This window comes from Perca fluviatilis, chromosome 11 (assembly GCF_010015445.1).
Source record: "Perca fluviatilis chromosome 11, GENO_Pfluv_1.0, whole genome shotgun sequence".
Classification (NCBI taxonomy): Eukaryota; Metazoa; Chordata; class Actinopteri; order Perciformes; family Percidae; genus Perca; species Perca fluviatilis.
Genome location: NC_053122.1, coordinates 13,567,787 through 13,856,144, shown reverse-complemented (window position 1 = coordinate 13,856,144; position 288,358 = coordinate 13,567,787). Strand labels below are relative to the sequence as shown.

At 40.1% G+C, this 288,358-nt stretch overlaps 12 protein-coding genes and 1 long non-coding RNA gene across 26 annotated transcripts; 7 read left to right on the top strand and 6 right to left on the bottom strand.

Moving 5' to 3' along the window:
* Positions 1-15,199: 15,199 nt before the first annotated feature.
* On the bottom strand, positions 15,200-112,870 carry LOC120567951. Its single transcript, XR_005640643.1, has 3 exons — positions 112,594-112,870; positions 15,829-15,956; positions 15,200-15,348 (listed from the first exon to the last, which is right to left on the bottom strand). It is a non-coding gene; the product is annotated as an uncharacterized LOC120567951 (long non-coding RNA).
* Positions 33,381-81,163, top strand: LOC120567950 (pinopsin-like). Of its 2 annotated transcripts, none has more exons than XM_039815060.1 (4): positions 33,381-33,995; positions 41,217-41,440; positions 66,410-66,643; positions 79,761-81,163. In XM_039815060.1, exons 1-4 carry the CDS (start codon positions 33,623-33,625, stop codon positions 80,043-80,045), a joined length of 1,116 nt encoding a protein of 371 aa, XP_039670994.1. In that variant the 5' UTR covers positions 33,381-33,622; the 3' UTR covers positions 80,046-81,163. The 2 variants fall into 2 exon arrangements, with proteins under 2 accessions (XP_039670994.1, XP_039670993.1); XM_039815059.1 differs by having other exon boundaries at positions 41,217-41,545.
* A 42,391-nt stretch (positions 112,871-155,261) lies between the features above and the next one.
* Positions 155,262-167,724, bottom strand: LOC120567849 (WW domain-containing adapter protein with coiled-coil-like). Its single transcript, XM_039814930.1, has 13 exons — positions 167,399-167,724; positions 166,933-166,966; positions 166,193-166,382; positions 165,496-165,587; positions 163,084-163,199; positions 162,784-162,881; positions 162,300-162,578; positions 160,654-160,770; positions 158,955-159,103; positions 158,669-158,760; positions 157,871-158,054; positions 156,686-156,813; positions 155,262-156,591 (listed from the first exon to the last, which is right to left on the bottom strand). Exons 1-13 carry the CDS (start codon positions 167,437-167,439, stop codon positions 156,522-156,524), a joined length of 1,590 nt encoding a protein of 529 aa, XP_039670864.1. The 5' UTR covers positions 167,440-167,724; the 3' UTR covers positions 155,262-156,521.
* A 612-nt stretch (positions 167,725-168,336) lies between these two features.
* Positions 168,337-194,607, top strand: LOC120567848 (MAGUK p55 subfamily member 7-like). 6 transcript variants are annotated; one of them, XM_039814925.1, is made up of 20 exons: positions 168,340-168,441; positions 169,256-169,309; positions 170,038-170,072; positions 170,692-170,810; positions 171,941-172,018; positions 173,479-173,559; positions 176,212-176,346; positions 178,645-178,726; positions 178,881-178,966; positions 179,879-179,953; positions 181,525-181,721; positions 181,844-181,902; positions 182,103-182,114; positions 182,583-182,627; positions 187,047-187,220; positions 189,015-189,095; positions 189,197-189,290; positions 189,428-189,536; positions 190,977-191,120; positions 192,125-194,607. In XM_039814925.1, exons 3-20 carry the CDS (start codon positions 170,048-170,050, stop codon positions 192,353-192,355), a joined length of 1,827 nt encoding a protein of 608 aa, XP_039670859.1. In that variant the 5' UTR covers positions 168,340-168,441; positions 169,256-169,309; positions 170,038-170,047; the 3' UTR covers positions 192,356-194,607. The 6 variants fall into 6 exon arrangements, with proteins under 6 accessions (XP_039670862.1, XP_039670859.1, XP_039670860.1 ...); XM_039814926.1 differs by having other exon boundaries at positions 168,345-168,445; XM_039814924.1 differs by lacking the exon at positions 168,340-168,441 and adding an exon at positions 168,620-168,732.
* Positions 194,608-196,687: 2,080 nt separating this feature from the next.
* On the top strand, positions 196,688-204,877 carry LOC120567847 (homeobox protein Mohawk-like). The gene is made up of 6 exons (XM_039814923.1): positions 196,688-197,112; positions 197,409-197,568; positions 197,705-197,858; positions 198,054-198,392; positions 203,889-203,922; positions 204,220-204,877. Exons 1-6 carry the CDS (start codon positions 196,922-196,924, stop codon positions 204,557-204,559), a joined length of 1,218 nt encoding a protein of 405 aa, XP_039670857.1. The 5' UTR covers positions 196,688-196,921; the 3' UTR covers positions 204,560-204,877.
* A 1,471-nt stretch (positions 204,878-206,348) lies between these two features.
* On the bottom strand, positions 206,349-210,916 carry LOC120567846 (ras-related protein Rab-18-B-like). The gene is made up of 7 exons (XM_039814921.1): positions 210,715-210,916; positions 210,257-210,312; positions 210,066-210,127; positions 209,210-209,282; positions 208,823-208,941; positions 208,606-208,672; positions 206,349-207,899 (listed from the first exon to the last, which is right to left on the bottom strand). Exons 1-7 carry the CDS (start codon positions 210,780-210,782, stop codon positions 207,727-207,729), a joined length of 618 nt encoding a protein of 205 aa, XP_039670855.1. The 5' UTR covers positions 210,783-210,916; the 3' UTR covers positions 206,349-207,726.
* Positions 210,917-210,950: 34 nt separating this feature from the next.
* On the top strand, positions 210,951-212,785 carry LOC120567845 (patched domain-containing protein 3). Its single transcript, XM_039814920.1, has 2 exons — positions 210,951-211,033; positions 211,627-212,785. The coding sequence occupies exon 2, from the start codon at positions 211,838-211,840 to the stop codon at positions 212,765-212,767; it is 930 nt and encodes a 309-aa protein (XP_039670854.1). The 5' UTR covers positions 210,951-211,033; positions 211,627-211,837; the 3' UTR covers positions 212,768-212,785.
* On the top strand, positions 211,603-215,623 carry LOC120567843 (patched domain-containing protein 3-like). 2 transcript variants are annotated; one of them, XM_039814918.1, is made up of 4 exons: positions 211,603-211,696; positions 212,826-212,947; positions 213,027-213,172; positions 213,629-215,623. In XM_039814918.1, exons 2-4 carry the CDS (start codon positions 212,844-212,846, stop codon positions 215,146-215,148), a joined length of 1,770 nt encoding a protein of 589 aa, XP_039670852.1. In that variant the 5' UTR covers positions 211,603-211,696; positions 212,826-212,843; the 3' UTR covers positions 215,149-215,623. The 2 variants fall into 2 exon arrangements, with proteins under 2 accessions (XP_039670852.1, XP_039670853.1); XM_039814919.1 differs by lacking the exon at positions 211,603-211,696 and having other exon boundaries at positions 212,713-212,947.
* A 357-nt stretch (positions 215,624-215,980) lies between these two features.
* Positions 215,981-225,887, bottom strand: yme1l1b (YME1-like 1b). 2 transcript variants are annotated; one of them, XM_039815758.1, is made up of 18 exons: positions 225,701-225,887; positions 224,951-225,082; positions 224,598-224,775; positions 224,153-224,242; positions 223,722-223,831; positions 222,212-222,362; positions 222,028-222,111; positions 221,211-221,384; positions 220,881-221,033; positions 220,574-220,706; positions 220,189-220,251; positions 219,869-219,981; positions 219,015-219,170; positions 218,713-218,864; positions 218,436-218,562; positions 218,231-218,304; positions 218,009-218,095; positions 215,981-217,876 (listed from the first exon to the last, which is right to left on the bottom strand). In XM_039815758.1, the coding sequence occupies exons 1-18, from the start codon at positions 225,731-225,733 to the stop codon at positions 217,733-217,735; spliced, it is 2,154 nt and encodes a 717-aa protein (XP_039671692.1). In that variant the 5' UTR covers positions 225,734-225,887; the 3' UTR covers positions 215,981-217,732. The 2 variants fall into 2 exon arrangements, with proteins under 2 accessions (XP_039671692.1, XP_039671693.1); XM_039815759.1 differs by having other exon boundaries at positions 221,211-221,363.
* Positions 225,888-226,220: 333 nt separating this feature from the next.
* Positions 226,221-235,585, bottom strand: LOC120568344 (acyl-CoA-binding domain-containing protein 5A-like). Of its 2 annotated transcripts, XM_039815760.1 has the most exons (14): positions 235,451-235,585; positions 235,074-235,195; positions 234,652-234,775; positions 234,108-234,180; positions 233,105-233,255; positions 232,871-232,909; positions 232,296-232,520; positions 230,666-230,878; positions 230,283-230,377; positions 227,873-228,059; positions 227,482-227,690; positions 227,323-227,373; positions 227,123-227,238; positions 226,221-227,015 (listed from the first exon to the last, which is right to left on the bottom strand). In XM_039815760.1, exons 2-14 carry the CDS (start codon positions 235,153-235,155, stop codon positions 227,003-227,005), a joined length of 1,578 nt encoding a protein of 525 aa, XP_039671694.1. In that variant the 5' UTR covers positions 235,156-235,195; positions 235,451-235,585; the 3' UTR covers positions 226,221-227,002. The 2 variants fall into 2 exon arrangements, with proteins under 2 accessions (XP_039671694.1, XP_039671696.1); XM_039815762.1 differs by lacking the exons at positions 232,296-232,520; positions 232,871-232,909.
* Positions 235,586-236,446: 861 nt separating this feature from the next.
* Positions 236,447-260,967, top strand: LOC120568814 (abl interactor 1-like). Of its 5 annotated transcripts, none has more exons than XM_039816527.1 (11): positions 236,447-236,700; positions 243,847-244,014; positions 249,401-249,577; positions 252,292-252,306; positions 253,141-253,244; positions 253,450-253,590; positions 254,305-254,405; positions 254,930-255,145; positions 256,863-256,952; positions 260,493-260,678; positions 260,788-260,967. In XM_039816527.1, exons 1-11 carry the CDS (start codon positions 236,584-236,586, stop codon positions 260,961-260,963), a joined length of 1,491 nt encoding a protein of 496 aa, XP_039672461.1. In that variant the 5' UTR covers positions 236,447-236,583; the 3' UTR covers positions 260,964-260,967. The 5 variants fall into 5 exon arrangements, with proteins under 5 accessions (XP_039672461.1, XP_039672463.1, XP_039672465.1 ...); XM_039816530.1 differs by lacking the exon at positions 236,447-236,700 and adding an exon at positions 244,501-244,637 and having other exon boundaries at positions 243,892-244,014; XM_039816529.1 differs by lacking the exon at positions 256,863-256,952.
* Positions 260,968-263,775: 2,808 nt separating this feature from the next.
* On the bottom strand, positions 263,776-277,913 carry LOC120568315 (amyloid beta A4 precursor protein-binding family B member 1-interacting protein-like). The gene is made up of 13 exons (XM_039815733.1): positions 277,854-277,913; positions 274,350-274,409; positions 271,209-271,296; positions 270,248-270,465; positions 270,086-270,157; positions 269,837-269,996; positions 269,600-269,721; positions 269,431-269,505; positions 268,512-268,655; positions 266,780-266,890; positions 265,184-265,282; positions 264,927-265,011; positions 263,776-264,135 (listed from the first exon to the last, which is right to left on the bottom strand). Exons 2-13 carry the CDS (start codon positions 274,407-274,409, stop codon positions 263,996-263,998), a joined length of 1,374 nt encoding a protein of 457 aa, XP_039671667.1. The 5' UTR covers positions 277,854-277,913; the 3' UTR covers positions 263,776-263,995.
* A 2,657-nt stretch (positions 277,914-280,570) lies between these two features.
* On the top strand, positions 280,571-286,796 carry si:ch211-252f13.5. The gene is made up of 6 exons (XM_039815730.1): positions 280,571-281,449; positions 281,595-281,800; positions 282,187-282,357; positions 282,815-282,967; positions 283,948-284,014; positions 284,191-286,796. Exons 1-6 carry the CDS (start codon positions 280,786-280,788, stop codon positions 285,768-285,770), a joined length of 2,841 nt encoding a protein of 946 aa, XP_039671664.1. The 5' UTR covers positions 280,571-280,785; the 3' UTR covers positions 285,771-286,796.
* Positions 286,797-288,358: the final 1,562 nt, after the last annotated feature.

Here is a 288,358-nt window from a genome sequence, read left to right as displayed (position 1 = left end):
AGCTACTGTAGCTAAATCTGCCCTGACATTATTGTAACTAAAGGGAGCAGGGCTTAGACCATAGACATACTGTATGTGTCTATGGCTTAGATAGTCAGTCCCATAATAATTCCAAATCCAACGAGCAGGATTTGAGTATGTAGCGTTTTCACACTGAATATACTTAGTTTTCTCACTTTTCCAAAGATGTCAGTATGCACACTAAATGCCGCAGATTTTTGAATGGCATGTTGCTGGGCACTTATGTTCCCCATGCTTCACAAAGAAAATAGAGAAGCTACTAGCAGCTGGGAAAAAATTTAATTGATGGTGAGACATCTCCAGGACCATCTCAGAAGACAATAAATTAAGTATTAAATCTTTAACAAAAATGTAGTTGTTTTTTAAAGCAAAGTATATTATTTTCTCGTAAACAAACTTATAAAAAGGGCGCTTAACTATGAAGATTAGTATATATACTATACTATGTAGTATTAGTAGTGTAAAAATAGGACACATCTACAATGTGCAGTTCCCAGCATTCTCATGGTCACATTATGTTCATGTTAAAATTAAGCGGGGGACTAAATCAGTTGGTCCCCGTGGAGGAAGCTATCAGCACGAACATACATCTAAAGTACATTATCTCACTTCCCATCCCCTTCAGCACACATGCATCATGTAGCCTATCAAATCCCCTCGTGACTACCTGCAACTGCCCCTTTAACTGAAATATTGGATTTTTCTCGTATTGCTGGTATTGCTGGGAGGTGATCAGTATCAGTGGCAATCAAAATACTGTAGATCAATGGTCAGAAACATTGGTCCATCTCCTGTTGTAAATGTCTTGTAGGCTGGGGAGTGCACCCTCTGTGGAACGTTAGGCCAAATCATTACCATGATTTACTGGCTTATGTTGCCTAGTGAAGGCATCCTGATAGTCGGATGCTTATTATTCATCAGAATTCTTCAAAGATCCGTATTCACACTCAAATTAAATTATTAATTTTGTTCTAGGCGCCTAATATGTAAATGTTTTCCAATGTGGCTATGTGTCAGACAAAAAGCAGCACCTCTCTGCCCTCCTGCTGTATCTCTGCAAAACAAGAGGCTTGAGAGATCAGATTGTCATGTACTGTTGCACTGATGCAAGTGACTTTAGACTGTAGTGAGAAAGAATGACAGCTGGACAGAGGCCCCAATACCATTTCCAGGTCCATCTGTTCACCTCTAACCTCTGCCTAGAGGTAGATAGCTGAGATGGACGCCACGATGGCGGGATAAACACGTTGTTCATAACCATGTTAGGAGGAGGTTATTTAAAATATGTAACCGGATTACTGTACGTAAGGGAAAATAACAGTAGAAAGTCACCATGTGCTTTGAGATGGTTGTGAATGTCTTCTGTATGCATCTCACGGTACCGTGTGTTCAATAAAGCTGCCTTAATCTGAGAGATCCGAGTCTGTTATCTGTGAGCGAAGCCTCAACACTACAACCCTATTTTCATTATACATTGTTGAAAAATTTGCCTTAATTCCAACAAAGGTCAATCCATTGTTTAATACTGACCGTAGCTTCTTTTTTGTAACAAATGACAAGAATACGTTACATAAATACCTCTTCATAGAAAGATTTAAATAAAAAACACAAAAACAGTGTTGTGCAAGTGAAACTTTTTGCTGCCTCTCACAAATGCACATGGTACCAATTCGATGACAAGTTAACACATACACAGACTTTACACCCACAACCACACATAGCCTGGCTCCGCCCTCCTACGTACTTCCGCTCAATTTTCATTTTCCTTCAGTACTATGTCTGGGTTTGTGGTATAGTCTTGAGTTTTCTCCGGCCAAATCTTTGGTGGTCCAATCAGCGAACAGAGAGAGTGGCTGAGAACGATGACGTTGAGGCCGTGCGCTAGAGTAGTAGTGTAATGGCAGCGGAGCCATTCGGTCCGTTGTGGCAACGCTGCCGAATATCCAGAAGTTAAAACCTGAGCAAGAACAATCTTTGCTGAGTTATGGTGGTGGCCATGATGTTGTGGCCCTCCTCCCCATGGGGTTAGGGAAAAGTTTGATTTTCCAGCTCGCTCCATTCGTGGCGAAGGAGTGGCTAAGGCTAACGCTAGTGTTGCTAAGCTGACGTCACGACCAAACGTTAGCGATTGGTTATGGCAGATCCAGAGTGGCTCTGGGCAGATCCAATAGTTTTAAACTTCAACAGAGTAACCACCTTCAAGGAAGTTAACACTTGTCAATGGAGAGTGGCCAGACTCCCTGTACAAATGAAATGTACGAGAGTCTGGTAAGACCAGGCTAACACACACATACTGTAGATACCAAAATAGCTAAGTTGCTAACACAGTATAACACCACCATTGTGCTGTGCAAACAAGATACCTCACTCACACATCACTTTTTTCCAACCTGAACTGAGTCTATAAGACATAGTTGCCACCATCCATATATCAAATGGTTTATTTTAGGTATCAAATTAGAAATGGTTAAAATTCTTCAACGTAGCAATTGGTCAAGTGGATTAGTTTATTGTGAGCATTACATAGCCAAAAACTGTAATACAAATTGTAGGGAAAGAAAGTTCTAAAGACAACTGCAGTGATTGGTTAATCTGGCAAGCAATATTCCACTCTCTACACAATATTTTTGTGAAAAAAGTGGGCATTTAACTAAAGCTCTCACATAGCCTATGTTGCAAGGAATATTTGAATTTGTGCGAATTCTTGCAATTACAAGGTAACAAATCTTTGGAGAGACTAAATAATACTGTAATATTTGTGAATGTAATGAATGTGTATACTTCTAATCAAGACAAGTCACAAAGTGAAGCTGCAACATTCAATCAAGACACATCAATATTATTTTTTTTGTGTTTTTTCAATAACAATTTAATGAAGAACACATGAAAAAAAGAAATTCTAAAGGATGGCAAGTGAGCTCTGTTTTCAGATAAATAAATATTGGCTGATCCTCCAAGGAAGAGAGAACTGCACATTTGTAAGTCTGATACCTTTTCATTTTACATGTATGAATCAATCAAATTTATGAATCATCAGCATATTAATTTGCTTAACAGTATTTCCCAGAGGCAGTCTCACTGTCTGTCTCTGCCTTATTCACACACAGTCACACACACACATTCGTGCACTTGAAAAATTCAACTTATATTGCCATTAAGAAGTGACTGTAGCAGCTTTTAATTTCCATGAAAATGTGCGGAAAAAGTGTTGAGAAGACAGCTGCCATCCTCTCATTCAAAACATCAGCAAGTGTGCATAATAAGTGTGTTTTCTCGCTGAATGTATCCATCACCCAACCTCTAGAATATGTCACCTCTTCACACATAATGATGCCACTGTAAATCTGGAGGAATGTCAAGTATTCATATTTCAGCAATCTATGTTTTTACAAGGTATACTATCTCTATTCAGCCTCCCAAACATCTCAAAGCATTTTTGTCTCCCCTTTCTCAGAAGACTATATAGGTGGAAAATGTGATTATCCCTCCTGCTTTCCTTCTCCCTGTTTTCCCCCACATTTTCTATCAACATTCCCTTCCCTCACCCATTGAGTTGAGGTGTTCGTCATTACAAATGTTTTTTTCTTGATTAATGGCGCATTTAATTGGAGCAAAATGACCTTGCCTGCATGGACAGGCTTTGTTGTTTTTGCATAAATCACAATGAGAAATGTTCCTGAAAAGAACGAGGGAATTATCTCATAATTGATGTTTGTGCACAGATACCTATGGAAAAAAAGCTAAAACATAAAAATAAAGCTTTTTTTCCTTCTTTTCTAAGACGTTTATAAACAAATGTTTACTCAAAATTGGAGTTAATGGTGTGCAAAGTGGTCCCAAAGCTTTTAAGCATGCAAGCCTAATTACTGTGCAAATACTTGATTGACATAAGGGGGAAAAAAATCCCTGTGGTTTTCTTTCCAACCATGCAGTAGTCTCCCTTTGTCAGACCATCCACACGCTGCATAGCGGAGAAGGGTCTGGCTAGTCCACATAGCATTTCGGGATGGGAGAAAAACGTGCTCTGGTTTATTGGCATTTCTTTTATTTATTGGTCAAACTCAGATTGGACAGATAGTCTAGCTAGCTGTCTCAATTTACTATGCAGAGATCTGAGGAGCAGTCAATCATAGTCCTTATAAATCCACCGGAGTTTAAAATTCCAATAAAAAGAAAACGGAAGGAAATTGACATCGGCAAAAAAAACATGCAATCCCAAAAGTGGAACGTCAAGGATATAGACTAACCATGCAGTAGATGCCATTATCTGACCTTATGTATTAGAACAATTATGCCACATTTTCATGAAATACCTGGAGTGTTGTTTGTATCAAATCACACCCTATTCTTCTTCCTTTTTTCCTGTATTAAAAGGTGTGCCCCATGGTTTTGATGATTTCTAAATAATATTTGTGATAATTTAATAAAATGCAGTGTGCCATTTTCATGCCAATGATACGCTTATATATTGCTCATCCCAATCAGTAGTACAAACCTTTTAATTATTGCAGTCTACCTTTGATGTTGTTCAGTCCTGTTTAACTCAATTTAAGCTTTTGTTAAAAGTGGAGAAAATACAAAGTCATGCATTTTTCAGAACAAGATAAATTGAAATTGAGAGTCTCAATTTATAAGTATTTAGGTATTATTATTGATACAGAACTTGACATTCAAATTACACACTGAAAATCTTGTTCCCTAGCTGGAGTTGAAAATAAGTTTCTTCTTTAGGAATAAACCATGTTTCTCCTTCCAGGGAATGAAACAACTGATATTGGCAACCTTTTTACCTTTACTGGATTACAGTGATCTGCTCTTTATGAATGCACCTGCCCTGTTGGACTCAGTATACCACTGTGCTTTGGGTTTTATTACTGGCTGTGTCTACACCACAGTACTCTGTACACTACTGCTGAGCTGCTATCAATATGAGCCCAGAAGTTCCCATTGATTAACTTTTACATATAAATCTCTCCTCGGCTGGTTCTTTCTTACCTGTGTACATACATGTGTAGAAATCAAAACCAATCTGGCCTGCATTCTTCCAATGTTCAATAGAATCTGGAAAATAGTACTCCCGGTTAATTGCTTTTAAATGCATCACTCTCTTTATTTTGGGTAGTTTTGCAAAAATCCTACCAGGTTAGGAACAGATTAACGTATTAACGACTTTCCCAGTTGTAATTTTGACTTGGAAATTGTCCCAATTTACAAGCCGGAATCTCATTAATCTCAGTAATAATAATAATAATTATAACTGAGATGTGAGATGAAAGTGGAATGGATGGAAGTCCCTGACAGTCTTATCATTGCAAAATAACACATGCAAAGTATTCAGACAAAAAGAGCCAGCCTTTTAACACTGTAAATCTACTCTATACATCTCAACACTTGCTGCTTAGTGTGTCTCAGGTTAGACCAAACATGCACTGCATTTGTATTTGCATTGTGTACATGTGTGTGGTCATCTCTGTGTGTAGGCGGTAATGGTGGAAAGGTAATCCATAAAGTCTATCTCATTCCAGGTGACACTTTTTTCATCCCTTTTTTTTTCACCCTTCCTCCTCATCTTCTTTTCTGTCTGTGATTACTGGTGAAATGGCCTTTTGCCGCAATCATATCTAAGAGTACAATATTGCCCAGTGGACCATACATTCACTCCAAGCACATGGAGGAACAGAGTGAAATAAGGCTTGAATCATGTTTCCAGTCTAGTATATACAGTATAAGTCCTTATACAGTAGATCTATCAACTCTGGACTCACACCCACACACCCACACTGAGATATGCTGTACAGCCTGTGTGCTAGATACTTCGGTAACACTTTACTTGACAGTACCGACATAACCACGACATGAAACTGTCAGAACTATGACATGACACGGTCATGAATGTGTCATAAACCTTATAAACAAGTCATAAACGTTTATGACTTCTGTCATTAAGTATCATTCGGTTTTTGTCATGACAAGTTGACATTGTTTGGCTTGTCTTGATTATGACAACTTGACATTAATCAAAGTGATATTACCAGAAGTTGTCTTGGTCATGACAACTTGACATTAAATTTGTCTTGATTATGACACTGTGACATTAATCAAAGTGTCATTACCAGAAGTTGTCTTGGTCATGACAAGTTGACATTAAATTAGTTTGGGATGCCTTTGTAATGACAACTTGACATTAACCAGGATGACATTACCAGAGGATGTCTTTGTCATGACAACTTGACATAAACAGAAATTCACCTCTTTTTGTATTCATGACATTTTGACCTAATGATTATTATAATTAGATGTGCAAGATTAGAGACCAATTCTAGCACTTTTTCAGATAGATGTCTGACAGGAAATTTCACAAAACTGGGTGTCATGACACTGTTATGACAGTGTAACTAATAAATATTTTGACCTCAAGTAGTGGTACCAATTGTATTAGTCACTAAGATATCATTGATAGGACTTGCTGTCATGAAAACATTATGACAGTGTAACTAATACATATTTTGACCTCAAGTAAAGTGGTACCAATTTTTATTTGTCATTAAGATATCATAGATAAGACTTGCTGTCATGACAACATTATGACAGTGTAACTAATAAATATTTACTAACACTTTACTTGAGGTCAAAGAATTTATTCCTTTACACTGTCATATTGTGGTAATGACAGCAAGTCTTATCCATGATATCTTAATGACAAATAAAATTTTTACCACTTTACTTGAGATCAAAGAATGTTTTTGTTACACTGTCAGAATGTTGTCATGACAGCAAGTCTTATCCATGATATCTTAATGACAAATACAATTGGTACCACTTTACTTGAGATCAAAATATTTATTAGTTACACTGTCATAATGTTGTCATGACAGCAAGTCTTATCCATGATATCTTAATGACAAATACAATTGGTACCACTTTACTTGAGGTCAAAATATGTATTAGTTACACTGTCAAAACATCTATCTGAAAAAGTGCTAGAATTGGTCTCTAATCTTGCACATCTAATTATAATAATCATTAGGTCAACATGTCCTGAATACAAAAAGAGGTGAATTTCTGTTTATGTCAAGTTGTAATGACAAAGACATCCTCTGGTAATGTCATCCTGGTTAATGTCAAGTTGTCATTACAAAGACATCCCAAACTAATTTAATGTCAAGTTGTCATGACCAAGACAACTTCTGGTAATATCACTTTGATTAATGTCAAGTTGTCATAATCAAGACAAGCCAAACAATGTCAACTTGTCATGACAAAAACCGAATGACACTAAATGACAGAAGTCATAAACGTTTATGACTTGTTTATAAGATTTATGACACATTCATGACAGTGTCATGTCATAGTTATGACAGTGTCATGTCATGGTTATGTCGGTACTTTCAAGTAAAGTGTTACCGATACTTCTTTCACATAAAAGCATTGGCCACACTTTTCAGCCAGACACAAATCTAATAAAGTATATTTTGAATCACTTTTGAAAAAGTTATTATTTGGCAGCCCATTGAAAGATGATGTCAAATAGACGACAGGAAAATAAAGTGCTATTACCCTTTCTGGTTTTCCTGTTCAGCATCATCGATCAGGTGTCCGCACATCTTTGAGAGAAGATCTTTGAAGTCCCATCTCTCGGTTAATTACGCTATTCATCCTGTCCGCCAATTTCACACCTTTTTCCTCCCTGCTTTCCTTTTGTCCTGTCTGCATAGCTTCGCCATTAGCAAAGTAATTTTAGGTTCCACTTTGACAAGTATGCTAAAAACAAGTCACGGCTAATGTTAGCTGACCAGATGAATGACTGTTGAAGAATGCAACACATACACACACCACCCCATCCTAACCAAAGCCCAATCAATGATGGTGATGCAAACAGGAATAGGTTATTGATTTCCAAAACCAAACATAGCTAGAAGAAGGGGAAGATGAAGGGGAAGATAAGGAGGATCTATAAAGTGTGAATAAGGGTTAATAGATTACACCTCATCTCTTTGCCCTTTTGGCCAACAAGTTGGTATATGCGTTTTAATATTAGGCATGACGATAGATGGTTTTTAACAACCTTTCTACCATCCTTATTCTCTTTTGTCACCAAGCCGCATAAAAAAATCTTAACATCCTGTGAAACCATTATGTGAAAACAGCTACTCCCACAGTGCAACACCCCCTTCTTCCTCTCATTTTCTTTCTCTGTCACTCCCACATCGCTTCTCTCCAGGTGAATTTCCATGATATGTTCAAAGAGAAGGAGTTTGATGAATGGCCACATGCTTCTTTAATGAACTAGGGAATTGCCTACACCACCTACATTGTCCCCATTATATTCAGAACAGAGCAATTAGCTGACATGTCTGGCCTTATCCTCTCTGTGGGAGTACAGCTGGAGTGTCCTCTTACTGCTTGAGAAAAAGAGGAACAGACGCATTTGTCTGAGTCGCCTGGCTTTATCATTTGTAACCATTTGTACTATTATATCCAAGCTATTTGTGAATGAGAGTCACATTAACTGATAAAAAAAGCTGTTGACATGATTCACTTATATATGACTGCAGAGCTGTAACTGATGCTGATGTTGCAAAACCTCTCCCACTCACGTATACCATTTAAAAATCACACCACAGAAAAACCCATCCCTTTAAAAGACAGTGATTTATTTTGGAGAAAAACAAGCGGATTGCAATGTGAACTACTTCATTACTTAGTAAAATGGTAAAAAGGAACTGGTCAACTACCGGTTGATAATAAGAATTCATGTTATGGACTACCACATAATATCATAATGTAAGTCAAGCTATAAGCTTATTAACAGACAAAGTTGAACTACTCTCAAGTTTAGCTGTGGCTTGCTAATTAAATGTGCCCCCTTCAAAGGGTCAAAAGATAAATCTGAGCGGTTGTGAGATGATTAATGGGAGCGGAAAGAAGAATAAACCAAATTCTGTACTTTTAGATTTTCTCTAAGGTTGGGTATCGTTTGGGTTTTTATACTGGTGCTAAATCGATACTTTTAAAAACGGTGCCGGTGCCTAAACGGTGCCTGAACCGAAATATATATATATTTATAATGTATATAATATAAAATATAAAAAAGGAGCACAAATTGACAGTTGGCGACATTAAAGAACGGCTTGTTTATTGCTAAGGCCATATGGTCAAAATTAAAGGGGTGATAGAATGCAAAACCGATTGTACCCTGTCATAGTTGAATAACGACAGTTCGGTGGGTAAATAGGACATACATAGAAGCTCAAAATCCCATTGACACCCCTTTACTATGAAAATCTCATATTTTGAAACTGCCGCTGAAAACGGGCGAATCCCAACAAAGCTGGAAGTTGACGTCAACCTCCCAAAAACCGGAACCTTTGTCACAGCCATGGGTGTATTAAGAGAACGGTCACGCCCCAACATTTACAACTGACCTGAGATCAGGTAGTTTTCTGAATCTAGCTAGGTCATGCAGATCTCTGTTATTCCATTACAAAATTCACTTCTGAAACTTTTTTTCGAGTGAAATCAACCATATAAAGCTCAAATATGGGCCGCTTTTACGAAAATGGATGGCTAATTGCAAATTTTCTCCGACTGTGTGTCGGAGTTTAGTGCCGGTGTTGGTGCTGCCTGGGTTGCTACATCGCCGCCCTGACCGCAGTGTCAGCGAGCTTGTTACGCCCGCAATCTTTTACCGCAGCCCGCAGGTTCCAGTAAATCTTATAATGGGTATGTGTGTTGAGTTATTTAAAACAAAAAATCGGGGAAATAAAGCCTCTTGTCCGCGAGTCTCATTGATAGAGGCGCGGTGAGATGAAGTCCATCAATGAGAGCTAGCTAGCCTCCTTCTAACTCTGAGTTAGGTGTTAGCTAAGCTTTGTAAGACCTTGAGGAACCTGTAATATTCATGCCGTGACGAAATTCAAACTGTAAATATACTTTAGTTATGCGAAAGTGAGCAAGCTGCGATATTTCCCCATTGTAATGAATGGGACATATAGCAAGCAGCTCACCCTACAAAGACGCGCCTTGCGTTCCCATAAAAATGCCGTAAAATCAAAACACACAACGGTTAGCTTTATAAGACATTGGGGAATGATGTTGTATAAGTGGCGTGACGAAATTCAAACTGTAAATATAATTTAGTTATGGCAAAAGTTTAGCTAGCTAGCTGCGGTATTTCCCCATTGTAATGAATGGGACATATAGCAAGAAGCTGCTTTCCTACAAAGACGCCGCGTTCATAGAAATGCCCTAAAATCAAATCGGACAACGGTTAGCTTTATAATACATTGGGGAATGATGTTATATAAGTGGCGTGACGAAATTCAAACTCTAAATATAATTTAGTTATGACGAAGGTTAGCAAGCTAGCTGCGGTATTTCCCCATTGTAATGAATGGGACATATAGCAAGCAGCTGCTCGTCCTACAAAGACGCCTTTGCTTCATAAAATGCGCCTAAAATCAAATCGGACACAACGGTTAGCTTTATAAGACATTGGGGAATGATGTTGTATAAGTGGCGGGACCGAAATTCAAACTGTAAATATAATTTAGTTATGGCAAAAGTGTAGCTAGCTAGCGCGCGTATTTCCCCATTGTAATGAATGGGACATATAGCAAGCAGCTGCTTTCCTACACAAAGACGCCTCGCGTTCATAAAAAATGCCTTAAAATCAAATCGACACAAACGGTTAGCTTTATAATACATTGGGGAATGATGTTATATAAGTGGCGTGGCGAAATTCAAACCGTAAAATATATTAGTTATGCGGCAGCTGGGCGTGAGCCCGTAGTGCAGTATCCACAAAGGGTGACTTTGCGCTGGGTATGGAGCCCAGCGGGGTGCCGCTTTCCGTCGAACTGTGTGGAGCTCCTAAAGTCCGACACGTCTTACCAAATTTGCACTTAGCCATCAATTTTTGTAAAACGGCCCATATTTCAGCTTTATATAGTTGATTTCTCGCTTAAAAAAGTCTCAGAAGTGAATTTGGTAATGAAACATTGCAGTGTCTGGAATATGAGATTCTGTCGCCTTCTCTAATGTATGTGTATTGGGAATTCGCTCAACCCAATCGGCGCTCTCTAATGTCTGCGTATGGCAAGTCGCTCAACCAATCAGCGCGCAGCTCATCTAAATATTCATGACCATACCATATTTGGAAGAAAAGCTCTTGTTACAAATAGGGCCAAAACACATGGATGCATAAGGGCCAGTAAAATATCAACCAGGCCATTTTCAGCCCAACCAATGTTACATACCCCATTAGGAGACCATAAGGAACAGTGTATAATCATTCTATCACCCCTTTAAATGATTGATTAATAATGTAATAACAATAACTTATAACAATGACTTATTTCACTAGTAAAGTTGCTGGTAAATGACAAAAACAAGCACCAGATGGGAAAAGGGTATTTTACAATAACTTAAAATGCACCACAAGGCTGGCGAATTTCAAATGAACTGTGTGGTTTTTCCAACAACGGCAGCTGCAGTCAGATTGTTACGTCCCGGTGTTGGCATCTTCTATAGGGAAATACAGTCACACTTTACACCGCTTAACGTAAGCTACTAGCTAACGGTAACGTAGCGTCCCGTGCAGCGATGCTTCTGAAAAAAATTGGCACCGCGTTTCGGTACCCAACCCTAATTTTCTCTAATCTTTGTTTCTTTTTGTGAAATATTGGATAATTTGACCTCTTTGGGCCTCCAACAGTTATTTAAATGAAACCATGTGAGAAGCTTAGAGGGGAAATGTCTCTTTAGTGCAGCTGATAACAACTTATAGACATCTAAAACATGACAAGGAGTCCCAACTAGACACTGCATTTTAGTAAGGGGCCACAAGCTAAATGGTTGGAAATCACCGGTTTAATTTTTAACAACATATAGTTTCATCTGAAAAGTAACCAACCACAGCTGTCAAAAACATGTATTAGAATAAAAAGTACAATATCTCTAAGTAGCATAAAATGGAACTACTCAAGGAAAGTACAAATACCTCAAAAAATATACTCCGTTACTTCCCACCACTGATCACTGAGTGACCAAGCATAAAAAAGACTGTTGGACGACACAAAGAAAGTAAAATAGGAATCGACGCAGGTTTAGCTCACAGTGGAAACTCTGCTTTGACAACATTACCATTCTTCCGAAATGGACACACCAGTATGACTACCCCATTTGCACCTATGCTGAAACATGTCCCCTAGACCACAATCCCTTTTTGTGCCCAGTAATAGGATCCTGCCATACCATACTTGCTTCTTTTTGCAAAGCATTCATTTTCATTGGAGTAAAATTTATGTAAGCTAAATCCCCAAAAAAAACCATTCTCTCTGTGTTTCCACAAACAATATGATTAGTCTTCATTAGTCTTCCCAAAATCCCCCCCCAAAAAACTATACCATATGATAAATTACCAAAGAAGAGATTAGCTGTCATCTTAGATTTTATACCCTCCCATGATGCCTAGTTTTTTTTCGGTTGCCTTCCATTCCTTGACTCACCATGGCCATAGTCCCCAGCCCTTACGATGTCTGAGTGTAATTGTAACATAATTTGGTAATTTCTGTACTCGCCTGTCAATGAAAATGCCATCAAGTGTAATATTTTCAGGGAGGCTGCAACAGTGGTAATGTCAAAAGATTTTACAGAAAGAAGATACAGATCTGCAAGAAGAGAGAATAGAGGTGGCCCACTTAGACCCAAACTAATTTCAAAATGATGGATGTCATTCAGTAAGGCACACAGTGTCCAGGTAGGCTGCCCACAGGATGTGTGAGGGACTGACGCAATCTCCTGTCAGCTGCTGCAGGCTGCACAAATATCACTAAATGTAATGTCTTCTATGAAAGTACATTCAAAGTTCTGTATTGTATAGGTATTGGTGATATATCACATGGCATAATTTGGGATTAAAAGTTGTAAAACTACAAAACTGTGACCCAGGTGTCAGCAACTGCTCATTGTTTTTCTCAGTTGACGTCTCTTCAGCATGTGAATGCACCTCATAAGCACTTTTCAAATCAGTCCATGTGTTTGATGAAGCTTAGCATAAAGACTGGAAACAGGGAATTAAAAAATATGCCTCCCAAAACCCATAAAGCTAAGTAATTACATGTATTTCATTTGTTTAATTATCATGATAAATGTGTGAGCATTTGAGAAGCTAATGACGTCTAGTGGTCAGAAATTGCCTAATGCAGTTTGAGGCAATGTAACATCTTAAGACATGTACATACTATGGAAGACGGGTAGGTTCAGGTAGGAATGACTGAAGTGCTTTGAATATAAGGTAGTGTTCATGTTACTCCCATGTTTATTCTGCCCCTCTGCCTCTGCTGCAAGCACACCACATCACTGTAATGCCCCGCTAACCTCTGGCCTATGGCCCTCTCAACCTTTTCCTTTCTAATCCAGATTCCACACAGTCTTCCACTTCATTACAGATGCTGAACATGGTCCCACCTGGCTGACATAAACACACAATTGCTCTGGAACACACACACACACACACACACACACACACACACACACACACACACACACACACACACACACACACACACACACACACACACACACACACACACACACACACACACACACACACACACACACACACGTAAAGATGCATGCCATGCCACTAAATAAAACCTGACAAAGATATTGGAGTCAACCATAACCTCTCTCCATAGTTGCTGTGCATTAATCAGCTGTTGGCAAACTGATATAAAGTAACTTAATTTGAATATTTTAGAGCTACTTCAAGCACCAGTAGTGGAGTTAAAAGAAGCAGGGAAGAGCTGTCCAAAGTAATTGTTGTGTTTCCGCAGCATTTGAGGGAGGCGTTGGAGAGTCTTTTCTTTTTTTTATTGCAGCCAGGAACTATATTTTTCTCACCTAGAGTCAGGTCCCTTTTTTATGTAACAGACTTCAATCTCATCAGTAATCAGGACTCCTGATGTGAACAAGGTAGTCACTATGGCAACCTCCAAGACCTGCAAAGGTGCTCAATGTAATGGTCTCATATTTGGTAATCCAAAATGTGTTTCAAACTGACAGATCCTTGAGGAGTATCAACCTTTGTCACACCCTGCAGACATACACCAAGTTTAGCACAGCGAGATTGGGGAGTGATCACTGCTCCCACAAAACATGCATTACATACAGTGCCCGATGGCAGTCGTTATGTTTAATCCACTGTATGTCTGGGACAGGCACAAGCCGCTGTCTGACCTTTCTCATGTTAGGTAGCTCAGAGAACAAAGGAAATATACTAATGACATTAGATGAATGAATCCAAACCCAGCAATCCACCTGATATGCAGACACATCACTTATGCAAGAAGATAATCATTGATTTATGCATTTTATAATGACAAATTCTGAGTTTGAAGCAGTTTCCTCTCATGAAATGTTATGCAGCATTGATAAGTTGCAGATGGCCACTAGTGCATAAATATGAGATTAGTTTGGCAATAGGTACTGTACAGTGACATCATAAACATTAGAAGCAGTTTAGGTTCCACTGATATTAAGGATAGTAATAGTATTAATAGTAATTGTGACCTCTTTCATAGCTTGTGTGTGTGACAGATACATCTGCAAGTATGCAACTTTTTTGACAGGGAAAGTGCATATTAATGAACATTGCTGTACAGTACCAGAATTAGCGAGGAGTATTATTTATAATGGGCATTTCAATGGGCTGTGTGCAAAAAAAGAGTCATGTTTACTGTACATCCCTAAAGACAATAAACAATATTACCCTTGATCTGACTTTGCACTGAGCAAGAAGAACCCCCAAAAGCAACTGCAATTACTATTTATGTATCACCCCGACGTAAATCAACAACATCACAACACATTCGCTTAACAACCACCACAAGAAAATAAGCTCAGCCACTACAACAACAATAACAACAATTTAAATCACAATTATTAACAATGCAACTACTACACATAGCTATAGGCAGATAGCAGCAGCACAAGAGCAGATTCTAGCCTTCAGCAAACAGGATGAAATGGCCTACTGTACAAGCACATCTGCAGGACAACAATTCAACAGTGAGCAGTGTTGGCAGCCTCATAGCTTGCTGACTAAACAGAGCCACAACATCATATAAACGTTAATAGCACAAGCAGCTTTTTCTTACCTTGCTGAAGGGAAGTAGTGCACCGAGGAGTATCACCGGGGAATAAATCCTTGAGTTGACCCTGAGCCCCCTCCCAGGGTCACACCCAACTGGAGCAGCGACGAGAAACCAAGGAACTAGGATTTTCCTCCATAAAGCAGTAGTTTATAGGTAAGCAGTGCAGAACCTGGCATGGTAAAGTGAGCAGAAGATTGAAGGTTAAAATTAATTTTCAAACTGTACTGCCCAGAAAATGTTCCAGTGGTTGACTGGAAGGTGGGAAATCATCCAACACATTTATTGTATGCTTTGGAAAATGGTCCGCATTAATGTAGAATATATGCAATCTGTAGTTAATTAGCTAAAACGTGCAAAATAGCAAATATGGTGCTTTTCAGTACAATTGTATTCATTTCTATAGCCATCGTTATCGACATCCATTGTTTGTGTATGATTGTGATTCATCCAACATTTTCAACTGAACTACAATGTTTTAGAATTACACCAAAATGGCACATGTGGTAGTTTCCGCAGCATGATGATTTGTTTGATTCTAAGTGCTTTTAAGGGCAGATCTGACAGCTTAACAATTCTTTCCATCTTCTGAATGAGCACAATATTTACACAGTCAATGTGAAAAAGGCCCCGCAGTTACACAGCTCCTCACCTCTCCACCTGTCTCCTCCCATCAGTCATCAGAGCTGTCAGCGCCACATTCACACACATGAACGAGAGGTCCGTTCTGTCACCTCTCCGTCCATCTCTCCATCTGCCATCTCTTAATCAAATAGGAACCTGTGGGGGCGTAATGAGGACATAAGTCTTTTTCTAAACGCGGCACCCGGGTTGACAGTGGAGGTCGCTTTTGCCTTCAATCAAAGCGCAAGGTACATGCTCACATGTGAATGCACACTTTCACCACCACCAGCCTCCCTCCAGAGAAGCTTCCATTTATGCAATATGCATAAATACGCAAACACAAATTTAACTTGTCATGCTTCTGTGTCATCTGTCCTGGCACAGCTGATTGGGCAAGTTAAAGCTATAGTGCGTAGTTTCTGCCGCCCCCATGAGTAATTCTAAGTAATGACAACCACACTGTCGGCGCATCCACATGATACAAGTCTTGGTTCTACTTATTTATATATCTTAATAAAATAAGAAATAGCACAGTTGGAGCTTTCCACTCTTCTGCCCAACAACCATCAGATAATCTGATAGAGAAACTAAGAGGTCCCAGTGGGAAATTTGTCAAGGCTTCCTCTTATTCATTCAGTTCAAGTATATCCAAAAACATTGTGGTCCTGTATATTGTGGTGTGATGGAGTAGTCACACAGGCAATTTTCAACCACGTTTGAATACATTTGTTTAATATAACCCCACATGCAGGCACTATATATGTTGAGCATGTGACAGTGCTTAAATTAACAAAGAGGAATAGCTGAAGAAACCCTTTAGACCAATCATATCAACACTTCTGATGACCCACAATTCCTGCTTGGCTGACTGAAGCCCCTAATTAATTCACTGGGATGATGTCTAACTCCATCAGGGGTTGTGTTTGAACCACCTGTCTGTTATTCTTCCCCCTATCCCTATTTCTCCTTGTGTCCCTGAGGATGTGATTACATTAGAAGTGTCTGCGGTCCCAGTGGGAAATCACTCATGTTGCAGCTGGTATGTCTATAGGAACTGATTTGGCCCAGGACTCACTGGCTGCTAAATTACTGCGCAGAGCTGACCGGGTCATATGGAAAAGACGAGATGAAAAAGGAGGAAGAAAGGGAGATAGATGAGAAGCGAGAGCAAAGGGAGAAGGAACATGAAGCTGATGTGTTGAAAGAGGTGTACGGTCAGGAGGGAGGGAGGACTAGAGGAGTGTGGAAATGGAAAAGCAAAAGGAGATGGTAGACGAGAGGGAAGAAAGAGGGTGAAAAAACCTGCGCAAGAGTGAAATAGTAAATAGGTGTGGAGCCATGGATGGGGAAAGAAGAAGCATGAAGAATATAAAAGGAAAAAGAGAAGAGGGAAATGAGATGATAAATGAAAGAAGAAAAAAATGATAGAAAGCTCTCAGAACCTGCACACCAATATCATAATGTTGTAGAGCAATTCATTAAAACTTTTGTTTTAAATGACACCTGTCAAGCCTTCTGTTCATGGCACATATGCAGTTTACAATGATAACAGGGGCAGATTAACCTTTAAAATACTGAGTAACTTTGGAAACTAGGTAGATAAAACCAAACTTCACGTTACAAAGGAAAAGGCTTTCAAGATAAACTGAATGAATTTTCCTTGAAAATCTCATGATACCGTTATATCGCAGTCACAGTATTGTAAATCGCAATATGACTTTTTCTCCAAATTGTGCAGCCCTGGAATGTATGACTATTTTGGTCATGGGTTATATACATTTTCTGTAATAAAACATTTAAAAGCAAAAATCCTATTAGATGGGGGACCCTGGGAATAAATCTTATCGGGGGGTCCGTAGTCTAATTTGTGTTAGTTTAGAGGTCCTTGACATGAAAAAGTTGGGAACTGGTCTAAGACGAGTGGAAATGGAAAAGACGAGCTGATGATAATTGAGTGTTGTCCTTCGGGTCACAGGGACCCGTTCAGTTTATTTGACGTTTTGTATTGGCCTGGCGTTGTGCTTCGGGTCCCCGGTGACCACTCGCCTCATCTCTTCCTCCGGGGTCTCTCGGCAGTTGACATGACATGAAATAGGCCCCGGGGACCCCGAAGCACAACGCCAGGCTAACATAAAATGTAAATGAACTAAACAAGTCCCTGTGACACGAAGGACAATATAAGGGTTAACCTACTAATTTATTCTGCTCTTATAACACTGCAATGTATTTATTGTCCTGCTTATGCACCACCTGTCTATACTTTGTATATCGCATTGCACTTTTCTGCTTTTTTTTTTGCACTTCTGGTTGGACGCAGAGTGAAGCTGTCTTTGTACACTGCACAATGACAATAAAGTTGAATCTAATCTAAAAGACACTAACTGTGGCATCCTGGTTCCACTCTGGCTGTTGACCTTTGTTACTTCTCACCCTTCTGTCTTCCCATGTTTCTGGTTACTCTACTTTTAATTTAGAAGGCAAAAAGTTAGAAAATTAAATAGCTGTTCTCAAAGCAGCAACAAAGTCATTCTCGTGGTATCAAAACCTGAGGGAAAAAAAACTAATGAATCCTTCCAAATGATTGCAACACCGCACAGTGGCACTCAATGCACTTTAGTTTATTACAAAGGTCCTTTGACAGACTTCGTTTCTGTCCTTTAACAACAAAGCTGTGCATACCACTCTGTTATTTTATATCACTATTAATCTTAGCACCCAGTTGGATTCACACCTCCCCCAACAAATCACTTAATTCCTTCCCTGTCAAATAACAGAGCAGCACTCTGTAATTTCACACTCCCCAATAACTCATGTTTATTAAATGGCAAAACACCTCCCTCAGGGAAAATGATAAATAATTGGATCAGATTGATGCATCACAGATTTGTGCTTCCTAAGCTTGTCGCTTTGATGACTTCTGTTGATCTGTGATGTTTGCAGGCACAAACTGAGAGAGCCATCATTGCGCATTTCTTTTATCACTTGCTTGGCTTTTCATATTGCCAGTGGCAAAGAGTAATGACGGTCAAATGAAAAGATGACGCTTCAGGAGGGACATCGCTCCCGTGAGGGTGTAACTGAAACGTGCTCCTGCATGCCGGAAGGCTCACTTGCAAACACACACTCGCACACAAGCACACATCCCTAATGAGCTGTGCAAGATTTACATCGATTCACTGGTTATAATGTAATAGCAGCATTTCATTTAAATGGGAAGTATGATTGTATCATGCAATTGTGGTGTGTGTAGTGTTGACTTAGCACAGACATGCAGGCCCCCTTGCTGCCAGGTTGTTGATGGAGACAAAAAGCACATCCTGTGATAATATTACTCAAGTTTGAACTAGGCTGTATCAGCTACCTGTTAATTCTAAATCTGACCGGAAAACGACGATTTCATATTGCAGCCTGTGTTAGGCTTTAACAAACATACGTTAAAGCCCGTTCTCTCTCCTCCTGCTTTCTAAGTGAATTACTTTCTCTGAACATTTTCCGCTACTCAAGGTACAAAGCCACCAGGGAGCAACCAGAATCAAAAGGCCTCTTGTTCTCGAGAGATAAAAGCAAAAGCCAAAGCAGTATTATTGCACAGCACTTAGTAAGATGATAAATCACCTCTAATATCTTTATTTTAGATCCCTGCTGTAATTAGTGAGCAAACTCTGCTATATTGTGAAAAAGTGAAGCGTTATGTTTGTCACATCTGTCTGCTTTTCATTTAACCATCTTCCCATCTAGTTTGCTAGTTTTTCCTGATTTGTTATTCTTTTTTTGGGCGGGGGACTATTTTCAAGTTGTAAAGCATTTTCCATATTTAAAAAATGCCAGATAAGAGAAATATTTGTCCATTTGTATTATTTGTCCACTGTCATCTATTACACACACACACACACACACACACACACACACACACACACACACACACACACACACACACACACACACACACACACACACACACACACACACACACACACACACACACACACACACACACACACACACACACACACACACACACACACACACACCCCCTTAGGATTCCCCTATGCATGGTTTGAAACACATTCAAGATTACTGATTGTCCTAGTATGGATTTTATTATTATTATTTAATCTGCTATAGAGGAGGAAAAAAGCAATTAGCCCACATGAAAAATTGAAGGGAGGGTCCCCGGTTCCAGTCCTCATTCAGACCGAGTACAGAGTGTCAACTGGTAGCTGGAGAGGTGCCAATTTACCTCCTGGGCACTGCTGAGCTGCCCTTGAGCAACTCACCAAACCCCCAACTGCTCGGGGTGCCTGTCCATCGACAGCCCCCTCTCTCTGACATCTCTCCATTTAATGCATGTGTATATGTGTATAGCTCCACTTGTGTATTTCAGGGCTGTGTGTGTAATGTGTATAATAACCGAGTGAAAGAAAAAAACATGAACAGAAACTCTCACTTCATATAATTATTATATTTATACAATAATTAAGTAATCCTTAATGAATTAGGATAAATCAGATGGACTGATGAAAACAGATGTAATAAATCAAGTTCTTCCATAATTGGTCGGCTGTGAACAGGAGGTAGGGTGATTTGGAAACACATATCCAGCCTTTTCAGATTGGATCACGGTGTTACAGACAGGACATCACTATAATGTGTCCGGTGGTCATCATAGTAATGTCTCACAAGTCAATTCCGCAATTCACATGCCAACCCTTTCTTCAACAGCTAACACTCACCAGCAACAAAGCATTTAAGATCATCTTTTGGGCCTTTATTTTTATTGGACAGCTTAAGACATGAAAGGAGAGAGAGAGAGAGAGAGAGAGAGAGAGAGAGAGAGAGAGAGATAGAGGGGAGTGGCAAAGGGGCCACAGGTCTGAATCAAACCCATGGCCGCTGTGTCGAGGAGTAAACCTCTATATATGGGCGCGCGCTCTACCAACCGAGCTACTCAGGAACCTGGCAACGAAACATTTAAAAGGCAACATTTGCACTTACCACCTTGTCTGTAATATCTTCAGCACTGGAGCTGAAAGCATCGGAGCAGCCAACAGAAACCCATTCTTCTTTATTTCTGTTATGGTTAGTTTTGTTTGTTTTAGGTCACTTTGAAACATAACCTGGTTTGTACAAGTCTGACGATCCAAATCATCAACTTCAACCCCAAAAGCATTTATGGATTTAGGTACCCTACAGTAATTTAGCATATAGCTTTATCCCATAATTGTCAAAGCTGCAGTGGACGCTGTTCAGAAAAAGTTAAATTGTCTCGGTTTAATATAAGGTAAGGTACAGTACTGACAAACTGATTAAGAAATAGGTCGCTACAGATCATATTTTTGCTTTTAAGAAGCTTCCTGACATAAAATTAAAGTAGTATGCTTATTTTCAGGTGCATACTTGTATTTTGGGTTTCTACTAGAATATGTTTACATGCTTAATTATTCAAAAACCACTTCATTTAAATCACAGTGTCTGTGTGAATATACCTGTATTCACTGAAACGCTCTGTCTTAGCGATTGTCTCTTTAAGCCCCCCTCCCGAAAAAGCTCAGTCTGCTCCGATTGGTCAGCGTCTCTGGGTCTATGGCATCTGCGCTCTTCATAGCATGACGGTAAACACCTGGCTCTCAGCTTATCTAACAGCTGATTGGTTCAGAATCGACTCAACGTGATTTACGTTTTATATAAACTTTTTATAGTTTTTGAAGGCTTATTCTGTACAGAACACGTTATGTGGCTGATCGTTACGTTTAGAAGTCAGAGAGACTAAATCTGTTCAGATTACAGATCATCTAGTCTGTTTATTAACATCAGCAACAGATCGCATGTAGAGCATTTTGACAGCTACTCTGTTTTTAAAAACAATTGGAGACTGTGTACAAGCTGATATATGGGGCTGATAACATTTTATTAAATCGAAATTGGACCTAACAGGACGTAAGGGTTTCTGTGACTTCCTGTTTAGGCTAAAGGCTGCTGGAAACTGTCCGACTTTACGCAGCTTTTTCTCACCGCCCCCGGTTTCTGGCGCATGCTCTTGTCCACTTTACAGGCGAGGCACAGTTCATCTCGAACGAGGCTAGTGACTGTAACAACACTGTAGCTGCACTTTCTACGTATATATTATATACTGTAGCTATAGTTGTGACATCACAACCGTACAGTAGTCCAGTTGGCTCGTTTAAAGGCACAGTTTCTGAATACAGGCTCTGTGCATTTCTCTGTGGATTGAGTGTTTTGATATTTATATAGCACCACAACCTGCTTTATGATAAAAAAAGATATGGAAATCTCACTTCTTACAATATGAGATCTTTAAAGGGTTACAACTACAGTAAATTGCCAGAAATGCCATGTCACATCTTAATGAACTACAGAATATCAGAAACTTTGGCTCAACTATCAGCAGGTTAAAATTATAGTATGATAAGGGAACAGCGTGTTCCTCACTTCTTTTTTTACCTGTAGTGTTCAGTAGGAGCTGTGTATTGGCAAGAATCTAGCGATACGATACATATCACGATAAATGGGTCACGTTTCAATATATTATATATTTCGAGGCGATGTATTGGGATTTTTTTAAAGTATAATTTTAGAAAAACAGACATGATGTGCATAAAAGTCAAAGAAGTTTACTTTAGGTAAACAATTCAGTACACAGAAAATCAAACTGCCAGTTTGGGATTGTGGTTCACAGGTTCTTAGTGAGCTAATTGTTTATATGCTAAAGTAGGCCAAACTTCAGCCATAGCTACATTGTTAGCTTCTAGCAAAAAGTCAGGCACTGCTAGGCACTGTTAGGCAAGGACACTAGTGGTGCGTCTCAGCATAGCCATCTAGTGGCAGGGGGTTTAAACACAACATAAACGTGAACCACTGTCTTACATGAATATTTTTGCACGTAAAAAAATAAAAATAAAACACGATATTGCGTTTTGGAAAATCAATATAGTATTGCTAAATAAAATATTGCGATACTCAAGTGTATTGATTTTTTCTTAACACCCCTAGTGTTCAGTGGTGCAATATAAAAACATGTTTTTCCTATACAATACATAATACACAATTAAGTGCTCTTCATGTTATGGGATAATTTTGAGGAGATTCATTATTTCTACATCCAGTATACTATAGATGCATAGATGTATCTACTATGGTTTGGCAGAGTTTATATGAAAACTGTCAGAACTAAATATAAAGTGCTGTCATAAAAAGGTGGTGAAGACGTCTACATGTCTTTTATACGTCTGACTAGTAGTTACACAGACAAAGAACGGTTCGCTTTTGACATGGTGCCACATCGTAGCTCTTAAAAACACAAAAAAAAATTTCATGTAGCATGAAAAGAAGTTATCCTACAATTACCAACCAAAGAGCCACTTCCCAGTGCTTTTAGCACCAGGTCTCTCTCAGACTGCAAAGCCTTTTGTTCATTTAGTTGTTGCTGACATGTAAGGGGATCCACAAAGATGTATATATAAACCCTTCATAAGGGTGAGCTCTAAAAAGGTTTTAATGACAGAAAACAAAATGTGCTGTCTCCTGTGGTAAAAGGTGAGGAGACTATAATTAAGACACCTAAAAGCACAGATTTTTGGAAACCCAACTTTTTCATTTGCACCACTAAACTTGCTCCAGTTGATGAAAAGCATGTGTGATGTTTAAAAACTCAGAACCTACTATAACTTAATGCATGAGAGTGGACTGAATATCCTAGTAATTTGTAGTAGTTTGGAATAATAATACTACTTTATTTTCTTTCCCAAAAGCATGTGTTTAAAGACATTAGAACTTCAATTGGACTTGGGTTATAATTTTAAGGAAATCAAATGTTTTTTCACTGGCATAGTCCAAACAGTGACCAAGGTTGATGACCCTGTGATACCGCCAACCATGACATGATACAGCAACGACAAATATAGTAAGAGTGATCATTTGCAAAACAATGCCTCCAGATCCCCTTTAATGTTTCTGTTATCTAAGCACTTTGACTTTTTTTGTTTGATGAGAGGCAAACACAAAAGACCAATCAATAGGGTGTCATTTCTAGGGTTGGGTACCGAAATTGGCACCGGTTCCGACGTAAACGGTAGTAACAAAACCGAATAAGAAAGAAAATTTTGGTTCCTCATTTCGGTGCCTGACTTTTTTTTTCCCAGAAGCATCGCTGCACGGGACGCTACGTTACCATTAGCTAGTAGCTGGATTAAACAGAATGGTTAAAATGCTGACAGTTTACGTTAAGCGGTGTAAAGTTTGACTGTATTTCATTTGACTGTATTTCCCTGTAGAGGATTCCAAAACTAGGACGTAACTGCAGCTGCCGTTGTCGGAAAAACCACACAGACAGTTCACTTGAAATTCGCCAGCCTTGTGGTGCATTTTAAGTTATTGTAAAATACCCTTTTCCCATCTGGTGCTTGTTTTTGTCGTTTACCAGCAATTTACTGGTGAAATAAGTCATTGTTATAAGTTATTGTTATTACATTATTAATTAATCATTTAATTTTGACCATATGGCCTTAGCAATAAACAAGCCGTTCTTTAATGTCGACAACTGTCGTTTTGTGCTCCTTTTTTATATTTTATATTATTTCGGTTCAGGCACCAGCACAGTTTTAAAAGTATCGATTTAGCACCGGCATTGGAAAAAAGCCAAACGATACCCAACCCTAGTGATTTCACAATGGTCACACCAACACCTTTATCCAGGTGCTAGGTAATGCTCTTCATGGCTAAGTAATGCTCTTTATGGCCCTTCATCAGTATACCTATAATGTTCTGGCTGATTAACCTGCCAGGTCTGTTCATAGATTGAATTACTGGTGTAGATATATCCAAAGTCACACTGGCCCATCTCCCTTGTGTTTGTGTCCTTGCATTTGTAGAAATAACAATCAAAGGGGCTTCTTTTATATACTGAGGAGGTAAAGCCTTTGATATTCATCTGTCCCTGAGTTCCAAGTTTCATTAAGGATAAAGAGGTCTACATACTGCACTCCCTGATCCTTCAGTCAAACTTATTTAACATTAAAAAGACCTCGTAATTTTTCAAAAAGAAATTGCCTACAGTACGGTTTGTTTTGCCAAAAGCCCTTTTCCCTCGGCCTCGGTCTTGAATCCACTGGACTGGTATTGTAATAATGCCTGCCATCGCTGTAGCAACTGCTAATGTTGCAACTCAGAAACCTATCTTGTCTAAATGTGATAAAATATCTTTTAAATGGTTGGGAAATTAAATGAAGCCTATTATTGTAATGGTTAATGCCCCTGCACTTTGTTACATTGACAGAGGTGAGCAGAATGGCTCAGTGCTCACCTCACAACAATGTGATTATGAATATAAATGTGAATGTGCCTGTACACCCTCCAGGTTTTTCCTTTACTAGTAATTAGCAAGTATAGAAAATGATTCATTGATTACTTAAAGAGGAACTTATGGAGACATATTGTATAATGCTTATTTTCAGGTAACACCACCACTTACACGTACTACTAAGTATTTGTTTAGTTTAGTTTTCATTCCCAAAGCCCACTTTTCAGCAATGAAGATCTTGATCCTGAATTAAAATGCTTGCTTTGTATGATATAAATATACAGTATATAACATGTTTTTTTTAGAAATAAAAAATTCCAATCTCTTCCACAACTTACACGCTTCTGCTAACACGTCAGTCTGAATTAACAGAAACACTTCACATTGGGGGGGAAAGACATTTCCCAAATGTCCGTTTGTGCAGCTGGACCTGGTCATACAAAGGGTGACACCATTCCTCCCAAACTCTGCTGGTTGTCCAAATGATACATTAAAGATGCAGTAGGTAAGTCTTATAAAACTAACTTTCTGTCATATTTGCTGAAACTGACCCTATGTTCCAGTAGAACTACATGAATTATGTAAAAAAAAAAATAAAATCCAGCTCCTCTGGCACCACCTACAGCCTGTAGGGCGATTGGCAAAATTCCACCGCTCCCGGTTGATTTTCTCCAATCAGGGCCACAGGGGGGGGGTCTATCTGCCTGTCAATCACTGCTCATGCACGCATACAAGAGCGTTCTCCCCTTCCCCCTCCCTGCGCACGAGCTGCAGAAAGGTTTCCCTAAACTCGGGTGAATATTGGAGAGGCTTTTCAGAGGCGGCGTGAGCTCCGGGATTTTAAAGATCTGAAGAACGATGCAGATGTAGCCACATTTCTTCTCGACAGGTAACATAAATACCATGAATGATTTATCTTTCACTTGGTTATTAGTAGTCAAAAGTCCACAAAGCTATTTTGCTGAAGATAATAGTAACGTTTGCACAGTGGTCGGTCTGATATGATGCTGAAATGGCTAACGCTAGCCTGCTAGTTAGCATCGTTTTACGGTTGGTGAGTAAACATTGTGTTAGTGTTTAGTTATTGAAAATGTTGTCTGACATGCCGGCCGGCAGTTCTGTCAAACTCCCTTGTGTGGGAGGGGCTTAGGAGACGGTTTGGGCTGCAGCAGAAAGGGGGGAGGGACTGTGAAGTTGTCGATGTTCACATTTGTTGGCAAAGTTCTGGATCTTCACAATCTTACCTACAGTAGCTTTAATCACACAGCAAATCAAATCAAATCACTCAGTTGTTAAGTCTCAGTGACGATCCGCTGTGCATCACCAACAGACCAGTAAAAATGTTAGATTATGTTAGATATTAGATTTATTAAAAGATCAGACAATATTAAAATGGTTTATTTTTTTGAGAGTAGAGCTATTTCCACAAAATGTATCCATTTGCAATAAATTGTCGATTATTTAATAATTGAGGGCAGGAAGAGTTGGTCATCAAACCGGTTGTCAACTTATCTAACAATTAGACAACTACTTGCTCTATCAATAAACACACCAAGGTATTTATAGCGGAGATAATCGGATCCATTTCCCCACTGATCTCCATGTGTGATGGGGCCACTGCTGTTTTCACTCTGACTGCTGCAGTTAATTGACTGTCACCCTTTAAGATCCATTATGATGAGAAAAATCTAAAAGCCATCCGGCTAATTTAATCAAGACAAGTCAGTCTCATGTTATCTGGGCAAATTAATAAAAGGGGTGGGGACAGAAGTGCAACATAATTGCAGTTGCCTGCCCTATGATGATTTTCTCTCAGGATTCCCTGTTATTGAAACACAGACATAAAACAAGCAGTTGTAGCAGTCCAACTATGTTTAATGTAACCTCCGCAAAAGAGGAGGCCAAAAAAGAAATTGACACAGGAGCAAAACTGTAATATATAAGGTACACTCTACCTCCCTTAGTGCACATTAGCAAATTTTTTTGTACAAATAATACCAGCTTTTCACAGCGAGTGTTGATACTGTATATATTTTAAGATGTTTTCAGCCAGAGTGTACAGAGTCCGTGTCTCATGTTTTAGCCAAATAACAGTTGTCCTATTTTTGTCTGAATATCAGGCTGCCGGCTGCCCCTCAGGGGTTTACCCCTGTGGCATGTGTGACCATAGCTGGACACTCTTCATTCCAGGGAGCGAGATACACAACGGCATAAGGAAAGGGTCGACATTCTGTTTAACTTCTATTTTCTACCTACAGTATATATGTCACATGCTCCCTTATGGATCTCCTAGCTCTCTGTGGAGCGGTTAGACTAACCCTGTTGAAAAATCTATGAATCTACGAAGAAATCCAATAAAGTGGAAGTGTATATATGCTGTACTGTATGTCCTTGTCTTCTTTAACTGATAGTCTTGAGCCATGTGAGGTTGTAATGAATGAGATGGCTTTAGTTGCCATTGATTTGAACACATCAATGTAGATGTAGAGATGCAGAGATGCAAACAGTAAAGACACACAGTTTGCTTGTACACAAACTATTTGTGTTCATCTTTAAAGCTGCACTAACTCATATTTTTATAATAACAATGGCTCTCATAATTTTGTGTAACATTAAAGGGGTCACAGTAACACAATCAGAGAATTGACCTGCAATTCAGCTCAGCTCAAGGAAGAGTTGTAATGTGTTACAGCTCATTGCTTTGATTTTACGGCTCGCTACTTTACTGTTGTGGATTACTGTGCTCTCAAAGTGTTATTTTTGGTGGCAGCAGGCAGCTATTTTCAGTGGAAAAGCTCTAATAAACCTACTGTACATTATAGAAAACTGACAAAGTCGGCAACTTGTGGGTGAACATACACAAAGAATCAGATGTTTCTCTCAGGAGTTTGTGAAGACCGAAAACAGAGGTAAAAAGAGAGTGAATATTGGACTTGCATTTACCGTATCAGGTGGTCAAAAACACACCATGTGTACAGTAAATATATTTATAATCGAAATGGGTAAAAAACTAAAGAATTGGAACTCAAGGTCCACAAATTAACATTTTGTGGAGTTTTCAAATGCATCTCACAGTCTTCCTTAGCGGACCATTGACACATTCTTCTTCATTGTCACAGTTAAATGTTTTAAACCTGAAGTTGGGGACAGACGTGCAGGGACATGCACTTGATTTGACACCTGTCAGTCTGCCACATGATGATGTGTGGCATCATGAATTTCCTCTCAACAGCCTCTCACAATGTATTCTCAGACAGCTTTTCCTGGCCACCCCTCTCCACGCCTCATCTAAGATATAGGCCTATTCTCCCCTCCTGTAACATGTTATGACAGGCTGTGTGCGGAGCATTTAAAGCATTGGCTCGAGTGACACTCGTGTCCAGATAAACTAGGGGGCTGTGGCGGACCTGCATATTAGACCTGTGGACAATAAATCTATATGATGCATGGCACCGTACCTCATCTCCTAAAAGCCACGGGCGTATTAAGTTGCAGAGCAAGAGTGGCCACTCTTCCAAGGTCAATGTGAGAGGGGAGGGCAACGGTAATGGAGGAGGGGCGGGGGGAGGAAGGGGAGTGAGAGGGCCAGAGTGGAGGAGAGGGAGAAAGGTAGAACAAACCCCCTCGTGTTGTTGACCCTTCGCTCCTCTCGCTACATCCGCTCTCTCCGCTACTCCTTTTTTTTTTCTCTCCATGACTCTGAGATGTCATCATGTTTTCTATCTGACAATATGGCAGTGGTTGGAGCACTTGCATACAAAGATCTACTGTATATTTACTCTCTCCTTGTGGATTATTTGAATGCACCTTGAATGTGATACCTGGTGACACTTCAACCTTGAGTTGTGCACCCTTTGGGCCAGCATAATGACGACAGAAACAAAGCATCAAGGCCTCCATAATCTGTCTGCGAAGCAGGATAAACAAATCAAATGAACTGATTCCAGGCCTGATACTGAAACAGTGGCAGTCTGGAAGAGGAAATACAACAATTTAATGAACTACACAAAGATACGAAACCAAATTGAAATTGGCAGCAGTTGTATAATGTTTGCAACTTGCAGCTTTGCTTCAGACTTACCATCCTCACTCTATTCATCCTCACTTAGAATGTTATATGGGATTAACTATACTTTACCCTCGTTATCCACATGTACTGTGCACTACAGCATAGACATTCAGCTGTTCTGGCCCAAGTTCATGTAGTTGTCGCATGCTGACTTTTATGACTAACATCTCAGCAGCATGTTGCTGATGTATAATCTTAAATCTGTTGATGCTACTGTATGCATCTTTAGTAGATCCGTATACTGTCTCTGGATTATATTTACCTAGGAGTTAGATGGGGATTCAATATATTCACTTCTGTGTTGAGCCTCCTTAGGGATAAATTCTTTCAAAATACAGTAGAATAACAACTTTTGGTCCTTTGCATGACGCTGGTATCCTGACAACTATACATGACACAGATGTAGATTGCACTTTTAAAAACAGAGTTTACTAAGTGCTTTGACAGACAAAGCAATCGGTGAGGCAAGGCTGTTGGAGCAACAGGATAACTAGTGATATTCCCAACAGAGAAACAATTAGCTAGCTAATGTTCATTCACAGCCCATTTCCAAAGGGGCGTCACCAACGGATGCCGCTCAAATGCCTCTGGGCGCAATTGGATAGTCCTTCAACCAATCAGACCAACAATCCGGGTGACGTAGCAGCGACAGCGGCATCACCGGGTTGCTTTGCTTCGGTGGCCGTTATGTTGAATGTAAACAAAAAGCTGCTTGCCGTTGCAGTGCTATTGTCATTGTGTAAAACCCGCCTCAACGGTTGTGATTGGTGCCTCGATTTGGAAAAATTGGAAATGGGCTTGAAGGGGGTCAGTGTAACGCTTATCAGTTCAATTTTCTAAGCACAAACGGACATTTGGGAAAACAGAAAAATGGGTTAAAATATCCAATTTTTCATTTTTTTCCACCTTGACAAATTAAAATATTTGATCTTTGACCTGTTAATTAAATTTTCTGTTTTTTATTCAGAGGATCGAGGAAATGATTTTGGGTGGGAGCATAGCTAGGCGGAACGAGGGAGAGAATACCATTGCAGTATTGAATAATTGGAGCCCAGATGCAATTTTGTAATTTTCTAAATTTCTGATCCTCTGAATAAAAACGGAAAATTGGAAAAACAGGTTAAAGATCCAATTTTTTAATTTGTCAAGGCGCAAAAAAAATGAAAAATTGGATATCGGAACCCATTTTTCTGTTTTTCCAAATGTCCGTTTGGGCTTAGAAAATTGAACTGATAAGCGTTACACTGACCGAAGGGGCTCTTGGCCAGACTGACTTGCAGAGCAAATCTCAAATTTGCCAGAAGTTCGTCAGGGTTTTCCCAGGCTAACAATTAGCTGCATTGCCCATGGTCTTTTGAGAGGCTTAATGAAATGTAATTGGAGCCTGGATCTGCAGCTGTTTTCTAACTTAAAAGGAGCAGCATCTAGCTGTAAAGTTGCAGACTGCAACTAACCGCTCACCCCTCCCTTTCTAAATGTGTAATAGAACCCACGGTGGCTTTCAGTTAAAGTAAAAACCTGAAAGGCCCTCTCTAGAGCCAGTTTTTGGTCTGTCGTTCTGGGCTATTATAGAAACATAGAGGTGCAACATGGCGGGTTCCGTAGAATAGGACCCACTTCTTATGTTACGTAGATATGAATGGCTCATTTTTAATTAAGACAACAATTCTTGTTGTAATCACCTGAAAACAAAGTGTACAGAGAAACAAAGTTTCAGGTGATTACACTAATGAAAACAGATATGAATATTATATACCATCTGCCAAATAGATCCCCCTAAAACCTACACACAACTCGTTTAAATTTAGGTTTGAAAGTTGATCTGTAATTGCAGATTAGGCTGCGGAAAAAGCACTGGAGAATACATAATGACAATAAACGCAGAAACATAATGCACTTTAATTAAAGAAATTGCAAACTTTAGCAAATGTAAGTTGGTAAGATGGGACCTCTCTGTGGGCACATGGAGACAGGACAGCTCTGGAGAAAAAAAAAAAAAACTTTTCACTGGTGGTTATTAAGAAATGTAACAATCGTTCCATCTCAGATTCAGAGATAAGACAGAATAATACCATAACATGATAACAACGGTCCATAACAAATCAAATACATGGGATGGTAACCATAAAACAGCCTTTTGTCTGATTTACATGTAACATAGGTCCTCTGTGTTGCCCTCCTAACCACATTTGTACTATCTTTTCCTGAACATCTCCCCAGAGTCAGCCACCGAGTTGACCTAGAAATCCAACTAAATACCAACTGCCCAGTCCCACTGAGATGATTAGATGGGGGTGGTATTCACAATATAACCCAAGTGTCTTAATTCAGCCCAATTACAGGTAGGACTGTATATGGGGAAGATGTCAGAATAAATGTCACCGTTCAGTTTTCACGGGTAATTACCCTGCTTCACTGTGGCAAGGGGGCTATTTGGTGGGAAGGGATTAGAACAGATCATGAAGCAGAAGAATAAGTCTCCCATCTGATTCCGTAACTTTCCAGGGGGCACATTTTTACCCAGCCATGTGTAATTAACAACACTGCTCTAACACCAAATGCCAGCACTTGACCACGAATAATTGCATTTAATGACCAACTAATTGCTGACATTTTGAACCTGTGCTTGACTTTTTCAGTGGATCATATTGTTGTTGTCTGTGCTGTATTGTACAAGTATGGCAGCAGCAGAAATATGCACAGAAAGCATCCAAAAGAGACTTGAATTTCTGTTTTACCTGCTGCCAGACACAAACTGTTTTCTTAGGGAGTAATTAGAGCACTTTTGCATCTGCTAACTGCTACTTTAAAAACTTAACAAGATATACTTTTTTTTAAACTTTCCCCAATTAAGATTTGGACATGCTGTCCTTTCTCCACCAAAATAAAAATGCTTCTACATTTTGCAGCACTTTATCTGTCACTCATGGTAGACGATGAGGTTAGTTTAGCACTGCAGTGGACCAGACAGTTGGTCCAGATTATGTTAGTTTGACTGTGAAGGGAGAAAAGATTTAGTAACTGCAAACAAGGATTGTTGCTTCTATTAGCCAGTGCTCGAATATAAGGAGACCATAATAGTAGATGCCTGACACTCATGTTTTAGCATTCCGCTGCTCCTCATTATTCCAGTCTGAATCTGTCAAACCCGGAGTATATGCTTTAAGTGCTGGCAGATGGAAAAAATTATGATTCCATTTCACAGATAGAGTCAACCAAAGCAGAAAAGAAAAAAAGTTATTGGACAGCAGAAAATATGCCTGAATTGATTTCCTCTGTGGAGAAAAAACAGCTTACATGTGAAATATCCCAACCTCTGGATATGTATGACAGCCCAGAGTCATGCTGAGTTTACTTCTGCTTTACCAAGTATTACACAATTCTCCTAAGTGACCTCATCACTATCTTCTGGTCTAAAACAACACCAAATGGAGTCGCCTCCTTTGACACAGGAGTGACTGTGTGTGTGTGGCTAAATCTAAATGAGTCAGCACCTTATTTGCGCCAAATAATGAACAATAGATTTGATTTTAAAATAAACTTAAGACAAGTGTGGAGGCTATAAATTAAAAATATCTTGATTTCTTGTTTGACCTGTGAGTCACCTAGTGCATTTTATTAATTAGACTTACTTATTTGTATAGTTAAATTATGCTGAGCTCATATTTTAATGCTACATTTATGACCTGAATCAAAGAAGTTAACTGATCACATCTTTGTACTCTTCAATTAAATTATTGATTGCAAAACTGCAATTTAAAATGCAGACAAACTAGAATAAACAGTTGATCAGTGGAGCAGCCACTGCTCCTGATCGGCTCTTAGTTCGGCACCACGGACAGCGCCGCGCATCAATACGTGCTCAGGGGACGTTTAAGCAGCACCAGGAGAGAAAGAACAGCTCCTGAATCTTTAAGGTGGACTTTCTCTGAATCGAGCTCTGAGCGGGATGACTTGAGCGCAGCGCCGTCTTTGAGCCACATGATAATCGTCTGATTGGTCTGCCGCTAGATATCCATGCTGCCCTCTTGTCCACTGAGCCACCAGCGTGCTCCGCCCCTGCCCTCTACCCAGATGTCAGCTGCTGGAGTGCGGCCAACAGTGATTTAAATACGGACAGAGAAGGAAGCTGTCTGTGTGAGAGACAGGAGCGTCTCAGGGAAGAGTGAAGTGGGCCACACTTTTTTTTTTTTATTTTCGAACACCCCCCTTCCCCTGAAGTGTTGCTATCCCCAACAAAAACACTTTTTATTGTCCAACATTTCTGTTTGGCTCTACTTTTTCCACTTGGCATTTCTTACAGCAACAAGTGTTGCTGGCTACCAGCGACAGCTTATCCGTTTTTCCAAACAGAAAAAAAAAAAAAATAAAATGCCAACGACATATTAGCTGCCTTTCAGTGCACAGTGTGTGCCACAGCCGTGACACCGGGCTGCGATGATCGTGTCCAACGTGAGCCTGAGCGGCTGCGCAGGGGTCAACAGCGCTCTGTGTGCCGCAGCCGGGGAAGGGCACTTCGGGGGAGGCTCACACCGGACCACCCTCACACCGACAGGAAACCTGATCGTGGCTGTGTGCCTGGGCTTCATCGGCACTTTCGGATTTATGAACAACCTGTTAGTGCTGGTGCTCTACTGCCGCTACAAGATGCTGCGGTCGCCCATCAACCTGCTCCTGATTAACATTGCCATCAGCGACCTGCTGGTGTGCGTACTGGGGACTCCGTTCAGCTTCGCCGCCAGCATGCAGGGAAGGTGGCTCATAGGAGAGGGCGGCTGCGTATGGTACGGCTTCGCCAACTCCCTCTTTGGTGAGTAGAAATGCGGAATCTAAGAGGCGATGTTTATTTGGACGTTTTGATTTTGTGTTTCTGTTACATCTGTGGACTACTGTATTTATGGTTTTATTTCAGATGTTGTTAGTGATGGCGCGCTTGGATCCTTTGCAGAGCACTGCGGTTGTTAGTAGGATGTTTAGCTTAATTTCTGGGGTCGCAATTAAGGATTTAGAAAAAAATTATATTAAAAGTTATATGCCTATCACGCCCTTTGTGAAGTGCACGCTGCGTCTTATGGTGATAAACTTTCAGAAGAGCCTGAACATCGGCGTAGCCCAAATTAATTGAAGAATGAGAAAACAAACCATTATTCGGCCAAATTGATTAGGTTTGTATGCTTCCGCATTCTTAAACAACGGACATTTTAGGTGGGGCCATGTTCTGTCCTAACAGAAATTGTTAAGGTCTTGGTAAAGATGCGGATTGTTTTATCTGCTGTTTGCGAAAAAACGTAATTCACCACTACACGTAGGAGCGATGTTGCGGATCATAGCCTACTTAGATAGGATGCACATCCACTATCGCGGTCCCGGATGATGCCTGCACATGTGCAGATTTTGTGTCCAGGTGATGAGCTGTAATAAGTCTTGTGTGGCTCTTCATGGTGCGGTAGTGTTCATTATCTCCGGCTGGGCCTGCATGGCAGACTGTTGAATCACTTCCAGCCACTTCCTAAGCTGCACGTGCATTTTCCTAAGATAGCTGGAGGTATTCGGGAAGCATACGGTGTGCTTAGCGCTCCCTTCACAGACGCCAAGTAATTTGTTCAAATGTCATTAGGAACTCTGTCACACAGGACTGTCAGTGGGTGATTTGGCTGCTGCACGTACTGTATATGAAGCAATGTGCTATGGCAGCTAAATGCTTGTTACCATACAGCTGAGTGTCTGCAGCGGAGGTTCATTTAGCTGCCCGTGCAGGTCTGTGGTGGGCTGTGGGGACACGGTCTTATAGCCCATGAGCAGGCTATGGCAGATGCATCAGCATTTGTTGCAGAATAAAATCACCCAGGGGAAATCTTTAATGAGAAAAGAGGACTCTGGTACTTTGCTCAGGAGTGTTGATTTCGATGCAAATGGGGCACAATGAAGCAACTGAGAACAAGGGACTCACTCTCTCACCTGGAACTGGGCCAGGCTGGGATGCTGAGGGGGGAAAAAAAGCTTTAATTTTTGGAGGGACAGGGGTGCTATGTTAAAGTTGCAAATATGAAGTTCTGTATTAAAGGAACATAGATAGAATAATATAATTTCCCCTGAGCACCCTATCCATCAACGCTTCAAATTGAGTAATTTGGATGAAATTAGTTTGATGCAAAATTCAAGAGAAAACTAATTTGCAAATAGAATTTTAAACAATAAGGCTCTTCTATCCTCAGGAGTTATTGGCCTGATTGAAAGTTCAAGGCTTTCTTGTTGTGGTCCCACTAACTGCTTTAAAAGCTTTTCAAGGCATCCAAAACAACCTTTGAGACCTGAGGCCTGTACTACGAAGCAGGATTTGGCGTTAATGAGTTAACTTCAGGTTCAACCCAGGGTTTTCTGTACCACGACGGTGGATTAGTTATTACCGGCTTCAATCGCCGTGGTTTATGCTGAACACCTAACCTGGTCGGGAGCAGGTTAAATTGGAGATTAGAGATCAACTGGTCGGGAGCAGGTTAAATTGGAGATTAGAGATCAACTGGTGTAAAAGCACCACCTACTGACCAATCAATACTCGACTGATAACGGCGTCACCATTCTTTAGAAGATCAGGCAGAGCTCGGTGCGCGGAGAGGGAGAGGGAGAGAGAGGTGCGCTCATAAAAGTTAAAACATTTAGAGACCGACAACCCCGTTAACATTCACTGATGGGTATCTTTATGAAAGATTTCGATTTTTAAGTGGAGGGTATTACATATAGGCTATTTGTCGGCTTCTTCAGACGTGTGTTGCCAATACGCACATCGGTTAGAATTAGGTTTTGATATTTTTTTATTTTCTCTCACAATCGCTTACCACTGCTGGGGTTGCAACTGAAATAAAAAGCTAAAGCAATGACAGTTCATGGAAAGCAAAAGTGTAGGCTAATTATGGTCAGATCTTGTGCCTGACTGATGGGGAAGTGACCAGTGTAGTCTAATGTAGGCTATTATAGTGGGTGTACTGTAGCCTACTGTATATTGGCCAGAATCTGCCTTTGGGGCCTCCCCCAAAGGCAGATTCTGGCACAGGGGGGCATATCTGCCATAGTGTCCTCCCCCAGGGAAGTTTTAAGCATCAACGACTTCATTTCCTGCATTCCGATACACTTTAATGCACCAATTTACGGTAAAAATACCTTTATTCAGCCTATAGATGTTAAGAAAAAAGCACGGATGACAATTCAAAATTTATCAAAAATATAATGGAAAGTATGTTGTTACGTGTCATTGATCATTTTTAAGTGGGTATATATAAATCCTGGAGCTTACTATCACGTAGACTACACCACTGGAAGTGATATTGATAGGATAAGCGTTGTGATTTACGTAAAACAGCGTCTGCTTTTTTGCCACTTTGTGTCCATTTGTGGTTGTTTCACATCTCTTTGTTGTCATTTCGTGTCTCTTTGTGGCAGTTTTGTGTTCCTTTCCTGGCTTTTCTTACATGGTCACCCCATTGCTTTCCTTGATCTACAGTACTGCTATAATTTTCACCCAGTTTGTTCAACTTGATTAAATGGAATTTTCCTTTGCTTAAGGGCCTCTTGAATCTGTCAAACTTTTAAATTGAAAACAGAGCGCCACTTCCTCTGGGATAAGTTAGCAAATTTCAAAACAGGATTACTTCATTTCAGTCATGTCGCACAGAATAAAGTGAGCCCCAGACGTTTCTCAGTATCTAAAATGTACTTTGATTTTATCTGCTGTCTCGCTAACCCGAGTGCTATGTTGAGATTAAGCAGCATCTAAAGATGTGTAACACTGTCATCCACAAGGAGCCAATTTATTAAAATCTGTCTGACAGGACTTCGGTTTCTACAAGCTAAAACAGAGCAGGGAGAGAGAGAGAGAGAGAGAGGACTCAAAGACATCATTAAAACCTCCATTGGTTATGGATGAGTAATTCCTCAATGGGCTCATAAAAAAAAAAAACAGAGTGAAAGAAGTGAAATTGATTGTTTAAATTAAAAATCCTGCTTGTTGCCTTGACAAAGTGACTGTGTCTGTCTTCAACAAATCTCTAAAAAGCCTTTCTGAATGATCGATGTTCCTTCAAATTAGAGGGCATCACTGTCAATGACAAAAGACATTGTTACCCTGGTGTTGGGACCTTGTATTGCTGCTCCCTTGTGACATTGATTTCTACTTTATGCTGCTTTTCTCCTGCTTTTAGCCTATAAAGTGTTAAGATTTTTGAATAACTGAACAATAGAAGATGCATTACTTTGACGTCATGCCAAGAGCACAAACTGAAGACAATTTGTGAAGATGTGCGTGTCTCACACCCTGTACTTTTCACTTTGCAATCAGCCTGCTGGCATCCATTTAGCCACTTCACCTATTCCTCCTTGCATTTTCCTCTCTCTCTCTCTCTCTCTCTCTCACTGAACCTCTATTGTCTTCCATTATACTCTGGAGCAACAGGAGAGGATCTTTATTCTTTATTTGTCACCAGGTCTGCGTGTTCCTGCATAAAGTTGTCTGCCTCCTCCTGCCTCAAGTGGACTCTGCACACATTCACTGGATTAACCTTGTACCGCTGGGCCCACTCACTGCATACTGAAGTTAGATTTCACATATGAACCAGCACAGATGCGGGCATTGAAATGGATGACCATGTACTTTAAAAGGGGAGAGGAAGTGCATGTGCATCACGCAGGCAACACCTGGCCTGAGTGATGTTAATTTGTTGCAACGGTAAGAAGAAGTCTCAGCGGGGAGAAAGAAAGCAGAACAAAGCCGCTCCACCATAAAGGTCAGAGTGAGAGAGCCAGCTAATGAGCCTGTGTAATTAATAGTATATTAAAGCTGAGAACCTTATAGATGGGTGTCTGGTTTGAGTCGGACATGTACACGCAGAGAGTGACTTGCCAAAGCACTCATCCTTAACGTAATCCAGACATTTGCAATCTCTCTTTTTACTCGTTAGTGCTGTTCCAGTAGTTCTGGTAGTTGATAAAACGCCTGTGATGACTGAGGGAAAAGACACTGGGATTTTTAGAGCAAACAGCTTTATTTGAGCCTGTGTTTTTGATTCAAACTGTCTGTCCCTGGATATATCAGACAAGTGATACTGAACCAGATGCTTTCTAAAAGACAAATAAAACAGAAACAGTGCGGGGACATCACAGAGACGGCAGAACAAAGAAGTTCCTTTTTTATTTCAGACATTATCAGATCATAAGAGGTTTCATTTTAAATATTAGATTCAGCTGCTGCTTTGATCCTGACGGAGGACGAGAAGATGGGTTGTACGGGTGTCTTTCACTATGACGTTACATTGCCTTGAGTAAAGATTTTCTTGTCACCCATACTGTGTCATGAGAGAAAGAGCTGTTCTCATCAGGACATGTGATGGGAGCAGCTGATATAATCAAATTTTCATATCAACATGATAAATCATAATCAACTACAACACGTTTGTAGAGCTTCAGGGTTTGAAGGTTGCTGTCTGTTGATGCAGCAACATGATCATTGCCAGAATAAAATATTGATGCCTTGGGTATGTGTCATGGAGAGCTGCTAATCAGCTGCAGTTTTGAGAAATAGTGATTGGATTTGGCTCCATTTATACTAGATGTTATCAGTCTTCTTAAAGATGTGCTACACCACAAGCTCCCGGACTGGATGTTAGACTATGTTAGAGGTGTCCTATTAGATATTTGAAATATACCTCCCAGCCAATCAGAAAATAGTTTTCTGTCTGCTTCTTTACTGCCTGCTCCAAAACAGACTGGAGAAAAGGCTGCTTCTCTCAGGTTGTGGTTCAAGGTAACATGTTGCTATTGCACTATATACTATTGATGACACCTGGCTGTAAACTCTATCACAAAGATTTTAGCTTGAGATCAGCCAACTCACCTGTTTAAAAAAAACGTTCTCCTACGGTTTCATTTGAAAGTTAACAGAGTGCAGACGGAGAATACCAGAGGATACATGACAGGCCGGATGAGATAGGATAGCAATGAACAGGATAGAAAGCGTCTTTTTGTCAAAATATGTTTGGGATTGGTTGCTATGAGTCAGTCAGTCGAGATCAAACAGAAACACAAGTGGGTTGTTGTAAAACTGTGTTGACTTTGTAATATTGCAGTCACAGAGCTAAAAGCCCGGAGTTAAGCAGTCTGAGCAAGAAAAACAACATAAGCGCAAAACCTGGGGGGAGGGGGGGGGCGACAAGCATAACACGCTGTGCCAAAGAGACTCTGCAGTCAGGGGTTCAATGTATTTTCATACAGAAAGACACAAACATTTTGCAGAACCATCATATTTAATCCCAGAGCTCAATTTGTTCCCATCTTGTTTTCTTACTCATTCCCTCTATTCATTCATCGTGCTAAGTCGTCATAGCGTGGACCGCCTATTTAAAAGGAACATCCAGTTCAGCTTTGCTGCCTTGCCGCTGATAATCAATGGGCATGAAGGATGGCCTTGTGGATAACAATGGCTTCATAAAAAAAGAAAAAGGCAGAAGGGTCAGCATGAACACTAAGCTCCAGGCTCCTGTGTCTCTGAAATACTGAGAAAGAAAGGAACGGGGATGGAGGGAGGGGGGGTAGAGAGAGAGAAAGCGAGAGAGCTTTTAAAAAAACCTTCCGTTTCACCGCATTGCTTCTGTCAAGCAGAGACAATACAGGTAGACACTACAGGTAGTGCTGCTGTTTATGATTTACAGCACTGTGTATCTGCAGCATGTCAACCGAAATATTTGACGATTCCACAACCACGTTTGCTATGGTCAATGGTCAATTTTAAAAAAAGTTGTATACACACAATGACAATGTTTAAAAAAAAAAAAATCAAAACCCATTCTCTCTTTAAAGCTTTAAACCATAAAGCTACTTTCAGCTGCACTTTGGATTTCAGAAAGAGCTTTATATCACAGTTACTGTGCATGTTTTTCCTCACCACAGTAGATAAACAGGTCTGTCTCTATTTGATGGCCCCATTAAACGTGAAGTTTAAAAAAAAAAAAAGTAACCCCTGAACATGCTTTCTACAGTGTTACCTCTGTATATGTGTTAGGGCTTTGACTCCGAACTTCGTTATTCGAATATCATTCGAATATTTAACAAAATAATGATATTCGAACGAATATTAGGCAGCCCTTAATATTCAAACCTGTTATGGGTATTATTTTTTGTAAATGTGTTTGCTTGTAAACGTTTCCAATTCAGATTCTGAGGCTTTTTCACGCATTTCAAAATGTAACTAGAGGTCGCGGCGACGCACGTCTCTCGGCCGTGGCTCGGTAGCGGTGCATTCCTCCCTAATTCTCAAAGAAGGCTGGCTGGCCCAGGGCCAGGCCAGCTCAGCGGCGTCTTTCTCCCGTTGCGTGCTGCTGTCTCTCCTACCTACACAGGCCCTGCACCCTGTCCCTTCTCCCCTTTCTACCTGCCTGCTCAGTGCTGCTGCACATGAGGAGAGAGCACAGAGGAGAGGGAGGGGCTGCTCCTCTGCTCCTCAGTCACAGAACAGAAGAGAGAGGAGACTGTTTTGGGGCCACAGGAGAGAAATACCTTTCATGCTCGCTGGACAATACTGGCGACTTCTTTTTTATTTTTTTATTTTTTTTTTTACAGAAAGTCACTGTCTTTTCAACAGAAAGTTGCCAGATTTGTCGCTAGTCGCTTTTGTGAAAAAAAGTCACTTAAGGGGGTCTGAAAAGTCGCTAAGTTGGCAACACTGCCCACACACACACGCCGGCTCGACGCACACACCAGCACACAACTATAAACATCAGACCACTTACGTAGGCTACGGTGAAAGCTCCGAACTTCCTGTCAAAAGCATACGTCAAAAGCATACCGTTTGTTTAATCCAGGGTCTGACTTTTCATTTTTTTTTTTTTTTACTTAAGTTTGATACCAATATAGGTCTTACTGAAGGCATTTAATGGTCAAACTATTATTATTAATAAATATTTGAATATTAATATTAATAAACAAACAAAGTTCGAATATGATTTTTGGGCAAAAGTCAAAGCCTTATTATGTGTCTACCCTGCAGGCATCGTCTCCCTGATCTCCCTGGCTGTCCTCTCCTATGAGCGCTACAGCACCATGGTGGCGCCCACTGAGGCGGACTCCTCCAACTACCGTAAGATCTCCCTGGGCATCACCCTGTCCTGGGTCTACTCCCTCATCTGGACCATGCCGCCACTTTTTGGCTGGAGCCACTATGGTCCCGAGGGTCCTGGGACCACCTGCTCGGTCAACTGGACGGCCAAGACGGTGAACAACATATCTTACATCATCTGCCTGTTTGTCTTCTGCCTCATTGTGCCGTTTCTGGTGATCGTGTTTTGCTATGGGAAGCTGCTGTGCGCCATCAGACAGGTGAGGCAATATGGGGAGGGGCAAGGCTTCCACTTAACCTGCAATAGGTGCTCCTTTAAGACTGGCTGCCGTGTTAAAGGTCAAACGTGATGGGAATTTCAACACTAAAACCATATATTCCACATCCCATTAACCCAGTTACTTAAGGAGACAAAATGATAAGTACGTACTAGTAACGGATCACATGAAAGTGTTCCTGACAACGGAAGTTAGAACAATAAAAACAAATATATATTCCCATAATGTCCTTTACAGCCTCAATACAGATAGTGCCCCTTACTGCCAGAAACTGCCAAAAACTAAGCAGATTTTAAACAAATGCTAAATAAATGGCTGAATTTATATAACGTTTTTATCCAAAGTGCTTTATAATTTGCCTCTGAATCACCTAATCAAACCCACCCACAGTGACACAATACAGTTTATGTGGCGTTATCGTTAATGGTAATGACAACATCTTAAATGTCTTAATACTAGTGGTTTAATGAGGTTAAAATGTGACACGTTGCAATTTTAAATTTGACAAACTGGTACACTTTTACCCACAGAGATTCTTTACCCAGCTCTACATTTCCCCCTCAGTCATATAGGCATTATGGCATCTTTCAGCTCATTGTTTTGGTTTTACATCCAGCAACTGTATAGGTTTATTTACTCACTCTTACTGCTCCCAATGAACTTATTACGAGCATCAGCAGGAACCGCTTTTAGTGGAAAAGCCCTAAAAACCTCTGAATTCTACCTGTAAAGCACCACACCACAGAGAGACAAAGTAAGCAATCAGCTGGTGAACACAGTGGAGCATTTAGCAGCTGAAGGGCCAGATATTTCCCTCAGGAGTTGGAAGAGACCAAAACAGAGCTAAAAAGAGAGCTAGAGACGTAACCCAAATGAATGCTAATGTTAACATAAGCTCTGTGTCTGCTGGAATTGTAAAGCAACTGTTAGCTAACTGCTTTTCCATATCAGCTAACAAAGTTGCAATAAGTCAGTGTTGTGTTTACAGCCTGTTTCTGCTGACCCAAAAACAGTTACTTGAGGTTTAACAACTTCCATTACCCCAAAAAGTTTTCTAACATAGTGGGACTGTCAATTTAGAGCACTGGGAGTTTTCCCAGTGCACATCTCAACTTAAGAACAAAAGCCAGAACAGTGGAAATAAAATGTAATTCTATTAAAGCCTCTAGATGCTGGATACGGCAGTAAATTAAATAACCAAACTAAATCCAAGTTAAAAACAATATTGACTCCTGCAATCTAAATGTCACAAGAGACAGTGTTCTTGTCTTTATTAGGACAGGTGTTTCAGACTCCTACCATACACAACGTGTTTATTAAATCCAAGCACATCTTAACAGAAACATTAAGTTCAAATAAGAAAAACAGACGTAACAGTTGTGTGCAAGTGTGCATCATGATGATTACTATGTAATACAATTGAATTGATTATTGAATTCCTCAGCTTTTACTGAAATAAATCTGCTGTCATGTCAATGAATTACAGCTCACAGATTAATTTGCAGAGCTGATTATATGCACGCCAACACTCTTTTGTTGTTGAGTAACTAAATCTAAAAACATACAGTGCTTTGCTCACTCTGTTATCCCGCTGAGCTGACATTTTTCAGTTCAAACTACTTTTCTCCCAAAGCTGTGAACTAGTGAATTAAAACCTGCAGCTGCATTTCAAACGGCTGTTTTATAGCAAAGCTAATTGCGGTTATGAATCATAACCTGTGATTTCATCGCACTAAAATGACTAAAATCAGTGCTGTCACACACTATTTGGTTCACACATTTATCTAAATCTATTGATGTATTAAATACACTGATTCAGAATGAGTTATGCCAGGGCCCATATTTATCAAGTGATATTAGGGTTATATCGATATTTCTCTATTATTCTGCATCAATTGTTTTCACTTTGTTCTTTTTCTTTTGTCCCCTCTCACACTGTATCTATTTGCTGTGTTTCCTCAACACACATTGCTCTTTGTATAGATTAAGAAAGAGGCAAAGGAAAGTAATTGCATTTAGTTCTCTCTCTTTTTCAGCCCTTACCTTGCTCTCTTTCTCTTCCTTCCGAACTCTCTCTTTTACATCTATTATATGTTGGCTTCAGCTTCATTGCCCCCTTTTCCTGTCCCTTCTTTGTGCAGGATTAAATTTATCTTTGCTCGTTTGGCTTGCTGTGCTGTTCGGGGTTGTTAATAATGTGCTGCTCAATGAAGCAGGGTCACATGTGGGAAGACTGAATCAAGTCTGGGTTTGGTCCAAGTTGATGTAAATTCGCTATTCAACCAACCATCAGATGTGAGGGAAGACACAGAGGGGGCTAGGACGTCTAGTTTAGTAGGATGTGGTTCACTACATATATGAAGGAAATGATTGGCCTACGTATATCACTTCACTTTAGTTTAATGCTTTACCTTGACATAATGTGAAAATGTGCTCCTTGCTCTGTTAAACTATGCATCATCCTCCCCAATGAAATGCTTGCTGGTGGGTTTTTAGTAAAATAAAATGGACAGAGACAGGAAAAGTGACAACAGACACAGACAGAAATGCAGGCAAAGCTCATCCCTGCTTGCTTGCACATGCTTTTCAATCAGTCATCTCTTTTTTTTTTCCTGTGATGGGAAACTGAAGTCTTTGTCAGTGCAGAAGACAGGAGCTGCGTAAAAGAGAGGAGTTAGTCCTTTCACAGGCACTTCAATCAGGGAACATCTTAAAACAGATGCATGCTTTAGAGCTATGCTTTGGGTTATTGTTTTTGCCTTTGGCCTTGTGTATAGGAGCAAATGAACCCTGTGCCATGTTGTCAATGTCTACACAATGCTGCCAAGTTAATGTGACTTTGAATGATGAGAAAAATACTGACTCCATTACGGTAATGCATTTACTTACATGAGTGTATAATGCTATTTGCTTCACATATACGTAAAATGTGTCTGAGTTCATTAAAGTCAGTCTGTACAGATATGCAACATGCCATTATGTAATTTACAACTATTGTACTGATAACTTTCACTGCACTATTGTCAGCAGGCGATCTCACGATACAGTAAAATCTGCTGATGAATTAAATTGGAATCAACAAATGCATCCATTTTACCACATCTAAAGCTTCATTCAACAAATGACACATACAATATCAAGATTTAAGTTGAATACATTAGTACGATCAATGTAAAACAACTGATGTAACTATAAATTGTTCATCTTTTAGGAGATTTCTATGGAAACTGAATTAGGCCCGATTTGCAAATGTGTCTCCCCCCCTTTTTTTACTTTACTTCACATGTTGTTTTGTGCACACAAAATAATGAAAATGTAGGCATGAACCAATCCATCCAAAACAAGTAAATCAATTACAGCACACTCACATGCTGTGTGTGCACACCATCTATTGCTCTGAATGTAGCAGACTGTGGCTTCATTGCTCTTGAAGGCACTCCTAGGCACCTTCACATACTGTCTTACTCTAATGACCTCAGTAAACTTGTTTACTGATGCAAGTCACTCACAGACTTAGAAGCAAGATTAAACCAACACTTTTTTTCCAAAACTGTTACTGAAGGTGTGAAATCACGTTAAAAAAATAAAATTACAATGAGAACATGTGGGCATTAAAAAATGTAAGGTTCTGGTTCTATTGATTTCATGAATGCATATTTCATTGTTTTTTTTGTTTTATTGGCACTTGCACCGCAACATGCAAATGCAGCAAGAAATCTGGACTGACTGACTAACAGTGACTGATGGGATGGCATTTTCATCGCTAACAAGTACAAACACAATCCAGAATTGCTACATGTTATCTGGTTAATGAACAATGAATTCATTAAACAAGCAGTTATCTCTGATTGCCAGGTCAGGATATGTAAAATTGGGAAAACCTTGAATGCTTTCAACCAGTACTCTGTGCTCAGTTCATTTGTTTCACAAAAGCAGTTTACAAAAATACCAAAACTGGTACCAAAATACCAAAACTGTGTTTCAACTGCCTTGTGGTAATGACCAGGTTGGGATTAGGGGGACTACATTACAAGTCTTTCTCCTTTTAAAAGGTCCAATATAATTTTTTTATTCTACAGCAGGTCAAGGTGCTATATAAATACTGTGTAGTATCAAAACACAAAGCCGTATTCAGAAACTGGCGCTTAAAACGAAACTTGCTTAAAAAGGTCCAATGTGTAGGAATTTCTCCTTTCTCTTGCTCTTTTCAATATCCTTTTTCTTTTTCTGGGCGAAGAAGAATCCTGTTCCTAAAATTTTGATTTTGAATACGTGTGGTCCTCCATGTTTCCTTCTTCAAACTTGCCGGAAAGCTACGATACCCATTAGCAGCATTAGCAGCACCTGTGAGTTTATCATGTGACAGCGAAAACGCGAAAGGCGGAGCAGTATGTCCTGTATGTCCCTTACCGGCTAACGTATTTCAAGATGGCACATGAATATGGAGCGTCTACCCCAGTTCATGCAAATGCAAATGTAAAATATCAAGTACATTTACATGCCAAGATTTAGTCATAGCGCCCCTACTGGCAACAGGAAGTCAGCCTCATGTGATAAACATCCTATTAACATGGAATTTACATTGCGTGGTCTACACTTGATATAGAGCAACATAATGCATGTTTAGTGTGTGTTGTCTAACGCCACACAGGAGGAGAAACATTCAGTTCCTAAAGCTGTTGCAGGAAAGTGGCTGCATGTGTTGATGCATTTCAGCAGGGATCATACATGTCTCCACCAAAGTGTAAAGACACGTCTCCACATGCATTATTACTACTACTCATTCCTCAAGGACTTACTGAATGGTGTGCGTACATCTGTCCATCTCTTCATATTGCTTGATTGAGAGGTAAGTACACCATAATGGGCATAGGAGGGTTTAAGTGTGGATTTAGAGAAGACTATTTAGGTGCAACATCACCATTTAAGTGACAAAAACTGATCAGGTCTGAGCTGGTCACTGTTATGTTGTTACAAATGCAGTGCAAAAACATTATAAGATGATGGGTTTTTCACCACAAAGGTACTTTTACATAATTTGGTGTCTCACTTGATATTTCAGATTAAATAAAAGACATAATCATCAAATTAGATTATATTTATTTGGTTAACTACTAATTTGTTTTTTTGCCAGAGGACAGAAGGCACAACCAAGTGGTTGAAGTGATGCCCTTTGGCTCTGATAAACTGAGTTGGGTTGAATCATCAGAGCCATTAAATTTCCTGATCCAAAGACCATCTGTCCAAAATATTTCCTTCAGTTAGCCTTAGCAACAAACATGTCAAAGTAATAGTAGAAAAAGCAGCATCTTGTGGATTACTGCTTCGAAAGAGTGACACTTGAAATAATTTGCATTATTTAAAAACAAGAAAAAAAATATGACAAAATATGCACATGAACACATACACACACATTTAAGGAGTCTTTGGTTAGATCACCAATGGCTTCCCGCCTTGTCCCAACATCTTTACCCTTGGTCTGAATTCATTATGTGACTCATATGACCCTGTGGATATCAAGCGACACTCAAGTGCTACACTATTTCTCCAACATGCTGTAGGCTATGTGGCACAGCGGCAGAGCTGGAGAGAGGGAGAGAGATGAAGATATCAAGAGGAAGTGAAGGAGACAGAGAGATGAAAGGAAGAAAAGGAGGGGAGGAAGGAGAGAACGACAGACTGTGACTGCTGGCGTCCACATTTTGTGCTGGCCCACATCAAATGCACTGACCTTGCACTGGTTATTGGGGCCCCTTATGTTCCTCCCCTCTAGTGATGGTACAACTCAACTTGCTTTTTTTGGTTTTCCATTAGCATAAGCTGTGCAAAGTACTTGGTACTTTTTAAACCTGTTCTCACTCCCAACTCGTAAAATACTGACACTTGGTCAGTGGCTCTCAGCGTCGGATACCGACGCAAAAATCACCCTTTAGTTTCTGTATGGAACGCACACCGGGCATAGCAGCAGCTTATGACATTATTATTACTATTATTACTATGACATAGTAATAAGCGTCTAATCCGCTTAAGGAGGTTGGTTAGGGTGGATTAGTCAAACAACACAAGACTTTCACCCAGGAGACCAGGGTTTGTGTCCCATTCTTGTGCCGCATGTCAATTAAACGTACATCCTGACCCAGGGCGTCAAAAAGTGATGCCAAGAGTCTCGACCAAGTGAGTCTAAATACCCACAATTTTTAAGACTACCATCAATAGCATCCACAATTTTTTGTAAACTAGATTTTAGTTCCTCTGTTTGGTTGCTGATGAAAGGATTCAGCAAGTGTCGCGTTAAAGATGATGTCACAGCATTTTCCCGCTGCATCGCTATGGTGATAAGCTGAGAATCCCACTTACACTGAGGGGATACTACCCGCAGTGGAAAACAAAAAGAGAAAAGTTCTGGTATTAAAGACAGTGAGTCTCTGCCTTAACAGTTCTGTTCCCATAGCAAATTAAAATGATGACCCATGAAACACATGAATATGAAACTTAAGCTTGATAGCTTAATCAAATGTATTTGTGACATTAATACTGGTGGTTACAATCAAAATAAATGAATTAAATAATACACTAAAGTGAAAATGTAAATGTAGCACTCTGGAATCTTTGGTCCTGCGCCAAGACGTTTGAATAGAACATCATTGGTTATTTCAATGACAACTTGTAAAACAACGTAGCTAATATTGAAGAAATGTAACAAAGTATTATTTATATATATATACACATATATATATATACACATATATATATATACACATATATATACATACATATATATATACACATACATATATATATATATATATATACACATATATATACATACATATATATATACACATACATATATATATATACATACATACATACATACATACATACATATATATATATATACATACATACATACATATACATAAAAAAATATATATATATATATATATATATATATATATATACATATATATATATACATATATATATATATATAAATAATAACATAATATAATACATATAACACAATATATATATATATATATATATATATATATATATATATATATATATATATATATATATATATATATATATATAAATATATAATATATACACACACAATATATACACACACATATATTTAGCAGCCCATATGGATTTTTTTTTTTTTTTTTTTTCCCAAAGAAGCGGTCTCCTCTCTTCGCGTCTCTAAGGTAACTGTAATGGGAAAATTACATTCAAGCCTAATTCCTTATATTTTTATGTTTAATTCGTACTTTACTTCTCTCACAAATGCTGAAAGAGTTGATCTCATTTCCCACATGCAGATTTTGATTCTAACTGCTGAGACGTCCAGTCTGGAACATAATGTGAGCACTGTTTGTCTGAACAGATAGGGGCTACAAGGTCACCCTAAAACTATCGTACAGGGAGGAGGAGGCGAAATGGCTCCGAGATGTCTCTTGTGTTTTTTCTGATTGTCTTCATGTGTATCAGATTGCCTGTAAGAATTGTAGCGTCATAATATTCCAAGTGCGTGTGTGCTCTGAAGATGCATAAAAGCCTGGTATTCTGTTCACTCATTTGAGAAACTGACTCCACACTGGGCTGCGGCCTTTTGTGAAATCCTGTTGCTCCTATATTTGCAAATATATCTTTTTTAATAAAATACAAAAACTCAACTTGGTTTTAGTCTCAGTCTGTCTTATTTGTTTCAATTTACTAAACTCTGAAATTTCCCCCCCTGCTGCAAAGGAAACTTCCACTACATAACCTCTCTCGCCGCAGCATGTGGCAAATGTGATCGATTTTGTGACGAGACCGAATACTACAGCACTGCCGTAGGCAAGTGCGGTTAAGACCGTAAACAAAGAGAGTAGGGCTAACGTTAGGCTAAGGCTAACTCCTTATCGGCTCTCACTTTGCAGCATTTTCCTCGCCAATGTACGGTCTTTAGCAAACAAAATGGATGATCCTCGGCTGCAGATCCCCACTCGTAAATGTATTATGGACTGCAACATCATGATTTTCACGGAAACATGGCAACAACAGCGCTGTGCAACAGCATCTGCTAATGATGAGTGTGACGCTACAAAAGCAACCCTCTCCCTCTTACACACATTAGCCAACTCTGGCAGACTCGCTCTCTCCTCCTTTTCCACAAATTAAAAAAATAAAAAAAGTCATAAAAGTTGCAGGTCGCACAAGTGCGAGTAGTTTTAAAAATGACTCTCACGGTCTCAAAAAATGGTCACAAACCGACCCTGCCCCTTAAGAACATGACTGATGAATTTATGCGTCGACAAATTTTTATAATCGTCGTCGATAATGTTGACTAATCGTTGCAGCCCTAATTCTGATTATCCATATCAGTGACTTACTATTCTAAATACACACACACACACGACACAGATGACACTTCAGGAGGGACATCGCTCCTGTGAGGGTGTACCTGAAACGTGCTCCTGTATGCCAGGAGGCTCACTTGCAAACACACACACTTGCACAAAAGCACACATCCCTAATGAGAAATTGAGAGCTGTGCAAGATTTACATTGATTAACTGGTTCCATAATAGCAGCATTTCATTTAAATGGAAAGTATGATTGTATCACGCAATTGTGGTGTGTGTAGTGTTGACTTAGCACAGACATGCAGGCCCCCTTACTGCCAGGTTGTGATGGAGACAAAAAGCACATCCTGTGATAATATTACTCAAGTTTGAACTAGGCTGTATTAGCTACCTGTTAATTCTAAATCTGACCGGAAAACGACAATTTCATATTGCAGCCTCTGATAGGATTTAATAAAAATGTATTGAAGCCAGTTCTCTCTCCTCCTGCTTTCTAAGTGAATTACTTTCTCTGAACATTTTCCGCTACTCAACAAGGTACAAAGCCACCATGGAGCAACCAGAATCAAAAGGCCTCTTGTTCTCGAGAGATAAAAGCAAAAGCCAAAGCAGTATTATTGCACAGCACTTAGTAAGATGATAAATCACCTCTAATATCTTTATTTTAGATCCCTGCTGTAATTAGTGAGAAAACTCCGCTATATTGTGAAAAAGTGAAGCGTTATGTTTGTCACATCTGTCTGCTTTTCATTTAACCATCTAGTTTGCTAGTTTTTCAGTTTTCATATTTAAAAAATGCCAGATAAGAGAAATATTTGTCCATTTGTATCATTTGTCCACTGTCATCTATTCTCCACACTCCACCCCTCCACCCCCGCCCCCTAGACTGCTTCAGTCCCAGCTTTCTCATTTTCCTTTTCACCATTTTCAAAGCTGTCTTTCTCTCAATCTCTTTCTCCATCTCTGAATCATCTGCCCTCTTTGCATATTCTTTCCCTTTCAGTGTGCCATCATTATCCATCTCTTTCACCTTGGTTGCCATTAGCGCATCCATTCCTTCTCCACCCCTCATCACCTCTCCAGAAAGCAAACCAAATTGTGACATTTTTGTATAATAATAAGAAAGATGTTGACACCTGAAAGCAATTTCAGATGTGGGTGTGTTTATTTGTGATTTAGAAGAAACCACTTTTTAACAAGACTAAGGGCCTAATTTACTAACACTAGCGCAGTTTGCGCTGCGTCTGTTTATGCAAGTTCGGTAATAGCGCACGCTATGCTTCCACATTTTGCGTAGTATTTATCAACCCTGACACCCATCAGGCAATCAGCGTCTTTCTCCGCCCACTAGACCGTAAATTGCGCTGTAGCAAAGCGGTACTTGTGCTATGATATGGCTGAGTGCAGACTGCGATATTCCCACTGCTGATGCTATGACTGTTTGAAATGATCCTGATGCCAATATTTGTAATGTAGCGATGAGTTTAACAACTGCTGGAATAGGATGTGAACGCTGAGTGGGAGATTCAATTTTATCTTTGATTTCTTCCAGTAACTCTAATATTGCATGGCTGCTTGATCTGTAACGCTAAATGATGTTGTGTTCACTGACAAAGTGTGATTCTTGTATTAAAAATATTTTCAGCCTCGCCTATGTCTTCGTCTTGCTCAAATTACTGTTGCGATTTCACCAGCGGCATAAAGGTCTACGAGGAAACTCGATTGCGGCTGGTTTAGACCTGCTTTTAAGAGGCGCCCAGAATACAGAATAGGCCGCTCTTACTGACAGTCTTTGTAAATACCACGGAATATATAATTAGGTGCACTTTGCGCTTATCCTCCCACCTTTTGGGTGGAACTCCCCCCCCCCCCCACCCTCCCAAAACGCATATTGAAAGCGCAACTTGTCTCTTCTCGCTCATGTGGCAGACAATCTGCGATTTTACCCAAGTGCGCCCCGTTTGTAAATAGCCCGCATCGGTTACGTCCGTCTTTGCGACCAATTAGCGCCTGGAAACAGGTGCAAACGGCTTGATAAATCTAGCCCAAAGAGTCTACAGCAGTGCTCGCAGCTCTGTGAGGCTGTACTTAGGCACAGCTGCACTTTGAGCTAAATGCTAATTGTAGCATGCTAAGGCTTGCTAATTAGCACTAAACACAAAGTACAGCTAGTAGCTGATGGGAATATTATTTTCCAGGTATTGAGTCATAAACCAAAGTATTGGACAAATTTACATTTTCAACTGATGATGGCACTAGACGAAAGTCTGATGTTAATTGACGTTCAGTTTCACAGTAGCCCTCGCACCGATCAAAGTGTCAGTTATAGTGTCCTCAGAGACAATAGCGGCTCCAGCGTCAGACCTTTACCAGTACACGGTTACTCCAGCTCTTACACAGAGATCATACAGGCAACTCCAACCAAATCCCAAAGCCACCGGAGTCAGTTGTTATCTTAAGAAGCCCAGGAAACCTGTAGCAAGCCCCCTGACCATTTTAACCATTAATCAGGTCCAGCCTGGAACCAAGCTCAAAAATTATGTCATTAACTTGTGGTTTTCTAACACTATGTTACATTTAAATCTTAGTCAAGTACGTGTCCAGCACATGAATAATTAATAGTAAACGTAGGAAAGAGTTTTATCTAATTACACATCATGTTTGCTCTGTATTTACTCAGACAAACCACAAATAACAAAATGTGCAAAAGTGTGTTGCACTTGAGTAATTTACACTAAAAGCATGCACAGCCTTTTTGTGAGCGAGCATTTCAAAGCGTGGATAGGATATGAAACTCCTGAGTAGCAAGACCCCTTTTAAAGCCGGCAGGAGGATGTATCATTACATACATACATACCTGAGATGTGCTCATTTGATGCCAGCCCTAGAACCATTTATTTTACTTCACTTATTAAGACTGATTAGAATAGATTTGAGAGAGCTAATATTTCTTGTGGCTGGCAGAATAATAAGCTAGACAGTGAAATGAAGGGTTATTTGAGGTGGTTATATTAAAGAGTAGAAGTAATATACCATTAACTTTCTTTATCTCCAGTCTAATGTGAATGTCCCTCATTGACCTTCTACTGAAACAGTAGAAACATTATCAATCGTAGTGGTAATATTTGAGAATACTGCATTATGAAACTGTTGCCGAGGTTTAAAAAGGTTTTGTAAAATTCAACATGGTTTTCACCCGCATTTTATATTGACCGTACAAGACAAATGTAAGGCATAGTTTTAGATACATTAACATACAAAAGCTTTCCCGTTTGTATTATTGACCCAGTCACTCAAACCACATCTACCACATGGGCAAAACATTAAATAATAATAATAAGTAAGGCTATGTAGGTTTGGGGTAGTGAATGGGCCTGGGTTTGTGCCCAGTCAAAGACTGTTTTTACCATGACCACAATCCTACTTACAGTCTCCCTAACACCCATACCATTGTTGTCATGTGCAAATATTTCAGGAGGAAAGAATTTGGAAAAATGTTCCCAGAGTTTTCAGAGGAATTCAATTTGTCAACATTCTTGTTTAGTGACAGGGAAGGGATTTACCGGTTGTGTTGGCAAATTGCATTTGAAAGGACCTTTGAGATGGGACAGCCTTGCCGAACCCATTAAAATTGATCCAATCATGACGTGTGGACTTGGGAATTGGGACACAGCTTAAAAGCTGTCTTAATATAGTTGTGCCCAAAAATGAAGTGATGTGATTTGATTTAATCAAAACATGATATGTCATTTACTTGTGTAGCTCTCAAGCCGAGCCAATGGCTCTGTTGGTCTTTCTGAAAACGCACCTGAAGTGTTGGGTCTCCTTAAGAAGCCGTCTCTGACTAAACCTGGATGGTACAGACACTAGCGTGCAGAGCACATTTAGATTTAATTTGGCCGACTAAAGGAATTAATTCAATATAGGTTATAAAACCCTGAGGCAATGGTTTTCATCTGACAAAACTAATAGTTGCCAATAAATAGCTTAAAATAAGAAGCCTCTATTTTTTGTGTGTGTGAAAAAAGTACTGTATGTATGCTAGCCATTGTTTCTCTCTTTGCTCATATCCTGGGCTCTTCGCCCGTCCTGACCCAGTAAGCAATGGCCTAATTGGGCATTTTAATGTGTCAGTCTCTCATCTGACACTGCCAGCCTCTGCAGTCGTCTGTCTGTAGGATGCAACAGTATTTCACTGTTGGCTGAGACACATACATTCACAATGATTCATCCAGCAAAGCGGTGATAAACAGTGATGCGCTCCTTAAAATGATAGCAGTCATTCTTTACTATATGGACACAGGTTTATTGAGGATGGCTGCTCGCTGTTATGACAGTGTGTGCTTGCACCGGCTCTGCCCCGTCTGTGTTTCTCCTAAGGATAATCTAACACACCTCTTGAGGATTCTGTATTGGAAATGGGGCAGCAGCCACAGATATATTATCACTTTGAGTGGGTTCCTCCTGACCTATTTACATGTGTGCACTTGTAACCCAGGCCTCCCTAATACACGCTGTATGCTTATGGAAAAGTAGATTTCTGCTAAAGATTCCCAACAAATTATATTTCTTTTTAAATCAAAAGGTTTGTAATTTGAAGCTCTGTAATTTGCCCTCTGCTTTCGTAGTTTCCTGTAACCAAATGGTCTTCCTCTGCGCGACATTCTAGTCCTCTATTTGTAACATTTCTATTTCTCATAAAAGGTTATCATTGGATTTCTGTCCATCTTTTCTTTTTCATCAAACTGTATGTATTGTTTAAGGAACCAGCATGTAATCTGTAAGCAATCAATCAGTTACCTTTTCTGCAGTTCCACGTACCGCAGTGAACTATTGAGAAGGATTTTTCAAACAAACTGCTTGTAGTGTTCTCAGTTCAATTAGGAGCTTTGTGAATACGTCTTAAGAGGAAATTCAGTAACTCTTCGTCATTCAGGAGGACTCTTAGTGTAAGACAATATACTGTGTAAATACGGCCCCCTGTTGTGATTATCACCCTAACAGCACATCTATAACTAATTCAACTTTAAAAAGATTGTCCACATTTTTATTTATTTTTTCATTCTTTACAGGTTGTATCTCATTATTGATGATAACCAAGTGGTACAGGAGCAGGGGTTGGCATATTACAATATGGAATAAATGGAACCCGTAAGGTCATGTTTGCACTAGAGAGGGCGTTAAATTAAAATACACCACTGAAACATTGAAAATTTTTTGTTAACCTAAGCCGGAGAAAATATAAATCTTCACATTTGTAGCATTGCATCATGGCTAATTGCTTTTTTTCGTCCTCTATAGCAGATTAATAAATAAGCCATACTGGGACAATCAATAATCTTGAATGTGTTTCAAACCATACATAGGGGAATCCTAAGCGCACGCACACACACACACACACACACACACACACACACACACACACACACACACACACACACACACACACACACACACACACACACACACACACACACACACACACACACACACACACACACACACACACACACACACACACAGGTGTTTTAGGCAGATCCAGGACACCGCTAAGTGATGAGCCTTACTCTGCATCTATGTGTGTATGCGCTTGAATATGCACAGGTGAGAAAGTAACATTATACAACATTTGGTACATGAATGTCTGTAAGAGTTACACTGTACAGAAAGCATTTTGTAAAATGTCTTATATACTGTAATGTCTTAAAATGATTATGTCATCAGGGTCTAACAAAAGACGCTGCCGAGTTGCATTATGGGAACTGTAGGTGTCCAGTGTGTTCTTTTCTATTCCGTCTCTTGTGAGCTCCCCAAAGTAATGATATTGCCAAGCTAAATCCCTAAAATGTCCCTTATGTCCTGCTGTGTTTTATAACCACACTTAAAGAATATATTTAGCATATTCCAGTAAAATCCTAATAGTACAAGTGTCCTCCTGCCATTTCAGTTTTGCTGTCATTGCACTGAAAACACTTAATTGGGTGCCAAGGGGCATGCACATGGAACATGGTACTGGACTCCTTGGAAGCTCACTGAGGTCGTTAAGTATCCTCTGTTTGCTAGCTGCTGCAAAACTTCTGTCTTGTGTGTCTTTGGAAGTTTGGGTGTGAATATAGATGAAACACATGATGAAGAGACGCCTCTGCACTGTCAAAAAAAGCCTGAAGTTCACAGACAGCCTACATTTATCCCTCACTGAAGCCAGTTTTCTCATTTCACACCACTGTTGTATAACAAATGGCAACATTCAAGATGCATATGGAGGCTCGGTGCAATTTACGGCACTAGCTGTTTAAGAATTTCTGTAGTTTATTCAATTTACCGGTGAAGCTCCGAGTTGAGCGAGTATGTCCATTAACCAATTGCATGATTTTAAATCTGTCTTTGTGTCAGTTTATATGTCTGTGTCAGTCCACTTGTGACAGTGAGTTTGATTGAGCCAAACTTAAACCCATCAAATGAGCATTTGAATTGGAATTTAACACTCACTCTTTCAAAACATAAAAGCCTTCAAGGGCTCAATTTAGTTCAGTGTAGTGACGTTTTGCCCAAAGATTTCCACATATAAATTAAATTTACATTCTGCTTGGGTTAGTTTCTTTAATTTAGAGATTCATACTGAATATTTTAGAATCAGGATGCGAGGCTTTCTTGATGTCAAATATGTCACTTGTGTTAGCCGAAAGCAGGCATGTGTTAGGGCTGCGATGAACTGATCTTCAACACCTTGCTCACAGCCAGCAAATATAATCCATTTGTTCTTTGTATTTGGTGAACTCTATAAAGACTTCTGACATCAGATGAGAAAATTGGTCTCCCGATTACCCACCACCCCTCAATCTCGAGTCCCTTTAGAACTCCAGAGGCAGGATCTTCAGACATAACCAAAAGCAATCTCACTGAGAAAAAAAGTCCTTTAGGTCTACAGTTCAACGAGTCAATTCCATTTTTGCCTCCACAGTGCTCCCCTCTCCCGTAGGTTGAGTGTTGTTATTCCAAAGGAAAATGAATGTCCTGGCACATCTCAGCGTACCCAAACACACAAGAACCCGCACCAACCTTGCATTTACTACATCTGCTCCTGAATTCCCCCCCAGCAGCCCGACAGAGCCTCACCCTGAATTGTATTTCCAATTCCCTCCTTTACAAGTTGTTTGTCTGTAGAAAGTAGCTGGTGATGCTTATTCCCCAGCGCTCGACACATTTACTTGACTCTCCCTCATCCAATTAAAGTTACAATCATGTTCCTTTTCTGCGCAAGCTTGCAGACACCTTGATGTGGTGGAGGGGTGGGGGGGAGAGATTGAGCAGGTGGAGGGAACGAGCATGGAGATATTAAAAGGTTGGGGGGGCAGTGAGTATTTGTAAAGAGACTCAGCAGAGCTTTGAGGATTCTTGCTGAGAGAGGCCCTTTGATGGGGGACAGGCAGGCATAGTGTTTGGCAGGCCACAGGAGGCTGGTGGAATCTAGGACTAATGCGGCAGACACAAATCCTGTGATCAATCATGTTGAGTGGCCAACAACTGCGCTGGCAGAACAACCGGGCCGACTCAGGAGCTGGAAAGCTGAGGCAAAACAAGCCAGTCGAAAGTGCAGCGCCTACTGTATTTCTTTTCCCTTCTGGGCGGTGTGTGTGTGTGTGTGTGTGTGTGTGTGTGTGTGTGTGTGTGTACACACACTGACTAGTTGTCACCAGGTGTGTTTTTAAATGTAAAAATCATGTGTTTGAATTGGCTGATGTTTGTGTTTTTATATCTCGGTGTCCATTTTTAATATAAAAAGGTTCTTGAGACTATATTGCATGCAGAGTAGATGTATACATCCGATTATATTTCTGTACCAGTCTGTGTGTGTGTCTGCGTGCTTGTGTGCAAGCCCCAAAGCACCGTCAGTATGGAGTTTTGTACAGCTGATTGGCCCCCCTCAACCACTTCAAAAGTAACTTCAGAGATCGGTCACTTATACAATCGCTGACATGTTTTGATGTGACTTTTAGCATTAGTTTAACATTTGGTCTCGGTGACTGCACTTTTCCCCCCTTCTGACAGAGCGGGTGGGGTGGGGGTGGAGGGGGGTTGTGACGGAAGGGTGAAAAGTGGGGATGTAGCTTTCTGAGGCGATCATGTTCTGGTGCCAGGATCCGACTTCGCTTTGATATCGTGGTGCAGTTTCAGCTGTCACAGCCCTGCCGACGGCAGAAAGATCATACAGAGGAATCTTCCTAACGAACACCAACAAGGTTTTACTTTTTAAACTTGTGAATATTCTGCAATTACGGCGATGCCTGAAACAAAATGAGCCACTTTTACTACATTTACAATCCCTGTATTGTGGAGCCCTGGCTTTCAGTCAGAAGCCAGAAGTTGGGGGTGTTTGGATAGTGACATATGATATGCTCATGTTTATTGAATGATCAGATGAAGAAACCGTTAGGAGGAATCAGCTTTTATGAGGGTGAGTAGCCAAAACTCATGAGCCGTGGCATAAGTTCAGAAGTTTCTTCCTCATTAAATAACCTTTAAAGGGGATTTGCCCGCAATCTTCTATTTAGTTCCTCTCTAACCCTAACCCTCTTCATAACTTTAGTCACGTTCAACAGTCACAAGATAAGTTTTTGGCTCTCAGCTTTTCAAAGTTAGATGCAGCTGAGTTACAGACTTCGAAATGGGAAATGTGAAAGATAGGAGATACAAAGTCAGAATTTACTTTAAGTGCACTCAGAAAGCTGCTTCTAATCTTTCTTTCCTGGTTGAGGTGGTGTAGTGTTGCAAAGCTGTTCCAGCTCACCTCTCCCAGGAGTTTCACGAGTGTTGACGGTGCAGTCTCGCAAAAATATACTAATTGCTTCGAATGGTTTACCTTGGGTCTCCAAGTCTCTAGGTGCGCTTAAAGAAGACAGAGGAGGTTATTTGTTCAGCTTGCTTAGCCGAGTGCACTTACATGACACCCTCATCTTTTAATGTTCTGTGTGCATGTTTGTCAAACTAGCAAGGCAAACATGGCTGCAGCTGCCAAACATTTCTTTCCAGCGAGGCGAGTGTTGGCCAAGCTGGAAGGCTCACTTGCGTGATCACAGGAGTCTCCATCAACAGATCTCAGTAATAAATCCACCTGCATGCAGCTCTACATGCCTCCATTTCTCCGCCTTTGGGATTTTCAATCTCCCACCTTTCCTCTCTTTTCTCTCTGCTGCACTATTCCCTCCCGTACGTTTTCACCTCCCAAACAACCTCTCTTAATTATATCTCAGTATTTCCACTCCCCCTCAATCTTCCTCTGGCTGTTCGCCGCCACCACCAATCTGACTGTCTAATAGCCAGTGTCTGATGCTGCTGAGGACAGGCAGCAGCTGGGGAAGGAGTTACTGACTGCCTCCAACGTCTCACGGCTGAGGTGATTTTCGGCAGCCGCCCACTACATCCCTGTAATCCAGTTAGCCGGCCTGGGGGGGGTGGGGGACGCGGGAGTTGGTAGCATCTGCTGTGATGGTAGTGTAATTTTGGGTCGCCGGCAGTCATTATGAACACCTTTTTTTCCTGTTATCTGCATGTAACTCACTGGTTTAGAAGCGCTTTTGTGTTGAATGCTATCATTTTATTGCTTCAAACTTTTTTTTTTAGCATACAATTATAGATAGCGGTGAATAAAAAGAAAGAAAAGACAGTTGGAGCCAGGAAATATGTTGATGAAGTGAGAGAGACAGAGAAGTTTTGACATATGGACTTGAGTAAATAAAACAAAAAAAACTGAAGCTGTGTCAGCTTCAGCTCAGGAAATTAAAAACACATTTAAATTTAAGATACATGTGTGCCATTCAGAGACTGCTGAATTAAGCAAGAACAATAGTTTCATTTCTGGCTGGCAATCAAAGCATTTAATTTCTCCTTTTCAACTTTAGCCAGTGTGTAGTTCAATATAGTAGTAGTTACAGAATATGCCTAATAAGGGGGTTGAAGTATTCTCCTTGAAAACTAACAATACTAAAAAAATGATAGGATGGATGTTAGGACTCTGTGGCATGTTTCCCCCTTCAATAGACTTTTCTATCACCACTGACAAGGCTAGAACAACTCCTGCCAGAAGCCTGCAGGGGCCCTGACCTGATTCTAGACAAGGAACTGTCATACAAAGCCCACAATGCAGCCACAACCACTCGCCCCAAAAAATCCATCAAATCTGAGCTTTCCTCACCCAGGCCTCTGCTCAGCTCTTTGCTCAAACTTTAATCATCCTCCGCCTTGACCACTGCAGCACCAACTGCAGTCAGACTGCTGAAATATTCTTTTAAACTGAATCAATCATTCCCCCAATTCTAGCATGTCCTTCAACTATTCCCTCCTTGAACAAGGCTAATAATAATAATGAAGCTGCATCCTGAAGCAGATACGGGGATATGTCCCTACCACTTTTCTGATTACCTAAAATTGTCTACTACTTTGATAATAATTGCATATGCTCCTCCAGTTTCTTTGACTTGTAAAAAGTTTGGAATGGAGTCTGCAGCATGGCGTCTTTCTTCTGACTGTGTCGCTGCATGTGCTTACCACTGAGAAGCTTGGGGAAGCATCTGTGAGCTGCACTTTATCAGAGGTGGTAAAATTAACATTTGCATGTACAACAAGCCACACAATGGTGACATTTATGCCTGATCAGAAGTGTTTCGGTTGTCCACGTCTGATGAAGAGCAGCGCACAGCCGCTTAAACTTTGCCTTAAACGGTGTTCTGTCAGTCAGAGGGGGGTCTGAGGGGGACACTACCATATCAGCAAAGCTATAATGAGATCACAGCAGACTATAGGGAAGGTAGATCATTTGTTGAAATATTGTGACTTTATTCTCATTTAATTGCGACTTTATTTACAAAAAATGTTCTCGAAATATAACAAACTTTATTCTCCAAGTCTCAGAGAACACAGATATTTGGGATATGTTTTGAATGTGCAGAGAGTTTTAAACATCGGTGCTATAAACTAAAATTGATTTATGTATCATAAAAATGAACACATGCACTTTTAAAAAAGGTTACTTCCCCAAAAGAAAGACAAGAAAACTAAATCATGCCTACATGTGTGTAGACTCAGAATAACAATAGATGAAAAATGTTATTCTACAGGAGAATATACATTTGAAAACAATACAGGATGCCTGAGAGCCTTACTGAATTATATTTTTATATTTAGAATTGTCACCTGCCACCTGAATTTTGTGTTTTTCTTTACATAAATGACATCCACCATAAAGTGATGCTTCAAAATCACCTGAATGTAGAAAAATATTTGTTTGACGCTCAAAATTCGACATGAACAGCTAATTGCCTATGGTTGCGTCCTTGTAAAAAGGGTACTGTCAAATTTCTCAGTTTACCCGTCTCGCTCGCTTCACAAACCATTATTCATCCTCTTACAAGTGACATGCTGTGATTAGAATAGATGGCTTTGCTCACAGACAAGACATTTCTACAGTAGATGACAGTGTGACAGCACATAACCCCAGAGTGACTGTCTTCTCCCACAGACCCAACATGACAGACACATACTGAAAGCAGTTTCTTAATGTCAACTTTAGTGTCATCTGGAAGAGAAAAAAAGTCTATAGCAGTAAACATTCTCATTCAAGCGTTTAAGCAGAACCCAAAACACACTTTCACTGTTGTACACATCTTTGTGTAGTCCAAACGTACTACTGTTTCATGATAAAAACATTGTCCCAGAACAGCCATAATGCATCAGAAATAATCCCACGATAATAGGCCTGATTTTAGAGTAGTAGTTCTTTATCGGCTATTACTACGCAGGATTTTCCCCGCCAATGTACGGTCTTTAGCAAACAAAATGGATGATCGTTGACTGCGGCTCACCACTCGTAAATGTATTATGGACTGCAACATCATGATTTTCCCGGAAAACATGGTAACAACAGCACTGTGCAACAGCACGTGCGAACGATGAGTGCAACGCCACGAAAGTGATACACACAAGTGTAGATCACAGCGTTATGCAGTCACGGACCTTCCCACTCTCACACACATTGGCCAACTATGGCAGACTTGCTCTCTCCTCCTTTTTCAACATGAAAACAACATTTTTAAAAATCATTAAATTTGCAGGTCTCACATGCACGAGTAGTTGTAAAAATATGTGTACTAGCTCAACATTTTTTGTCGCAGTCTGAAGCTGACTGCCTGTCTTTGCATACTACCGGCCCCACCAAAAAAATGTTGTGCCCATTTATGACTGTATACTCAAGGATCTCTTGTGGTTGCGGAGATTCACATTTTTTTAACATATGTTATTGACTGCTCTCTTTTATACCATAAAAGACTGCTGACTTCTTACTCAACTTAACCAGCCGCAAATGATCAACTGCTTCAGTAGCTAAAGGCATTTCTGGCAAATTCATTTTAACATGCAGCACACTGGCCAGATGATCTGTCTGAATAAGTGACAGCCCACCTGGGACTCCAAATGAGATAATGCTCCTTCTGTGAGATAATGCTCCTTCTGTCGTCACAGATGAAAATTAGCCATCAGATATTTACTTAAGTTAATTAAGTGCTGTGAAGATATTCTCTCCTGACAAACATTTCCCGTCAAACTGTTTTTGACAAACTCTTTTACACTTGTCTATCCACACTCTGAGCATCAGTGCCGCATTTGACTACTGCCCATGATTTACAAATCTATTTCAAACTGTCAAGATGCAGAGCTAAACAGTAAAGGGGCTGCTACTCTCAGTTCACCGCCTGCTTACTGCATCATGTTTTCCATCATTAAAAAACATATTTTGATGCTCATTACCAAGCTTGTAATCTCATCATTTTGACAAAAGGCTGCAACAGATATGTGCCATCACATAGACACGACACAAATATTAATTTTGGCTTTGGGGAGTGCTGTTTAGCATTTGAAACGGTTTCTGCGCTTACTCTCCATTTCCTCAACTTGTCTGTGATCTCTGCCACTTCATTTATTTAATCAGAGCCAAGATTTAAGCTGTTAGCCACCTATTCTCCAGTGCTGACAAAGTGAGAAAGTCTGCAGGGTGGGAACAGAGCCAAACCGGAAGTAACATTGAAACTTTTCTATGCCAAAATGATTGGTGACTTCTTCAGTTAAACAACTAACGACTTAACATTAGAAGGCAGTAAAAAGACAATAATGTGTGTAAGCATACCCTATTTATCAGGGCTACATACAGATGGCACTGAGCTGTCACTCAGCTCTTGGCAGGATATGTAGCAGTTTATGGACATATTGGCTGTTGTTGAATTCTAAAGTTATTTTTGTATTTGGTTTGTTTGGAGTTTACACAGGATTCTTTCAAGCAAACCTGCCAAAATCTAATTATTTCCTCAGGAGCTTGTTTATTGGACTTTTTGTCCTGCCAAGTTAGAGATTTGATGGCAGACAGAGTCAAAACAATTTACCAAAAAGTCCCACTGGTGTCAGTGTGATGGACTTATCTCCTGTCTTTGCCGTAATTCACTACTCACTAACCCCCTCCCCCAATCAGCATTTCTCCAATCAGAGTTTAGCAACAACTAGGCACAGCAGTTCTTTAAAGCTTTAGTTTATTCATAATGTTTGAGCTTTGTGCATGGGCGTAAGAGAGATAACTTTAATAAACCGTTTCTTTCCAAATCCAAAAACACAAGAGCAAAAGTTCAAGGAACAGATTAAACAGTCCATTTGTTGGCTCGAACACAAGATGCAAATGTAAGCCTGTCTAGCTAACTAGCCTACTACTCACAGTGGTAATGCTAATGAAGTTTTATTTCCAGGGCCAAAGAGCATTTTGCAACCCACCTTTGAATCTAAATAAAACTTTCCTCTTATTTGTGAAATAAGCATGTGACCCGTTTCAACTCCACCACTCAAAGAATCGGAATCGAGAATCGTTAAGAACCGGAATCGAAAGGAAGAATCTGAATTGGAATCCGAATCGTTAAAATCTAAATGATGCCCAACCTTAACGTTTAGTGGCTCTGTCCTGCTCTTTCTTGGTTTGGTCCTCATCCTAAATGCCTTTTCTCCTGTAACATTAAAGTGAAACATATTTGAAAATACAAATAACTAGAGATACTGACACCAGCCACAACGGCAAATAGGGTCAGGGGCGTAAAGTGGGGGGACCAATGGATCCTACCCTACTTCCTTCTCCCCCTACTTCCGGCTCCCTTGCTCGGACCACACCCATTTTCATTACATTACATGTCATTTAGCTGACGCTGTTGTCCAAAGCGACTTAAAATTAAGTGCGTTCAACCTTGAAGGTGCAAACTCCAGACAACAAGTAGTAAGTGCAAGTACATTAGCTTTAAAATAGGTAATGCTAGTAAGAGCCATATGAAAGTGCAGCATCAAGAAATATGTAATTTTTTTTTTCCTCATCCCTTCTTTATCCGAGGTGTAGTCGGAAGATGTGTTTTTAGCCTTCAGCGGAAGATGCACAGGTTTTCAGTCATCCTGATGTCAATAGGGAGCTCATTCCACCATTTGGGAGCCAGACCCGCAAACAGTCGGGATTTCGACTTTGTTCTAGCCTTTAGTTCTCCCTCGCTGTGAGGGGGCAGCAAGCAGGTTGGCTGATGCAGAGCAGAGTGGGCGGGTTGGAGTGTAGGTTTGACCATGTCTTCGATGTATGCTGGGCCTGATCCGTTCGTGGCCCTGTACGCAAGTACTAGTGTCTTGAAGCGGATGCGGGCAGAAACTGGTAACCAGTGAAGGGAGATGAGGAGCGGTGTAGTGTGAGAGAACTTGGGGAGGTTGAAGACAAGTCGAGCTGCGTTCTGAATGAGCTGCAGGGGCCAGATGGCACATGCAGGCAGGCCAATCAGCAAGGAGTTGCAGTAGTCTAGATTTTCGAACTTGGCTTCATTTTGATCTCAACTACACACTTTAAAGTTTCTTCACTGTATCTTGCATAGTTGCTACACTATCACATTGACAAAATCTGGTCACAGACAGACATTTAAACACCTGGCAAAGACCGACAGACAGACACTTCAGCCAGCTAAATTGATGTTTGTTGGCTACCTCGGTCTGAAATCAAGGACCCATTGTTTAAAAAATATATATATAAAATGACAGCTTGCCTGACAGAAACACAACTAAACACTTCAAAATTTGAAATGGTCTAAAAAATAAAATGGTCTAACCATGTTTTCTATGAATGAACCATAGACCGTATAAAACATGTATGAACAACCCAAATTCCCAGAGTTGTGGAAGCCTTCTGGGGTTAAAAGAGCTAAAGTCAGGTCTAGTCTGTCAATCACTGGCATAGCTCAATCAGCCACAATGGAAAGGCAATCATTTGCTCTATGTTATATTGTGGCAGTAATGCAAAGCCTCTGCATGTCCAATTAAAACTGAGTGCTCTATTAACATGTATATTCATGCAAATGCCACAGAGTGAGTGGCAGCACAGGAGCCTACAGGAATGCATGAGTTTACAGCATGGTGTGCATAATGTGAACAATGCAGAAAAAAAGAGCACTTAGAGGAAACGCACTGTATCATATCGTATTTCCAATTTAGCACAATGACGCAAGTGCTAAAATGGAAATATCTACATGTAGAGAAGACTTGAACAAATATAGGCGTTTCATTGATAGGTTAGCAGAGAGAGAGAGAGCGAGATCACTGGACCCTTAGAATTTTATGTTCCGTTTAAGTCATGTTATTTTTCTGCTTGAGTGATTTACTTGTATGTGTGCCACTATGTGCACTAGAATATCTAACACCATGACTTCACCTCCCTTAAAAAAAGAAGAAAACTTGCCACAGCAGGAGCCTCTTTTGAAAGTGGCTCTCTGTCGGTGTGTGTCTCCATGGCTATGAAGTTGAGGGACAGCCGCCGACATGTGGCCATCAGGCAGAGATGCACATGGAGAGACTGCTCAAGTTTGTGGAGGATGAAGATGTTTTTCAGTTTGTCCATGTGTAGGTCACTGGATATAAGAATAGTATCAATCTACACATCTAAGTTTGCACAAGGATGCTAATAAGTGTCTTTTTTACAAATGTCCATCTTTTGCTTTAACTTGTTGATTATGATCTTATTACAGATGTGGATGGCAGAAATTACCAAAATAAAACCCAAGTTGTACAGTAATACATTTTTTGCACCACTTCATATTTATGTTTGAGATTTCCAGGAAAAATCACATACTTTTTTTATTTATTTATATATATATATATATATATATATATATATATATATGAGCAGCCTCCTCTCTGGTTTCCTGCTCTCTTTGCCCCTCTATAGAGCTTTTAATCTCCCACTTCAACTTGTCTGACCTGCACTCTATTCTGTCACTCCTGCATTTTATTTCCTATCCTCCTCTTCCAACTTCTCTCTCCCACAGGGGAAATTTGGATGCCTCGTAGCAGCAAAAGTCAAACCCCCATATATCTGAGCACATTGTGTCAATGCTAGCTAACTGTCCTAGTAATAATCCTCTTCTCGCTCTTTCCCTCGCTGTCTCCAGGTGCGCGGGATCAATGCATCGTTGAGCAGGAAACGTGAGCAGCGCGTGTTATTCATGGTGGCAGTCATGGTGATCTTCTACCTATTGTGCTGGCTGCCGTACGGCATCATGGCCCTGATGGCCACCTTTGGGTCGCCGGGCCTGGTCACACCCGTGGCAAGCATCATCCCCTCACTCCTGGCCAAGACGAGCACGGTCATCAACCCAGTCATCTATGTCTTCATGAATAAACAGGTGAGAGAGAGAGAGACTTTTTTTAAATGGTGTGTGTGTGTGTGTGTGTGTGTGTGTGTGTGTGTGTGTGTGTGTGTGTGTGTGTGTGTGTGTGTGTGTGTGTGTGTGTGTGTGTGGAGGGGGATGCGGTGGCTGAGGTTAGTGCCTTTATCTTTCGCTGTCACAAAGCAGCAGGCAAAGATCATCTTGCCTACTGAGTAGGGTTGGATACCGTTCACTTTTATTCCTGATACCTGTACTGATAACACAAATTTGGTTCCGATACCCAACTGTACCTTTTTTCGGTACTCTGCCTCTGCAATAAAAAACAAGTAATTGCAAACCTATTTATCACATTTACTTAGACCATCATATTTATTTAGAAGATTTTACACACCACACAAAATAAAAAACGCCTCCCTCTCTCCTCCCAAACCTGTCCCTACAACCTATCAAATGAAATAATTATTAATTTCTTACACTGCACTGAAACTTGTATTCTTGTATTTGTATCTTACTATATTTTAGCCTGTTTTTTATTTTTATCTCTTTTGAATTGCTTAAAGTTGCCTTGCCTTACAATCTCCAGCCTGTCAGTCAAAAGGGATATGCAAAAGAGCTGTTCACTAAGCACAGGTAAACATGACTGTACAAAGCTTACATCAGAGCCATTCAACTACACTTTTGAGGGGGACACATTTTAAAAAGGCTAATACTGAGTGAGGAAAAAGAATAAAAAATGCAGACATCACCGGCATGGTCCGATGACGTCATATACGTGCATATTAAGTAGCCATAAGGTTAACTGCTTCGGGGGGGGGGAGGGGCTCATAGACCGTATATAAGAATGGACCAACAGATTCTGTTGTTTGGACGGAGACCAGTGAAGGCTATTAGAAGCACTTTTCCGGTGATCTCTTGCTTTACTGCACAGCCTCCAACTGAGAGAGACAACGTAAATGTGACGTGATCAACCTGTCTGAAAGTTGTAAGTCTTCTGGTAGCTGTGCCAAGAGAAATCTCAATCATTCCCAATCTTGCAGAGATGGAGAGCGTAGGTATATGTAAGGAGATAACATGGACACAGGCTAATTATTGCTAACTAAAATGATAGTTAACATCAGTAATTAATCCTAAACGGCTCATGTAAGTCGAAACTGCCTGCAAGCTTCTCCTGTACTATACAGTAATTCCTTTACTATGTGACACAATCGTTAGCCTATTTTTACAAAAACGTCTGCTACGGAGACATAACGTGAGGTACAAGGTAATGGAGTCTTTTATACATTGTTGTGTTTCTTTAAAAATAAACAATGGACAAATAGAGTCTTTAAACGCTTCAGATGTAAAGTTATTCGCTGTCAAGTGACGTCAAAATTAATGCTAGTCAGTGGAATGCTAACAGGAGGTGATCGCTTTGTAGCATCAAAATGGCGCCATAGGAGGTTCGAGTTCTGAAGCGAAGCTTACCCCCTTGGAGGGGCTGGTTTGTCTCCGTCAGCCCGCTGTGCGCTAGTAATAATCATCCGTGCGGAAACACAGTGAGCCGTACAACGTTAGTGAAATTGATTAAACGAGGATTCGAGGCAAAGAATTTTGTAGTGGTTCCAACTAGCCTACTGCTCCGAATTGGAACAAAAGTGACAAAATAACGGCAACATGTTCCTGTTTACATGTTTTGATTTGTAGAGTCACAGCGTGTACAAAAAACAACGTAACGTGAGACACAGCCATCTTCTATCCGTAAACAAACTATATTCTCAGACAGGCTTGCTGCGAGCATATCACTCCGCCCAAGTACTATATTCTTCCGCCTGAGAATATAGTTCCCGGTTTGTTTACGGTTAGAAGATGGCTGTGTCTCATGTTACGTTGTTTTTTGTACATGCTGTGACTCTACAAATCACAACATGGATATAGGAACATTATTTTGTCACTTATTCGGAGCAGTAGGATTACTGGAACCATTCACCTGCCTGTTCTGTTATGGGCTGATGCCGCTGGAGACGTCAGACAGCTTTACAGCACGCACGGAGATGAGAAGGGTATGTATCGACTTGTCTTACTCTGGGGGTTACGGTGAATAAGCTAAATTCCCAATAAGTCGGCGTGTTCCTTTAAGTAAAAGTACTAATACCACACTGTAATAAATACTCTGTTACAAGTAAAAGTCCTGCATTAAAAATGTTACTTAAGTAAAAGTATAGTATCATCAGAAATATGAACTTAAAGTATTAAAAGTACTCAATGCAGAAAATTCTCCCATTTTAGAAACTGGAAACAATCAAAACTATAAGCACAGCACAACTATAAAGCAGTTATAATGTTGGGTAGTGTAATTTATAATAAAACATCATATTTTATAAACTTATGTGTGTTTTGTGTGCAAAAATCTTAAATGTGTAAAGTAACTAAAGCTGTCAGATGAATGTAGTGGAGTAAAAAGTACAATATTTCTCTCTGAAACGTAGCGGAGTAGAAATAGAAAGTGCCATGAAAAGAAAAGACTTTCAGTACCTCAAATTTGTACTTAAGTACAGTACTTGAGTAAATGTACTCAGTTACAGTCCACCACTGGTTTTCATGGTGGTTTGATTAACCTTGGCCAAGTCCACTTTAGACAATATGATGAATCACTTAGGGAGGTATTAACTTTAACTGGGAGATCCTATTTTGAGCTTGTTGTTGTAAGTGGATTGGGACTATAATTTTATATGGGACTTTATATTTATATAATTTATATTTTGTCTGGTTTCTATAGGCAAATTATTTATTTAATTATGTGATGTTGGGGTTTTATTTTTTTTAATTTTTGTATTAAATTGGAATTTAATTTTAGTTGTTGTAAACAAGACAAGAATGTAATGTGATTTTATCTAGTGCACATGTATTTGCTCATCTTAGGATGCCTATCATTGTTTTTATGGGGGGCCTATTGTAACAACTGCCCAGGGATTGCAGATGAAAACCAGCCCTTTGGCATATTTACAGAAATGGTTAATGGACAAATTAAGTAAGATCAATAAATAGATTATAAAACACTAACCACTAAAACCAGTAAGAGCAACCAAACACCATTGAAAAGATCAGCTTTTGTATTGATTAAACAAATGATATACTGTGTTAATGAGCTTTAGAGATGCATGTAGGCAGATTTTGTTACCTTCGAACAGAGCCAGGCTAGCAGTTTATCCTTTTGTGTTATGCTAAGATGCCGCAGCCTAATATTTAATAGATATCCAACTAACACGATCTAATCGAATTATCTGCCAGAAAGAGAATACCTATATATTTCACTGTAGAGGACTTTCTACCTATATAGAGTATAGTTGTGAGAACTTTTCACATTACAACCGTACTTAAGTCCTGACGGCTCTTTAAACACACGGTTTTGGAATACCAGCTGTGTGCATTTCTCTCTGGGTTGACCGTTTTTATACTTTCACAGTTTTTACATAGCACATAGACCTGCTTTATAATAGAAAATTACATGGACATCTAACTTTTTACAATATGAGACCTTTACCTTTGTGGACACAAATGCCTGAAAGTTCAATAGAGCAGTAGAAGAAATGCTGCAAACACATGACTGTACATCTGTCACAAACTTTTTGGGCCATCAGCTTCTAAACAACAACTATAGACAGCACTGTCCCCACTCGTGTGTTTTTGGCTGGAGAGCTAGAGAGACAGGAGACAGAATGAAAGCCAAAAGGCAGTCAGGGTTGGGAAGTGAACTCCAACATCAGACGTGTTTCATCAGTCATTCGTCGTGTTGTGCCACTAGTGGCCAAAATGTGGAGAACCACATCTGATTAATCAAGATGTACATAAATACTAAATTATGAATTGAGGTTTGGGGGACACAAAGCCTTTGTATGCAAATAGTCACAGCAGCCCTTTAATGTCACATTTAATGTGCAATGCTGGCTTGTTTGTGTTATTTAATTTAATCCACATAGTGATGGAAACAAGCATGTTTTTGTTGAATCATTCAATCAGAGACTTTTTATTTAGCAATTTCATTTTCGGCAAAGACAGACCTTGGAGTCTAGAACATTAGTTGACATTGGATCCGAGATTCTCTTCCCTGAATTGGATTAGGGTATTTCTAACAAAGGTCTTCGGTGAATCCAAATCAGATTTAATGAGACACCTTGCCTAACCAGTAGTACAAATTCAGTTGTGACGCAACAGGATATGCTCAGAGGTCAGGTATTGTTAACAGGATAAATCCAGTTACTTTTAACTAGGCATTCATTACTTGGAGTTATTTATCATTATAATTAGTTGTGTTTGAACATAGTAGCTACAGTTACTGCAAGAGCAGCTACAACAATTGAGTCCTGAAAGGAATTCAAACATTATTTCGAAACACATTTGTTAATAACCTAATGTATTAATTATCACAACATTTTATTCTTAAATCGCTCATTTAATAACTTAGTAAAATTGTTAACCAAGGCTGAATTACGAACTGGTCAAATTGGGCAACTGCCCCAGGGCCCTAGACCTTTACTCGACATGGGTGTTGAAATCAATCTAAAAGGGACACCAGTTGAGAAAACATTTCCGTTACATAAAATTACTTGTTTTTCCTGCGAAATTATGGATACTTTTACCTCTCTTGGCCTCTAAAAACCATTAAAATAAAACAGTCTATTGAGGGGAAAGAACTCACTCTTTGATTTAATTGTTGTCAATGTAAGTCTGAACTGAGGCTTTCGCAGAACACTTTACTTAAAAAAAAAAAAAGATGGGGGAGCCACTTTTCTAATTTTAAGGCCCCATTTTGTAGGAGGGCCTTCATTATTTCAGTTTTTGCCGTACTTAACATAGACTGTACTGTATATAAAGATAGACAGCTTGACAGCTCCCCAAAAGTAAAGCCAAAACATCTTGATCGCCCCCTGGAGGTTGGCAGAAGTATAAAATTACAAGATGGCAGCGCCGGTGTCCGGAAAATGTATTTGGCTTCACTTTTGTACAGTGGGAGGAAGTGGAGACGTGTCGTCCATCTTTATATACAGTCTATGTTGCGTACATGGTGCATATTCCTAAAACAATGTCAAAATACCACGACCAAATAATTATTTACTAACTCTTACATAATGCAGGGAGGGAAGAAATGGAGAGACCTCCAGCTCATTTTTGCTTGGGGGCCCCCTTGCGGTTTAATCTGCTCTTCTTTTGTTTACACACTTCCTCATTAACTTGCTGCCTTTGTGTTGTATTCAGGTTTGCTTTAGTATTATTAAAGCATGCGTTAGTCATTGTGACATTGATATCCACAAATATTTATGAATATTAAGCCAAACAAATTCACCACAGCAATTATTTCTATGATGACTTGCCACCCTCAGTGACTATACATGTTTTCTGCCTTGTGTTTATACAGCCACTTTCCCTGGTGTATGATAACAGCAGCTGTAAAAATGTCCATAGACAGAACTTATAATTCCTACAGGGAAGTTGACAATTTCCCCTGTCGACGGACTGTATTTACAGAACATATGACATGAACGCAGCATCAGCATACTTTAAGCAGTCGACACAACTTGTCAGCTCCCTTATGCTGCAACATTTTAAGCAATGGCTAATCAGAAATTGGATTAAGAGTTTGATTGCTGGAGAATGTCCTGGCTCTCTGGGTGTGTTTTAAAGAGCAGCACTACGCTACAGTGAATAACTGAAATTTCAACATGACATCATGACCTCGCATAAACATACACGCCACTTTCCTAAAGCCAAGTGGCGTGTTATCTGTATGCATTTTCAGCTATGTCTATGTCTACGCTGTATACAGCAGACGGCAGTCTGCAACGTCACAGCGTAAACATACACGGCACTTTCTAAAGCCACATGGCGTATTATCGCGAGGCTACGGTTGGGTTTAGGAAACGTCACACGTGGGTTGAGTTTAGGAAAAGAACAACCGGTTGGGATTAGGAAAAAAAGAACGGGGTTGGGTTTAGGAAAAGAAGAACAACCATGGAAAAGAAACCGCACATGCGGTACATGATAACGTTACACACGGGTCACGATCCCCGCTCTCCTGGATGAAAGTCCTGTGTTTTACCCATCCTCCACCCCAACCAACCTCTCTACGTGGATTTTTGGCCTTTCATACTCGCTACGGCGTCAATACACACGCAATCGCAAGGTAATGTAAGTCAATGGAGGCCAAACGCCTTTGATAAAACACGCCAAAAAGCGATAACACGCCAATAATGAAATTGAAATTAGAGTTTAACTATTTGTGTCCCTTTGAATGGACTTACTCAACTTATAAAAGAGTACATAAGCTAATGATTGCATTCACTCACATTTACAAGTTGTTGTTGTTGTGTGTAGCTTGTGTATTACATTTTTCGGCTGGCACTCAACTTGTAAGTGTAACCTCTCAGTAAAGGAGACCAAAGTTGTTAATGAGACGTGAACAACTTCAGACCTCTAAAATGATTAATAACACTAGGTAATTGCAGGTGACTTTTGCCCTTGGTTGACAGATATTACTTTTACAGAGGGAACGCCAATACCTATTGCTTCAATTTAGGATTTATATTTTGGTTGTACAATGATCTGAAACTTAACTCCTCAAACTTTGTACTTTATGCTTATCAAGGTCCTCTAGTTAAACTTGTTGTACAAAACAATACATTTACACTTAAGATGCTTTGTTCCTTTCTGAAACACAGTTCATCATGGTGCGTAAAAAGAACAGCAGATAACCAGAGAATTGTCATCCTCTCCCACTGGGGCAGACAGATAAAGCTTTTCTCCTCAATGTAATCTTTATCATCTCATTCTGTTATTTTAAGTGAAGCACAAAATGCTGTGTAAGGTTTTAGAAAATATTCTCTTCAGACTCAGTCAGAAGGATTCCATGTACTATACAGAGAATTATATACAGTACTGTATATTGTTCAGTAAATCTTGTCACATTTAAGCTATTGAAGTGTTATGCTTTGCTATAAAGTTCAAACTTTCCTCAGAGTTACAGTCAAGAATTATTTGTTTGTGAAGTTGGAAATCAACACAAAACTTCACCCTGTTCTAGATGTTGCTCCATCATTATGCTCCTGTATTTCCAGTCTCACACTTCCTTCCTACTCGATCCCCCGCTGACTGACCTTACAGGGACATTTTAGCCCACGTCCGTGACCTTATGACAGCGTGAGAGAGCGAAAGCAGGAGAAAGGGACACCGAATGTCCTGTATGTCATTTTCAGTCTTCAATTCCTCCCAGCCCGTTACTATGGAAACTGTGAGTTGAGGCGAGTTGAAGACTAAAAATGCTGTACAGATACAAGTAGCAGCTGCTGTGTGTTTGTCCCATCAACAATGAACAGCCCTCACAGCCAAAGAGGCCTGATGTGGATGTCAGGGACCTGCACCAAGAAACCTAGGAATTATTGGTAAGTTAACACTGAATCATCTTTTTATCTCATGTGAATAAATGGTTCTCTATGTGGTTTATACAGTATGTCCGCTGAGAGTAGGCGACAGCTTTGCTGCCAAAACTGTTGCAAGAGTGAAAACGTAAGCACATTAAAAAATAATGTAAATGGAAGAGGACTTAAACATTAAAAGGAATAGCAACAGTTTTCATCTTTTTTTGCGGGAATCCACATAGGGAGAGTTAGATGAGAAAACTGATATGCCCCCCACTGAGTATCTCCACCCACGGCTTGAGAACATTGCTTTGCAATGGTGCTCCATATTTTTCTCGCAAGCCAATCAAAGCAGGCTGAGCTTTTCGGGAGGTGAGCTCAAACAGACATGTGCTAAAACAGAGCATTTCAGACAGAGGGTGAATACAGGTATATTGACACAGTGACATATTTAACAGTAGTAAACATGTTCTAAGTATGAACCTGCAAATGAGCAGGATAGGTCTTCTTTAACACAATTTAAGTCGTTTCAGTCATCTTCAGAATTTTACAACACAGCATGAGCTATGGTTGGGTACCGTTCCCCTTTTTTTATTTTTTTGTTTTTATTATTAAAATAGGTACCGACACCTGGAATTCGGTTCTGGTACCCAGCGGTACCTTTTTTTTTTCCCCCTCAGTATTTTCCCTCTGTAATAACGAAAAATTTATTTCAGTTGTAAAAATAATTCCAAACCTATTTATCCTATTTACTAAGAACATTTTATTTATTTAGAACATTTTACAAAAAACAAAATAATCGCAACTTTTTTTGCAACTTTCAATGTCTCCCGCAACTTCATTGCAATACAAAAGACATCGCAACTTTTATCGACATTTTGCTTGCGCAAAAATCAGGCATTTTGGGCTGCAACAATCTCAAAAAAAGGCAGCGAAATCCTGGAGGTACTGATTGCTATGGTTTCTGTACACAAACCAGCCAACAGTTTACAAGGCTGGAGACCCAATAAGAAGGAGAAACACAGCTACTTTTAAACATTATCAAAGATATGCACAAACATTGCTACGCCGACCTTTTTAAGAAGCTGACTGAAGGAATGAAAGAGGGACGCTGTGTTCGCACGGTCCAAAAAGTCCGCCGCCGCTGGTAAACTTTGAAAAAAAATCCTTTTTTGCATGGCTATATGTAAACGGAATTATTAGTGGAATACTCAATTTCATTAGCCATGTAAACAGCTTAGTTGGAATATCGTCTTTCGGAAATTAGGGCAAAAAACAATATGTGCACGTGAACATACTGAATGTTTCAGGCCCAAAATGGGCTCTTCACCAGGTTAGCAGGTCTTAAAACCAAGATCAAGACAAAGAGCCAATGTCCACTCAAAGTGCTGTAATTTTCATATCATTCATTAACTACTATAGGATATTTGTACTGTAAATGAACACCACCACCATCAACAGAACCAAAGGTTTCAGGCCACTTTAAACAGGAACTTGGATATATTTGCTTGCTAAAAAATATTTTAGGAAGTACTATTTAGTCAATGGCTCTCGCAGTCACAAAAATAAAAAGTTGCAGGAAATCTTAAATTGTGATACTTGAAAGTTCCAGCCACTGACTGCAGTGTGGAAAAGATAAATACACACAATATGTGATAATTCAAATGTGCTTGGAAATCCCAAGAGGAAATAAGGTAGGTAGGAAGATGTCATTCTGTCAATTTGTTCCTGTGTGATGCTCATTTTTCCAGCTAGAGCTCTCAGATCTGCCCATGTGGTCTGCAGGATACTTGCACCGGAAGGTTACTGCGGAAACACAGTGCACGTGGAAGCACCGCGAAAAGCCTTGAAGCGTACATTCGTGCCACAATTGCACGCCTGGCTGTTCATACCAGACGTGCATCTGTAGACAATTGAGACAGCCGAAATCCCTATAAACCTTGGGGTTTTATTTTGAATTTAGTTTTACTTTCTAAAGTATCCAGCTGCACCGTGGCCTCCCTGTATGAGATTACCTGCCTAGCTTGAAACATTCACTCACGGAAGAAACTGAGGAGATGACGAGACTATTCGTGGCGCTTCCGTGTGCGGTGTGTTTCTGGCGTTATTGGATCAATTTAAGTCAGGCAATCGTTAAATGAAGTAGTGGGTTATGTGCTGATGTAAAAGAAGCCTTATGCCTCCTGCCATTGACTCACTTCATTTAGATCACTTAACCTGCAAGTGAATTAAGTCATTGTCTGCAACTGATCTCTTCTCAGACTGTGGTGAGAACACTGCAAAGTTTGGGATATCAGTGTCAAAAGGAAGTATTATAAAGGAGGATGACTTATTCATTTTTGCATGGATAAAATCAATGATTCAATATGAAAATACTGCCTACTGTATGCATATTTTTGGATTATGTTGGACTTTTATACAACAAACAAACATGTCTCCTATTGCAGAGCCAATGTGTGAGAACTGCTAATGATGGTATATTTGTGTGAAATAGATGAGCACCTTACTTCCTGAGATGATGCCTGACATTTGACCCTCTTATTGTCATCCTCTACCCGTAGAGCATCAGCAAAGATCATAGAAAGCATCACCCAAACCTGATGTGAGCAGTCTGGGATGACTCTTCCTGAGTCATCGCCAACCCTCTCTCTTTAAAATACTCTGTCAGTGCATCTTGCTCTTTCCATCTCCCTGTCATGCTTTATTTAGTCATCTGTCATTGCCTTCACCTTTCTCTTGACCTTAGCCTTGACGCCCCTGTGTCTCGACTAACTTCATCCTCTACCATATGTCTGTTGTCTCTATCTCCCTCTCTTCCATCTGTCTAACACTCTTCAGTGTGTTGTTTGGACAGCTGAGGGGAGCAGGGAGTGTGCATTAGCACCACAGAGATGCATTGATTGTTTATTTTCGTTGCATCTACATGCTAGCCCTCACTCTTAGATGACCTATAGTTTACGGACAGACTGACTGACTGACTGAGAAAGGTAACGTATGTGTTGCTCATAGATACATCGTGACGAGAATTTGTCCTGAGGCATTTTTCTCTCCGTCTTTACCTCTCTGCACCTCTTCATACCCAGCAAGCATTTGACAGTGATATGCAGAAGTTCAATGTCGAGTCCAGTGACCACTGAATTCTCAAAAGATTTTGTAATTTAAAGGATACAATTTCTATTATTGTTTAAAAAATCCAACGAAAAGACCACACTGAAGATGTAAATCTTTAAAACCAGGTTGTAAGTACATACTTTTATTTAATTTTTCATAGGAGAGAAGATGTTCATGGTGTGAGTTATGTTTTTTCCTTATAAATCAAAATACAAACTTTTCATTAACTCTCTCTCTCTCTCTCTCTCTCTCTCTCTTTTTTTTTTTTTTTTTTTTTTTTTTTTTTTTTTTTTTTTTTTTTTTTTTTTTTTTTTTTTTTTTTTTTTTTTTTTTTTTTCCCCAGGTGCTGTGACAGCGTTTCAAAATATTTTGTGCTCATGAGAAAATGTAGTAGACTATAAGTATACCTGAAATTGTAAGTATACTAAGTACACTACGTTTACTCAAGAGTGGCGTCTTCAGAGTCCACATTAGCAGGAGCTGAGGAAGAGGAATTGTCTAAATTGTGGTCCAGTGCCTGTGTGTTGAAAATATGTCTTGAATGTGGTTGGAAATGCCTGGAATATAAAGTATAGCTGAATACATTGTTATGCTTTTGTCCTACTGCTGGGGTCTTCAATTATTCAGAATCTTTCTATCTGTCCATCAGCAGATGCCTAGACTTTGACACAGGGGCTCGGTCATGTGCAGAGGTTGGTGTAAAACAGGAAGATCCACATAAAATCATAATCCTGAGAATTCCAGATCAGTTTCTTGGATTGAAAAATGTATCCACGGGTTTCTGGGTTGAACACCAAGAAAGCAGCAGGACCTGACATTATCAGTGGGTGGGTCCCTGAAACTGTGTGCTGACCAACAAGCGCCAGTATTAATAATATTCAACAGGTCACTGGCTCAGTCTGTCCACAATCATTCCTGCGCTCAAGAAAACAAGACCAGTCTGCCTGAATGACTCTCGCCCAGTGGCACTAAGCTCTGTAGTAATTAAATGATTTAAACAACTGGTCAAGGATTACATCTGCTCCTCACTACCCAGGACAGTGGACCCATTACAGTTTGCCTAGTCTGGATCAACAAAGGGATAAGATCAAGATTATGGATAAAAAAAGGCAAATATTAATTGCAGGTCTGTGATGTGAGGAGCGCTCCAGTCTCCTGCATTTAAGTCAGATATGCTACATGCCCATTCACAACCCAGACATCCCAACCAAAGGGTTGTTACGCTAGCAAAGCTGCCTCATAGCACTTTGAAGAACCATGGAGACACCAATAGCTGCTACTACTTTCCGACTAACCACTGGGAGGTTATTATGAAGAGAACTCTCATTTCACTGGACGGACAAGGGTGCATCATTTTCATTATCCAGCCTGACATTTTAATGCTTCGTTGGGGTTTAACAGACCAGGAAAAAAAAAAAAAAAAAAAAAAAAAGAGGTCAGGGGCATCTTTGACATGTGAAAGGCCCATATTCATCTGCCAGCAGTTGCTTGCAGATCAAGGGGAAACCAGGCAGGTAGTAGACTGTTGGTGCACATTTCGCTTTATGTGGCCATGGCAAGCAAAGCCATTAGACCTGTAGAACAGAGGCACCATGCCATGCAGTTGAAGTTGTACAGTTGAAACAAAGTCATCCTACACCTAGACTAGTCTCGTAGAAAAGTGAATGTTAAGGAAAAAAAGTACATGTCAAACGGTTTTTAACATTGCTTGCAATGTAAACTACAGTGTCTTGTCAACACTGTAGAGTAGGCCAGATGGTTTAGCCTTTGTTAAGGGTTAGAGAAGCTGGATTGTGACTGGAAGGTTGCCGTTTTAATTCCCAGACCATCAAGATAAAGGTTGAGTGGTGTAAGTGAAAAAGCAATAACAGCTTTCTTACCACACTGAGTAAGGCCCTAAACCCACAAACTGCTCCAATGGAGTGGCATAGGCGCAGTATGAGAGGGAGGCCTGGAAATCTTGTGTGGTTAGTTTACCCAAGCGAAAATATCAAATTGTGCGTAAAAGAGGGGATTGTCTCTTTTTCCCGTACCCTAAACTTGCCAGTCTTTATAAGCACAAATTAGGAAAATCACTTATCCTGTTAAAAATGCAGTAATGGTTCACACACGATTGACAATGTAATTAGTTGACCATTCAATTTAGTTTACAAACTTTACCAATAATTTGTGTCCCTTGGAGTATTGTTCCACATGAAAGACATGGGACTCCATAAGCCCACTGACAGAGTACTGTAGTACTGTGGGAAGCAGGGGTACAGAGGGGGGCAGGGAGCAAGAAGAGGGGTCTGATCAGTCCTAATTATTTGTAATTTGTCGAGAGAGAGAGAGAGAGAGAGAGAGAGAGAGAGAGAGAGAGAGAGAGAGAGAGAGAGAGCGAGAGAGCGAGAGAGGTAAAGTTATAAAGCAAATTAACTTCTCATTGGTAGAGACTGCAGCTTGAATCAAATTGATGTTTGGGCAATATCTTCTTTTCGATGAAATATTTACATTTATTGCAATCCGACAACAGATGTCTAATAACGTGAGAAATACTCTTCTTGGTTAGTGTTTACAATTTCATCCCCCGTGGTCTCTTGACTAATTTGTCAGTATACATTTCTGATCACGTTCATATTTTATGCTTTCCCCAGTTTTACAGATGTTTCCATGCCCTGCTGCATTGTGAGGCTCCTCGACGAGGCTCGAGCACAAAGAGCTCCTCCAAGGTCGCCACCAAGGTCATGAGGGCTGTAGCAATCACTGGTACCCGCCGCACCAACAACTTCCTATTATTGGTAGCCTCCCTGGGTCAACCGGCCGCCACCATGCCCCAACCGAACCCCTCAGTGGAAGCAACCATTGATAACACCAAAGGCCCCTCTTCAGACATCAACAAACCTGTCGTAGTATCACTAGTGGCTGATGATTGGCTATAACCATAAAATCCCATAAAGTACCCAGCCAAGAAGTCATTAATAATGAGAGAGGTGGTGTTACTGAGGCTTGGAGAGCAGCAGCCAGCCAATCCAGGTGGAGTTAACGCTGCTGTTGCATCAGCTTTACCCCAGCTAGTAGACATGATGGACTGCTAAGAAAGGCACATCTTGGACTGCTTCTCGACAATTTACTCTCAGAAGCTGGGAGTCTGCGTTTCTCTGTAGATGACTATGATGATGTTTTTCAGACCATTATGTTAATAGAAGAGGAATTGAGGGGATCATTCATTTTGTGCAATACATAATGTTTACTTAGGCATAACAGAAATGTGTTCAGAGTGCAAGAATGTTGCATTGATTGGTTTCAGACTGTAGTTACAGAGTGAAGTTCAAGAACACAAGTTGTTTATTACCCCAATCATTTTGAAGTATTTTCTAGAGTAGACAAGATTAAAAAGATAAGAGACTATTGAGTAATATTGGTTATGATTTTAAAGTGTCTTCTTGGCTTTTTTTCTCTGTCAGTAATTTTTATTTAACTGATCACTCATCACTTTAAAATGCATCAGTAGTTTTCAATTAAGTTGTTTAATAAGTCTTTTGATGGAAGTAGCATTGCTAGCAGCACAAAGGTTTTGTCAGAAATAGTGACTTAGGAATAATGATATAGGTGCATGTTGGAGAGTTACTGTATAGTTCCTTCAATAGCGATGTGCATGTGCACTTTTGAAGTATGACATGCAAATGAGGTTGAGAATTACAGTATCTGGTAATATTCAGTAGATAGCACTTATAGAGAATATTGGTATCGGCAGAAATCCTGAAAATGTATGCCTTTCTGGACTGATTTTTTTCAGACATTTCCACGTGTAAACAATTTGTATATTAACAGATTTCACAGCTGTAAAATCAGTTTTTTTTTAAAAAAAAGGTGCAGTTAGCAATGCTGTGCAAAGATTGTTGATATTTGAATTCAACTGCCAAATAAATACTACTGGCTGACAACTACTTCACATGCTGCCTCCCCACTCCCCCCCCCACCATCAACTGAAGCCGCCTGTTGCGGATAGGCTGGAAAAGTGTTTTGTGGCTTGTGCACTCCTTTGTGTTCGTTATATATATATATATATATACACACACAGTGTGTGTGTGTGTGTGTGTGTGTGTGTGTGTGTGTGTGTGTGTGTGTGTGTGTGTGTGTGTGTGTGTGTGTGTGTGTGTGTGTGTGTGTGTGTGTGTGTGTGTGTGTGTGTGTGTGTGTGTGTGTGTGTGTGTGTGTGTGTGTGAATTAACGCCACATTTGTTTTCAGTGCACACAGACAATAGAGAGCTAGTTGACGGTGAGGAGATAGTAGCTGAATTTTACAAAAACAGTATTGGATTAGCATCACTTACTATACCTTTAAGCTGTGCTAGATTCGGTCAACCCCAAAGTGCAGGGACTACAGTATCTGCAAGTACTGATGTCAATCAACTCCTTTAATGAGTGATCTATAAACATCACTAATGATTAGCAGTTCAGTTCCTTGCTCATAGGCATCAGCCTCTACGTAAAAATTTCCACAATATTCAAACTATTTACTTCCACAAAAGTCACCCCACTGTCTTTGAGTAATTGGTATACAAGTAAATCCTGACAAGAAACTAAAATTTACAGAACATAACAAAAAAAGGACTTTACTCGAGGCAAAAATATCTTTTAGATGAAATAGGTTTGTTCTGTAAACATTGTTTGTCATGTGCTTATCTGCATCTTGTTCAATTTTTTGATAACTGATTTTGACATTTTTTTCCTTCTTGTAATACAAAAAGATAACTGGAGTTTCTCAAAGCAGTGCATCAATGCTGTGTTGTCAGTGGATGTCACTATAAATGGTGTGGTACTTTTCACTAGGATTACAGTGTGTATTTTTTATAATTCACTTTTTGCACACTTTTTATGTGCTGTCAAGATTGTGTATATATTGCACATGAGTTGATACCAAAGCTATAAAAAATGTAAATATTTTTTGAGGGGAGCTGTTCAATAAAGGGTTTGTTACTCTAATAAATGTGCCGTGCTTTCTTTTGATGAAGACTTGTTTAAAAAGTGGGGTGGTCAATAATAAGGAGGCTTAAAGTGTGTATGGTATAGATACATAATGTGTACAAAGTAACAGAACAGTCATATGTAAATGACAATTTGCTAAGCTATGATTGGACAATCACTGTTTGGGGGAGGGGTATAACGACCAGTGTGCATGGGACCGTAAGAGTGATGCTCCATAAATAAAATTGTTGGGGGTGGAAAGGTTGATTAAGTGGTGCGTTTGTTTGCTGAATAGCTTCAAAGGTTAACTATGTTAGAATGAAATCAGAGTCTGATTTTAGTCTTTTCCTAGTCATACTTATAATGGAAGACTACACTGCAATTCAATAACATTGGGCTTCATTCATCAACCATTCCTAAGAAATTTCTGCTTAAAACTCACTTAGGCAGTTTTCATTAAGATTCTGACATTCACCAATGTTTTCTTATGTGGGATTTGTTCTTAGGTAAGAAGGGAATCTATGCACACTCAAGAGCACACTTGCGCACATTTGAGTGGCGACGTTTATTGAAAAAATTGGTTACTGCATATTTTTTTCAATCCTAAAGTTATATTTTATATATGTATCTAATATTTTTTATATTTTAAATAATTATTTTCACTATTTTACAAAGCATTATGGTCATTTACAATAAACACCACAATAACACTTCAATGAATTATGTTAATTGGGAACCATGCTATCCAATAATTAGTGATTGATGCACCGTAGGCCTACTCGCACAATGGCATATTTACTGCTGCTGCAAAATGTTGCAGATCATGCCCTGAGGAGGGAATGCATCTTCCAGGACCATGTTCATCTATTTGCAGAGTGTGAGACGCTAATATAACAGCTTGTTTGGCGATTAGTACTTCCACATCAGAACTATTGATTGAAATATTTTTTTTTTTTTTCTCTTGTATTTGGAGCCCGGTGCTCCACTCTTCAGACTTTCATTTGGGAATTCTTGAAGAATTTTGATTGGTAAATCTGCCACCATTGTAGTTGTAAAGTGCATTATGTGCCATACAAAGGCAAAGACATGTAATTAAGAGGGGTGGGGAATAGCAAATGGTTGGGCCTAAATGTCACCATTCAGAATGCATTTGAACGTAAAAAAAAAAAAAAAAAAAAAGTACAAAGAGTGAACAATTCCATAGACAAAAATGACAAACAGGCTGAACCTAGTACACGGCTAATGAAGTTACTGTCTATAATGTAATAAACAGTGATTTTCTGTGGGGAATATTACATTTCCAACCTGGTCACAAGATATGTTGTTCCTGTCAAGTTGGAGCTACCACCAAGCCATCCCATGTTTTAAAGAATCATAAGGAGGAATCCTATGACTATCTACAGTAATGAACCAAATTTTCAAGTATAAACGTGCCAACTTTCCAAATTAAAGAATACTTGTTTAATTTTCAATCTTTTTTAAATCTTTTAAACCTGGTTATAAAAATGTTTTTATCTGGATACAACCAGGGTGAGAGAAGGTTACACCTCAATACAAAGATGAGAGCAGCCAAGCATAAATACAGTTTGGTGATTTTAATCACTGAGTAATTCCTCTGGAATAGCTGGAGGTTACCAAGTGCCTAAAGGGCAAGACGTAGTTACTGAATCATGTATGATGGACATCTTAAAATGAATCTATGTGTACTAGAATGACTGGAAATAATTGTTTAAAAGGTCCTATGACATGCTGCTTTTTGGATGCTTTTATATAGGCCGTAGTGGACCCCTAATACTGTATCTGAAGTCTCTTTCCCAAAATTCAGCCTTGGTGCAGAATTACAGCCAGTCCCATATGAGCTTTCCTTAGGACGTACAATTTCTGTGTCTGTAGCTGTAGAGGCTATTGAGGAGGAGACCAACTGCCATGCTTTGCTCATTTGCAAGCCATGATGTCTCTCTCTTTCTCATGGGCAGGCCAAATTCTCTGGGCGGGCAAAGCAGAGGAAGGGGAGGTAACCTTTCCCCTTATGACGACATATAGGGAAGATTCCACATTGGCCCATCTGAGCTTTCATTTTCTCAAAGGCGGAGCAGGATACCTAGGGCTCGGTTTACACCTATCGCCATTTCTAGCCAATGGGGGTCCATAGACAGGCTGGGGGAACTCATATTATTGTTAAAAAACATCATAAAGTGAAATTGTCATGCCATGGGACCTTTAATATAAAATTATACAATTGTCATAATGAATTGTTTAATATAAAATTATACAGTTGTCATCACAGTGGGGTAATTTATTTATGGATTACTCTATGTGTTGGCCAACAGTCTTCCCAGTGAACACAAAGCTGGTGTATATTAGAAGCTATTTGATATGTGGGTAAAGCTGTAAAACTGAAACTACAAAAAATGTATATGTTACAATGTTAAAATGTAATCAAAACATGATGGAAAATAAATGAAACAATTCTTAAGAGCAAACTGCTAGCAGCAAACCGTCTGTAGAGATTCTATGCAGCTACTGTGGCAAAACCACCATGTGTTTGATTAGCTTACTGCTATTTAGCTTTAGCCTTTTAACAATAAGCTAGTTTAAATTATTACATAGGCAATTCAAAAACTAATACAGTTCCCATTCAAAATGTGCCTGTTTGGAACAGGCCGACTGCTTTGCCTGTGGTATTGCTACTTGTAGAATTCTCCAAAACCAAATTGTACCCCAAACAGAAGGACCCCGAACCACTTCATATGCAACTCCACTGTATAGCCAACTACTGACTTACAGTGTAGGCTACTTCAGACATTTGCCTCATGGACTCGTGGCAATGCGCTACCCATCCGGCCCGTTATGAAAGCTAATCAGCACATATCTGCGTTAATCAACCACCAGAAACAGACTGAGTAGTCTACAGAGACAATCTCACATTTAGCCGGGCTCCAGACTGTTTCTTTGTGTGTGTGTGTGTGTGTGTGTGTGTGTGTGTGTGTGTGTGTGTGTGTGTGTGTGTGTGTGTGTGTGTGTGAGATGAAAAGACAAGGTAGAATCATACATGTCATATATCACTACAGTCAGCGTTTAATGACGCCGGCGTTGTGTTGTCTCGTGTCGTATAATCGTTAACAAATTTAACACTTCAGCAGAGGAGGTAATTTCCATACAGGTTTAGTGGCTTGACGGTTAACGTTGAAATACAGATTTGATTCACAGGGGTATTTTGCCGACGGTAATGTAATAGATAGAATAGATAGAATTTTATTGATACTAATACTGCTCATCGATACGATACTTCTCTGTTTTCATTACCCTTATCTTTACTACTCTATAATTTGGAGTTTTGGAGAGGCCCAATTGAGACTTGCCTCATGTAACTAAAATAGGAGTCTCTTGCTGGGTCTCAATTCTTGCACTTCTGTACTTACACTTGCTATTTTGCGTGCATAGTGCGTTCACACTGATTAAGTATAGCAAAATGCAGTGGAGTGTCTGGATGGTACACTTATAATAAAAAAAAGTCGAGTGTGAAATGTTGGACACTACTCACCCTCAACGGTCGGCATCTTTGCTACATAGTTGGACCACCATCGTATTTTCAAACTCAAATTACTCAAATGACCCCAAACTCCTTCAGTTTCCTAACTAAAAACAGTCTGACTGGCTTTCTTACATATGGAATCAACATTTTCCGTGAAACTAAATTTGTCATCCATATGTGTACCTCGATACTTAAAACAGTTGACACTGTCCACTGATGTACCACAGAGTGCAAGTAACAGGGACAGTTCTGCATGATTTAAAAAACAAAGAAAAAACAAGCTCCTTTGTTTGTTTTTTTTCAATACCACAGGCCAAGCAATCGGCCCATTCCAAAAAAGCACGTTTTGAAACGGCACTGCATTAGTTACATTTTCAAAAGACGATGCAATGTGTTTTTAAATGTTCTGTTGGTCCTTAAATGCTCCACTCTGCTTGGTGACCCTGTCTGACCTGACATGTCAAGGTTAATTACTGTACCCAACGTTAAAACTCAGGTGACAGTTTGGTCCAAATGAGATTTATTAATACAATATAATATTAACCGAGGGAACAGTGGGAATTTCTCTGCCAAGGTGGCCTTACAACTACAGCCCACCTTGCGATTAATTGCTGCAGGAAATGCTGTTCGGTGATATATTGCTTGTTTTGATATAAGGGCCCCAAGGGATTTGGAGCTGCAGTCAAATCAATTATTGTTAAAATACTGTCATCAGTGCAGTGTGCATTGAAAAACACCTTTGTAAAAATGTAAAGCTCCCAAGGTGCCATGTCGTTTATCTTTCAGACACACCACACATCGCTTACACACTCAATGGATCATTTCACTTTTTTCCTTTCATAGCTCATGGGCATAACCTGAGCCAGTTTTGGATACTGCTACCATTGATAAGGGCCTATTCCCAGAGATGCCTTTTCAAACTGTCACATGAACTTTCCCTTGTTGCCAAAAGCTCACAGGGTTTTTCCTGCATAGAGAAAGTTTTGGCGCCCCCCAAAGAGGTTTATAGCCAGCACCAAAGAAAAATTAGCAGCGCCAAAACGTCTGATTTTCAGCAGCCAGCCTCCCTCCTCTCATCCACAGCTGATATTTTACACATGTGGATGGCGATGATAAGACCGCTAAACTACATAGTTTTGAATGGAACTGAACGCGCTGCTGTGAAGCTAGCGCTCACGAGAACTCTGTTTGCAGAGTTCAGGCTGTACCGGACTACCCCAGAGATTATGCAGCTCTGGGGGACCAGCTGCGCAGCGAGAAGCCGCTTCTTACAGACGCAGAGCTCCGCCGGAGCTCCAACTACAAAGTACGTCTCGTTGCAGTCTGCGGGAAGTCTTGACATCAAGCCCAGCCCACATCCAAGTCAGCCCTTTTGTTTTGCTTACGTCACTCCCCATACGCTCGAAGAAGCTCGTTTCACATTAGATGATAGAGCTAAACACAAACGCATTTCATGGCATTTCATGCAACAACAGTGAAGTTTTCATGTAGTTACTGTAATTGGGCCAGTGTACTTTTTTGTTCATTTAATTTCCGATTTTGAAACGAAAAGAGTGGTTTGGAAATAATGTAAGATAGGGCTGGGATGATTCGTTGACGTAGTCGTCGTCATTGATTACGTAAATGCGTTGACACCAATAATTAGCGTTGACGCGTCACAAAATAAAATAAATAAAACTTGTGTGCAAATTAATGACTGTAATGCGGAACTAATCTAATGCAGAACTACTGTTAGATACGCGGGTTCTAGGGACACCTGATCTGTAGCCCCACCTTAGCTCTGAAGCTATCCGAGCTCTTCCACATACATGCAGTTTTTTGGCAGGTCGACGGTCCAGTGAGTGAGTCAGAGATAGCACGAAAGGACGAGCATGGCGAGTGATTGCGATCCACAAGAGTTCCCCGCCGGCCTTTTTAAGATCGCAAGTTTGGCAAAACTTCGAGACTGTATGGCTGCAGTCTGGAGCCTCCCGTGTCTTCGGGTCAGTTCCAGTAGTAGGCTACAGACTAGAGAGTGGTGGATAAGACGAGGACTGTGAGTGGAAATACAACCTGCAAAGTAACTATTTTGTGGTTGGATTGATAGCCTACATCTGGCTTCAGGTTGCACTAAAAATGTATTTTACTTGGAACAGTGCAGTGTTAAACAATTTTAATAAATAGAAATTTGAACCTTATTGAAATTTGTTATGTGTAAATTTTTAATTGAGCAATGGGAAAATAATCAAATTAAGCTAATTGAAAAATGAATCGTTAGATTAATCGAAAAATTAATCATTAGTCGACTAATCGAAAAAATAATCGCTAGATTAAAATCGTTTAAAAAATAATCGTTTGGGACAGCCCTAATGTAAGACTGCTCCGGTGAAAGCCATGTTTTCATGAGCTTATGGGGCTAGCTGCTAACTAGCTCGGAAGCTAACATCTAATGGCAGGCAGGTTGCTAATTAGCCAATGCTAAAAAGTATGAAAGTACTAGTTTCCCCTGCTTTCTATCAATATTCCTCAGTATTTGGCATGCGCTGCGCTCGCTGCTAGGTTGTGTCCTGTTCCCAAAATATACTTAGTGTGCTTCCCGCCGGGCTCAGTGCAAAATAGGCAAGAGTTTCTAAATTTATGCCATACATGCGCCAATATTTGAATGCATGTCACGTCTGCGTCCGGTGTTTACAACAGATGTGTAGTAGCCTACATGCGACATTGTGTAGGATGCACAGCGATTTCAGTAGTGATATAGTGGCGAAGCGGTTTCTGTCTTTGAACCAAAAGAAAGCCTTGGCACTTGCCCTGGTTATGAAGAGAAGACGGAGGAAGGCAGCCACAGCAGCAGCAAGAAGGGTGTGGATACACGAGACCCTGAGGTCCAGAGAGCAGTTGGGGGAATTCCGGCTGGTGAAGGAGCTCCGCTTTCACTTTGACCGGTTCCAGGGGTACTTTCTGCTCAACAGGGAGCAATTTGACAGTCTGCTGACGAGAGTCGGGCCTACGATTTCCCGGATGCGAACAACATTCCGAAAGCCCATTTCTACAACGGAGCGTCTGGCTATTTGTCTCTCCCTGACGTGTGGCTCCAGAAAAGACAGTATGGAAAAGTACTTCCAAGTTTTTGGTCTGCCCCTGCACCACTTTTTTGTCTCTCTGTTGCCTCTTCTCCTTTATGTACCTGTCCCTTACGTTCTTCCACCTTTTCTTACACTCCTCTAAATAGATGAAGACATGTGGATTTTCATTTCTAAATAAAATGTTGCATCTTAACACTATGTGTCATTGCATGTTTACATACATAAGTAAGAGGTCTGCAGTCATTGCAGTTTGGTATAATAAAGCTAAGATATGAACCTACATTCATCATTCATTCTCTGGAAAACACTTTGTTTAATGCATATGTGCAATTGATTCCTCCAAAACTGGAGCTTACACACTTGGAAATGGGTAGTTATTCTGTGTAAAGGAGTTCCTATATGTGAACTTCAATGAAAATGAACATGACTTGTGTCAATCAGTCCAAACATATTTTACATCATATAAACATACACATACATCCTACAAATACCTGTATGGAGCTGTATAATCAACTTGGTATTTGGTTTTCGCAGCTCACAACAGTAGGCTACAGTTCTTCTCTGTACCTTTGGCGCATTTCTCAGATCAGAGATGACATTAATGTGTAATTTTGTCACATACTGCTCCCTTTCATGTGCATTGTTCATTAGACTATACTTAGAGTGAACTGTTAAATATGGACAACAACACAAAGCAGTTTCACTATTTGGGTATAAACAATGGCATAAGGACTTGTCAGTTTGATTCATATTATAAATACTGCTTTGAACACAAACAAAAGATTTCCATCAAGATAACACGATTTTATGCAGTGCAGTTTACACCAATTGTTTTAAGAAATGCACTCACTGTTGATGATTTAACAAATGCACCAAAGTAACTGAGAAAAAATGTAACAGGATTGTATTTCAGTGGAGACCTCGCCATGTTGATTTCACATAGCTAAAACAAACCTGAATGATTTAAATTAAGAGGCTACAATAGCCTACACAGGTTAGTTTTTTTTTTCCAGACACGTGAATGCACGTCACGGCGCACTGCGGCCGCTCTTGCGCGTGCCCAGTCAAAGTTGAACCATGTTGAACTTTGACCGCGACACACGCCAGAGCGCGCTGCGCTTTGCTCAGTGCAGCGGGAGGCCAGTTCTTGCGCACGCAAGCCATTGACAAGAATGGATTTCATAGCGCAGCGCTGCCGCTTGCGCATACAATGTGAACGGCCCCTGAGAGACCATTTAAAGGCTCAGGAAGCCTTTGCAGTTGTTTTGCATTAATTAGCTGATTAGAGTGTTACACGTTGAGCCTACAATATTGAACCTTTTCACAATATTCTCATTTTCTGAGATTTTGAATTTGGGGTTTTCATAAGCTGTAAGCCATAATCATCAAAATTATAACAAATAAAGGCTTGAAATAGGGCTCTTTGCATGTAATGAGTCTATAATATATTAGTTTCACGTTTTAAGTTGAATTACTGAAATGAACTTTTGCACGATATTCAAATTTTCTTTGAGAGAGAGAGTTTCACCTGTATGCTTCTGGTTCACCTGTTAATTGTTAATAAAGCAAAATCGCCCCTTTGTACATTTGGAATTGTACATAGGGAATTCTTGCTGTTAATATGAAAGTCCATGATAACGAAACAACACACCATTCTACTTTTGAGGGCTAAATTAAATGAAATATGACTCGTTTTCCGTTTGAACACATTGTCATCAATATTAACAAGCTTTAAAATGACCCATTTTCCAAATTTGGATATCATTTCAAAATCAGAAATCAAATTAACGAACTTATTCAAGTACAGATACATAAACATATGAAAACATTAAATGCATACATACATACATGAAAAAGGGGCACATGAAAAAGAGGTTGTAAGGAATTGTAAATGTACAGAGTCCAGATTACTCTTATTTGTCAGTCCTTTTAAAGTTTCAAAATATAATTTTTAAATTGGTGAATATTCAGTTTTCTTTCAGACCATTTACATTTATGGATATAAATTTTTCCAAATAAAATTAAAAGATTCAAAATGAAAACATGGCAAATATCCAAATCATTTCCTTCATAGGATGTCTTGGTCCATTCGAGCGTATGGGGAGTGACGTAAGCAAAAAAAATGGCTGACTTGGATGTGGGCGGGGCTTGATGTCTAGCAGCGAGATGCTCCTCCCGACTGCTGCCTGTCCGCGGGGCCATTTGACAGCATCCGTATTAAAATGAGAAATTCATGACTGGTTAAAAATGTCTCGTTGTCGCGTTAATAGTCCAATTCTGTGTTTTGGTTCAGTTTATTTTAACACCTGATGCAAAGTGTAGGCCTACGGGAGTACACATGAAAACCTTGAACAAGCTGCATCATTCCGCGTAGTCTTTCTGCTGTGCCCCATTCACGTAGTGTCACTTTTTCACTATGAAGGTTATACTCTAATTTATCCGTGTATCACATGTATGCATGAACTGTGGTGGTCAGTTACACTGTAGGCTCAACATTACTGATAATTTTTGATAGGCCTATAATGTAGAAAACATTACACTTCATAACATTTTTAGTATTATTGTACTAATTAGCAGTAAAAGCAGTAGCCCATGTAAGTCAATCCTACATTTTTCAACTTGGGAGCAAAACGGGCTCCTTGGGGAAAAAAGTGACCATAAGCCCTGTTCATAGGCCTACTGATTAAACAACTGGACTTTGGGGTCAAGTGTAGTCTATCCGGGCCCATGAATACTGAATATAATGATATCTTTTGTATTTTGAATTGTTACCTGCCACCAGAATTTTGTGATTTCCTTGTCATAAACAGCCCTTTTTACAATAAACTGGTGCCTAAAAATGTATCAAGAATGCAGGAATTGAAGTCTTACACGCTCAAAATTTCCCATTCTGAGCCAGGAAATGACAGAATGTTAAGCGTTTTGTTGCCACTCTGTTGTGTGTCAAGGCATCTGTCTTGAGGCCATGAGCAACCATCCTATTTTTGCATTGTTGAACTCAAAGTGGGGTTTTTCATAAAAGACACACCAATTAAATCAGACGAGATCATATACAAGATGGCATGTCATAAATGGACTATTTGCCCAAATGAAGTTCAAGTTTTGGGTGTCTATGCTTGTCTGCCCACAGAAATAAACTCAAGGGTGAAATACAAACTGTCTGCTGAACAGCAGCAAGTGTGCACTCAACCAAGAAAAAGCCTGAGCTGAACATTAGATAATACACCGCTCATCCCTTAGATATCCTTTGGTATAAAGAACCAAAAGTAAACTAGAACTGCAAGCAGTTACGACTGGGTCCAAGCCTCATCGCGCCAGTCGCCCTCGACGACCTTGGGAGCGCACAAAAGCAGGACCCCAAGCGTAACGGTGGGTAGACAAACGTCAGTAAATAGAGAGGTGTGAGCCGCAAGGTCTGTGGTACATTGCCATTGCAAATATCCCATTAACATTGATTGAGTAAAAGGGTCAAAACTGGTCTACGTTGACTATAGCACCCCCTAATGGCCGATCTTCGCCAAATTTGGTACAGAGCCTCAGAGCGGCATGCCGAATGAGCATCACAAGTTTCATGTTGATGGCATTTACTGTGGCAGAGATATTGCAATTGCAAATTTTCCCATTTAAATGCACTTTATTTAAATGCAGTTATTTGCCAAAAAACAAACTTATTATAGCGCCCCCTAACGGCCGATCTTCGCTAAATTTGGTAAGGAGCATCGTAGTGGGATGTTGAACAATAATATCAGAAAGAAAATTAGCTTTGTCGTAAATTGTGCATACTTAAATGTAGCAAAATTCTTTAATAACTTTTGGTCACGTCCATCTGGAGATGCTACGTACCAGGTTTTGTACAGATCGGTCGCACAGCCTAGGACGAGTTCGAAAAAGTTGGTTTTGCACATTGCGCAATATTGCGAATAAACTTCTTAGCGGAAATGGCCGTGGCCTATATCATCAGATTCAGCTCGATTCAAGGAACACGTGGATGTAAGTGTTTCTAATGTGCGATGAGTAATGCGGGAGTTATAGGCAAAAAACACGTTTGACGTCATAACGCCACCTAGTGGTCCACGTGTCTAATTTTTGGTAGGTGAGGTCCATGACCCATTGTAAATCTACCCTGTACATTTAAATCTCATAGGCCACGCTCACTTTGACCAATCAGTACCCCACTGTAGGGGTGGCCTCAGGAGTGGCCCTAGATAGTACCTCCAAATTTCGTAAAAGTCGGATGAGCCGTTCATGAGATACACTTTTTGTACTTGTAGCGCCCCCTAGTGGTCAATTTTCATAAAATGTGTGGGGGACCTCCAGAGCGTCATGGCAAAAAAGGATCTAAAGTTTCGCGTTGATAGCATACATTTTTTTCAAGATATGGCAAAGTTGGTGTATTCATAGTTACACAAGTGTGTTTGTGCATAATATGCGCAATTTTTATCCTATAAAAATTATTTTCATAACTTTTTGTCAGGTCGGTCTGGAGATGCTACTTGCCAAGTTTCGTGCAGATCGGTCGCTCTGTCTAGGAGGAGTTCGGCAAAGTAGGTTTTCAATAAATTGCAATTTTTCACGCATAAAAGTCTAAACAGAAATGGGCGTGGCCTATATCAGGAGATTCAGCTGGATCCAAGGAACGCACGCATATATGGTTTTTGAATATGCAATGTACGGTTTGGGAGTTATAGGGCCAAATGTGGATTTTTTCTGCTATAGCGCCACCTACTGGTGGAAGTGGGTCAATTGTTGAGCCTGAGGTCCCTGCAGGGTTCTGGACCAGTCCTGAAAATGGCAACCCCCACCATGTACGGTTTGGGCTGTAGCGTGTATCTCTAAAAAAACAATAGGGTTCCATAGCTCTGCTGTGTGAAGAGCGTAGCTTTGCTACCGCGGCTCTCCCACCCCTCGGCTTGGACCCCTAAAAAGTAACAAAATCCATTTAGAGTGTAAAAGGGAAAATGAGTGAGTTTGTGTCACAGTGATTTATATGTTGAGGTTGCACAGTCTCTGTAATCATCCACAAGCACAGGCCAGGCTCAGTTAAATAATTTAATTACTCAAAAAAAAAAAAGATTAACTGAGGGAAAGTGACACAAATGGAAGGTTATAAGCCTGGCCGTGGTAATTGTACCATCTGGTATTATAGGAATCCATAAGTATATCCAAGACTAAGGATGGAATTAAAACTCCAATTAAACTTAGGGAAATATGACTTCTCCCTCAAAACTCTCCCCCTCGTGCCTGGGTTAGTTCAGTTGGTAGAGCGGGTGCACATATGTAGACGTTTATTCCTCAACGCAGAAGGTCGAGGGTTCCAATCTGACCTGTGTCAGTTTCCTACATACATATCTCAGCTTTCCTATCCATTAAATGTGGAAATCCCCCCCAAAAAACTCTCCTCCTGATAAAAGTAGTGGTTGGATAGATAGAGAATATCATTTTTTTATTGCACAGAACTCCTCCTGAAGAGATTGTTCAATAAGTCTTGGTGGCTTAAAACATCTTGCAGCAGTTGTAGCTACCTGATCAACACTATACAAAGAGCAGAAGTATATGGGCTGGTGTAGAAAGTCGATTATCTCATAAGCTGAGGTGACACTAAACGTTACACGATAGGAAATTGTAGCTGCCCAGTGGTGCAGTATAAGCAACGCATTACACAGCTGACACAACCGCCTTGAATTAATTTTACACGCCTATTAAGCAGAGAGAATTGGCCAGCACCTTGGGAAACTCCCTCTCTGAAGCTTTAATATCCACTGCTGTCAGTCTCTTTCGCAGTGATACAGCTCAGGGTTATAAGGGTGGGTGCGTGGGTGGATCGGTCTGTCTGTCCTCAGCAAAAAAAGAAAAGTCTTTCACTTTCAACCGCTTTTATTTTCAGCCAACTTAGCATGCGTAAAACTTTGTATGAACATGAAAAAAAAAATACTACTACTATGAAATAAACTGAACAATGTTTCACAGAAAAATGTGTCCCTGAACAAAGGATGGTCAAAATCAAAAGTTACATGGAAGACATCCTCCTCCCTCATGTGGTACCCTTCCTGCAGGCTCATCCTGACATGACCCTCCAGCATGATAATGCCACCAGCCATACCGCTCGTTCTGTGCGCGATTTCCTGCAAGACAGGAAAGTTAGTGTTCTTCCATGGTCAGCAAAGAGCCTGGATCTCAGTCCCATTGAGCACGTCTGGGACCTGTTGGATCGGAGGGTAAGGACGAGAACCGTGCCCCCCAGAAATGTCCAGGAACTTGCAGGTGCCTTGGTGGAAGAGTGTGGTAACCTCTCACAACAAGAACTGGCAAACCTGGTGCAGTCCACGAGGAGGAGATGCACTGCAGTACTTAATGCAGCTGGTGGCCACACCAGATACTGACTGGGACTTTTGATTTTGACCATCCTTTGTTCAGGGACACATTTTTCCATTTCAGTTAGTCACATGTCTGTGTAAAATTGTTCAGTTTATTTCTTAGTAGTTGAATTTTTTTTATGTTCATACAAAGTTTTACGCATGTTAAGTTGGCTGAAAATAAAAGCAGTTGAAAGTGAGAGGGAGTTTATTTTTGTGTCACACACACACACACACACACACACACACACACACACACACACACACACACACACACACACACACACACACACACACACACACACACACACACACACACACACACACACACACACACACACACACACACGGGAGTTATGAAACTAAAAACTAGATCCATGGTGCATCAGAGTTTCGTGTTTGGAAGGCCAAACCGATCTCATCCCTGCAAACCTCAGGGTGCAATAAAACAACAGTACCAGAGTATACCAAAGTATATACAAGATGGATGAACAGAAAGTGCATTAAGTTCAGTTGATATGCTCATCCAATATGATGGCAAGCAGTAGAGTAGCAATTTAATCTCATCATTTCCTGTTTTGATTCTAACAGGGAATCACACATTGCCTCCAGCAGTGACATGTCCCAGGATTGGACTTTATTAGCTAGTACAGCAGAGACATGCCACATTATCAGGCCAAACTGTGATGTCATGATATCCTATAAGGTAAACTGAAAAAGCAGAAATAAGCCTTGCCCTGGAATATATGAGGGGATGTAAGAATATCTACAGTGCAGTCCACCAAACACTCTTTAATAAACTCCCCTTCAGAAAATGGCTTACTATTTTTGTGGGATATCAAAAAGCTGGTCTTGACTGCTGCATCCCTGGATGCCTTGTTGCGTTTGCAGCGTAACTAGCAAAGCTTCAGATGTCCGTGCCCGCTCTGCATCAGTGAAGTTGTTGAATTTCTCTGCGTGTTTAGTAGTCTAGTGGCGATTCAAATTATAATCCTTTAACACAACGATCTGTTCTCTGCAAACTAAGCACACGGCTTTCAACCTCCCTTTCTTTCTTTCCCATGAGCTGCCATTTTTGAGGGATAACAGCATCCATGCTAACGTCTCCCGGTCAGTTCGCTGCTCACCAACTAGGGATGGGCGTATCGATCCTGTGGTATCGATAGATCGATATACTCACGCTATTCATTTGGCATTGATTTCCTTAAAAAAATATCAATAAACTAAAAAATAATAATTGGGGGTGAATGCATCACTTTCAGCTGTTAGATTACTTACTTAAATTACTATGTGCCGGGACACCCCTGTACCTGGCGGCGTATTGAGCTTGCCCATGTCACGTGACAGGAGACGAGCGAATGAGCGTCAACGTGCGACACAGCCGACAGCGACACAGCCAAGGCCAGCCCAGCACGAATGCGGAACAGCAATCTGAAACTTCAGTAAAGTGTGACGACATATCTCGAGTGCACTAAAGGCGTGATGGTTTCTAGTTCATTTTTCCCAAGTTCATTTTCTCAGGAAACAACTGTCTTTCTTATGCAGGTTTATAGGATGAGGAAATCCTAGTTTATTATGATCTTTATGACCTCTTGTTTTTGCTTCAGTGAAGTGTTACATGTTTACTTCTACAAAGAGGTTCGAAACATAACATTGTTATGATGCATTAGTTTTTTTTGTTTGTTTTGTTTTCCTTTTAGCTTTTTCTACCAAGATTGGTCTTTTTTCTTTTTTTGAGAAATAAGAAAAGTGAAAATGTGTATGTTTTTGTTCATATTTATTTCATTCATATTTATGTTATATATTTTAATTTTAATATGTATTGACCATAATACATTTTGTATAAATGGTCTGTATTTGTCTTGTGATTTGTCTTAAATGTAATAATATTTTTACTGACAAAAATTACCAATAAGAAATTAACGGTATCGATATCGATGAAAATTCAAGAAAAAGTATCGGTAGCTTATCCTAATCTAATCCTAAAAGTGTGGTATCGCCCATCCCTATCACCAACACATCCATGGGTCCGACACATAGCAGTTCTTCTTCTACTTCTTTTTAATTGTGACTTGCAACCAGAGAAGAAGAAGCTGCATACGTTCGCACAAAAAAAAAAAAATAAAAAAATAAAAAGAATGCTGGTGCATTACAGTCTATAGTCTGGTGTAATCATTCCATGTGCGATTTTTTTTCTTCCTTTCGGTTTTCGTTTGTCCAAGTTTCTTTTATTTTTATTTTTTATATACACTCCGTAATGGATGAGATTTGTAATGTAGCAAAATACAATACTTCACTCAAAACGTAATAAAGTACATTTTAAAAACTACATGAAAAGGGAAAGAAAAGTTGTGTACTGTTCTCTTTATTTTATGCTGTACAACCAGTAAAACATGTCCTGTTCTGTAGACATGGTCGTTATTTATTTATTTATTTATTCATTCAGGTTGTACAAATCCAATATGACATGATCAGTTGAAATAAACCTTGTGTTGTAAGAAAACTTGTTTTATTTGTTATGAATCTATTTTGATGAGTTTTCCCATAACTTTTGTAATTTTACATATATTTAAAAATATCGAAAATAATATCTATAATCGCAATATTCATAATGGATATCGCAATATCACATGTCAATAACGGGCAACCCTACTATTGAGGCATTTTAAGGGTGTAAACCCAATGTTTCCCACACATGGACTTTACTGGGGCGGGACACCCCGGTATATTAGAAGGGGACGAGAGAGAGAGAGAGAGAGAGAGAGAGAGAGAGAGAGAGAGAGAGAGAGAGAGAGAGAGAGAGAGAGAGAGAGAGAGAGAGAGAGAGAGAGAGAGAGAGAAAGAAAAAAAAAAAAAGAGAGAGAGAGAGAGAGAGAAAAAAAAAAAAAAAAAAAAAAAAAAAAAAAAAAAAAAAAAAAAAAAAAAAAAAAAAAAGAGAGAGAGATCCTGGTGGCTGGGATGAAAATTGCACTTAGTGATTTTAGGTGCAAAATGGTCCACAACAAAATCTGTGAGGCTGGCGGGATGCATGTTCACCTACTTGTCTGTGTCAGAAACCCCTGACACATTAACAAACAACTAAAAACAGTCAAGAAAGAGCAGAGATAATAGAAAGTAAAAATAAGCTAAAAAAGAATAAGACTGGTATGAAAAATAAAAGTTACAGTGCAAGACATCAATAATTATTATATTTAATAAAAGGCTGCGGCAAACAGAAAATGTGAAAAACGTGTCAGGCTAGAAACACTATAAGCAGTTGTACATCATTTATGTGGGACTAGCTCTGCATGGCTACCCATACACTATTCACTCTGCTGGAGCTCTGATGGAACCACTAACAGGATAGTAAGGCCTGGGGAGGAAGGGTGGATATTTGAGGCCACAGCCAAATAAATGGGTTACTTTAGGTAGGTCATTCTCCACCCAGTCTCTTGAGTTCGCTTATGTTAATATAGTATGAAAGTACCCAAAACAAGCAATAACCCTTTGGTGGGAAATGCTGCCCAGGATGCATTTATATTTTATGTAATTTGCCCAATGGTGATTACGTTTAGCAGCAATAACCGATGCAAGGGGTTATGAGAGTCCTACCATAGATATTAATGTAGTAGTCATAGGTTTTGATTTATTGGTCAGCATCCAATGTCAGCCGTTGATAGAATCACCGCAGCACTAGGTGGATATACTTTACTCAATCAGGCCATACTGTAATTTACCAATATTACCCAGGTGATACAAGCCATGGTGGTAAGGATTGTCTTGTTTCATTACAGAATAGGAGACCTTTCTGTGAAATGTGTTTTTACACTCCTATTCACTGTGACAGATGTGACTGTGGTGAGCAGAAGGATTGCTGTGGACATGGCTTGACTAGACGAAAAAGAAAATAACTGAGCATTTTTTGAACTTGCAACATGTTTTCTTCACTTTCAACAATCTCTACTGGCATCAGTAAATTGTAGGAAAAAACTAAAGCAGCCAGTGCTGACCTATCACAGTTCTTATTGTCACCATGTGGTAGCTACTTAGCCTGGTGGAGTAACATTGTTGACACACATCCGCTGCATAGCTTCTGTGGCTACATGCATAGACTCCCATAGTTATGCCGTAACCGTTCAACGCAGACCTAAACAGAACGAAAAGTAAGTGGGTCTGCCCAACCCAAATTAGATTCAGTCTAATTGGGTCGGTAGAGTCCCTTTTTCGGACTGTGTGTCAATATGTCTTGCTGTCAGCTCCAGAGTCTGAATGTATTACTGTTCTGAGCCGCTGCTGCTTGTTAATCGGTGGAGAATCAGGTCAGGACTAACACGATCCTAAGCAAAACTCAGAGGAACAGTTTGTCACTAAAATGAGATGAGCTGGTCCACAATTATGACAGTGAGACTACAGGGCTGCCACGGTTATCGATTTTGTTTAAGCTCAAATTGCGTTGACATCAATATTTTAAAAAGTCCAGTCATTTTAAGGGATAGTTTGGATTTTTTGTAGCGGGGTTGTATGAGGTACTTATCCAAAGTCAGTGTTTTATCTACAGTAGATGGCGGTTGCCATGCCCCCAGTTTCGAGAAGCAGCCAGAAGTAACTTTACCGGAACAGAAACTAAGCATTATACTGCTGTGGACAGGGCCAGCAGCACTGGCAACTTAATTTTGTTGAGTTGTGAGGTACTGATTGGTTTTTATTTTGTGACTGAAAATCTATTTTTGTTTCTTTAGAAATTCAGTGTAAATGGGGATAAAAGGCAAAATATGTGTCAAACCCTTCTGAAATAAGTATTGTGGTGCTGCAGAGATGTCCCGGCCTACAAGTCGTATCTTACACACTAAAGAAAAACATCTTTGTTTGGTACAGATCCTTGCAGAAATCATACTATGATCATTTTAAATTTTAATAATTTTCAATGATCATTCCCTCCAACATCGTGAATCATATTGCAATTGCAATATCAGTCAAAGTAATCGCAATTAGATATTTTCCACATATTGTGCAGCCCTATACTGGTATTATATTTTTGTAACCGTTTAAGTAATATGCAGCCATTTGTGCACTTGCCAGAGATCATATGGCAATGAGTGCTGTGAGCTGGCTTGACATGAGTAGCATCGCAGCATTCAACCTATTCACACAATTGTAAAGGGATTTGAGTGGTCACTGAGACTAGAAAAATTGCTATATGAATGCAGTCCATCTGCCTGTCCACTTTTTTATTAGGTGTTCGTCAACAGGTGTCAGGCAATTAGATAACAATTTGGCCCACTGAATAGACGTTTAAAGTGAAGCAGTGTAGCACTCACAATCTAAAGGTTTAAAAAAATAGCACGACTACTGCTTCTGAAGTCTGGACTAGTTTGTATTGCCCCTAAATTCATTCAACCAACTTTTCTTAAAAGCTCCACACTGAATTGTGTCCATTTAACTAAAGGCTGCAGTTACAGATAGTTGAAATCTTCTTCAGTGGTGACAGATCTGTAAGTATTCAGTGCTGCGATTACAGACACTCAAGTCAAGGCCATTTACAGACAAACTCTGCCCCATCTGCTGAGAGAAAAAAAACCAATTACCTATGCTGATAGTCGGATTTCTGTCAGAAAAGAAAGACTGCATTTTTGGTGGTTGAACTATTTCTCCTTTTCTCTGTGTGATGTTTATAACTACATACAGTGTTTCCCACAGGTTGAGAATTTACTCGTGGTGGGTGGCGCAGGATGTGACAGTGCGACGCGTGATGGCTGGGTTCAGTAATAAACTAGTCAAACGAGGGTTATTTTTATTGAAAAAAAGTACTACATAACATTAACAGATATTTTAACTATTTACATTTTAAACACTCTAGACCAGAAGATGACACAGATTGATACAGATGAAGTGTAGCCTTTGATGTGCTTTGTCAATGAAATCTGGATGGTTTGTCAAATAAATTTTAAGGTTCAGCAGATAAAATACCTGATTAGCTCACCTGGTAGGGCGCACGCCCATATACAGAGGCTCAGTCCGGTTCGGTTCCGACCTGCGGCCCTTTGCTGCATGTCATTCCCCCTCTCTCTCCCCCTTCATGTCTAAGCTGTCCTGTCACAAATAAAAGGCCTAAAATGCCCCAAAAAAACAAAAAACAAACAAAGTCTTAAAAAAAAAAAAAATTACCCAGAGCTCAAACGTTATAGGTTTTCCCTTTCCTTTATTGTGTTATATATCTTTTTTGTGCACATTATAGGTTTACAAACTGAAAAAGCCCAAAGTCACTTACCATCTTCCAGAGAAAACAGTGTTCACAAACTGTGAGAAATGTGAGACTCCCAACAAAGATGGAACAGAAGTGAGAGGCCTCACTCGGTAGCTAAAACAGAGAGCTCAACACACAGGGTGAAAAGAGGAGCTGCAGCAATGTGCAGTACAACAAAAATAAAATAAATATTGAAAAATAAAACCACATAATTCTGGTACAACTTCTAAATACAATTATGAACTTGAAAATGAGTATAATATGAGCACTTTAAGACTAAGGCCATTTAAAGTTAATTATTGTTCATTTTGTTTGTCAGAGATCATGTTTTTTTTTTTTAAAGTGTCGAGAGACTGCCACAGAACAACCAGAATCTGATAACTAAAAATAAATCAAAACGTGCAAACAACGTGCATCACAAGCCCTGTGAAATGACTCGTTTTACGATCAGAAAGGTCCGATTACATTTGGAAAGTCTAGAAGAGGCAAACGATTTTATCATTTAATCCCAATTCAAGTTAGCGGAGTGCTAAACCGGAAGTAGCCTGCTCGGCCGATGGAGGTCTATAGTGTGCCTACTCAATGGGCCACGGAAGCAGTGCCGATCATCCAGGTCATTTTTGGCTCCATGAAGGCTTCATGTGACACTGAGCAACTCTCATAGGAATGAATAGGGCTTGCCTCGAACACTGTATCCAGTTTGTATTACACATTCATGGTTACGCCACACGTCCCTTGTTTAATGCGCATATTTTTTATTTTTTATTTTTTTTATTTTTATTTTTTTTTTAAATCGGTTAACATGTTAACACTGATTAAGCAATAATCAATTAATCATTTGCATACTAACTAATGTTTGATACAAGCACTGTATCAGAGAAAGACAGCAAAATTAGTCAAAGCATAATGATAGCATAATGATAGTAACAGGAAGGGAACACCAAGGGACAAAGCAGAAAGTTAATGAACAGTTAATGAACAGCCAACTGACATGGACTGTTTGTAGAAGCACACACATACTGTAAATAGATGGATGTGCTAGCTGACATATCCACAACCCATCCATGCAAAAGCATAATACACATACCAGCATCTCCACTGACATTTCTGCAGCCGCTCAGACCATCCCATTAATTTTTCCACTTTCTCCTCCCCGTTCACTAACTAAAAAGGAAGATATGGCTTTAGACGGGGAAATCAATGTGCTGTCCCTGAAGTCCTGAGAAAAAAGGGGCTGTGGCTGCTGCAAGTGTCGTTTTTAGATTTTTAATTAATTTCCTAGGTCCCTGAGGCTGAAGGCTGTGGGATTTAGAGTAAGAGCAGAAGTGAGGGAGGGATTAGTGATGGGTATCAAGAACCAGTAACAGTCTGCTAACACCACACCAAAATTCTATTCTCAATTGTTTTTATTTGAATTTAACACCATTACTATAATAAAGTCTCTATCCACTACACAGCACTTAAACTAGGGCTGGGACGATTCGTCCACGTAATCTATTACGTAAATGCGTCGACACAAATAATTTGCGTCGACGCGTCATGCGTAGAAATCTAAAAACATAGCTGCCTCCAGCAACAGCTCCAGTATGGATTCCTCGCAAGTTCACCAACACATTGAGAAAAAGGCTCACACACGGTCTTCTTAAGTGTGGGAGTATTTTACTCTATATTGCCAACAACAACGTGGTAGTCTGTAGACTTTGTAAAATGCAGTTGGCATTTCACACTAGCACGACGGCGTTGCAAGAACACCTGAAGAGGAGACACCCTGGATCCCTCCCAAGTAGAGTTTAGATTCTCTGCCCGAGTCCGAACTTGACCCACGGGCCGGGTCGGGCCGATATGTCCCGCCACTATCCTTGGGCAGGGCCCTTGATCAAGCATTTGTGTTTTTTTTTTATCATTACTTTATTAGCCTAATTGGGTGGGGAGAAAGCCAGGCCTCTCCAGTAGCTCTGGGTATATGTCCTGCACTGACTTGAGTGTGAGGTAAACGGTGCTAAAATAGTCGGTTCCTTCTTTCAAAAACAGTCAGGAGTTGAATTTTCTTTTCTTTTTTTAATCATTATAACTGGTGTGATAACTGCATGCCAAATTAATCAGAGCACACAAGGCCAAATTGCCTCTTAAGTAACCACATCGCAAAGGCTATTTATAAACAAAGTCCAACGCAGTCAGTCCACATAAAAACACACCGCGGGCGGCTACATTCAATACAGCTAACTTCATGGAGAACAATGAGGGCAAAACAGCATCACCGATCCGTTTTAACCAAATGTTCTTTCTAGCTCAGCTAATAACACCAGATCTGCAGCATGTTAGCACGTTGATCACTACCGAGCCCGTCTGTAACCGGTAGGCTACCGGCAACCATCTTCACCGGTTCAACTGACTTTACCAGACAGTTTAACTGTCCTGCTGTTACTACATGCACACAATATATAGATATTGCTACTGTATGAACCTGCTACTCAAACTACTTTCTACTGAAGACATAGTGAAAACTGTTGCTCTCGAAGTTTTCAAATTTATATATTTTTTTAATCCTCTGAGGAGCAGAAACTAAGTTTCATTCACCTCTGTTGCATTAGGTTGTTGGGAGAGTTTCAGGAACTATCTGTATGGTGGGAAATTACAAGGACAGTGAGAAAATGTTTTGGGGGGGAACTGACCCTTTAAACACTGCAATACCTATTCATTTTTCAATTGTTTATTTGATTCATTCTCTTTTAATACATTACCTGTTTTTTTTTCCCCCAAAAAAGATCATAAAATCTGAATATATACAAACACCTGAATAACCTTGTACCCATCTGACTCTTCACCCTCTATTCTCCTGATTTAAGTACAAGGACTTCAAACTAATTAAAACGTGACCAATACTTTCACATTACACATAACTGAAGCTTCGGTCTACCAATTCTTTTTGATTAGACATTGAAAGCAAGTGTGTTAATGGAGTATGTAGCCGTCTAAAGAAACACCCTACAGCCACACTGTGTGGACAATGGATCAATAATCCATCTACAATGAATAGATCAAGGAATAGCAATAAACATGGCCATATTTTCCCTTCAGCATCGCTGTAAATAATTTGCCCCTCACAAAAGACCCATCATTATGCTGCCACAGCCGCTGTATAATCTCGTTAGTAGCCTATATGGCAATCCTTTGCTGCCTTATATAGGAGGGTGAATAAGTGTTTTAAATAACTTTTATACATTTTTAAATTTGTTTTTTATAAAAAAATTCATTAACATGCATGTTTATTGATATTATTAAGTCATGCATGCTGACCTTTTTTGTTACAGACTTTAATCTGAGTTGCTGTATAATATAGTAAGTTTATTGTTTGCACTGTTATCCGGCAATCTAATCCAGCTTCATGTACTCCCTTGTTCTCCTTTGAGAGGCTGAATGACTAAGTGTTATGAATGGACTGACAAACTGGTTTTTAAAAAGTTATTAAAAGCTGTGTGCATGCCGTACCTCCATTCTGTATTCCTGCAGAATGGAGGGGGGGGGGATGCCTGTGGAGCCGAAATAAATATGGAGCTGTCAGGGAGATACACATAGCAGCAAAGAGAGGACACTGTGACCCAGCCATGGAGTGTGGTGAGGATGTGGCTTAATTGGTTTCAACTACCTTATGCTAAATATGTCTGTTATTCTAGCCAACTCTGTATTAAATCGTTAGGATGATCACTTTTGGAATAAACAGCCACAATGGCTGAACAAGTAAAGATAGGACTGTCACTACAGAAAATCTACATACATACATACATACATACATACATACATACATACATACATACATACATACATACATACATACATACATACATACATACATACATACATACATACATACATACATACATTATTACAGGCCAAAAGTTTGGACACACCTTCTCATTCAATTTTCCTTTATTTTCATGACTATTTACATTGTAGAGTCTCACTGAAGTTATCAAAACTATGAATGAACACATATGGAATTATGTACTTAACAAAAAAGTGTGAAATAACTGAAAACATGTCTTATATTTTAGATTCCTCAAAGTAGCCACCCTTTGCTTTTTTGATAGCGCTGCAAACCCTTGGTGTTCTCTCAATAAGCTTCATGAGGTAGTCACCTGAAATGGTTTTCACTTCACAGGTGTGCCTTGTCAGGGTTAATTAGTGGAATTTTTTCCCTTATTAAATGGGGTTGGGACCATCAGTTGTGTTGTGCAGAAGTCAGGTTGATACACAGCCAACAGCCCTATTGGACAACGGTTAGAATTCATATTATGGCAAGAACCAATCAGCTAAGTAAAGAGAAACGAGTGGCCATCATTACTTTAACAAATGAAGGTCAGTCAGTCCGGAAAATTGCGAAAACTTTGAATGTGTCCCCAAGTGCAGTCGCAAAAACCATCAAGCGCTACAACGAAACTGGCTCACATGAGGACCGCCCCAGGAAAGGAAGACCAAAAGTCACTTCTGCTGCTGAGGATAAGTTCATCTGAGTCACCAGCCTCAGAAATCGCAAGTTAACAGCAGCTCAGATTAGAGACCAGATGAATGCCACACAGAGTTCTAGCAGCAGACACATCTCTAGAACAACTGTTAAGAGGAGACTGCGTGAATCAGGCCTTTATGGTCAAATAGCTGCTAGGAAACCACTGCTAAGGAGAGGCAACAAGCAGAAGAGATTGGTTTGGGCCAAGAAACACAAGGAATGGACATTAGACCAGTGGGAATCTGTGCTTTGGTCTGATGAGTCCAAATTTGAGATCTTTGGTTCCAACCGCTGTGTCTTTGTGTGACGCAGAAAAGGTGAACGGATGGATTCTACATGCCTGGTTCCCACCGTGAAGCATGGAGGAGGAGGTGTGATGGTGTGGGGGTGCTTTGCTGGTGACACTAGCTAAGTTTCCATCCACTTGTCAATCAAATTGTCTGAAGTTCGGTAAAAAAATTCATGCGAATAAAGCTGGTGAAAGTGGGTTTCCATCCAACGGCTTTAAAGCGAATAAAAACCTGTGTTTAATGACGTCACATGCTGTTTTGCGATTAAATTGGTATATCGAATTGATTGGAGACATTTTATGGTGTTTCCATTCATTTCTGAACTGAATCGCACAAGATTCAAGCTAACTTTTGCGAACAAAGTTTTGCTAGACAAAAGTAGTTGTTAATATTAGAATCTTGGTATTAGCCAAGCTATAGTCCTAATATGTTAAAAGCTTGTATGGAAAACTTGCCTTATATTTTCCCTCCGGCACCGCTGCGAGACAACTCTCTTTTTTGAGCAGTGTATCGCTGTTTGAGCGCCTTCCATTTACTCCGCAGGACGTCCCACGGCTTGTCGTAAGGGGACATTCTAAAATGCTTAACGTGAAAAAGCTTAACATGGTTTAATATCTAAACAACGATCAGTCATCACCAGTATCATGGTCATATCCTGTCATGAACACTTAAGCCTGTCAAAAAAACTAAATCGAAATCCAACGATTATAAGTTATCTCACGTTAATGTGTCAGATAACGTCCATAATATTTGGACATTGGGTTAGATTTGACCGTTTTAAGTGGTTATGATGAGCAATATAGAAGAGGATTTTTTGGTGATGATTGATCGTTGTTTAGGTACATTAAACCATGTTAAGCTTTTTCACATTAGGACTTCTAAAGCCAATGAGAACCGTGGAGAGTCAACCCCCAGCCGCTCCGCTGCCCTGAAGCAGAAACGCTTTATGTCAGATAACGTCCATAATAATAATTGGACTTTGGGTTAGATTATTTGGTTTTCCATGGTTATGATGTGTAATATGAGAGAGAAATTTAGTGATGATTGATCATTGTTTAGGTACATTAAAACACGTTAAGCTTTTTCCTCGCCATATTAATAATATTAATACGGCCACTGATGAAGAAAATATTAACGTGAGATAACTTCTATAATCATTGGATTTCGATTTAGTTTTTTTGACAGGCTTAAGTGTTCATGACAAGATATAACCATGATAAATCTGGTGATGATCATAGTTGTTTAGATACATTAAACCACGTTAAGCTTTTTCAAGTTAAGCGTTTAATGTCCCTGTCGTAACTGTTGGTCATTTCCTTCGCGAGCTCCTGATAAATGATGGCGTTTCTTAGATTTTTGCTATCTAAAATAGCTGTTATATTTTTCTGGTAAATTAAATTAAAAAAGTATCTTGTCTCCTCGTTTGTCCACTTACATCTGTTTTTGTTTTGGAAACAGAGCGGAAATAGGCCTACTGGGTGGAAATGAACTGAAACTTCTTCTTCGTTTAATTGCGGGTTGCAACCATAAAATGACCTAAAACTTAATCGCAATTCATTATTTATTCGGCAAATAACATTTCCATCAGCGTTTATCGCATAAGCCGTATATCGATCAAGAGAAAATCCGATGAGACCGAACGTATTTCATTTGAGTCGATATTCATGATATTCAGTCGGGTTTTACTGTTTCCATAAGATATTTTTCATTCGATATCACTTAATAAAAACGGGTCGATGGAAACATAGCTACTGTTGGGGATTTATTCAAAATTGAAGGCAAACTACAACCAGCATGGTTACCACAGCATCCTGCAGCGACATGCCATCCCATCCGGTTTGCGTTTAGTTGGACCATCATTTATTTTTCAACAGGACAATGACCCCAAACACACCTCCAGGCTGTGTAAGGGCTATTTGACCAAGGAGAGTGATGGAGTGCTGCGCCAGATGACCTGGCCTCCACAGTCACCGGACCTGAACCCAATCGAGATGGTTTGGGGTGAGCTGGACCACAGAGTGAAGGCAAAAGGGCCAACAAGTGCTAAGCATCTCTGGGAACTCCTTCAAGACGGTTGGAAAACCATTTCAGGTGACTACATCTTGAAGCTCATCAAGAGAATGCCAAGAGTGTGCAAAGCAGTAATCAGAGCAAAGGGTGGCTACTTTGAAGAAACTAGAATATAAGAAATGTTTTTAGTTATTTCACACTTTTTTGTTAAGTACATAATTCCACATGTGTTCATTCATAGATTTGATGACTTCAGTGAGAATCTACAATTTAAATAGTCATGAAAATAAAGGAAACACATTGAATGAGGTGTGTCCAAACCTTTGGCCTGTACTGTACATACATACATACATGTGCAAAAGTATTAGGCAGGTAATAAAAAAATGCTGTAAACTAAGAATGCTTTCAAAAATGGAAGTGTTAATAGTTTATTTTCATCAATTAACAAAATGCAGTGAATGAACAGAAGAGAAATCTAAATCAAATCAATATTTCGTGTGAATACCCTTTGCCTTCAAGACCGCATCAATTCTTCTAGGTACATTTGCAAAGTTTTTGAAGGAACTCGGCCGGTAGGTTATTTTTCCGAACATCTTTAAGAACTAACCACAGATCTTCTGTGGATGAAGGCTTCCTCAAATCCTTCTGTCTCTTCATGTTATCCCAGTAGACTCGATGATGCTGAGATCAGGGCTCTGTGGGGGCCATGCCATCACTTCCAGGACTTCTTGTTCTTCTTTACACTGAAGATGGTTCTTAATGACCTTGGCTGTATGTTTGGGGTCATCCTGCTGCAGAATAAATGTGGGGCCAATCATACGCCTGCCTGGTGGTATTGCATGATGGATAAGTATCTGCCTGTATTTCTGAGCATTGAGGACACCATTAATCCTGACCAAATCTCCAACTCCATTTGCAGAAATGCAGCCCTAAACTTGCAAGGAACCTCCACCATGCTTCACTGTTGCCTGCAGACACTCATTACTGTACCACTCTACAGCCCTTCAATGAACAACTTGCCTTATGCTACAGCCAAATATTTCAAATTTTGACTCATCAGTCCAGAGCACCTGCTATACAACTGCCCCAGTTCCTATGTTTTCATGTATAGATGAGTTGCTTGGCCTTGTTTCAATGTCGGAGGTATGGCTTTTTGGCTGCAACTCTTCCATGAAGACCACTTCTGCCCAGACTTCTCCGGACAGTAGATGGGTGTACCTGGGTCCCACTGGTTTCTGCCAGTTCTGAGCTGATGGCACTGCTGGACATCTTCCGATTTCGAAGGGAAATAAGCTTGATGAGTTTTTCATCTGCTGCACTAAGTTTCCTTGGCCGACCACTGCATCTATGATCCTCAACGTTCCCTGACTTTTTGCAAGTGTACCTATAAGAACTGATGCTGGTTTGAAGGCAAAGGGTAGTAACACCAAATATTGATGTGATTTTGATGTTTTTTTGGTCACTCACTTCGCATTTTGTAAATTGATTAAAATAAACAATTTATATTTTTGAAAGCGTTCTTAGTTTACAGCATTTTTTCCACACCTGCCTAAGACTTTTACACAGAACTGTATGCATGCATGGTGTGTAATCAAGTCAAAGTGTTGGCCATGATGCCTTTTGCTCTTCTTCGACACACACACACACACACACACACACACACACACACACACACACACACACACACACACACACACACACACACACACACACACACACACACACACACACACACACACACACACACACACACACACACACACACACAACAAAAGGCATCATGGCTAACACCTTGACTTGATTACACACCAGACAAATGGATATTTTGCACAGGTTTTCCATATGTGCAGGAACTTTGAAGCAACACCCAGAACGAATGCAGCACCAGTGGTTGTAACAACAATTAACACATGTCATGCCACATTACCTTTAATGAGAGGATCAGGACATGTGTCATGCACATAATAAAGCCCATTTTCAAGTTTAAAAGCTTTGAGCCAATTGTTTAGTACACAAGCCAGTGCCCTGGAAGGGATCTAAATGGATGCTGAAAAGAGCACCAATCAGAGTAAGGGCTTAATCGATGTATTGAACCACTGGAATCAGGTAATGACAGTTCTCTCCAGTGCAACCAGCACAGGGATTAATCAACACTGAAGTCCAATGAGTCAATGAAAGCACGAGAAAGAGAGAGAGAGAAAAAAAAAAAAAAAAAAAAATAGAAAAAAAAAAAAAAAAAAAAAAAAAAAAAAAAAAAAAAAAAAAAAAAAAAAAAAAAAAAAAAAAAAAAAGAAACTGCCCAACTACATTATATAGTGGTAATATATTTCACTGCCTTTTAGCCAATGCATGTTTGCAGATTGAATAATTACTCTTGTGAAAAATTGCAGATGATGTTGAGATTTAGAAATATGAAATAAGGAGGCAATATAGAGCAGGAGGAGTTATCTGCAGTGCTGAATGGCCAATAATGACACGAAAGCACAAGCACTGTGTCTGTGCATTTTAGCGTATGTGGGGGTGTACAGTACATGAATGATTGTTGCTATGTGCCATGTGGATGTGTAAAAATGCTTGCTTGCATGTGTGAGTGTGTGTGCGAGGTGTAGGTGGTGCAAGGGGAACGTTGTGGCCAGGCGATAACAGCAATGAATGGCCCCGCCAAGTATCTAATGAAGCTTAAGTGACAGACTGAGGGAGGACACTCTTCGCCTCCTCTGGAGCCGATGTGCTCGTTCCCATTTTTCATCCAGCGTGCGGAGAGACTGGGCTGAAGATAAAGGGATAAACAGAGGTGTAGAGAGCGCATGGAGGAGACGCTTCTGACAAGCTCTCGCCTAAAAAAGGCGGTGGAATGTCAGCTCAGCGAAAGCATGAAAAGGGGGCAAATATTTGGCATCTCATTTATTACAATTGTTAGCAAGGAGCATTTGCTGAATATATGCAAAATCCAGGATGTCTCCATGTATCAGGAGTGCCATTATTGGGGATGTCAACTGCATGTAAAAATGGAGGTTATTGTAAAAACATGGGATGTCACCTACTGGTACAGCAATGAAACACCAGAGATACAGTAGGTCCATATAGGTAGAGTGGGGAGGTGGGTGGGGAGCAGTGAGTTTCTCAATTCCTTCTCCTCCTCCTACATCAAATCAAACAATGGTAAGGCTGGGGTCTCACCTCCCCCTCTAATCTACACACTGCTTACATAGTACTGAAGAAAGCACAGCAACGATTTGTCTTTTTACGACAGCTGACAAGGATTTCCATATCACAGGAAGGTATGATGCAACTGCTAGTAGTGGAAGCACCCCAACCTTTGTAATAACTGTGGTATGGCAACATTACAAGACCTGGAACTTCTGAACAAACTGCATCAAAAATATGCAACCCTACCTTCCGTTTTGTTTGTGTTGGAATTTTAAACTCCGGTGGATTCATGAGGACTATGGTTAACTTCTCCTCAGATCTCTGCAAGGTAAATCCAGACAGCTAGCAAGACTATCTGTCCAATCTGAGTTTTCTGTTGCACGACTAAAACAACTTTTGAACTTACACAGGTTCCACCAAAACAAGTTCCTTCCAGAGGCTATTTTGCATCGGCACTGCGATTGTGATCGGTTTAAAGAAATGCCAGTAAACCAGAGCACGTTTTTCCTCCCATCCCAGAATGCAGGACCCTCCCCTGTTGCGCTGTGGAGGAGGGTCTGGCAAAGCGAGACTACCAGTTTCAAGCAATGGGAAAAGACACATTTAAAAAAAAATAAAAAAGACATAGTGATCTCCAAGTACCTGCTGGTATGACTTTACAAACAAGGGTATAACCAGGTATAATTTGTTTATTAAACTGCAAAATATCAGCTGACTTTCCCTCATTCATAGCAAAAGGTATCACTGCATCAGATAGCCTAACATTCCTTATCTAGCCTATGATACAATACAAAATATTCTTACAGTAGCCGATAGCTGCATTTACAATTAGCTCTCATTTACAGAGCATCTCAGAAGTCCATGAAACAACAACCAGACCTGTGCATGAACACACTAACATTTTAACCCAGCCAAAGAAGGACAGCGAGCTATTTATCACGACACCTGTGCAGGGTTCAAAATTAGCACCGTTTACCAGCCAAATGCTGGTGAAATATGCAAGTGGCTGGTAGATTTGCATCACTCACCAGCCAAAAAAACAAATGGTAATCTATTGAGTGGCTGGAAATATTTGAACATTCACTAGCCATTTGGCTGGAAGACAAAAAAGTTAATTTTGAAGCCTGCACCTGTGTAAGAAGCATACACTGCCACGGCGGGCCACAGAGCGAGCAAAGAGGAGGAGGGAGAGATAGAGGAGGAAGGTGTATTTAGGTCACCGCCTACCGGTTTCTGAAGAGGAAAACCCAGGGATGTAGCTAGTCCTTAATGGCAGCAAATAATCCAATGACCACATTCCCACTGTAGGCTACTTCGTTGTCTTCCACAAAATAATACTCAGCTAATATTTCGGCGAGGTATTTTCTGTCAAACTGTAACTTGGTCTCTCACCCTTTCTTCTGACGGTAACGTTACACAGTTTTGAAGTCCTTCCCGTCCGATTCTCTTTCAGTCCGCGGTAACTGGGAAGTTGCTTTTCACCGAAACTCCAGATATCCATGCTACATTAGTGCTAGCTTACTCAACACGGGAAAACGTAGCTAACTCTCCTGGTTGTTTTATTTGAATATAGGCTTGTTAACTTTCTTGTCTAACTGTTGTCTGGCGTCCCTACTACACCTGACCTTAGTAGTTTGTTAATTGCAGGATAATTTCACCACCTTCCGCCAGCTGGTTTTACCACACTAATTGATTGCAATCCAGGGGGCGCTGTTAACCCAAGTTGAAGGAATCCAATGAAAAATGGGAAAGAAATGGTCATGGCAAATGCAATAAAAAAAGGGAAAGAAATGGTCATGGCAAATGCAATAAAAAAAATTAGTCACGTGGCAAAGAAAATTATTAAAATTCTCAAATAAAAAATTGTTATTAAGTTTTATGAAAACGACAACAATAACTTAAACAATAGCCTGTCTCTTCTTTTATTTATTAGATAGATTTTTTGGGGCATTTTTTTCCCTTTATTAGTGACAGTGGATAGACAGGAAAGGTGGGAGAGAGATGGGGGATAACACGCAGCACAGGGCTGTGTGTTTGACTCAAACCCGTGCCGCTGCAAAGGACTCAGTCTACATGGGGCGAACGCTCTTACTGGGTGAGCTAGAGGTCATCCCTAGTCTCTTCTTCACTGTAGTACAAACCAACTGAGTCACTATAGTGCTATAGTCTAGGCCTATATCCTTCGCGTTCCACTTCTGGGATTGCGCCGGTGCCGAATGCATGTATTTTCCATTTCCTTCCGCTTTCTTTGTGTTGGAATTTTAAATTTGGTGGATTTATGAGGACTATTGTTGACTGCTCCTCAGATCTCTGAATGGTAAATTGAGACAGCTAGCTAGACTATCTGTCCAATCTGAGTTTTCTCTCGCAGAAGACTATTTTGAAGGACCTATATAAGTTGGTCCTTCTATAAGAAGGACCAACTCTCAGGGCAAGGGCCCAAACGGTCAGGGAAACTGTTGGAGGGCCCTAAGCCTGGAGCCTGAAAAAAACGAAGATGCCATAACATACAGGCAGTCTTATATTTTTCAATATGAATTTGAGATTCAGTCAAGTTTACTTTATTTACCAGGGTAATCCCCTCAGTATCAATAATGTTTTTTTAGGGAGTCAACATGTTAAAAACCAACAAAACAATGGTGGTTTTGCCCTGCTCTACTCACGTCGTTTTGTTACCTAAGTGCTTTACCTTAGTCATTTACCTTTCTTTCATGCTACATTGGTAGCCTACATCTATGAAAAACCTTGTTGTCAGTACAAAAATGTTGTTCTCCTAAGGCTGAACATGTCATTTTGGGCATCACTTCAAATCAGCATCTTTGGAAGAAAAGGTCACAACATATAATTGATGAAAAGATATGTATATATACAGCAAGTCAGGTTGAAATGATTGCCACTTTTGAAGATGTCACCTTTCAAGAACTCAGGGTGATATGTGTGCTTTGGAGGCTCACCTCCTCTCACAATTCAATCCACATTAGTCTCAAAGATGTGACTGCGCTCCTCAGCTCAAGTGACCTTTGGATCCGTCAAAGAAGTCAGAGCAAAGCGCAGACTTTGATGGTGCATATTAAGGCTTTTGCTGAGGGGCAGGGATTTTGTTTTTCTCTTTGAATGAAAACAATAAACAAAAAAACATTTTGAATAAATTGAAACTTGTATTGCTGACGTCATTGCATCCACATGTAATTGGTATAGGGCCAATTGTGTCCACTGTTAACCCCTGACCTTTTATTACCTTATCAATTGGACCCAGATCATGAACTTGGGGTTTCTCTTACCCTACCTAAGCATTTCACTCCTTTTTACAAAGTATATTCTTCATCCGATTGATTTTTCTTCTGTTGCTACAGAAAGGTAGATTACTGGAGAAGGAGTGGTAAATAGATAGACTGTGCTTTGTCTCCATTTCCGACAACCTCTTCTTTTTCTAGCCGCTCCTGCTTCTCCTGTTCCTGCTTCAACTATTTAGCTTCTCCTCCAGAATGCAGCCCAGTCAGCTGAAATTAGTAACAGTTGGCTGTTTCTGCTAGATCGACATACTTTACCAAACCATCCGTCAACCTGCTGACAGCTCTCCGATGCTCTCTCCAGAGGAAGAGCCTATATACACGACGCACATGCGCACTCACACACACACACACTCACACACACACACACATTCTCACACTCAACCACAAGAAAAACCCGCAAAACCTCTCAAAATCACCCACCAGCCATTTGGAATTCCCTTACCCAACATTAAGCTGGGAGGATTGGGACTGAGGGAGGGAGAGAGTTGGATAGAAAGCTGTAGGGAAAACTCTAACAGCACAGGGATGGCTAAGGCTCAAGTAGTAGTGTATTCTCTGTTGATGTTATGCCAAGGAAGCAATTGGAAGTTGTATTGTGTCAACCATCTTTGATGATTGGGAAAAAAAATCTTAATATTTCTCTCTAAATTGGCTCAGCTCTGAGAGCAGATTAGCCAGGCTCAAAATCACGGTGGCTGCAGAGTTGTTATACTATAATGTTTCTACCTCACATCCTTGCCAACTATTTCAGCAATGCTTAGCAGGAGAGACATTTCACTCCTACTGACTCTGATTTTCTTTCTCTCTCTCTCTCTCTCTCTCTCTCTCTCTCTCTCTCTCTCTCTCTTTCACTTATTCACTGATCTGCAGCGCTCCTGCAAGCTGTCTTTTCTTCTAATCTCTCCCTGCAAGCACTTTTACCAATTGTAGGCTACAACCAAGTGTGACACGGGAGAGGTATTTTAGTTTAATAGCCTACAATTTTGTGCTTTATCAAGCTCCTTATTTAATTTATCTGTTTCTTACTTTCTATAAGACATCTTATATTGCACCACCAAAAGCAAATGTATCCATTGGATCACCCTGCACCCAGGGGCGGGTCTAGAGGGGGGGCCCGGGGTGGCATCGCATCTCTAGGCAGGCAGGGGCCAAGACATCTCAAATAATCACAAATGAATTTATATTATATTATGTGTATTGTCCAGTATGACACATAGGTCCTGCTTAAAAACCAAAGCAAACAGTAGGGAACAATCAAAAGAAATTAAAGTATACATTCTTCACTGGCTGAAGTTAACTGAAAGGATATTAGCTGGTTCCTTCTTCCCACAGTGCTCTGACGCACAATTATAATCACTTCTAAAACGAAACACGCAACTCTGGAGCAATTAAATAAACGACGAAACAGAGGGGAGCGACATGTTTTGATTGATGTTATTGTAGAACTTGCATCACTTTGACAAAACCAAATTAAGGATTCATGTTGAGATCAATTATGGAGCTCCAGCATTTTTCAAATCTGTTTTTCATCGCTGTAAAATATGAATGAAGTGGTGGGGAGCACTTCTCTCTTCCAGCCCTGCTCCCCTCGGTCTCTTAAAGGCTTTCAAAGACACCTGCTATGACATAGATAGCTGTCTCATCTCTCGCTCCTGCCATTTCAATATTTTGTGTGTGTTACTCAAACTTCCTCTTCAAGTAGCTAATTGTATTGTTTACTAACAATTATTAGTGTGCAGTGTTGGTGGTGAACTCAGTAATAAATGTCTCATCTATTGTAGGTCTCCTAGCTGCTGCTTTTGCCTTTTGTCTCCTGTTTTGCTTTGTTTATTCAGCTCCTTCATTTTGCCTCTTATACTGTTGCCATTTGTTTTTTCCATAAGTATTCTTTCATTGTCCTAGCTTGTCTGTTCAAAGCAGATGGTTTATTGCTATTCATATTCTGCATCCCTTTTCTTATTGTTTTCATCTGTATTAATCTGTGTGGTATGTCTCTTTTCCCTATTTGTTTAGAGAGGTCGTTTGCATGGGAAGGTTACTCAGCCTTGAAGTCCTCTCACTGCACGCTGTGGTTAAAGAGCAATAGGAACTATTACATCTGTTTGTATTTGTAGTCGGGTTGAGTCCCTGTGTGTGTGTGTGTGTGTGTGTGTGTGTGTGTGTGTGTGTGTGTGTGTGTGTGTGTGTGTGTGTGTGTGTGTGTGTGTGGCGCCACTCACAGTCTCCACTCACAATCAGCATCAGCCTCTGATATGTAGAAGTTCTTTGTTTTACTGTTGGAAAAAACAGTTTTACAGTTTTACACTTTTAACTGTAAAATATTCTGACTTGATTTTACAAGTAATGCATTTATTTGTTATGTCAGTCATAGAGACATTTTTTAAAATCTTTTTTTGGGGGCTTTTATTATTTAATCAACAGGACAGCTTAATGAGAGGAAAGGGGAGAGAGAGGGGGGATGACATGCAACAAAGGGCCACAGGTCGGAATCAAACCCACGGCCGCTGCCAAGGACTCAGCCTACATGGGGTGCACACTCTACTGGGTGAGCTAGAGGTCGCCCCATAGAGACGTTTTTTACTGTCCTCTGTAGAACCCTTTCTGTATTTCTTCTTTTAAACACACTAATTTCATCCTGGTGTGAAGTTTATGGTGTTTGGTGTTTTAATTCCCCAATGTTGCCTTCCAGGCAGCGCGGCAATGGTTATGTTTAGGGTTAAGGTTAGGGTTAGCTGCCTGGAAGGCGACGTTGGAGGCTTAAAACACCATCGAGCGAAGTTTATATTCATGACTTACGTCTAGATGATCAATATCTAGTCTGGAGTCTGGACATACTTTGTGTTGTACCTTGACTTGTACCTTCAATGGAGGTGAAGGTCTTGGTACACACCTCTTTTCTAATTCCAAATTCATTGATGTGTCCAATCCAATTCCAACTCAAGAAAGGACAAACGAATAATTCCAAAGTTTATCTCCAACATAAAAATGTTGTCCTTAAAATATAGATATCCACACTCGGCTACCAAACAAATCCCCCGGCCGAAAGCACCTTGGAATTCAAACAGTTTGGGCCTCATCCAGCACCTGAAATAACCTCTTCCACTCTGCACTTAAAACTAATGCTAGGGTTTTGAGTTAAAAATATACATTAAGATACAGAATAATACATGAGGCCACAACAACTTCATTCGTGTTCACAAAATTAATAATACATACATTTTTTGTGAGTTGTATAAATACAAGAAATGTACAGTAAACATAGCTGCTCAATATCCTCTTGAAGTATCAGTCCATAACTTATTTATACACACTGTACAAAAATATACAGACGCAGTGCAGACATAATAGTGAGAGGCAATGTGACGTATAGATAATTCATGGGGCTAAAGCATCACAGTGTTGCAGCATATAAGTTAGGTATTTTACAATTGTCCAATGTGGCTTTATTTTGACAAAGATCTTAATACTGAAACACAGTTTAAAAAATAAATAAACAGAAATAAATAATAAATATAAAAAAGTGGAAAAATATATCTACGCAGATCAAGGTTTTCAGATAGTGGCTGACCACAGATTGAATGGACGTAGAGCTGCAGGGCAGCTGCTTGAGAAGAATGATGGCTCTCAGTAAAAGGTGTGTTCTTTCTGGTCCTATGTTATCTCTTAGAGGGGGATTTTAGAAGCACATGGTTAGCAGAATGTGCAGGTTCAACTGTAATCCTTCCTTGCCCTTGGTTCACCCTGGTGACAACGTGCTGTTTTACACTCCTGAAGAGAACACGCTTGTGAATGACTGTATCTTGCAAGAAAAGCCCAATATTACAGAAAGGAGGGAGTAACCCCTCTCCATGTCATTTAAATGATATAACGACATCAATTTTACTCAAAGATTAAAGAGTGTGCTGTAATAAAAATCAGAGGGATTCCCATGTGCTGCTTTTGATAGACAGAATTTTGGCAGTAGAGTATAAAGTACAGAAGACAGAAATCACAGTTGAACAGAGAGATCATTATTTGGTAAGCTTGTTCGATTATCTGCAGGATTTCTTTAAGGGTCCAAGTCTCTATTTCTTTTTTAGTTTTGAGACACACAGCTCTGTTCATGACTGAGGCTTTACACTGACACTGTCTACACACAGAGTAGTGAGAAAGGGAAGAGTGTGTGTGTTCCACTATCTGTGCACTGTCTGTCAAATTCATGAACTCATCAAATACACAGGGAACTACACATAGGCACCTGAGCAATGGAGCTAGGGAGCAAATGCATCCCCCATTATTCAATTAGGGGCAGCAAAGTTATAACTTTGCTACCCCACTTTAAAAAAATTAAATAAACATAACATCATACAGTCACCGCAATCAGGTGATTACATCAATGTTCATTTTACTATTTTCAGCAACTGTCAAAAACAGTGCATGCTTTGGCTGTCAATCACAGTCAATCAGTCCACACAGGAGTCTGACTGTTTGCCATTTAGCTTTACTGCGATCATGGACTGAAAACATAACATAGGAAAAGATAGTCCACTCTATATTAATTTAACCTGCTTGTCCCACTGACTCCAGCCAAACTTTAAATTAGCTAAAAGTAGGATTGTACTGTGACCGAAATGCTGAACCGATTTGCGAGTTAACATTAGCTAACTTTGCCAGCCACCTAACGTTAGCTCGCTGATCGGACAAGATTTGACTGTGGACATGGGACGTTCGGAAGCAGCAAAGTCAAAGTCTTTTAAGTGTAAGGTGGCTATTAATAATTCACTTTCAATTTCAATTCAATTCAATTTTATTTATAGTGTCAAATCATAACAGGAATTATCTCAGGACACTTTACAGATAGAGTAGGTCTAGACCACACTCTATAATTTACAAGGACCCAACAATTCCAGTGATTCCCCCAAGAGCATGCATGAATGTGTAAGTGCGACAGTGGCAAGGAAAAACTCCCTTTTAGGAAGAAACCTCGCACAGAGCCAAGCTCTTGGTAGGCGGTGTCTGACGGTGCCGGTTGGGGGTGTCATGAACAATGGCAATAATAGTCACAATAAAGATAATGACCAGAAGTAGTAGTTGTAATAGTTCATGGTGTCGTAGAGCACAGCATGGCGTAACAGGGTGTGGCAGAGGCGTTGGCCGGACATAGCAAGTCGTGGCTGGGCATTGCAGAGCTTAGCAGGGTGTAATGGGGCACAGCAGGGCGTAGAGCAGGACCACGGTGACAGCTGCCACCACCATGATGTAGGTGCCATCATGATCCAAGGAAACATGCTGGGCGGAAAAAGAACATAAGGACTCCGGGGAATAAGCTCCCCGGAGCTAGGTTAGTAACAAGCATTTCTGGGACATGGATACACACATATGGAAAGAGAGAGGAGAGAGAAGCTCAGTGTGTCAAAATAGTTTGCATTAGCTAGCTCTGTAGATTTTATTATTTGGGATCAAATCTTTATGTTGCAGGTGGCTGTTTTTTTAACTCAATCCAACAGCTTAGGTGGTGTAGAAATGCAGGAAATTTGTTTTAAATTATTTTTTTTCTCATTTCTGGGGAAGGACCCACAGGCTCCCTGACAATTATGTATCTTTCTAAGTTTGCTCCTTCATTTTTTAAAACATAGGCAGGCGCCCATGGGGCTACACATTGCAGCTTAATTATATTCGAAAACAACCTGTACTCCTGTGCTGGAATACTACTTGCCTCCAGGTTGAGGTTGGATGTGTCAATTAGGTTGTGCTAATTTGATTAGACACACTTGGGAATATGGACCACCCGGTTGCTATGGCAGCAGGCTAAACAATGTAGCGCAGACATCCTTTTCCTGAACCACGTCTTCCAGCTCTTCCTGGGGGATCTCAAAGTGCGCCCAGCCCAGCTGTGATATGTAATCCTGAGGCAACCATACCAGACACTCTTCGCCTCAATATTTTGTTCATGACAATCCCAAACAAAGGACCCACCTCTTAACTTTGTCACACACTGAACCTGGGGCCATAAGAATCCCCTGGCGGTCTTGGGGCCAAAGCCGCTGCCTACTTTGTCCACTTCGTAGTTGAGTCTCAGTTCTGAGAGAATCAAAGAGTTCATGACCCAAAATGTTCAACTTAATCATCACTTTAAGTATTCAGTCCATGTTTCTGTTGTTGCCTCAGGCTGGCTGGTCCTGGAGAGCCGCCAGTGTAATCAAGAAACTCTTTTATCTTATTCTTTTATTTCCCCACTATCTAACCCAGGAGGAACGGGAGGAACCAACCTGGCCTCTGTGACTGTGCAATATCTAAAAGTTAACACTGCTCTTAAAACCTTATATTAGTTTGAAAACTTGTCTTTGGTTCTTTGGAGGATTTCGGAAACCCACAGAGAAGTGTCTGTTTGTCAACCCCTAAATGAGCACAGCATGTGTTTAATTGACAGTGTGTTGAAGAGCTGTCGAGCAGTAATATGAAAACTGCTGTCTAATGCGGGGGACAATTTGGAGCTGCAGCAGTAACAATATGCGTCCTTGGAGAGTGGGAGTGTGTGTTGGTCATATAGCCTGCATTGCAAACACCCCTCTGTGAGTCTGACAGGGGAGACGTGAGATTAATGGTGTCTTTTTACTCTCAGAGAAAGTTAGTGAAGGCTGTGGTGATTGGCAGAGAGATTCAAGGTCCCAGAGTTCTTTTACAAGTCAAAGGTGAGATAAGGCTCGGAAAAAATAAAGTAAACAACATTTCTAAATCAACTTTGGAGTGTGCACTCTGGACAACTGTACCTTACTGTAAATGTGCATTACAGCAAATTTCATTGCTAGAAGGCATCAATGCTGATAAAAGTGCACAGAATCCCTGCTATGTTCATTTTACCTGATGTAGCAAAGTCAGTCTGTCTTAAAAAAGATACAAAAGGGACAGCAGTGTTACCACGGTGTCAAAGTGATTAACACCGTCACCTCACAGCTCACAGTATGAGGGGCTATTCTCAGCTCCTGCCGTGCTCTATAGAGTTTGCTTGTTGTCCTCTGTGCTCTTCGCTTCACTATCATCCTAAAATGAAATTGCCCGCAGGTTTGAATGTGAGCCTAAGTGATGATGTCTGTCTACCTGTATATAGGTGATGTAAGATAGGTAGACATCGATAATAGCCAGCCAGCCATCCAGCCAGCCAGACAGACAGAGAGACAGACAGATAGGGGTGTGAATCTTCCCTTGTGTCAACAATTCGAATCGATTCAATATTACGATGCATCACGATGCGTCACCTCCTCAATATTATTATACATTGCTACATATGGTTTTAATCAACATATTCAAGCAGTCAGATATATATGAACTCCCCTTTTTATTGTATCTGCTCTTAAAAAAGACACTTCCTGAATGTAGCAAAGTCTGAACACAGCAGACAACAGAAGAAAGGCAACAACAACAACAACAACAACAAAAAAGCAGCGACCAGGGGCCTGTTTCACAAAACCAGGATAAGGGATTAAGCCGGGATTTCCCAGTTATCCTGGCTCAATTTAGCCTTGACTCGGTTTCACAAAAGCGGAGGCACATAAATCACCATGGAGATTTATTCTGTGCAGCTAGCCTGCTCCTGACCAGGCTAACAGCCAGGATTTATTTAATCCTGGAACCTTTTCTGTTCACCCAGCACTGGTTTTACCCTATTGTTATTATCAGCCTGGATTAAAATACAGCATATTGCTGTTCATTTAAGAAAAGTTATTAGTTAAAATTGTGACCATTATTTTTTATAATTATTCATGTGACAGTCATTGTTACTGTTATATTGCTGTATGAAGACTGATGTTCATATTGTTGTTAGAAGTTTGATGAATATGGCAGTTTTTGAGATGATTAGAAAAGGCTGATAACGTTTCAAATGTGTTTCAAATGAAGTCTGTTACTAAGGGCAATATATACAATGCTGTACATTTCTATAGTTGACCAATGCACCTTGAATTATTTTAGTTGAGAATTTATTTTTTTATTATTCTTTAACAATAAGGATCGTGTTTATTCCTCTTTCATGTGCACTGTATTTGGAATTCTTAGCACACAATTTGTGTTGTCCAGTAAACTGGGACTATAATTTGGGAGGATTGAACAATTTTAAGAACATATTCTTATTGTACAATCCTCCCAAATGATAGTCTTAGTTCACTGGACCAGTAACTATCTAGTGATGTAGGCTACTGTACATTCATATAACAACAGGTAGAGGACAACTCAATGGTTTTGACCTTATATTTGGGGGGAAATAACTGATGAATATACTCTGTTCCATTCATGTTTACAGTGTGCATGGAATTTATCACTTAATTATCTTTATAGTTTCTAGATTTTAGTCCAATTTCTTCAGTGTCTTTATTTTCTATGTCCATACAGTATATGAGGGAGCAAGGCATATAATATGTAGAGAAAGAAACTCGTCCTCTATAAAAAATAAAAAAAACGCGAGAAAAAGCGTGGCAGATAATAGCGGACCACTGAATGCTAGTCTAAAAATATCCATTTATGAACTACTGCTCTTAACTGAAACCATTCAATGAGTCACTGTCATTTGCAAAAACGAACAGTTGTATGCTACACTTTGCATTAAAAGCGAGCAGTGGAAGTTAATATGACTTAGGAAATTTATATTTTAGCCCATAAGAGAGAGAGAGAGAGAGAGAGAGAGAGAGAGAGAGAGAGAGAGAGAGAGAGAGGGAGGAACAGAGTGAAAGAGATATTTACGCATCATATTTTAGCGTTGTAGAAAATTGATCTTGATGGTAAATTTCAAGGCAAAGAGTACAACTGTTAATTTGTGAAAATGATTAGTAGCCTAATCCTTGAATGGTATGATTATGACGGTTTCAATTCAGAGCAGTGGTTAGTTATGTTTAGGCTGCATTCAGTCGGTCCGTGATCGTCTGCTGCGCTTTTTCTCGCTGTTTCATTACAGCGGCCGTGTTTCTTTTCTTTTTATACAAATCATGTGTTTCACGTCATCATACTTCCACAAGAAGCTGCTGCTCACTCTGTATAAAGTATGTACAATACGTATTCTCCCTTTTGCATCAGTAAATCTGTGATCGACCTCGCGGTCTTTTGAGGAAAGCCGTGGACGCGCATCTATCTGAATTACTTCAGCCCGGCTCGACCTAGTCGCTCCTCCTCAGCCTGGCTTGGCCTTCGTGAAACGCACCAAGCCAGGATGCACAGATTAGACTAGGTCAAGCCTCGCTTTATCAGTTATCCTGGATTTAGATATTCTGCTTTTGTGAAACAGGCCCCAGAAAATCAGTAGGCAATAATCGATTATGGTCTGTGCCTGCATCGATGCAGAATCATCCAGGTCCGCATCCTGATGCATCGATGCAATAATTAATTTCAACACCCCTACAGACAGACGGACGGACAGACAGACAGACAGACAGATAGTACAGTAGGTGTAAAATTACATAACAGATATGCCACATGAGTTACATTTAATATTCAAGCTTCTTAGGTGAAATATACTGCAATGCATACACTTTCTAACTTCACAACAGAAAATTACAGAGAATGCCTGGGTGAAACATTGTGTCGCTGTGCCATTTGTCAGTGTGACAAATCCTACTGCATTAATCAGTATGATAGCATCCTTGTCTAAGGGAGGTATTTGCTGCTGGGCAGCACCAAAGCATCAAAAGATATTAAGCTCTTGACATCTGGCATCTATCTTCTCCTCCATATAAATGGAACTCTAAAAATAAGTGCAGTTAATTTAGCATTGTTGAATGATTGTATCATAGCTGTGGTTCCCTTTCGCATTTTTTCCGAATTCTTTGTTTTATCAGAAATCAAACTATAAAACGTTTTAGTCCCTGTGCATCCCATTAAGTCAGTCCTTCCAGAAAAACGTTTTTTTTGTGATTGGTGTGGGCAAAAATCCTTCATTATGCGGCACGTTTTCTTAAAAAATGCGATGGAATATGCGGGATATTTATGCAATTTTATGCGATGAAATTGCGGGAACTTGCAAAAATTGCGGGAACTTGCAAAAATTGCGGGAACTTGAAAAAAATGCAGTTTGATGAAAAAGAGAAGAAAAAGTGATTCCCCCAACACCCTGCTTTTTTTAAACTTAATTTCCAAAAATAGTTTACAGATATTCAGTCATTGCAATAAGTAAAAAAATAAGATACAAAAATATATACAAATAATATAATATTAAAGTAAAAATAAAAGTAATAGTCTAAACAGAGGGAAATAAAAGATACAGAAGAGACAGACTTTTAAAAATCGTTAATAATATAGACAGCAGGAGCACTTAAACAAAGAAATTTCAGATAATATCAGATATTAAGATAACTTTCTTATTGGATACCAACTTAAGAGACTCAAAGTCATTGACATATATATAAGTACATGTCAAATTCAACCTCCAACACCTTGCTTTTCGATGATGTTCACGTCGCGTAATTACGTCACTTCATAACGTTCCCATGGCAACAGGGGAAAATGGCTGCTCTTGTGTGAAGTAAACGCAACATTTTTTCAAGTTTCTGCTAAGATATATGTGACTTTTTTGCAACGAAAATGCGGGGATTATGAAATCATGAAAGCACTGTATATTTTGCGCGGAAGTCGGCAATTTATGCGGCGAAAGTGCGGCATATTTGAAAAAATGACTGAAATTAAGACGCCAAACTGCTGTTTTATGAAACACTGGCACCGTGCCCTTAAAGCCCAGCTGAATTGAAACAACCTGAGAGGCAGTGTGACTCAAAAGTCAACTCCTGCAGATTCCCTGCTGTCCTCGAAACACAGCCTGTGCCAGGGGAATCGTGGCTGTGGGCTTTGGCTGTTTTTAAAGACCTCTTGTTGTGTGCAGTTCATATATCCTGCAGCTGATGAGCAGATTGGTGTCAGGAAGAGGCACTTTCCTGGGATTTATACACAGGCTGCCTGGCACATGAAGGCTAACTGAGGACAACAGTGTTGTTTTAGATATTACAGGTGTGTGTTCTCACTGGTTCAATATGTGAGTTACAAGTCTTTCAGAGATAGTAAGAGTAAGATACTGTATGCACCTACAAAGTCTCGTACACCCATGCATTTCTGCTCTCAGGAGGATCTTCAGTTACATCACACCATTTACAACTGCAATGAAAAGCAATTCATTGTGGGTTATCTGTATTCTGATGGAGGTAAATAATCTCAACTTTCTTGTCTACACTGCCATATTTTAGTTGTGTTTGCAATTATTTTATATATAATAGTGTAAGATGACAGTCTATTATCAGTGTGTACTCAAAGAATAAATGGCGCTCTGTTTATTTTCTTTTACTTCATCTTTAACTCAGTTCATACAGCAGTTTTGATGGCAATCAAATATTGTCTGACATTGTATTTGGTCCCACATAATGGATATTCTTCTGTGTCCTTGCAGGCGGTCATTAATTTTTGATAAATAAGAGAAAACAAAGAAGCTATCAGGCCTTTCTATCTGGCATTATGTCTTATGTTCTGAAGGCTTAGTATGTGAAGACAATAACTAGTGTCTCATTAGAAATCCCCCAACAACAGAATGTGTACATCAAGGTAAACTTAAAGCTGCATTATTCAGTTTTCTTTTGTTAATACTACAACTGATTCAACAGTCTACATGCTATGTAAAAGGAGTCACTTTTAATGACAAATTCAGGGAGAACCTTTTAGAAAACAGCTTATTTACACATCCAGCAGACACAATAAGACACATGAGCATTTATTTGGATTCCCGTTTCTGTATACCTCATAAATGTAAATCCAATATTCACTCTCTTTTTTGGTCTCAATCTATCAATCAATTTATTTGTCACGTGAAATGATATACAATACAATTCCAATGAAATGTATTCCTGTCACTGCCTACAATTTATGCATTTAAAAAAGTAATTAGAAAACATTTAAATCATGTATAGTATTCTCGTAGCACTGTAACAAAGTTAAGTGGATGGACATTCTACCACAATTAATTATTGTTTTGAATGAATTAATCTTCCAGTATAGAGACCATGATGTAAAAGCCTACTGGGCGATGAATGTGAGGTCAGATAGGCTTCACGTATGGATTCGAGCAGCAATAGCTAAGCTCATTAGAAAACCAATAATCCTGTAAAGTGTGAATTTTGCTTATGTAGTTATTTCAGTGTTAATGTGCTTGAGCATTTGATGATTTGGTGACCCTACAGTTTCAGAGTGCAATTCACTTACCAGTAGACACTGCTGTGCTCATTTTCTGTGTGTTTCCATTAAAATGTGGACAATGACACAAGACGGTACGCAATGCAGTATTTTAACCTTTTTCTAAAGTGATGGGTTGTTAACAGATACACTGATTATATATTAGATGTCACACACACAAAGCACTTATTTTTGCCTTATCAATAAAGTACTCTAAATACAAACATGAAAAGGAAATATACTGTAAGACATTGAGTTTTTGATTTCATATTACACTAGACAGCTGTGGCTGCTCACAGATGAGAGGCTTAACAGTTTAATAGTTCTAACTCAGAGTGTTTGTGCACATTTGTGACAGACACTCACAAGGATATTGAGATATTTTTATGGTCTGTTGAGGGAAGGCCTTTGAAATCAATGTGTGGTGCAGCTAAATTTCCCCTGGGTGGTGTGGCAGAGCGCTGCTCATCACAGGGCCCAAATGAATACCACACAATTACTTGGAGAAAATAAGAGTTCCTCCAACTGTGCATGCTGCACAAATGTGAAGCAGTATTAACTACACAGAGGGAAAATATGGACAGCACTGGATCTCTGGTCTGCAGGGCTTCAAACTATGATGGGTAATGAAGCTGTGAGTCAAATAAAGGTCAAGAGAGTGAATTCCAAATTCGGCAGCTGCTGAGGTTGAGTTGCTTTAGAAGCAAATGGCGCCTTACTCACGTATCTGCACAAAAATGGCAATTAGAGCTGATTGTTTGTAAGGTCTACAACAAGTTACATTCACTTTAATTACTGCAGGTCTTTCTCTGTGGTTTCTCATTCCTCTCCCTCATTGTCCACCTTGTTCTGTTTGTTTCTCTTTGATCGACTCACTCAGTCTCGTCTGTCGTCTCCCTCCCTTCCTTCCTACCTGTCCAGTCTGTACTGAATAAATGAAAGCCCATCAAGAAGATATCAAGATAAAGATAAAAGTAGTCTGAGGTTGACAAGAAAATAAGAGTCATCCATCAAAGGGCTTGGCTATTTACACAACATGTCAGAGAAACCCTTGGTTTCTCAACAAACTGCCTGGCTCTCTTAAATTCAGGACACCGAACCGGAACATTGCCATCAGACAGCTGGACAACAGGCTAAGAGATAGAAAAAAAAGTCTTAAATGTGGTGTTTTTTGTTAACATTGCAGACCAGTTTGAGGTCCTGGAGAGCATCGCACCTTTCAGGGAGATGGTAGAGGAGAAAGTCTTTATCTTCATATCAGACCTCTGAAATCTGCATCAACCTTCTTTCTCCAGGTTTCCCCTGACATAACTGGCGTCAGAGTTTGTTGTTTTTTAAGAACAAACAACCTAATGGTCCATTTCGCTTGCAGAGGTGAATGAAAATCAGTGAGCTACATCACTTCTTGTCCATTCCGTTGTCACAGATAAGCCGATGTTTATACAGTTCTGTCCTCCCTTCTAATGTACACCACTGTCTTGATAAATGCCACATAAATGAAACCTTCTCTGTGACCTAATCTCACTTTTTACCTGGTTATAAATCATTTATTGTACTGTGTAAAGCTACCATGTGGTTGACACCACTGGGCGTGATGAATTATACAACTTCCCACAAATCAATTCAAGGGCAATGACACAAATGAATTACGAGGGTAATGATGCAGTATATTACACTTGGCAACCTGCAAATTCAGTGTGATTGAGGAGGTCATTTAAGATATAATGTGTAATATTTCTGCATGACTAGACCTATGTTATATATATTTTAGTTGTTTACTTACATTATCCCATTTTTTTTCATTAATTATATGCCACTTTGCAACACAGTACTAGAGACCTAATTTTCCTGGTGTGCGTGACAAATTTATAGATATGATATTTCACTGTCGATCCAGCTTACTATGATGGGCTATATTCACAAGTGGCTCAAGCTAATGCTTGTTGGCTAAAACCAAGCATACGGGTAACGTTACAAAGCTACAACGTTCAACACACTCATAAAGTTATTTTTAGAATGATTGTTTTGACCATGGTTAACAGCGCTGGGATACCCTACTAATACATTTGCCATGTCAGCTGTATGGGTAGTTGACTAATATAATTCTCCCATGATTCCATGCAACTTCATGATGTCATCAAAGGTCTGTGATTACATTCATGGTTTCGATTGAGAAACCCCTGGCGGCAGAAAATTACATATTGTACGTTTAAAGGGGGATGACTTTACCCCAAGTCACATTTATCAATCATTAACTTCAGGTCAATAGTTCATCTTGATGAAGTGGTAAAGCTGCCACTGTGGACAAGATATGCATGTAGCTTCAGTAACCAGAGATGAGCTTCAGTTCCTGATTAAATTAGATTTTGGACAGAAAAGGTACAGTAAAGTCCAGCACAGTGTCTGTTACTGCTGCACTGGGCTGCTAACCTGACTCCGCCAGATTGATCGCTTCGCATTAACTGGAGCTCGCGAGATCAGGACGGTCTCACGAGGCTACTGGGCTGCTATATTCTGACTAAACAAAAATAGCTTCATGTGGATGGGGCTGTCACCTGTTTGTAGTAGTTGTGTCGCAGTAATTTGGAATCAAATCTGGTCAGAATTACTTAATTGCAGTATATAAACATAAGTGTATGTTTTTTTTGTGCACATTTGCAATTACACATTTATTTATTTTACATCTTTTCTCTTTTATATTGTTCTACTTTATATTTTATGTTGTATATAGTTCTATATTTTATTGCATTTTTTATTTTTTATTGTTTGTTTTTTATTTTTTGTAGTAGTAGTAGTTGGGTAGTTTATATGTAGTGGAGTAGAAAGTAGAAAGTAGAATAAAATTGTATAAATGTGTATATATATATATATATATATATATATGTATATATATTTTTATATATATACATATATATGTATATATATTTTATATATATATATATATATATATATATAAAATGTAATACTCAAGTTAAGTAGAAGATACTTAAGTACAGTAAATGTACTTAGTTCCATTTTACCACTGACTACATGATGAGGGAGGTGAGATCTGCAGCATGTAAATAACATTAAATCCGGTGTCACCCATTGATGGGTTTTCAGTCTGAATGTACACAAGGTGAAGCAGGTTTGAGGCCTGTGTTTGACCGCTCAGCAATGTTCAGCACTACAGACCCAGTTCATAGGTCATTGGAACGTAAAAACCTATATTGGGGCATGAACGATGGCCCAGGAACAAAAGATGGAACCTGGTTAATGAGTTCAAAGGACAAATAAAAGCAGTACCTGAATCTCTAAAAATATTTCTGGTTGTCTGGAAAGGTTATTGTGGTTGGAAAGGGTCATTAGGTCAGAATGTAAGCATAAGCTAATAGTACGTCAGCATAAGTAAACCCCTTGTCTAACATTTATTTCATTGGTATCTATGACATTCATTTCTATTTTTTCTCTGGGGCAAAGTGTAAGAAGTTGTGCAGAATGAAAGTTTATAAGAGATGCAACAGAAGGCTTCTTCTCTAATTGGACTGCTTAAGGTTACAAATTCTATGACAGACAGGTCAAGATAATGAGCGCAAATAGGAAGAAGCGACAGAGCAAGGTTATTCACATGACTCTTTGGCAGTGAACAAAAGGCTTCTGCCACTGGCAGGAAGGGATCTTGGCGGAGATACACAGTCATCTTGTGACCTCCTCTGTTTAGCTCTTAAGTGTAAAGCTCTCCTCTTGTCTTACCAGTTCATACACACTTAACGTTATGTTGGGTATCACATAGATCTGGAACAGCTGGCATCATGACACACCATGAGCCCTGATGATTATGAAATTGCCTTCAGACAACACAGAGCAGCAATCCTTCTACCAGTCATGTGAAGATGACCTGGCTTGTTGCCATGTTTGCCCAGCACATCATACAGAGCTGAGAAAAAAAAACCTACAGCACTACACAGGGTTTGCTGGCTGAGCACATGCTTGATTGTAGCCCCCCAATCCTCCAACTACAGCGTGATAATCCTAAAACCACAGCAAGGATCTACAGCACCATTCATCACTGCCAGGTTGTAGGCCCCAACCCATTAGTTAGAAAGCGTTTGCCCTTCCACACCAATACTCACCACTGAGAACAGCACAAGCAGTGGGCTTTTGGTAGGCAAACTCCTGTGTTTGAGGGTAGACAACCTGCAAACAAGGGTACAAAAAGGGGCACACGTAACGTGCTGCTTTCTCTACTTCGATCATGCTCAAAAACAATAAAAAGTAGAGCTTTTCGGATCGGACCGGATCACGTCATGCCAGGAGAAACAATTGATTATTGAGCGAGCCATGCATTCATATGTAATTAAAGATCCAACATAATCAGTTAAGAGGCAAGTAGAATTAATTAGGGCCAATTAATCAACCTTTCCCTTATCCGTGTGTTTGCTACAAAAGAAGTTTAGGCGTGTAAGCTTAATTCAGGCAGCCAAGCAAATGAGATTTTGCTTCCAGTAAGCTTTTCTATCTATTTTGCTGTCAAGACGAAAGAGCTGGCGTAGAAAGAATGAAGATGTATGGCTTCTATTAGCTGTTGTGATTTGAGGTAATACATAAAAAAAAAAAAGCGTGGTATTTTAATAAAGAGGGGGGGTCAAAGGTGGTATTGTGTAACTACAGCGTTCATTAAACGAGGTGGAAGCTGCACTACTTTTTCTTCACGGCTGTGTGAGCAGTGATCCGAGTGTCGCCCTAGAAAAGGGGAGTGTATGGGAGGATGGGGGATTTGCAGCGGCCTCTTTTTCGCTCAATATCGGTTCAGTTCTTTTCTTCTCTCTTTGCCATAGTTAATTATCTTCAGTAAATTGGGTGGAAAAAGAGGGGCTTGAGACGGAAAGAGTGTGTTGGGATCACCTGTCTGCAGGAGGAATCCTGAGGTCTTTCAACTGTAACCATGCTGATTAAAACAAACCCGACCAATTAACTGAGTAAAATGACACACTTAAACCTTGTCTCATGCAATCCTGGTCACATGTACATTCACTTAATCCAAATCTGAGTTTTGTTTCTATGGAACCAATGAAGAGAAAATGCTTGTTCATCCAAGCAATACATACAGTGTAAGTGATTACCACACTACTTACCAACTAATAAACTTAAAAAAAAAAGTCCAATCATTAAAAGACAAATTAAATCACTCAAAGTGAGGCACATTTGTTAATAAATCATCTTAATTATGTAATTGAATTGTGTATTGGCGTGTGTGTAAGTGCATGTCAATCTTCGCATGGCAATAAAGCATGTCGCACCTGTGTAATTAAATCTAATTACCTTGATTATAATTGAGTGAAAGTTACCCCTTTAGGTCTCATAGTCCAAGAGTGGTGTCAGCTTTCAGCGTCTACAATTTCAGTGAAATCCTTTATCACTACAGTTACTTTCCATTCAAACAACAAGTGTGTATACTAACTGATACTTTTGTCAGTCTTACTTGATCTGAATGGCAGACTGTTTGGAATAGAAAAATGTGATGTGGCAGTGTGCCAGAACGGATCACAGTTCAGACACGTTCATATTTTCTTAAAATATATATTTTTTTGATTGAAGGATTAGAGCTTCACCTTCTCTACTGACATCTCTGCAAAAATGCACAAAGTTCTGTCCTTCAAGCCTTCTTGAATTTATCTTTGAGAAAAATAGTGGCTTACAACTGTGGCTTCAATATAATCATCAAAATGTGTCAAATGATTACAGGTGAAGTCGTTGGGTCTTTGTGTTTTTTATTCACACACACTTATTCACAATTATAAGGCACTTATGGCCTCATAATTGCAAAGTTTTAAACCTATTATTCTCAGGCATTTTTTCCTCCGTGATTACTACTTCATTGTAAACCATAATTATTTTAGAGGTGCTCCATAATGATAACATTGTAATTTAGGACTGAAATCCAAAACATTACCCACAAATCTAATCAGTGTATGCATTAAAATGCTCTTATTCCCTTCTCAGTCATTTTGCTCTCAACAAACAACTTTCTTAAGTGGATCTGCATTTCTTTTATAGGTATTGATGTACGTTTGGCAGAAAGACACAGAAGTGGCCTCAGTGCAATTAAGCCAAGCACAACAGCCACTGACAGGATTAATTATAATGAGGACCTGTAGGGACATGACAGAGAGGTGGACAGAGGAACTCATTCCTCATTGTGGTACCCTTTTTATTTAGTCAGTACTACAGTGGTGAGGCCGTATTCCTCTTCAGGTCTCTGAGTAAACGTTGAAGTGTATTTGGGAGTGGATATGAAAACGCTGTCTAACTAAGTTGTCTTTTCAATGTTGTACAAATCCTTGGAGTCAGCCATATATTTTCTCCAGTTGTTCTTAATTTGTAACTTAGTGTCTCTGCCACTATATTATACAAGGGGAAAGATTGTGAGTAAATACTGTAATTAAGAATGTAGTATTTGCACTTCTATTTTGCTCCCTGAATCCCATTTGTTGTTGCTGGTCAAATGAACCGCAAGGCTGGAGGACCCAACATCTGCAGGCAGGAGATAATGGGAGCTTGAGTAAGGGCTGCAAATGAGCAAACCAGACCATTTGTTATGTGTTGTGTTTAAACTAGAAGAACATCCATTTAGGGTTTAGCTTGAGCTCCTGATTAAATTGGTCATGCTTCTCACGTAAGATGAACACAGAATTAAAACAGGGCGTCATTAGTTACTGGGCCAGATTTACGGCGTCATTTACACTTACTTGCTTTTCAGGGGGCTTTGGTGTTTCGTTCATGTCATCAAAATGGGTGGAAAGGAAATTCCTATTCAGCTGTTTCCAGGCAGCCAGCCTTCACACCTTCAGCTCAGCTCGCATGATGGCAGTGATGTAGTGGGGGAAAAAAAAAAAAAAAAAAAAAAAAAAAAAAAAAAAAAAAAAAAAACAAAACCACAACACAACGCCCCCCCTTTCTTCTTCACCTTCCTTCACACATGCACATTTGTCCTGTAAGGCTTTCAGCTCAGGGGAGATCGATACTTAATTTAGTTGAGCTTTCAACCATGTTGAGTACAAACTTCATTTGATTATCAGTGTATCATTACAGTGTGACTCCTTTCATCCTGAATTACTCCAACTACTTTTGTCTCAGCTATCTTTAACTCTGTTTGTGTCTAAAAGACTGAGACAATAATACATTTAAAATATCTGACTGTGGTCAGATGTCTTCATAAAAAAAATGAATTGTGGCATTGTGCTTGCAGGTGTCCAACACTTTTTAATTTTTTGGCTGCAGCATCAGACACTTTTACAGAAACAGACTGCTACTTTGTATTGTAAAAGTAAGCCGGACATACAGCAATACTTTTACTCTAAAAATGTGTTTAAACCAGCCAGACAAGATAAGACAAGAATGACAGGTGTGCAATCTCTCCTCAGATCCGCCGGTCACATTCCAACAATAGACCCTGTGAATCTTCTTTCTTTTTAACATTGTCTTAAAGGGGTGATAGAATGATTATATAGGGTATTTCACACTGTTCCTTAAGGTCTCCTAATAGGGTATGTAACATTGGTTGGACTGAAAATGTCCCATGTGATATTCTTTTGGCCCTTATGCATCCTTGTAGAATGTCTCTGTTTGGAACGACAGCTTTTCTTCCAAATATAATAATAATAATAATAATAAAACTTTATTGCAGACCAAGGTCCATATAACACACAATACAGTATAAAAATATAAAAGAGATACAAAAATACATAACAATTACACATTAACCCATAGGATATACAGGCTATTGCAACAATGCTGTCTTAACCTGGAAGTGTATCTATAACAGCTTTTCACAGGGCTGACTAAAGCTTCAATTATGTGGTTCTCTGACTTGTCCAGTCGACACATGAAACTAAACATCAGCTGTCTTAAGAGTGCCTCACAGGTTGGCACTCTAGTGGACACAAACAAATGGCTGGCACTATGCCACCTAGGGACACGGAGCAACAGCCTCATTGCATCATTGTATGCTACCTTAAGCCTCTGCATACTTTTTTTCTTATAGTTAGACCACAATTGAGCAGTGTATAGCGGTGTGATATAAGTTCCAAACAGAGAACACTTCACAGAATCAGAGCACATGGAAAACTTCCTTATAAGCATGTTAGCTTGAGAGTAAATTTTACAGCGCTGTCGGTAGAGGTCAAATATGTTATGCTCATGAATATGTAGATAAGCTGCGCGCTGATTGGTTGAGGAACCACTCACACATACATTGGAGACGAGGCAGCAGGTCTCATATTTCAGACACTGCAACGTTATACATTGTTTGTTTGCTATTTCATTATTAAATTCACTTCTGAGACTTTTTTCATGCGAGAAATCAACTATATAAAGTTCAAATGTGGGCCGTTTAACGAAAATTGATGGCTAATTGCAAATTTGGTAAGACGTGTTTGACTTCAGAAGCTCTAGACAGTCTGACGAGAAAGCGGGAGCCTACTTGGCTCCATACCCAGGGGAAAGTCACCGTTTCTGGGTTACTGGACATCCGGAGCTCGGGGCTCTGCGGAGCTGGCCGGCTGCTGGCATAACTAGAGTATATTTACAGTTTGAATTTCATCACGTCACTTATATTACAGCTACCCCAATGTCTGATAAAGTTAACAGTTTTGTCCGATTTCAATTTAATGCATTTTTGTGAATATGAGGGGTTTCGTTAGCTGCTAGTGTCCCTTCAATCTTATGGGTAAAGCTTGCTGCTAGTTAGCTACATTTTCGGCATAACTAGAGTATATTTACAGTTTGAATTTCGTCACGGCATGTATATCACAGCTACCCTAAGGCCTTACAAAGCTTAGCTAACTTAGCAACGACAGCAATTTCAATTTAATGCATTTGTTTTTTAATTTCAGAGGTCTTTATTTTAAAAGAGAGCTATTCAATTCAATTCTATTTTATTTATAGTGTCAAATCATAACAGCAATTATCTCAGGACACTTTACAGATGGAGTAGGTCTAGACCACACTCTATAATTTACAAGGACCCAACAATTCCAGTGATTCCCCCAAGAGCATGCATTTCATATTATTTTGCATTACAGAAGTTATTTTTGCACAATTGAGGCATAATAAAGCATGTTCATTAGCCTGTCTGAATTTGTGTCTTGAGGCCGGGCCGAGTGTCCTCTTTTTTGGAAATCAAAATATGGTCTAATCCAGCTCTATCAATGAGACTCGCAGACAAGAGGCATTTATTTCCCTGATCGTTTGTTTAAATTACTCAACACACATATCCATTATAAGATTAACTGGAACTTATGGTAAGAGATTGTGGGCATAACAAGCTCGCTGACTGCAGAAGTGAATTTAGTGATAAAATAGCAGATGAACAATGCATACAATTCTTGAGATCTGTGGGACCTATTCAGAAGACTGATCTCAGATCAGTTGTGTAGCCTATGTAAATGTTGGGGCGTGACAAACATAGAGACTAGAGCCAAATAAGGAGGAGCCACCGAGTTGACATCAACTAGGCGGCTTGTTGAGATTTGCCTGTTTTCAGAGTTTCAAATTGTGAGATTTGCAGAGGAAAGAGGTGTCAATGAGATTTTGAGGTTCTATGTATGTCCTGTTTACCCACCAAACTGTCGTTTTTCAACTATGACAAGGTAAATCAGTTTTGCATTCTATTACCCCTTTAAAGCTTTCCTCCCAGTCACTGAGCTTCATTGTATAAAGTCACGCTGACACTGGCGGGTCAGAGGTCAGCGAGCCCTTCAAAAGTAGCTTCACACTGAGATAAGTGTTTTGTTGTTCTGCTAAGTGTTTCTCGCAGTTAAATTGGCTTCATCAGATGTTTGTTGTGCAAGCCGGTAATCTGGCATTGGGACTGAATGCTAATTCTTTCCACTCTGAATAAGATTGGTGGTGTGGCAGCTTCACAGACAAATCACAGTGAATCAGCATTTATTGTCGTTTTTTTTTTTTATACAATCAGAAAGTGCACACCCACTATATAAGCAAACAAAACGATGTAGCTCTTTTCTTTCTCTTTCCACTTGGCCTTGGTTCAGCGTTGCCAGAGAACAAATAACAAAGGGACATGTTTGCAAGCATGGCAAACAATTATCATAGGCGAGCGCAGTGTATCATCAATACAGCCGACACACTCTCCTGGCCTGCTAACCCTTGCCAATTGTCAAGTTTTTCAGAGATATATTCTCCCCTAACAGTTTTTGGTTTTCTCCAAGAAATATAATTGTTAATTAGAAAGAAGGAGGGGAGGAAGAGGCCAATAGGAGGTAAAGGGATACAATCAGGTAGACTTTACAAAGTTAAGTCAGCCAACATTTAATCAGAGTAAAGATGGAGGACAAAAGAACTTAAGCAAAAAAGGCAGCGTGCAGCTGTTCAAGAGCCATGAAGTACAATATGATCAAACCATCAGAACTTTTGATGGAGTCATGTATTGATTAGACCTTAAACCAAGTATTTCATGTTTTACAATCTTTAATTTCTAAAACCTCTTTAATCATGTTGAATTGCACTGAAAGCCAGAATGCATGGAACATTTGTGGCCGGCTGTAGCACTTCAATCATCAGGTTTTCTGGAAATCAAACTGGCCTAGTAGAAGGGGATTCTGCTGATTGGATTGCACATTGCACAGCTCATTGATATTTATTTATGTGAGGACATAAAGACTTGATGAAAAATCCATTTTGAAGACATTACTCTTGTAACCTTCATTGCATGGAATCACAAGGTTGTCTGGTATAAAAGGGAGACTGGGGGAGACACAATCCTTCTCTTACAAATGAGAAGTTGAATTCATAGTTAATTAAACAATTGTCCTTAATTCTCCATTTAAAAATATATACATTTTGGAAACAATAGATCCTTAATGTTAGACAAAGGTTGACAAAAGCAGTTTCTCATTCATTGCCAGGGACTAACAAAGTGACAACTGCAGATTGTATTACCTGCAGCTAGCTAGCTAATTAAGCTAACCTTATCTGCATGATTTGGTTGAAAACACTATATCCCACTGACTTTTTTTTTAATGTTTCCAGCAAACTCGTTTTAAAACAAGAATCCTGTAAAATAGGTCTTAAATATGCACTTGATGGCTACATTAGAATGACCAGATTTCACAGAACTAAAACCAGTACACTTTGCGCGTGACCGTAGTGCTTGTGCACACACACGCATTTTAAAAGGTATAGTGGAGGATTTTCCCGAATTTTAGAAAAGATCCGCCCTCTCCACTTTTTGAAAAAATGCACATGCGCAACACTCTACCTGCTCCCGAGACGTAACGCCTATTAAACGTGTGCACGAGTGTGCACTGTTTACAAGTTGCTGTCGGCATGGTTCATACAAGCCTACTTTCCAAAAGAAGATTTACACTTTTTCACAAATTGAGATGTTTACAGTGTCTGCGCGGTGCGTGACTTGTGCCAGGGCTAGCATCGCTAATCATAGCTTACATCAACTTTCACTAGCAGTGATTTTAAATGGATTTCTCCAAATAGCATGCCAAACTTTACCTGTCGAGTAGAAACTTCGCGACTGAGGCATCAGTGGAGAGCCCAACCTGTGCTTTTAGCGCACCGCACGCGTGAAACATTCTCCCACAAAACACTCCGGTCTTGTTTCTTTCTTGAGAGGCCTTTCTCTTCTTGTCATACCTCCTTCGTAGACACTCGTAGCTCACCACACATATACACCTGAAAGTATTCATGCGCAGAAAGCGAAAACTACCCTAGGGACGAGCACGCACGACGGCCTTACGTAAACATAGCGCCAGAATGATTGACAACTAGGAGGACCAATAGTCTTGATGATCCACCCGGAAAAAGAAAATCCTCCACAATACCTTTAACGTGAACATGTGCCAGCCCAGGTCATATTTTTTAGAGAAAACTGAGTCCTGCTTCCATTCCTGTAGTAAGTAGCATTGAGTGATTGGGAAGTACTACAGCAATCAGAATGAGAAAAGGCTTTTTAATTGAATTTTGTTGAATATTTTTCAAAGAAAATTGAGTCCTGCTTCCATATAAATTGTCTTTTCAAGAAACCGTGACCTGTAGTAAGTAGCAGTGAGTGATTGGGAAGTAGCCTAGCCTACTACAGCAATGAGAATGAGAGAATGAGATTTTTATTTCATATTTTCTAGAAATAATAATAACGGAACTGTATGTATTGGGAAGTAATGCAATCATCATGAAAACGAATTATTAGTGAATATATTTTCAAGATATAGCCAATGTTTTGCATCCCTACTGTCATTGCCGATCTACCAAAACAGTAATTTGTCGACGGTCCCTTACACAGAATCTAGCAACAGAACAGATGATAAAGTGCTATGAAGCTTTATGTCAGATACAAATCTCTAGAGCTAATAACTGTAGTTGTTTTCTCTTGATACTCTGTAATAATGTCAACTTTCTTTGACCCTGGTCACGTCATTGACCTGAATTGCGTTGTCAATCTCGAACGAAGAGGAAATTAAAAATCGAATATGAACTGAATATGAAACCAGCCAACTTTACCGCGCTTAAAACGAGACAGATAAGAAGAGGCATTGCAACAATGTTTACAAATATATATTGTAACGCTGGCTGCACAGATTATGCAGACGCAGACTGCTACGATTGACTGACACACACACACACACACACACACACACACACACACACACACACACACACACACACACACACACACACACACACACACACACACACACACACACGTTACAAATATACGCTGGACGCTTTCTTAGTCTTTCTACATGGGTTTTAATGATCAGGCTATAACCACATCGGCTATGATCGATGACAACCGGGAAAATTTCATAGTGGTTGATGTAAACCGGGACATTTTAGCGTCCCGACAGGCTTTTGTTGGGACTCGGGACACGCAACTCAAAATCGTGACTGTCCCGGTCAAACCGGGATGTCTGGTCACCCTAGGCCACATACATGACATCATGCTAAAAGACTGAAGCTAAATCTGCATGTAACGCTAAATGAAACAGTATTGCAGCATAGAGCGAGTTATTACTAGTAAGGACAATTTTAAGATTTTTTCACTTTTAACGTTACAAGACAAAAATGCTCCGGTGCTGCAGCAAATTCCCGCGAATGCACGTATTTTACAATTCCTTCCGCTTTCTTTGTGTTGGAATTTTAAATTCGGTGAACTATTGTTGACTGCTTCTCAGATCTCTGCATGGTAAATTGAGACAGCTAGCTAGACTATCTGTCCAATCTGAGTTTTCTCTCGCAGACGATTATTTTGCAGCGGCTCTGTGCGGAGTTTAGCACTGCCCATGACGATTCTGATAGATTTAAAGAAATGCCATTAAACCAGAGCACGTTTTCCTCCCATCCACGAATACTATGTGGAATAGCCAGACCCTCCTTCAGCACGCTTTGGAGGAGGGTCTGGCAAAGAGACTACTTGAGTGTAAACTTTCCCATAGACACACAATGTGGAAATATTGTATACTACACAATGGATGTGCTAGTCACACAGGACTCTTCAAACAGCAAACACTGTAAATTATTACTCTTTCTATCATTAATTTTGAATCCCTGAATGTTTTATATTTGTATTACTAGTCTAGCTGGAAAACACTAGCATGCATGCGCAGTGGGCCGGGCAACGCATTAAGCAATCCCGGAAGGGAAGGGAAGGGATTGGCTCATGCGCTCAGCTAGCTATGTTCTTGTATTGCCTCTGTGCTGTATCATACAATGTCTAAATAAATTAAAAAACATTCAAGTGACAGAGCGCTATCTTTGAGTACAGTATTTATGCTTATAATACATCCAGGGGTAACTGGTAGCTTACGGTGGCTAATTTTAGCGTAAGTTAAGTAACTTAAGATAGATATAGTTGTAACTGACATTACTGAGTCAGTCTTTTGACTTTCTGCTTCTATACTTCTTTACTACGCTACTGTAACATTATGTTTTATGTTATTATCCTGTAATATCCACAGTGGTCCCTATTCACACTTTAAAGTAGAAGAGGGCCCACTGAGGAGGCAGCATTCGGCAGTTGAAGCACTTATTTACACTTCTCCCAAAATAAAACTTGCCTTAGGCACATTAAACAACTTGGAGCCCCATGAGCTGTACAAAAGTGATGTAACTATTTGAAACGATAACGGTTTTGCCATGCAATTATCCCCAAGGCCATTGTTCTCGGAAGGCTAATTGGTCCGGTCGAACGGTACTCCAAGCTGTCTGAGGATTTCTCAGCTATTTATCGTTATTAAGCATTCACGGTCCAGCTGAGGGGTACAATGTCGGGGCATTTTCAATTCCATTAATGCATCTCTGTTGAATATTGTCAGCTCAGGGTTTTTTAAAATGACTTGAACGCATTCTCTTGGCTTGGGGTGGAATGAGTTTATTGGGCCTCAGTGGGTTTTGGATGGTAAGCGAAAACAAGGTTTTACAGTACAGCTGATGCTTTAAGCCAAATACTTGCAGTAGTTGACTAGGTTCTGAGTTTACAGTGAAATTACAATAAAGGAAGTGGAAAGAGTTCCTATAGGATTATATACCCACGAGGAGCAAGAGAAATTAACAAATTATTAAAAACAAAATACACATGACCTTTTGAAAGGTTAGGGAAATGCCACATATCTCGCCTACAATTAATCACACCAATATGCTGCACTGCAAGTGGCCCTACTCCTCGAGTAAATGCTTAACTCTGTGGATATGCACACAGTTATGCTCTTAGTGTCTTTCATGTGTACATGACTATAAAGGTGGATCCTTTATTAATGCTTGGCTGGAGGAAACCATGCAAATCTATAAAAACCCAACTCTGTCCTTCCTAGCTTAGATTTATGCATTACCAGGATAGATAGTCAATGTAATGAAAAATGGCTTGCTGAGGCAAATGAAAAATATCAAGCACAATATGTAAGACAGAAGTATAATCCTTTCTGTAAAAATGAGTTGGAATACTCGCAACATCTTTTGAATGATTTTGCAGTGTGATCATAGATATACAAACACTGTAAGAAGAGGAAGAAGATCATCAGGTTTGTTAAGCAGGCCAAGTAAGAGTTGTGTCAAATCAAATGATTACATAGGTCATCATAATGCTCTCTTCCAAACCCACACACTTCAAAGGTTCAAGCCTGTACACTACACTGACATTTCACAAATATGACTTACAAATAGGTAGTACTATATATTAATAGTAGTATAGTACTATATGAATAGTACTGATGTCAGCCATGGCACACACTACACTTTCAACAAAACATTGATTTCTCATTGTGCACACCAGCCAACCGCAAATACATAAAGAAAGTTTGTACAAAAAAAACGTTTATATATGTATATGTAATAGCCATTCCATGATTGTGCCAAAGCGATTGAGAAAAACCGTAATGTACCAGTTTCATCCAGAGGACCATGATCTTGCAACAACCAATCAAATAGCTACAAAACTATGCTGTATCAGTCTTAAACGTGTGCAGCAGAATGTTGGAGATGTTCTACCAGTCTGTTGTGGCCAGCACTCTGTTCTCCTTTGCCATCTGCTGGGGCAGCAGCATCGGAACCAGCGACACAAACAGACTGAACAAACTGATCAGGAAGGCTGGCTCCGTTATTGGCTGCAAACAGGACACATTTGAAGCTGTGGTGAAGAGGAGGTTACTGAACAAACTGTTATCTATCATGGATAACCACGACCACCCTCTCCACCCCACACTGGTTAAAATAAATAACAACTGTGGCTACAAAATAACAACTGTTGCTACTACTAAATAACAACTGTGGCTACTACACAGAGCAACAGTTCAATAATGATATTAAACATGACTCTGGCATACCTATAATTCACTTTAACAGCAGAAGTTTGTATGCAAATTTTCAGAGTATAAAAGAATATTTAGAACAATTCAATAAACCCTTTAATATTATAGCCATATCAGAAACATAGATTAATGCCGATAGGAGCATGGATTTTGAGTTAGTAGTTAATAGATTAAACAGTTGTGGAGGAGGGGTGGCGCTTTTTGTTGACAAAGGGCTAATTTACAATGTGGTCGAAAATATGACAGAAGTCATTGAGGATATAATGGAGTGTCTCAATTGAATTATGTATGGGAAAAATGAAGAATGTCAAAGTAAGTTGTGTATATAGGAAACCAGGATCTCAAGTTAAAATATTCACAGAAATAATGGAAAAAAATTTTAATAAAGTAAAGCATAAAGTCAAATATATATGTGGGGATTTCAACATTGACCTACTAAATCCCAACAAGCACAAATCGACGGAGGAGTTTATTGAAACACTGTGTAGTTTGAGTCTTTTTCCAACAATCACAAAACCTACCAGAATAACATGTAATGGTGCCACTCTAATAGATAATATTTTCACAAACAATATGGACATCAACTCTTTAAGTGGAATATTAATTAATGACATAAGTGACCACCTACCAATCTTTGTGACTCATGACTGTAATTTTAGTGTGAAAAAGGAGTGCAATAACATCAAATTCCAGAGAATAAGAACAGAAGAAATATTTCTGCATTTAGAAATTAATCAATAAAGTATAACTGGAAGGAAGTCAAGAAGGAAGCTGACCTTAACAATGCATATGAACTATTCTTAGATATATTCACAACTTTATATAATAAAACCTGTCCGATAAAACACTATTGTAATAAAAGGAAATATTCAGAAACACCCTGGATGTCTAAAGGAATTCAAAATACCTGTAAAAACAAGAATACCCTTTATAGGACTTTCATAAAATATAGAACTAAAGAATCAGAGTTAAAATATAATAAATATAAAAACAAACTAACTACCATAATGAGGGTATGTAAGAAGGATTATTATAATAAATTACTAGAAAATAACAAAGATAATGTTAAAGGAACATGGAATACAATAAACACCATTATTACAAAAGGACTTAATAAATTTAACTATCCTGAAAATGTCAATGATAATGAGAAGACGTGGACAAATATGAATGAAGTGGTTGAAAGATTCAACAAATACTCTGTTAATGTGGGTCCTAATCTGGCCAAAGACATAAATTACACAGGGACAAATTACTCTGTGATGGACCATGTGGAAAATAATCCATATTCATTGTTTTTGGGAACTTTAGAAGGCAGTGAAATTAAAGAGATTGTAAATAAATGTAATAATAAAACTTCCAAAGATTGTGATGACATTGCTATGTCTCTAGTAAAAAAAGTAATAGACGGATAGTTGACCCACTATCATATATATATATAATCTATCATTTAAAACAGGAGTATTTCCTGATAAGATGAAAGTAGCTAAAGTCCTCCCATTGTATAAATCTGGTGATTCACATATTTTCAATAACTATGGACCAATATCTCTGCTTTCTCAATTCTCAAAAATACTTGAAAAATTATTTGTCAAAAGGCTAAATAATTTCATTGACAGAAACAATTTACTAATGGATAGTCAGTATGGTTTCAGATGCGGTAGGTCAACGTCTATGGCACTTATTGAGTTAGTTGAAAAATTTACAAATTGTATTGAAAATAAAAACTTGCAGTGGGGATTTTCATTGATCTGAAAAAAGATCACGAAATCCTGTTAAAAAAACTATATTAACTATATAAACAGGAGTCATTTTGTTCAAATGGGTAATCACCGGTCAGTGAGTCTTAACATTTCCTGTGGCGTTCCACAGGGGTCAGTTTTAGGCACAAAATTGTTTATCCTTTTAATTAAATGACATTTGTAAATTATCAAATGTACTAAAATTCACTTTTTTTGCAGATGACACAAATATTTTATGGTTGTGGGGATAACTTGCAGCAGACGCTGGAAATGGTCACTAATGAAATGAATAAACTAAAACTCTGGTTTGATTAAAATAAGTTATCCTTAAACTTGAACAAAACTAAATTCATGATAGTTGGAAATCGCACATAAATACAGATGTTAAAATAGTAATTGATAATGAAACAATTGAAAGAGTCTATTAAAATAAATTTCTGGGTGTTGTACTTGACCATAAACTCTGCTGGAAGCCCAACATTAAATATCTGTGTATGAAGATGGCGTATATGATGAGTAATTGGTATATTGAGCAAACCTAGATATATCTTGAACCAAAATACTTTACATACTCTGTACTGCACACTAATTTTACCATATATGTTATATTGTGTGGAAGTTTGGGGAAATACCTACAAAAGCAACTTACAAAAGATTTGCGCTTTGCAAAAACGAGCAATTAGGATAATAAATCACAACGTGTATTATGAACACACAAATCAACTGTTTTTTAATTCACATTTGCTGAAATTTATGTACATTATTACATTCAAAACTGCGCAATTTATGTTTAAAGTTAAAGAAAATAATTTACCTTGTAACATACGTGCAATGTTTAATGAAAAAGACGGAGGATATCATCTAAGAGGACATTGTATGTTCAAGCAACTTCTTGTGCGAACTACTGTAAAAGCATGTGCGTTTCAGTTTGTGGGGTGACCTTATGGAATGGACTGAACAATGACATCAAACAGAGCCATAATATCATTCAGTTCAAAAATAGATTAAAGAAATCATTACTTGACCAATACAGAAAATAGACCAAAACACAGGAACGGAATTGTAATTTAAAGGTATTGTTGTTATTGTTGTATTGTTGTTAGTTACTGTAAGACTGAAAGATTGTATGCTGTATTTGCATATCTATGTACTTTGTAATAATATGATTTCGTGAAATAAGGGGCAGGACCAAATAATCCTCTTATATTTTTATTTTGTTTTTTGTTTTGTGTTTTTTATGGTTTCAAAAAAATGTTGTTTTGTCTTGCATCATTGTTGATTGTTCGAGATAAATAAATAAATGAAATTAAATGAATGAAACAGAGGAGCACCTTCCCTAAGAGGCTCCGACAGCTTCAATGTTGCACGGACCGCTACAAGAAATCATACCTACCACAGGCAATACAACTTTTTAACACTTCATCACTGAGTGTTAGATAAGACTCATAGACATCGCAACTGCACTAAGTGCAACTTGCACAATAGGTTTATTTACATCTTTATCAATACTAGTGAGTATATTGTATCCTATTATTTCATGTATATTCTGTATGTGTGCTGTGTGTCTGATATTTTGCTGCTGTCACACTGTAATTTGCCATTTTTGGGATCAATAAAAATCTATATCAATCTAAACTCCACTCGCAGCCATCAATCCACAAGTGTGACCATTTTAGTGTAGAAATCAAAGGTACAGTGTGACTGTATAACACCCAGCCTCACCCCACACCTAGCAAGTCAGACTGATGTGAGCTTTAAAAGGCAGCTGGTCTACTCTATCATTTATCAAAAGTTTTAGAAAGTCAACCAAAGCTTACCCCCCCTCGATGTGAAGTTCATTTTGAGTGGACATCGGTCACTTTAATGTCACCCCTCTGGCAGTGACGATGGGAGAGGAGTGAGTAGGGAGTCTATGAGATGTCAGGGGTGGAAATGGTCAGTGGAAGGGTGAGGAAGATGACAAGGACAGAGGGAAAGAGTGGGTAATAGAGAGAAAAACAAGGAGAAAAGAGTGAGATGAGGAGGAAAAGCCAGAAGGGTGAGATTTCTTATCTCAGAGAAGTGTAAGGTGGGGTGGAGAGGGAAAAAGGGCTAATTGAAGAGAGGAGGGGAGGGACGGTGAATGGAAAAACAAGGCTAATGGCCAGGGCCCACAGCTGGCTCACTGGTTTAGTGGGGACCCATAAATAAACGTTTGGCAGCGATAAATATAGTGTGACAGGTCATCAGCACATTCACCATGTCCCCCAAGGACACTGCTGGCAAAAGGGGCCATATAGGACTCAGTGACTGCCCAGTGTTTCACACAGCGTGACTGATAAGCAGCTGATTGAGGATCAGCGTTACAAGGATCCCCAGAGGAGAACAAACTGAACACAGAGAAGGTAAGAGTAGATGAGGATGACCTTTAACCTAAGCTGTGTGAGGCGAACACTGAGGGATCGAAGGCTGCAGCGATGGGATCTATCAATCACCTTGTGTGGAGATATATTGTTTGTTATATAAGGTGACAGTGATCAAGCCTGATCAGGGTTTAAGGGATGATATCAAATGCAATGTTCTGGAGGTATGTCATGGGCAAAAAAGGCAATATTTTGTCCAGACTGCCTTTGACAGAACTTTAAATTCCCGCTGATGTTGGAAAAATAGTTGCGCTTTAGAATGATGAAACGGGTCGGGAAAAGTTCAGTTTAATAAAAGTGAAAATAATAAGTGAAATGACAATGCACTTTACTATCCCATACAACTGCATTTTACTATCTTGTCATACACGATGAAGTAAAGTGCATATACCAAAGAAAAAACACAAACAGTCCACAATCTTGTGATCAGCCAGATTCTCAGACACCATGATGAGGCTGTACTGTGTTTACTAATATAATGGTGTTGCTGCTCGGAAGAACCAGTAAAGATGGATGGAAGATGAAAAGAAAGCTGTGGCCAAGGAAGCAAAGGAACATGCAAAAAGAACCTATGAGAAGAGGCTTTAGTAGAATGCTAGAAGAAGAAGACCCCTGGACTGAAGTATGCTCTCACCCAAGCACTGACTTAACTTAAAAGTATAAGTTCACTTCCATTTCACATATAACTATAAAAGACATTGTGTCATATGGACAGCTTGCCAGGGGCACCCAGGGAGAGAGAGCAAACATGAACATCATGGCCGGTCAGGAGAGAAGGTGCCAAAGGTAAAACAAATGTAATAGACAATGTCTAATAGGGTTGCAATATCCAATGCATTGATCCATCCATGCATTTAGGCAAAATCTGTAATATACAGTAATTGGCTAATACTGCATACTAAATCATGATTTGTAAAAAGCTTTAGGGGTAAGATAGAGAGAGGTGAAACAGTCACAGAGGGAAACAATGACCCACCATGCCCTCCTGGTGTTTAGGGAAACCCTGGTTTGAAAAGCATAAGGCTTGGGCATGACATACCCTGTTCCAGCTAATGTATACTGTACACAGTCATCTGCTACAAGAAGCACCCCTACAATGAGAATTTGCACTCCAAATCCTGCTGCACCTATTTCTTATCTTTCCAAATCAGTTTACCCACTGTTAAGGTATGACAGAGCTGTGGTAATTACCTAAGACCAGTACTATATATGCATTATGGTAACTTGGCTGCAGGCCTTGGAATCAGTGATGCAGATGCTGCAGGCTGGGGGTGACATTTGGCTGCAGACCAATGAAGAAGCTGGGTTAACTTTCCTCCTCCATTAATATGGTAAAAGAGCATTTGAATGTATCACACAGCTTGAGATTTGTTATCAGCTGTGAGTTAGGAGGAAAGTATCAATACATTTGACTTTAGACAAATTCGTCACTGTTGTAAATGGACCAGTAGATATCTATGACTGCAAACCCAAAATTAAAAACAATTTAGAACAACTGACTCTCTCAGTGATAGTTTGGGGAGGCCTTGTCAGTCCGAGGTATAATGTCAGCACATACTTACATAGCACTCAGATAAAGATAAATAAACAAGATGAATAAAGTCCTTATTATCTTAGGTCAGACTAATCCGAAAATTATTGCTGGTGATGAAGCTGTCGCTAGAGACTGTTGCAAATTGGTTTGTAATGAGAGCAGCACACTGCAATTTCTCTGCCATGCTCCGTTCCATCTGAGAATACTGTATATGAGGGCAAATGAAGCAGCTAGTAAACACAAAATATGGTGATTTCTGCACGTATAGCTACTGATCCACAACTGGGAAAAGTCTCAGGTGCTATGAATAAATGGTCATAAATGAAATTGGAGCTAAATGTTGAATACACAATAAGCAGTTTAAGAGTATAAATAGGATTAATTGGAAGTATAGTAACACAAACACTTTGCTCATGCTCATTCTTGCAATTCATTAAAAACCTTCACTTCCTTTTTGCAACACCTGGAAACACCTACACTCGCATCCTGTTTATAGACTTTACCTCGGCTTCCCACATAAAAAGTCAAAACAAAAACTCTGAAAAGGGGCTGGAAGCACCTCTACTCTTTCTCTATCATTAAAGCTCCAGTGTGTAACATGTCTAGTTGTTCATTATCAAAATCTGTGTTGCCTGTTCACAAACTTGTCCTTTTTCATGAATATTTACCACCACCATCCATTCCAAGTATTCCTATTGGCTTGAAATTTTACATTTGCATTCGCATGAACTGGGGTAGACGCTCCATATTCATGCGCCATCTTCAAATACGTTAGCTGGTAGGGACATACAGGACATACTGCTCCGTCACATGATAAACTCACAGGTGCTGCTAATGCTGCTAATGGGTATCGTAGCTTCCCGGCCCCGGCAAGTTTGAAGAAGGAAACATGGAGGACCACACGTATTCAAAATAAAAATTTCAGGAACAGGAGTCTTCTTCTTCGCCCAGAAAAAGAAAAAGGATATTGAAAAGAGCAAGAGACTGGCTTTTTGAATCGTGAAGGCTACCGTAGCTTGTACCTACGTACTTTGAACTGCGTGGTGCAAGAGAGTTGATTGCGATATATGATCTCAACACTAGATGGGAGAAATTCCTACACATTGGACCTTTAAGATATTCTGGATCTGACCTCGCCTCGCTAGTTGAGACCATAGACAGTATCGAATATGGACGTAGTCTCTGTGATGTCACCCATAGGTTTCTGGAGAGCCATAATGAAGCTGGAGTGGTGTATCTATTCAAGCTTGCTTGCTTGGGATTGGTTGAATCTCAGATTTCAGGGAAATGCACAGACATCTCACCCTTCCTTCAGGAAAGGAATGTGAAAACACCTCGCTAGTGACACAGATACAAGTCAGTATAGGCACGGTCTTTTTTTGAATGGAGGGGGACTTTACCACCAATCATCCTCTCACACTCCTCGCCTAGCCTCGTGAGACCGTCCTGATCTCGCGAGCTCCAGTTTTCCACTCGCACATCAGTCTGGCATCTTGAGATAGAGAAAATTTGGAGCCGTTCGCCAAACGACCGGGCCAATCAGCGTTGGTTTTGAGGCGGGTTTAGGTGGTGATAGACAGATGGTTTATCCAATCAGGTAACCAGTATTTTCAGACAGCGGTAGCCCTAATTCTGTTAGCTGCTCGCTAATGCTTTTTTTCTATTGGATCCTTCATTTGGAATATGGACCGGGAACCTGAAAGGGTGCCTTTTATTCCTAAATTCTCGTTACATAAACGGCAAATATCCTTTACCGACATGTTGCTTGCTTGCTGAGCTAACGAGCTATGCTTTGCCTGCAGCAGCAGGGGCGGGCTTGTGGTTGTATTTTCATACGCTTCGTGGATCTGATTGGTTGATTTGGCCCGTCTATCACCAACATAGGTGATAGACAGATGGTTCATCCAATCAGCTAACCAGTATTTTCGCCCCTTCCCAAAAGTTCTCCAACGGAAAGTTCCCAGTTGGATATGCCGAGCAAATGCGAAGTGATCCATCTGTCAGTAGCATGTGAGTCCCTGAGTCGAAGCACTCGGAGCCCTGGACAATGAAATAATGATCAAACCTCTCTGGGTTATCAGGACGCTGCTGTCTCTCATCGCACCACTGTTCAGTCAAAAAAAAGTATGCAGACAACAGTTCTATAATTGGTCTCCATCTATCTATCTATCTTGAAATTGAAGAGATCAAACACGTGGCAAGTAACGCAAATCAAACATTTGAGCACATCTAACATCAAAGCTCAACTTCAGAACAAGAATTCTCAACAACAGAATGTAGATCATTTGATGTGTTAAAAGAGGAAAACAAACACTTCTGAGGTTCATCAGCACACATGCTTGTAAGTGTGACACTGACACCAAAGCATATCTGCAGTCTGTGGGGTGTCTCTAAATGATATGAAAAGCTAGTGTTTTGATTTAAGGGTCTGTTTACTGAAATAAAAAATAAAAAAACATGTTTTCGCTGTTACCTCTAGTGGTGTCGAGCCATGCAAATAGTCTTAGTCATAGTCTTTGATCTGTCTCTGAGTTATTTTTTTTTTTTTTCAGGCATTTTAGGCCTCTATTTCCATAGGACAGATGAAGACATGAAAGGGGAGAGAGAGGGGGAATGACATGCAGCAAAGGGCCGCAGGTCGGAGTCGAACCCGCGGCCGCTGCGTCGAGGAGTAAACCCTCCATATATGTGCACCTGCTCCACCAACTGAGCCAACCCGGCCAGGGTCTCTGAGAGGTTTTAGGGTAACAGGAAGCCCGTTCATTAAAATAGATGAAGTTGTATTTTTCCACGCTGTGAGCACCTTAAAAATTCCATTCACCAGTATCATATTATGGTAGCGGCAGAGTCTCAAAGGCAGATATCTCAGAAGCAGATATCTAAAAACCTAGACAAAAAAAGATGTATCTGCATGAATCGATACCACTAATTAATTCATTTTGCCATTTTAAATGGTGGTGTGACCAGGCCCTGTTTGTCTATGAGAGAGCAAATTTATTTTCTTGTAAACTGTAAATGTCCCTCTCAGTATGTAATCTTGGTCACAGATCCTTAGGGACCAAATTAACCCTTATTAAAAATGATGATAAAATATGAGCTTATGGAGAGAAAAAAAGAAGTTAAATAAAATGAAGTATTTCATCTAGCATAGTGGTATAGGTTTGGCTCTGAAAGTTTGCCAAGAGTTTGTGAGTTGACCTATGTTCAGAGGCTCACAAGCCCACTCTGCAGCTGTACAAGTATGAAAAGCTGCTGATCTAAATGAAAGGCCAAGTTTAATGTCAACCCAGATACACCACTGTGGGTGATATACTTTGACATTTTGAGCTCACTATTTTCAATGTTCTTTGTTATCGTGCTTTTGTCTTGCAGCTCTGTTTTATTAGTGTGAATGCTACTGAATCAGCATTACCACTAATAAAACAGAGCATGCAAAACAACAGTTGCCTGACAAAGCTCAAAAAGCTCAAAGCTCAAACTCTTCTGTCTGGACCATCAGCAGCCAGTGTGTCTCGTGTGCAGCGATTCAGAAAAACACACCAACCACAGATTCAGTCCCATCGATGAAGCTGCACGACAACACGAGAAGAAACTTCAGGAAACTCTGAAGGCCTTAAAAAGGACGTTCAAGGTTTTTAAATAAATTGAAGTGAAGTTTGTTCAAACAGCAGAACACATTAAGGTCCAGGTCGGACAAACTGGGATGCAGATTAAGGAACAGTTTAAGAAGCTTCGCCAGTTTCTAGAAGAGGAAGAGGAGGCCAGGATGGCTGCAATGAGGGAGGAAGAGGAGCAGAAGAGTCACAGGATGGTGGAGAAGATGGAGGCTCTAAGCAGAGAGATGGCAACTTTTTCAGACACAGTCAGAGCCACCGAGGAGGAGCTGAGAGCTGAAGACGTCTCGTTCCTGTACAACTACAAGGTCGCAGTGGAAAGAGTCCAGTGGCGGCCCCCGCTGGATGATCCACAGCTGCTCTCAGGAGCTCTTATAGACGAGGCCAAACACCTGGGCAACCTGAGCTTCAACATCTGGAACAAGATGAAGGAGATGGTCTCCTACATCTGGCCAGTGGGAGAGGAGGAGAGAGACAGCAGCGTCCTGACAACCCAGAGAGGTTTGATCATTATTTCATTGTCCAGGGCTCCGAGTGCTTCGACTCAGGGACTCACAGCTTTTTATTAGAGTCGGGTATGGCTGCATAGTAAAAAGAGAACTCCTGTCTCGTGCCCTTATTAATAACATAATATATAATAATAATATACAACTAAATAAGTGACCAATCTGTATTCATATTGTGGAGCAATTCGCTCTTGAAATACAAAAAACAGACTATTTACAGTCCCTCCCTGTTTAGTAAACCAGCCAATTTACCGTGGGATTTATCAAACTGAATAAATCCAGCCCGCACATAAACACAAAACTGCTTTGCTTGCTCCATCGTGTTGTAAGTAAGACATCCGCTGAAAAAGTCATTGTGTTCATTAGCATGATTGCCGTACCGTTTAGTTCAAAAACATCCAAAACACCAAAGGAAGAAGAGCGGACCAGACCCGAGCTTTTATTTTGAAAAGTCGAAGCTCGAGCACGGCACCAGCCTCCCGGCTGAGACGGGAGCATAGACTGTATATTATTATTATATATTATATTATGTTATTAATAAGGGCACGAGACAGGAGTTCTCTTTTTACTATGCAGCCATACCCGACTCTAATAAAAAGGCAGAAAACGGGTCGAAAATCTAGCTGTTCCACTTAGCTGCTCCCTCTAGAGGTCTGCAGAACTTCCGTTGTGGAATCTGGATGCAGCGTTTTTTTGTTGCATTTGTTTTCGGAGTTTGTGTGCTTTTCTTTTTGCATCGTTTTTTATTCGCATCGCGTTTATGTATTTGGTTGTGTTGTGTGTATATGCAGCGCGTTTGCTGAATGCTGCACGTGTTGTCAAATTAATGACGTTGTTTTCTTAATTTGCTTGTGTTTTGTCTATTTGCATGTGTTTTCTGAAGTTGCAGGGCGTTTGCCCCTGTCGGCCACCGTAGACCACGCACATACACACCTTCACACACACTTTCACCGAGAGGCTGTTTCCATACATCAGCACTGTGGATAAAGTCCCACTGAAGATATTACCACTGAAGGTCTGTGTGACTAAACAGGTCTGAGAGTCTTTAGTTTGAAGGTGATGGTAATAATAACAGTAAAAACTGAAATAATTGATCAAATGAGTTCAAACTTTATGGTATCTGTTTGCAGTCAGATATTTGAAGCAAACGGTAACAAAACAGAAAATTTAAATAATATGAACAGAAAAAAGTATAGCAGTATATTAAGGGTCAACATGCAGTGCAGTAGAAATGAAAAGGGAAACCGCAGGTTGCAGCAGCACAGCAGTTATACAATGATACACACAGTCTGTACAAAGGTTTTAAGCGGCTTAAGAGGTTCTTGAAGACAATACAAATTAGATTTATTTTTTCATTTTGGATGTCTAGATGAAGTGATATTATTATTGTTGTTTTGTTCTACCTGTCAATTTAAATTGTTCTAATTGTTGTAATGTTTTGTATAGGTAAGAAAGCTATTTCAACATTTCACAAGGGAAATCACAGCAGTTTAAATTCATCTGCATTCAATCTTCGAGACACTTTTATGGAATTAGATTTGTGCCAATATAATGAAACAGTTTCACACCTGACTTGAACTAAACCGCAAAAATAACTGCTGTACGTGTTTCTTATCATCTGGCTTGTTGAACAGAGAACACATGCTGTGAGTGGAGCTGTCCTATTCCATGTGAACTTCACCATTAAGTACAAATAGAGGGATTTTACTGTGACACAAAAATAACAAATCAGCAACAAAGAGGAAACACAAGCTGTTTCACACAGAGATCTCTTACATGATTTGGATTCATTTAGATTATTAGAAATGTGTTTCATAGTTAAACTAACAAATATGAGACATGAGTGGGTTTTGGACTTAGAGGAACACGTTTATGTTATTTTGGTGTCAAACAGACGAGTTTCCTTTCAACTTTGGCAGTATTACCATGTAGCTGTAAGCCTTTCTATAGCAATGTCTTTCAGCTCGTAGCTTCTTTAGGTAATACAGTAAGCTTTCAATTCTGCTAGTTTGACATTTCAGTTTCCAGGTTTTTCAGCAGTGCAGGACAATGCATTTGAGCCTTTAAAATGTCTGCATTTTCAGCAATGCCGACATTAATTTCAGCTGGCAGCATTCACATGCATTCATTAGTTTACATCTGTTAACCTATACGAGTGTATTGTGTGGTGTGCTTGCATCGCATAACATGACCCACCGAGGTCAGAGTCCAAGCTCTTATTGGTGAACTTCAGCACACGTGTAAATCCTGCTGACAGAGCCTGAGTACCAGTAAAAATATGAAGGACATGCCAATAAATGTTAACTTTTGCCTCAGAGTAGGCCAAGAATAACACGGGTCAACTCGATTCTGATTTCATCCAGCCTTCTGCTTTTGTTTAGGCCACATTTTACATGACATGAGCAGTAATAGCTTTTTAATCTGATAGAGCAAAAAATGCACACATAAGCAGAACCAGATTCAAGGTAAAGTATTCACGGTCACCATCTTGTGGCCATAAATTAAACTCCACTCCTTAATATACTGTACATTATGTACAGGTGATAGATAGAATGATGCGCTTCCTGCGACCTGACAAGTCAAGACATGAATTACTCAAAGCAATCACCCTAACCCTCCCCTAGCTGCATAGTTACACACTTAAATTTAGCACAATTACAGAATGTGTAATTCATCAGGAAATTTACTCAGGCATACAGCGTGCACACACACAACCTCTATCAAACATCTTAATTAAGTCTGGAACAGCTAAACAATGAGTAAATGTCAAGCAAGATGTGTGGTATAATATTTTATTCTCATATTTTATGGAATACAAAGCCCCCGACCCCACTCACCCCAAAAAAAGTGTGCACATCATGTCTGGTGGAAACTATTCAAGGACAAGGGAAAGAATAGGCGAGCGACAAAAGGAAGATGCTTTACGGGTGTGGAATTGTACGACTGCAATTTAATGTGATGTTGATTTAAAAAGTATACCCTATCATCATGAATAACCCTTTTTTTTTTTTTTTTTAAAGTTGCCAAATCTGGCTCCAGTCAGTTGATAAAAGGGCTGCAGCCATGACAGCTGAACAAAAATGGATTAAACGAAGCATGAGTTTCCTTTTTGAAGAAATAAAACTTCATTTCATTGATCTTTTCCATTATGCCTACAAGGACGTAGTCAATCATGTGCAACAATAATTTAGCTTTACTTGACTGTCGATTTAGTCGCTTTTCTATTTGTTTACACAGTCTCTTGCACAGCTGCACAAAAGGAATGAAATATTGCCCCCAAGTGGACTTGGGAGAGAAAAAAAAAGGACAATTATACAAAAGAAAGACAAATAGCAGAAGGGATAAGAAAACAGCCAGCAGGGCTACAAATGAATGCAACCATTAAATGTACTAGCAGCCAACCTAGGTCCAAAAATGTAGGCCTTTCCCCCCCCCGCAAAATGGCTTTGAAACATCTGGAATGTGTTTGACATAACATCCCAGTGAATCTGTACCACTGGAACCATGACGCAGATTCCAGATCAAGTGGGACAAAATAGCTGAAGCACATTTAAGTATTTTCAGAAAGGTCTGGCCGAAGATCTTCGCTAATCTCATGTAAAACCAACCAGCTTGAGGACACAATGGGATGGCAAAACCACGGACAAGTATAGTGAATTAAAAATAACATTAGTAACATCAATGCCATTGAATCCATACATTTCAATGCATGACTAAGTCCATTTCAGAAGATTGGGGAGCAACCCCAAAACGGCGTCACACCAATTATTATGAGATGGTTTTGAGTTCATTTTCCCAAAAATGAATTGTAATCTTTTCCTGACCACTACACATCAAAACACACCAGAAAACAAGTTAACCCAATACAATACACACAATCCAAGGTTCACAGTCCGAAAAGGTGCTGTTTGGAAAGAGCCTCAGGTCCTCTATGTCCACTGGTTAAAAGGTCCGACTCGGTGAAGCGGCAGTTTCACTTTTCGGCGAAAGCGATTCATGTACTGGAAAAAGATTTTTTTTATTTTAAAAAGAAAAAAGAAAAAAAAAAACACAAAAGGACATGTTCGGGATTATGGAGCTTCACCTTGCCAGCAGCCACCTTATTTGTCTTCTAACAGCCTTTCTCAGTTGCTCTGGTGGGGAGAGTAAACGGGCTGTAGCAGCTTGCTGTCCAAGTCTATTCCTCTTTTTCAATCATTATTTCAATCCATCCATCCCAGTCCTTTCTTCTCTGGTCAGGTCCTCACACCATGTAGGAGTTCTGGTTCTTCAGCTTGTCCAGCTCTTTGCTCTGCTGCCTCAGAAACAGGATTCTGTAGTTGAGGAGAAAAAACAAGTACATGTGAACGTGTGCTGTGAATGTCCGCATCAGCTAAAATGTGAATGCAAAGGGAACATTTGCCTCACCTCTGTTCCCTCAGCGTGGCCTGGATTTCACACACTCGGACCAGGGAGCGGAGGTTTTTCATCTCTGTGCAGATCTCGGACATGTACAAGCTGCCCATGTTGTGGAGGTCCTCGTGCAACCGAGCCGCCTGGCGGAGAGGGACGAGTGCTTATTGTCAAGTCACGACTTTAGATTTACACAACAAACATTCAACATCGATCAATACTTTGAGAACAAGGATCAACATTAGCTTACTGATTCTGGATGAATCAAAACTCAAAAGTTGAGCTGAGGGTTTATTCTTGACCTTGGACACAAGTTTCACAGAAAAATGAATGACTCAAGGACCACTTACTTGGTATTTGCAAAGCTTTCAACCAAAACTAATGGCCTCCCTCTTCAGATGGAGTTGCTTAGTAGGGGGTGTGGGGAATCGATACAGCATAGTATCGCGATATTTTCCGTAGCAATACTGTATCACACTGACGCCAAGTATCAATCTATTATTATAATATATGTGTCGGCCAGTTTGTCTGCTTGGCGATACCATTTTGCAGCAATAAAATTCAAGTGAGATGAACAAACAGAGAAATTTATCTTTTTAAATAAAACAGATGTTGACAAAGTTTTCCTTTGGGGACATCATTTGAAACTGGGAAAAATATTAAGTTGGAAAAAAGGTAATCAATCTATATATATATATATATATATATATATATATATATATATATATATCTATCTATCAAGCAATGGATCACCTTTTTTCCAACTTAATATTTTTCCCAATTTTTTTTTATTTATATATATATATATATATATATAGCAGAATATTGGAATATGTTTAAAATCACAATAATATCGTATGGTGACATAAGTATCGTGATGATATCGTATCGTGAGGACTCTGGTGATTCCCACCCCTACTGCTTGGTTGTCATGGAGATGATTTAGCTATTATGGTTTATCACAACAGCTGAGAAAGGCCACAAGATGAGCCCGAAAGCTCCGTAAACACCCAAGTAAGTAGACCTTGTGATGACTTTTTCTTTTTTTGTCAAAGACCAAAAGCCTATATTTGTGCCAGCAGCCCCACGGAGCTGTTCTGCTTTTGTAGCGCCGTAATGATGCTACAGCTATAACAAAACAGTGGTAACTGGTAACCCTCTATTGCTCTGTAACGTAGAAATCTCCGTGGCGGATTGTACCTGTTTCTCAGTGTTCTCTGAAGGCCATCCTTGGATATGTCTGATGAGGCTCTCATCGAAATGAGTTGCCAGGGTGGGGGTGAATGAGCCGGGGTTGTCGCCCTGGGATTGGCTGGTGCTGCCTGAGGAGACATGGGGCAACGCAGCACCAGCTATGTTTGATCCCGTGCACAGCATCTCCTGGCTGGTGGAGCGAGACAAATAATTACCGGGGTGAAAGAGGAAAGAGGGTGTAAATAAAGTGACATCCAATGTTGTTAGTTTCCCTAATGTTGAAATACCGATGTTTGGGCATATTAGTCAAGGATACCGCGATTTATTCAGCCCATGGCATTTTTTTTCTCATATTTTATCACTTTAGAATAACTCAAATACCGCTCATCATATTTTTTTATTCAATTTGGGTGAATAACCAACCTCACCAATGTGTTTAGCACTTAACCGCCATGAAAAGTGTGGCCCTATAATATTACGTCAAAAATGCTGGATATGCATTTATGTAATGGTATGTCTCCATATTGGATTTGTGCAAGAATAAATTACTTTCCCTATTGTTTACATGTCTTTCCAGAAAACATTACTCTGAATAATACACAGACCTCTTTGGAACTAATTTCTACCAAACTGATAGTAACCATGAAAACTGCTAGGGACACGTTGCTATTGAAGTTTGTAAAATGTATTGTTGTAATTCAGGTGTCCTTTGACTTGTAAAACAGCCTTTTTGGTTTTGTTGTTTACTTTACCTCCAAGCAATCCATCATCACAAACAAAATGGTGAGTTGAAGTGACTTGTACCTTCTCTGCTGGAGAGTTCTGGGGTCCTCTGGACGCTTCTCTGCGGTCTGAGACAGGGGGACTGATCCTTGTTTACCTGAAGACATGTTGCCCTGAAGAGGGAAGGACCGACGGCAGGAGAGACAGAAATAGGAATGAAAACCAGGAAAAGAAAATTTAACAGACAAGGGCAGTCATAACAACGTGGCGAAGAGGGAGAAGGTGGGGGGTGAGTCACGAGCAACGGGAAGTACTCCCGACATTCTTCAAACTGGACTATTCTGTTACTTTTGCTCCTGCGACTCACCCTTGTTTGTGAGGATGCGATGCTGCCAGGGTGCACGCCAAGAAGGGATTTCTGGTTGCTCTGTGGTGTGCCGTTGCGTGGTGAGACGTACGGCCGCGGCGATGATGCATCCGACGTCAGGGAGACGGGGGACTGACTGGAGTGCTGGGCTGCAACGGGAGGACGTAGAATCAGTACGGAGCAAGAGAAGGTTCATTGCGATGCTTTCCCTCTGACACTGGCAGTACTGGTCCTCATGAAACCCCTCCGCCTGCACTAATTCCCTTGCTTGCTTTCAAATGTAAATAATCAGTTTAGCAACAAGGCAGCAAGCAATCTGACAACACAAGCACATTACAAGGCTAGTCCTGGAATATAGGGCTTTCAGGTTGGACACAAGAAGACTTGTGTCATCTTTTTCTGGCACACTTGTTGCGATTGCTATGCAACACATCCTCTGTTCCAGCAGAGAAGGCTTATTGGAATACATGGGAGGACATCTGTTGTTTTCCCACATAGCTATAGTCAATCTGAAAAAGCGATACACGCAGTTAACTTGCATAAAATGCAGAATTTTACTGACTGAAGGTCAAGAACAAATTGTGTATTACACTGCATTTAAAAAGAACTGGCAGTGTGGCTGGGTTAGCTCAGTGGGTAGAGCAGGGCGCACAAATGCTGAGAGGTTTATGCCTCGACACTAGGGCTGGGTACCGAACGTCGATACTTTTATGGTATTGAAAATCTTATATATTGGTATACTCCAATCCTATGAGTATCGAAAAATTATTCATCTTTCGGTGCCAAATTTCAGTTCCAAAAGCGTCTGAGCGCAAGCTTATCTGTCCTCTCTGCATACTGACACAGAGCGGAGCTCACACACACACACACACACACACACACACACACACACACACACACACACACACACACACACACACACACACACACACACACACACACACACACACACACACACACACACACACACACACACACACACACACACACACACACACACACACACACACACACAAAACTGTCTGCAGTTTTGTTGAAGTCAGAGAGTCACGGTTGTTTCAAGTGTAGTTACAGTTTTTTTAAACTTCACACAGACAGCGTTTACTGCAATATGATATTAATGGCGAGCCGAAAGCAGCCTCTGTGCTGTTGACGTTACGCTTCCTCTTAGACAAGCCGCCACAACGGTGGTTTCTCTGCCCTGATGACTGACTAACAGGCTGAGCTTGCAAAGCAAGGCACTTTTATTAATGTCACTCTGAGTGAGCAGTTTTACCAGAATATTTTGTTTTGATTCACAATTAAGGTGGAAAATAAAAGCTTTGTGTTTAATGTATTTTTGTTGAGGTTGAAATGGATTTTAAAACACATGGTATCGAAAAAAGTATCGTTAGGAACCGGCATAGAAACTGAGGTATCGAAATTGGCACCGGACCGAAAGATTTTGAACGATACCCAGCCCTACTCGACACAGAGATCCAGGGTTCGAATCCGACCAGTGACGTTTTCCTGCTTGTCTTCCCTCTCTCTCTCCCCCCTTTCTCACCTAGCTGTCCAGTCAAAAATTTAAAAAAAAGGCAGAAAAGCCCAAAAAATAATCTTAAAAATAAAATAAAAAGAAGTGACAGGGATAGCAGGATCCTTAAAACAAAAAATGAGTTAGTGTAGCAGATGGTGAGAAACAGCGAGGAGGCCGTACCTTGGTTGGAGTGCTGAGCAGCTGAGAGCAGAGCAGTGATGTTGAAAGCAGGTCCAGCAGTGAGGAGCTTATGAAGCACAGACCGCAAGGAAGCTTGGGTGACAGCAGCTGCCAAGACTGGAGGGAGGAAAGAAGACACACACACACACACACACACACACACACACACACACACACACACACACACACACACACACACACACACACACACACACACACACACACACACACACACACACACACACACACAACAGGTGAGTGCACAAACACGTATAGTTATGTCAGAAAACACAGTTAAGATAAAAAAAAACCTAATCAGTGGAAAGATTAGTCTTTTCACCAGCCACTGGAGCCGGTTTATGTATATTATGTCATTTTACTACTATTAAACAACAATCACGCATGTATGTCAGGTTCACACAGAATAGCAAGAAACTAATCATATTAACAGAAAGGTTAATAACAGCCGAACACCGTCGCCCATTAATAACAGGATCAAAACACACGCATAAGTGACGGAAAGATATTGACATATTTTTGCTGTACATGCAGCTCTTCACACAGACTGGCGTATTAGCTGGAATACAAGATGGACTTGCAAACACTTGTTAGCTTAGCAACAAAAAGGCTACAAACAACCCATAACACAACACTCTCTGTAGGAGCCGGTGTTACAGTGCTACACCCTCCACTCAAAAGAACATCAGATGTTGTGAACATGTAATTGTCTGGTCGTTGATCCCCCCCCTTTTTCAAACGTAATTTCATAATGTCTGGGACACTTGGTGGCTCCAGGGTGAAATGTAGTGTGGAAATTAGGGATAGACCGATTATCGCCCCTGGCCGATTATCGGGCCATTTATTGGCAGTTTGCAGATTATCTGCATCGCCATTTTTATTTGCCTGATAACCGATAAAGTTAACCCTCCTGTTCTCCTCGGGTCAAATTTGACCCAAAAGCGTCGATATCAGAAATTCCGGTTTCTTTCAACCAAATTGTCAAAAAATAAATAAAATAAAGTGACAAAAATTTCATGAACGCTTCAAAAAAAAACATCGGGAAAAGTGACTAAAAACTTGTAAAAAAAAGTGACAAAAAAAGTTGAAACATTTTTTTTTTACATTTTGACCCAGAAAAACTAAAAGTTGCATGGTGGATGGGAAGACAACACAAGGGTTAATTAATTAAAAAGTGCACTACTTTGAATCCGCTACAGCTCTGTGTCTGTCCCTCTGCTTCGGTTTCACTCACCACTGAGTCTGACTTAATGTCCCGCCCACAACACTATCTGACTATCTTTTACTGGGTATTATGTTGAAAGTAGTAAACAATTGCTTAAAGCATTTAAACAAGGTTTTTTGTTGGAGTTTGTAAAATTCCAAAATCTTAATTCTGACCTAAAGAATTTAATTTTCAATGTAAATCCATAAGTTCTGAAAAACTTATTCGTTTCATTAACTACTAATAATCGGTATCGGCCTTGAACAAACAGAATTGGTCGATCCCTAATGGAAATGTTACGTTAAAGCAACTATGTGTATACGATGAAAATTCATGACTCTGGTGAAACTACAGAGAAAGACACTATGGAAGACAGCTGCGTGAAAGTGACATCTTGTGTTTCTTTGATCGGTTGTGCCCTCACCCTCATTGAGTTTGGCCATGTCCATGCTGCCGTTGTTCATCTGCAGAGTGGCCTGCAGCGCTGGGAGCAGCTGATGCAGGAGGGCTGGGTCCTGCAGCAGTGCTGGTGACGGGGACTGGACAGACTGAGGCACCTGCCCCGAAGAGGAGGAAGAGGAGGAGGACATGGCGGAGGGGGTGGAACCCAAAGCACCAGGAGCAGAGCTCAGGCTCTGAGAAGAAGAGGAAGATGAGGAATGGCCGGAGTTGGATGCTGTGGACTGGTCCCCTGATGTTGTCTCTGTGGAGACGAGCAGAGCAGGAGAACAAAGCATTACGATATTTGTCAGGGAAATTTGTGCACCAGACATATGTAGTAAATCCTCTCTGTATCTTAAATGTTTCTCCAGGAAGTGATCAACAGAAGCTCGTCACAATCTTGGAGAGGATGACTTTGTAAAAACTTGAACCACGTTGCTTAGGTTTTATAGTTCTGCTATACTTACTAGTTGAGGCTTTGTCCTGCAAGGCCTCTTGTCTGTAGTCCATGTCCCTGGGGAAACTATTCGCCCCCATCTTGACTGGGTCTTTCGGTCGTTGTTCCCTGAAGCAGAATAAGCAGAAAGCAACAGTGACAATATGCAGGATGCAGTTAGACTCTGTACACTCAGCTAACGATATTCTGGTGCACTGCTTGATCTTGTAATGTGTATGACTGCATGAGAATCTCGATTACTGTTTCAGGTTGAAAATTGAATTGGCTTTTTAGTGTACGTATTTTGTCATTTCATTTTAAGAGGGCTTGCCTCTCCAACAGGTCCTTGGGCTTCTCCCATTGGGAGACCTCAGTTCTACAGTTGTAGTAGTACTTCTTCCCAGAGGAGCTGATGTGTTCTGTCCAGTCATCTGCTGGGTCCTGGTGCTGAGAGAGACAAGACGTGAGACCTTAGAAAACTTAAGAGATACTATGACAAGTTAAAGAGTACCTAGGGCTGTGCTCATATTATGCTTTTTGGCTTTACCCCTTTCCTTTATTGTGTTACACATCTTTTTTTGTGCACGTTATAGGTTTACAAAGTGAAAAAGCCCAAAATCCACCCCAAAGGGACTTACCTTAGAGAAAACACTGTTCACAAACTGCTCCAAACAGCTCTATTGTAGTCCAGCCTTTACTTCCGTGACGAATGTGCGTCACTTTCTAACACACTTTATAATGCTCGCCTAGCTGCTAGCGTGGCACACCCTCATACTCTGCAACTGACTAGCTAGCAGTACTTACTGAGCATGTGCGACTCCCCCAACCAAGATGGAACAGAAGTAAGATGCCTCACTCTGTAGCTAAAACAGAGAGCTCAACACACAGGGTGAAAAGAGGAGCTGCAGCAATGTGCAGTACAACAGATATATGGTGTTTTCTGAAAATTAAACCACATAAACCTATTCTGGTACAACCTCTAAATACAATCGTGAACCTGAAAATAGGCATAATATGAGCACTTTAACATTACTGTTTAAAACATTTTCTAGGTTAGTGGGGATGCATACCGCTCAAAACCAACCAATGAAAAATCGTAGGAATGTTCCCACAGCATATTGTTTTGTTGCTAAGCTATTTGTAAAATGAGCGGTGACGTTAAATCACCTGTTTCACGTAAAGTTATCGTCCATATTTTGGCACAGTGTTTAGTAATGACAGTAGTAGTGGTCATAGTGAAAATGTGTTATGTATCTGGAATTGTTCTTTAGCTATATATGTGTGATATAAATATGTAAAGCTGAATGGACTCACATAGTAAAACAGATTTGATTCTTATCCAAAGACTCTTTCTGTGAGAGAAGGACACTATATCCTGGAATGTAATTGTAAGATATATGCTTTTTAGAAACGATTGCAAATAATTTTTTTAAGTCCTAAATGTCCACGCTACATGGAAGTGAAGGGACATTAGCTACAACATGTTCGAAAAATAGTCAGCAGCTATGTTAAATGATGACTTGCAGGTAAATGAGCTATGGTCCTCTAAGTCTATGATCCTTTGATAAGTAAGCATCCGTGTTCATTTAGTAGGTAAGCATCCCTCACTTTCCACCCTCAATAATGGATAAGGGCTTTTCAGTGTGGATGGGAGCGATATGTTTAATATTCATGATCGTGTACATACCGACACTTCCAGTCATTACAACAATTTCAGGAAGAATCCTGTCTTTCCTTTTTACAATTGCACCGATTTCTAAACTGACTGATTTTGCAGAGGAGGCTTGAGCCACAATAACATCTATTTCATGCTTTCTCACAAAAAAAAAGGTTAGATGGTCTTAAGAAAAATATGGACAGCAGTAGTAACTGTAGATTTTACAGCAGGGCCTTGGTATTGCTAAAAACAAATGTAATTGAGATGTGATTTCACAATTACTGCATGAATTGCCGTTGCAAATTTTGCATCAACCCCCGGCAAAAACGGAAAATAATTGATGTACAGTTTTGAATCCTCTTCAATTCTATCCTTATTTTAGCAGCAGCTAACAGCTAATCAACCCGTTCTCGGCTTGAGCATCTCAACATAGAGCAGAGAAGGGCAGGAAGACATAATTATCAATAGACTAAATTAGCGAAAGATTATCTTTAATAACTTAATCTTGCCAAACCTGAACTGTAAAGCCCCTGTGTCTCTTAATGTGTTCCTCTGTGGATTTCTTTTCCTTTCATCTCTCATCTCATAATGGATCACAACGGTGCACAAATGAGGACAAACCTGCGGTTTTGCTCCACATTTGTCACTTGCTTGTAGAAACCATACTGTGTATGCACATTTAAGTTTAGATTTGGAAACATGTTCGCTTTGTCTTCTTGTCATGATGTTGACTTTACATGTGCACCGCTCTCCACCCTCTACTCACTTCAAAATGATAACTAATAACAGTATACATCAACACCGGGTTCCCAAACAACATTAAATATCGAGTATTGGGCCTTATTGCTCAGTACAACCAGATACTGAGTGAGATTTAATAAGATCATCAGACCATCTACTCTATAGAAGGAGCCTGTTACATAAGATTCAATCACGCATTGTTGTTGAGACAAAAATGTCTGCACAGAGAGAAAGAGAGATGCTTCTACATAATGTCTTGCATACCATGTCCCGTAGTAGCGTGACAGCAATTTCTACACAAAATGCTGAGAGTATATCATTAGATAACACTGGACAACGTCTTACCCTGTCTGCAGGCTTGCTCTGAGTCGCATGCGAGTCGGAGCCATGGTGGGAGCTGTTGTTGTGAGAGTTCTCCTGAGGAGAGCCGCTGGTCCCTGTAACAAAGCCATTCATCAAGTAAGAGTAAACACACAATGTTTGGCAGGGGAGTGCATCTTAGTGACCACTGCAACTGCCAAATAAGAAACGCTTTGTTTGAGATGAGTTTATATTATTCACATTTGAGCAGCAATAGCTATATTTGTGATCTGATGGCAGTGAGAGGACAAAATAGTGCGACACATGACTTTGTTCCCATGAGAGTTTCCAGGTTAATGTTATGCTTTTCATCAAACTCTGCACCCACGTCTGCCCAAAAGTGATAAGTGGTAAGAGTGCATATATGACAAAACAAGTCCACACAGTATATCAGAGATCAACACAGAAAGAATGCCATAATTAACACTGAAGATACTGAATGTATTTGTTGATCAATGTACACAATTGATTAAAGTCAGCTGAGGCTGAGAGCTGATAGTTTGCCTGCAGCCACAAGCATCTGATATTTTCTATTTGTCTGAGGTGCAGGACCAAGATGCTGCCTTTTCCTTATAGCAACCCTTTAAGATAAAATGTGCATGCATTAGTAGGACCACCAGATCCTAATAATTGCTCCTTGTGGGATTAATAAAGTTGTTGAATTGAATTGATCCGGGCTTACCATTTTTTCCTCTAACTGCGTGAGAGGTTTTTGCCTTGCCATGTCCCGTGCCGTCTCCCTGTCTGCTGCCAGGACTTTCATCGGAGCGTCGCAGCATCTTGTAAGGGGGTGTGGGGTCTGATGAGCCATCGCGCACTTTGTCATAGCGGTGAAGGCTGCTGGACTGGCTCTTTGGCTGAGATTTATGGGCCTAGGTTGAATAAAGCATGGCAGAAAGAGTTGTTGGGATGGGTAGTTTGTGTCATTTTTTCCTTATTTTGTTAAAATAAATATACGTGTGAAATGTGTGTGTCTGTAATAAATATAAAAATATAAAGTGTACAGCCAAGGTTCTCTGCTTTTCAGCATGTATTGAATGTATCCTACAGGAAGCCAGTTAAAAGTTGGTAACATCACTTTGTGGTGATGTTCAAGGAGTACTACAGTGGTGTCAAAATTTGTGCCTGATGCTATATCAACACAACATGAATTAAGAGCAAACTTTGCCAGGTTTTACAAGAACATTACACAAACTGCCACTTCATATGGGAAGTTTTGTGATAGCCATGTAGATTGAATGTAAATAAAGTTTTAGTGGTTTATTTTGTTCAACAGTATGATTAAGTGACAATATAATTGGGAATTTAACTGGAAGTGTTAGTGAGTTTTAATTTGAATGGAAAATACTGCACCTTGATTAGCTAACGTTACGTTAGTGGAAAGCAATGACAGGTGACTTAACAAATTGTCATATGTCATACCTGATAGGATTGCGAATCCCTTCTGTCGTTGCACCTGTGAAAACACACAGAACAAACAGTATTGTAAGACAGTTTGTATTTTTACGGTTAGGCTACTTATTTACCATAGCAACATACTTTCTGGAGCTTATTTAGCTACCGTTAGCCAAGTTAGCTTGATTTGCCACCTTAGCAACAGCTGCTTGCTCTAACGTTAGTAGAAAATACCGATCATGTTTTAAACGTATCGTAGCTACATATTGTGATTTATACACCCAGGGTTTACCATTAACGCGTTAGTTAGCTAACGTTACGTTAATTGATAAGCTACAGGAAACATCCGGAACCCAGAGCTAATTGCAAACTGTTAGCTCGTAGCACTGATGGCTAACGGTTACAGCCAACACGAATAACCAACCTACATATGAAAAAAATTGGTAAACCATACGAATAACTTTTAACATGTTATGGTTGGTGCTTGATTTACCCATCGCTGACTCTTGTTGGTTTCCTTGCATACATCACCATCAAGGCCGGGGTGGTGTGTGTGTGTGTGTGAGAGGGGGAACCGTGGCCTCCTGTCTGTCTGCTTTCACAGCTCTCTTTTCTTCAGCTTCCTGATATCTGGACTCAGTCTGTCCTACCAAACAGAAACCTACAAACAGTGCACCGAGCACCAGCACTGCATAGCGGGTGGTCTTTATTGCAAACCACCCTCAGTGCATCGTCTGGCATGTAGCTAGTTACGGTATACGGTTGGCTCGGCCGATGTAGCTCAGCAAAAAGCAGCAGAGTCAGGAGGAAACGGATTCCTCGGTAATGTTTAGCTAGAAAAAAATAAGTTCCGGTTGTATTTTCAAATTATAAGAACCTTATTGAGTAAAGCGAGGTACCACAACGAATACAAATACATTTGTTAAACTTGTTCAAATGCCGTTTTGGACGGCCCTATGCATAGTCGTAATGTTTAACTCAAAAACAGAAATAGGAAGGAATAACCGCTGAAACATTGTCGCACTTACTGGATAACTTAGCTAGCTAGCTAGCTAACGTTAGCAAACTGAATGTGTCTGCTAACGTTAGGTTCAAGACGTTTCTGATAAGCAGGGAACTTCTGTGTACGCAGATATTTCATTATAACGAGACATTTAACGTTAAATTGACAAGTAATGTAATGTTTTTATTTATCATGAAATGAAAAAAACGGGACATAATGCTGAAAGTAAGGCAGTAGCAACCAGACTTGCCATTCACTTGTGTTGATAAATCGAAAACAGTATCCTCTTAGCATGGCAAAACAGAACGAAAAACTTCACGACCACGTTGTAACGACACATACAAGATTTATTTTTTCTCACTAAAGCAGTTTTAAGTTTGCGCTCTTATTTCGAAGTAAGTAGCCACATTTCCGGTATTAGCCTAGCTGTCTCTGGCTAACGTGACGCAGCTGAAAACGAAGCTAGTTGGTGCTGTGGACTCCTCCTCTGAGTTCACATCTCGTTGGTTGGAAATTTCTGGGACACACCCACGGTCGGTCTGTAGTCTGATCTGTTGTCTCTAACATTAATTAACGTAATTAGCACTTACCCTCCATGTAGCCTACAGTATGTCTTTTCTTCCTGGGCCTTATTTGGTAGCTAAACAGTGTGTGGATAAGGCAGTACGACAGACACTGACTTTTTGGTCAGTATGCAGACGAGCAACAGATGAACTTTTATTTCTAAATTCATTCCACAGAACATATGGGCCTATTGGTTTAAATGTACATTATCAGCATCCCTACAGAGAGGTCAGGGTGACACTGAACTGCTACTGCACTGGGTAAATATGAATTGCTTTGCACAGGGTCATGCCCCTGATAAAGAAGACTTGAACCCAATGAATAAGGGTAATGGGCTTGGTATTGTGACATGCATCACACTAAATCTCACCTTCTGTGATTGTTGAGGTTGATGCACTCCCCTTAACACACATCTTCATGTTATTAACGTTACCTTAAAAAACAGAACTTTCATGCAGCCTATTTTATCACCACAGATACAATTGTGAAATTAAAGAGAATCAAATGAAATAAAAGTAGGCCTACTGAAAGGATGCAAATGCTGACCTGAGATTCAATTAAATCTGCGTGACAGTCATATGTGGAAAGTGAACTGGTGTCGGCTAACATTATGCCCCATGCTCTTTGATTGCTGGATCGATTGCCCGTGGGCTTGATTTAGGTCAGACTGACACATAGGCCTATTGACTGGATAAGGAACAGTCTCTTTCACAATTTGGCCAGTCGAACACTATACAACCTCTCTCTACAAGTGGATGTTCACATGTAGCTCATACTCTTTAGGTATTAAGCGATATGGCCTGTCTATACTGGGCCTGATGGAATGGATAGTCTCTGGTGAGTGCAATTTAAATTGTGTGTGGTTCCAATATACTTAGCTGTTTTCCTCTACTTAAAATGTGTTTAAATAGACACAAATATGTGTGTTACACTCCTTATCTGTACCACAGATTAGGCGTATTAGTCCAAACATACCTCTCACAATATTTTCATTTATTATTTGCTATTGAAACATTAAAAACAAATATCAGTGTCGTTATAGTATTGTATTATTTCTCTAATTGAGGGATACTGGACACTCTTTGTTTTGCAAACCATTGTAAAATTTTCTAAAATTGATCAAAATCATGAACGGAGAGAGGATACAAATTGATTCATTTTGAGCAGAGGACATCCAATATGTATCCTGTAGTATGAGTTATGTTTTCATTATTGTTTGTTGTACTTTTAGATAAGTTTAATGTTAAAAAGGAAAAGAACTCTGAATATTATTGATAAAACATTTACTGATTTAATACTTTTTTATATGTGGAACAGTGTATTACCGTAATGTTGCAATATTTTATACCAGCATTAGGGGGCAGTAATATGTCAGAAGAAAGATATTTCACACACCGTGTGAAAAAATATTTCTTTCCTTTCTCTCATTATTTCTCTTTCTCTGTGTCACACTCTAGTCTCCCTCTTCACTAATGGAATTCAAAAGAAATCTGGAGGAAGTTACTGAGTATGAATATTTATCAAGGGTTTCAATATTTGTTGAATTTTTCTTTTTCTGTTCTCAGAGTGAGGAGGATGCTGAGTCGAACAGAACACAGAGGTACGTCCAAAGTGGAGCAGGTTATCAGGTTATATATGTACATGATAGGCAATATCTAGGCAATTTGAGCACATTCGTTTCATCTTTCTTTTTACTTTGCTTATCCTGCCAGATAAAATACCTGCAAAACTGGAAAACAAAACAATGATCCCCATAACAGTGACTCTTTTAAATGCTGCCCTGTGGGAAAAAAAGTCTTAAATTCGCTGAAGTATTGTGATCTAGGTCTTAAATAATTTTAAACAGTTCTTAATTTTCCTACGTCCATGTAAAGCTACCTCTAATGCTTCTTGGTTTTTTTTTATTCCGTGGAGTTGTAGCTCTTTAGTATGCTAGTCCAAATATAATTTGATGTATATTTACCGACTATTATTATCGATTTTATTCAACTTGAATAAATGTTTTTGCAACTTTGCAAGTCATTTGGTGACTCTGCATTTCGTTGTACTTTTATGGTGGGATACAGGTCTTAAATGTCATTCTTAAAATGGTCTTAAAAAGCCAGAAACAGAAACCCTGATACAGCTCCATAGGTTAATATCAGTTGCAGGTGGTGTGCTTATGGATGTGGTGTACATGTGTTTATACGTGTGACAGTGTTCTGCTCCTCCTCCTGCAGGCGTGTGCAGGTTGCTATCATCAGTGATGTCAGGAACAGAGTCTCACACCGACAGGGAGGAGGACTACAGGTTCCTCCACAGCATGTTGATGGAGAAGAAGCTTCACCTGCTCTTTAAGGTGAGCACACATTTGTGCTACAACGATTTGTGCTTGTTTACTTCCACTTATTTTAGTCACAGCATCTATTTTGTCTAACTTTTAAGTAGCAAAATACAAAGCTGAATTAAATACAGAGATCTTATTTTTAGTAGTACACCAGTGTAAAAAATACTCCATTACGAGTAAATGTTCTGCATTGAAAGTGTTACTTAATTCAATTCAATTGAATTTTATTTATAGTATCAAATCACAAAAGACGTTATCTCAGTACACTTTACAGATAGAGTAGGTCTAGAACACACTATCATTTACAGAAACCAAACGATTTCCCCAAAAGCATGCATTTGGTGCGAGCAAAAACGGCCTTTTAACAGGCAGAAACCTCGGACAGAATTTGGCTCTTGGGGGCGACCTCTAGCTCACCCAGTAAGAGCGTGAGCCCCATGTAGGCTGAGTCCTTTGCAGCGGCCCGGGTTCGAGTCCGACCTGCGGCCCTTTGCTGCGTGTCATCCCCCATCTCTCTCCCACCTTTCCTGTCTATCCTCTGTCACTATCAAATAAAGGGAAAAGCCATCTGCCTCATCTGCTTCTGCCTTTCAGTAAAAGATTATACAGGAAGAATGGCTCCCGTCAGTGTTACTCTATTATACATTAGTATTACATTCTTATTATTATTACTAATGCATTAATATGTAAGTGGCACTTCAGTGTTACAGCTGGTCAAGATGGAGCTAATTTGAACTACTGTTGGGTAGATTAATGTAAAAATGTATCATATTTTATAAGACTCTTATAAGATTCTCCAAGAGCGCAGATGCGGAAGACCTGTAAACGCTGACCAATCAAACCGGACTGTCCTTTTTCGGGAGGGGGGGCTTGGGGGAGACAGGCGCTAAAACAGAGCATTTCAGGCAGAAGGTACAGTACATTCAGAGAGCCAGTGTGATACAAAATAATGTATATTTTTTAACATTAAAGCATGTGAACATGTTCTATTAGAAACCCAAAATATTGTAATAATGTAAATTGTATTATTAGAAATTATTTTAATTAGTGGTAGAAGTAGTATTAGTATTTGAAGTTGCAGTAAGTGCCTTTTTTTACTGCAGATAAAAGACTTTTATTGTGATATTTTCCTGACTTGACAGATCCACGAGCGGCTGAAGCGTTTTGAGAAGCGAAGCCCTATCCCGGTCCAAGAGCATGCCGCGAGTCTGGCTTCAGATGTAAGTGACTCTCTCCAAACATCTTTTGCAGATAGACGCGCTGCCGAGGATGACAGTTTGACAGCAGAGGGAAATGTTCAAATTGTTTCCTCCACATACAGATGACTTCGCTGTCACACAGAAGCACGAGTGGAACGCACAGTCCTTCTTATGCAGACTGAATTATGAAATGTTATCTCAAAGCTCTGTCACCTCGGATAGTATCACTTGAAAGGCTGTGTTTTATAGCAGATATCGTTCTGTATCTGCTTGCCAGGAGTTAGGTCACCGAGGACAGTTCCGAGCAAAAGGCTGCTAAACTCATTTTGTGTGTAGTCTAATGTTTCAAGTTGGAGGAATACAATTAATTTCAGATTTAAGATGAAGTGACAGAGAGTGTTTCCACTACAGCTGTGACTCAAAATGGCACGACCAGTCTCTTCAGATGTGCATCCTATTTCGTGTACCAGTCCTCTTCATTCCTGTTACCAACCAATCACTCCTTTATTTCCATCTCATCCCACTACCTTCCTTGAACCATTTTGGTCATGTTCCACCTTCATTTCCTGACTTTTCCCCTCTTGTTCCTGGACAAAGTGTTAAACAAGGATGTTCTTTTTACACTTTTCCCTTACTCCATCTTTTCTACTCTCCATCCCCAAACCATACTCCCCTTTCCATTATCTCTATTCTTCCCCTTTCTCTGTATCCTTTCCCCGTTCTCCCCATTTGCGTTTCTTTATCTTCTCTCAATACCCTGCTGCAAACTGTAATTCCTGCCATGTTTCCATACTGTCTATCTAACCCTGTCCTCTCCCCCAAACTCCTCCATCTCCTTCTCTTCACTCCCTTTGCTTCAGATTCTGTTAGACAGCCACTCTCCGCCTGGCTTAAATCATCAGGACCTACTGGAAGGGCCAAACCATGGGTCTGTTTCCCCTCAGAGAGGCTTCTGTTTGCTCACAGTGGAAACTAATGACCTTCATGCATTGTGTCTCTGGAGTGTGCCTAGACATCTTGAAGCAGTAGAAGTCATTACAGTAAAATGCTTGACAAGACGGGCGACTGCACACAGTCACACTCCGCCTCTCCACTTGCCGCTGACGGTCAAGGCTGCTCTGTTTTAGTTGTCGCCGCAGCTGTCGTGTAGCCTTGAACATTCGGGAGCTTTTTTCCGACGGTGGCTAAAAGACACAAAACCAAAACAGGAACAAATAGTTAACATCATGAGGAAAAAAAGCAAAGCCCCAGTGAGGTGAACAGGGCCATATGAAAGTGTAGAAATAATGACAGTACCGATGATGTGTCAGTGCAGTCTGAATCCGATACAAGTTGAATTTCACTAACCTTTTTTGTCTCTCTGCTCGTTTCGCTGTCTCTCTTGGCTAAACCTCACTCAGGCAATGATATAAATGTATACCTCTAATTATAAAAATAAAAAAATATATCCTGCCTCTCCTTCTCTTTTTCTCTCCTTCCAGTTGACGGAGGAGCTGATATACCAAGTCTGGAAAGATGAAGTTGAAGAACTGGTTGCCCTCTTTTCCAAACCCAACTTTAAGGTGAAGAGTATTTCCTTTCATGGTGATGATGTGGTCCTGTAGCTTCACACGTGTGTCAACCCAACACTCCCCCAGCCAAGTCCTTTGTCCAGTCAAATCGTGTCACTTCTACCAATGAAATACACCTCTCTTAAAATAAATAGTTCAACAAATATGATAAATATGAAGCTACAGCCAGCAGCCGATTAGCTTAGCTTAGCACAAAGACTAGAAATAGAGGAAAGCAACTAGCCTGGCTTCTTAAGAGTTCCTGTAAATTTGCACTTGACATTTTTACACTTCAGTTTTTGTACTGATTAAATAAATGACATATAACTAGTTAAGGTAACTGTTTCCTCAAGTGTCTATTCCTTGTAGTTAGCTAAACTGTTAAAAAAATAAAACTACAGACAGGGGATGGTTATTGTAGCTTATCTTGGCAAAACAACTGAGAATATTATAAATGCAAAAAAAAAAAATACAATATTAGCTGTTTCCCTCTATTTTCAGATCACTGTTTTGCTGAGAGTTAGACAATAAGTATCAATACTTATCTTATAGCTACCCATTAAATATGAAACTACAGCCAGGGAATGTTAGCTTAGCTTACCTTAGCTTAGCATAAAAAATGGAAGCAGGGGGAAACTGATAGCTTTGCTTTATCCAAAGGTAAAAAAAACTGCTTAACTTCCTGTAAAGTCACAATCTCTCAGTTTTTACACTTTGGTTTTTGTACAAATTAAACAAACCAGATATAAAGTGTTAATTAGTCAGCTTTAGAGGTGCCAGTAGGCAAACTTGTGTTGCCTTTTTACAAAGCCAGGCTAATGTTTCCCCCTTTCAATCTTTATTCTACGCTAATTAAGCTAACCGGCTGCTAGCTCCAGCTATTTAACAGACAGACATGGGAGTGGTATTGCTCTTCTCATCTGACTCTTGGCAAGAAAGCGTTTTTCTGTCACTGAAGTACATCCTATAATTGCCATTCACATGGACCATTTATGAAGCAAGAATGTAATCCACTCGGAAGATGTTGTTTTGCTTCCTTCTACTTCAGTGAGCCAAAGGATCATTAACAATAAAAATAACGTACTCATGATGGTGTGGTTACATGTTCAGTCATTTTTCTTGACATAGGTAACTCTAGCACTCTAATCTGAGAAGCTAATTTCCATGCAGGAATGCTTCATCTGAGCTATTCTGATGCTGCTCAGGCGACTGAAAAGGCTTATATGGGTCACACAAAGTGACAAATTAATCCAAATGTAAATTCTATTAAATGTATTTCACCTAATCATGTTGCCCACTGAGAGGTGTTGACATCTATTAACCACACTGGAATTGAAGCTAATCTACTGCCTAGTTATGTTTATTAGTGTTCACTCATGTAGAGGCCCAGACTACTCAAATGCATGTTTCCTTATTTCAGATGTGATGACAGTCATATTTCAGACACACACACATGCACACACAGCATACGGTTTTCCAGTGAGCTGCAGAAGTCGTGGCTTTTCTTAATGAGGAGCTGAGGCCAGCCCGAGAACTAACAGGTTTGTTTGTACAGTCTTAATGACCTGTTTGTTCTTGGCCCCAGCGCAGGAGCTCACACATACTTATGAGAGACTCGGGGTATAATATTCTGTGAATTAATGTTTGTTTTTTGAAAACCTGTCTCTGAAAGTGGCCAGAGACACATTGCTCACGCGCTGGCAGCTTCTGAGCAGAGCAACTGTTGATGGACAACATGGATAAGTAGACTAACTGACAGATTGATTGGCTGATTGTTAAAATCAAGTTGATGAGTAGATGTTTTCCTCCTCTTCCCAGGTTTTAACAGTAAATTGTACCTTGTGCAGGCTCACAGTGAGAGATTAACGTTCATCCAGAATATTGTTTTTCTGCAAACAAACCTGGAGTTTTCGCACAGCCAAAGTTAACAAAGAGTGAACTTAAATGAACTGTCTGGGCATTGATAGTGAGTCATATATCAATCCACAGTTTTTTCTAAGACTTGTGTTGTTTGCCAGTAACACTGTTAGTAGTGTGGGGGGTTGCTTTCAGGTGGCCCACAGGCTGGCAGTACATTCCAAACCAAATCAAATTTGGCATGTTGGCACCGGCAAAACTGAAGGTTTGTGACCAGGAGGAAAGTGCTTTTTTTGGATTCAGTCGCTGTAGTGAGTGCGGGCAGGCCAGCCAAACTTATTGGAAGTTTTGCATAGTCTCGGTCACCTTTAATTAGTCAACAGGGATTTTTGGCATTTTTGTTTGAGTGCTTTCCATTTTTTAACCTCACAATTACATTTAACCAATCTCTAGCCTAACCAGTTGGCCTAAATATGTTGATTTAAACCTGCACTGGTAAAACTGGTGACAGTGGTTCTTCATTTCGCTTCCATCTAGAATGAACACAATTAAATGAACAGACTTTTGCAGTGATTACACTGGCATTAGTTCACAATGTTGAATTTGACAGCAGCTTGACAACTAACGTGTCGCTTTCCATTTTGTTTGGAGTGTTCTGTTGGCTTTATCCAGTGCCATTTTTCCATACCAAGTGAGATGCATTAGAGGATACTAACCCCAGTGCCACATCGATTCACAACACCTCGAATTCAAAGTGACAAACCTGACTGCAAATCAGCACCTTCGCTGTATTTCTGTTTCCTACAGGGTCTGCTGTCTGTCCATGACGCTGTAGCTCAGAGAGACTTTGAGCCTGCTCTGCCACCAATACCTGACCATGTACTGGAGGAGGACGAGGATTCTGTCAAAATTGTCAGTCTGGTCAAAACCAAAGACCCCCTGGTCAGTAAACATGTCTTCATGTTTCAGAGGTTGAGTTAAAAAGATTTGATCGTTTGGCTTAAATGAATAGTTCGACATTTTGGGAAATACACTTTCTTCCAGAGAGTTTATGAAAAGGTTGATGCAGTACCACTCTGCCTGTATGTTACATGTAAATGTGCAGTTAAAGACAGCAGCCTGTTAGCTTAGTAGGGCTGGGACAATATGCTTTGTCCCGATTTGATTCTTTCACGATACATGGGTGCCCAATCGATTTGTATTGCGATTCTTTATTGCATATTCTCATTTGAAGAAGAACATAACATGTATTTTCTGCATTTTCTGCTTTTGCTCTCTTTAGCTGGAAGCAGTCATGATGTAGTCGCTGTCAGCGGCACCGTATAAACAGAAAATATTTACGTGACTCATTAGTAAAAATAAAAAAATATTGATTCTAGGGAAAAGAATAAATTTTAAAAATCATCTTAGAATGAAGACAGGAAACAGGGAAACAGCTAGTCTGGCTCTGTTGAGAGGGTGGTACCGTAGATTTTGTCTTTTCATTTTCTTGATCTCATGTTAATTAGTAAGTTTTGGAGCTGTCTGAAGGCTAGGCCAGCTGTTTTCCCCTGTTTCCAACCTCTATGCCAAGCTAAGATAACCTCCTGCTGGCTCTAGCTGCACAATTATGTTAGTGTGTACAGAGATGAGAGTGGTATTAATCTTCTCAAACAAGTATAACTGTACTTTACTGCCTGTCAGCCTGTTTCTAATTTGGTCTACCTGGCCTTGCAATGTACACAAAACAAACGCAAATGTAAGAATTTAAGTTAAGACAACCATATAACTAGACAACTGCACTTAGAAATTTGTAATTTGTCCAGCCACAATATCTGACATACACAGGCAGTTCAAAGCAATAAACATGTCCACGGGACAGCGGAGTTTTTCTCTGGTGACTGAATTTATGTCATGTTGTCGAACTGCGTGACTGCTCAAGCCATGTATGCCAAGGTGTAGCAGGACTACAGCCCTTGGAATGACACGAAACATAAGAAAAGGTTCCTGCAGCCAGGAGTTTACAGTCAATTCTTCCACATCTTTGCTGCCATATAACTGCTGTGACGCACAACATAGTTTCAGCATTGTTGTGTGTTTGTGTGTGCACATATTTATGCATGTGTATCCACTCTCTTAAATGAGTCCTTTAAATCAATATTAAGCATTACAATGGATTGGATTCTTTTCCGTTTCTGATGTAAATCAACTCGTTTCAAGGTCTTTAATCATGGCTCATTTTCTTGATACTACCGGAATGATCTGCCTTATTCCACCTTGTTCCAAGCCATTGTCACTTATTTCTGGAAATTTCCTGGATCAAGTGAATTTGGACTGAAAACGAACCAAACTATAAAGAGCGCATTTCTCTGCCAAGGCCGCAAAATCCTCTAAATTTGTTATTTTAATAATAAAATGAAGTTCAGATTTTTTTTTTTATCTGGATCAAGATCTCAATAAAATAAATGTAGTGATGGACAGCTGTGGGGTACATGTGCCAAATTTATTCCACTCAAGTAAATCCAGTAGTTCATTAGAAAATAGCACAAATGTTCAAATATGCCCTCACACACACAAAGTTTGTTTCTTAGCCTGTGGCCTTATTTTCCAACTAATTCTATTGAAATCTGTTGACAGGTTTTTGAGATATCCTGCTAACTAAAGACAAACATCGCCATAAAAAAAGATGTTAAGATGGAGATGTTAATTTATGAAATAATAATATGATTTTAGGGGGAAATATGAGAATCATTTACTAAATGATACATTTTTGCAGTGTGTGTATGCTCGTATGTTAGTGTTTGAGCTTTGAGAGTGGAATGTGCTTAGGAACAATAATAGAGAACACACTTTTGTATTGATCCCAAAACTAGATTGGAAGGGGACTGACCTTTTTCTGACATGGTCTCTTTTGATCGATCCAGCATGTTCCCGTTTTCCAGACAACAGGGTTACACCCGAGCGTGCGTGAGCTGATTGTAGTCAGCTACATAAGATGCTCTTTCCATTGCGATTTGCTCCACATCAATAACATCTGTTGAAAATAATGCTGATTTGGATAACCTTTTCCAGCGCTTTGTGTGTTACATGAAGGCAGCCGACTAAATGGTCCCGTCTTGATACAAATAATTTTCTCTGGAATGAAGTGACTCTAAATAAGAAACTTGTCTGGACTGTAATAAAACCAATGTGTTATTTTCACTGTTCATTGCTTGACCTCTTTGTTCATCATGCTTTCATTCACTTATCACCATCCTCAAGGGGGCAACAATTAAGAGGGATAAATCCACGGGGGCTATTGTTGTGGCGAGGATCATGAGAGGAGGTGCAGCTGATAAAAGCGGTAAGATGAAAAACTCTTTATCATAGTTGTCTCCACTCTACTCTGTCGCACTAGCTTTATATAACGTTGCAGTAACATTATAATGGCGTATAGTAAATGTTATAGAGAAGAGCATGTGGTACAAATTTCCATATGTATTTCCAACACTTTGAAGGCCTGATCCATGAAGGAGATGAGCTGAAAGAGGTGAATGGAGTCTCATTGGAGCACAGGAAGCCAAAGGAAATCCTTACTCTTCTGGTTAGTCTCACCTCCTACTACTTTACAAATTTAGATTTTTTTTTCACACAAAACGCATATAGTTTATAAAATATGATGTATTATCATAAATTAAACTACCCAACAATATATAGGCCTACAAGTACAGCTGAAATGATTCGACGATTAAACACATAAATGTTTTGATTGTTTTCAGTTTCTAAAATGAAAAAAGATTTCTGCATTGAGTACTTTTACTTTTAATACTTTGAGTAAATTTTCCTAAAGTACTCAAAGCACATACTTTTACTCAAGTAACATTTTCAATGCAGGGCTTTTACTTGTCACGGAGTACTTCTACTTTTAACTTAAGATCTGAATTCCTTTCTTCTTTTCAGTGTTGTAACTTAAACAATAAGGCTGACATTGTTCGATATATAGCTTATTGTCAACTGATCAACAACAGTACCAGTCCGTCTGTCAATACCTTTTTCAGCTTCTCTACCATGTCTGTGCCTCTCAGCTCCATCCATGTTTGTTCCTATTAAAGACAGAAAAACTTTAACAACTCACAAATACTTTCGAGAAGATCTCAGTCATATCCTAAAACAGCCAAACACTGTAGTTTTTATGCCCATGTTCATGAAAAAATAGCATGGGCAATGCTGTGGCTCATTGAAGTATTTTAATAGTTTCTGGACAACAATGGAGCTTAAATTAATAGCAATAAGATATATCAGAATTTGACTGCACAGACAATGCGTGTTAGTTACCTTTGGGCAGAACCAAGCTAGCCGTTTCCTCCTACGTCCAGTCTTTATGTTAAGCTAAGCTAATCGGCTGCTGGGTGTCGCTTCATATTTTCCATACAGACATGAGACTGGTGTCAATCTTGTCATCTAACTGAAAGCAAATATGAATTCCCTAACATATCTAACTACTCCTCTTGCGCAGGCTCGTTCTCAGGGTGAAGTTACATTCAAAATCATTCCTGCTTCCTCCAAGGAAGAAATGTCATCACATAAGAAGGTACAGTAAATATTAACTACATATATTCCTGTGGTGTGTGTTTTTTTTTATGTTAGCATGCAATCTGACTGCATGGGGAAAGCTGCCCAGCTGGTTTCAGTAAAAAGAGATGAAATCAGTGGTATCCTGTGTGTTTGGTTATATTTTGTGTTTTTGCCACGGTGCTGTCACTACAGCAGCGCATTGTCAAGAACTAAATTCGGGTCAGACAGTCAAGGATAAGACAATAACTAACTTCATTACGATTTACAGCTTTTTTATCATTTAAACACTTGATTTATCATTTTGCACCCATCACGTGTGTTGAGCTACATCAACTCAATTTAACATTAATGATTCTACACAACTTCTGTGGAAAATTTGAAGTTCCCCAATCCTTTTCTTTGTCTAGGAAGAATTCTAGGCCACTACCGCCACATACATGAAGTGGATGTCCAAGCTGGAAACGGTTAGAGCAGGGAGCATTTGCAATGGATTAAGACAAATTATTTCTCTGATCATGGTCATTTCTCAAGAATGACACCAACATATGTGAAAAAGCACCAGAGAAAGATGTTGTGTCCATTGCTAGGATACAGAAAACGTTCACAAAGCTGCAGTAGGAAAAGAGAAGAACAAATTAATTACATATAATGTGCATTTTCCTTTGTCACCTATTTGTCTGAAACCCTGTTTCAGACAAAGTCTAAAATTTCAAAATCTAAATTTTAGGTCTTTAAAATTCTTAAATTTACTGAAGTATTGTGTTCTAGGTCTTAAATAATTATAAACAGGTCCTAATTTGCCGACGTCCATGTAATGCTACCTCTAATGCTCTTTTTTATTCTTTGGTGTTGTAGTTTTGTAGTTTTTTTCTTTTGCTAATCAAAATATAATTTTGCTGTATTACGACTACAAATGAGACCAACATGCAACTTACATTGCAGCCAATCAGCTTTCGTGTTATTGGTGCGAGTCTCTTTCGGATTGTAGCACAGACATAAAACTGATTTTATTCTTCAGCTATGGGGAAGTCCAAGTTTAGCGATACTTGGCTTGAAAAAACTGAATTTAGGGCTTAGTTGATGTTGCAATAAAGGTCTTAAAGGTGCTGTAGGTAGGATTCCAAAGATCCAGGACTTAGCCAAAAAATTTTAACATCAACAACTTCTCAGTCCCTCCCCCCCTTTCTGCTAAAGCCCAAAACGGTCTCCTAAGCCCCTCCCCCCACAAGGGAGAATTAATGCGTGCGCATGAGCAGTGATTGACACGCAGTTAGACACCCCCCCTGGCCCTGATTGGTGCATCTTAACAGGGAGCTGTGGATTTTTGCCAATCGCACTACAGGCTGTAGGTGGTGCCAGAGGAGACAGATTGTTTTTATTTTTTATTACCTGCTTCATGTAGTTCTACTCGAGCATAGGGTCAGTTTCAGCAAATATGACAGAAAGTTAGTTTTATAAGGCTTACCTACTGCATCTTTAAATTTCATTCATAATGGTCTTAAAAAGGTCTTAAAAAGTCTTTAATTTGACTTAGTGAAACCTGCAGAAACTTAAAAAAAAAACATGAAATTATTTTTCTATCCTCAGCTGTTTATGCGGGCTCTGTTTGACTATGATCCTAACGAGGATCCCACCGTTCCGTGCAAGGATGCAGCGGTAGCATTTGAAAGGGGCGATGTCCTCCAAATTGTCAGCATGGAGGATGACACCTGGTGGCAGGCCCGTCACCTGGGTGACAGCAACACTCGGGCAGGGCTCATCCCCTCGCAGCAGCTCCATGAGAGGTGGTCATTTTATGCGTGTTAGTCGATAGCTACATGGTCACTCACTTGAAAACACTGTCATGTAATATCTATAAGACATTTTGATGTTTTGATACAGCCTTGTTTTATTCGGCTCTCTACAGGAGAGTTTCACTACAGCGACCTAAAGCCCTGTTCAAGCCTCCACGAGTCAAACCGCCAGGTGATGAGCCAACGTTTGTCCATAAAATCACCACACCTGAAAAGAATAAAACCTTTTAACACTTTACCAATAAACATATTAAAGTGCCTCTAGCGCTAAGCTGGGAGGTGACAGGTCATGTCTGAAGATCCAGGTCATGGGTGAGTTCTGCTGCCCTCCTGTTGTACTCACTGCTTTTGTTTTCTCCACATGCTACACAGATGAGAGGGAAGGTACTGTCGGTTTGAATTTGCTTTTGAAAACTTACCTTGAGCGTAATTTACATGATATAATACACATGTATAATTTAGGTTTTGGTTTTTTTAAAGATTTAAGGCGGTGCATTTTCCAAAAATAATATTCATGTAATGCTCCCCGCACCGTATTTCCAAAATGTAGAGGATTCTTTTGAATGTTCCTCCAAGCGGGTTTATAGTATCTGGCCTTCTTCAGTGTGCTAGTTTTTCCGCTAATAATCAATTTGTAAGAGTAAGGTAGTTATTAATATTTCTAAATTGTGTATATCATTTCTAAATAAAACTATTATTAGAATTTCCAAAGCAAAATATTAAGACATTTGGGTCAGAACATATGCTAATACTTTGAGTATGAAATTTCAGAGCAACGCACATGTCATCCCCTTGTGGTTTGTGTCCACAATTTCCTCACTCTTTCCTCTTCTCTCTTCCTGTTTTTTCCAGTCCTGGAGGACGTAGACTCCGGAGCTGTAACAGGGATCCACATTGGTGAGATGTTTGACTTGTTCCATTAAAAACCCACTGATACTGGAAAATGGACCAGTATGATACAAGACAACACAACTCAGGGCAATTGAACATGACGGCTCACAACAACACACATATAATGAATATATATTGAACTTAGCAATAAAATTAAATGGAGACAAACCAGCAACAAAAGGAGACCCTGGTTATATTTACATTACAAACCAGTTCATATGATGATGTCGTTTTGTGGTTTTGGGGATTTGAGGGAGAGGACTAGAACAGCAAATGTGGTTTTAGCCTTTCCATTTATCCCATTTGTCTTGATCTCATGGATTGGATATGATGTGCTTATGTGTGTTTGCGTGCATATGAGCAGTGCAGGATGTTCATATGGGGGCGTGCACTTATGGCTGATTGTAAAAAGGCTCCTTATGTCGGTAAAATGCAAGGTAATTACATATGTTACATTATATCAGTTCCAAAAGTCATGTGTATTTAATAATGTGCATTTCATCTTATCTCAGGCCAGCTTCCACCTGATGACGTGGTTCAAACTCTGTTTCCTCTTTGTCTGGCATGTAAACCTTTATCGATGCTGCACGACGAAATGAATGTATTCAGATTAATCCGAGCAGAGTGGCTGAAAGAGAAGAGACATAACGGAGTACTTTGTGTAGATACACAAGTAAAGACATGGTGAAGGGGGAAAAATTTTGTTTAATGAAACAGATGAGATATAAAGTTGTTTTTTTTGTGTTTATTAGTGCCATTTTCTGATACCTTTTTAAAGGTCCAGTGTGTGACGTTTTTAGTTGTTCATTATAAAAATTTGTGTTGCCCGTTCACAAACTTGTCCTTTTTCATGAATATTTACCTCCACCATCAATTCCAAGTATTCCTATTGGCTTGAAATTTTACATTTGCGTTTGCATGAACTGGGGTAGACGCTCCATATTCATGTGCCATCTTGAAATACTTTAGCCGTAAGGGACATACAGGACATACTGCTCCGCCTTTCGCGTTTTTGCTGTCACATGATAAACTCCCAGGTGCTGCTAATGGGTATCGTAGCTTCTCGGCCCCGGCAAGTTTGAAGAAGAAAACATGGAGGACCACACGCACCAGCGGCGCCAGGATTTTGATTGTAGGTGGGCCTCCAGTAAACTGGATGGGCCAGTTAAAATAAGCCAAAAAAAAAAAAACGGGTTCTCCCTGCATACAGACAGCCAGACACTAACATTAACGTTAGCATAACTGTTAGCCTACTTGCCTTGCTGGTGTGAGGGGGTGGCTACGGGGAGGACTTGATGGGGAGAGGGCGGCCGAGCAGGATGGTAACTCGTTACTTGTAACCGCATTACTTAAAATGGCACGATTTTCCTCCTCCTGCCCCTCGGAGCGTTTCTTGCTGAATTTAAATGAAAACAAGCTGCTTTGCGTTTCATATTAGCTAATAGCTACAGTCTGTCTCATTGAGCTTGCTTGAAAAGCTTGCTTGAAAAGCTTGCATGCAAACGTCATTCATTTCATTGGATCAGTTGCTGGTGACGATGCAGCCTGTGGGCAGGCTTAATAGTCCGCACGTGGGGTAGAAGCTGCTGATTGGCTGATAAGCTTTCACTCAAAGCTTTCCTCGGGCTGCTTATTGGATGAACTGCTAGAAAGAAAATCACTCACTACTCACTATAGGCCTGGGTCAAAATGGGCGGGCCCGGACCTAAAATGGGCCTGGGCCCAATGGTAGCGCCACGGGTGACCACACGTATTCAAAATCCAAATTTCAGGAACAGGAGTCTTCTTCTTCGCCCAGAATAAGAAAAAGGATATTGAAAAAAGCAAGAGACCGGCATCATCAGAAAAAAGTGTGAAGGCTACCATAGCTGTAATACGTACTTTGAACTGCGTGGCGCGAGAGAGTTGATTGCGATATATGAGCTCAACACTAGATGGGAGAAATTCCTACACATTGGACCTTTAAACAGAGCCAGGCTAGATGTTTCCTCCTGCTCCCATTCTTTATGCTATGTTAAGCTACCCACTCTAGCTTGATATTTTAAAAATACTCTGAAATAAAACAATATTGTTTTCCAAGTTCTAATCATATGCCAATTGTTCAGTTATCTCTCCTTACATCACAAATATGTCAAAACATTTTTTTTTTATGATTCATCTTGAACTCTGTGGCACCCATCATATAAAACATCACTTTACGGTTAGCTCGTGGGTCACATTAGCCAGGATTATAAAGAGAGCTTCTTGTAGCAAATTAGTATCAAACACACACCTCCTACACAGTAGGTCAGTTGGCAAAAAAATGTTGTTGAGGTCAGAGTAAGGCCAATGCGAAGGATTGGATTAAAGTCCCTCTTGTAACTATACCCAGTCCAGATATTAAGTTTAACTTTAGAAATAGAAAAAGAAGTTACAGAAGCTAAAAAGGCTTTAAACTTTCGTTTCACAGTGACTTTAACAAAGAGGGGTTTTCGATCTTCTTTTCTAAGTCGCTGCAAGAAAGCAATAAGCGAATAATCATATTTCCCAAAATATCAAAGTATTACTTCCAATGGTGAGACTGACTTATTCAGTACCACTCATAGAAATAAAATGAAAGTAGAACGGACATTCCTATTAAAATAAACATAACAGGATGGTCAGAACGGCAGCCATTTTTATATGTTCCGTTGCCATTGCAAAGAATTGTGATCATTGTGGTGGGCTAACTCATTATATTTCTATGGTCAGTGCACAGTGCTGAGTGCCATTTTCTTTTGAACTGGTCAAATAAATGGTCTGGGACTAGAATGCTTCATACTGAGAGTTTATGTCCTCTCTCTTGCACTGCTAGGTTGAGGTGCATATCATTTCATCTTGACATGAAGGGCACAGGCCCAGTTCATGACATGCGTTGCATGTATTCACTCAACCTTATTTCATACTATCGAGTCAATCAGAAATAGCGCGCAGCATTTCCAAAAAATGTACTAAGGTTTTACAGCTGAGAGCATTTTCAGTAACACATGATGAATTTCAACGCCAGAATTACTTAAGATTGACAATTACGATATGTTCTCCTCTAGACCTTATTTCATCAAATATGATTTTTTTTGTTTGCTGTATAACAGCAGTATACCATTAGAAATTTCTGAGTGAAATCATCAGTTTGAATCCCATGTAAACAAAAGTTAGAAATCTCTCCTCATAGTGGCATGTTTCTTAGAATGAAGCCCGGAGAGGAAATTGACAGATATGCTTACAAAGTGAAATTGCAGCTGACGTCGAAGAAAGCCTGGCAGCATCACTTAGCAGCAGTTAACATCATGAAAGAGAGCGAACTTGCCAAGCCAGGCCAGACCAGACCACAGTCGCATGGCAGACGCTGGCTGTCAGACGCTGGCTGTCCGACGGCCTACAAGCGACGCGTGACAGACTGAGTTGTTGTGTGTTGACTGAGATTTGTGCTGTTCAGGAGTGTGCTTGACACCAGAGTTTGGGTGGCAGTCTTGATGGTTTTGTCTTCTATTCTGCCTCACATTCCTACTGTAGCTCTCTCTTCTGTTATGGTCCTTGTTGCCATCTGAGTATCTCTGATACTTTTTGACAGTTTCTAAGAGTTCTTGTTTTCACACTTTTAATCAAGTGGTGTCCAAGTGGTGCCAAAGAGAAGCAATGTTGGTGAATCATGGAAGTAACTTAGGTCTTGAAAAAATCAAACCTTACATGTGCAGCTTATTAATATGTGAAAGTAAATTGTGGTTGTAATAAAACTAAATAACATGAAAATGGACCAAATAGATCGTCATGAAGGATAAATACAGCCTTTCTTGTGTAAAAAAAATAAAATCTTTCATGTTGTTACAGCTGCACTGATCATTATTTTTGTATTTAGAATAGATCAAATGACTTTGTGTAATGTTAAAGGGGTCACTGATAGTGATGAACCCACAGAGAATTGTCACCTGACTCTGCTCCTCTACGAACTGTTTTAGCATCTTTCAGCTCATTGCTGGTACCTGCTCACCACTCTCTTCAACCTCAATTTCAGCACCAAACGGCAGATGGACAAAGTTAGCTACTATCTGGGGAACGTAGCGGAGCGTTTAGCAGCAAAAGAGCCAGCTATTTCCCTCAGGAATGGGTGGAGACTAAAACAGAGCTAAAAGATGAGTGAATAATAGACCTGCATTCGCCAGGTGACTCCAAATGAATGCTAATGTTTCCCTGTACCTGCTGGATGTTCGAATCAGTACAGATTTTTTTCCTAACACATTCACCACGTCAACTTTATAAGCCGATACAATGCCAGATGTTGCGGTGTGTTCAAGTGGCCAAAAAATGAATGAATGCAAGTTTTAGGACTGTCCCAATGAGGCTATATCCTCCTGCTAGGCTTTCATTAATACACCTGGCAGGTCAATGGTCCCTGTCTCTCTTTTCCAGCTGGTTTAAGGAGGAGTTTCCGACTCGGGAGAAAGAGCAGTCTGGCCGGAGAAGCAGCTCGGTCCGGGAGGTGGAGCACGGGGGTACACGGCTCACTTTGTCCACCTACCTACATAGAGGTTATCCCCTACCTCAGAGACCCCAAGGACAGACACCGTCTGGTCGTTCTGGTTGGTACGTATGAGCTAAACATACAGTCGCATAAAGAAACAGGCACGTTCCCATCTTCTGTGAAAAGTTTGTTTTTCAAGTACAATGCCAAAGCTTGTAGCTTCCTATGCTATGAATTAGTCTATGAGCAAGTAGTGTGACACATGTATACAACATTGCTGCATACAAAGCCTATAACATGATAGTTACTGTGGTTACATGTACAGTATTGCACATAGTTGTCAATTGTGTTCTGTTTTATATCACCCCGCTGCCTGTTTTTGTCCATATAAAAAATTAAAAACATGATACCATTCACTAAAAGGACAGTTTTATTGAAGCCGTTGTTGATCAAAAAAAAAAGTAATGCATTGATGAAGATTTATGTCCCCACTCTTGAGTGCACGAACAATCCTTTACCATCAGAACCACGTAAACACTGTCAAAGAGCTCCAAGTCAGAATATATTGTTTTCTCTTAAGTTACCAAGTGGCCCACCCCATATTCATTTCTCTGCCAATCCTGCAGGCCTGCTCTATGTATTTTTTGAGCTATATCTCTCTCCGGGGAATTTTACATTGAGCCCCCGCTGAAGGGGTTTCTTTAATGTCATATTATGATATCATATGAATCAATGAGAGAAGAGAAGGGGAGAGTTGCAAAAATTAAGTCAGAGAGGAGAGAAACACAATGAACTGAAGAGGTGCAAAAACAAAACCCGATAGAGAGGAGATAAATGAAAGGTGAACGGAGAGAAGGGGATGAGTGGATTGTGAATAAGATCCCTCATAATGTCAGCCAAGTGCTCCATCATCAAACTGGAACAGTTAAGACAGCTTGGATTTAGATTTAGACCTCTTTAATTGAGTTGGAGCTTACCCCGACTCTGGATTACGTTTTACTGTCTGCTGTGAAGGCTCTTCATTGACCGGAGGTCATCATTAAGAATATATAACTTATTGGCAATGAGAGTTATAGACAGGGAAACCAAAGCCCGGATCGCTAAAACAGGACCAGCTGGATAATGTTTGACCAGGTTGGAAATATATCCATTTTTGTTTGCATTGCATGCGCACTTTGAATGAAACAATAGACCGTTATGCCCCAGGAAAGTTGGTGAAAGCGACTGCCAGCCACTTTAAGCCCTACAGATCGTGTAACTTTTGAAAAAAAAAAAAAAAAGGTCAGTAGAAAGTATGCACAGAGCCAGATGATGCTCCTCTCCAGTTCTGTAGAGCAGCTGTGAAAGACATCAGCAGTGTTAGAGTGGAGAGTCTATAAACTTGATATTTTGTAATGTATCAAGCTCATGCAACGCTATGATGGAAAAGGCAGGTATGTCAGGAATCCTACTTTCAGACAGCACTCCATTAGAGTCTGATGCAATCTGGGGCTGTGGAAACTGGCTTTAGAAGAAAATCCCAGATGCTACAGTATGTGTGTATGCTTCATCCCCTGCATCCTACACTAAAAGGACACTGACACTGTGCGGCTTTGCAGATGTCACATTTAGATGTGATGCTATAGATTTTCTAGGGCATAGGAGCGTTTAACGTTGAATAGAGAGACACAGGCTGAGAAAAAGAGTGAGGCTGGTTGGAGAATCGTTTTCAGACTGAAATCAGTATGAAATCAGAGCTCTGTCTGTCTGACTCTCTCTCGCTCCCCTTCTCCTTCTCTGATGATAAAGACAGATGTGTCACTAGATCACTGAGCCTATTTGATGTCGGGAATTGTCGTGAGGAAAACATTAGTACACCGAGATATTAGGAATGAATACCCACATACAGAACTCAGTGTTTTGATCTTTGTCTCAAGGGCCCAGCGGCGTTGGCGTAAATGAACTGAAGAGGAGGCTCCTGATCTCCGACCCTGACCACTATGGCGTCACTGTGCCGCGTAAGACCGACATCCAAAACTGTCACCTTTACCTCCCGCGCCCACAATGGTTTCTCATCTTTTTACAGCTGTGTTCAAGCTCCCGTCCTGTTCTCTTTCAGACACCACACGTGAGAAGAGAAGGCAGGAGAACGAAGGGGTGGATTATCATTTTGTGTCAATTCACACGTTTGAAGAGGATATTCTCAATCATAGGTACATATGGAGGTGTTGCTCTTAAGGCTTCCTTTCCCATGGTGTTAAAAATAGTCCCACTCACTCACAGATTTCTCCTGATTTTCATTTCTACTGCTGCCTGATTTCTGTCTGTTCCGGTTTCTTTCTGCCTCAAGGTTTGTAGAATACGGGAGATACAGGGGACACTACTATGGAACAAGTCTAGACTCTGTGCACAGAGTGATGGCTAAGGGCAAGGTGTGCCTCCTCGATGTGCACCCGAATGTAAGTATGCCATTAAAGTGCCCATATTATGAAAAAAATCACTTTTTCTGGGATTTGGGGTGTTATTTTGTGTCTCTGGTGCTTCCACACGCATACAAACTTTGAAAAAAAATCCATCCATGCTGTTTTGAGTGAGATACGGTTTCTGAATGTCCTGCCTTCAGTCTCCGGGTGAGCTGTTCAAAATCGGCAAGGCTTTCTACGTCACAAGCCGAAACGAGCTGGCTAACCGCAACCGTTAACTGCTAGCTACCTCGTTCTCAATAGCAAAGCACTGCTACAACACACACAAGTTCACCATAATCTACAAAAGAACCACTTACATGTGCGCCCTCGTTTAGAAGAAGTCTCCCAGCTAATCCTGCCTTGTAACTGACCGAAGTTTGAGAAACAGCCTTTCTTTTACTGTCTATGGAGCTAGCTAGCTGACATGAACTACATCTGAACTACTGCCCATGTGCGAGTGCAATCAAAGATAGTACAGAAGAAGAAAAGAGGTCTCACTCTGTAGCTAAAACAGAGACAAGGTGAAAAGAGGAGCTGCAGCAGTGAGAGAGAGCTGTGCAGTACAACAAAAAGATGGTGTTTTTTGAAAATTAAACCATGTAAACCTATTCTGGTACAACCTTAAAATACAATTATGAACCTGAAAATGAGCATAATATGGGCGCTTTAAAAAAAAAAAAGATAATGACATTCATGTTTACGTAGCCAACTGAATTTGATCAGGTGTCTGAGGAAAAGGGAGCTTTTAGCCAAAATAATTCACATGTTCCTGGTAAATCATTCATGGGTGCTTCAAACTACACGTTAATTGCGATGATTGCCTTTTCAGTAATACAAATCTATAGTTTTTCATCTTATGACGTCTTGATGTTTAAATAATAAAAATGAATTTTCCAAGGGCCCGTAGTGTGTGTGTGTGTGTGTGTCCACACTACAGTGTTTAGTTCCTGGCAGTGGTGCTTCCCTTTTGGCCAGGCCCTCAATTGACCACACAATTGGCAGTGTTCGTATCGTGGGAAGCCAGTGAGGGGTTGCCTGCTACTGGTTTGTTGGGGTGCCTGGCCTGCGCAAAGGAGAGATAGCATGAACCTCCACTTGTTCCACCCTGCCAATTAAGGTCCTTGCTAACAAGTACGCTCTTCACTGTCCCTACAGCAACAGTGGGAGTTAGCAGTTACGGGTGTTGTGGTACACCAGGACAGTCCAAAATCTGGAAAAAGAGGGGTATAATGGATGGATTCCTTATTCTGTACAAACTACCATATTCGGTTGCAACATTTCAGATTATTCAACATTTACTTCAAGAGCTGGGCCCATCTTCTGAAAATTATTGTTTTCTTGTAATGTGTCTACGTTGTTTACACAACGTATTCTACCATAAATACTTTCTGCCTTCATCTGACCTACTTCTTCTTCTTTTCTCCATCACCACAGAAAATAAAGCATGTGTACACATCTGAATTCAAACCGTACGTGGTGTTCGTGAAGCCTCCGCCTATACAGGAGCTGCGCCTCACCCGACAGAGAGCTAAATTCACCTGCGCTGAAGAGGACAAGAACTCAGTCAGGAGCTTTTCAGTAAGACAAACTATAACCTAAACACACAAAACACAGTCCACCGGGTACACATGTGGAGTCAGGTGCTTGTTCCATGTCTTGTAACATGCAGGGCGGTGTGAGGTCAAACACTCTGGCCTTAATGCACCCACGCAACCGCACCCCACAGACATGCACACCTAAACTCCCCTCACTCATGAGCGCACCTTGCCTTGCACATGGCTGACCCTTTGGTTTGCATTTAAGAGACGTTTAAGAGACAGAGGGAGTTACGAGGCTTACTTGGTGGGTGGCTTCTTGTTCCATGACTGACGTACAGGTGAGTATGTCCAGGAGATGAAGGGTTACACCTTGTGTGTGATGGATTGAAATAATTTATTGACTTATTGAGGTGATCAAAACAAATCTCAAAACAAGAGCATTTATGTTTGATGATAGATTTGTGGCAAAAAGCTGCTTGGTTACTTTCATAATCCCCATCTGGCTTCTTCTTCACCGTTTGACCCTGGCTGCCCATGTTGCCCTTATTAAACCCATGAGGTCACACACCTGTGTTGCAGCCATGGCTGGAGTTTGCCCAGTGCCAAGCACCGCATCTCTTAGAGGGTTCAGGCGTATCTTATGGGGCTGTGCTTTCAACTTGTACTACAGCTGGTGTGAAAAGGCCTCTTATCCTTTACTCTCAGCATGTAACGATGTGTTACGCCTTGGTCAGTAGAGCTGAATGCTCACGGGGATTCCATTCCATGTCCATGGACAGTATGTGCAGATTATTGTAAAACATCTCTTTGGACGATGTCACCATATGGTCAGGCTTTAGCTGTTCCGTTTCCATCAGCAGCGTTTGTCCGATTAACAATGAAATCATCATTAATCATCAATTTGTTTTAGTGCGGATTCTTTTCATCTATTGCTTGATGGTTAATCAAAGGACACTCAAATCAAACTATGAAAGGAGCTGGATGGAGGTATTACAGCATCGTGTTACAGCATTTTATTTACCCAGGTGTTCTCTTGTGTCACAGGAGGAGGATTTTGAGGACATGATTAACTCGGCCGAAACTATGGAGAGCCAGAGCGGTCACTTGTTTGACAAGGTGATCGTTAACGGAGATATCGCCGTGGCGTTCAGAGAGCTGAAGGCGGCCCTCGAGAAAGTGGAGGAGGCTGAAGTCCATTGGATTCCTGCAGAGTGGATTTGCTCTTCGCCAACAAAAGCGCGGAGAAGTTGTGGTCATTTGGACAGCTGGATTTAAACTTTGAACTTACAAAGAAACACACACAAAAAAGGACCAAAAAAATGTGTCTCAATTATATGTAGTTTACCTTCAACATTGCATGTTTGTCATATTTTAAATATTTTTACGTTTGTAAACAAGTCCTGTGATTACCACAGTTTTCCACAGTGTCCCTTAGTGTGTGTATCTAATTAGGCAAACAGAATCCATCTCTCTCTCCCTCCGTCTGACTAAGCGACAGTTTTTTTGTTGGCATTTGGCTAAAAAAAACATGGACTCGCCGGACAGAAAAGAAGAAGAAAAGAAAAAAAGGAAACTCTGTAGAGCTTGTGGCGGAGTGTAATCCTTCCCTGCCAAGTCGCAAACATCAGCATGTAATTATTCTGACAGCTGCTGCACTTCAATTAACTGTAATGTACACCAGAGAAATATTATTAGTAGCAGTCAGGGAGGCATTGCGCCAACAACATGCTGTACAAAATAGGGGCACAAACGAAAGATAACAGTCAATTAAAGACTGCAAATGAAGAGGAAAGCCCTGTTTAATGGGCGTACATTTCAGAATTGTGTACATATTGTAGATGAGGACTATAGCTGCTTTAACATGTGTGTATGTTTCACAATGATTGTACCGTAGACTCTATAGAAACTTGGTTGTTAAAGATTTTAAGGGGTTGTATTTTTAAGCACCCTACACTAGAAATCTACTCCATTGTGGACCATTAATTGTAAAGAAGCCTTTTTTTTAATACACAAACATATTGAAACAATTATGAATAATTGGCAGAAACTCCCCATTAGTGACACTCCATTAACAAATACTCATATTTGAGCATCGCAGCTGCCTGACGGGTGCAGATGCTACTGTTCTGCTTCACACAAGCTGCTTAATCTTATTATTTTTGATGGCTGCATTCCTCCACATTCATGGTGTTTCCTTCCTCCTTTTGGATGCTGTGTTCAATTGGGTGTGAAGGAGTGTTAATGTGTCTATCATGTCGGGTTTGGGAGGAAGAGAGAGCAGTGTGATGTGGGGAGACGGTAATGGCTTTCTAGGGACTTGGGCCTTCGCAGACGTACAGAGAGAAAGTTACGACCGCACATAAAAGCTTACTGTAAAAGCACGGTGAGGCTATAGTGGATTAGGCTGCAGGGATAAATAGCACGTAATTTTATTTTACAGGTATTTATTTGACTTTGGCAGGCCCATTGTCAGCGTTAAATAGGTGAGTGGAGATGCACTCAAAACGTACAAACCAGACTGTCACAACAGTCGCACGTCTGCCAGGTCTTGAAGGCTGTCCTCAGCCAAAGCGTGGCAGTATAACTTCATCACGCCACTGAGAATCTGCAGGCACCCTCTGAGATCATAATGATGCCATTTAAGACACGGAGTGATCCAATGAAAACCCACCGTTTTATATCCACTGCAGCTCCAACTTCAAACATTACACAGCAGTATGATGTCAACTGGTCTCGGATAATTTGGCTCAATCGCGTAACTGTCTATTCGAAGTATGTAAAAATAAATACGACTGATGTTAAAACAATATCTCCATCGTTGCATGAAATATTCATAACTTACAACGTGGTAAGGCACATGCTGAAAGTACATGGGAGTTAATTATACAAACCTGAAGTAGGAAGTGGAAAAGGTTTTCAGTTCATGAAATTGAAAGTCATCTACTGATTCTCATTTCCTAATTTTGACACATTAAAGCCAGACTATGTAACTTTCGAAAGGAGAACTAACACAATCTTCCTCTCACTAATGAGCAGTTGAATTCATTAGCAATAAAACGCACCCTTCACCATTTCAATACACTCACACATGGTTTTATTACAAAAGTAAAACAGAAAGTGAACACAACTGACCTGACCAGAAGACACGTTTGTCACCCAAATATGATGTCTTGAAACCTGCAAAGCTATAAACACAACATTGACAGTTTATCACCTTACAGACTTATTATTGTACATTAGTATTAGCAAACAATTTGCATATTCATCACTCTCCCATTTGCTCTGTTTTGGTGTACACCAACTCCTGAGGCAAATATCTGGTTCTTTAGTTTAAACAGCTTTTTTTTCCCCTTAGCCATCAGGACTCTGAACTCCTCCCTCTACCCCCCTCCTCACAAGCATAACCCTGATTGTGTGCCGTTGTTGTCCATTTATGTGTTTGTGCTGCAGAGAGTAACATGCTGTACCGAAAACAAATTCCGCCGGCCTTGGTCGTGGGGCTAATAAACAATCTATCTATCTATAAACAGTCTAGTCTAAATGTTCGACTATGTTCACCAGCTGGTTGCTAACATCAGTTTGTTTGTTGCTGGTTGGGTATTATACAGTAGGTTTATAAAAACAGCTGCGGCTGGAAATGAGCTTGATGAGAGCAGTGAAACCAAACAGTAAAGTTGCACGCCATAAACCTCATGAGCTGAAAGATGTTAACATGCTTCAATCTGAGTGATCTGAGGAGGGAGTGATTATTCACTGTGGGTTTGTCACTACAAGCCACACCTTTCACTTACATTGGATCCAATGTTAATATAAAAAAATATAGAGTGTATAATAGTATAATAGTATTATCAAAAATCTCTTATTTCATTCGATACGTTAGTAATGCGAGATCTACATTTTGGCACAAGCTATACTTCAGGATATTTGGGAATTTCTTTTTTTTGGTTGGTTTATTTCTGGATCAAGACGATAAAACAGTAATCCAAAGGATGACATGCTAAAGTAAAATACGTATTTCCAGCACGGTCCCAATTTCTCCACAACACACTTGATAGTGATGTTTGGCCCTTTTGGCCTGAAGTTTGTGAACCTGCAAGACACACACACACACACACACACAAACACACACACACAACCCAAACAAGAAGAGATATATGTCCTCCCACAGTGTTTTTTAGAGGTCTCCTGGCTGCCGAATCTAGGTGTGTTCCCAGCTAACGTCAACAGTTGAGCCGGTGAACATATCACAGAGGGACGGGAGTAAATGGTGTGTGATAGCATGTAGCATTCTCCGGCCACTGCTGAGGAATGTGAGCGAGGAATTTACTGCACCTAACGGGGATGCTTCTGGTCCATGTGTTTTTCTGCTTTGAAACCATTGAAACGCAACCTCCCCACCAATACTGCTGAATTATGAACAGGGGCGAGAGTTATGGAGCCCTTTAATATGTTTAACGGTTAAACAAGTGCTGCTCGGATTTTAGCCATAACCTTCAAAAGTTGGCTGTAGGCAGGAAAAAAAAAAAACGCATTTTTATCACATATTTACATAAAGATTATTTAGTGATGATTGTGCATGGCAAAGTCATTATCACTGTGCTATATCCAAACAAGTGGAGCGTTTGGATGTCAAGAGGAAAAACATACAGGGATGACAGCTAAAGTTGAACCATAGTCGTGGCCGGGTTGGCTCAGTGGGTAGAGCAGGCGCACATATACTGAGAGGTTTATACCTCGACGCAGAGGTCCAGGTTCGAATCCGACCTGTGTCGATTTCCTGTATGTCTTCTCTCGCCTAGCTGTCCTGTCAAAATTAAAGGCAGAAAAGCCTTTAATGGTCTTTAAATACTGGGCCCAGTGCCAGCACGTGGTCATGTATGTCGTTCCACTAATAACGACACTAAGCTTCTTTCAGACCCACTGTTTTGTAATTGTTTACAGTCCTTGTTGCTTTAAAATGGAGACAAACATTTACAAACATGAGCATTATGGTTGGATTAGCCCTGCTCACACTGCAGACAGCGTGAAAGATGCACATTTCTGAAAACACACAAAAAAAAAAAAAGAGAAAAAATTTTTTTTTTTAAAAAAAAAAAAATATTTTATAATTTTTTTTTTTTTTTTTTTCTTTTTTTTTTTTTATTACTTTTAGAGACAATTTGTACTGAAATCCATTTCAGCTCAGCAGGATTCACTGCTGAACATGAGGCACAGTTTGGTGGTTTTGCTGGTTATTAGCAACCATGCAATTACACCCATAAATTTCCAGAATCCCCTGGTAAAACATGCATTAATATCTGCTGACACGATTTTTGGTAAAACCGCGAGAGATTCTTACGCCATGTAGAAAATATGAGAGCATGTCGGAGTGCTTAGCACAGGCTGCCGTCACACCAGGCAAAATCTCGCTAGTAAATCTGATGACCACATTTGCTGATATTCATGTGCAGTATTTTTCTTATCCTGGAGTGCTACCGAGGCTGCAAGCTTTTCCTCACAGAGCTCTCCAGAGAAGGGATTGGACGGCGGGATAGCCAATGGGCGGCTCAGCAGCAGGTTATTTGAACTCTCCTCACACAGCTCAACTAAACCAGACAACATCCTCAAGACTTTTCAAACATTTTTCTCTCACAAGAGTCTGTCATCGTCTGTCTGCTCAGTCACTGCTCCCGTGGGCACAGAAGTAAGAGGAAGGAACACTTTTTTTTCTTCTCTCTTTTTTTTTTTTTTTTAAATTACGTTTACATCGAGTGTATCCAGGATGGGAACCTGTCGCTTCTATTTACATCTGGAAGTCAACTGGTGCACCTGTTGATCGAGGAAAACTCTCTGTGTTTAACAATGAACAAAGCTGCTGAGATGAAGTCTGACACTCGGCTTCATTTTGAGGACAACGTGAGATCAGAGGAGAGGAGCAGACTGAACTGTGTAGACTTACCTCAGAGCAGTTTAACAGACGGACAGAACGCAGACCTGCTGCGATGCCAGGAGACCATTGACGACAGCTCTCCTATCAAGTACAGAAGATATGGGTACGCCCTTGTTGTCTGTGTTGGGAATATAGTTCTAAACAGTTAAAACAGGGGGTTGTATTTTGTATTACAGTTGTAATATGTATCTTAAAATTTAAGATAATTCTCTAACCTGACATTTTTTTGTTCTGCCTTTTCATACATAGTTAAATAGTTCTTTGCAGCTCTTTAGACATGGAAGTTACCGACAGAAATAATTTAGCACTGTGTTGTTTCATGTATAAATGTCCTAGTTTAAACGGAGGGGATTGTAGGTGGTCTTTGTGTATCTATGAGGCAACTTGTGATTCCTCCAGGTCTCGTCTGGGTGGGGTCAAAGTTCGCCACAAGAGACAGGTGCTGCAGGACATGGCCCGGCCGCTGAAACATTGGCTGTACAAACACCGGGACAACCCCTACCCCACCAAGACCGAGAAGGTCCTGCTGGCTCTGGGCTCACACATGACGCTAGTGCAGGTGAGAGACAAGCCCGTGGAAGAAAGCAGGGATGGTGGAATGAAGGAAAAGTGACTTCAGGGATGTGTTGATTTTGAGGTTTATGGGTTAAAAAAAATAAATCATTGCTGTTCTATAACAAGGTGCGTCTGTGCAGGTTTCGAACTGGTTTGCGAATGCCCGGCGGAGGCTGAAGAACACAGTGAGACAGCCGGACCTGAGCTGGGCCCTGAGGATCAAACTGTACAATAAATACATCCAGGGGAACGCTGAGAGACTGAGCGTGTGCAGCGATAACACCGACTCAGATGGTACGGGCTACAGAATCATTTTATAGTGTGTTTAAGATCATTTCTCTTCCTTTTTATAAATGGAAATATTGAAAAAAGACTGGATTTGGAAACTTCTTGCCCATTGAAACAGCAGTTCATACGTATCATAGTTTGTAACATCATTTGAACAAGTACGACATGAAACAAGTCACCGTTTTGTTTCCATTGCTGCAGATGAAGAGTGTCCCTTACAAACTCCAATCAGCCAATCAGACTTTGGCAGGTCATCATCCCACAAGAGCGTGCTCGAGAAGCAGGGCAGCGTCCTCGCCATGGCGGACTCCGCCAACAGTGACGACAGCGCGTCGCCTCCGTCCAAGTACAAGAGCAGTTTACTGAATCGGTATCTGAACGACACGCTGCGGCACATGATGGTGGCAGAGGCGGACGGCGTCGCCTCGGCCCGCAAGAGGAGGAGCCACTCCGAGTCGTTCAGCTCCAACGAGTGTGATCGAGATGTTGTATCTCCGGCGTCGTCCTACGAAACAGAGGCCAACTTTGTCTACCACATGGGTGAGAGATGTCAGCGTTTGTCACTGTGCAGGAGAATATCACACATTAAAGCAGAGATGAGTGTTCTTACTTGAGAGGAAAATGCCACTTTTAACACAGAATCTGCACTGAATGTGTGTAAAAAGAATCAGGGAAAGCATGTAATAATGCAACACAGAGGGGTAAATTGGGAGAAAAAGAGATGATAGCACCCCCTGTCCACAGAAATCAATAATGCATCTTCCTTGTTAATTGCAGATTTATGTTGAAAGTCAGGTAAAATTACATTTTAACTACCCTGCTTCCCCTCAGTTCGTTTTTAACACACCACAGTGTACAGTAAAATAAGAACAGACTGAACAACCTCCACATGGTCCCACAGAGCTCCCTGACATTAATAAATCTCTGGCGTTCCACTGAAAGTCAGAAGCTCTGCGAGATTTAATTATAAAGTTACAGCGAATCTGGAAGGGAGTTTGACACCTGGGTGCCCTTTCAGACCTATAGGGAGCCCAGCATACTGACAACCCTTGAATCCGCTAGAGGTACATGAGCCAAAGCCTTTACAAACATTACTAATAAAGACTCATGCAGACGCTGAAATCCCTCATTTTAAAATTGGACGGAGCTCACGCTGGCTGCCGCTGCACACCGCAAATATCATTTCCATATACTAGAATGTGCCATTTGTTCCGCTTCAGCTTCTTGCCATGGTGGAAATGTCCGGTCCAGTCTCAAGGACAATTACAGAATGTCTGAGACTTTATTCTTCCCAGGGTGAGAAGTGGGAACCTGAGCCAAATGTAGAAATGGAGCAGTCTGTCAGTAAAGCACTGAAGACGTCTCGTAGAGCGACAGTCAGAGAGCTGCCACTCATCTGTGAGACATCGCAGAACCAGATCACTAATATCCATTCGGCTTTTCCCATCACTCTTTGAGGGTGTTGCTTCCCTGACTCATGTGTGCTTTGGCAGGCAGCTCCTCCCAAGTGTTACTTCCCTACTCAAAATCAATCGAAATGTACATGACATTATAAGAGTTGTGAAAAGATTTTTGAAACCAATTCTACTCTTTAGCATATATCATCAGTTTCACTCAAAAAATTCAACAAGGCATGCTTTAAGTTCCTTTTTTATTATTTTAGAACCATTTCCAGGCAAACATTACATCCTGGTCCCAGTCTAAAGATGGTTATTTAATAGATATTTTTATAGTCTGTGACAAGGCTTAATCTGTATCCTGGAAACTTATTTTAACCTCAAATTGGTCTGTAGATTGGTAACTTGAATAATTGGGATAATTCATCATTTTAACAGGCTTGTGCTATAAATTTAACCAGTGAAATGGTATATTGTATAAAGTGTACTGTCTTACCTAAACTATTAAACAAATATAGAATAATTTTACAAACGTTAATTAGTATTTATATCAATTAAACAATGATAATTCAAGGATTCTCATTTACCTCATTCATTTTAGGGAATAGTTGGACATTTTGGGAATAACGTTTATTCACTGTCTTGCCAAGAGTTAGCCATGAGAAGAACTATCTACAGCCAGCAGCAGGTTAGCTTTGCGTAGCTTAGCATAAAGACTGGACACAACTGGGAGCGGTAAATTCCTGGAGTCTCCGCTGGTTGCTTTGCAATTGGTTCCAGTTGTAGCATAGCCTATTGGTAGCTGGATTTTGTAACCATTGGAAAGAGACAGGCTAGCTGTTTCCCCTTGCTCTAGTCTTTATGCTAAGATAAGCTAGCCGGCTGCTGGCTGTAGCTTAATTTTTACTGCACAAATACAGCCTGCAGATGGTTAGCCTAGCATAGCTCAAAGACTGTAAACAGCTAGCTTGGCTTTGCCCAAACACAACAACAAAGTCCACCTACCAGCGCATTTTAAGTTCACTAAGTAACCTCTCATTTGTTTTATCTGTTCAAAAATTGAAGTCTTACGTGGGGATATGTCCTGGGATATGTTTTAAATTGCTGCATGAACTTTTTTCCTTTCGATTTTGTACAGATAAAAATAAAAAAGGTATAACATGTTAATTTGTGAGCATTAGAGGTGCTTGACTAAGCACCTCTAATGCTCAGTAAGCTGTTTTTTTAACCTTTGGACAGAGCCAGGCTAGCTGTTTCCCCTGTTTTCAGTCTTTATGCTAAGTAAGGGATAATGTAGAGCGAGCCGCGCATTATTGCGAATTAGAAACCCGACAGGGTGATGCAGGACCTCGACGCGAAGCGGAGGTCTCTTGAATCGGCATGAAGAGACCTAATAAGCGTATTTCCCAAAATGTTACACCATTCCTTGAAACACGTTATTGCTTACGAAATCATACGTCTTTTGGAGTATTTGGGGGTTTCTTAATGTCATAACACACTATGTGGCAAGCACTGTTTGTGCAAACTTTTAATGTATCCCTGCTGGTCATATTAAGGGTTATTGCAACCCAGTACGGCTCCTCTGTGGAGGTGAAGTGGAAAGTCAAGCTGCCAGATTCATGACAGCCACTAACACCATTAACACGTTTATACTCCACCCGTGAGACGGCTAAAAGTAAACCTTGTATGAGGAACTAATAAGTGATGCCACTACACAGTGTCTTACAAGGACACTTTAAACATATCAGTCTGAATCCCACAGGCAGTAAAAGTCTTATGGAATAGTATAGTGACTATTTTCTGTATAGGAATGTGAGGATGTTTACACCATATAATATGATACTCGCATCGGCTTCAGTATTTCCCTTGAAAAGGCTTGAGAGTCATAAATGTGTCTAGAATCATGTTTTATTAGACGCAGAACGGCGAAAAACATATCTGGACAGATTCCACTCATTTTGTTTCAAATGAAAACATGCATGCAAGGGGAGTCTCTTGTTCGCGAATACATATCCGGATTAAGGAAATAAGATGTTACAATATTTTCTGAGTACACTGTTGTTTTACAGTGTGGATCCCAATGACACACCTGTGAGATGACTGAAGTGATTTAAACAGATATTGTGGGAGAACACAAATAATTAAATCAGCTCATGTAGACAATAATTAATTATGAATGGGTTACATAGGATTGGTATTAATAGAAAGCTAAATTCCATATACAAAAAATTATCTATGTTTCAAACTAATTCAAATATACTTATTCATGGTTACATGCTGCCAGTCCGACATGCCGCCACTTCGACATGCTTTTATTAAGACATGCCGCTATTCCGACATGCTGCTATTCCCTAACCCTAACCCTAACCCTAACCCTAATGGAAACAAAAATTGGCGGAGTGGTGGGACGTTTGAAAACAATGGAAGTGCTCCGACAATTAGACGTCAATGTCGGAGTGGGGGTATGTCGGAATGGATGGCGGAACCCCTTATTCACTTTCTTGCCAAGAGTTAGAGGGGAAGATGGTTACTGGATGGTAAATAGGAAGCTAAAACCAGCAGGTAATTATCATAGCTGATATAGCTTAACAAGTCTGGAAGTGGTGAAAAAAGCCAGCCTGCTATGTCTGGAGTCTCCACTGGTAACTCGTTACTCTGGTTTTAGTACAGACTAAGCTAACCAGCTAGCTGTTTCCAGTATTTATGCTAAGCTAAGTAACAGTCTCCTGGCTCCAGCTATAGCGTACAGACCACTGTTCATTAGATATGAAGCTGGAGCCAGGAGGCGCTTAGCTTAGCTTAGCACAAAGAGTGGAAGGAGGGGGAGACAGCTAGCCTGGCTCAAGTAATATGTGCGGTCTGTGTGAAAGTACTCATGACAAAAACAACTTTTCGAAAACATTTATTGACATGCAAATTAATTGCACCAAAAAAACACCTCTGATTCAGTCAGAAGGTTAACATATTTCTTAGTGGGGGGCTATGTGCCAGACTGTTTTATGACCGTAAACCTTGTATTTTTTTGCTCTTTAGTTTTTGGACAGATTAAACAAATGAGATAAAACGTGTTATTAGTGAGCTTTAGAAGTGCTGGTACTCAAATTGTGTTACCTTTAAACAGAGACAGGCTAGCCTTGTGCTAAGCGAAGCTAACCAGCTGCTTGCTGTAGCTTGATATTAAGCGAACAAAGTTTGTACGCACTACAAACACGAGAGTGGTATTAATCTTCTCATCTAACTCTCGGCAAGCAAGTAAAACAGAGTAATTCCCAAAATATCTAACTTTTCATTATTTGTAAATAAAAAAGGTTCGATGTACAGTAAGCTCTAACATGAAATTATAACTATACTGCAACACAATGTAATATAAAACAAAGCAGTCAGGAGCTTCATTACCCCTTGTACAATGTATTTGTAACTAATCCCTGCTATAAGTTTGAGACTCAGCAGAGATAAAATGTTTTTTCTACGTAATAAATACAATAGAGGTACTAAAGTACTTTATTGGCAAAGCATGTTATGGCTAAAGAGAGAAATGCTCAGGGACATTCAGTAGCAAAAAAGTATAAAACAGAAAAATGATTTACTATCGTCAAGTAGTTGCTCTTGGCTCCAGCCTTTGCTAAAGAAATCAGAGACGGGGATGTTTTGGGCTGTTGCATTCAAAGACTGTGTTTCACAGTGGGCCTCTAATTTCCCTGTCTATGGCTCTCTAAAGAAAAATCAGTTTTGACCATTCTATCTGCTCCAATAAAAAAAGGCCTTATTCCAAAACTGAAATGGAAAATAAGTTCTACATATAATGCGCAGACCTCAAACATAGACTGTGCAAGCAATATAATGCTACTTTAAAGTCCTGCTCCTTCTTCTAAAATAGCCAAAGAGATACTGTAGTTTCAATTTATGGCATTTAGAGAGAAAGACCCTTCCTTTTTTCACAGATTTAGCGAAGTTCTCAGGTATTCATTTGTGAGACACTCCCCTGCCTGATGGTATAATTGAATAAAGTGCTATAGGCCTTGGTCAAAAAAAGATGGAGATGTGCAGGGAGTGCTTTTTGAAAGCAATAACACATAGTGAACTGGAACAACTTTACAGGTGCTAGCAGAGCTTTGGAAACCTGAAAACACAGAGTCAGTTGCTATGACACGGTGCAGTTATCAGATTTTTGTTTCTCAAAAGCTCAAGAGAAACAGTGCATTGCATTTGTTTTGGCTAGAGTAGCTAAGCACTGGCAGACTGGTACGAGTCAAATCTTTCTGGCACCGTAAAACACATCCCGAGAGACATACTGGACGAGTAGTAACTGTACACTTGCATTTGGGAGCACCTTCATGTGAACACACACACACACACACACACACACACACACACACACACACACACACACACACACACACACACACACACACACACGCACACACACAACACACACACACACACGCAAGATGCACGATCACCCATGAATACACACATACTCACATGCTGCAAATTAAAACTCTCATGCATTAATAATATGTATCACTAACGTACAGCCAAAATGCCTAATCCAACTTTGATTGTCCTGTGAATATTTCACTGCTATAAAGTAAACTGATTCTTCGCATATTTAGGGGAGTCTTTTTCTTCTCTCTTGCAGACACAATGGACTATACTTCAACTAAATGTGACAGGTAAGTGTATTAATTCATTGCTTAATCTGCAATTGAAACATGTGTTTGCACTTTTCAACTTTCATCAGCTTGAAAAGTAATACTAATCATTATCCCTCTTGGAAGTTGTTCTTGAAACTGAACATCCCCCTCTAATTCAGCCATATTATTCTGGCTTTATATCAAAAGGAGAAGCAAATGCACCATTTCTGCTTTGGATTTCTAAAATTGCTCTTTGGCTGATTTTAGGAAAGAGGTGAGATGGTATTTAATAATCTATTTAATTTACAGTTGTCTTTTTTCTTCATATATTCACAGACAACAGCAGCATGGCCGAGGCCAGCAGAGACGAGACGATCAGGGCTGGAGGGAGATCCACGCCGCCGTTGCTCTGACCAGCTTGGCCCAGGGGCAGAGCTGCACAGCAGACCAGAGCAGCGTGACAGTGCCCAAAGCTGGCACGGGGCAGAGCTGCACCCCAGAGCCCTTCTCGGTTACAAGGACCACTATCATGGACAGGATGTGTGTCACAGGACCCACCGCTGCTCTGAGGCAGAGCTGCACCACGGGGCCCACTCTCACCAACCGCATCATCCAGAAGTCCTCTCATATCTCTGAAGTCCAGACTGTTAACGTGGCCCTGGCAAACAGTGTGTAGGCATTTCATTTAAGCATCTGGTCTATCGTTCCATATAGGAATACCAGATGCTTAAGTGCCTTGCAATATCTGTACAGCCTCTGTTATTTTGTAATGCTGATAAACTTTGACGTTTAAATAATTTTTACATTGTAAAATGGAAAAACTAACCTAATGCAGTTGAATATTTTCTACTGTTATTGCCATGTTTCTAATGTCTTTTGCCATTTATTGCCATCTGTTGCAGTAAGTTATATTAACTTCCATGAGACCGGATTATCATCCAATGCTAAAGTTTGACAGCAGCTATTTGAATAAACCTGATGTGAAATCTTTTGACCAGTCCTTTGCTTTAAATCATTGCTTTGCAGTGGCTGAAGCTGCATACTTGTGTTTTACTGAACTGTATTTAGTGGTAGTTTTCATGTGTGCAATTGTGGGTCTCGCAGTTTCATTATATACTTTTAAATTGCTTTTAAAAGGTTGTAGCCTAATATAGGCAGAAGGGTGGCATAGTGGAATTATCATCGATCCAGCCAAAGATGGATTCAGAAAAGGTTGGTGACCAAATGTTTGTATTTGCTAAAATACATGTCAGTAAATCAGCATAAGTCAATGAAATATGATGTACAAGGCTGACCCACAGAGGACATTAACGATAAAGCGGCTATAGTCAAAAAATGTGGTGATGAACCCACAGAAAACCCAATTGCTGCTGCTTTTTCCCTCAAGCTTTTTAGTGTCCTTTAACTCATTTTGGGGTTTTCTGGCCCACAACTTCACAGTTTTGGTTCTCTCTCATCGCTGTCATAGCTTCGTTTTTCGGCCACAACAGGCAGCTGTAACTGTTTTCTGAGAAAAGGATCTGAAAACCGACTGTATGCTGACTTTTTAGCACCAAACGGCCAACATACAATGTTAGCAAGAGCAACTAGCCAGTGAACATTTAGCATTTAGAAGCTAAAGAGCAAGGTAGTTTCCCTTTAGGAGTTAGCTTAGTGTAGCCAAAAAACAGAGCAAAAATGAGAGTAAATATTGCACTTACATTTGTCAGGTCACCATTAATGCAACTCCAAATGAATGCTAATGTTGCTCCATGTCGGCTCTAACCTTAGCCTATGTGTAAAAAGGCTTCTGAAAAAAAAAAACCAAACTGAACTCAGCTTGTTTCCACTCGCCCGGCCAGGGCCTAGGTCGCTAGGCAGGTAGTCGGTTTTGGAAGAGTTCCTGATGAAATTGTTAATGTATTGTAAAGAAATAATAAGGTAAGTTGCTCACAAGTACAACGGAATGTCTGTCTGGGTAACAAAATCCTGAACAGCTAACATCGTTATGGTAGGTGAGACATACGACTGTCATCTGTTTTTGATGTTAAAACAGCATTAAATGCCAAATAGGCTCAGGAATTTTCTGACCTCAATCAACTGCCAAAAACTTATGTTATTGGAAATATGGAGAAAACAATAAGCCACAGGAGAATGTCTGATAGAGACTTGTGGTGAGCGTCTTCCATCTGGGGACATCCTGACACCAAACATAAGCTTGTAATCACACTCAGTCCTCTGGGACTATTTTACAAAACATGATTAACAGGACTTTTCCACTCCCGGTTTTGGTCTGTTTTTTGACATTTTGTGCAAAGAATGTTTTCAGTCTTGCATGTACGACAGGCTAGTCATCAACAAAGTTTTATGGAAAGAGCAACTCACTCCTGTTTCCACTGTAAACCTGCTTTTGATTAGATGGGCCTCTACACACGGAAATGTAATGGCAGTTCTCAAATGGCAATTAAACAATAATTAGTCTTGAGTGACGGCATCTCTTGAGGTTGTCATTTATTTCAGTTTGAAATGATACAAGCGTTACTGGACCATAACTCTAGCACATGTCATTCGATTTTAAGGCAGATATTAATTTAACATATTGCTTACTTAAATCATAAAAGGCGCACAGCAAACACAACAGGAAAAAAGTACAGCAAGGCCAACATGATTTTAAACAAGAAAAAAGGAATTCAAACAAATAGCAACGATACATCAAATCCATACTATACTTTAGACAGGAAGGAAGGAACAAAGCTCTTAGGAATGCTCTCATACTATAGATGTGAGTAATGCCTTCAATAAGTCAGTGGGACATTATATGGACCACAGCACCACACAGAAATGGCTAAATAAATGGGGAGAAAACAAGCTTAAAAAAAACAAACTGCTTGCCATTTTGCCAGATCAGGAAAAAAAAGAAGCTGTGAACTCAAGTGAGTAAAAGAGCCTATTTTATTGCGGGAGCTCTTATTACTGTAAACCTTACACTTGTAGCTGTGAAAGTTATGGTCCAGATCAGACATGCAAAGACAAAGACAGGTTTGGTTGTAGGAAATCCTAAAAGACAAAGATGGTTACTTGTCTTGCATATTTCCATGTAAAAGAGGAAAAACAGAAAAAACAGGAAATCTGTTTATTTGAAAGCCTCTATACGTTCTGAAGCACTGAATTTGATGGAAAACACCATCAAACGAATAAAAACTGGATTAACAGTAAAAAAATTAACTGGTGTGAGTAACTGGGGTCCATTGTGGAGCTTTCACAGTGTTGTGGTGCATAATGACAGATCACTCCCACTCCAACAACAAGGCTCTTCCACCACTATCCTCAATCCAAGTGATGTGTTATATATGAACTTGAAGAACATTTTGTACTTTGCCGCTACATAGGAGTTGACATTTACAGCTCACAAAGCATAAGCAGGGAACTTGAGGGGACATCTGTATTGACTATAATAAGTTATTTTGGGTAGAATTTGACAAGCTATGTACTGTAACCTACAAATTGGTTCATGTAATAGGCACTATGCTATTAACCTGATGCCTTAATGTACAGCAGAATCACTGCTGCAAATAAGCTAAATTCAAACCAGACATGTACTCTTATGACGTACTTGGCATGGTTATGTCAATTTAAAACACTATACTTCCTTAGGCAAGAGGCTATTTTTGTATGATCCTTTCATTCATGTTTTAAACAGAAAGTAGTGACAGATGATGTCTGAAAAGGAAGTGTGCAAACAGCAAAGTCCTTTCGACTGATGGAACTACTCCAACAATAAACTCATCCAGTTCCCTCTCTTTCTCTCTGTTTCTGGTCCGTAGTCATTCCTATCAGGTTGGTGCTTTTTCTTTTGGTTCAGTTTCAGGGTATGGAACAGTATCCTCCACATGCCCTGCCACGGCCCTGCTCCTGGTCCCCCAGACGGACCCTCTGACCCTGGTTTTCACTCTCCCAGAGCCCCGGAGTCTGGAGGATCTTCTCCACAAGCTCCTCAAAGGCACACTGGACGCCATCTTTGGTCTTTGCACTGGCCTCTGTACAAAGGAAAGAGGGTTACCAAGATTTAAGAGATCAGCCAAACTGGTAGAACACTTTCCTAAATGTTAAGTAGAAGAAAAACCTACACGTCCGCTGTAAAATCCAAAACCGAGCAAAACAGCTTTCTTTTTTACAATATAGGAAAACTAATGATAGAGATTTAAAAATATCCATGTGTTGACAAACATGACATATAAAGTATGGAATGACTTCATTTAAGAAGCCAGAGACATCCAGTGGGATGAAGACATCCTCACAGCGGATTAAATCAACGACATCTTCTTGCCCAACCCTTTTCAAAACCCCTTAATTTAGTCGTTCTAAAATGGAAACTCCACAGAAATGTTAACGTAATTTCCCAGAGTGAGGCAGATTGTAGATGAGAATCAGGAACACGTGTAGACATGGATGCGATAAATGAAAGCCCGCTAGATTATAATCATAATGCAGTTCTTCTGGAGTGGCCGCATCTTTCAGCGCGAGAGACTCCGAAATGCCAAAGCAGTATAAACAACGCAACAAACCCAAAGTAAAATGCACAATTTACTAAGTGATGTCTTGACTTGTTCCAACTACACAATTACAGTTCTGATCTTTAAGTACAGTATGGTAAGCTGCAATGGCTATACAGTAAGTTTACAAGTTCTGGCTCTGTTAGTTTAAATGACCATGTCTGATTTTTACTCTAACACGGATACTTACCAATAAAAAGCATAGAGTGTTTCCTAGCAAATTTCAGCCCCTCGTTTCTGTCCACTTCATGGTCGTCCTGAAAACAAAATAGACATCCTATGTAACTTCTCTATGTGGAATAACGCATGGTAAAGGATTAAACATAATGTTCCATGCAAGTAAAGCAACACCAACGGCTGGTAAACTTGTATTGTATGTGTCGAACTGGCAAGAGTGACAGACTCACCTGATCAATTTTGTTCCCAACCAGCATCTTCACAATGTCATTGCGTGTTGTGTAGGTTTCCAGTTCATTCAGCCAGTTGTCGAGCTTGGTAAAAGTCTCGCGCTTTGTGACGTCATATACTGTCAAAGCCATGCAAACAAGAGAAAAATGAGTTAGAGGAAATATTTGATACGAGTATAATAACAGCTTTCTTTTAGTAATAACAATTTTAACAGGACACTGCAGTTATCTGACGGCTGTTGATTTTCAGTTTTTATCCAAAGTGACTTACATGATCATGTGTAAAGAAAGTGCTACAAAAAAGTGGATTCATTTTTTTTTTTTACAGGAAACTGAAAATTGTCTCTAGGTCAGTTTTTTTTTTTTTAAAAAAGCATCACTGTTTACCAAGTATGACTCCCTGTGCACCGCGGTAGTAGCTGGGTGTCAGAGTGCGAAACCTTTCCTGTCCAGCTGTGTCCTAGAAAAGTAAAGACACTTAAGATGAATGGAAGCAAAAGACTCCATGACACCAAACTTTTAAGGTACACCAGCCAGCATCCACACTCACTGACTCTGACTTTGACATGTGTTCCTGATAAGTCTGCAAGGTCTGTGAAATTGGCCATTGCTTGTCAACTTTTAACTGACTTTTTGCTTAAGCCGTTTAAGGGAATTATCCATAATTCTAATGTTAAAAAACAGGAGAGACCATTCAAGAATAACCACAAAAACATAACACTGTAGAGCTAGCAACATCTAATTTACATAGTTGTGTAGTTTTATTTTCTATATAAATATGCTTTTATTGATTTGTTTTCATTCAATTAGACAGAACATTATAAAATGTATGCAATTATATTTAAAAATAAGGAATGCTAGGTTGTGTTAAACTTCATGCAATATGAGCCTTGTACCTGTCTCAGCCCATGTTACATGTGACTTCACAAAGTGCTGTCCTCTTCCTCATAAAGTATTTTGAGCCCTCTGGCATCCTCCAGCACATGCACATTTCTGCTAAGAAAACAAATAATAAAGTCTATGGGAGATTAGTGTTTTGGGCTAAGGTTATGGCCTCACTGTGGTGTGTTTTCATTGGACAATAGGACTTTGTGCCTCATGAAAGGAAGTTAAATCTGTTTTTTTCTGTTTCTTTCCATGGTTATGGCTGTGCAATGTCACCATCTTGTGGAGAAACCCTGTAGTTCGTCATGTTTTTCCTGACAACAAAGACTAAAGTATGGCTTAATGACTTCAGTCTTACCCATATGGCGAGCTTTGCTTTGTTCCCATCTATTGCGACTGTCTTTACTTTGAAATCCACACCTGGTCAGCCATGAGAGAAAGAGAGGAAAGATAAAAGGCTTTAAATTGCCTGTTTGGAGCAGTTTAACGGTTACCATACTTCTGTGTATATGTGTTTATGTACATCTGTGTATGTGTGTAAGTTGAAACCTATTGTCGCTGACTGGTCTGGGTCAAAGGTATCTTCTGTGAACCTCAGGAGGAGACTGTTAGGAGGAATAAAGATAACATGGAAATAAGGAGGGCATACAGTACAATAGGCTTTTGTGAGTGGACTACAAGCTATAAGGATCTTCCTCAGTCACAGGAAGAACACAACAGCTATACAGTTGTAATGGTTACAATTAGGCAAGCATCATTATCTCTTATCAGCAAACAAAATACCAGTGAAAAGTTTTACAGATGCCTATGTAACGTTGACGTAATATGTCACCTAATTGTCAACAGTAAGTATTTGGCCCACATTGGCAGAAAAAAAGGACAACAACACTACCAGCTAGCTGTAGCAACAGCTGCTGAGCAGTAGGGAATAAACTTACATAAGAAAAAGAATGTCAACATTCACAACAGGCTAGCTAACGTTAGGCTCGCTACAAACCGAGACAAACCTGGACTTTCCGACTCCACTTTCGCCAATTATCAACAGCTTCAGAGTCGTCAGCACGTCGTCATCCATATTCCTATAGGAGCTAGTTTGACTTGCACTTGGTGACGCTTTTAAATATGAATTTCACTTGTTTTTTAGGGCATCAGGCGGCTACTGTAGCAGCTCCAATAACAGATGACAGCCTGCTGGGCACGTAACTTCCGCCCAGCCTTGGACGCATGACGTCACTATGGTTGACGCTACGTCCATGGTTGACGAGGTCTGAAAATATATTGAAATAAACTAGAAAATAAAAACTAATGTTACTTCCAGGAATCCAGGTAAGTCATTATTGTATTCTTGTAGACTGTTTGAGTAGTTTTGTACCTGAAGTTGTACTGCGTGTACATTAATATAATTAAATAAAGTTTTGTTGGAATTAAATTACATTTAATTTCATGAAAAATGTACAAAACTATTTACAAAATGTCAAAAGTGATTAGACTGTTTAGAGGTAAAAGTATTGAGTCCTAAAGTGTTAAATGCTAATGTTAGTATTCAAATTTTACAATAATGAAAAAACTGTATTTATACATTATTTGTCAAGAGGATCTGAATGTGTAAAAAGTAAGTTCTGCGACATATACTGCTTATACAGCTTTTTCATGTCTGCTATTTCGCCCACTGACTTTTGAATACTAAATTACTCACAAAATGTGGTTTTGTGTTCATGGTTTGTACATATGTTTTAAACAAAGCCACATATTCTTTTGCTAATGCTGGCCAGTTACCCTGGAGCAGAAGTGCATGAGGGATTAGATGGAAGTCTACCATAGAAAAATGATTGTCAATTGGCAGGTAGAAAAAGTAAATAAAGATCCACATTATAATACCTCTTTGTTCTGTGCCTTTGCAACATCCATCAATCTTCAAGGGCCCGTTTAGTGTGACCTCAGCCATGAGAAGGAATTACCTGGGGGTTAGGCAATTGAAAACCATTGACAGTAAGTATTGAAATGGAACTAGTGAGCCATACTACACCAACTGTTCTTCAATAGGCTCTTTGACTGAGCCTTTCCTCAAACCTCATCTGCCTCTGTTCATTAGAGAGTGGGCCAACCCTGTTATTATGCAAATCTCATGTCATGAAGGAGCTAAGAAGAGTCTGCAGCCCAATAAATACAGCTGGTTGTGAATACTCAAGGACCTCTCTAATGTGGAAATTTCTGGGAAAAAAGAGCAGCTCTTTTATATTTCCCCAAAATAGCTTTTGTACCAAATTCCAACCAGAAACCCAGATTTTAAGGGAGCACGTTTTCACAGCTATGGGCAGAATCCGCACAGATTGCATAGAGAGACTACTACGCATCTGCTTTGAAATGATGGGTCATTTTATTGGATCTCATCCCTGGTGGTTCGTAATCATCCCCCTCATTCTCTCGGCAAGTCTGGGGAGCGGATTTGTTCTTCTCGAGGACAGAATGTCAAACGATATTGAAGAGCAGTTCACACCTGGCGACGGACAAGCCAAGCTGGAGAGGAAATACATCCAAGAAACTTTTCCAGGAAATGATTCCATGTTTTCACGTTTACGACTGAGCACAGATGGGAATTATGCAACTCTCATAGCTACAAGTGACAGGAATATTCTGACTGTGGAGTCGCTCCAGGACATCCTAGACTTAGACTTTAAAGTTAGGAATATGGCAGTTCAGTTTAACAACCTGTCATTTGAATATGTGGATGTTTGTGCTGAGGTGATGGGATCCTGCACCTCTAATTACATTTTAGATATTATTGAATACAGTGCCAACAATATAGACACAATCAATTTGACCTTTCCGTGGTATTACTCTAATTTTAGGAGTATTCCTTTGTATTTAACTCTGGGGAGTGTGAAATTGTGCGAGGAGAGTTCAGTAGTTGAAAGTGCTAAAGCCATACAGCTCCATTACTATTTAGATGAGGACAACAAAACAAAGACTGACCTTTGGTTAGAAAGCTTTATTAATTTGGTCTCAAATATATCATCAACTTCTATTCAGGTAAGCAAAACATTCCAGTGTTTTAAATGATCATCTTTTTGTTTTTGAATTAAGTGCCTTCTGTTAAATGTATTGCTACTCTTTCTAGGTGTCATACTCCACCTCCATGTCAATGCAATGGGAATTTAAAAAATCACCAGCTTCCGTCATCTATTCATTCTCCATCACCTATGCCATTGCCATCACATTTTCAATCATATCATGTTGGAGGTTGGTAAAACATCTGCTGAACATGTCATGCAATGACTTTTGGATGTATTGCATTTTTTGATTTCTGATTTCCTTTTAGGGTGGATAATGTGAGGACAAAGGTGTGGGTGGCATCCTGTGGGGTGCTCTGCACAGGTCTGGCAGTCCTGAGCGGTTTTGGTGCGCTGTTGTTGCTGGATCAACCTTTTGTCATGACAGTTGCCTCCTGTCCTTTCATGATATTAGGTAGGTTCTTTTCAACATTCAGGTCCATAAAGTCCCACTGTCCAAGGCTGAATCAAAGTTAGAAAGTAGTCATAAAACAACATTACTTCCTGTTGAGCTAAAAAAAAATAACATTATGTCATGTTAATGCGTGTTTTATTTTGTTATGTTTTATATGCATGTTTTCATTTATTTAATTTTTTGTCATTGACATGGCATTCTAATACATTGCTATGTCACATCATATTTTTAGTCTTATATTTTTTTGAGACCAGATGTATTGTCATAAGACATGTCCATGTTTCACAATCTTGACTTCTGATAATGTACATTTTCATTTCATGTCCTATACTCATTGCTGGATTAAGCAGTTAGGGGGCCCCTAAAGACCAAACGTAATAATGTGCACAGTGAGGGATTACACAGTCCCATTTCCCATTTTTTAAATCTTTTTCTCTTCTGACTTTCAACCTAAAGGTATTGGACTGGATGATATGTTTATCATGATCTCTTGCTGGCAGAGGACCCGTGTTCTAGACAGCGTCCCCGCCCGGCTGGCCGACACCTACAAGGATGCTGCCGTCTCTATCTCCATCACCTCCCTGACCGACGCTCTTGCTCTTTTACTGGGCTGCTGCTCGCCCTTTGGTTCAGTCCGGTCCTTCTGCCTGTACGCAGGGATTTCGATTTGCTTCTGCTATCTGTACAGCATCACCTTCCTGGGGGCGTGCATGGCTTTGAACGGACAGAGAGAAGCAGAGAACAAGCACTGGTTCACCTGTGCCAAGATCCCAGAAGACTTACCATCCAGGAATTCAAAAGTCCTTAGTATATGCTGTGTTGGGGGGAGCTACGATCGAATGACAGAAAAGGAGGAAACTGACCCAGTGAGTTACATGTTTGAGCGCTTCTACGGCCCAATGCTGACCCACAAACTGATGAAAGCTTGTGTATTTGTCATTTATGCAGGCTATCTGGCTGTAGGCATCTATGGTTGTTTTATCTTAAAGGAAGGACTTGATATCAGGAATCTGGCTTTGGATGATTCCTACATCATCGATTACTACAACAATCAAAGGCAGCACTTCTCTGAATATAGCTGTAACGTGATGGTAGCAGTGAAGCGGCCCTTCCCATACTGGGATGAGGATGAACAAAAGCATCTGCTCTCATGCATTTCAGATTTTGAGAGTTTGAACTTTGTCAATGGCACTTTAGCTTGGTTTCTTCCCTTTCTACAATATGCAAACGCATCCGATCTCGATGTAAGTTCTCAACAGGCTTTCCACACATATCTGCGACATTTCTTAGAACTCAAGTCCATGTTCAAACAAGACATCAACTTCACTGCAGACAATACGATTCAGGCCTCTCGCTTTTTTATTCAGACGCTCAACAAAGTCCCAACAAAGGACATGATGATTGGACTCAGGAAAACAGCAGAGGAATGTCCAGTAGAGCTACTGGTGTACCACCCTGCTTTCATCTACTTTGACCAGTACGCTGTCATTATGGACAACACCATTCAAACCATCCTGGTGGCTGTGATCGTGATGCTGGTCGTCTCACTCATCCTGATACCCAATCCTCTTTGCTCCCTGTGGGTGGCCTTTGCAATTTGTTCAGTCATTGTTGGTGTGACAGGGTTCATGGCGCTGTGGGGTGTAAACCTGGACTCCATCTCTATGATCAACCTGCTCATGTGCATTGGTTTTTCTGTAGACTTCTCAGCACACATTTCTTACTCTTTTGTCTCCAGCTCCCAGAGTGATGTGAATAAGAAAACTATGAATGCATTGGCCCATCTAGGCTATCCGATACTGCAAGGAGCACTGTCAACTATTTTAGGAGTGGCGGTGCTGTCCATGTCTGGGAGTTACATCTTTAGGACATTCTTTAAGATTGTGTTTCTTGTGATTACATTTGGGCTGCTCCACGGCTTAGTGTTCATTCCAGTGTTTCTGACTCTGTTTGGAGCCTGTGGGAAGTGGTGTTAAAGTAGGGTTGTCCAGTTTATAAATGACATTTCAAAGGCAAACTGAAATTTGAATTCTTCACACTTTTTGTGTCAAGAAATATAATCTACAATGATACTGCAGTTATTTATTTTTTTAAGATAAAATAAGTTTTGGACATATTTGTGGAAAACCCAACCTGTTATCTCTGCTACACCGGCGTAACCATAACCTAACCCAAGCCCTAACTTCAACAGCAGAGGGGACGCCCTACAGAAAACACCATTCTAATGGGAGAAAAATAGTGGTGGTTATGTACCGTCTGCCATCTGTCCCATTACAACATTAAAGATTTGGGAGGCTCGTTGTGCTATTGCCTTATACGTAGCCTATATCATGGATGTATTAAGAGAGGTCTATATCCTTGACGTTCCACTTCCGGAATTACTCCATTGCTGCCGAATTTCACTCATTTAGGCCAGATATCCGTTGCCTTGGGCTTCCTTTGTGTTGGCATTTTAAACTCCGGTCGATATATGAGGACTATGGTTAACCTTTTCTCAGATCTCAAATCCAGACAGCTAGCTAGACTATCTGTCCGATCTGAGTTTTCTGTTGCATGACTTAAACAACTTTTAAACGTACAAATGTTCCACCAAAACAAGTTCCTTCCAAGCCTATTTTGCAACGGCGCCGCAGCATTTCTCCATTGCTTAGCACTGCCCAAGACAATTGTGATTGTTGTAAAGAAATGCCAATAAATGTATTATGTTTTGAAGTGTCTGAAGGTGTAAACCTTGTGGATTTTGTCTAATTTGTAACTAAGGTATCTGCATTTTAAGTTTTGTAAAAAATAAATTTTAAGTACACAAGATTTTATTTAGGCTTCATTTTATTTATCTCAGCTGCAGTAACATTCATTAACCATTGCGATCACATTGTTGAGAGATTTTGTCAATCAACAGCAGAGAGCCATTCAATGTCTCAGCATAAAAGCATTACATCTATATACAATGTTACATCCCAATCATACATACAGCTAAACATTGATAAAAGGCCAAGAAACTAAATAGTGTCTCAAATTGAAGCCAAGAAAACAAACTGAAAAGGTCCACACTGAAAATACATATGCTGGTGGTAATCTTGGTACGAGCTACAGTTTAAATTAAATGCTCAAAAAGCTAAAATATGGGATTACATACACTGCGGCTGCTGTAACTATTCACAAATTGGGACATTCAACATTTTAGTTTCTACCCACAATCTGTGTTGAAGAAATGTCACATAGTCAAGGACGTCACTTTAAAATTAGACTTGTTACAACTACCTTTATACACAGAGCAGTGTCAATAAGCACTGAGTGAACATTGGAATCTTTCTTCCACTGCACTGTGCAAAACGTGTTCAAAGAGAAAGGTATAGAGACCTAGACGTGACAAAATTACTCTGCTTTGATGTAACGACAAAGGAGATGCCAATGGGCAATAACCGATAACTGGTCTTGTTTATCTGAATAATCTAAAGATTGAGTCTTCTGCATTTCAACTCATTTGCATTTACAAGAAACACTGATATTTTTCCTAAAGCTTTTTTGGAAGCTGAACTCAAGACTATTTTAAATAACTTAGCTTAGCTTTAAAATCCTAAAGATCCCAATAGTCTATCACTACATAACACAGCGTGTATTTGTTGCATGCTTTATTGAGGCAAAGCAGCGGTTGTCTGTACACACAGCATAAATGAAATAAATGAAGAGAGCGCAAGTGCATTTTCAAATAATACACTCACCCAAAGTGCTGAGACATTATAGTTTAACTTTATACACTCCCTCCTTTCAAAAGGAAAACAAAAAATCACTTACAGTGCATTCCCTAAAAGGCCACCTTTAAAAATTAGTAATGGGGACATATGCAGAGGGGGGTTAGGAGAATGTATATACATGATCTTCCAATCATCCCAGATACAAAGAATCAGATGGAAAGACAAAGTGCAGCACCCCATTGCGACACTTCTTGGTGCCAAATTGGGAGGCTCGCAAGAAAGAAGTCGAGAGTGTAGCCTGACCTTGAAGATATACAAGACAAATAACACATAGGAAACCTGGAAGACAATCGACAAATAGGAGCTGAGATTGACTTAAAGTCTAGTTCCAATAATTACAGAATTTGACCACATTTCAACTCCTACAATTATTAACATTAAAAAGGGAATCCTACCAGGATACTTTTACGTTTGAAGTACATAATTACATGAATGCACTATTTCCTCCCACCAACGGATAAAGTGACCTGAGCAACATCCTTTACATTGGGCATTTGACCTGTTAACCTTTGTCACACACGGTGAGCCTGTGCAACATACAGAGGTAAGCAGTTACCTCTGAACGCAGGAAAGTCACTACTTATCTGGGAATATTGATGGGATTACACAAAGGGGACAGAGTGAAGATATGACATAGTCCCACATGGGCGCTTGTCAAGAGACTTTGTGAACGCAGGCCATCACTTCACACTCCTCTGATTCACTCATGAACTGAGTCCATCCCTCCTTCCATGACCCCTGAGCTCTTAAAATCTGCCCCCTCCCCCTATTGCCAACCCCCCCATTGTTGCAGTCCCTGCTCGTTTCAACTGGCCTCCAGGGCCTTGCCCTCCAGGACCAGCTTGATCTCTTTGGCATCCAGTGTCTCATACATGAGCAGAGCATCTGCCAGGTTTTTGTGCTCTTTGGAATGAGTCTTCAGCAGGACTTTGGCACGCTCATAAGAGTCCTGGTGACAGCAACAGAAAAGGTGGTAAGAAAAAAGGTTTCACAAGAGCTGGTTGAATCGCTGAATTGTTTTTTTTGTTCAGCTGTCCTAAAAAAATAAATATATAATAATAAAAAAAAACATCACACAGACCTTCAGTAACACCCTGACTTCATGCTCCACCGCTGCTTGTGTCTCTGGGCTCTGGGCTGTCATGTCAGTATAGGTCATCACACCCAACTGGGAGACAGGAAGGGGAAACATATACAGTACATAAATGTGCATACAATTATAGCAAAAATGTAGACTGCGATACATGTGCAGTGCAAATACTATGACCAGCCTTCCCTTTATAAGTCCCATAAGTTAGCCTACCTTTTCACACATTCCAAATCTGGTCACCATCATCTTAGCGATCTTTGTGGCACTATCAAAGTCGCTTGATGCACCTGGAGAGGAAGAAATGACATGTTGCCTTTACACATTCTAGCCTGCCAACCACCTTTCTACGTAGAAGAGAATCAAGACCTTACTACATTCTACACTTTATGTTAAAACATTTTTAGGAACTCCTTTTTACCGGTTGTGATGTACTCATGGCCAAATATAATCTCCTCAGCTACACGGCCGCCCATACTGACGTCCATCTGGGCCAGCAGCTGAGAGCGAGTCTCACTCCAGCGATCATTCTCTGGAAGCATGGATACCTGACAGGAGACATTGGAGAGGATGGAAAAAGGGAATGAAAAATGAAGGGGATAAGAGGTAAACAAAGTTTAATGGAATGACTGTCTGCAGACTCAGTGTCAAATTATAATACGCGCTATAATACGTTTACAAGCTCTACGTTTCCTTACATGTCCCAGACTGGGGCCTCTGGGCATGATAGTAGCCTTGTTAATCGGCATGGCATCTTTGGTATAGTAAGCTACTATTGCATGGCCAGATTCATGGTACGCTGTGATGATCTTGTTCTTCTCATCTATTTCTGCACTCCTTCTCTCGGGGCCTTGAAGATAAAAGAAGAAAGTATGAATGAATTTATTTTATTGCCACATTCTCAACAGGACTTTGCGAGTGATCCTAATCACCACTTTTGCACTTTTGCCGTGTTCAATGAAAACACACAGACAAAAAAAAAAGCTTCCTCATTACTCACCCATGAGGATTTTGTCTTTAGCAAACTCCAGCTCTTTCAGGGTGACCATGTCTTTACCATCGACTGCTGCCTTCAGGGCAGCCTGGTTGACCAGATTTTCCAGGTCAGCGCCAGAGAAGCCCACTGTGCCCCGGGCAATAATATTGGCCTCAATAGCTGCAGAGATAACACGCGACATCAACAAAGATCACAACGATTATCTAAATCAGTCTAGGCCTCAGACGGGGCTGGTAAATGACAAACATTTAGCTTATGATGTCATCTTCAAAAATACCAGTGCTCTGTGCTGCCAGTGTGTTCAGTGCTTGAGGACCACCAAACCAAGGTATTCAAACAACTGTAGGTTCTGTCTTACGGTGCATTCAGACAAAAAAAAAAAAAAAAAACGATCCGCCGATTTGCCACAGGGTTGTAAGGGCGGTGTCAATGAAACTGCCCATTTGTGATGTCCTGTTGTGTTCTTTAACCCCCCAATGTAGCACAAGAAGACTTTATATTTCACAATTGCTGTTTTCAGTCAGATCGTTTATAGATCTGGATGCTTCCGGCCGCACTTCAAGGAGAGAGAGAAAGAAAAGAGACGAGCGAGACATAGCGAGTGATTTGTTGTTGCAGGAAACATTCAGCTGTTACACAAACTCTCGGGCAGTGATAAAGGCAGTGATGTTTCCTGTTTACTGTACGGGATTTCTCACACTGCCTCAAACCATAGGTCAAAACACCGTTTGACGGGCGACGCAGGCTGTCTGAACGCGGCCTTACAGTGGTTAAAAATATTATATACACCATAACAAAACATTTTAGCAAAAACATTGTTATAAATATTTTAGGATTAGCAGATGGTGATCTCACACCTGGATCCATTTTAATCTTCTTCAGATACCAGTTAAGGATCTCTGTGCGTCCTTTCACATCTGGTTTGGGGACAGTCACCTGCATGTCAAAACGTCCTGGGCGGATCAGGGCACTTAAAAAAACAAGATCAGCAGTTTAGTAAAATACTGATGCTGTGTCAGCATACAATCTGGGTCACTGCCGCCTCATGGTTGCAGTCTATTCTTAGTTTTTGACAAGAAAAGCTGTGTCTCTGAGGGTTGTAAAACTTGACATGAATGTGCAATGTAAGCTCTGATATTTTCACAGGCTAAAGCAAGAGACACAGAGGTAAACATACTTATCCAAAGCCTCTGGGAAGTTGGTTGCTCCAATGATGATCACACCTTCGTTAGGCTTAAACCTACAAAATAATAGCACAGGGTACATGCAAGTCAGCGTCTGCAATGCAGCAGCTCTCCTCTTGCTTTCTGTTATGTTCTCTCACCACAGCAATCTTTCTTACATTCTAATTCACATTTTGAGCCACAATGCAGTACTTCACTTATTCTTGTGTCAACCAACACTGAACTGTACTGTATGCACAGTTAACATGATTGAAGACCGTTGCTGCAAATCAGTCAGTAGGACAGTTTGAAGGCAACCCCAACTTACTGCCAAATTTGCTTTAATATTACGACAACTCCTAAACTGTAAAATATGCAACAAATATTTTGAGGGATTACCCATCCATCTCAGCAAGTAGTTGGTTAATAGTCTGTCTGGAGTAAGGGTGCATGGGAGACTCAATCCTTTTCCCACCCACGCTGTCCAGTTCATCAATGAAGATCACACAGGGAGCATTGGCTTTAGCCTCCTCTAGAAATAAGCAGTACAACAAATATAAAAAATAAACATATGTACCACAATGAAAATCACAACAATTATAATGTCTTTGATGCAATCATGCAGCCCTTGTATCAGGAGAAGTCAACTCTACACTCTCAAGAAGTTTCTAAAGAAGGCAAAGGGAAAAGGAAAAAGAAATCCCACTGAAAAGGTTCCTGATGCGGCTGGCTCCCACTCCAACAAACATCTCATCAAATTCGGACCCGGAGGCGTAGTAGAATGGCACATCTGCCTCTCCTGCCACAGCTCTGGCCAGTAGAGTCTTTCCGGTCCCTGGAGGGCCAACCAGTAAAACACCTAAAGTAAAGAGATGAGGAGGAAGAACGAGAGAGAGAGAGAGAGACACAAAGACAGTTTTGTGAATATAGTGCAACTACCATCTCAGTTGAAAAGTCATCATACATAAGTGCAGAATTTATAAAAATCGCAAAGCTTTTAAAACATCTTAAAACGCACTGTAAAAGACAGCCCTACCTTTTGGCAGCTTCCCTCCCAATACTGTGAACTTCTTTGGGTTTTTCAGGAACTCCACAACTTCCTGCAGCTCGTTCTTAGCTTCTTCTATCCCTTTGACATGCTCAAATGTCACGTTTTTCATCTGCACAGGGTCCACTGCAGAGTCCAGGCCTGATGTGGTTCGGAACCGTACTATCAAAAATGGTTAGATTAAAGTTCGAAATCACACTGCATGGCATGGTTAACACACACACACACACACACACACACACACACACACACACACACACACACACACACACACACACACACACACACACACACACACACACACACACACACACACACACACACACACACACACACACACACACACACACACACACACACACACACACACACACACACACACAGCTTCAATACTGCAGGTTAGAATTTGTCTGCAAAGAGCAGAAAATGGCTCAGTTATAACAAGCTAGATTTAGTTAAGCAGGCAAATACTGTACTTCATTATTAACATTCACATTTTAACATTAAAATGTTAACATATTGGAGGTGATTTCATGTACGACATGCAGCATGCATGAAAGCAGCTTTAGGGCGCTGACTTTAGACTAGCGCCACTGACTTTAGACCAGGTTTTTCCTGGTGTGTGGAGGAATTCTTTTCTGAAACTGCAAAATAGCACCAGGGAACGTTTGCGCCTGAACACGCCTCCTCTTTTCGCTGAACCAGTCCGCTGTGCGTCGGGTGCAAAATAGGAATGATATATGCGTCGGTGTACAAAGGCGCTGAGTGCAAGATAGGGCCCTTAGAGTAGAAAAGGAGCCTTTACCCGATATGAAGGGGGTCTTGGAGATACCATAGAGTCCAACCAGAAGCAGCACCAGCAGGATTAGACGAGTCCTCCGGAGAGAGTCTGAACAGTTGGAGCAGGAAAACTATACGTCAGTACGGTTTAATGCTTAATAATGGAATACCACTTGTGTGATTAAATTTGAGCTTGTTTGTAGCGTTGCCTTGTGTGCGTTGTGTCAAGGCTTGGGCTTTCAGGAAACCCTCAGCGAAGCCCCTCTTGTAAGAATCCTGCTGTCCATCAGGTATGTTCTTGATCTTAATCAGGCTGTCTAGACTTTCTACTTCAACCCCCTTGTCACGTGTCAGGAAACCCTGCAGTACAAGGTAAGATTGGTCAGCGATATTCTGATAAGATGACATTAAGTCTGTATGCTTTTAAATATAACTTATATACTGTTCAATGTTGTGTGGACTGCGTGTGACATCTAAAAGGTGATATGAGGGGCCTGAGTGGTGAGGACTTATGGGAAACATCTTGTTATTACTACATATATATATATATACACAAGATATATATCTTATGCCATGGAACCTAATATTCTCCTGGTGTAATAATTATGTTTCGTGCAAAGGAGATCTGAAAAACAATATATGTAATCTTCACCTGTGACCTCTGGGGGGGGGGGCTAACATACGTCAGACTCTAAGTCGTTATAATTATGTGATTGACAACTGGTTCTCCAGAGGTGAGGCCAAACAGTACAAAGGAGTCTGTTAACTTAAGTGTTCAGGGAGAAGATTGTCTGTGCATGTTTCGGTGTATAACACTGTCTCTCCTGCTCGGCTGTGTGTGCTCCGTGGGTGAATAAAGCTGCATTTGATCTAAAGACATAGGAATGTGTCATCTATGAAGTTGTCTCCATCAATTTCCAGATATCATATTCACTTCACTTTTATCACACCTTTACACTCAAGGCCATCCCACTGGACATGCTTTGTAGGCCTAAAAAACTTAAGGTGCACCTGCTCTGCCTGTATTTTTAGATTCCTAAACCGGCAGAACAGCTGGAGGCCCCTTTTGTGTTGTCAGGAAAGTGCAAAGGCAGCTGCTGTCAATTACTTAGCAAACATAGCTCCATAACTGATAATGTTACTAAATAGTAAGAAAAAAAACATACTATCTATTTTAGGCCAGTTGGTGTCAGGTGGGCAGAACACCAATTGCCAACTTTTCCTCAAATTTTCTTGTGTGCAGAAGATCCAATGGAAGACATATGTTTCTATTTGACTACACAGCAGAGAAAAAAACTACAGTGATGTGATGCATTTTCTACTCAAGAGCTGAATATTTTGTAACTTGAAATCTCAGCAGGCCTTGCATTTTATTCCAAAAAGTGCAATACCCTAGTCAGGTGAAAATGTTGTTGCTGCTGGTGAGGCAATTAATATTCTTAATACAATAAGCACATACAAACATATCCATAACATGCTTAAAAAAATATTTTGCTGATTCAAATCCAGCTTTGTGTCATAGCAGTGTAAGCAGTGTGTTAAGCTGAACGATGCTCCCCGCCGCCAGGGTCCTCCATGCATTGGCGCCACGGCCAAACACCGTTAATCTAAACACACTGCCCACAAATAGATGATAAACTGCTGGTTAAAAATCAGCACAGTATCCCTTTAAGGATTTGCTTAAGCATGTTAAGCATGTCAACATCTCGAAGTACTTACCTTCATAAAAGATGGTGTAAATCCTTCAGACTCCAGGGGGCGGTCGGGGGCCGACTGCAGTCGTCTGGTTTTGCTCTTTAAAGTTTTAAAGCCTCTGCTCGGGACCCACACTTGAAATATACAGTAAGCACATGCTGTTTAAACAGATTAAAAAGCTAACCATGTTTACACAGCATATAACTTTACTAGATTCACATTAGCATTATACCATAAATATACACATTGTTACCGTTACATTCACAATGTACATGTAAAAATAGGACACCATAGATAATATTGACAATTAAGTAGAATATTTGTTATTCTCGTTCTACGTAATGCTATTTATATTGTTGTCGAATAGCATACAAACCAACTCCAGTTATTCAATAGTAACAATTGAATGCAAAGCTTTGGTTTAGTAATAAACTATTACATAAATCTGTAGTTACCTGGCCAGTGTTGTAGCTCTGTGCAGACAGACTGAAGAGGTGAAGGGTGCTGTCTGGAATAAGACATGGGCATTGCACCACATGAGAAGCCTGGGAACAGAGGACAAGGTTTAACTATTGAGATACTTTTAAGAAAAAGAGGCCCTAGTTGCTTGTTAAAACAGTCAACTAGTAACTAAGCTAATCAAAATGATAGGATTCATCAGAATATCGGGATGGATGCTTACCACCTCCACTAACTAGAATCTCTGCAATTCTATGCAGTCAAATGAAACTAGAAAAATTAAACAAATGTTTTAACTTCTTGCAGATTGTGAGGTCCTGGCATGTTGTATTTATTCATGAGTGATGAAGAGGAGTCAGGCACGGGCACCAGCCACACATATTTAAGTGGTTGAAGGTACAGTATGGGAGGCCTGTTTATAACAAAGATGTACATTCTCACCATGCTTATTGAAGAAAAAGGAGTGTGTAGAAAGATGTGAGGCATGCCAGGCTGTCTGTCCAACCAATGGAAGTGGCGCCTCCTGTGGACTCAAGCGTGGTAACACACTCTTCACCAGCTCATCCAGCTGCTGTGCTCCCAGGTCTGATAATCCAAGCTCACGCATGTTCCACACGGGCTGCACAAACATTATATCATTTTGTGTATGACATTTGATTTATATTCCTAACAAAGTTATTCTGAAAAAGGTTTTTGTTAAACAAGTGGACTTGGGAGAATGAAATCAACTAAGCCCAGCATCACACGGTCTCTGAATTGAAACAGCAATTACAGATTATGGCCTGCTAATGTACCTCTGTACAGTGTAGTTCTGAGTCTGAGGCATGCTCCTTGTGTTTTCTTGATTTGCAGGTGGCACTGCTGCTTCCCACTGAGCTTTTCATAGAGTGGAGGACATTGATGAGGTGGCTAAGAGGTACAGTCACCTGTGATCACATGTAAGCAAACAGTGAGTGAATGAGTGTTTTGAAAATGCAAGATTTACAACTGTCATATATATTACAATTAACGTTACTATCACAAACCCTATTTGTTAGGTAACGTTAGCCCTTAGTCAGAGACTGTTGGTAGTCACAGGTAAAGTACATCAGCGAGCTGAAAAGTAGCCGTATACAGGTGATTATCGCGTATCAGTAGAAAAGTTGATTGAACTGCAGATGTATTAGCATATGCAAATCACCAGTAATTAGTCAAATATATCGCTCATTGACGCAGTTTCCCATCTGGCAGCTTAGGACACATTGAACGCTCATCAGAACAGTAACGTTAGCGGAAACTTCTCTCAGAGGTCCAAACAGTCTTTATTTCTGTTTATTTAACGTTACGGGTAAATAGAAATATAACAATATTGACACAATGTCAACTGACTTGAATGTAAATTTCTTTCAAATCATCAAATGATAACGAAAGGTCAACAGCAGTCTGGCTGACAAGCTAAGGTTAACTTAGCTAGCTAGCTCGCTAGCAGGCTTAACTCAACTAGCTAAAACCCAAACAACAACAATGCTAATGTTAGATTGGCCTAATGTTTCCTGCTTTCTTACCTGTGGTTGGACAGTCGTTGACAAAGAAAACATTTTTAATTCAAACTGGTACACAACGGCAGTTAAGCTATACAAGTTATACCACTGCCCCTTAGAGTTAAAGGTCCGTATTTCTTTCACTTCATCTTTCTGTAGCAGACATAGCAAGTCAAACTGCGAGGAAGTTCAGCGGTAGTCTACACCGGATATGACGTCTCCGTTATTAAAAATAAGGTTGTGACCATAGACTGTAATATTAACAGTCTATGGTTGTGACCATAGATATGACAATGTTGTATCCTTGTTAAAATCTGTCTTTTTTTCTGGCCTATCTTCGGTTTATCTAACGTTAGCTTCAGTAAATATACAATTTAAAAATTATACAATTTAAAAATTATTCAGCTAATTTAGTCTAAAATGTAATAAATGCGATATATAAACTATAACCTTACCACTTACATTTTCTAGCCCAGCTCATGTAATCAAGTTTTTCAGCAGTTAATCTCGATTTTGAACATCAAATGATTTACTAAAATACATGTGTTTGTCCAATGAATGTGTTTATTGCAAGTCAAAATTTGCTTCATACACTTATGTTTAACAACGGTATATTTGAAAGCACCACATTCTTGCTTTAAAAAGAGAATTCTTAATTTTCACTGTAGGCCCTACAGCTGAAAAAAAAAATGAATATATGGATTGTCATTACTTTTTTTGCAAAAGTGCAATATTTGATACTAATGCACTGACGCCATGAAATAAATATAAACTTTTACACATACTGTAGATAATCATTTTGGTCATCATCGCTATTTGGTCTAAAAAGAAATTCACCTAAATGAAATATAAAAGACCCTTAGTAATCAGAAAAAAATATTGTTTGACATGAAACATGAAAAGATACCTAAAATAAACAATGAAATGTACAATAAATAAATAAAGGTCCACAGCTACTGTATGATAATAAATTAATTTCAATTACAAGTTGACTCAGTTATGCGAGTTGTGTATATTGAGTAACTGGTGATTTCTGAGACATGTCATAAATAAGGTCACCAACTAATGCTAAGCTCACTGTAACAAAGAAAATGTGCCAGCATTTATAATGCACTAATCTTCCCTTTCTTAAACACCTAAAAAGTATCCATGAAGTCAAAATGCTACACTTTGATTGATTTATCTAAAGTGGCCTTTCCATTTCTACTGATGCCTCAGTATACTCCGTCTGTGACGGTGGCTTGAAAAAGCCACAAAGCAACAAAAGTGCAACAATTTCATCCCAGCTTCATGTTCTTTGAATGATGCCGATGGTTGTCAGATAATTCAGGGGATTTTCCTGTGAGGAAAAAAGGTGAAACTGAGTATTGGTAGTCTGTAGTATGGCTATAGGCAAAATGAATTAGTGATAATAGAGCAGGGCATTTTTGAGCAGTATTTGCTCACCTTTTTCTCCGTTGTAAGTAAAGCTGGACAAGCCAATGGGCAATCAGAGGCCAGAGTGCAGTTAACACCCCTGTGAGTGGAGAGAAGTCAAAAGGCCACCAAGACGGTCTCAGGAACTAAAAAAAACAAAAAAACTTGCATTATATTAGTTATTAAAGAACAAAACCATTTTAAATTTTAAATAAAAATCTAATAAGGACCGTTTGTGCTGCGGGTAGAGAGTCCTCCTGCCTTGGTGAAGATAATCTTGACTGAAAAATTGAATAAAAAAATTTATAAAATCTATCAATAAATATTTAATAAATTGTCATGGAGACAGTCTGAGGATAACACTGTGGCTAACATCTCTGGTCTTTCACCTGTGACACCGTGAGCGCCTCCAGAGCGTGCAGCCTGTGCAACACTGTGGTCATGTCATGTTGCAGCCTCAGCAGAGCTGTTGCTATTTGCTCATTGACGTTTCCCCTGGCAGCGCTGACAGGATGTCTGTTCTGTGACACACAACAGCATGCGGCATCTACACTGGCACACCGCTGAGAGCTGCAGGTAGCCCTTGGCGATTGTGAACCTGAAACAGGAGTCAGAATTTGACAGGTTAATGCTACAACATGCAACTTTTGTGGAAAATGGTTCTGTGTTTAAAGGCATCTAATGCCTTTAAATGCTTAGGAAGATGAACTAAGTGCACATCTTAGGAGAATGGTAAATTAGGGATACGGTGTCAGTATGAATCAAAGTCGACAGTCTCACCTCTCCCTCTTCTTGACAAGGAGCTGTTGTGCTGGCTTGCACTAATCCCTTCTTTAAGGTAGGACTCCCCCACGAGTACTTGATCCTCTCCTCCATTCGGGGTAGTGTTGCTCTCAAACCAAAGATCACTTTGCCTCACAGAGGCAGCTCCTGATCCTGGTGACAGTATGTTTGATGTAGACAGCCCCTTGGTAGGAAGACAGTCAACCACAGTTTGAATAGCCATGATTGGGTCAGAACACTTTATCTTTGTGTTTTATTACTTTATTTCTATAATGTTGACATTATTAAAGAAATAGTTTGACAATTATAGGAAGATTCAAGATTCAAAAATCCTTTATTAATCCCACAATGGGGAAATTCACACTGTTGCAGCAGCAAGAAAAGTAGAAGAAACTGGAAATGTTTTATTTGCTTTTTTGCCTAGGTTTTCATGAGAAAATAAGCATAGCATAGTGACTGGGAGCAGGGACAAACAGCCAGCTTGGCTCTTCCTGAAGAACTCTGAAGCCGCCTACACATGATCTGCGGTAAAACCGCTCTGTGCCATTGTTTTCTTACGGGGAGAGCGGTGAAGACAACTCGGAGGAAGCGCTACTCTTGACGTTGTGCACCACTTGAAATTACCGCTAAGCCCTGCGTTAAAAATCAAGGCACAAACAAATCAAGGCACAAACAAAACCAGAAGCAATGACGTCCACCTGCGCTGCGCTTTGCCTCTGTGCCTGCAATATGCTCTGCGGCCTACCTCGTGGTTTTACCTCTGATCATGTGCAACTTTTGAAGCTAGTTTGATCTTTACTAAGAAAGTATAAACAACATGTTGTGGTTTTATAGGGGTTTATCTGCTGGACTATTTCTTGGCTGGGCGCAATGATTTCCTGGACACTACACTGAGATTTAAGGCTCTGACACACCAACCCGATTATCGGCCGTCGGACAGTCTGACGAGGTCGGCGACTCGAGTCTGTTCGGCGTGTTCCGTGCCGTCGTCAGTCGGAGGAGCCGTCGGCATCCATTTTGTACGATTTGACTTGTTGAATCAATAGACAGTATATAATGGACCAATAGACCCCGTTGCTCTGGACGGAGACCAGTGAAGGCTATTAGAAGCACTTTTCCGGTGATACCTTGCTTTACTGCGCAGCCTCCAACTGACGGAGACAACGTAAATGTGACGTGAGCAACGTGTCTGAAAGTTGTAAGTCTTCTGGTAGCTGTGCCAAGAGAAATCTCAATCATTCCCAATCTTACAGAGATGGACAGCGTAGGTATATGTAAGGAGATAACATAAGCACAGGGTAATTATTGCTAACTAACATGCTAGTTAACATTAGCAATTAAACCTAAACAGCTAATGTAAGTCGAAACTGCCTGCGAGCTTCTCCTGTACTATACGGTAATTCCTCTACTGTGCGACAGTAAGTCACTTGGTTATGACACAATCGTTAGCCTATTTTTATAAAAACGTCTGCTACGGAGCCATAACGTGAGCTACAAGGTAATGGAGCCTTTTATACATTGTCGTGTTTCTTTAGAACTAAACAACGGACAAATAGAGTCTTTAAACGCTTCAGATGTAAAGTTATTCGCAGTCAAGTGACGTAAAAAAAAAATGGCGGTCAGTGGAATGCTAACAGGAGGTGATACCTTTGTAGCAACAAAATGGCGCCATCGGAGGTTCGAGTTCTGAAGCGAAGCTTACCCCCTTGGTTGAATCGGCCAGTGGGAAGTCGGACTCAATGACCAATCTGATTGGCGGAGTGCTAGCCCTTGACTAGCAAATCAGTGCTTCTTCCACAAGAAGAAGCCGAGCGCTAACAACGCCAGTATCTTCTTATTACTAGCCATCGTATTTTCTTCCGTTCAGCGAGTCATGACAACAACGATCCTCCTTGGCTACTATCAACACTCTGATGAAAACAATGACTGACGACAGCGTGCTCTGTGTTCACTAGGTCTAGAGAGATGTTCCATCATTTCCGCTTTTCATTTTTTGGGGCGACAATACAGATTAGCGCCGCCTGCGGTTATGGAGACATATTACGTCTCGCGCAAGCGCAGAACATACACTCAAGTCGGCGTCGCTTCGGTGTGTTCCGAGTCACTTTTCTGACCTCGGGGAGCTGACTGATCAGTCCGACTGTCTTTTCTGCCAACGGACGGCCGTCGGGTTGGTGTGTCAGAGCCTTTAGAGGTGCTGGTATGTCGGTCAGCACTTTCCCTCTGCTTCCAGTCTTTATGCTAAGCTAAGCTAAATGGTCTCCTGGCTATATATTTGTTGTACAGACATGAGTGTGGTATCGATCTTCTCATCTAGCTCTCGGAAAGAAAGCAAATGAGCGTATTCCCTACAATGTCAAAACTAGTCCTTTAATGTGGTGCACAGTATGAAGGACGGACAACACACCTCTTCCATGGCCAGATGCTCCATGGAGTCACAGAATTCCTCATTATCTGAGTCTGTGGATCGGTGGTTCTTCTCAGGAACAGCATCACTATGACCTGAACATGGACAAAATGGTACATTTTATACCGTTCTTCAATGTAACATTTACGTTAGTTTATTATATTTTCTCTTTTTTTTGTGCTATTATATTTGCTGCTGCCACAATAAAATTTTCCCACAGTGATATTTTTCACCTTATCCTAATCTAATAGTTTATCTAATGGTTTTGATGAGTGTAATCATTATTATAAACTATTAGGTATTTGTTATCAAACATTGTGCTTTTTTATAGTGTTATACAAACATAATGTACACTTTCTTTTTACATTAATGTGAAATCTTACCACTCAGGTGTCCATTAAAGAGCATATAGGAGTTATACTGCACACTGGGCTCTAAGGAACAGGCCAGCTCTTCCTCCTCCACCTCGCTGTTGAGGGAGCTGTGTGTCCCGTTGGTGAAGGAAGACATGCTGGGCTCCATGCTGCTGCTGGACCCCCCTGTGTCAGACCTCCACCTTTTCTCCACCATCAGCAGCTTCGGGTCAGGCCTCCAGACTGAAACAGAACAATAGAGAGAGAGAGTATGACAAAGCATTACAAAAAAAGTGAAGTTGTTTTTTAGGTGCCCTTGGTCTAGCCATTTTTTGCCCTGGATGTACTTTTTTTTTTATCTCACTGAAATACTGTTCTCATTTATATGAATGTATTCAGAGGGGAAAATATCACATTAATTTACTTTCAATGGAAACTATGAACATATTGCAAACTTAACATTAACTCAAGTGTGTCACATTATAGTGAACATTTTATTTAAAAAAATAAATGTGTGCTGGCTGGTCGTTAAGTCACTTCTCTAATATTCTGCGAGTGACCAACTGAAGAACACAGCACAAATACACAAACAGCTACTCTCCTTCCCTTTTACACTTAGAATAGAGAAGCTAAAAATACTGGTACCGGTACCGATACCAATACCGTGACTTCGATACCAGTTCCTAAACAATACTTTTTTATACCAATTTTATAAAACAAAAGAAATTACAATATTATGGTACAAATCTTTGTATGCATGTTCCAGCCCTGACTCTATGTAACGTAGGGTTTTTCCAGTGTGTCTACGACCGGTAACAGCCAATCACAGACATTATTAGATCTTGGTAGAAGCATGCTGCATGCTGATTGTCTCACTGACGCTGACGAGGCATTTTTCAATACTCTATACTAGAGATGGTCCGATACCGATACCAGTAGCGGTATCGGCTCTGATACTGCCTAAAAGGCTGGTATCGGTATCAGGAAGTACTGGAGTTATTTTAACCGATCCGATACCACGTAATAAAGCCCTAAAGTAAATCTACGTTAAAGTAGTTTATTTATGTTCTTTTTCCGTTATAACTGACTGTCAAACTGGTGAATAAAAGAAAGTTCTGTGGCATTCATTGTTTGTGTTTGTTCATGTTTTACAAAGAGTTTAACCTGAGCCAAACAGACAACAAAGATAGAAATCATATCACATCCATACAGGAATAGTAGTATACAGTTGTTAAAATATAATAAAATATATGACACACTGGTATTGGATCGGTACTCGATATCGGCTGATACGAAAGTTCAGGTATCGGAATTGGTATCGGGAACCAAAAAATGGTATCGGGCCATCTCTACTCAAGGAGGCAATTCAGTCAGTATTAAGTAAGTAAGTAAGTAAGTAAGTATTGAATTCGGTACCCAACCCTATCAGTAATGCATGTGTGCATAGAGTAAACAAGTAATCTACATAAAAACAAAGCATTCTTCTTAGTGTGTTAAAGGTTACAAACAGGTCACAAATATATTGATTATTTTCCTCCAAAAAGGCTAAATACCTTCCTAACACAACTGGGCACTGTAGTTTTTAACAAAAGTGTGTGTAACCTCTACAACGCAGCAAATTTCACAACACAAAACAGCTAAGAACTACAACTACAGGTACCTTTTTCCTCCTCCTCGTCATCCGCCTCGTCTTCATCGTCTGTATTGTCTTCTTCATCATCATTTTCCTCTTCCTCACTTTTCACCCAATCATAACTTTCCTCCTTTCTCTCGATTTCACTATTTTCTTTGCTTCCCTCTGCCTCCTCGCTACTGACACTTATGCCATGACCACTGCTGTCATTTTCTTGGAGGTTTTGAATATCATCCCATAGATCCCCATAGCCTGCTCGGTGAGGGAAACACTCTTTATCAAAGTATATGTTGCACAATGTAAATCTACACAAAGCAAAGACATACACACAGTTGGTTGACAGAACATTTTGCGTTCCACAGCTTTTACACACTACATCTATACCAAAACAGCATATACATGACAGATTACACAAGACAATTTCAGCCATCTAACAATCTAATTTCTTACAGTTCCTGCGGTGTAAACCAAGGAAATGTACACTTTTCACTCTTTTCTCATTCAAATAAACAACGAAAGTAACTTAATTAGGTTAAAATAAGCTTATACACTGTGGGACCAAGCTATCAACTCTACAGCTACTGTGAACACCAAAGACTCGCCTTCCATTGTTGGTTTGTTCAATTGTTTGACCAGCTCATCTAGTGATAAAAAAACACAAATAAGACAGGCTCAGTATTCCGGAAAATGTCATACAGTATGTATGACTAACAAAGAGGATCGACAGCAGTACTACATCAGCAATGCTCCCCCTCAGATTGTGTTCTGCTTTTCCTTTGATGTGCCTTCAATTGTGAAGTTATTATAGCATCGCTAATCATGTAGGCCAACATTACCTGTATGGTACGCAAAAGGCCGGGTAAAGGGTCGCCTGTCCCGCTCAATTTCTTCAGCTTCTTCTCCTTCTACGTCCACCTCTGTGTAGAAATTGCCAAGCTTCTGTACCAAGTTAGACACTTCTTCTGAGATTGGAATGGCCTCCAAAATCTGATAACAAACACAAATAATAAAGTTATCTAGTTAAATATGCATAAATAGGTGCGGCAAGACTATCAACAAGTCACCAGAAAACAAGTTAATTACATATAATTACATAGAGCAAAGGCTGACTGATTTATCTGTTGAACCAGTTAATTAAAGCTGATTAAAAACAGCTGGTAGCCGGAGGAACTGAAGCCACTCAGGTGCTATGAGGTGAAAAAATGTATAACAACAACATTTGCAAATGCAGTCTCTGCTGTTATTTAAAAGGTTCTGTCATTGTTTTAGCAATTTGTTGCATCTTAAAGCTCCCAGATTTTAAAAAGTGAGATTTCCATGTTTTTTTGTTTTTTTTATTATTATTATAAAGCAGGTCTTGGTGCTATATAAATACACACGCCAAAGTATTGGACAAATTAACAGTTTGACCTTATGACGGTGCTAGATGAACAAGTCAGGGGATCACCAAAGTCTGCATGATACATCCACTGGGGACCAGGAATATCTGTACAAAATGCCACGGCAAATCTCCTCTGGCTTGAAAATAAATATCTGATAGATAAACTGCATCATCATACTCATAAATTGTCTAATAATTTGACTTCACACAAAGTGTCTTTCAAGAGTCAGAAATCAGTAACCTATAAGAAAACTTCACAAAAACAATCAGCCTAACATAAGCACATAGGCTAATGTATTCTAAATATACAGTACATATATTTACTGTGTTTGTTAGGCATGCACATGCTTCTTGTCATGGCAAAACATAAATGTGAAGAAAGAGATGTGTACTCCAAGTTGATTAACTTTGTATTGCTATGCTGCTTCTATTCAGCAGTTGTCCATGAAAGGACTTACCAGCTGGATGTCCTCGACATAGTTCTTCATGGCTTGCTCCTTTGTCATATTTCCTAAAGAGCTCCATGAATCCCTGGTAACACAAAGTCAACACTTGAACACTAAGAGGAAAGTGAACACTGGCTAACTAATGTGCAGTTACAGCAGTATTAAGTTGTGCAGAAATCTCACTAAACTTAATCTATTCTGTATTAGCAATATTATCTATATACCTGCAGTATTGTGCAGTAATATTTGGCTATAATTAAAATAAGTCATTTAGAACAATAGTGTAGCAGGCATGTGGAGTGACGTTGGGCCTTTGGGCTGCATGCTTGCATGAAAGGTGCTTTATAAATAAATATAGTTGAGTTTGACCCTTGATCTATACTTTCGATGGACTTTGATAATATGAATATTATGGATCTTATGCATATAAGTTAGTGTGAAAAATGCAAATGCACCAGCTGTATATCTTCTGTGTTGCTATAAGTGATAACTCCGAATGTAGTCGTGAAATATAAAAATCACGTGTGCATTAAGACAACATATTATAGGTACCTACCATTTAGCTTTTCCACGAGTGTCCCAGAAGCCGTTAGGTCTGGGGATGTTGCAGGGCCCCACAGTGGCCTGCTTGTAGTAACTATAGAACAACAGCATCATGTCATCAGATGGCTGGAAAGGACCTGAGCAATGAAGGAAGCAAATTAAAACATAGGCTACGTGCAGGCAGCTTGAAACTGTAATAAAATGCTGAGATACATGTTACAGGAGTTGTTAATAGACTTGAGAAATGACTGATTCGGTTAATCAGCTCAGGGTCAGCCAAGAGTGACAGCTCTAAAACGCTCTACATGTAGGTCAATCACCTAGAGTGTTTACACACAAACAAGCACAGACTTCTCACCGGATAGCACACAACTGAAAACCAGTTCAATCACTTTCATTTATAGTCGAGGATAGAATAAAGAAAGTCATCATCACCTTCTTCGGGCAAGCTCCGGATCACTTTAACTGCAGCAACAAATTTCGCCTCCAGGCTGTGTTTGTCCTCTTCCTGCGCCATGCTGACTCCCAAACAGCATACAACGAAGGAGTCCTCACATCTTTGAACAATAATACGAAGCAATTAATGGAATTATCAAGGCAGTTCAAGTGTTCAGCGATGGACACCTCAACACAATTTTGTCATCACTGCAGCTAGTTGCCATGTCTTATGGAGGCAGACTGTTTCGTTTTTAATCTAGGAGATCTACCAATTTGGTCTATTTAATAAGCCCTTGTCGGTTTAGCCCCAATTGCCTATAGTATTTTATTTAACACGAATGATTCCCCCTATGGCTGATTTGTTAGAAACTCACCACGTAGGTTAGTTCATATTCGCCGGTGCAATAATTATTTCATTAGCCCGGTGTCTGTCTGGAATATATACAGCAGAAAACCAATTTCGACTCCGGTCAAGGCTGAGCCAAACAGTTAACGTCTAATTGCTAAATATATCTGGGAAATGTAGTTTTTGTGGAACCAAGCATCGGAGAATAGTATGTTAAAACGCAACGTTTACTCCTTCAAGTCCCACAAACCCCTCTCAGCGGAGATTTAAACCGCGGTGATGTATGGGAAATGTAGTGTCGTGAAAGTATTCCTGATAAAGCAAAATAGCACTGAGGAGTGCAGTCCTTATGTAAACTATTTCTTTTTTTACCGAAACCTGATGTGATACCCTACAGGGACTACAGTGTGAATTTAAAACTTAAACACATCCAATCTGTAGTGATACGTTTTAATGTTATATTTTATGCATCTTTTTTGAAAATTATAGAATTACCATAGTTTATAACACGTTTTATAAAGCCTAATACCTATCTGTTACCATTATAAAGGCTAAATGTTTTAGGCTAAATATTCAATTTATGTTTAGTAATTGTGATGACTGATGCACGATGTCGATGTTACAATTGCCACATGCATTTTTGTGTAGGCTATGAATAGAAAGGGGTGAAGAAATAGGGTACATAATATGCCTATGTAAATATGATTCCCGCATAATTAACATATACATATAAATATTTAGGCTACCATTTAACCTAAAATATATTACACATATTATTTTATAATAATTAAATAAATATTACATATTTTATGACACTACTAGAAAACCAAATTGTTTATAATAATAATAGTAATAATAATAATAATAATTATAACTACAATCATTATTAGCATTATTTAAAAAAAAAATGTATGGACTTAAACGTCATGACAGTGAGATATCATTGATTGGTCTACTGCACTTCTCCCTCGGCCTCTAAGCCAATCACCGGCCATCGTTTATAACGTAGCTGCCATTTGTCACAGGCTGGTTGTGAATCGGAGGCCAGCGGCCCCACAATGCCAGGCGGGGGAGCCCCTCTCTCAGCTACACACCACAGCATCACCGCCGCCTCGCCTCACTGAAAAGGACAGAGAGGAGAGAAATGCAAAGGGATGTAAGATGGCAGAGCTACAAATGCTATTAGAGGAGGAAATCCCTGCCGGTAAAAGAGCTCTTGTGGAAAGCTATCAGAACCTGTCCCGAGTTGCGGAATACTGTGAAAACAATTATGTTCAGGTAAGAGATGCCTAACGGCCGTTAAATTTGGTGGTTGTATCTGCTATCTCCGTCGTGTCTGCGGTGCTAGAGTAGAAGTGAGTGAAACCACAGGGACAGGAAATGCTGGTCGTAACGAAAGGGATCCGCAAACCGCTAGCTACACGTAATGTAGTGGCCTTTTCTCCCGGTAAAATGATTTAGTCAATCAGGGCTGTATTTCGTTATTTTCTCGTTTTGGCTTGTGGTCACATTTAAAGGCTATAACGTTATCCGGTGTGTTGAAAGCTGCTGGGGGCTTACAGAGGGTGTGTCGTTGTTATGACCAAGTGGTTTTGTCACTGGTATTCTTTGATAGGTACCTGTGTGACAGAATATGAATTGCCCCCATTTGTATCATTTTGACATTAGCGTTTTAATGATCCCTTTTCACATGATTTAGCTAAACCAAACCGGCGTCTCACGTTTGGGCCACATAACATCGTTATAATGTAAAACTCGGGAATGAAATCTAAGATCCATTTTACTCGTGCACATTTTAAAAAGCTAACATTAGCAAAGTTCTAAGCACTTAATAATATTTTGTGAATGCTATTGCACCAGAAAACGAATTTAGAAAAATACAAGTAAACGCTAGTCCATATAAACTCATAACTGTAGCATTTTGAGTAAAGAAACGATTTAGTCTTTGCCATTAGCCTTTAACGTAGGCTCCAAGCATCTCTCAACTGCAGTGAGGTTACTTTTTAGTGGTTATCATGTAGGCCTATGTCAAGTCCTTAAATACTCTTAGGGTCATTGAAGACTCTAGATGTGTAGTCAAGCTACTCCTGATGCAGATATATCATGTGTTTGCCACAGGGCTGAAAACATGGCTCCAGAGCATGTCAATTGGATCATTTGCTTGTAATCAAATGTATGTTGCAGGTTAATGATAGGTGTGCTTTTTGCATATACAGACTCAATGTTAAATCAGTGTCAGGAGCAGTATGAATCCGAAGCAATGGTTCCCAAACTGGAGACAAACCTGGGTACTTGCAGGTACCGTTCAAGTTTTACTTGTAATTGTATTACTTTAATTGGAAGTAACTGTTTTGAAGAAGGACATTATTACAAGTTAGTGTTATTTCCCTACACACAAAATACTGTAAAAGGTAAATCAGTTCTGTACATGTTCAACGTCAAAATGTTTCTCAGAATAGGGATCTCCCTCTGACAAAATCGCAATGATCCATGTTCCAACGTGTAAAAAAATTAAATCAATGTTGGGGATTTCTAGCTTGAAGAGTTACTCACAATACATCTCATCACCCTGTTACTTTGCCACAGTGAGAATGTATTCAGTTAATGTGGGTGAGAGTGTGAGCTTACATCATAGACCATAGCGTGAATGGTCTGGTGTGAACAGCAGCGTCTGTTGACAGAACAGCAAACACCAGAAACCCCAATGTGTTCCAGCATAGTCATTTTTTGATTGTGGTGCAGATTAAACCACAGTTCCGTAATAACACATCAGATCACTTTGCCCAGCTTGTCGTCCGAAATGCAATGTACGCTGCTTGAATGCATGCTTAGATACTGGCGAGCATGCACAGCTCTGTGTTGAAGTGTGCCCACCCCAATATCATTATGCAGAAAGCTACCCAATGAATTAAATATTAAGCTCAAAGGTTGTGCTATTATTACATTGTATTCAAGGTCTAACAGGTACATGTGCCTTTTTGTGGCCAATTCTGTTGACATGGGGAGAGGAAATGTCATGCTTCGGTTGGTAAAAACCTATTATAGGAAGCAGTGGGTTAGAAGTTGAACCAGATGGCTGATATACTGTGTGTTCACTTGGGGATGTTTTACATTTCAGTAATTTCGATTATTGTGGACATTTAAATTATGATTTTGGCAGACTACATCTTGTTAGGCCAGGTTGATAGCTTGACCCTGTCTTCTGTGTCACTTTGAGGCAGAAATGTATGTGGTTTCATTCATAAACTCGTGGATAAAACCTAACAAATAATAGAAATCATGCTTCCTGCATGCAAACTCCAAATTTAAAAAACAAACATATTTTTGCTGATTGAAGATACTCCCAAATCATCACTTTGGAATTGCTTTAATCTCTGATGCAATGAAACCACGAATATGAGGCGCTGCAGATTGACAACAGATGTGCCCAACGGTGATATTGATGTGTCCTTCACATACCAGTTGTCAAGTCAAGAGAAAAAATCCCTGACATGTTGTGGAAATGTTGTACCACGCTGCATGAAGCAAGGTTAGAAATGAGCAAAACTGACAAAACTCGTGTATATTTGTAGGCGTCGGCGACAATGAGAAAATATAAAATTGCTGCTGGAGGGTTTCTGATCATAGCTACTTTAAGCAATGTCTATTCTCATTTCATCATATTACCTCACTATGTAACCCAACACCTTATGAAACCAATAATTATACCATACCATACTATGTCCATATCATTATGTTACCAATTTCCAAAAAGTCCAGTTTTTTTTTTTTTTTTTGGGAAGCGCATCATCCAAATAATAACATATAATATAATATAATATACATATAAGATTGTTGCATTTATATGTTGTCGAATAAGACTGAGACAATGATAAATACTTTCTTGCATAATAGAATTGAACTGCCATTTAAGTCCTAGAAGATTTGTCTTGGTTTAACTGTCACACAAATATCTAATTCTTTGCATCTATTTTTATTTTTATTTGAGAAAATTAAGTGATTCAATTGACAGCATCCCAAGCTATTTATAAAGTGCTTATAGTTCTTTCTTAATACATTTATGAGAAATGGATGCATGATGCTTTTTACCCCCCCCTTCTTTTAAAGCCATGTACTTTAGTGTCCCTTTCTGCGGCAATATCTAGAATATTGCCTGGGATATGAACATGCATACGTATGTGCAGCTTCTCCTGAATAATGATTTCTTAGGGGACATTAAAAACATCAGCTTGAATTTTGCATGCATATGAACACACTTGACAAACACAACAGGGAATTAAGGCGGGCCGTCATAGCTTATGCACAGATTGTGAGCAGTAATATTTGACTTGGATTTGGATACAGTTCTTAATTTAATATTTAATAAATGCAGTTAATGCATTAATATTATCAACCAGAATAGCAAAAATGCTCAAAATAACATACTGGCAGTGCATGCCCTGATATGTAAATCACTCTGATGCTGGAGGGGGAAAAAAAAGAGTTTTATTCTTAGATGAGATAGTAGCCATTTGAAAAGCTGTCGCATACAAAATGATTGGTGTCATAAAAGCAGAACTCTGCTTTGTTAGTGCCTTTGTATACTACAATAAAAACTCTTTGAATGATATCCGTTGTAACAGTGAGCACTGCTTATTTTGGATGGGCCTTTGCTGCTATTGGTGTGTAAATAGATCTTAACATTTAGTTTTTAAAAACTGCTATATCTTAGAATGAACATTACTTTATTTATTTTGTTCCAGTATGTGATTTACATATCTAAACCACAAAGTGCCAATCAATAAGTTTTTGAAAGGCTTTTTTTTTTTTTTTTAACGGACCTATCAGTATGATTAAGTTTCCAACTTAAAGAGAAACAGTTTTTCCTCTCTTATAGCTGTTTAATTCATGGTTCATTTGGTGCATGATATTCCAGTATCAGACCTGGTGTTCTGTTTGATATGGCACTCAGACACTCAGTTACGCTTGAGTCTGGTGCTTAACAAAAAAAGAAATTCCAATTGGAGCCTGTACAAAAAGCCTTTTGTCAGCTTAAACATAATATCTCAAAAGCAGGAGAAAGTGAGTCCCTTTAATGAATAATGTCTATTAGGGAGATCTAGGCTAATATTAAAATGGGTTTTCAATGCAGGATATTTGCAGACCTTTTTTTAATTAGTTTGATTCCGTTGGAATTTTGTACTTCACAATCCCACTTCACATGTTTTCTTCAGCCATCTCCCTCTCATGCATGCATTTCACAGATAGTGGTGTGCTATGTCTAATGTTATTGTGTATGTTATTATGCATGTTTTTCTATATCTTTTAAATCTTGTAAGTCTTGTGTAAGTGGCCCATTAGCACAGTAACATGCAAGGCGTTTCAGTAGTCTGTACAAGTCTTTGGAAACATAAGTCAGCGTTTTCCAAACTCAGGTATGAGGAGCGTTTCCAGTCTCTGCGATAATGCTGAGTAAGCCAGCACTTTCATCTTCTGGCTCAGAATGGGGCGACCTGCAGGTACCACCAGACATCTGCAACAGATGTTGGTGCTGCAGGTGGTTTGCAAGGTAGCAGGTGGGCATGTGGTCCTGTAGAATTGTTCCATTGTGCTCCTCCTGCTACCACACACACAAACCAAATTGTTGCATGGTAACAGCTGGGAAAGCATAGCTGACTGCATTTATGGGATTCTAGATTAGAGCTTTAGCTTCACGAAATGCTAAGGGTTAGATGGGAAGATTGATACCACTCTCATATCTGTCCATTAACTATCGACCTAGAGCCACAAGAAGATCAGCCCATCTTAGCATAAATAGAGGAAACAGGTAGCAGGTGTTTAAGCACATAACTTCCTGTCAAACCACAACTTGTCTGTTTTTGTGCGGATAAAACAAGCAAGTTACAATATGTTAAAAGTGAGCTTTAGAGGTGCTGATAAGTACATGTATTTTTTATTTTTTTACTTTGCAGAGAGCCAAACTAGCTGTTTTCCCCTAATTACAGTTTTTATGCTAAGGTGCGCTTGTTGTAATTTAAAAAAAAATATTTTGACATTTTTCAGGCATCAAACGTTTTTTGAATGTGTTGAATCCATAGCATAGCTAGTGATTCAACTCCTTCTTAAAGGACAGCTTCTTCTTGCTCCGTGAGGCTTCATGAATGACCCAAAGTCTGACTTCGAGGTAGGATGTGAGACTACTCGATAGGGGTGTGCAAAAAAAAAATCGATTCACATTCGAATCGCAATTCAAGCTCTACCGATTCAAAATCGATTCATAGAATTCAAAAAATCGATTAGAGATGCACCGATTGACCTGCCGGTGACCGGAATTGGCCGATTTTCATGTGCTCGGCCACGACCGGCGACCGGCAGGTCAGTCTGACATATGCCGATTTTTATGCCGGTCAAATGCACTCTGGCGCCGCATGATTAACATCGCGCAAGATCAGCGCACTGCCGCTCAATCAGCTGTTTATGAAATGTTATAAAGTCGTAATTATACACGGTTCTGCAGAGCCGTCTTCTCTACTGATCTCAGCCGCTCTCTCTCTCCCCTCTGAGGCTGAATAAGTGGAACATGAAAACCGCGGTGCTGTGAAATATGACCGCTACAGTTTATTGGAAAATAGCGTTGGGCACACTGACTTTGATGAATTTACTGTTTATCAGACCCCAGATGAGACAAGAAGCTAATGTTAGCGAACGCTGCGGTCCCTCTGCCTCTGACGTCCAGCTGCAAAAGATGCTGTATTAAAAAAAAAAAAGACGCTGTATTCCTCCAACATGCTGTATTAACGTTACTGTTTAAAACGCTTTCCAGGTTAGTGGGGATGCATACCGCTCCAAACCAACATTAAAATCGTAGTAATCTTCCCCCAGCGTTTAGTTTGTTGCTAAACTGTGTGTAAAATGAGCGGTGACATTTATGTTTTCAGGTAACGTTACTGTTGATGTTCAAACAGGCCTGCATGTGTGTTTTGAGAAATATCTTTATACTGCAAGGCTATATTTATTATATTAAGTTGGATATTGGATGTGAAAAGAAGGAAATAGTTCTAACATTGTACATTAGATGTGTGTGAATTTCCCACACCAGGAGTAATTTATATTGTTCTATTTTATAGCGATCAATTATCTATTAAATGTTTCAATGTAAAATGTTCTATTAAAGAAAAGATAGAAAATAAATATTTGTGTGTGCTGTAAAGTGGTTAGAAAAAATGAAATCGGAATCGGCTAAAATCGGTATCGGCTGGCCTAACTCAAAGAAAATCGGAAATCGGAATCTGCCTAGAAAGTTGTAATCGGTGCATCTCTAAAATCGATTCATATTTTTACATTAAAAAAAAAAAATTATAATTGTATGTCTACTGCAATCACATGGGAAAAGTAACTACATTTACATACTGTGAATCGTTTTTTTTAATCGAGAATCGATTTTGAATCGAATCTTGAACCTGAAAATCGATATTGAATCGTGACATTTTCTGAATCGTGCACCCCTACTACTCAACTAGCGCTGAGGTGATTAACCAATTAATAAATTAATTGAAAGAAATTAATCTTTTTTATTTATTTATTTTTCTTTTAGAATGACCTATTTTTAAGACAACGTATAATAAAGTACCAAACACCTGCAGGTCAAAGCCTATAAAATGGTAAATATTTGCATATTCTTGGCCTCATTTAATGTGTGTAAATTGAGCAACATTTTTGTTTTTGTTTTGGCTTTTGGTAAAACAAACTAAGTACTTTTCAACATGTGGTAGGCATTTTGACATTTTATATACTGAATGAGAAATTTAATAATGAAAAAAGAAAATAATTTCTAGTTGTAATCCTGCTTCTATTTTCCTTCAAAAAGACCGGCAGTCCCCTGTTGACGTGGTTCTCTGTGTGGCTGCATTATCCCTGTTTTGTTTCCAAACTATAAATATGTCTATTCAGTCCCATCTCTATTTAAAGGTATCCACAAACAGATGGTTTGCACAGCCGGTTGGAGATTTAGGATCCTAGGAAATGTCTTGGCATTCCTCCTCACTGGGCTCAACTCCCACCATGCACCTGTCCCATGTGGTCCATCTGAGTTATTTGGAAGTTATTGTTGTCCAATTCCAGGCACCTTTGCATCCACAAAGTCAGTCCCTCTGAGATTCAAGAACTCTTGTTCACTTCCCTTCAGATCTTAACAGTGTTTTTCAGTTTGAGAATGAACGGTCCTGTCAAATACAGTTCCCTGTAACAAGCTGCCCTCTCTCCCCGCTCACACAACTGATTGGAGTAACAATGAGATTGCATCATTTCCTCTTGAGTTTCTTGGAACTTATATCTTACCTTGCTCTGCCAACCTCTCCATTTCTTCCACCCACACATCCTTCCACTGATCATTTTTCTGACTTGCGTTTTCTCTTGCTCTCTGTCATTTTTTCCTCTCTCTGCCAGGCTCAAGACAAGAAGAAGGCCCTGGAGGAAACCAAGGCCTACACCACCCAGTCTCTGGCCAGCGTTGCCTACCAGATCAATGCCTTAGCTAACAATGTGCTGCAGCTGCTGGACATCCAGGCCTCGCAACTACGACGCATGGAGTCCTCCATCAACCACATCTCCCAGGTACACACCTCAGTGCTGGAAGATACACATACTGTATGCATGCTTAAAGGGGTGATAGAATGCATAACCGATTTGTACCTTGTCATAGTTGAAAAAACGACAGTTTGGAGGGTAAATAGGACATGCATAGAACCTCAAAATTCCATTGACTGTGTCATAATAACGCTAGTCTCGCATTGCCAGACCTATCTCCACAGCGCTGCGGAGGAAGGTCTGGCTAGTCCACTAAAAATTCCTGGATAGGAGAAAAGCGTACTCTGGTTTATTGTCATTTCTTTAAACCAATCACAATCGTCTTGGTTGGTGCTAAGCGCCGGGCGCAGGTACGGTGCCTCTGCAAAATAGCCTCGGGAAGGAACTTGTTTTGGTAGAACGTGTGCACGTAGGGAGGCGAGCTCTGGAAGTAAAATGGCTGTCAAAGTGTGTGTGATGAGAATAAAAAGAAAAAGGAAAAAAAAGAAAAGATAAACATAATTTCATTGTCAGTTCTTTCTAGCTCGAAGGATGTTTCCCGAATCGACCGGAGTTTAGAATGCCAACATAAAGAAAGCAAGAAGGTGAGGGACATCCGGCCGAAAATGAGGGACATCCGGCGGAACCTCCAGCGGCACCGGAACAATCCCGTAAATGAAACGTCGTTGATATAGACTATAATAACACTAAAGTGCACAATGACACATACACACTTTATAAAGACAGACAAACATGGCAGGGGCATGGATCATGCTGGCGCTGCCAAACCTCCACAGCCCCTCTTCAGTCCATCTTGCTTCATCAGCAGTTCTCTCTCTCTCTCTCTCTCTCTCTCTCTCTCTCTCTCTCTCTCTCTCTCTCTCTCTCTCTCTCTCTCTCTCTCTCTCTCTTTTTCTTTTTCTCTTTCCCTCTGTGTGCGGCCACCGTGCCTGTCAGCCAGTGAATGACCCCGTCCCCTCCCTGTGTGCTTCGTTAAGCCTGTCAGGGATGAAGTGAAATCCTGACACCAGCTCTCTCGCCTGGTTAGCATTTTCAGCTCCCGTGTCACTCCACAGGCCACAGGATGGAGTACAGCTGGGCGCAGTCTAATGAAGAACAACGGAAGTCTTTTATAAATCCTTTAGATGGTCAGTTGATGGTTGATATTTCTGCTTCAGATGCATTAGCCTTGTAACCACACTGATGTGAACACTTGACAGCACCCCAGTACAGAAACTCTTAAGTCAGTGTGGTCACTTAACTGTAGTTGGTACTGAGAACATTTTGTCTCTAGTCAGTCAAGGGAGAGACTTACAGCAGCCCCAGTCTGTCCATTTTTTTTTTTTTTCCACAGCCGCTGTTTGACTTGTCATAGCAGTAAAAGCACAGGTGAAACTAAAACATTAATGCTGGCTCCATTCCATATGATTGTATCCGTGAAGCCTACTATACAACATGCACAATATTAGAGCCCTAGAACAGTAACCGCTATCTGGAAGTTATTTATTTAATACTTTAAATAAAAAATAATAAATTAATTAATACTGTATTTTAGTACATTTAATGAAAAATGCTTTCCTTCCAGAATGAAAAGCAATAAGATAGACATGGCTGCATTAGGATATAAAAAAAGGTACTATAATATGGAGATCTATGTCCTTGAAAGCGACTGTCTCAAAGGAGTTATCTCACACAGATGAGTTGGAGTCACTGCAAATTGTTTGAATCTAGAGAAAAGTTAATTTACTTTAACATGCATCCAGTACAGGTATGTCTCCAGGGCTTTGATTCATTATTCTTGCAGTGATGTGTCCAAGACAGTGTTTTCTTGGCTTAGGCTGTGCAAATTGTCTTGACTTGAAAGAGTGTAAAAACAAAAAAATAAATAAAACAAAAAAGGGATTAGAAAGTGAAGGTAGCCAAACACTGCTGCCAAAACCAAGCCCCATCTCTGTAGGATTTAAAAGCCCACTGCAGAGTAGGCTGTCACAAAGTTCTACAAGAAATGCTACTAAATGCAAAACTACAGCATGTTGAATAAAAGCCGAGCTGTTGCGGCCCTTTCTCCTCTTTGTGTGTAACTGTAAAATGGAATGGTTGTGCCTAAATACGTGTTTGCGAAACCCTAACCCAAAAGTGCTCAGGATTCTGTTGTAATAGAAAACACAAGTACCTTCCCATGATTTTCCTTTGCTCTCTCTTTTCCATTTCCTTGAGTGCTGCTGTTTGCCAGTTTGCGTTCTGATTCATGTGTTCCTTATTTATCAGAAGTTCTCATTCATCAGCTCTATGACCCACTTGTGCCTCTTTCTGCTCCATTTCAATTGAACAAATCCTCTCAAGTACAGAATGTCTAGAACAGGGGTCTTCAACGTTTTTTAAGCCAAGGACCCCTTAACTGAAAGAGAGATGGATCAGGGACCCCCTACTACATATATTTTATAAAATGGAGTTGCATATTAATCTGGTCCTACAATACCTTTTAGGGCAGCCTAAAGCATTTATAGATAGAATTTTTGCATAGAATACTATACTTTTCAAATAGCCTAATAATTGTTGGCATGATTTTATGAATCATGGTTTAATGTTAACCCTAAAATGTGAAACAGTCAATCCTTTGGGATGAACTGTATCTGTGGATGGCTACATTAGTGGCTACATTACCTATTGGCCAGTAAGCCTACCATCAGTGGGGATTTATATTTGCTAATATGTTGGAATCCTGTTAAGACTTTTTAATTTTTGAAAAGAATTTCAAAAATTTATAATTTGGAGGCCCCCCTGGATTGACTTTGAGGACCCCCTGGGGGTCCTGGACCCCTGTTGAAGATCACTGGAGTGAAAAAAAAAAAAATGATAATGACACAGATGCTGTGAGGTTTCATTCATAGCTCCAGAACATTATGTCTACTGTAGAATTGGCTGAATTTGTAGACTTGTTCCTAAGCCACACTATATGAGATCATTGATGTATGAAATCACACATCTGCTGACACGCCTTGGTCTCAATACAGACTGCATCATATTTTCCTCTTGCCAATAACCCTTCAACAAGAGAAAAAAAAAAAGTACAACCTGCTTTGACTCACTGCAGAGACCAATCGCCAAAACACAGATTTATGAGGCTGAAAGTACTATATAGATCCAGCTGTGAAAATTACAGCTGTACCATCTGCCCTCAGAAACACGCTGCAGAGGGTGAGCAGACAGCCAGATGTTTGTTAGAGTGAAGATATTACAAAAGAAAATGAGATTGAGAGAGCGCAGGAAGAGCCCGTCTGCCGTCTATGATTATGTAACAGTTATTATGTTGCAATGTTTTGTTCGTGTACGTGTAGAGGAAATGCTGAAGTGAAGCCGACGGGGTCCAGTCATCACCGACAGATGTTCCATGCTTGCTGCACAGCTGCATTTATTTTCTTCCTCATTGTTAAGAGTAATTCTTGATAGTACTGTTATGGTATTACAGTATAGACAAAGGATGGGTAGTGACAGCATTTCTTGTTTGGTGTTTGTTAAATCCACAGACTTAAAATGTTGTCAGCAATATCCCATCCCCACTTTACTTTCTTCTCTCGGTCTTTCTGATCAGGACAGTCCACCAGAATCAGCTTCTAGTTTTACAGTACATGCAGTATTTTCTATCTTTTCTATCTCAAACTGTCTTTGCCTTTCTGTCCTTCTGATTTTTTTTTTGTCCTCTGTTTCTCTGATCTGCACTCCACTTCTACTCGCTTATCACTGGCAGGAAATAGGCGGGTCTTTTTTTCTTACTTCCCAGCTGAAGCTGGGCGTGTTGCTTCAGTTTCCTCTCCTAAAAAAAGAGCCAAGTGTGTTCTCTCTCTCTCTCTCTCTCTCTCTCTATCTCTCTATCTATCTATCTATCTATCTATCTATCTATCTATATATACACGTGTGTGTGTGTGTGTGTGTGTGTGTATATATATATATATATATATAATTAATATATATATAATATATATATATATATATATATATATATATATATATATATATTTCACACACACACACACACATCAGGCACAGAGAGAGTTCTGCACAGGGTCAACATCACAACACCAATCAGACTTTCAATCTCTCAGTCGGATTCTTCATCTCCAGCACCCAGAGAGAGGTGGTTGCAGCAGTGGAGCTGTCTGGTCGACTGGATGAGATGTCTGAGTGGGGATTGACGCGTGACCTTGTTGTTGCTGTGTGGGTCCGCACACACGCATATGAGCAAACATTTACTTACAAAGCATGCACTCACATATACACACATGTATGATTTCATTTCAAATGACTTACATTACAATCTAGTATGCACCAATGATGCCATATGTACTGTATGATTAACAACCGTCATGGATTCATACGTCTCCCCTCAAGCCTTAATAACACTTGCACTCGTCAGCACTCGTCTCCCAAGTGTGATCTCATGTTCCAGAGATGAAGCGGTCTGTCCTCCCTCATTCTTCCCCACGATACGTTCAGCTTTCCCTCCCTACTTTAATCCCTCTCTCCTTCCAGTTTTATCTATCATTCATAAATTGAAGGCCAGTGCTTAGGCGCCTGCTGTGACTGGGTGCTGTGAGCAGTAATGACTGTAATCGCAGAAGAAATTGAGGTCACTAGTATTTTCACTTGTTCCTCATGCGAGGGGTTAAGGGGAGAGCTTTGTCAAATGGGCCCCAGGGTGTAGGCCAATAGAGCAGAATAGTGGGTCAGTAGGAGTTCAAAGGATGAACCCAGAGTATGTGTCTAAGCAGTGGGAGGCCTGGGGATTGAAAAACCACAGAGGAATGAAGTGGGTGAAATTGATATATATATAAATATTAATATTAATACTTGTTAATTTAGCTGCTTTCTGTTTCTAATTGGTATCATGCAACATGGAAAGGGCCAAGGTATGACATGCTTAACTGTGAGTGTAGAGTGTAGCAGGTATTACATATAGATTTGTTTTTTTTTTGCCTATGAACTGTGCACACTGTGGCAGTGCTTTACATACAACATTAAAGAGCAATAAAAAAGAGACAGAAAATTAAATCAGGCTAAAATAGAATAAGATACAAATACAACTTACAGTGTAGTGTAATAAATGAATACATATTTGAATGAATAGGTTGTGGGGATGGGTTTGAGTACAAATAACAAAATGTTCCAAGTAAATTGGATAAATAGGTTTGGAATTGTTTTTACAACTGAAATTCATTTTTATGTCATTACGGAGGGGGTACCGTTGGGTACTGGCACAGAATTTTAGGTACTGTAAGCGGTATCGGTACCAGTAAACATGTGCTTGCAAAATAGATAACCGAGATAGCAGAAGGGACTAGAATGCCTGACATCACGCGCTGGATGCACTGTGCATCTGGTAAGCCAGACTAGTTGTAGCCCATCACTCATGTCCCCCTTCATTTCTCTCCTGCAGACAGTGGATATCCACAAGGAGAAGGTGGCACGTCGAGAGATTGGCATCCTGACCACAAATAAGAACACCGCTCGCACCCACAAGATCATCGCCCCGGGCAACATGGAGCGGCCGGTGCGCTACATTCGAAAGCCCATCGACTACACACTGCTGGATGATGTGGGACACGGTGTCAAAGTAAGACATTTATCTGTCATTCTGTCAAAAATAAATCCCTCATAGTTTGTTTGAGTGTAAACAAAACAGACTTTAGAGAAGGCAGGCAGACAAAATATCAGTGCATTTATATAGTCCTATCAAGAGCACACTAGTTTCTGTTTACTCTCTAGTTACCGTTTTTTCAGAAAGCACTTCCACACTCTTCTTTCTTCGCCACAACCAAAGCCATTACTCTGATATATCGTCTTGATTTCCAGTGTTAATCAGTTTTGCTCGACAGGAAAACACATACTTACTCAAGTTTGCACTTGACACTTTCATGTGAACAAGACTGTCTACTTTCATAATTCACTCACACTGCAAGCCGATCAATACACTGGCCTTTTAGTTAATTAAGTACAGAAACACCTAGAAATGTATCAAACACTCGCCCAAGAAGGAGCTGTGAAGTGGGTAGCTGACTGAGGCTAAAAAAGCTGTGCTTGTCAGAGGTTTTGGTCATGCCCAGTATCAACTTCCTAAGCTGGAGGTTAATGAAAAGCGTTTGTGTGCCAAGGCCAAGTGCTGCTACTCACACCATCACATCCCCTATTGAATTGTGGGAAAATATTCTTTCAACCCTTTTCCGGCTCATTCTCAATACATTTTTTTATTCTCTCTCCCCGTGATCCATCTGTTTTCTTCTTTCCCCTCTTCTTCTTCTCCTTCTCTTTTATATAACGTTCTTTGGATTTTTTTTTTGCTTGTGTGCGAGTGTGTACGCACAATAATTTGCATTGATTGCTGGTGTCACACATTTCCGCAGCTTGTGTGAGTCGTCCTCTTCATCCCTCTCACCCTCTCACCCTGTCTGTCTCTGTTGAGATAGTGGCTGATTTTCAAACATTCGCTGATTTAAATTCAAAAGCCAGTGTTTCCTCGTCTGAGAGCTGGCTCACACCGAGACAGATTTGGCATGGCCCGCTATGCAAATGAAGCATCATTCATGGATGCTGCAAATGATGGATCTCTGCAGAAATCAGTGCAGATCAGTGTAGATGCTGGAACATGTGCAAGCTTTTATTCCTTTTCAAATATACCCTCATCGGAAAAACAGACGATGATGCTGCCAGCACGTTAAAAAACACGACTCAGACATCTGTAGAGTGACTGATTTGGGGAATTTAGTTACTTAGATCATAATTTTAGGACAGAAGAAAGGGATTGAAGACTGCCTGGCTACTGGTCAATTTGAAATGATCTGTTATAATTTGTGTGTGCGTGCGTGTGTGTGTGTGTGTGTGTGTTTTTGTTGGTGCAGACAGAAATGCGTATCACATTCCATACTTTTCCCCCAGATCACTTATCTCTCACATACGTCTGAATAATTCAGAAGGATTGATATCATTTCATACTCACTACTGCATCAGATAGAAATGTGAATTATTCTGAGAATGCATGTAAGTGCATTTAGTTTGTCTGTGTATTTGCTTTTGCGTACATATACATATACATGCCCATGGTGTGTTCATACTGTGTGGGGAATTGGCAGCTTATTAGCACTCCATCCTCCAATCCAGCCTATTTCCTCCTTGCTGTGGTGGATTCCCTCGAGCGTTCAAGACGTGATCATCACCCCTCTGCCTTTCATCCACATAACCAAGGGAACTCACCCATGGATATATGAGAAGTCAGACTTGGGCATGGAAAGACCCATTCACACATTTACGGATGACTGTGCTCACCCCTCCACCTTAACAGCCTTTGTTGGCATTACTAGCAGTTACCAGGGGGACATCGTTGCAGCCACATTACAGCCACTCCGACAGTCTGAACGCCTCACTGCTGTTATTTATGACCTCGTTGTGCTTTACTGGCCAGTTTTTTTTCTTGGTGCAACACTTTAAACGTCAGCACAGCCGCATGTAGCTCAGGCACTGCTCATTATTTCTAGTGTGTCTAGCAATTTAAGTGATTTTCATTCTGATTACTGTCTATAACACAAGTCTAGACTCTAAAACGTGCATGCATAATAGACTGACAGACCCACAAACAGGGCTGGTGAGTGTGTATATATATATATATATATATATATATATATATATATATATATATATATGAGATCTAGAGCACAGTGGTGGGTTCACCTTTTTTCTGGTCTTTTTTGTTTTTTTTTCCTTGTTCAAACTTTTGACTACAAAGTGGAACAGAAGGAAGTTATTTCTTCCTCTTCGTGGTTTAAAGCCCTAACACTACATTACTTCATTAGGACAATGACAATTTGGCTTATAATGTGGTATATCTTTAACAATATAAACGTATTATTTGGTGTAGTTAAATCGTCAGAAGAAAATGTAACAGTCTAAAATAATAACAAATTGCTGTAATTAATACACACACACACACACACACAGAGAAAGCCCCTCATCTTTTTCAGTATTCCAACCACTTGAGTCTGGTTGCGGTAAAGAGCAACATGGGGCTCTTTGACTCATAGACGTTTTTTTTTTTTTTTTTTTACACTATTATATTAATCAACTAGATGTTCTACTTCTTTTCTCTGCTTCCTTACTTTTTTCTTCATAATGCTCTTTCAACTTAATATACTGTACATAAAAATGTAATAATGAAGAATAGATGGGGTTCATACTGCTTAAAATTCACACTTGCTTTCACTAAACTCACTTTTTTTAACCATTAACCAACGTGCATATCTTGTTTTCTGTCTTCCCCTTTTGCCTGCTTGCACTCAGTGGCTTAAGGCCAAGGTAAGAGATGGTTGTCTTTCTATTATTTTTGTCATGATAAAACTCCAACCAGTCAAGGTATCCATGCACCCATTAAAATGTATAGCAATTTAACATTTTGGTGACATATAGGTGACTATATATATATATATATATATATATATCTCCTGCATATAGTAGGGGGTGCACGATTCAGAAAATGTCACGATTCGATATCAATTTTTAGACTCAAGATTTGATTCAAAATTGATTTTCGATTCAAAAACCATTCTCGATTAAAATAACGATTCACAGTATGTAAATGTAGTTACTTTTCCCATGTGATTGCAGTAGACGTAAAATAAAAAAATAAAATAATTTTTTTTTTTTTGGAATTCTATGAATCGATTTTGAATCAGTAGAGATTGAATCATGATACGAATGTGAATTGATTTTTTTTTTTGCACACCCCTAATATACATACATACAGACAGACAGACAGACAGACAGACAGACATACATATTATTCCTTTGTCCTTTTTAATATCTTTATCCATATACCGAGTGACATCCCATTTTACTTGTCACAACAAAGGCACCCTGCTTAGTGCTGCTTTTTTTCTCTCTTTGTCTCCTTTTCTATGTCTATAATTTGTCTGTGGACCGAAAAGCATTTGTGACAGTGTGCCCCCAAAAAATTATACTCTGTTGAAATTTAAGATGAGATGCTCATTTGAAACTAATAAAATTTTGGCTTTGTAAATATAGGGTTTAAGTGACTCCTCAGCCTTAATAATCATTAGCAGGGGGGGACACTGGTGTCAGCTCTTCAGATTTATGCCAAAGCAATATTTTAACTTCTCTTTGCTCCTCTAGCAACATGGGAACAATGCGGCAGGACGAGGAGGGACGCTTTCCAGGACCACCCCACCTACACAGAAACCCCCGAGCCCCCCCATGGCTGGTCGTGGTACCCTGGGGTAGGAAGTAGTGGTTTTCAAAATACGTTTGATTCTACTTATTCTCTGTACCATTATATTGTTGTATGTGTTAATACTGTTCAACAATTCTTACATTTCACAATGGTTGTTTATAACACCAGCACCACCTGGCCATGTTAAAGCACTTCATCTGACTTCATGAAAACATTGAGAATGAACTCTGGCTATGTCTGTCTGTATCCAGGCGTAACACTCCCTACAAGACCCTGGAGCCAGTGAAGCCTCCGGTAGTGCCCAATGACTACATGACGAGCCCGGCCCGACTGGGCAGCCAGCAAAGCCCTGCACGCACAGCCTCTCTCAACCAGAGGCCCAGGACACACAGGTAGCTTAGACCCTCTGTTCTTGTACCATGGAATTGACCTATCATATGTGTTTGGGCACCTTTTATACATTTATAGAGCTTAACTGCAGACAAGCCCAGGTGTGAATGCATTGCTGAAAAACAGATCACTTAAACCACATCAGAGTGAGACCAATCTGGTTACATACTACAATTCCAGTAAACTAGTACTGTGAGGATCAAACAAGATTCATGCAATGTAAAATACACACGTAGCCACTCTATAATTAGTGTTAAATATGAAATAATGGGTAATGGGTTCATGCAGACATTTTGACCCGTCACAGTAGTAGAATCACACGTGTTACTTTAATAATTAGCAATAGCTCTGTTCTGTTCAAGTATCCCAGTAAGCCATGATATTACTTGGACCTGTGAACGAGTTTTTTTATGCATTCCAAACAAGCCTTGGCTCTTGTGTTGTTTTTGTTACACTGTGTAACTGCAGATGTGACCGTGTGCTGAAAGATTTACTGTAGGTCCAGTATTCATGTGTAAATGTGCCAGACGGGTGTATACAGCATATTCACACAACTGTGAATCTGTTGCCACAGTGACAAGAATATTGGTATGACAGAATGACATATGAGAGAGTAATGGTAGGATGTCAATCACTGTCATGTAATTAGGTTTTTCTCACACATCCTCTAATGGTCACCACAAAGACTCTGTCTAACTCTGTCTCTCTCTCTGCAGTGGCAGCAGTGGGGGTAGTGGCGGCAGGGAGAACAGTGGAGGCAGCGGAGTTGGTATGCCTCTAGCAGTTCCCACCCCCTCCCCTCCCAGTATGGGACAAGGTGGGTCCGAGCCGCTGGAACCTCACTGCTAATCACAGTGGAGACTCACTGCTGTTTACAACAACGGATAGTTGCAGGCTCTGTATGCCACTTGTCCTCCCTGGCTCTCATTTCTATCACTCAAACATTATCACATTTGCTCAGATTGAGACATTTATTAGGTCAAACAGATGGGATTTAAATGCAGACAGACAATACTGGGAATAATAAAACATTTCTTCCAAAAAGAAAGTTGCATTTATAAAATTTCCCTTAATATTGAAGATATTATGTAAATCCCTAAGGGGGGCGGGGATCAAGGTTTTCCATTATTTAAGACTTATTTTTCTCAGTCTCAGCTTGTATTTAACCTTTGAAAAACCATTGCAGGTGCACAGTAATTATATCAAGGTTTTATATATATATATATATATATATATATATATATATATATACATACATACATATATACACACACACACACACACATTAGTCTTGTAACTAGATTTTTAACGCTGTGTACCCATGTCTCTCCTCTCCTGCAGTGGCGACATCCTCTGCCTCAGTGCCCCAGGGCCCTGGCTTGGGTCCCATACCCATGTCCCAGTTTGGCACCATCTCCCGCCAGATCTCCCGTCACAACTCCTCCACCACCTCCTCGGCCTCCATGGTGTCGGCCACCGGCACCTACCGCCGCGCACCCTCAGTCTCCTCCCAGCAGCCACACATCAACGGGGGCCCCGCCTACCCACAGAACTCAGGTAATTCAGCTTTTCATCTATGTATGTATGTTATAAATGGTCTGCTTTACTATATGGTTGGTGTGTAGGAATAGTCATATTTAATATAATTAAACATGCATATACAGTACATTTTGGCCACTCCTTCAGTAATATGAATAAAGCAGAGAGGAAGCTTGTATTATTGTACCATCTATTCTTGGCAGTTTTCAGTTTTTTCACTCCACAATCTTTTGTATAATTATGTGAAACTGCCAAAGAACGGCCCTCTGGGTCTAAAAGCTATGCATGGGAAAGTCCTTCCAGATGCTAATGAAAATGAATAATGAACCACAGTTACTGAAGTCAGGGTTGTTGAAACCTTCCCACCTCGGCACTGCCGTGCAGAGTGTTTCATTACCATTTGTAATTGAGTTATGACGTTACCACTTTAGTCAGCTGGAGATAGGCTTCTTGTTCAGGAGAGGCAGGCAGGCAGGCAGGCATGAGGCATTTCAGGGCAGAAGACACATAAATAGTTGCTAGACAAGGGGAAACCCAGGACATGTGCATATTTTCTGTCAGAGGAGTAGAATAAATTTTGGCAGGCATCGCTCTGAGCCATTCTCCTCTAATGGCTTCTCTCTCTCTCAAAGGACAAGCATCTTCCTTGGCACAGAAGGAGGAGGCTGTCTGTCTTGTTTGGGAGGAGAGAGACAATGATGCAGAGCTGCATCAACCAGGGACTTTAACTGGGACAGCATACAATCTCCGTGATGTCTGTCTACTCATTGGAATTTAATTAAAGTGAAAGATACATTAGGATTCCTGATGAATGTAATAGAAGTTTTACAGCACAAAAAGCTAGTTCTAGCACGCGAGGGAGCTCATTGATCTCACAGGATGTAGCTGTGGCTGGATGTGGCTCTGCGGTGAGAGCACGGTGAGCGCACTAATAAGACAAGATTACAGACGCCCTTCCATTACATGTGATTTATGAGTCCGACCTGGCGTGCACGTGTGTGACATCATGTCTTTGAGTGAGGACAGCTGTGTTTGTCTTTTGTTTGTCTATGCATTCACCTCCTTTGTTAAGACAATGCAGCAAAAAGCCTAATTTCAGAGGCAGAAGATGGAGATGATATATGCTAGGTCATTCAGTAAAGGGTGTGATTTAACTAAATGTTGCACTTGACCATAACAGACATACCATGCTAATTTAGCATGAAATTGCCAGTCGGATCAGACACAAATGCTGCAGCTCTACCTGTAAATGCCTTTTATTTTTTTTATTTTTTGTTATTCCTACCACACAGCCGTCACCTTGCCCCCTGTCATGTTTCTGGCTCTGTGTAATGCTTTGCAGTTCTTTCACTGTAGCAGAAACCTATTGCTAGCCACAGGCTTTGCCTTTGACGTAAAAAAAAAAAAGGTTGCTGATGAGGTAGATTCTTAGACTGAGATGAGAAATGAATGCCTCTTTAGCCCGGCAAGAAAACCGCAGCACAAAAGAACACTGATTGGAAATGTGTAAATGACTTGCTCAGCAATACTTCCTGCACTATTTCGCTCATTTACAAGCTTTTTGTTTTCTTTTATTCTCATCTTTTTTATCCATTCTGGGTTTGGACTTTTATCTTCTTCTTTTTTATGTGTACTTGCTCTTCCCTTGTCATTGTCATTGTCTCCCTGTCCACCACCTCCATCGCTCTCTGTCTCTCTGCTGCTTTCTCTGCCTCTCTGGGTGTTGCTGCTCCAGTGTCTGTGGCTCCTCCGCCTCCTCCTCCAATGGTCCAGCTGACCCCACAGATCCCTCTGACCGGCTTTGTGGCCAGAATGCAGGAGAGCAGTAAGTAGAAAATCCATACAAAAACATGCATGAGTTCAATGAAACCCATTATATGCACACATGTGTGCACACTCACTTGTGCACATACCTGCTGTGCAATGCATGTCCAAAAGTCTCAGAAGTGGCGTATGTATGACACGCCAATTCATATGCCATTATTGCCCTGTTATCAAGACGCATACTCGCTTTTTAGCGTGTTTATCAACGCCATTTGGCCTCCATTGACTTACATTACCTTGCGATTGCGTGTGAATTGACGCCGTAGCAATTAGAACGAAAGGGCGAAAATCCGTGTAGGGAGGTTGGTCGGGGTGGAGGATGGGTAAAACACAGGACTTTCACCCAGGAGAGCGGCGCTCGTGTCCCACGTGTGGCGTTTCCTTCGTGTCCTGCGTGTGACGTTTCCTTTCCACGTTTGTTGGAAACCATGGATGTATTCAGAGAACAAACCCAACCGGTTGTTCTTTTCCTAAACCCAACCCGTGTGTGACGTTTCCTAACCGTAGCCTTGCGATAACAAGTGGCTTTAGAAAGCGGACGTTACAGACTGCCGTCTGCTGCATACAGCGTAGACATACACGCGGATAGCTCAAAATGCGTACAGATAACACGCCACTTGGCTTTAAGAAATGGGCGTGTATGTTTACGCAAAGTCATGATGTCATGTTGCAGAATGTATTCTTAAAAAATCATATACTTATAAAAATGACCCTTCACGTTCAAGTCCACTTACTCAGAGACTCATTCACTCCCACACATGTGCACAAAACACACATACATACAATGGGGGGGGGGGGTGTGGAGGAACTGAATGTATTGAATGACCTAAATTATAAATCTCTTAATGACCTAAATTGACTCAAATCACAATTTGAGTCAATGTCCATAAAGTGAGAACAAGCTACAACGCATATAGAACATATAAAAAAAAAAAAAAGTGATTGCTACATTTACATTTGAGATGATATGACCTGTTTTAATGTCTAGACACACCTTTCATCACATCATGCTCTGAAAGGGTCTCAAAGTCCACATACTGCGTCACACTCTTCTCTGCGGCTTGCTACACTCGGCACACCTTTTCTTTCACTGTATTTGGGTTCTAACGGGGGGGGGTGCACATGCCCTTCGGATGACTGTCTGTTGCCACGGTGATGGATCACTTAAAGCGTGCGTCCTGTTCTTTCTGTCCACTGAGGAGTGAAAATGTGACCTGATGCCGTGTCCTGATTCACCATCCGCCTGTCTGGAGAAATGCAGCTGTGCAGCGATCTAACTGTCTGTATGTGTCTGGTCAAACGTAAAGCAGGCTGCCACACGACTACACGACTGGATGAGAGACATACAGCCAGATAAATAATAGATTATGCTTTAAACCTTAAACCAGGTTGATGGTGTTAAACCAGTGATTAGCACATTGTAAACATATATCCATCAATCTCTTACCTTAATTTTTACAGACAGTTTCTCGAAAGTCTTTCTCAGTAGACGCCCTCTGGTGTTGCATTTTACATTTCACGCACTAGAAATTATAACTGGGTAGTAAGTATGACAATATAGTTCTTGCTAACTATAGCCTGGGAAAACCCTGACCAACGTCTGGCAAATTTTGAGATTTGCTCTGCAAGTCAGTCTGGCCAAGAGCCCATTCAAGCCCATTTCCAATTTTTCCAAATCGAGGCACCAATCACAACCGTTGAGGTGGGCTTTACACGATGATGATAGCGCAGCGACGGCGAGCAGCTTTTTGTTAAACTTCAACATGATGGCCACCGAAGCACAGCAACCCGTTGATGCCGCTGTCGCTGTTACGTCACCCGGATCGTTGGTCTGATTGGTTGAAGGACTATCCAATGCTCCCAGAGGCATTTGAGCGGTGTCCGTTGGTGACGGCCCTTTTGGAAATGAGCTGCGAATGAACCTTGCCCAGACCCACTCTCAGTTACAACTGAGAAGGTTCTGGTGTCAACCAGGCTATGCCAACTACATAGCACACTTAGACTCAATATAATGTATGCTGTGTTTACACCGACCTTAAAGGGGTAATGGATTGGACTAATAAAATCCGAGACAGCTATTGTTATACAGTGAAGCATTTTCAGCTCTTAATTCTTAATCAGATTTAAAGTCAGTTGTTAGACCAGGGGGGAAAAAAGCCATCTAAGCAGATTGGAATTAAAGAGATGCATTAAATAGTCCTCTAGTGCATTATTGCAGTTAGTTCAATGCAAGAGCAGGCTTATGAATTAGTTAGATAAGAGGTGCAGTTTTTCTTTTGTCACTGGACTTGTAGGTGTCAGGACCAAGTCGAGTTTTTAAAATCACCCTCCCAGTGAAAACACTGATCCACTCGCAGATAGAGATGATGGGTCCTTTCGGCTGAACCTTTAGCCTTCAGACACCAAATGTGTACAATTAAATACACACATTCTCTTTCGCTAAACTGACTCAAGGGAATATTCAGGGGCTTTATTTTTCAGGTTTTACGCTTAAAATGCCACTGCTAATTTCTCAGGGGAAAAACTGAAATATATTACAACTTTGTGAATGTCTTAAGAGGAGGCCATAGTAAAGTAAATAGGAGAAGCCTTAAAAATCGTACACATCCCTTTTGAGACACACTAATTAAAAAACATGACCTTACAAAGAAAAAGAAACCCCTATTAAGCCATTTAAAATTCTTTGTTTCTATGGGCCGACAAATAAACTGGATAGTGCTATGAGTAGTTGTAGTTTGAACAGCAATACTAGCAGGTCTGTAGCTACCAGTGATCACACCGAGGTCCCCCCCCCTCCCCCCCCAACAGAGTTTTATTCCTGGCAGTGTGGAGAAGGCTTCATTCAGACCTTAATGTTGGGAAATAGAATGTACAGGAAAATATAACCGTTCAATGAGAGAATAAATGAAATATGAGTGTTGGACTTGATGAACTAAGTATTTCTAAAATACTTTCCAAGGCGTAGTAGTAGTAGTAGTAGTAGTAGTAGTAGTAGTAGTAGTAGTAGTAGTAGTAGTAGATGACTGCCTTACTGAAGAGTAGAAAGGACCCTAACCTGCCCTCTAGTGAACATTTAAATGCATAACTCTCCTCAGTATGACGGTTCAGAACGGTTTCTGTTGGTCTGCATGATGGTTGTCAATATGGAAAAATGACTTTGACAATATGTACGCTAGTTTGGAGTCCTGAAAAATTATGTTACTTAGTTTTTATTGAAATATAGTATGATTGTTTCTCTACACACTGTGATTTGTTGATGTTGACAAATAGTTCTAGAATCAAATCATTGTTACAGATTTCTTTGCCATCTTGGACTCTCACCCAATCCAGCCAAAAAATAAATAAATAAATAAGGCTGTGAAAAAGTATAGAATTTTGGAATGGAATATGAACACGCACTCTGCTGCGAGAGATACATTTTGAAATCGACTGCAGTGACGGATGAGATCAGGAGAGTGTTATCTGTGAACTTCTCTTCTATTTGATTTTTCTCTTTCCTCTTTCTGATTGTCCATCTCCTCCACCGTCTGTCCTCTTTCAGTAACAGACAGCCCCGCCCCGCCTCCTCCGCCTCCCCCAGAGGACATGGGTGTGTTTGAGGAGCCCTCTCCTCCTCCTCCTCCCCCACCTGTGGACTATGAAGAAGAGGAGGCCGCAGTGGTTCATTACAGCGATCCCTACGCTGACGGCGACCCCCACTGGGCCCCCAAGATTTACTTAGAGAAAGGTTAGCGACAGGGAATACAAGCCTCTGGTGGACTTTTCTTTTCCCCCCCACTCTCAACTTAATGTTCGTTTCCATTTTTGTAATAATAACTTTCTACTTTTTTCCACAGTTGTGGCCATCTATGACTACAGCAAAGACAAGGAGGATGAGCTGTCCTTCATGGAAGGAGCCATCATCTACATAATCAAGAAAAACGACGACGGCTGGTTCGAAGGTGTCTGTAACGGCGTCACCGGACTCTTTCCAGGAAACTACGTCGAGTCGATCATGCACTATGCTGACTAAAAATCAAAAAAAACAAAAACAAAAAAAAAACACCCAAAATGGCACAGCAGTTTTTAACAGAGGTAAAACCGTGAAGATGTACAGACATATGCAGTCCAGTGGCTGCAGTTCATACAGCTCCCATTTTGAATGAAGTGCCATGGTGGATTTTCAAATGGTTTTCTGTTGGGGTAGGGATGGGTAGGGAGGGGTGGGGGGGGGGGGGGCTTGTGCTTGCACGGTTTTGTTATGCTCCAAAAAAAAATTAGTTGTTATGTTGTTACGCACAAAGGAGGGTGCTGAAGCTTTGGACCGGGGTCTGTTAGTTTACACTGTGGAGGAAAGGGAGGAGATGAAGGCCTTTTTGCTGCCACTGTTACACCTGTTGGTGGTCGGTAGCACTTTTCAAACTTTAACAATCACTTTTTGCCTCACAAGAAATTTAGTGTCAGTTTGTGTATGCGCAACCAACATTTCCAATATTTCCTGTACGCAGTACATCCAAACAGTGGAGTATTACTAGGATTTCATGAATCAATGAGGCAGTGTAGCATTCTTAGGATAAAATGCTGTGCAGGCGCTCCAAACCTTTTTATTTACACTGTAGACCAGCAGACCAACCCTTCCCTCCTTTCAAAAACATCCATTATACCTTATCCATAAAAACAAACCGAAAAGGACAAACAGACATCAACAAGTGCATTAGGACACGACTGAATGTTCAATGCTGTCGATGTCCATATCACAAGATGTTTGAGAGGGAACACAAGCAACCTCGAGTTGTGTATTTACTATGCTCTTTGTTGGTGCAGATGCTGTTAAAAAAGGGTGAACTGAGTGTATAGCATGCATTACAAAAAAAAGACAACAATTTCTTCTTTCTGGTGGAGTTTCTTTCTGTTCTCTAAATTGTATATAAACTGTAACGTGAGAAGCTGCCAGTACAGTACATTTGTCAGTTAGTGTTTCACCTGTGAGTTTCCATCAGCGTCAAGTGGAGGTGATTCCAAGATTGGACGTCTTTTTTCAATTTTATTTTTATTTTTTTTACTTGAATATTAATTGTATTCATCACTCACAGTGCCATTTTAACTTTATCGGGGCAAAGTGGCTGTGTATAAACATTTATTTTTCTAAGTTCAGTCACCACTATACCATTTTGATCATTGCCACTATATTTGGTGATGCTGTCCAGCTACTGTAGCAGAGCTCTGAGATTGCTTCCAAATGTGAAGCAGAGGAAGGCCTAACCTGTACGCTTTCATGTTGTTTTCTATTGTATTGGAATAGCTGCACTGATTAGTTATCAACAACTGTGATGACTTAATTATTTCCGCCATTGCTTTGATTTTCACACAAGAGTTGTGTTCTCCAGAAGTATCCACTATCCTTTACACTTGTCGTCCCTTCTTTCAGTGGTTGCTGGTGTGGTGCTTTACATTGGTGCTCAACCATAATCGCCAACTCAAACAACCTCAAACCAAGACTGCTCTACGTACTGTAGAAATGCACCAAGGGATTTTAGTCTCATGACTTTGTTCCAGAGGGTGAACATCCGATGAGATTCGATTGTAATCGTCTTCAATCACCTCTGCATTTTAGTGAATGTAGGCAACCCTGCAGTAATGTACTAAAGCTAGGTTCAGTCTGCTACCTACGGTATGTTTTTGTCTATCTCCACACAGATACAGATACAAGTCTGTGACACCTGCTAACTGCAGTGAAGAAGTGAATTGCAATCCCAAGGTTTTTAAAAACGGTGCCGATATGAAGACTTCTGTTCTGATTTCTACTACTTTTGCAAAATAAGATGCCTGCTCTTACAAAGTGATTGTTGGTGCAAGTAAAAGCCGCTGTCAAATATCATTGAAGCAGATGTTTGTCTCAGAATCTATGTTTGTAACAAGTCACGTAAACAAACATAATCATATTTACTTTGGGAACAACAGGCATTGAACACAAACTTTTATTTTGAAATGGATACAGACTTCCTTATGTTGTGAGGGGAATATTATCCAGAGGTAACATTTTCAGGTTTTCACACAAACTAGCAAAGGTCAATGACTCACAAGTGAACAGTATTCATTCAGCATGAAAGTACCGAAACGTCATTACAGTGAATGATTTGCCACTACATCCCATTCTTGATTGTATTTTTTCCATCATGAGGTAATCTTTTCTGAGAAAACAACTTTTTCTACCTAATGTATTTCTAGCTTTGCATTCAACTTGTTTTTGTGTCGGGGACTGCTGAAGAATGTCCGCTAGCAGTTTGTATGTAAAGGATTAATTTATACTTTTTTCATAAAGAAATCATGAGAAAAACCACTGACTTTGTAATGTTTACCACTTAACGTCTAGCATTTCAGGACATCACAGGTCAAGGCGCCTTTCTTTGATGTGTGTTTTCTTAACAATGAAGCGTGGGGGGGGGGATCAGTAACTTAAATGTTCATGGGAACAGAATCCAATATTTGTCTTCTCTCATTTTGTACATAGGATGTGTTCATTTCATTCATGTACAGTCTTTTTGTAATAAACAGCTCATTGAAACAATGAACAGAACTGTGTGTTTTGTGTGTCGTAAAGGTGCTGGAACAGGTGAGGAAAATGTATAAGTGGCAGAAATGTTATCCAAACACAACTAATTATTTTTCATTTGGGAATAAATAAAAGCTTTTAAAACTTTTTTATTTTGGGTGCCCAGATCGCTCAGTTGGTAGAGTGGGCGCCCATATACAGAGGTTTACTCCTCGATGCAGCGGGCCAGGGTTCGACTCTGACCTGTGGCCCTTTGCTGCATGTCATTGGCCCCTCTCTCTCCCCTTTCATTTCTTCAGCTGTCCTGTCAATAAAGGCCTAAAAATGCCCCAAAAAATAATCTTACATTTTTTTATTATTTTGCATCATGGGCATGCAACACTACTTGTTTCTACTTTACTACTACGTGTGTGCATTACTGAAACATATTATTGGCTCCAGGTTTGATGTGTGTGCACACAGGAGGCTAAATTGGCTCAATTCAGGCTAGCTGAAGGATGCGACGATGTGTCTCAAACATGTGTGTGTCCAGGAGGAGGAGGAGGGATGAAGTCAGGTGGTGGCTCATGTGGATAGTCTTCAACATTTGTGGTTTTGGGTGGAGCTGGACTCGGCTGTGGCCTGATCTGAGGGGCGTGACTGTTATATTTGCCTGTAGACAATCAAATGAGAATTAACTCCAGGGATGTGGGTTTTAGTAGTGGTATTCCTGCTTTCCTACAGTTTTCTCCATTGCTGTTGTTCAAAAGCTGACCTGGGCCAGTAGCTATAAAGCCACTTAAAGTAAAAGTACATCAGATTTTTTTTTTTTATTATGTAATTTTGCTTTTAATTCTTAAAGTTAAGAATAAATACCATGCATGCAAATGTTTTACAACAACATACAGACATTTTATACAGCCTCCACAGAGAGTTCTAACCTCAAATGGTAACTATTTTTTTCTGTAACTCATTTTAGATTTTTTATCAATAATACCCCAATATATTGATATACCACCTGTGGAGGCCTGCTATTGGCTGATTCGGTGCTTGGAGGATGGCATTTTGGGTGATCATAGTCCTCATTTTACAATACTTGGGAGTCACTGCAGTCTTACTATAAGAATCACACAAATTTTGCTAAACTTTACCTTTAGCTTCTTTATGCAAAGTTCGTTAATTAAGAAAAGGGTAATAACGTCTCTTCAACTTCTCTCATTCAATATATATATTCTAATCCAGTTTATTGCAAAGAGCACCACTGATTATCTACTCAAGCATACTCACACACATTTGAAATGAGCACAGTTGCACTTTTTCTTTACACACATACACATTTCCTAACAACACTAACCTCTTAGTAATTTCATATCATATTAAGGCACTTTAGGATGTTAACTTTAATTATTTCATCACAAATTCATCTACGTCATGTCTAAGTACTGTTCTCATGTGTAGACTCACCTTTGTGTGCATCAAAGTGGAGAGTTTGTAAAGTGGAGGTTCTCTTTATTGCGGCCTGGTAGTTCTCATACAGGACAGTCCCATACTGAACACAGACAGAGGACACACACCTGCTTAAGTCTTTGCCAGGGATGAAATGTCTACATTTGCTATGTTTGTGCATGAAATTCCCAAATTTAAAGCTGAGTTGAAAACAGATTTCTAATTGAACTGCTCACTTTAAAGTGATTTGTGTCACAGACATTGTTGAATCTGACCTTGGCTATTCTGATGGAGTTGACCCAAAGCAACAGTGTGTGCTCATCGTCGCAGCACAGGAACTTGACGTAGTGCGACTCTTTCTGGATGCAGGGATGCTGGCAGTAGAGTACATGCAGAGAGAACAGTGATGTTAAAGGTGCGCTTCCAGGATTTAGTATTGCACTTCCGTAAAGTTGTGGGAACTTTAGAAAGGCATATTAAAAAAAAAAGAATGGTCAAAACTGATGCAAGCACAGGTCGAAATATCCTGACTTTCAGGCCGTAGTATGGGTCAAGCTCCAAAAATTCGGCATCCTACACTTGCCATAATGCAAGTCATTGGTGTTTTTTGGTAGACCCTGTCTCCCTGGTAAATGCTCACATCTTCCAAACTCCACAGCCCCAGTTTGTAAGACAGGCTTTCTCTTAGAAATGTTAAGTCTCAAAAACTCAAGCTGAGATAATCCTGATGACATCCGTAAGACATTACTTGGGTCATTTTCTCAGAGGGAAAATCGGTGGCTCATTTAAATACAAATGCTGCATCTCTGCTGCCAGTTTATGTTGTAGTACACATTAGAGCCAGCAGAGGGGAGCTGATACCAAACTGTTGCTGCACTGTGGACCATGAAGCATGACCATTTAACTGTTAAAACAGGACCAAACATCTGTTTCTCACTGGGAATGTGGTTTTTGTAATTGGAAATCCTAGATATGACTATATGTGTTTTATTAAACTAAACAACAGCACAGTCATTGCAAACACCATATTCATATGGCTGTCAACAGGCTGTCAGAAATACACTTTGTAGTCAAAGGTCAAATTGAGCAAAAGAAGTTGAGGTTAGTTGGTTTTTCTTCAGTCATCTTACTTCCCCTAAACACGACTTAGCTGTCAATGCCAAGAACACTTTTTATATCTTCTAACAACTTGATCTTTATCTGTTGCAGTGTGAAGTGCAGTTGTGTGGAGTCCTGCTTTCGTTATATTCAGCCTTCTACTCAGTCTATGCTCATGTTTGATTTAACTAAACTGTTGTGAAGTATGGAAAGTACGTAGCGAAATTAGTGTCATTAAATAGTGCTCATGGGTATCTTTTTTTATGGGATATCTAACCAGCAGCTATAACTCTGGACTTTTTAAAACCCCAAAACTACTAAGTCGACTTCTGACAGCATCATGGATCCCTGCTGGGAATACAAGTCTGTGCAGTGCAGAGATACAACCCTGCATGCCCTTTTTATGGAACAATTCCAAACACACACATACCACCACCACCCCCACCACCACCACCAGTACCACCAGCCTACACCTTGTCCCACTGTCCTCCATCCCATTTTGCTCTCTCTTCTCAAATGCATCGACAATCTAAACCGCATGGGACTCCGGGTATGTGTAGTGTCGACATATTGCATAAGTTCCATGAGTGCTCAGAACAGCTTTACTTAGAACTGAGACAACTCTGACCATGTTATGGAGAGACTGTCAGAAAGAAAATAAATCTTAGTTCAGTAGATCCTTAAACGATTACAACTTTTTTTTTCTGTTCATTCAGATGATCCTTCCCAAGTTTCTAATTCACTCAGTGTCGATAATGATCTATTGAGCTTACCTTTAGCATGAAGCAGAAGTCAGAGGGCGCTCTGTATTTCTGTTTGAAGTTGTTGGTGGTGTAGATGTTGACTTTTTCAAAGTGAACAAAGCAGGCGAGATCACTGGAGGACTTGAGGGAAAAAAGCAAATAATCACACTGACAGGTAGAAATCTTATAATGGAGAACATATTTATTGCTTAACGATAGGTGTTCATATATGGTAATAAGTTATCCTGCAAATGTGTTGTGCACAGCAGAGCCATTGTTTTGTCTTTTTTTAGCATGTTGTGTATAAGAAAAAAAAAGTTCTTAATCTCATTCTAAGTAGGTATTACAATTTGAATTAAATTGACACTTCCAAGAAAACAATTCCGTGCCAGGCCTTCATGTCTTCAAGACTTTGTTTTTCTTTCTACAGCATTTTAACATTCCTTCCATTTTTTGCTTTAAGCGGAAACACATCATGTTCACACATTGAACAACACTGACAAAGATGCTGCTGTTCACTGGAAACTACAAAGGGAAGCTTCGTAGAAGTGGAGGTGACCCGGCTGCTGAGGATGACTGTTCTGACTTCTCTCTCTTTTATATTATTATTATACTCTCTCAGGGTTCTTTCTGACTTTATCTCACACTTTTGTCCACTTCTTCCATCTCTTACCTTTTCTCTAACTCTGCCTGATTGATAACAGCTCCATTACTCTCTTTATATGACAGTAGCTTCTGTGTCCATGTCTTAAGTCTTGTCGTACTGTAGTTACAAGTAGGTCCACCTCAGACTGCTGTAAAATATTTTTTTCTGTCTGATTTGGCCATTTCTCTTTCCCCTGCCTTATGAACTATCCTTTCCAGATCTTCCTCAGCTTCGTTCATGTGTCCTTTGGCCTCAGATGATTCCTGCAGCACTCTTATGTTTGTGATTTGCACATCTGCTTTGCACAGTCTCCCCCATCTATTTCTCCCCCTTGGATGAATGGATTTTTGGAGTTAGGCTGCACGGGTTATGTTTTTCTCGTCTGTCTCCGTGACAGAACGACATGTCGCTCTTTAACAGCGGGGAGAACTCAATTCACACTGTCCATCTTCATTTGTCCGGCTCTTTCTCTTGCATTTCTGTCTCTGCTACATTTGAGCGCTCAGATGGAAGCCATCATAGAGTTCAAACAGCGAAAACAGTCTCTTGTATCTCTGGTTAAGGACTACTGCCATACTTTGCTAAGTAGTTTTCTATTAAATATATTTTTTGGGGCATTTTAGACATGCAGCAAAGTGCCAGAGGTTGGAGTCGAACCCGCAGCGTCGAGGAGTAAACCTCTGTATGTGGGCGTACCTTCTACCAGGTGAGCTACCCAAGAACCCTAGTTTTTAATTTTAATGTTCTCCTCAACTGGAGTTTTTAATAGCCTGCATTAAAAACCTGACACCATTTTTCAACACTGCGAATATAGATTTGTGCAGACACATCCTTCAAGCAATAGTTTGTCAGTTGACAGTTGTATTACCATGAGTTACATGAGAAGATTGATACCACTCTAATAAATAAAGTGGGTTGTCTTTCTTCTTTTGTGCCTGGTGCCAAAAATCACCTCATGAAACATAACTGAGTATTTACCAATATTCTCCAGGCCCGCACAGGTCACTAAATATAATCTGTCACCTACCTTTTGTCTCTAGAGCAACACTGGCAACACGCCTGCATTTAAAAATGAAATATGATGTGTAGAATGTTTTTGTATTTGAGCCGTCACACCTTTGTCTTTCCCTTAGGTACATAGTAGATGCCCGAGGCTCTGAGCACAAAGTAGCGAGGTTTCCAAAGTTTTTTCCCATCTTCCTTTAGGTACAGCATGCCCTGAAGATCAGGAACAATCAAAGTGGAACCTCCGAAATGCTCCTGCGGGGCCAAAGATTACATGCAAATCTGACATTAACACAGGACGCAGAAAAAGAAAAAGACCTCATTTCATTTGTAAAACAATGCAGTTAGTCAAGTGAAGTCAAAGTATTTATAGAGCACATTTAAAAACAGCAAATGTTTTCCAAAGTGCTCTACAGGGATCCAAGACGGAAGAAGCTAGTGCGGACAACAGAGTTGATTTATTCATCAAATTGTAACATTTCAAAACAGAATCAAAAATAATATTGAGATGTATTGAATGGCAATTTCATGACAAAAGAGTATTGATTGTGGTGTTGGAGTACTCTGTGGGGTCAAAATTTAGGACCTCAGTTTTATTCTGGTTTAGCTGTAGGAAACTTTTTGCCATCCAGGACTTTACCTCCTCACTGAAGTTCAGCAGTGAGTACATAGTTTGTGAAAAGTTTTTAGCTTCATTCATTTAAAGTATCATGATGTAAAACAATTTTTTTTAAATTATTTTTACAAAAATGCTTCATAGTTCAACAAAGATTTCAATTTTCAATCTAAAATAATTCATAGATTTTCTAATCTAACAAATCTATTACTCTCATGTCTAATATCGTTCTAATACATTTCTCTTGTGTTGTTCTTTCACAAAACTAAGACTAAAGAAGTGTGAAACATAGGCTACGTTAATTTATTCCATGGGCCATGCACTGTACACACATGAGGGGGTCCCCAGTATATTCTCTATATTGGAAGGGGTCCTTGGTTGAAAAAAAGATTGAGAACCTTTGGTGTAACTGACCTTGAGTAAGATCTGTTTGGCTTGCTCGTTAATCCCACTCATACATTCTTTCTTCTTTTTCCACATGTAAAATACCTTCAGGGTGAGAATAGCATTGTTCAATATACTGACTATGCATTAAACTGTGTAATAAAACTTTGGCTAAAAGGAAACACTTGCTCGTACTCACTTGAGGCTCTGTAAACATCACATACTTCTGAGGTCTCGACACAAAATAGATTTTGTTTTCACTGAGGCGAGTCCATGCAGACAGGGGCTCCACTAAGTGTTCGTGGTCCTCAAAGCCTCTTTCTGAAATGATGAGAAAACGTGTGCAACAATGTCTTCTGTCTCTGTGAATGATTTTTTTTTCTTTAGCATGTGCTTTATTGCCCGCATGTGCAGCATGTGTGCGTGCTCGTCTCACCAATCTGCAGCTCAGGGTTGGTCTCACACAGGCTCCAGTCGATGCTGCAGTCACAGTGTGTCTTCTCGAAAAGCTGGTCCAAAACCTCTCGGACCGTCTGTCTCTCATCCACCATCAGTGTCTTGGAGCTGCCGTCACTCATCAGCACCTTCACGATCAACTAGGAGAGGCAGCAAGCTCATTCAAGGTTCAACTTTATCTGTGTGACTGCATGGTGAGGAAACACACTCAAAAAACTGCTGGCTTTACCTTCCTCACTTTGGCTTCTCTCAGTTTCTCCAGAGCCAGTTTGATTTTGTCTGCCTTTGTCTGGGGTTCGCTCTGGATGCATGTTAAGAGGAGGTAATCAGATATAAATCTTTCACAAAATTACAACTTCATTTTTATGATCAGTGACAGAGTCTAGGTTACCATCTGCAGCCCTCCAGAGGATTCAACAGAGTTCAATTGTGGAGGAATAGCAGCTGCTGGCTCAGGTTCCTGAGTCAAGGCTGACGCTGCTATTTGATTTTCTGTACGGATGTTGGTCTGTTGATCTGTGAGGAGTCTCTCTTCTGAAGGGGTTGATTTTGATTCAAGGTCAGCCACTAGAGCATCCAGGTCGTGGTCCTCCAGTTCATTAAGAGACTCTGTAAGGAGATAAGGGTGCGGTTGTGGCCTAAAGGTTAGAGAAGAGGCCTTGTAAAAGGGCCGGTTCAGGCTCAATCCCGGGCAAGCTCACACTGACGACAAGACCCTTGGAGCCAGGCTAGCTGTTTCCTCCTGTTTCCAGTCTTTATGCTAAGCTAAACTAACCAGCTCCTGGCTGTAGCTTCATATTTAATGGACAAACATGAGTGATATCGATCTTCTCACCCTCAGCATAAGTTCCCTAAATGTCAAACTGTTCCTTTGACACAACTTTCTGACTTTGTATTGAATCGAAGCTGGATCTCACTTTTGTTGAAGAAAGAGACTAGCTTGGTTTGTAGGCACATCAGTTTTTTCCTGATAATTGAAAAAGTCTTTTTTGCTCATTTATTCATAGTCCTAAGCACTTGAAATCCTTATTTATGCGTTTTCTTTTTAAACAGTTGTGCCTTAACCTTCCACTTATCCTTCATTTCCCAAACTGATACATCTCCATTTTTATCCCTCCTGGTTTCTAAAGATTGGCATGACCGTTTGCCGCAAGAAGAAACAGTCACTCCCCGTCTCCCAACAGAAACCTTATCTCTTATAAAGGCTGCCTCACATTTTTCCCCACTTGCATCCTTCTACATCACACTTTCAGGGTAGTGTGACTCTTGGTTGTGTAACATTGCTTATGTAGAAATTGAAGCTTTATCTACTGCTTTGAATGAGAGCATCATCACCTGAACTAGCACTTTACCATTTAGGTCTGTGAAGCCAATGGAGAAGGTTCTCTCTGCCTGCGTGTCAGGGTCCACTTCTGCGGTGTCCGCTGCAGGCATTAAACTCTGCAATGAAGCAATGAGATGGTAAATGAACTCACTGCAATCTCACAGCACCGGGATCCCACTGTCTGGCCCACACCCATAAATGACAATTGTATATTGTGAAATGTTTTTATACAATTTCATTGGACATTTGAAAATACATTTCACACTGAAGTCATGTCATTTGACAGAAAGTTTTTAGTTTCAGATAACACTTGTAATAAAAGAGACGCCCAAAAAAAAATCAAAGTAGCCATATGAGTCCTTGAACTGCTCTAAACTGTTGTTTAAATATGTTGCACAAGTCTGTTATTTATCAGTGATTGTTTCCCTGCACTTTATCATGCTCTGTTTTCAAGCTGTACCATAAATGGAGAACATATTGCACTTAGCTTCTGCAAAGACAATCAATAAATCACACATCAGCTCATTAAGAAAAACTAATTTGTCAAAACAGTTTGGAACAAGCTGTACATCCGTTGCATTATACATCCAGACTCTGGTGAATCGGTGTCCCTGTTAAAGAACTTGAAGATCATGAGGAAAATGGCTGATATCCAGACTGCATATACTGTATATTAATTATTAACATACGTCTCTACAGGCTCAATCCTATTCTATAAACAAGCTGGGCAACCTGCCAACCTGTACACAAAATGATTCCCGCGAGCATGCAGGTTAGCCCTGATGACTGTATCTGAAAACACATGTCGTCATGCTGAAGCTGCTGCTTAAATGACACCTCCAAGCTCCTTTATCATGGGTAAAAAAAAACACCCCTTTTTGTTTTCTGGCTTTAAGGCAGGAGAGCAGAGAATGGACCCAATCAAGGCAATGAGTGGAATCACTTTAAATCCTTTTGTTTCTCAGACTCTGAGAGGATCAATGCTTTAATCAGAATGATTTTCTGGCTAACTCTGGTAATAGTCTGTGGATTGGTGTTTGTCACTGATCATAAAAATGAAGTTGTAATTTTGTAAGCTAACTGAGCGCAGCCTTGAGAATGGGATCAATCTGGAACATTACATCACCAGTACCAGGAAAAAGCCTCTATATGTCACCTTGGCATGCGTCCCTTTTGGAAAGCCATCACATAAAGAGATTTGAAAATGGGCAATATTGAATTGCGCCTCAGGCTGAGGTTGCATCAGTTAGAAGTGTGTAATGTTTTTCTTGGCCAGCCGCAGTTATATGATGAGCAGCTTATGTGGTCTTAAGGGAATCTGCAGTGATCGCCCATGGTCCAATACAGATGCGATGACTTCACATCTCAACGTTGCCTTGCATTGTTCTGTCTGATGCTTCAGTTTAAAAACAAAGACTGTCATGTGTAATCAGATAATGTCCAGTTTAGTGAGGTAAACATCAAGTAATTTGTCTGATTCACTTCTCGTAACCTGTTCCTACTTCAAAAGCTCTGATGGGAACAGTCGACCAGGGAAGAGTCTCAGCTCATCTTGTCATGTTTTGAGAAAGACTGCGACCAAAGATTGTTTGATATCACAATGTTTTTTCTCACAATCTCAGATGAACTTAAATGCATAATGGGATGTGTTGTCAGATAAGCAATGGCGGTCGGATGGTCCACCAGTTCAGCCCAGATTGAAATATCTCAACAACTGTTGGATGATTGGATTGCAATTCAATTTCATGCAGACATTCATTGTTCATAAGCACCACCAAAAGCTCAACAGTTTTGATTTTGAGTTAATTATCTCAAAACCCCATGTAAACATACATTAGGATAAATTGTAATTACTTTGGTGATCCCGTTACTTTTCATAGCGCTATCATCAGACATTCCTTTCGGCCTCAGCTGTACTTTATAGTCTTCTTAACTGAAGCCTGCATCTAGGCTAATTCTTTCTTTATGTCGGGATCAAGTGTGATACATCATTTACTCTCGCATTGCCAGACCTTCCTCCACGGCGCTGCGGAGGATGGTCTGGCTAGTCCACAGCATTCTGGAATGGGAGAAAAGTGTGCTCTGGTTTATTGGCATTTCTTTAAACCAATCACAATCATCTTGGGCGGTGCCAAGCGCCAGATGGAGCAACAGTGCCTCTGCAAAATAGCCTCGGGAAGGAGCTTGTTTTGGTGGAACATGTGTACGTTAAAAGATTGTTTTAGTCCTGCAACAGAAAACTCAGATTGGACAGATAGTCTAGCTAGCTGTCTGGATTTACCCTGCAGAGATCTGAGGAGCAGTTAACCATAGTCCTCATAAATGTAGTTAGAGTTTAGAAAGCCAACACAAAGAAAGCAGAAGGTGACAGACAACCGGCCGGAATGAGTGACATCCTGCACCCGAACAATTCCGGAAATGAAACGTCGTCGATCACATCATGTGATTCAGGGGAATCTACCCTTTCTTTCTGGTGCGGTGTGAAATCACCATGATGCTGTGTGAGCATACCATATTGACATATTTTTTTAAAACTCCTAGTGAAGAAAAATTTGTGATTTGTTGAATAACTCCATAGTCAACCAAGTGATTTTAGTTTTTTCAATGTAAAAATTTGTATTTAGATGTTTTAGAGCTCCATGTGAAGTTTGGTGCAAACACACATTTTTCTCAGTGTGTTACAGCTATTTATTGTATATCGTCCTGGACGTTTCTTTGGTAGACAATGTGACAATATACATTTTGGGGCTGTCGGTATATTTTGGTTTATGCCACCTCTGAAAATAAATATCACAGTGTTAGCCTATATATCATTGGAAAATAGACAGCCCTATCAGTCAGATGTCGATGTCAGATGTAATACACACGCACACGCACACGCACACGCACGCACACACACACACACACACACACACACACACACACACACACACACACACACACACACACACACACACACACACACACACACACACACACACACACACACACACAATCAATGCACTGCTGAGCTTTTAAGGATTAAGGTTTAGCAAATGTTAGGCTAAACTACGATGGTAAATCTGGTAAATATTGTACCTGCTAAACATCAGCATGTTAGCATTGCTACTGTGAGCATGTTATCACATTGTCATTAGCATTTCGGTCACAGCTCTGCTGTACGACTCACCTGAGAGAGATGATCCATCTCTCCAAGCAGGTGACTGAACATGGCATCTATGTCGTCCATCTGAGAAGGTAGAACAAAGCATTTGAACAGCAGTACAGAGATTAAACACAATGTAGAAAGTAGATTATAGGAGACTACAGCAGAACTGAAACACGTTGGATAATTTCAGTTCAGTTTAAATTCAGTTTCTAACGGCACCAGTTCTTGAATAGTTTGTTGTGCAGCAAGCGGAAAAGTTGGGATACACTCTATTGGAAGGCCTGCATAGGGCCAGCAACTCCTGCATAACGACATTTTTGTGGTATGGCGATACAAACACTCTTCGACACATGCATGCCCATACACATATACAGTTTGGAAATGTCTGTCACAGCTGTAAAAACCGATAAACAATATGCTAAAAGATTTAAACCCCAGAAAAGAAAAAACTGAAACGTGATCTCTATTTCTCAAAGTCACGATCGCTGCAGTGGAATAATGCCATTGCCATTTCTCCACAAAGTGACAAAGCAGCGTGTGTGGCAGGTTAAAATGGTTCCCATGTTGCTCTGGCTGTGAAGTCGCACATGTTGTTTTTATCACTATCCAGCAAACCCATGAACCTCGTCTTCAATAAACTGTGGAGCGAGGTGTTTGGAGAATACAGTGCTAAATTCTCTGTGAAATATGTCCAAGGTGGAGAAAGCAAACATGCCCTACTGAACACGATTCAAAACTTTCTCTGAATCATTTGGGTCCATGTTCCACTTACAGGACATACAGTTCAGAAATAATGTCACATAAACTCAACTTGAAAACATATTCACTGGTTACTTTAAAATGTATTTACTGGTTATTCCTTAGTCTCATTTTGCTGACAGACACCATGTGAGATGATGGAAAAATATCTTAATTTGAAGACTCCTCACTTAAGATTTGTTAACTAAAAATCAAAGATTCATTTAGCGTGATTTGAAAGGCCTTGTGTAGGTGTTATGAGCTTAATCACTAAGTAATCTGTGAATTATGGGTTACAGTTCAAGCCCACATTTTTTGCACTAATAGCTGATCATTTCTGAAAAAAGGGGCTTCATTGAGATCAAAGATTTTCATCAGACAAAACTTTGTGGAACTCATCGTCTGGGTTTGTCCATATGGAGGCAGCACCTTGCCAGCTATAGGGCCAGAAATGCATCTCGCATGTGGACTGGCTTAAAAAGCAAACTGAAGAATGAACTCTACTTCTTGCCAACACTTTGAGACCGTTGCTGTATGCGGTTATCAATAACAACAGATATGGATATAGTTTCGAAAGCCACAGCAGCATGCATAGAAACAAGAAACAGTACATATAAACAGAGGAAATGACAAATGTAGAGGCAGTATTGGTGGGTAACTTCTTACTTTACATTTTTAGAAGTTTAATGATAACTCTTCTATTGTGGAATGCATAGAGCAGCATTGATAAGGTGGACATGGTGCAGTCCTACAACAAGCACAATAATTAGAAGCATACATAACAATTGTCTAATAATTATTACAAAATCTGACAAAAGTTGGAACTTCATGCATACTGTGTCTGTTTCCCTATGTGCTAAAAACGTCTCACCTATGGCCTTCATTATGTGAGAAATAAATCACATTTTGTGTTGTACATGCTTTGTTTTAAGGTTTTTCTGTAAATTCTTATGTTGCTTAATTCTGTAATTCAATAACCACGGTCAACTTGTGTTCAGTTTGCCTTCTGCTCAGTAGATGCTGGGAGAGGCTCCAACAACTAAATAAATACAGCCAATCCTCATTTCTTGTTTTCTTGCTAAACCTGCATTAACTGATTTTTTTGGGCCACTTGGGGTCAACAGAAACAAGCTATAAACACACAACACTGACATTGTATCACCTTTTAACTTGAAATGATGAAAAAGTTAGCAAAGAGTTTATTTACACATCCAGTGACATGAGGAAACATTAGCATTCCTTTGGCATTGTGTTTCTGGCCACCTGGCAAATTTATCTCTTCTTTTAGCTCTGTTTTGGGTCTCCATCAACTCCTGAGGAAAATCCCTGCTCTTTAGCTGCTAACTGCTCACCAGCTAGTTGTTAACTGTGTTTATCTGCTGTTTGCTGCTGGGCAGGTAGCTTTCAGTGGTGTTTATCAGAGCTTTTTCTTGGGTGGCAAAAAAAGTTGCCTGCTGTGGTCAAAGACAATTATGAAACCAGTAAGTGTGAACCAAAACAATAAAGTTGTGGCTGGTGCATACAACCAAAACATTTAGCTAAAACTTTTAGTTTCTGGCCACCTGATGAGTGTAATTCTAAAATTCACTCCTTTTAGCTCTGTTTTGGTATCCACTAACTCCTGAGGGAAATGTCTCATTCTTTAGCTGCTAAATGTCCCACTATGTTCACCAGCTAGTTGCTAACTGATTCTGTCCAAGTTCTGACTCCCAACTCGTCAAATACGGCAGCTTGGTCAGTGGCCCTCAGCGTCTGATACCGACGCACAAGCACCCTTTAGCTGTGAGATGGCGTAGTATAAACAGTGCCAAATTCCGCTTAGAAAGACATGAAGACAAGAGCTGAAGACATGAAAGCCTAAACTTCTATATATGTGTATATATATGTGCGCCTGCTCTATCCACTGAGCTAACCCGGCCACCCACTTGTTCTTCATACACAGATAATCTATATGTATAGATGCACATGCAGCCTAATGTGCACACAAACAGAAACACATAGGCTACAGTATACAGTCCTGCCTGTGCTGTTCAGTCTCATTCTGTGTTTATGCTGAATGGTAAACAGACCATCCATTATCTGTAATGAGGTAGAAGAGGAAGTGGACTAAGTATTGCTTCCATATGAAAGTGAATTGTGTTAATCAGGAAAGTGAACGTTACCTTTGTGGCTTCTCAGGACTTCTGTCTCACATGTGTGAAAGCCAATCCTAACTTCTGTTTTCGTAACATCTTTGTTATACATAGGTATATCTATTTAATTACTACTACTTGTCAGTGATTCCAGGCATGTGCTCATCAAAGCATGCATTACAAAACCACATTCCATGCTCTCATCGGGCATGTCAGATTGTTTCGGCCGTCTCCCACTGTGGTCTCACACATCAACAAAATGCCAGGAGACAGACAGGCAGGCAAACAGGCGGACGGGCCAAACCATGAGTACAAAAGGCGATTTATTGAGACTTATATGCATGAAAGGAATCAGAAACCATTGCTTGCTGACAGTAAACCAACATGTTTCTCTTTTCTTGTGGTCGAGAGCTTCTTACTGTTTTCTAATTAGTTGCACAACCATCCATTGGCGGCTGTGAGAGGACATGTGTTTGTCCTAAACAAAGCTGATGTAGCTGCTCAACTATTTAACTCTTACAGGGACGAACAGAAGGGAGAAAGATATATAATAATTCTAGATTTTACATTAGCATATTTTTATTATACTGATTTACTATACAGTTGCCATAATAAACGTCTTTAAAAAACATTCACTATCATTTAAAGTTCTTACCTTTTCTGTCTCTTTCACACAATGGGAGCCTCATAAAGTGTAGGTGCTAAAATGCTCAGGGGTCAGTCTATAAGAAACCACTTGTACACATGACTTTGACTTTAGCTGAAGTTCCTGTAAAATCAGGAAGTAGATTAAACCGCATTTCTGGTAAAGCAGAGTGAAGGTTTCTAATTATGTTGCATATCTGCGTTGCTATTGTACAATGTACTCTTCTCTTCATTTCTCACGGCCCACCACACTCATGGTAGAGACATGCAGGGGTTCCACCTATTTTGCCTGATTACACCAGTCCTCAGGACTTTGTGGGCATGTATAAAACATTATTGAAAAACACCTCTCTTACTCTTTTGTTAGTTTTTTTGCACCTGTCAACAGGGGGATATATTTCACTCTTAGTTATTTTAAATTGAGGCTTAACATTTATTAGTCTGGCCAAGCTCAATCTTTTAAGACTGAACATTAAAAATTGTAACGGAAGCAGGATAGAATAATGTACAGGTTTCCAGCCTGAGCTGCAGGGCGAAATCAAAATGCCGGCAGATCGGGATGGGTTAACCCAGTCTAAAAATGTATCTCTTTGCCAGTGTTTTAACAAAAAGTTGAATTTAAATCTATTTATTCACATCTTGCACTGTGTTGTAGGTACAGTGTAATTCTTATTCTCCTCTTTCTTAAAGGTCCCATGGCGTGAAAATTTCCCTTTATGAGTTTTTTTAACACTAATATGAGTTCCCCCAGCCTGTCTATGGTCCCCCAGTGGCTAGTAATGGCGATAGGTGTAAACCGAGCCCTGGGTATCCTGCTCTGCCTTTGAGAAAATGAAAGCTCAGATGGGCCAATCTGTAATCTTGCTCCTTATGAGGTCATAAGGAGCAAGGTTACCTCCCCTTTCTTTGCTTTGCCCACCCAGAGAATTTAGCCCACCCATGAGAAAGAGACATCATGGCTTTCAAACGAGCAAAGTGGCAGTTGGTCAAGGCCACACCCCCACCCTCCACCTTGCACCTTTGATGTATTTTAGCTTATTTTTTATTTTTCTACTTTATATTACTCTTTTTATAATCCTTATTTTATGTCTTTTAATTTTACCTTGTATTTGTTTCATATCTTGAATTTTGCCTTATTATGTATTTATATGTATTTGCATTGCCATGTTGATAAAATAAAATGCTATACTGCTATAAACCAGCCTAGCCTTAACGAGGGAAAATTAATCAGCATAACTGGAAACACCTGTGTCGGTAATGCAGCGTGTAACTAAGTAAAGACTTACAGGCTTTGATGAAAGAAACAAGATTACAGTTAGTATTGTTTTTAAAACAAGATCAACTTTGTTTACGCTCTGCAGGGAAATTGATTTAACTGTGTGATCAATTTGGAGGCTGCAGTTGTTATTGTAATGTGTTCTACTGAAAGGTGTTTCTAGTATTTATATCAATGGGATAGGCTGAATAATAGAAACACAAAATGATCATACAGTTGAATCAACACCTCTCGAACAGTTTTAACAAAAACTAAACATTGTAACCTTCGTGAAGGGAGGATTCATTGCAGGACTGTTGTATAAGACTGCATTGGTTTTAGCGTACCTAATATGTGTACCTAATACTGGCAACAGTGTAGAATATGATAAAACAGTTAATGTGGCAGCAGACCGAGCAAGACACTGATGATAATCGCACCACTATAAATAGTGCAGACTGTGAAGTCCCATAGTGCAAAAACAGTTGTGCAAAGAGTTTGCTGTCGTATGGCTAACAGACTTTAACCGCCTCAGAAGTTCCATCTCATAGGTCTCTTCTTAAACACAGAGTTGTCAGTAGCTATACTCAGGATGATGTGTGGTCTCACTTTAGCCTAAGTGAGTAAATTAGTAACCATGTCTAAGTGCAACCCTGTTATCACCTGCTGCACATGTGCATGTGAGTTGCATGCGTCCTTTAATAGTCCAGAAATCTGTTTATATGCAGATGATTTATAACAAACTGCTTTTGAGAAGTGGAGGATTTATGCACAGTCTTCATATAGTCAGTCTGTGCATCGTGTTTGTGGTGAGTTCTATTTTCCCTGAAAATGAGAAGAGGGGAAACATTTAAGTGTTTCTAATGTGGATTAAAGCTTTAATCAAAGTCATGTGGGGGTCAGGGAAGGGAAATGAGAGAGGCAATAAACTGTAATAAAGTTTATATTTTACAAGAGAGCTTCAAAATATCACAGAGTCCTACCACTGCACCCTAATCTGGTACTACAGAAGAGATCAAAGCTGTGATGCCATATAAAGCAGAGATTTTAATTCTGACAGGGCTTGTTAAAAACCCACAGGGCTGATCCTGTCATCAAAATGAATGGCCAAGAAAAAGGAAAAAAGAGCTATTTCCCCTTTGAATAATATACTTATGTGAAAGCCCTATAAAGTTAAAAACTAAAATTCCACTGGACCATTTGGAGCTTCTGATAAAGTTATGGTAACCATGCATTCAAAACTGCTCAGGAGTTAACACCAGAGTGTGAAAATAAAAATAACATTGGAATAGTCCAAATATCTACCACATGCATAGCTTCAATAGGAATACAGTGACTCTGTGGAGTGGTATGTCCGGGAAAGCTAGGGGTTAATTTAAGACTAGGAGCAAAGCCTGTTGCCAATTAGGAGCAGTGAGCGCCACATGTGGGCTAGACGTAGCTATCTCCAGAAGGGGCAAAAGGGGGCAGAAACTGTGGTGCGCGCAATGGAGACAAGCTGAATGTCTGTGCAATCCCTTGTTCAAGATCAATTGGCACGTACATGTATGGACAATCACTAATTTGAGGGATTTTTCTCTCTCAGAGAGATGATCAAAAAATATCTACAAGACTGAAGGATTGGTGCGCAAAAAGGGCCACCATTCAGCCGTGCCCTGATTCCGTTTTTACCTTTCGGCATTGCAACATGGCACGTATCTCTACCATATTTTTACTCTGTGTAACATATTTACTCAGTGGAGCTGAGAGCGTATCTGAGATGTGCCGGGGTACGCGCTGCTTCTCTGGCCAAGACTGGAGCAGACCGTGCGTCGGAGCGCACTGCCAGGGGCGCACAGAGCCAGCGGCGTCCCGACGACAGTTTCACCACACTGCACAATCCAGACAAGGACAAGTCTACCCGAGTTACCAACAGGATGCTCATTTCACTCATCGCCAAGCCCAGAGCGCGCCGTTAGCACCGTACACCATCATCCAACCTCAGCAGGGAGGCTTTGCGCAACCTGCGGGAACGGATGGCACCAGGAGGACGAACCCGAGAACCATCACAGCGGAGGTGTTCCACCCTGGCTGCGCCGGTGGGACCTGTCCGACCACTGTCTCTCAACGCACGACGAGTGATGACAGTGCAACACGGGAGTGTAAAGGGATTGGATGTAAACTTCCCCTCCGGATGCGCCAGAAGCCCAAGCCTTGCGTCGGAGACGGCTGCGGTACGCATGGAGGAGACGAGGGGAGAGGACACTCGCCGGTTCATGTTACAGACAGAGCGGCGCAATTTCTGGATGAGCTTCCAGACTTTGGGTCGGAACGTGGTGCATGGATACAGCTGACATGTGACATGAAACCAGGTCAGTATCAGTCTGTGAGTAATTAGCCACAGAATAGAATTATATATCATTTAAACGGCAAGCCTTCTCAGTGAGAAAATAAGTGTCACTTAAATTCCTTTGTAATGTAATAGCAATTTAATATTTTTTTCTTTCTTTGCCACAGGGACCAATGAGCTTCCCTCAGAGGACGCTCTTGTGCTGCAGCTACAGTTGTCTAAGAGCCAGGAGAAGCTGGTTGAGGCCCTCAGGGGCCAGCAGGACGAGGTCAGGGAGCTGCAGAGGCTCCTCAGTGAGCAGCAGGGGATGCTGGTCAACCAGCAGAGAGAAATACTGGAGCAGCAGAGAAGAATGCATGACCAGATGGAGCAAGTAAGGCTGTTGTGATTGATGATGAGGGAAATGTTGAAAGTTGGTGGTTTTGTTACTGGGCAGTGATTAGAAAAGCATTACACATTTATTTAGATGAGGTGGATAAAAAAAAAAAAAAACACCTACAGAACTTTTATTTTGTTAGATGATACTGACTGCTGATCTCCCTGTGGTCGATCTTTTCCATATGGGGATCAAAGAAAGAGAATGTTCTGCCTCACAATCCAGTAGAAATTAGGACCATTATACACAAAACAGACCAACAGGGGCTGCATAGAATAGTCACACATTTTTTTATTTAATTTGTGTGTTCATATCATAAGTCATGATGATTATTACCATGATCACACTGAAATTGTATTTTTTATATTTCATTTTTTTTTCAGGTTAAAGCCCAGTATAACATAATGATGGACAGCATCAAACACACAGCTTTCCAAAACCTCCAGGGAGAGCTAGACAGTCACATGGAAACCATGAGTGGGCAGGTTAGAGCCCACCAAGCACAGCAGGCTCTCTCTCTGCACAAGGTGGACATGGAGGCCAGCGTGATGGAGGTGAGCTGCAAGTTGAATCAGGAATCAAGGGTGTGCAAGGGTGTTCAAAATATAGTGTATGAAAAACAATACCTGACAGTCAATATGATACCAGATGTTTCCATCCTTAGAGACCTAATTTGTAAGTAAAGGCAACGTGATAAAAGTAATTTGCAACTAAAGGAATGTACAGAATTGGCTTTATTTTCATGCCAGCCACCATTTTGCAAGAATATGTGAATTTTTTTCTTTTTCAAATTCTTATATCAGTTGATGATCTGCTGCAAAGGCATGCACTGCACCATAGAATAATACTGAGTAATTAAGTAAGTCATAAACTTTGTCTCGTCCGACTTTTAGTAGCATATATTAAATGGATTGGAAATGTAAATAAACTAATCTGATTAGCTACTCTACATAATTTTCTTTATGATATGGACCTGACTGTGATGTTCAATGACGTGTTTGATGCCGTCAGGTGGGTCGCTCCGTGTTGGCCTGTGGGAACTGCGGTTCTGAGGAGTACTGTGGCTTCAGCAGCGGTCATCCTCGCTGTGAGAAATGTACCATCTGTCCTGCTGGCTTCTTCCTGGTTGCACAGTGTTCAGTCCATGCAGACAGAATCTGCCAGGTTAGCACTATCATAAAGTATGACAGTTGAACTTGTGGACATAAACGGGACTCATTCAATATGAAAAAACTAGCTTAAAGCATGGGAGACAAAACAAAGCTTGTGTTGGTGGCAGTGGCGGACTCAGGTTGTCCGAGGGACAGGGGCGAAAGAAATTAAAAGGGGCACCAGCATGCACAAAGTTTTCAAGCATGTAGGGCAGCCTACATGGCAGTGCATCACATTTTCTCAGCTTTAAGGGCACCCTAGAGGGTCCTTTATGTTTTGTATCTACCTGAGGGGCATCCTACAGGGCCCCAGGAAATGGGCTCAGCCTTGCAGCCAATTTCGTCCAGTGGCCACTAGAGGTATTGCAAAGAAAAATCCCCACTGCGGCCCAGAAAGGATTTTTCCAATAGGCCACCATTTTAAAAATGACGTCTGTAAAACTGTTGCCAGGAAACCTCCCACTTCTAACAAGTTCTATTATGACTCTTTCGATTATGGATTTTTTTATACATGGACTTTTTATATTTGAAAAACGAGAAAAGCGATTTAAAAACCTGTGATGTTACCACAATTTAAGTGTATGGGCCGAGCAGGACACTACGGCGCATATTCAGTGGTGCCGCATATCACGGAAGTAAACCATTTGGGATCCGGTAACCAGTTATTATTATACATCCATGTTGGTGGGTCCCTAAGTTATAGCATATGTGTATACTATCTAAAGTAGAATTGTCATGACAGACAGAAAAACACTAGCAGGAGACTTTGTGTCTATGCAGTTTGGTACTGTGCAGGAATTTGGGTTTCTGCCGAATACTAAGTTAAAAGGGTGGGTGAGAGTGAACCAAAACAATAAAGTTGTGGCTGCAAAACCAAAACAATGATCTGAAAGACGTAGAGTGGGGTAACTTTCTGTGGGTTCACAACTAATTAAGCATTCATTATAGCTGCTTTGAAATGGAATCAAAATGTTGATTTATTTGTCATTACAGGACAGAGATGAATGCCTTGAAATAGCTGATCTGTGTGGGGATCGACAGAAGTGTCTCAATACACCAGGTATTGTCAATATTGCCTGCATTTGATTACAACTCTAATGTCTCCTAAACGTTCCCACATTTTCCCTCTCTTCCATTTGTTGAACTACAAACAGATTATTTATAATTAGAGACAATGATTTAAGTGCTTTCTGAAACAAGTTCTGAACTTTCAGCTATTTCTTTTCCTATCGTCAGGTGGATTCCGGTGCCAGGGCATGACAGAGCGAGAAGCCAGCTCAGGAATGTGCGGCCACGCCTACTTCTACAACTCGGACATGGATGAGTGTCAGGCCTGTAATGAGTGTGATGGAGAGCCTGTGGCTTCACCTTGTACCTTCACCACAGACACCATCTGCTCTGGCCCTGCTGCTGCTGCTGGCGACAGCGCCCTTTCTCTGTCCTGGACCGGAGATGTGAGTCTGCCTGGCGCAAAAGGCCACGTCCTGGCTCACGCCTTCCCTTGCGTGCAGCTTCAAATCCAGGGAAGAGGTGATCCAGGGCTGCTGTCGGCTGAGGATGGGCGCCTGGTGCTTAGGCAGCACGGTCTGGTCTGGCTGGATGAGAACCTTTCTGTGAGCCACGGCTGTCGAAGCTTCATCCAGTTGTGTCTGCGTATGAACAACACAGACGGCTCTGAGGGTCGCGACCTCAGTGGCATTAGGGTCGAGCAGCGGGAGGGAAGGTCGCTGCAGAGCGTCAGCATCAGCGGAGTAGCAGAGGTCGCCCCGGGTCACATGATCTCCCTATTCCTCCGGAGCGCCAGCCACCACTGTAACCAAAGCAGTGAAGGTCTGCAGCTGTACGACCCTTCAGCAGCTCCGCTCAGTCTCCTCTGGCTCTCCCATGACACCGGGGCTGTTGCCATGACAGCACAGGCCATGGTGTCCGCACACTACCATACAAACTATCGCCCGGTCTTCCGTACCACCTCCACCTCTGACGCTTACGTGGTGGGGCTGACTCATGACGGCCGTGGGATCCGCTTTGCAGAAAGCGGCACCGTGCGTTTTGTATTTCAGCAGGCGTTGTACTCCATGGGCCAGGCGTGTGTGAGTGAGGGCTTCCAACTGTTGGCATACCTCAACCGTAATGGAACCAGTATGGAGCTGTGCCGTACCTTCAAACCAGGCGTCCACTATCGAGACACATCCTTATCTCTGTCTGGAGTGGCTAAAGTTGGCTCTGGGGACACACTGGGCTTTGAGATCCTCTCTCCTGCTCAGTGCAACGTACGTTTCTTCGGCGACGAAACAGGCATCAGTATTCTCAGCCTGGTTTGGGTCCCCGCTGCTCTTTCTTCCTCTCTTTCTGCCTCCGTGTCTCACACCGGCCTACCCTCAGGAGCAGTTCGAAACAAGCCGCTGTTCTTCCGCCAGACAAGCGCTCAGGTGTCCCAGATGGGGCTGCTGGGGAAGGCATCCACAGATCAGAGACAAGATTTTGTCTTCAGGGAGAGGGGCACAGCCAGTGTGGCTCTGGATCTCAAACTCATTCACTCCTGCAACCTGGTCAAGGTGACTCTTCTAAGGCGAAGTGATCCAGAAGGGTCAGTTGGTGGACGGGAGGCAGAGGGAGCGCGACCCGTCCCTCTGGCCCAGCAGGTGGGTGGTCAGATGCCCGAGGGAAGCCATTGGGCCAGTGTTAGCCTGCGGGCATCCTTCCAGGTTAGTAATGGCACAGCAGTGTTCTTCACACTGGATTGTGTACGCGGACGAGTCAATCAGATCAGCTACCAGACAGGAAGTGGAGTGTCAATCCTGTGGGTGGCAGCATAACATAAGAAAGACGAAACATGGTTTTTATATGGTTTCCAGTTCAGTAGACCAGATGTTAAGCCATTTATATAGTATGATGGACTAGTTTTATTGGTTTGATTTTACAGGAATAGTTAGACATTTTGGGAAAGATGCTTACTTTGTTTCTCGTTGCAAGTTAATTCAAATTTGGCATTTATTTCATACGCATGATCTAAACCTAACCAAAGTAGTTTTGTTTCCCAAACCTAAATGATTTCCGTGGTGCCCTGGCATGTAATTGTAATACGTTACGTGCCACCACCACGCGGTTTTAAGAGGTTGTGGTCATTTCACATATTTCTGTGAGATCGGGTTGGTTAAATATGAAGCTACAGCCACCAGAATGTTAGCTTAGCTTGGAGGAAACAGCTAGCATGGCTCCGTCCAAAGGTAACAAAATACACCGATCATCACTCACAAAACTTACCAATTAACACATTCTATCTTGCTTGTACAAAAAGAGAAGTGTAAAAGCACTAATTTGACTCTTTTTTCTCAAATATGGCTTTTATTTAAAAGAAAATCTAGCATCATGTGTTCTGTGTAGTGTAATAATTCCAACAGAAGTAGATGTAAACTATTTTCTCATTGCTTGAGTTTTCTGCTTTTGCCATGTTCAGAAATTCCATGTGCTGTAGTAGTTGTGTCTTTTATTTATGTAATTCAGTTACTCTGTTGATGCCTGAGGACCTTCAGCTCATTCCCACTGTGACTTCAGCATTTTCTGCTGTCACCAAAAGCAGATCACTGCTGGTTTCATTCAAGAGTGTTTTTTAAGAGCATGTGTTTCATGTTAGCCGCCATTTTCTAATGTGAATATCCACTGCATGCCTTGTTTAATGACCACTTTCTTCATAATATGGAATTAAAGAGAGTCTCACTAAGGCCCAGTTGACAATCGTAATCTTAAATATTAACACCTTAAAATATAGTTACTGTTTACTCAACCTAAACTGTAATAAAGTGTATATTTGATGTTTTATATTAAATCCAATAAAATTAAAATTGTTTTGCTGGATTTTTTGCTGCTGTGTAAGGACTCCGCTTGCTCAGATGGGGTGTCATCATTTAAAGCAAACATTTTAAAGGTAATATTATTTTTCTCATCTTCAACAACTAGCATTTTTAAGCAATAAAACACACCCTTGCTCATTTTAAAACACTTAGGGGTTTTACCTCTACAGCCAAACGTTGTCTGCTATGGTTATTAGCTTACTGTATGGTAGCTAATGTTAGCTAGTGTTAGCAAACATTTAGATGTAATCGCTAGAGATATTGCTGTGTAACTGACATTCCTGAGGTAGTTGTCTGACTGTATGACTACTACTAATGTTACTTTTTCTACAGCATTTACTATTAGTAGCATTTTTCAGCATTTAAAGTAGTATTTAGGATAGCTGCTAGTTATAACTGTGCTTTTTAGTATTCACAGCTTGTCGACAATTGCAAGAATATTTTGTAAAACCTCAGCTTTTTTCTTATGTATTTTAAGGTATATCAGGATCACAACAAACCATATCACGTGGTATATCACAAATTGTCACTGTGTTATTTCATCCCAAATCTCCCATATAGAGGCTGACAATCTAGCATGTACTAATCCATGACCTTATTCCTATGTGCCGTAGTTAGAAACGTGGAGACTGAAATGAACATCTTGGCAGAAGCTGCCGGGTGTTTCCAATTACACATCAAAGAACAGAGGTCCTTTATCATGAATTTAAACAGTTGAAATTATATTAGCCAGGTAGTTAACCTCCTAATGGCCTTCCTATGCACGCCCCCCGACAACCCCTCTCACTCCTTGTGTGCTGCTCTGCTTTGGCACAAGATCAAAAAGCATATTACAATCCTGGGCATATGTTCTATGAAAACCAGTAGACCAGTCAATGTTATTATTCCAGCCTTTGAAGTTATGACCCCAGGTTGGTGTGTGCTATAGGCTATTCAATAAATCATGACTTTTAGGGGATTAGTGCCATTAATATGCAGGTTTGTGTCTTGAAGGGGCTGGAGTCTCTGGGATCAAAAGAGTGCCGACACGACCATTTCCCACTTCAGTCATCTAATTTGCTTTAGTTCAAGGTTGCTTGGCCAGACTTATAAAGCACGAACAGCACAGTTTATGAACTCAATCTTGTGCACAACCTTTGTCAGAAACTTGACAAAAGTCAATAAGCAGACCTGAGTCGACAGAACAGAAAGAAAGCATATCTTGGGACAAACTGAAACCATCTCCAGGCTGATGGATGGCTGGCTGAGTGAGTAATGGTTGTCTGACGATAAGCGTTTCAAGAAAAAGGTCAAAGCCCCACAGTATAGAGAGTGGAGCTCCGTCTGGCAGACTAGTTGTCCTTACACATTAGCACTCTGAATAATAGAGCACAGATGGGGGGAAAGATATGTGAATGAGTGTGTCGAGTTGGAATGGGTCTTAAGAAAGTGCATATGTTTGTTTATTTGTTTGTTTGCATGCATGTATATTTGAAAACAGACATTCATTTTTAAATCCTACATGTCCTCAGAGACTTGGCTTTTTACATGGGCTTTTCAGAATTTGGTTTAGG

Excerpts from the sequence above, each read along its gene's own strand:
- LOC120568814 (XM_039816527.1), top strand. The coding sequence starts at position 236,584 with ATGGCAGAGCTACAAATGCTATTAGAGGAGGAAATCCCTGCCGGTAAA. Across the intron at positions 236,701-243,846 it reads GTGAAAACAATTATGTTCAG|GCTCAAGACAAGAAGAAGGC; the intron begins GTAAGAGATGCC and ends TCTCTCTGCCAG. Across the intron at positions 244,015-249,400 it reads CCATCAACCACATCTCCCAG|ACAGTGGATATCCACAAGGA; the intron begins GTACACACCTCA and ends TCTCTCCTGCAG.
- LOC120567846 (XM_039814921.1), bottom strand. The coding sequence starts at position 210,782 with ATGGATGACGACGTGCTGACGACTCTGAAGCTGTTGATAATTGGCGAA. Across the intron at positions 210,313-210,714 it reads AGTGGAGTCGGAAAGTCCAG|TCTCCTCCTGAGGTTCACAG; the intron begins GTTTGTCTCGGT and ends TCCTCCTAACAG. Across the intron at positions 208,673-208,822 it reads TTGGGAACAAAATTGATCAG|GACGACCATGAAGTGGACAG; the intron begins GTGAGTCTGTCA and ends TTTTGTTTTCAG.
- LOC120568344 (XM_039815760.1), bottom strand. The coding sequence starts at position 235,155 with ATGGCGCAGGAAGAGGACAAACACAGCCTGGAGGCGAAATTTGTTGCT. Across the intron at positions 234,776-235,073 it reads CCGGAGCTTGCCCGAAGAAG|GTCCTTTCCAGCCATCTGAT; the intron begins GTGATGATGACT and ends TTCATTGCTCAG. Across the intron at positions 230,879-232,295 it reads TGACGAGGAGGAGGAAAAAG|TCTGGAGGCCTGACCCGAAG; the intron begins GTACCTGTAGTT and ends GTTCTGTTTCAG.
- LOC120567849 (XM_039814930.1), bottom strand. The coding sequence starts at position 167,439 with ATGGTGATGTATGCAAGGAAACCAACAAGAGTCAGCGATGG. Across the intron at positions 158,761-158,954 it reads TCGCATCCTCACAAACAAGG|GGCAACATGTCTTCAGGTAA; the intron begins GTGAGTCGCAGG and ends TTCCCTCTTCAG. Across the intron at positions 156,814-157,870 it reads CAGAGAACACTGAGAAACAG|GCGGCTCGGTTGCACGAGGA; the intron begins GTACAATCCGCC and ends CCTCTCCGCCAG.
- LOC120567845 (XM_039814920.1), top strand. The coding sequence starts at position 211,838 with ATGAAGGAGCTAAGAAGAGTCTGCAGCCCAATAAATACAGCTGGTTGT.
- LOC120567950 (XM_039815059.1), top strand. The coding sequence starts at position 33,623 with ATGATCGTGTCCAACGTGAGCCTGAGCGGCTGCGCAGGGGTCAACAGC. Across the intron at positions 33,996-41,216 it reads CTTCGCCAACTCCCTCTTTG|GCATCGTCTCCCTGATCTCC; the intron begins GTGAGTAGAAAT and ends TCTACCCTGCAG. Across the intron at positions 41,546-66,409 it reads TGCTGTGCGCCATCAGACAG|GTGCGCGGGATCAATGCATC; the intron begins GTGAGGCAATAT and ends CGCTGTCTCCAG.
- si:ch211-252f13.5 (XM_039815730.1), top strand. The coding sequence starts at position 280,786 with ATGGCACGTATCTCTACCATATTTTTACTCTGTGTAACATATTTACTC. Across the intron at positions 282,968-283,947 it reads ATGCAGACAGAATCTGCCAG|GACAGAGATGAATGCCTTGA; the intron begins GTTAGCACTATC and ends TTGTCATTACAG. Across the intron at positions 284,015-284,190 it reads GAAGTGTCTCAATACACCAG|GTGGATTCCGGTGCCAGGGC; the intron begins GTATTGTCAATA and ends TCCTATCGTCAG.
- LOC120568315 (XM_039815733.1), bottom strand. The coding sequence starts at position 274,409 with ATGGACGACATAGATGCCATGTTCAGTCACCTGCTTGGAGAGATGGAT. Across the intron at positions 271,297-274,349 it reads AGATGGATCATCTCTCTCAG|AGTTTAATGCCTGCAGCGGA; the intron begins GTGAGTCGTACA and ends GCTTCATTGCAG. Across the intron at positions 269,722-269,836 it reads CAACCCTGAGCTGCAGATTG|AAAGAGGCTTTGAGGACCAC; the intron begins GTGAGACGAGCA and ends TCATCATTTCAG.
- LOC120567848 (XM_039814928.1), top strand. The coding sequence starts at position 170,048 with ATGCTGAGTCGAACAGAACACAGAG. Across the intron at positions 172,019-173,478 it reads CCGCGAGTCTGGCTTCAGAT|TTGACGGAGGAGCTGATATA; the intron begins GTAAGTGACTCT and ends CTCTCCTTCCAG. Across the intron at positions 187,221-189,014 it reads CCGTCTGGTCGTTCTGGTTG|GGCCCAGCGGCGTTGGCGTA; the intron begins GTACGTATGAGC and ends CTTTGTCTCAAG.
- yme1l1b (XM_039815758.1), bottom strand. The coding sequence starts at position 225,733 with ATGTTTTCTTTGTCAACGACTGTCCAACCACAG. Across the intron at positions 225,083-225,700 it reads CAACGACTGTCCAACCACAG|GTGACTGTACCTCTTAGCCA; the intron begins GTAAGAAAGCAG and ends ATGTGATCACAG. Across the intron at positions 219,982-220,188 it reads TTCCCAGAGGCTTTGGATAA|TGCCCTGATCCGCCCAGGAC; the intron begins GTATGTTTACCT and ends TGTTTTTTTAAG.
- LOC120567847 (XM_039814923.1), top strand. The coding sequence starts at position 196,922 with ATGAACAAAGCTGCTGAGATGAAGTCTGACACTCGGCTTCATTTTGAG. Across the intron at positions 197,113-197,408 it reads ATCAAGTACAGAAGATATGG|GTCTCGTCTGGGTGGGGTCA; the intron begins GTACGCCCTTGT and ends TGATTCCTCCAG. Across the intron at positions 197,569-197,704 it reads CACACATGACGCTAGTGCAG|GTTTCGAACTGGTTTGCGAA; the intron begins GTGAGAGACAAG and ends GCGTCTGTGCAG.
- LOC120567843 (XM_039814918.1), top strand. The coding sequence starts at position 212,844 with ATGTCAATGCAATGGGAATTTAAAAAATCACCAGCTTCCGTCATCTAT. Across the intron at positions 212,948-213,026 it reads TCAATCATATCATGTTGGAG|GGTGGATAATGTGAGGACAA; the intron begins GTTGGTAAAACA and ends ATTTCCTTTTAG. Across the intron at positions 213,173-213,628 it reads CTGTCCTTTCATGATATTAG|GTATTGGACTGGATGATATG; the intron begins GTAGGTTCTTTT and ends TTCAACCTAAAG.